The 243,793-nt window shown below is 45.2% G+C and overlaps 3 protein-coding genes across 6 annotated transcripts; 2 read left to right on the top strand and 1 right to left on the bottom strand.

Annotated features, from left to right (window-relative positions):
- The first annotated feature begins 2,955 nt into the window (after positions 1 to 2,955).
- On the top strand, positions 2,956 to 94,727 carry TBC1D9B (TBC1 domain family member 9B). Of its 2 annotated transcripts, XM_030211080.1 has the most exons (22): positions 2,956 to 3,208; positions 10,178 to 10,288; positions 11,125 to 11,243; positions 12,071 to 12,299; positions 31,728 to 31,986; positions 34,174 to 34,381; positions 36,989 to 37,219; positions 37,996 to 38,139; positions 41,718 to 41,868; positions 41,984 to 42,198; positions 43,097 to 43,214; positions 51,201 to 51,486; positions 52,687 to 52,816; positions 52,992 to 53,090; positions 65,045 to 65,113; positions 71,741 to 71,981; positions 73,275 to 73,340; positions 85,578 to 85,649; positions 86,680 to 86,730; positions 87,725 to 87,784; positions 88,510 to 88,616; positions 91,807 to 94,727. In XM_030211080.1, the coding sequence occupies exons 1-22, from the start codon at positions 3,091 to 3,093 to the stop codon at positions 92,491 to 92,493; spliced, it is 3,771 nt and encodes a 1,256-aa protein (XP_030066940.1). In that variant the 5' UTR covers positions 2,956 to 3,090; the 3' UTR covers positions 92,494 to 94,727. The 2 variants fall into 2 exon arrangements, with proteins under 2 accessions (XP_030066940.1, XP_030066942.1); XM_030211082.1 differs by lacking the exon at positions 86,680 to 86,730.
- A 2,476-nt stretch (positions 94,728 to 97,203) lies between these two features.
- MRNIP (MRN complex interacting protein) lies at positions 97,204 to 171,589 on the top strand. Of its 2 annotated transcripts, none has more exons than XM_030212215.1 (7): positions 97,204 to 97,462; positions 107,213 to 107,272; positions 137,451 to 137,548; positions 157,697 to 157,757; positions 158,700 to 158,848; positions 164,047 to 164,149; positions 169,844 to 171,589. In XM_030212215.1, the coding sequence occupies exons 1-7, from the start codon at positions 97,403 to 97,405 to the stop codon at positions 170,513 to 170,515; spliced, it is 1,203 nt and encodes a 400-aa protein (XP_030068075.1). In that variant the 5' UTR covers positions 97,204 to 97,402; the 3' UTR covers positions 170,516 to 171,589. The 2 variants fall into 2 exon arrangements, with proteins under 2 accessions (XP_030068075.1, XP_030068076.1); XM_030212216.1 differs by lacking the exon at positions 169,844 to 171,589 and adding an exon at positions 165,469 to 165,509.
- A 13,616-nt stretch (positions 171,590 to 185,205) lies between these two features.
- SQSTM1 (sequestosome 1) lies at positions 185,206 to 202,435 on the bottom strand. Of its 2 annotated transcripts, XM_030213527.1 has the most exons (8): positions 202,137 to 202,434; positions 199,421 to 199,516; positions 198,267 to 198,496; positions 197,665 to 197,821; positions 197,321 to 197,410; positions 192,781 to 192,995; positions 187,343 to 187,544; positions 185,206 to 186,800 (listed from the first exon to the last, which is right to left on the bottom strand). In XM_030213527.1, the coding sequence occupies exons 1-8, from the start codon at positions 202,312 to 202,314 to the stop codon at positions 186,652 to 186,654; spliced, it is 1,317 nt and encodes a 438-aa protein (XP_030069387.1). In that variant the 5' UTR covers positions 202,315 to 202,434; the 3' UTR covers positions 185,206 to 186,651. The 2 variants fall into 2 exon arrangements, with proteins under 2 accessions (XP_030069387.1, XP_030069388.1); XM_030213528.1 differs by lacking the exon at positions 197,321 to 197,410 and having other exon boundaries at positions 202,137 to 202,435.
- Positions 202,436 to 243,793: the final 41,358 nt, after the last annotated feature.

Below are 243,793 nucleotides of genomic sequence, written 5' to 3'. Positions count from 1 at the left end.
AAATGAGTCCTTCCATCAACGGTTGTTATCCAAAATATGAAACCAGGAGGTGTTCCACATATTAACTTACATCTTGACAAGGGCTGTTTGTTTCACAATTCCTGCTGCATCAGGAGGAAAGAAACTAAGATCTCTAATGTGTAGCCCACACGTGGGTACATTTTGACCTTGCAGGTGGCACAACTGCTCATGATCTCAAGAGATCATGGGCAGAGCATGTGGCATATCATTCACCCATGATTACGGTTACTATATGGCTCCAGAAAAAGGACGACACATTGATCCAGACCGGTTTTTGCTTCCATTGAAAGCAATGGAAGCAAAACCCATACTGGCTCAATCTGTCCTCCTTTTTCTGGAGCCATATGGTAACCCTATGGCATCCATTAGTGTTAACAGCCTGCCACTTCACTCCATAATGCTCTGCCTTCCTCCCTGAACATCATAGTCTGCAGTGTTCAGAGGAGAGAAGCAAAGTGGTGAGGAGTAGAGTGGAAGGCACTCACCACTAATGGACACCATCATGGGTGAGCCACATGCTGGGAGGTGGAGGGAAAAGAATAGGCCTAGTGCCCCTCCTTTCATGTTAACCTTGGGCCCCCTAATAATTGAGTTCTGGCTATGCCACTGAGGAAAAGTGTGATAAAAGAATAGAAGCAGCACCAAGAAAGATGAGAGGGGATAAAATGTTAATAGCTAAATGAGCCTGTGAGAAAATGCTCTTCAGAGTAATTCACTTACTAATAAATCACTTCTTACAGTTAATTTCAATGTGAAACATGCCAAAAATGTGCTCAGATTGCTACAAAGCTTCCAGAGTATATGTAGTCCACAGATCCTCCATTTTTTATTATTAGCCCTTTCTAATTTACTGACTTTTACATAACCCCCCTTCCCACCCAATAAAGCAAGAAAGAAATATATGGATGGGGAAAAAAAACAACCTTTCAAGTGGTGATGTGAATTCCAATAACGGTATTGATCTTGGAAGATTGAATTCCTTGCAGACTTATACTCTCCAGTAGAGTAGCCTAAAAAATTATCCAAAGAAGAGAATGTTGCCTTTGATGTTTTGAGATTCATCTGCAGACTTGAAAAAAGGAACATATGTGGTCTCAAAATGTCCTTTATGGCAACATACTTCTCATGCTGGTCCAATAAAAGGATCCAGTGGTGAGATAAAAAAGAGAACAGAAAAGCAAGACACTTAAAATGAAAAGAAAAATAAAGACTCAATGGAAGGATTAACAACAACAAAAAAGAAAGACGGATGGAACAGGTAAGGCATGAAGAAGAATAGACAAAAGTTGGAAATATGTAATTTTTATTTTTTTTGATTTTCCATACATTTTTTCAGCATTGTTTAAATCCAGGTGCAATTAGCTAATCAGGACCAGATTTAAGATATTGGCGCCACTAAGCAAGACCTGAGTGGTGAGGAGGAGAGGTTTCTCCCCCAGAGATCATAAAGCATGATCCTAAAGAAGGAAGAACTGACTCCTGTTCAGCTCAGGTGTTTGGGTCCATGAAAAATAAAATGGTGCTCTAGGCAATTGCCTATGCCTAAATATAAGATGTGTATATTACCTGGAGGGTCCTGGGGCCCCCTCCTCCCACCTTCATCCCCAGTGGCTTCATCCCTGGGTATTCTGCCTCTTTCTCTAGCCTTCATCCTTCCCCCTCCTAGCCTGAGCTGAGCTGCCTCCCCTTCTTACCTGTTGCTCCAATCCCCCACCACCACCCAGAATCTCCTTCATGCCCTTTTCCACCCCCACTCCTCTGACTTTCCCATTTCAATATATGGAGGGGCGGAGTAGCCTAGTGGCTAGGTACAGCGGGTTGCAGACCTGGGGAACTGGGTTCAAGTTCCACTACTGCCCAACAGTTGGGGCAGTGGGTTGAAATCCTGGGGAACTGTGTTTGATTCCCCTGGGCAAGTCACTTAACCCTCTATTGCCCCAGGTGCAAATAACAGATTGTGAGCCCACTTGGAACAGAAAGTACCTGTACAGATATTTGTGTGAGAACCATTCTATGCCTATGTGTAGGTTCAATCAATATATCAAATGTGTTAGATAATTATATATATATATATATATATATATTTATTTGCTGCACTTGTATCCCACATTTTCCCACCTATTTGCAGGCTCAATGTGGCTTACAAAATGTTACTACAACATATACACATTATAGAATAAGAATTTCAAAGTATAGATACAGATGGGTACATAAGAATATCTTAGCAATCATATTAATGGAATAACAATTTTACAATTGTTACAAATAAGAGTGCATAAGTAAATCATATTGGATTGGAAGTGGATTGATAGATAAACATAACATAATGATATCAGGACAAGGTATAATAATATTATATATATATATTATTTTGTTACATTTGTACCCTGTGCTTTCCCACTCAAGGCAGGCTCAATGTGGCGGGCAATGGAGGGTTAAGTGACTTGCCCAGAGTCACAAGGAGCTGCCTGTGTCGGGAATTGAACTCAGTTCCTCAGGACCAAGGTCCACAACCCTAACCACTAGGCCACTCCTCCACTTGTATATATATACAAGCCCCATCTCCGTGAGCTTCCACCCAACCAATCCTCCAGTTCCTCATTCTCACACATCTCCCCAGTTCTCTTTCACCCAACTGAATTCCCGTCTGATTTCCACATCTTCTCCACTTCTTTCAAGCTTGTATGCCCTCTTTTGCCCTCACAGCTGAACCCCTTTCCTATCCTTCAACCCTCTTGCACTGACTGAGCCTCAGGAGGAGGAGGAGGAGAGAATCAGGACCCTGGACTGCATCTTCCTCTTCTGCTGTTTGGGGCTGGTTTCTTCTTTGAAGCACTCAATTCTAGCGTGGCTTGGCGTGGCCGGCAGAGGGCGCCGCTCACCTGCGCTCTCGCCCCCGGGGCGTTGCTTTCCCTCTCAGCTCTGCAGCTGAGCTCAGTGGTCTGGACGGGAGACTGGCGGTGGAGAGAGAGCAAAGGCGATTCGGGTCAATGTAACGCTTCCCCGGCAGGTCTCGGGAGGTCCCTTGCTGCTCCTCTGCAAGATACGAGTAGCTCGCGGGCTCTGGAGATGTGGCTGAGCCCAGAGGAGGTGCTGCTGGCCAACGCGCTATGGGTGACGGAGCGAGCCAACCCCTTCTTCCTGCTGCAGCGGCGGAGGGGCCACGGCAAGGGGGGTGGCCTGAGCGGTGAGAAGGGCCCGGGAGCCAGGGGAGGGAGCCCAGAGCTACAGAGGGGGGAGGAGATGCTGGAGGAGAGATCACCGGAGTACAGATGGGCCGGGGGGAGGGGGGGGGCGAGGTTAGAATTTGAGAACAGTTGACGGCATGACGTCAAAAAGTTGTAACCAATTTGGCTGTCTTTCCACGCACACTCAAAACGAAGCAAACGAACAAACCTATGAGCTGCTGCTTCTACGTTATCGTTCTTTATTGTTGGTAGCATTTTTATTTAATCTCACTTATATTTTCATACATGCCATCTTGTGCAGCATACAGGTGTAACATAGTAGATGACGGCAGAGAAAGATCTGCACGGTCCATCCAGTCTGCCCAGCAAGATAAATTCATGTGCTACTTTATGTGTATACCTGACCTTGATTTGTATCTGTCATTTTCAGGGCACAGACCGTAGAAGTCTGCCCAGCACTAACCCTGCCTCCCACCACCGCTCTGCCACCCAATCTCTGCAAAGCTTCTGAGAATCCCTTCCTTCTGAACAGGATTCCTTTATGTTTATCCCACACATTTTTTAATTCCTTTACCATTTTCATCTCCACTACCTCCCGCAGGAGGCCATTCCAAGTATCCACCTCTCCGTGAAAAAATACTTCCTGACATTTTTCTTGAGTCTGCCCCCCTTCAATCTCATTTCATGTCCTCTAGTTCTACCGCCTTCCCGTCTTCGTAAAAGGTTCGTTTGCCGATTAATACCTTTCAAATATTTGAACGTCTGTTTCTCCTTTCCTCCAGGGTATACATGTTCATGTCAGCAAGTCTCTCCTCATACATCTTGTAACGCAAATCCCATACCATTCTTGTAGCTTCTTTTTGCACCGCTTCAATTCTCTTTACATCCTTAGCAAGATACAGCCTCCAAAACTGAACACAATACTCCAGGTGGGGCCTCACCAACGACTTATACAGGGGCATCAACACCTCCTTTCTTCTGCTGGTCACACCTCTCTCTATACAGCCTAGCAACCTTCTAGCTACGGTCACCGCCTTGTCACACTGTTTCGTCGCCTTCAGATCCTCAGATACTATCACCCCAAGATCCCTCTCCCCATCTGTACATATCAGACTCTCACCGCCTAACACATATGTCTCCCGTGGATTTCTACTCCCTAAGTGCATCACTTTGCATTTCTTCGCATTGAATTTTAATTGCCAAACCTTAGACCATTCTTCTAGTTTCCGCAAATCATTTTTCATGTTTTCCACTCCCTCCTGGGTGTCCACTCTGTTACAAATCTTAGTATCATCCGCAAAAAGGCAAACTTTACCTCAATGTCACTCACAAATATATTGAACAGAATCGGTCCCAGCACCGATCCCTGAGGCACTCCACTACTCACCTTTCCCTCATCCAAGCAAATTCCATTAACCACCACCCTCTGTCGTCTGTCCGTCAACCAGTTCCTAATCCAGTTCACCATGTCGGGTCCTATCTTCAGCCTGTCAAGTTTATTCAGGAGCTTCCTGTGGGGAACCGTGTCAGAAGCTTAAGTAGATTACGTCTATAGCACGTCCCTGATTCAATTCTCCAGTCACCCAGTCAATGAATTCAATGAGATTCGTTTGGCACAATTTACCTTTGGTAAAACCATGTTGTCTCGGATCTTGTAACTTATTGGCTTCCAGGAAATTCACTATCTTTTCCTTCAGCATTGCTTCCATTACTTTTCCAATAACCGAAGTGAGGCTTACCGGCCTGTAGTTTCCAGCTTCTTCTCTATCACCACTTTTGTGAAGAGGAACCACATCCGCTGTTCTCCAATCCCATGGAACCTCTCCTGTCTCCAAGGATTTATTAAACAAATCTTTAAGAGGACCCGCCAGAGCCTCAGCTCCCTCAATATCCTGGGGTGGATCCCGTCCGATCCCATGGCTTTGTCCACCTTTAGATTTTCAAGTTGTTTATACACACTCTCTTCCGTGAACAGTGCTATATCCACTCCATTCTCATTTGTACTTTTGCCAGTCAATTGCTGTTCTTATCCAGGATTTTCTTCTGTGAAAACAGAACAACAGTATTTAGCAAATTTGCTTTTTCTTCATCATTATCTACATAGCGGTTCACAGCATCTTTCAGTCTCACAATTCCCTTTTTAGTCATTCTCCTTTCACTAATATACCTGAAGAAATTTTTGTCACCCCTCCTAGCCATTTGTTCTTCCACTTGCGCGGTCGCCAGACGTGTTTATCTCTTGGCTTCTTTCAGTTTCATCCGGTATTCCTTTCCGTGTTCCCCTTCTGTAGTTCAGGAATGCCAACAGAGGAAGTATAATAACGGAATAACATTTCATAGTTAGAGTAGCAGTTTGTTATAAATTGTAATCAGTGTGTCATTTGAAGGGGCTGGTTATAGGGACACCCTAACACGTATTCGTGTTTTTTCCTGGTAAAGGGCCACTAAAACAGACTCAATGTTATGAGAATCAACATTCAGAGTTTCTATTTATTTCTTTATTTACTTATAATATTTATATATTCCACATTAAACATGAATTAGGTTGAAATGTTGGAGCATTTAAATCATTTTTTTTCCTGTGCCTATATCAAAAGAGAAAGATGGTTTGTGGGAACGTGCTCCTTTTGTTTTGTGAAATGCCATGGTATAATATAAAAATACACTTTATTTTGTTTATTACTACTATTTAAAAGAGAGATATTGAATAATGAGGGCAGAGCTACTTTTATGCAGAAGTCAAGAGTCAGTCTAAATGTGCCAGCATTTTCCAGTTCTGTGGTATATATTTATTTTTTTCTTCAAGTCTGGTTGTAAAAGGCATGTTTTTGGTTGTTGGGGGGGGGGGGGGGCTAATCTTTTTCTCCCGGCTGTATGTTTGTATAGAGATGAGTCCCAAGAATAATGATGGCTAAGGGAAAGCAGCAATAGAACAGTTGGAGTCGATTGACATTTATGTTCATACAAAGTTAATTATTTTCAGTGGAAGTTAAATCTGGTGGCTGCCCGCTATGTGAATATTCTATCACTTTTTCATTAGTGCTGCCAAGTATTACATATTTAGGGCATATGCCTTAAACATAGATTGTTTAAATTCATTTATCTAGACCTTGCATGCACATGGTATTGCTTGCTTGTTAAACCCAAAGGCAAAACCTAAGGGTGGTTAAACAATTTCATATAAATTGTGTTTGTTTATGACTTGTTTTGTACTGCTTGGGTCCTATTGATCTGTACATGTGTACATTCAGGTGGGCTTATAGGAAGGGAGGGGAAGGGTTCTTGGGTATGTTCTCTGTAAAAGCTTTTATTGTGCCATGTTGGATGGTTCACTGATTTTTCTTGTTCTGTATGAAGCTTATCAACCAACATGTGCTTTGAATAAAGATGATTAAAACATATAAAATAAGTTTTGGATGTTTCTGAATTCTGTTATTCTGTCTCACTGTATTTCCAGTTTTGGCACAGTATAAGTCATCACAAGGACAAAATATAAGAAAACCAGTGGACTGCTTATAGCCCATTTAGTTATATTTAAACAAATGAGAGATCTGCATGAAAGAAAATATTTATTTTTATTATTTTGACTTTTGAAAACCACTTGTCCCTGAAACAGAATAATCCATTTGTACAAAAGAGATGAGGTGAAGATGTGATTTTGTGTGTCCCAATGAAAGGAGAGTTTAACTTTGCATCCAATCTTTGTAACACCAGGCTTTCCAAGGCAGATTACAACAATAGTCAAGATGAACCCATCAGTAAACAGGATATCCTCACTGAAATTTGGCCATGTATTACTATTTTGTATAGAACAATGCAGAAAAATGAGTACAAAATACATCCTTTATTAGTGCTGTTTCCACCAGCTACAATAATTTTTTTAAGCTGTTTTAGGGATATTCAATTATATTTCATGGGAAGCTTTTGGATAAATTAAAAACCTGTCAAATAAGTTTAAAAAATTGTCTTCCACCTTTTAAGGTACTGCCTATCCAACTGGAACAGCTTTAGACTTTTTACACATGGACCACATATAGGCAGTCCGTTATTCCTAACAATTTTTGGCTATTGTTTTCAATTGTGTTTGCTATTGTTTTGGGGGAACCAGTGTGCCGGCAATCTCTGCCTGCTGCTAGCAAGCTCCTCCTACTGGTCTCAACCCATATAATGAGCTAGATAGCTTCGTACCATCTCCTGTTCTCAATCTAACCTCCTTGGGGGAAAAGGATTACGGGGGGAGGGAGCCCATGGAGTGTGGTTGGGGAGAGATTACTGAGGTTCAATCTCCCTTCTCCCATTTGGAGAAGAGATTATTGGCGTACAGATAGGGGAAGGCATTTCTGGGATTGAGAAAAGGGAGATCCATGGAGTGTGGGGAAGGGACTATCAGAATAAAGAAAGGTGAGATTTCATGGAGTGTGGAGGAAGGGATTACCACAGTACAGATGGGAGAAAATGAGTGAGGAAGGGATTACTGGGGTAGAGAAGGGGGAGATCCATGGAGTGTGGGGGAAGAATCACTGGGGTATAGATTGGGAAAGGAAGATCCTGGGAGAGTTAAGGAAGGATTACTGTGGTGGTAGAGAAGGGGGAGGTCCCATGGAATGTGGGGGATTACTGGGGTACAGATGGAGGAAGGGAGAGCCTGCGTGGGAATGTGGGAAACTTGAAAGAGAGATTACAGGGATTTAGAGGGAAGATTATTGAGAATACAGATAATGTCCAGGAGAAATCATTGGGGTTACAAAGGGCTGATATCCTGGAATATAAGAAGATCATTATAAGAGAGGAGGATGTCCTAGAGATACAGATTGTTTGGGAGATCTTTAGGGTATAAAGGAGGGAGATCCAAAGACTACAGAGGAGAAATCATTGAGGAAGCAGATGATGGTATCCATTTGAGATTATTGTGGAAGCGCCCCAAGTTTAGGCAGAGACAACTTCCTCAGGCACCCAGTTTTGATAGACACCAGAAGTTGAGCCTGCTGGCACCCCTACAATTCTTTTCACTGTCCGTCTGCAGGAAAAGAGGCAGTAGCAGTTGTTAACATCTTGCAGATGGCTCAGTGTGAGACCTTGGAAGCCAACATACAGTCACAGGCCCTGTGGCACTCACTCCTTGGTAGCAAGAATCATACATGGTGGAGGTTTTCTGGCAACATGCTGACGCCAGAGTCCCATGCTGAGCCATCTGCAAGTTTTATAGTCACCAATGATGAGAGATCTCGTGTCACCAGGCCCAGAAGTGAGGGGAGAAAAGATCGCCACGTTTTCTGATAATTTTGGGCAGAAGGATTTCCTTTTCTCCTCCCCTTTGTATAAGTCATTTATTTTTAGGAGGATCCTAGCTAGCCCCACCCTTACTGGCAAGTTTTGATAACTTTGCCCATGGATGCCCAGTTTTTAAGTCTGGCCCTGTTGTGGAGATGGAGGAAGACTGATTTAGAGCAGGGATATCAACCTCAGCCCTCGCCAGGTTGGGTTTTCAGGATTTCCTCAATGAATATGCATGAGATTATTTGCATACAATGGAGGCAGTGCATGAAAATAGGTCTCATGCATATTCATTGGGTAAATCCTGAAAATGAGCACCTTAATGTTGTAAAGTAGTGTTTCCCAATCCATTTGCCTTTTGATGTGTTCATATATGCCATACTAGCACCTGGACTCAGCTCTTCGCATTTCATAGCAGAAGAGATACCAGCAATGGCTCTTAAACATGCAAAAGCTCTTTGCTGAACACACATGATCCCACTGCCTCTCCTTCCTAGCTACAGTATAAGCCCTGGAATGAATGAATTAAACATACGTGATGTGGATAGCAGGGCCTCACTGTGTGCATCCCATAGATTGCAGACAGCAACAACTTTATTCCTTCCTTCACCCCCAAACACTCTCTTTTGAGTCATTCAGCCTCTTGTGAGACCTTCAGTGCTTCCTTAGCTCTTCTTTCAGGCATGAGTCCTCTTAGTATCCACATGGCCTGCTTTGTGGAGGTTGACAGTGCCACACAAGGTTTTATTAATATAGGTCAGCCCTGGCCTTGAAAGAGGAAACACTGTTCAGGGATTTGAGGATATGGCGGAAGTATCACTGATGTTATATGAGAGGTTTTTTTTTAGATATTGTGAGAGGATGTTATTAGGAACTTGTGGGATATGAGTTTCCTGGACTTGTCAGAAAGCTGAAATGCAATACATCATCATTTTACACTGCCAGCCATCTTTCTCCACATACATGCACTCTGCTTAGCAGACCTTGCGGTGACAATCCCATGGCTGAGGAACAAGTCTGCTGATCTCCCAAAACTTGATGAAAATGTACCTGTGTGATTGGCTTTTAAGTGCTGCTGGTGAGCGGTGCATGTGTCTCATTCACTCCCAACAGCAGTGAGTGATGCTGTTTTCACAACAGGAACCCAGGTCTGAGACTTTCACTGTGTCATTAGAAGCTGCAGGTTTTTCAGTATATATTCATGATAATAAAGGCAAGGAAAGATGCTTTTGCCATGGTCAGAGAAGAATTTGGAGTGTTTGGGCAGCAAAACAAAGGCAGTTGTGCACCGGCTGCTTTTGTCACTGTTATTTACCACTGACCATTTTAGAGCATCACTCTCTCTATTAGAGAAGATGCAGGAAACCCTTCTGTTTGAGCTCAGAAATCAACGTGGAAAATCACATTTTCTGCACAATTATAAAACTGCAGGTGAAGAGACATAGTAGCCAGAAAGTGATCCCTCTAAGAATATTTACCATGTCCCTGCTTTCCCTGCAGAAAAAGGTTTCACTGCCATATTATAAGGCTAGAAACAGATGTTCATTGGTAGACCAAGGATGTTCATGACTAAAACCAAATACTAGAGACTTAAACGCACTTAGTTTTGTAATTGTGTACATCAACAGAACGTATGAACCAAAGAGGCCTAGAGTGTGAGGTGTCAAAACTCTTTTCTCGTCCTTCTGTTCCAGGTCTTCTGGTGGGAACCCTGGACGTGGTCTTGGACTCCAGTGCCCGCGTTGCTCCTTACCGAATTCTGCATCAAACACAAGACTCTCAGGTGTATTGGACGGTGGCCTCCGGTGAGTTTAGCATAGCAGTGTGGATGGCTGACTCCAAATTGTCTTGGCCAGTGTGTTTTCATCCTTCTTTGTAGTAACACTTTGCTCCCAACAGAACCCATTCATCGAATGGAATTCCATGAAGGGGAATAATTTCTAGCTGCCAGGCAGAATTTTAGAACATGGTTCATCCACTAAGGAGCCTGGATCATACATGGAAATGACTTGTCTTTGTCATAATAAACACAACACCTGCAAAGAATCACTAGAAATTATCTGTCATTCCAGTGACTCCAGATCCAGATTTCAAAGTAGTGGTTAAAGAACAAGTTTTGTGATCTGACTTCCAGTTATGGTTCTTTGAGTCCTCTATAGAAACTAAATAAACTTTGGTCTTGTGCTTAGTTTTATGTTCCATACTCAGTCCCTGCATGGTAAAACTAGCTTATGAAACTCAGGATGTTTTTGTACCATTTCAAGTTATTGTCGTGTTGTGTGATGCCGGAGGCTGAGAGAGGAATAGAGACAGTGTGATGAAAATCTTGGTTTTGAAAGTATTGATGGCTTTTCAGTATGGACCGACGTCTGTTTAGACAGTTCTGATCTTGGATCAGACTTTATGCTACTGGCTTTATTAAGCTTGCTCTGAGATCAGGTAACAGACTTGCTGCTTTGGATATTTTAGACATCAGTTGTATTGTATTGTATTGTAATTTTATTTGAGCAACGTTTTTATTGAAGCCATATATCACCTGGAGCCCTGGGGAGAGAGAAAAGAGCTTAATAAATTCAAGCAAACAAATGGAGTAGACTCAGCTCTCTCCCTGCTGTTTCTGATGCTTTTTTCCCTCCCCTAGGTTCTTCACGGAAAGAGATCACCAGTCATTGGGAGTGGCTAGAGAACAACCTGCTACAAACACTCTCCATCTTTGACAATGAGGAAGACATTACTACTTTTGTCAAGGGCAAGATACATGTAAGGGCACATCTGTGTGGGTATAAGAATGCAGTAGTGAGAGGTCATATAAGGTCTAGTCCTCAATTGCTGAAATTACCAAAGCATTCAGGTTTCAAATAGCCAGGAAAGTACCCACTGGACAGAAATCTACTCTCATTAAAGGTTGGGATGTATTGTATACTTGAGCTTAAATTTCTTTCTAAATCTAGACCAGTAATGTGCTAAGAATTAAGCCAGGTTAGTACTGCTGTCGTGTTCTTGCTTTATTTAAGTTTATGTATGTTGTCACTAATGAAAGTTACGCATTACGCACTACCACTTTGTTTCTCATGCCGGAAATGAACTTTCTATAGTTGATTGTCTAACTTACTCTATAATTTGCTCTATCATTTAGGAGCTTCAATGCAATACCACTTTGTATTCTACTCTACCATTTATGTACCTTAATGCAATACCACTTTGTATTTCTCAATCCGGAAATGGCGATTGCCATTACGGCATAATGTAAGCCACATTGAGCCTGCAAATTGGTGGGAAAATGTGGGATACAAATGCAACAAATAAATAAATAAATTATAGGTGTTGCATCAGTTAGCAGAATATTTCTAGTCTGTCTGAGAAGGATTTGGGACTAGTTCTTTGAAAAGTAATTTGACTGTGCATCGTGTAAGTTGAAACAGTTTTAGGTACTTTGGAAGCTGGGCCTTCTAATTCTAACCTGGGCTGTCGATTGAATCCCATCTCCCATGCTACTCTGAGGCAGAATGACCACCACAGTTCATTCTGGGATGAATTCAGTGTTCCATATTCTACTGCAGCTGCCAAAATCCTTTTCTTCTTCACAGGGTATCATAGCAGAGGAGAACAAAAGCCTGCAGCCCAAGGATGAGGAGGATCCGGGCAAGTTCAAGGAGGCTGAGCTGAAGATGCGCAAACAGTTTGGGATGCCAGAAGAGGAAAAGCTAGTGAATTATTATTCTTGCAGCTACTGGAAGGGGCGGGTACCCCGTCAGGGTTGGCTTTACCTAACTGTCAATCATCTCTGCTTCTACTCTTTCCTGCTGGGAAAGGAAGGTAAGAGAGCAGCCATATTTCTTAAATCTTTTTAAATGTTTTTTTTTTTTTGGGGGGGGGTTCATAACACATTAAATCTTCTTGTAATTTTCCTCGTTTGCTTTTCTGTTCGGAAGCTGCAGTATATATGGGTCAACATTCAGCACACGGTGATCGGTGTATTTTTAAATGCCAGCTGCTGTGGGCTTTTTATAATATGGATATTCAGTGTCGGGCCATACCCAGGTACCTGTGCTTAATATCCAGGTATAAGGCAGGTGGGTACTGGCGATATTCAGATAAAGTTAGGACAGCCTTTGTACAGTCTTTGTGCTGTCCTAACTCCAAATAATTACTCGGTTGGTGGACTGAATATTGACCAGGTTAACCAGGTCATCACCCAGACTCTGCCCCATGCACTACCTGGATAGTGCCAAGTTCTGACTGGATTTTCAGTGGCAGTTACCCAGGAATAATCTGGTGAGTAAGATTTATCCAGGTAGGAGCTTCTCTTATCCAGATAAATCCCTCTGAATATTGGGTCCAAACTTATTTATTTATACCCCGCATTATCCCGAACAAACTTAAGTTCAATGTGACTTAAATAAAACAACAGGCAAGGTTTACAATTCCATAAACAAAATATCAAGTAAGATACAAATAAGAACTAAATAATAAACTATTGATGGCCATCAATGGATAGATCCATCTCAAATAGGAAAGTTTTCAATCTTTTGCGAAATACCAAGTAATCAGGCTCACTCTTGATTGCCACTGGCAGTGAGTTCCACCATTTAGCAGTTTGGTATCAAAAGTCTGCTGAACCGACTTATAGCACAACAGTTTTGGCCTGACAGTTTTTCTGCTTCTGTCAAATCTGTCCCAGTTATCACAGTTGTCCTTCAGCAGATGCCAAAGGCCACAGCTCCTCCAAGAACCTGATCTACCTGCACCTTTAATCTGGCCACTAGATGTTGACATCTTGCTGTAACCAAGTTCCCTTACTGTAGGGCTCTGAATATTGTCTACAAAGCAAACCCTTCCGGCTGTCCTGGGAAGCAGATAGTTGGCTGAGGAATCAACTTCAGGTCTCCCATGTGACAGCATTCAATACTGCCACTGATTTCCCCAGCCTGCCTATGTTGTAGTATTCTGAAAGGCTAGTAAGTCATGCTTTTATCATCCACCATGTTTCCTGAGGAAACATGTTTGTAAGAAAGTATCTCAGCACTCTTTTGTGTTCTTAAGTGTTTGGTGGTAAGGGTTAATGCAGTTGAATGTGAAGAGTGAGTCTCTCAGGCAGCCATTATTTGAGCGTATCCATTGAACATACCAAGCTTCCATATCTGTGCACCGAGGGGGGCAATTTTACAACAGTCTCAAAAGGAGAAAGGGGGAATGTGACAATATACTTAGTTTCTGTGGTTTTTGCAACTACATTCAAAGCGGCTTACATAGTATATACAGGTACTTATCTGTACCTGGGGCAATAGAGGATTAAGTGACTTGCCCAGAGTTACAAGGAGCTGCAGTGGGAATTGAACCAAATCCCCCAGGATCAAAGTCCACTGCACTAACCACTAGGCCACGCCTCCACTCAAAAATGTATCCACTATTAATAAGAAGAACCCAGACCAGATTATAAGCAAGAAAGGAACCAAAAATAAAAAACCAAAGAGCACCCAGACAAACCCGTAAAGTTTAAGTTAATCTTAGGATAAGATTGCAGTTTTATGTTGCCTCTAGGCCATTGAGATCAGCACAGGGGAATTTGTTAGAAATTGCTTCTTCTACACAATCTAGGAAGGTTTGCTGACTTGCTAAGGCTTTTATGTGGCTGCTCCAGAATACTGAAATTGCCATTAGAATTGAGACATTATAATAATCTGCTACAGTTTAGGAAAGTTCTTTAAACTTATTTGTTCCCCTGATCGTTAATTTTTTATTTATTATTACTGATATATATGAGTGCATTTTATTTTCTTTCATTTTTTATATTTTATCTTATCTTCAATCCTTTATTGATTTTACATTTTTATGAATCATTTTGAATAATGTTTCATCGGTAAAATGGTATATAAACATTTTTATGTTTCAACGGTTTTTTATTGATGAATCAAAAATTACAAATCCACCTCAGCACAACGATTTCAGTACAATATTGCAACACTCACGGTAGTAACACAACAAATATACACCACTGCTTACAGTCATCAAACTTTTAACATTTTTACCCCCCCCCCCCCCAACTATGCTTTATATTCATGTTTCAACAGTTCTTATTGATGATATTATACAGATAACAATTATCATCGATGTTTTAGTATAACACCCCCCACCCCCTCTACCAGCATTCTAAAACAGGCTACTTTGAACTCATATGTTCCCCCAACCCATATCAAACTTCCACTTCCCTCCCCCCCCCCACCTACCCCCCTCCCCTTGTTGAGAGATATCCAGACTTCCAACTTCTTACCACAAAGGATGGTCTGACTTCAATATATATTTAAAGCGAGTTCACCACTAAACTCCGCCCCTTAGGAGACAGGCTGTGAATATATGGCCCCCAAACATCCAAGAACCACCTCAGCCGCCCAGGGGAGCTGCCCACACCTCTCCTCTCAAACAACATAAACTCATGTAGCTTGTTGCGCCAGTGCCAGAAGTCCGGAGGGGTCTCCGCCACCCACTGGCTCATTATTAGCCTCTTACCAATCAAAAAGGCCTTCCGAACCAATTGACGGGCCGAGCCCCCCTGTAAAAGAAAAGCTTCATATTTGTCTAACAAAATTCCCATCGGAGAGCACATGATTCTCGAGTCCAAAAGATCCGCCAGATATTGAGCAATGGAGTCCCAAAAATGTCTCACTTTATAGCAGCTCCACAAACAATGAAAAAGAGATCCCGGAGCCCTCCCACATTTCCCACATAAGGGCGTAGAAACTCCCCCCATCTTGAATATCTGAGCCTTCGTTAAATAGGCCCTATGAAGAATGCAATATTGGCACTCTCTAAGCCCTGCACTCCCCGCCAAACTCCGTATCCTGGCCGTCAAAACATCGAAATCTAAAGTAATATGTGGTCTCTCCAAATCTCCTGCCCACCTCTGTCGAATATACTCCCGATCCTTGGGCGTCAAAAACTTCCCTACCACTTTGTGCAACCCAGAAATAGAAAGACGTTCACTCTGTACCGAATGGAAAAACTGCCTCAAAAGACGACAGTGCCCAGAGCCCAGGGCCTCTGTCTCCAATGAATCCACATAGTGTTTTAACTGGGCATGGGCAAAAGCACCTCCCATATCATATCCTAGCCCCAGTGCTCCCAGATTCAACATGTAACCTTGCCGGTTCAACACATGCTCCAACCGAGTTATCCCATGTCGCGCCCAGATCCGAAAAACCACATTCTCCAAACCCGGCCGAAACAGCAAGTTACCTTGAATAGGAAGAAGATCTGAGGTGCACCGACTCAGGCCAAACATCCGCATCATATCTCTCCAAAGCGTCCGTAGAGGGAGCACTAGTATACTGGAACGCAAATCAGGAGGAAGTGACTTGCTGGGAGCCTGCAAAAGAAAGTGAAAATGACACGGCGCATAGTATTGGCTTTCCAACCTCCTCCAAGTGTAATCATCTCGCGCCAAAAACCAATCGCCAAGATAACGCAGGAGACAAGCCCAATTATACCTCCTCAAATCCGGGAGCCCCAGGTCTCCTTCTCTCCATGTCCCTTGCAGCATGTGCAACGGTAATTTTGCCTTCCTACCTCCCCAACAGAAACGCCTAAGCACCTTTGTCAACAGATTCAAATCCCTTGTTTTCAAATAAAGGGGCAGCATATGTAATAGGTATAACCACCTGGGGAACTCCACCATTCTGAATAACTGAATCCGCCCACTAAGAGATAGTGGCAAAGACTGCCAAGCACGCAGTCTCTCCGTTGTGGCTCTCAACAATCTAGAAACATTCAGGCTATACAATTCTGAGACTTTCATCGAGATATGTAGGCCGAGATATTTAAAAGATCCCGGCGCCCATCGAAGAGGGAATTCCTCGCCCCACGTCTGCCTTAGGTCCTCCATCGAGGACAATGCCAATGATTTACTGTAATTGAGACGGAACCCCGCAAAATCTCCAAACTCCGTAAATAGTTCCAAGAGAGCCGGTAGAGAAGAGCGCGGCTCTGTAAGATGTACAAGCAAGTCGTCTGCGAAAGCAGAGAGCAAGAACTCGGAATCTCCTATCTGTACACCCTTAATCTCCGGGTGCTGTATCATTTCACGGAGAAGAGGATCCAAGGATAGAATGAACAAAAGAGGAGACAAGGGACACCCCTGCCTCGTCCCTCTATAAATCCGGAAGGATCTCGAACGTTCTCCATTTACCCACACATAGGCCTTCGGCTCTGAGTATAAAACCTTAATAGCCTCTAGAAAAAAACCCTCAAAACCGTAAGAGCTGTTGCTTCCTGAATATGATTGGTATTCAGTTCATAAACTACTTTTTATATTAAATATGAAATTCGTCTAGCCTTTTCTTCAGAGCGTAAAACAGCAAACAAATACGACCAACTGACCCGGTCAAACGCCTTTTCCGCGTCAAAACTAACTAAAAGCGACGGTAGGCGTTTCCGGGCTACAACTTCCAGAGAGGTCAATAGAGATCGAACATTTTTCACTGCCGTCCTCCCCCTCACAAAACCCACCTGGGACTCCTCAACCAGGGGTGGTAAGACTAAGGCTAATCGATTGTCTAAGATTTTAGCATATAATTTTGCGTCCACGTTGATTAGAGAAATGGGTCTGTAAGATTCAGGGTCCACCACGCTCTTCCCCTCTTTAGGTATCACAACAATTTGAGCCTCCTGAAATGTACCAGGGAGCGCCTGCGTGGACACCATTGAGTTGAACAAAGTCAATAAAGGCCCCTGAAGGGAGGAAGTGACGTCACCGGAGAGCATGGCTGCCTAACTTCTGTGCTCCCGAGTACCCGAGGTGCAAAGAGCGCTACCCGGCACTTACAATAAGCAAGGAGGGCAAAGAAAACGGCGCCACTTAAGAACGAGGAGCGGAGGAGGCCAGAGACGTCCATGCAAAGGCGGTCTACGCCGCTAAACCTGTCAAAATTCGCGTATAAGAAAGGCGCGACGAAATCCAACATGGCGGCCAGAGCGAACGAAGAAATGGCGGAGCGAATGGATGCGGAATTGCAACCATCGGGAGACATGTTCGCATCGCAGACCCAGGGAGAGCCTGAGGGGGCCGGACTGCCGGAGCTATGCGCTTGGATCCAGGAAATCCGATCGGATCTAAAAGCCATGAGGTCAGAGCTGGCGACGCTGGGGGCTGACCTGAGAGGGGAGATAGCTGAGCTCGGACACCGGGTGGAGGAGGCGGAAGGCCGAATAGATGACCATTCGGAGTCCCTGGGCTCCCTTGAGAGGCAGATCGCAGATGAGCGAATAGGGCAGCAGCTTCTCTCTGAAAAACTGGAGGATCTGGAAAATAGGAGCAGGCGCCATAACATCCGCATTCGGGGCTTGCCGGAGGTTTCAAAGTATCAAAATAGTGAGCAAGTGGTCCAGCAAATTGCCAGCGATGTTCTAGCGAACACGGAGGATCCGATTCCACCAGAAAAAATAAACTTGGACAGAGCACATCGGGCCCTGGGGGCTAATAGAAAGAACTTACCAAAAGATATTATAGCATGCTTCCAGGACTTCAAAGTGAAAGAGCGAGTCATGGCAGCGGCAAGACAAATAAAGGATTATAAATGGGACACCAATAGAGTGGAAATATACCAGGACTTGGCGGCTGCCACCCTGAAGAGAAGGGCTGAGTTGAAGCCGGTAACGGCAAAGTTGCGAGAACTGGATATTCGTTATCGCTGGAGATATCCGTTTGGACTAGCATTCTACAAGGATGGGAAACAGCACATGGTCAAAACCTTGGCAGAGGCGCAGAGAATACTGCAGGGAGACTATCAGATGGATACACCCTCGGCAGCGGAGCGCCCATCGATGGCAGCGGATCCCAGGACCCACCCCAGATGGCAAAGAGTGGGTCAGAGTCGACTACAGCGCCAGAAGTCAGCGGGACGCCTCACCTGACTTTGCATGGCAACAATGGGAGATAAGATCCCACTTGTTTAACAGGATGCGCCCTTGTGGCGAGTTTACCAGGTGCCGTGGACTTGGAGAGCGGCAAGCTGGCCTGGTCGAAAGTTATTGTTGGTTATAAGGTGCAGTAGGGTAATATAGAACATTGGTTTAAACAGGGAGCAAGATAAAAGTTAAGTTAAAGATATTAATAGCTAAAAATGTGAAGGGGTACTAGTGAGTTACAACACCTCCGTGTTGCACCATCCAGAATATGGTAAAGGTGCTAAGGTTTTGGGGGAGGGAAGGGGAGACTAGGGGGGGAGGGAGAAGGAAAGGAGCGGAGGAGGGGAGGGGGGGGGAGGGAAGAAGGGTGGGAGAGATGGGTGGCTAATATTGAGATATGCTATAATGATGCTCATAACTGAAGAAGTTGTCTATATATACAATGCTTAAATGTGTGACTATAAATGTGCGGGGCTTGAATACTCCGCAAAAACGGAAGCAGGTATTTAGGGAAATGCAACGCCAGCAAGCCGATGTAATGTTTCTCCAGGAGACCCACCTTAGAAAAGTCCATGAATACTTAATGAATAATAAGCAGTACCCATATATAAGATGTGCATCAGCCACAGAGGTTCAGAAAAAGAGGGGAGTTTTGATAGCTCTATCCCGGTCCCTACCCTGGCAGGTGCATACAACGGTCAGGGATACAGCGGGCAGATATATATTGATGGTGGTCTCCCTTGATAAGGAATATTACACACTGGTATGTGCATATGCACCCAATGAGAATCAGAGGATATTTATGCAGGAACTGGAGAGGATTTTACAAAAGCATGCTAAAGGTCATTTGGTGATAGGGGGCGACATGAACTTGACACTGGACCCGAAGCTAGATAACTCAGGGGGGGTGGCAAAATACGCGCAGGGAGATAGAGTAGCCTTCCAGTCCTGGCTGGCAAGGTGGGGGCTGACTGACTTATGGAGAGATACGCATGGGACTGAAAAAGATTTTACCCATTATGCCCCCCTCCACAAAACCTACTCGAGAATTGACTATTGGCTGGGCGACGCGATGGTGAGGAGGCAGGTTGAAAGGGTGACTATCGAGCCCTGTAGTTGGTCGGATCACTCTCTGGTGGTGCTAACGCTGAGGATGGGAAGAAGGCTTATAGGCCGTCCCCATTGGAGGCTAAACGAAGCCTTACTCCTAGAGCCACAGAATATAGCTGAATTGGAAAAGTACATAAAGGAATATATAGAGCTTAATGATAATGAAGAAGCCCATCCGACCAGTATTTGGGAGGGAATGAAAGCGGTATTAAGGGGTCAGATAATAGCATGGCAGGCACACATCGTCAGGGATCATAGGGGGAAGGAGGACGCAGTTAGAAATAACATGGAGGCCAGTGAAAGAAAGCATAAAGAGGATCCGTCCGACACGCAAAAATTGCAGGAAGTGCAGCAACTCCGAGCACAGCTTAATGATCTCCAGATGACGGAGATAGCAGGGCAGCTTCAGCGGGTTCGGCAGGAGCATTTTGAATTTGGAAATAGGGCTGGCCGGCTATTAGCAAATAAATTGAAAAAGCAAACCCAAAGAAATTATATTGCAGGGGTACATAATGCATCAGGTCAGTTAGTAAACAGCACAGAAGAGATACAGGAAGTGTTTCGGGATTATTATGGCCAACTATATAAGTCGGACCTGAGGGGCACAAGGGAAGAGATTGCACAATATCTACAGGGGATACAAATGCCAGGCCTATCGGAGAAGGAGGTAGAGGAGTTGTCCTCCCCCATAACGCTTGAGGAGATAGAAAGGGCAATCGCGAGTTTGCCAAATAATAAGGCGCCTGGGCCTGACGGATTCCCAGCGAGCTTCTATAAGCTGTTCTCCAAGTGGTTAGCACCATTACTGTTAAAAGCAGTCACAGCATTTGACAACATGGGGGAAATGCCTTACTCGTGGAGGGTGGCAGAGGTAGTCTTGATACAAAAGCCGGACAAGGATCCCCTATGTTGTGGATCATATAGACCCATTTCCCTATTAAATGTGGACTATAAAATTTTCACTAAAATTCTGGCTGCAAGGCTGCAGAGGGTACTCCCGAGAGTGGTTCATGAGGATCAGGCGGGCTTCATAGAGGGCCGGCAGACGTTCGACAATATTAGATGCCTGCTCCATGTGATTCAGCAAGCTAATGAAGAGCCAGACTCGGTTCTACTCCTCTCGGTGGATGCTGAAAAAGCGTTCGACTGGGTGGAGTGGCCTTTTCTGTTTGGGGTCCTAAAGCAGATGGGACTGGAGGGAAGAATCTTAAAATGGTTCAGCTTGCTCTATACTAATCCCCTGGCAATCATAAAGATAAATGGGGCTTATTCGGAGCCGATAGGGCTGGGTAGGGGGACGAGGCAGGGGTGTGCGGTATCGCCCCTGTTGTTCGCAATATCCATTGAACCATTAGCACAGAGGATTAGAGAACACAAGAGTATACGGGGGGTGGTTAGAGGTAAGAGGGAGCACAAGATTATGCTGTTTGCGGATGATGTATTGCTGACCTTGTCACAGCCTAAACAATCGCTACAGCAGGTTACAGAAGTGATCTTGCAGTATGGGGAGCTCTCGGGCTTTAAAATTAATACCACTAAGTCCGAAATACTTAATCTTACAGTTCCGCAGAGGGAGGCCCAGGAATTGCAGAAATTATACCCATTTAAATGGGCAGCGAGGGCAATAAGGTATCTTGGGGCTATGATTACCCCAAGAATAGAGCTTTTATATCAAGAAAACTTCCCTAAGAAGGTCAGGGAGCTTTTTGAAGAACTGGATAGGTGGGAGGGCCTCACGATTTCGTGGTTGGGTAGAATACATGCGGTAAAAATGATGCTCCTGCCGAAGCTGCTTTATTTATTTATGGCGCTTCCAGTTCCCATACCGCGTATCTTTTTCCAGCAGTTGACTAAAAAGGTTTTTGCATATATTTGGAGGAAGCGGCCACCCAGGGTGCGAAGAAGTGTAATGTACCAAAGGCCGAACAAAGGCGGCATGGGGGTCCCAAATTTTTTTCTCTACTACCAGGCAGCGCAACTGCGGGTATGCGCAGAATGGTACCCGACCAATACCAAAAAGTGGCTTCATTGGGAGCGAGCATGGATGGGGACTAGATACACAGGGGACGCACTCTGGAAACCGAGAAAGGAACTCTTAAAGATAATTGAGAGGGTTCCGTTGGGCTTGAGCCACATCTTACATACCTGGCTTCAATTAAGAAAGCGGGCTTTCCCAGAAAGAGAATATTTCCAACAGATGGCAATACAAGATGCTCCAGGGTTCCCCTTGGGGAGGGAGGAGAGGGTATTTCAGATCTGGGCCAAGAGGGGTCTTTACCAACTGGGGCAAATTTGGGTCAACGGAGAGATGAGGTCATTTGAGGAGTTGCAAGATGAGTACGGATTGGAGGAGAGGGACTTAGTTTATTATAACTGCATCAGAAATTATATACTTAAAAGAGCTAGGGATGAATTGGAGTTGGCAGAGACGGAGGTGGAAAAGGCAATGAGACAAGGAGGGGGTAGGGGTGGCATAACGAGGATATATAGAGCTCTGCTTCTGCTCTCGTCCCCACTGGGATTCTATACTAGAAAATGGGAGGAGGAACTACAGGGTAACTATACGGAAGAGTGGTGGACACATAGCTATAGACACCTATTGAAGCCCTCCATTGCCCAGCCTCTGGCAGAGAATGGGTATAAGATCTTATACTGGTGGTACTATACCCCAGTTAGACTACAGAAATTCTGCCCACAAATGTCGACAAATTGCTGGAGGGACTGTGGAGGGAAAGGCACATTTTGGCATATATGGTGGGAATGCCCAAAGGTTCAAAAATTCTGGACGGAGATCATGGACAGGGTGAAGGAAATGACTGAGATTAGCTATCCGAAAACGGCAGAGAGTTGTCTTCTGCATGTAAGACCTAGCAAGAGCCCCATACATAGTCACAAGCTGGTCATCCATGTCTTAGGAGCAGCAAAATTAGCGCTCGCTCGGGCCTGGAAGCAGCAGGAGACTCCAGCCATGCAGGTGGTGATGGGCAGGTTACATCACCTGTATCAAATGTCAAAGTTGACGGCATTGCGAAAAGGTCAGCTTCAAAAGTTTCAAAAAGTATGGGATGCATATGAACAATGGAAAGGAGTGGAATGAGGCAGGATGATGCACACCCGAGGGGGGGGGGGGGGGGGGGGGGGGGGGGGAAGAATTGAAGGGGAAAAGAAATGAGCATATGAGCTGTACGATCTGCACTGTTTGTATGTAGTTGATGTAATAAGTTTATCAGAAGCTTGTATCAGTAGAGGTTGTTTATTTTTGAAAAACCAATAAACAAATATAAAAAAAAAAAAATAAAGGCCCCTGAACTTGATCAAAAAACTGCTTATAAAATTCTACTCTATAACCATCAGGTCCAGGAGCTTTGTGAGAAGCACTCTGTTGTAAGGCCAACATCAGTTCCCCCTCAGTAAATGGTGCATTCAAACACTCCCTCTGCCGATCAGAGAGGCTAGGTAAAACCAAGTTGTCTAAATACAGAGTACTATCTAACACTACATCCTGATCCGAGGCATATAACGCCTCATAAAACTTACCAAAAGTGTCCGCAATATCCCCAGCCTCTCTCATCATCCTCCCATCCCTGGCCTTTAACTGTGAAACCCGATTAACCCCCTCCTTCCTACGAACCATCCTAGCCAACATGCTTCCCGCCCTATTACCATATTGAAACAGATGATATTTATAATAGAGCTGAGTCTTGGTCGCCCGTTGATGCAATAGCTCATTCAGTTCTTTCTGCGCCTCCAACAGCGCCACTCTACGTGCAACCGTAGGCGAGTGCCCGTATGCTCTCCACAGCCTCTGGACCAAGCCTCCTAAACGAACAATTTTCCTATCCCTCATTCTCCTCTTATGTGTTGAGTAGGAAATAATATCTCCTCGTAACACAACCTTTGCTGTTTCCCAGAACAGGGCCGGCTGATCTGCATGAGCTCCATTGTGATAAACATAATCCTCCCATCTATCTAACAGGTGTTTATGAAATCTCGGGTCTCTTACCAGCTCCAAGGGGTATCTCCACATCCAATTACCCCGGCCCTTCAACTGACCCGTCAGCGTCAACCATATCAAAGCGTGGTCAGAGACTGCGTATGGACCAATCTCTGCCTTTTGTACCTGAGAGAATAAGGAATGTGAGACAAACAAATAATCCAGGCGGGACTGAGAACCATGTGCCCTTGAAAGATGGGTGTAGTCCCTCTCAGACGAATGTAACATCCGCCATACATCTACTAGTGTCAGGGCTTTACATAGGGAGGACAGCGCTTTACGACTCCCCCCCCCCCCCCCCCCCCCCCCCCCGGACTCTGGCAACCTGGGGTGGAACGATCCATGAGAGAGTCACATACCAAGTTGAAGTCTCCACCCACAATCAACTCCCCTTCTGCATGTGGAGACAGCCTCTTAATCAGATCCTGAAAAAATTTACCATTAAACACATTAGGGGCATAGACATTGCAAAAGACCAAAGGGCGGCCATTAATCTCCACCTTAGTCAAAACCCACCTACCCTCCGGGTCGGCCCAGATGGAGCTGATCCGAAGCGGGATGCTTTTCCGAAAGAGAATCAGCACCCCTGCCTTCCGACCCACCGCCGGGGCTTCCACTAAAGACCCCACCCACCCTCTTTTAAATTTAGCATGTTCTCCAGAGGAGAGATGTGTCTCCTGGAGCAAGGCCACATCGGCCCTCTGTCTCTGTAACTCCTGCAAAACTTTAGTTCGTTTAATAGGGGAGGAAACAACCCCCCCCCCACATTCCACGAAACTATTTTAAGTGAACTCATAAGTCCAGTAATCATGCATTTGAATAACAATGTTAGTTTCACCAAAAAACAAGAGAGAAGGCCCCCCAGCCCTTAGGCCCTCCCCCCTTAACCATCCATTCCAAGTACTATTCCTCCCTATTCCTCCCAGATATCTCCACAACCCCTCCCACCCCCCCCCCAACCCCTCGTCTATCCCCTGTATGACCCTTCATGGCTCCTAAAAAAGAAGCCCAATCACGCGAGCTCCCCCCTTACCTATGTATACCCCATTGTCAGTCACACTTCCCATGTCCTCATTATCATCCAACCCATATATGGCTCATGTACTCATGCCTTAATCCCTCGGCTTCTCCCTCACCACAGAATTATCCTCTGACTACCTATAGAAACCCCAACTGTTTAATAGAACAAAACAATCATTTATCAAGTCCCCATCTTGAAGGCCCCGAAAAACAATACAAATAGCATCACATTATATCGCATAGTGCAACAAGGTCTCTTCAAGTACGTTATTAGGAACGCCAAGCTCCAGACAAACATCAGGCAGCCAAATCATGCAGTCCCGTTAGATTTCAAAAGTTTTTGTCTACCAGACCGGGTCGCTCATGCTGGTCCCTCAGCCCTCACAGCCTGCTGCGCAAACTTCGACGCCTCCTCCACCGTGTTGAAGAACTGTTGGGACCCTCTATACCAAACCTTCAGCCGGGCAGGATAAAGTAGAGCGAATTGAATCTTTTTCGTGAACAACAGTTGGCACACATCTCGATATGCCCTCCGCTGCTGAGACACCGCCGTGGAATAATCTTGAAAACAACGCACCACAGAGTTCTCATATTTCAGCTGCTCCACTTTCCTGAGCGCACGAAATATCTCCTGTTGTGTGCAAAATTAAGCACTTTAAATATCACCACTCTTGGCCTCTGATCCTCTTTTCTCAGGGGACCCAGCCTGTGGGCGCGTTCCACTCGCAGCGGACCCGTTACCAATGTCAATTGAAGTGCGGTAGGAAGCCAGGATTCCAGGACAGATCTCAGGTCAGCTTCTTTGATAGTTTCCGGAAGACCTATCATCCTGATATTGCTCCTCCGCGCTCTATTTTCGAGATCTTCCAGTTTAGCCTCTAGGCGTTCTACTTTTTGTTTCAGGGTTTTATCTGAGTGTTCCTGCCGCTGCACAAAGTCTTCTACATCTGATAGCCGCTGCTTGTACTGAGCAAACTCCATCTGAGTGCCGCCCAACTTATCATCTATCCCCTGCAGTTGTTCTGTAATCTGTTGCAACTTTAAATCTACGGAAGCCTCCAGCATCAAGGATACCTCTGCTGCTACCTCTGCAGCCCACGCGGAGCTCACCGTCGGAGGACTCCCGCTCCTTGCGTCCGCCATCTTGGACTCGAGGATCCGGCTTCTCGTCCCCTCCTTCTTCCCCGATTTCGCTGCCATCCGCCTTTTTTGTTCGCGTTCCGTCAGCGCCAATGTTAGCTTGGTGTCTCCCCTGTATTCTGGGTGAATCACCGATTTCACCGCCGTGTTTTACCGCTGTAATAGCTCAGGCAAGGAGGGAGCTGTGCACGACGACAGCCACCTTCTAGCCGTGCATCACGTGATCCTATAAACATTTTTAAATAAATAGAGTATGTATAGAGGTGCAAAACATCAATTTTCAACTCAAGAAAATGGGAAGTGTTATAGAAAATATACTTGCATGATTGAAATTTAATTATGCATTTGCAGGGAAACTTTAAGAAAAAAGTACCCCAGTTGTTGAGTAGATACTGCTAATCATTAATCCCTGTCCTTTGGGGGGGGGGGGGGTTATAATTTGAAAATAGAATCATCAAACACATGCTTCTTAAAGTAACATGAATAGTAAATCAAAATTATAAAGAAATAGATTTTTTCTTTTTAAAGTGATATTGTTCACTAACATTGTCCTTAGGCCTCCAAATACTGGGGAGGGATACAAACATCAAGGAGAAAATACAAGTAAAGAGAAATACTCTTAATACAAGCAAAAGCTTTATGTGAGATATACAAAACCTCATTATCCCTTAACACTGTAACCCCAATGCTGATCTTTAGATGTAGAAAAGACCTCAGCTGTTCCGGCATAAAGAAAACATTTCACTCTGGCAAAACAGTCTAAACATTTACAGTGATAAGCAAGGAGAAAAGAAGCTCCAAGGTCCTTAGTATCTTGTCTCAATGCTAAAAAAAACTTTCCTCCGCTCCTGCATGCTCTTATGTCCATCAGGATATCCCAAATGTGTTGCCCACAAAACAAAGCTCCTGCATTTTGAAAATAACCCTTAAAATAGCATTAAAGTCTTGTTGACAGACAAAAGATACCAGTAAAGTAGCTCTCAGATATGTCTGACAATTAATCTTCCAATATAGCCGCAATATTATTAATCTCAATCCTCTCCACTTGTGAATAGTCGGCTGGTATCTCTCCAGATAGCGTTATAGAGGCAGGTAAAAAATATGCTTTATTTAAAGGAGGAATAGCTTCAGATGAAAGTTTCAAAATTTCCACAGCATATTTATGAAATACGTCAACTGGCTTCATCCCAGGTGGTTTTGGAAAGTTCAAAAATTGTAAATTCAAACTGTTCAAGTTTTTTTATTTATCAGAATATTGTCTTTGACTAGAGAGGCAGATATAGATTTCAAAGACACAATTTCCTCCTGGATATCAGAAAGCTGACTTGAACTCTCTTGCTTGAAATCAGAGACGGATTTAGTTAACAAGGCCATTCTCCTCACAAGTGATGAAACTTGTAATGAAGATTTAGCAACCATGCTTTCAAGCTTGCAAAGAACTTCTCAGATCTCGCTTAGGGTCAGTGCTCCCGGAGCTTTTCCAGCTGCCGAACTGGTCTCTTCCGCAGCAGAACTCATCCCCGCATTGCACTCCGCACTAGGCCCTACATCTGCTTCCACCTTGGACACAATAAGAGCCTGCCCTCAGACTGAGAGCTCTGCAGGACAGGATGGTGCAACAGGTTCTGGGAGAGGACAAAACTGTTTCCGTTCCCAGGACTATGACTGCCCCTTTAAACACACGGTCAGCATGAGACCCTATCCCGACATTCTGAGGGTTCCATGAGATGTAGTGCTCGATGCTCTGTTGAGCCAGTGAAGGAGTTTGGGTCGTAGGGGAATGACCCAAACAACACCCTTACACTTCATGTGCGGCATTGGTAGCAAAGGAAACAAAGTAATAGAACTGCACTTTCACCACAGCTCACGCTGCCATCTTGACTCCACCCCCCCCCCCCCCCCAATTCCTGTCCTATTTATCACATTTGTCATGGCCGCAGTCCTCTAAAAGACCTTCTGAAAGCCAGCATTCATGTGGCCTAGTGCCAAGCATTTAGTGCTACTTCTTAGCAATCGTGGGACAATTCTTCTCCTCCTCTCCTCTCCTTTCGGTATCCAGCACTATGAGGTTTTATTTGCAACTACCTAGGTATTAATTTTCCCTTATTTGTTGCGTTCCAAATCCACCCCATCTCCAGGCTGACAGCAGGGAGCCATGCCTGAGGATTTCTTCTGGAGCTCTGAAATTTATAGGCCCCAAGTTGGCCACTAGGTGGTGTCATTGCACAATGACTGGGATTCTATCTCACAAGCACTATGGATACTGCTTCCGTTGCACTGTCATCCTGGGATATGGAAGACCTGACGCAGGAATCGAACTCTGAACCATATGGCCAGCCCAATGCATTCTTTTTTTAAATGGGGTTGCTGACAAGTACCCAAATACAGCTATTTAATCCTAATAACAAGAACAGCTCCTGAACCAGTGAACATTCCTAGAATAGAACAGGAAAGCCTCTGTTCATCCTTAGGTCACCCTGTTTTCAGATAAGATGGGAAGAAATGTAATCAAACTTGAGTATACAAGTATTTCTTATGAATTTTGGAATCGGTCTGGGAGAGCAAGTACAAAGTGATGCATGTGAGAAAGAGGAACCCAAATTATAGCTACGTAATGCAAGGTTCCACATTAGGAGTCATTGACCAGGAAAGGGATCTAGGTGTCATCGTTGATGATACGTTGAAACCCTCTGCTCAGTGTACGGCGGCGGCTAAGAAATCAAATAGAAAGGTATTATTAGGAAAGGAATGGAAAACAAAATGAGGATCTTATAATGCCTTTGTATCACTCCATGGTGCGACCACACCTCGAATATTTTTTTTTTTTTTTGAAATTTGTAAATTTTATTGAAAGCAAAATATCACAACTGCGTTATATCTTGTCATAACATTACATTTCACATAACAATGCTCATCTACATTTTAAACAATTTTCCCCCCCGTCCCTCTACCTCCCTCCTCCCTCTCCCCTTCACCCCCCCTCCCTCCTTTAATCCTCAGGATGTCATACCTTTTTCTTCATTCCCTTTATCCCCCAGTATTTCCTGCACCCTTACCCATTCTTTTGCCTCAGAGTTATATCTCCCTATCCTTTTATCTGTTAGTTTGTCCAGTTCTATGATTTCTCTCAACTTAACCTTCCAATCATTAATTGTGGGCCCCAGATTGCTTTTCCAATGACGTGCTATAACCGTTTTCGCTGCAGTTAGCCCCATCCGTTTGACTCTTTGTTGCCATTTTTGCCCTCTATGATTTCCCCATCCAAGTAAACACCATTTAGATTCATGTGGGAAGGGAATTTCCAAAACTATTGATAGTTCTTTCACTATCTCTCTCCAATATTCTTGTATCATGATACACTCCCACCATATATGATAAAATGTACCCTTCCCTTTCCCACACCTCCAACATTCCGCAGAGGCCCCAGGGTACATTTTATTGACTTTGTCTGGTGTATAGTACCCACACCTCGAATATTGTGTGAAATTCTGGTCACCGCATCTGAAAAAAGATATAGTGGAATTAGAAAAGGTACAGAGAAGGGCGATGAAAATGATAAAGGGGCTGGGACGACTTCCCTATGAGGAAAGGCTAAAGCGGCTAGAGCTTTTCAGCTTGGAGAAAAGACGGCTGAGGGAAGATATGATAGAGGTCTATAAAATAAGGAATAATATATTGTAGAGGAATATATTCGAGTTATTCCCCAAGTTTTCCACGTCATCACTGTGACCCCTGACGCAGGTGCTAGTCACCGAAACACGGCCCGTGTCGGGTCTTTTTGTCAAGGCTCATTCATTAAAGAACTGTGTTCCATTTTTAAAGGCCCGTGGTGCTGTTTTCCTAAAAGAACAGTCCATAAACCATTATTAAAATAGATTTAGGGAAAATCCACTGATTTATAGGATAAGCAGCATAAAATGTATTGTACTGTTTTGGGATCTTGCCAGGTACTTGTGACCTGGATTGGCCACTGTTGGAAACAGGATGCTGGACTTGATGGACCTTTGGTCTGTCCCAGTATGGCAATACTTATGTACTTATGAATCTGTATATAAACCAGAACTTTAGTTCTGTGAGCCTTGGTAATGGAAATGCCATTTTCCATTACATAGCTTCCCACTATTCCAGAACCTGTGGGATAGTTGTGTCCGTCAACCAGCAGGTGGAGATAGAGAACTGAAAAGTGAGCTGAGACATACCTCTTTTGGCATCCAGTCCAGCTGCTCAGTATTTTCTATCTCCAACAGGTAGATGAGCACACTGGTTCTGAGTGACTTGCTTCTGGTCCAGTTGGTCAACTGGTTCCCAGTTGAGCTTTGCAGATGGTGTGAGTCTGTAGAGTCATATCTGGAGGTCTTCAGATCCCTGTCTCTGGTGCCCCACGAATTTACTACTCCCTTCCCTTCACCTCTCCCCTGTTTCCTGTGGAGCTCTCCATTTCCAGCACAACAACCTTTTAAAAAAGAAAAAAAAAAGGAAGTCAACAGGTTTACAGAGTATCAGTTCTGATTCTTTCTCATCTGAGGTAAGACTTCTGGAGAGTGTGAGCTTGGGGGAGCAGCCGGCAGTGGTAAGTCCGACTAAAGTATGGCTCGGAACCGCTTGGAAGGCTGCAAGTTCTGCTTGGTCCAGAGGAGGGATCCTGACTCACCACTTGGGACTGCGTTGTGTTGCGCTTCTGCCAGTCAGGGTGAATGGCGACTCCCAGGGAAGCAGACGGTTTTCCCGCTGTGAGACCCACCTTTCAGCGTTGGGGCATTGTGATGTGTTTGCAACCTGGGAATCCCACTGGATATGGGGAAAACAGCAGCAGCATAACTTCGGATTTGGTGCGGCGTCTGAATATGTCGGGAACTTTGGGCTCGCTGGCAGGGCCGATGCACAGTTTGATCCAGGAGAGCGCTGGAATGGGTGCCATTTTGTCGGGGCCAACTGACAGTGAGGAACAGCCTTTGTCTGATCACGCATGGAATAGTGGGAAGCTATGTCATGGAAGGAGAAATTAGGTTTTGCCTGATAATTTTCTTTCTCTTAGTCCTTCCCATTATTCCAGAGGCCTGCGTGAGGTTTCTTAGATGTTTAGTCACCTTTGTGGTGCTTCCTGCATATCTTTTGTTCTCTACAAGTTCTCCAGAAATGAGAGGTCCACACATGTTTGCGCATTAGATTAGTGAATTGTTTAAGGTTGTTGTGCTCTGAGTTTCTCCTTACTGCTTGTTTACGTATATATGAGGAGCTGGACTGGATGCAAAGGGAGATATGTCTCAGCTCAGTTTTCAGTTCTCTGCCTCCACCTGCTGGTTAATGAACACATCTATCCCAGAGGTTCTGGAATAATGGGAAGGACTGATGGAAAGAAAATTATCAGGTAAGACCTAATTTCTCCAATCTTGGCTGTTCTCACATGCTTATATTACCATCTTCTGTCTCCCAGCTAAGTGTGTCCCAATAACTCTGCGAGACAACTAAAAAAAATCCATCTTTGTGTGATTTATAGAAGCATGGGAAAATGAAGGCAAATAAAGACCATATGGCATATCCAGTCTGCCCATCCATGCTATCTACAATCCCTTTCACTCCAGTGCTACAACTTTCTGTAATAGTCCACTGAAATGCAAGTGAGAACACTTTTTTAAATTTCTAGTCCAACATTTGGACTAGAAATAAAAGGTAGTACTGTCATATGACTGTAGTATAACAGCATAAAGCTAAAAGCTTGTAGTGCAGAATGTATCTGAATGAGCCGATGGTGTTATTCAGCAAGGCACCCTGTTTTGGAACCCCTTCATCATTGACTTCAGTTTGTTTATCAGTGTCTCTACACTGCAGAGGGTGTCAGTATTCACTATTTCTTAGTGAACGGAGACACTGACAACTTCTGCAGTGCACGGGAATGCTGATAAATTTAGTTTTCTACCACTACAATTCAAAGCCCTGCTAAGGTCAAGGGAGTCCTTGCGCTTCCACAGGACATTGGGGCATTCCCTCCCTTTGCCTGTTTTTTGAACCTACAAATATCCCAAGTCCTCTCTCCACTGATTTCTGTGTAATAGCTGTTTTCTTTGTTGTGTACCCTTCAGTGACTCTGATTGTGCAGTGGCTGGATGTGACACAGCTGGAGAAGAATGCTACATTGCTGTTCCCAGAATGTATCAAGGTGAGCACCCGGGACAGTGAGCTCTACTTCTCCATGTTCCTGAGCATCAATGAAACCTTTAAATTGATGGAACAATTGGCTAACATTGCTATGAGGCAACTACTGGATAACGAGGGCTTCCTGGAAGACAGGTCGCTCCCCAAGCCCAGCCGACCCCTCAAGAACATCTCTGCACTCAAAAGGTAATTTTCTTTTCCTTATCACTACTACTACTTACTACTACTTAACATTTCTAGAGCGCTACTAGGGTTACGCAGCGCTGTACAGTTTAACAAAGAAAGACAGTCCCTGCTCGAAGGAGCTTGAGGCGAGGCAGAAAGGGCGGAGCCTGGAGTTGGCGGTGGTGGAGAAGGGTACTGAGAGGAGGGATTTGTCTTGATAGCGGAGGTTACGGGTAGGAACATAAGGGGAGATGAGGATAGCCCGGAGGTCCATGGGACTGACTGCTACTTTCTGTGATCTTATGTTCCCCCTCTCCATCATTATGCATGGCATCATCCTCAAAGTGCTGCTGCTCTGAAATCAAGTGGGTGACTCCTTTTTCACCACTCTGCATCAAACTTCTTTTTATTTTTGTCTCCATAACTTAGTGAAGATCTAGCTATCGCCTTCCCAGTCCATAATTGTGTCTCACCTTAATTATTTTGACCCCACCCACCCACACCCACACATTCATATCCTTTCTGAATACAGGAGCAAGATTCATTTTGCTACTTAACAAATCTGTTTCTGACTCTGCTGATTCATCACTCTGTATTAAATGCAAATTGCATTTCTTTTTCAAAGTCCTACTTTTTCTGCCTCTCCCTACATGTCTGCCCTCATTTCTCTTTATACCTTGAAGTCAGCTCCACTTTGTTGTCTTTATTCCCTCTCATCTTCAAGCTTTTATAGTTTTAGTCCAATTTAACTTCATCTTGTAATACTCTAGGTCTTATCTCTCTCTGCCTTTGAGTGTTGTTTGAAGATAATTCTTCTGTAGGGAAGCATGCCATTGGTGTCTACCATCCAGTCATCATTGTAACTTCATTTGTGCTGAATACCACTTTCATATCTCTTCTGTGTCTCCCTTTCTTTTTGCTAAGATATAAACTGAAGCAAAGATTTGCCCTAGTTATGGTACCTGTGATTTGGATTTTAGATTTAATTACTCATATTTCCAAATTCTAAATCAGAGTGATTTACAGGCAGGTACAGTTTCTTATGCAGTATTATGTGCACCAGTATATTGCTCATAAAATGCTCTGTTTAGATTTATTATACAAAAGTGACCTTAGAATAAAACCCTTCTCTTCAGCTCAAGAGAAACGTTCTCATTTTTAAGTGAAGAGGTTCTACAGCAAGTTCATGTACAGTACAGCCTAGTGGTTAGAGCACTGGGCTTGACATCCAGGGATACCCGGTTCAAATCCCACTACTGCTGCTTGTGATCTTGGGCACTTAATCCTTCATGACCTCAGGTACAAAGATTAGATTGTGTCGCCTCCAGGGACAGGGAAATACCTGAATGTAACTCACCTTGAGCTTCTACTGAAAAAGGTGTGAGACAACCCAAATAAATAAATTTTTTTGTAACGATAAATTTTTATTGTAAAAAGAGGTACAGAAAGGCAGTGACACCTCATCAATACAATAAAAGGCAATCGACCAATCCAAAACAGAGGACCAACCACCATGCGTGGGATAAACATAAAGGAATCCTGCTCAGAAGGAAGGGATCCCCAGAAGCTTAGCCGGTGGTGGGAGGCAGGGCTGGTGGTTGGGAGGTGGGGATAGTGCTGGGCAGACTTAAATGGTCTGTGCCAGAGCCAGTGGTGGGAGGCGGGGATAGTGCTGGGCAGACTTACACGGTCTGTGCCAGAGCTGGTGGTGGGAGGCGCGGGTGGTTGGGGGGCGGGGATAGTGCTGGGCAGGCTTAAACGGTCTGTGCTCTGAAAAAGACAGGTTCAAATCAAGGTAAGGTATACACAAAAAATGGCACATGTGTTGGGCAGACTGGATGGACTGTGCAGGTCTTTTTCTGCCGTCATCTACTATGTTACTATGTAACCACCATATGTTAATTAACCAACATTTGTACCCCGAAACATATACCCCTCTTGTACCTACCCCCGCAACTAATCCAAACCAACATATTTGTACCCCTTATAGCAGGGAAATAAATGCTATTTTGACTGTCCTTGTACATAGTAATTTAGGAATTTGTTGCCAGTGAGTTTTGGTGACTTCCTTTGTGTTGCCGAGTTACTCATCGGAGTGTAATTGAGACATAAAGTGGTGTCTCTTGCTTACCTCTAGTCTCCAATTTTCCTTCTCATTTTGGTCTTTTATTTCTCATTTCTTTTGTGCCTTCTTTTGAAAATGATCAGAGACTTGGATGCTCGAGCCAAGAATGAGCGCTACCGAGCGACCTTCCGATTGCCAAAAGATGAACGTCTGGATGGACACACTGACTGCACACTGTGGATGCCATTTGCCAAGATGCACATCCCAGGGCAGATGTTTGTTTCTAATAACTACATCTGCTTTGCCAGCAAAGAGGAGGATGTCTGTCATCTGATTATCCCTCTTCGGGAGGTGAGGACCTCTTCAGCTCCAGAGTTGGGAATCAGGGAGCGGAAGACTGATAGTCTAGTTCAGTGATTCCCAAACCTGATCCTTAGAAGCACCCCAGCCAGTCAGGTTTTCAGAATATCTACAATGAATATTCATGAGAGATATTTGCATGCACTGATATTTGCATGAATGTTTGCTTCTAAGGATCAGGTTTGGGATCAGGTAGAGAACGACCAGAGAGTCCAAGAGGTTGACCAGACAGTTCCTTCCCTTTTACTGTTAACACTACAAAATTCTACCTTAATCTTTTACATTAGTGGTGTTTACTAAATAAATTGTTGATTAATCTTTTACGTTAGTGGTTGTTAGTAAATAAAATGTTGATAACCTCTGTTTTTTGACCTGGAATCCAAGGCTACTGCAGCTCTGTTTCTATCTCCAGTTCTATAGCCTGTAGCCTACTCTTTGTGCCTCTCCTCCACCCCCCCCCCCCCCCCCCCCCCCCACTCCCATGTCTCTTAATAGAACTTTTAGCATGAAAAATCCCTCCCCTACTAGAATCCCTGCAAGGAAAATCAGTACATAGCATAAGGTCCTGTTCATTTCAGGATTGACAACACTCACAAGGCAAGTTAGATTTTGGTTGCTGGAAATTTAATTCATAGGATCCTGTTAACCACAACTTCATTGAGATGCTAAAAATCCACAAAGGGAATTGATTTCAGTCTGACAACCTCCCACTTGTCTTTATATTTATTTATTTATTTATTAGGATTTATTTACCACCTTTCTGAAATAATTCACTATCCACTTTTTTTGGGATAAGCAGTATAAAATGTTTTGTACATTTTTGGGATCTTGCCGGGTATTTGTGACCTGGATTGGCCACTGTTGGAAACAGGATGCTGGGTTCGATGGACCTTTGGTCTTTCCCAGTATGGCAATACTTATGTGCTTATGTAAGAATAAATCAAACATAAGCAACAGGCAATTAAGCAGTAAAAATATTCAAATAACAATACAAAGTATGGCATAGTATACTACTTACAATGTCAACACAATATGTAATAGAACATTTTAATTGACAGTGTAGGGTTTATTCCTGCTGGGATAAACAGCTAGATTATTAACGACGTATTTCTTCTGCCTTGTTCCAGTGGGAAAATCTTTAGTACCTGTTGTGGATTAAGATTGTGGATAGTAAAAGGTTCTTTAGATAATGGTGAAGCCTTGCTCAGACACATAATATATTATGCAGCCTAGGACTTCAGTCTGATACATGCCCTAAGATGGTCTGATGCCTGACCCTCTTTGAGGGGTCCTTTTACTAAGATGCGCTGAAAAATGGCCTTCGGTAGTGTAGGCGCGGGTTTAGGGCACGCGCAGATCTATTTTTCAGTGCGCCTTTAAAAAAGGCCTTTTTAAAAATATTTGACGAAAATGGACGTGCGACAAAAAAATTGGCTCATGTCAATTTTTGGTCTGAGACCTTACCGCCAACCATTGACTTAGCGGTAAGGTCTCACGCGGTAACCAGGTGGTAATGACCTACACCTGTCAGAAAATAAAAATTATTTTTTGGACGCATACCAAAAATGAAATTACCACAAGAGCCACACGGTAGCCAGGCAGTAACTCCAAATTGGCGCACGTTGGGCGCACGCAGGCACCTATGTGGCTTAGTAAAAGGGCCCCTGAGAGAGACTGGAAGAGTGAGTAGCAGCGGTGACCTCTCTGAGCCTTCATAGAGGTCAGGAACATGATTATTAGTTACTGTAATGCTGAAAGCCCCCTGCCTTATTCAGCTACTGCAGGGTTTTCCAATCCTTTCCTGGTGACCCCCACAGTCAGCCGTTACTGGCAGTTTCTTCCTATTCTTGTGTTTCCTGTACAGTTGGAACCTGGCTGAAATACAACTCTATTAGCCTTCGTTCACAACAATTTTAGGATTGTTTTTTGCTATATAATATTCCCTCCCAACTCATCTAGCTAGTTATTTCAGCACCAGTCCTCAACTGGGGGCCATTCTTTACAAAGCTATGCAACTGTGGGCTAGCCACTCAGTGTCGCTATTGTATAAGAAATAGTACACATTCCCTCAGGAGTTGTGGACACTGGCTTTATTGAAGTCTGAAAAACAAGAAGAAAAGCAATACTCACGTACAAAAAAACACAGGCAAACCTCAGGAGTGGAAGTGATAAAGCACCAAGATGGTCCAAAGTGGTGAAAAACGATTTCCTTATTGATGGCTGTATATTCAGTCTTGATCAAAATTAATTACAAAGACACAGTCCCAGACAGGCTCACTCAACACGGGCCGTGTTTCAGCTTTCCATTGTATTTTTATTGTATATTTTTATTTTATAAGTCAACTCCTGATGAAGGCTGGAAAGCTTAAAAAATGGCCTGGGTTTAGTGAACCTATCTGGACTGTATCTTTGTAATTAATTTTGGCAGCCATTGATAAAGAAATCGTTTTTCACCACTTTGGATCATCTTGGTGCTTTATCACTTCCACTCCTGAGGTTTGCTTGTTAAATAAATACTTTTACTGGTTGTGTATATACATAATGAAAATGGGATGGGGACTTGATCTGATCTCTTTGAAAGCCTCTCTTTTCGTTCAGGTAACAATTGTAGAGAAAGCAGACAGTTCCAGCGTTCTGCCGAGCCCTCTCTCCATTAGCACCAAGAGCAAAATGACATTCCTCTTTGCCAACTTGAGGGATCGCAACTTTCTGGTTCAGAGAATATCTGACTTCCTGCAGAGGACTTCGGCCAAAAAATCAAACGAAGACTGTGCAATTGAAAAGCAGAAGGCAGAGCGGAAAATGAGTGTTGGTGACCCTGGATATGAGGTATGAGAGCAGCAGCAGAGATGACCCTGATGTGTTTTGGGGAGGGAATAAGGAGAAATTAACACTTTCCAATTTAGAAAGATGTTTTTTTTTCTTGTCTCAGACATTGGCAAATCCACAAATGCTTCTGGGAAGATATACTGTACAAAGGAGGTGTTCTTAGTTTTTGTTTGTTTAATTACAGATTTAGTTATATTTAGGGCAATCGCTGCTAATGACCTGCTTCCTTCTGCAGCTGTTTCCTGCTATGAGAATGACATGTTCTCCAGATATTCAAGAATGCAAAGTGCAGCAACACATCTCAGCTTTCACCCAAATTTTGTCCGAGTTACACTACTCTCTACCCCAACTGTATAAGTGGATGGCTTTAGAAAATAGGCTCTGTAACACTGTGTCCAGTCCCCATTCACCTGTAGGTGAAACATTTAAATCCTTACTAAGGTGTCATATATATAATGAGGTGCTGATTTCAGTCCCATTCAGGGACTGTAGCAAAAGTAATAGAACAGCTATGTGGCAGATTCCTGTATTATCTTTGAACTCTGCTGTGCACCTTGTTGCTGAGTAGTGATACTCACAAGGACCAAAGAGAGAGAGAGAGTGCAGTAGAACACTTTATTCTTCCAAGATGAAGAAAATAACTTTTTATTGCCGGTTATTTACCACTGTTGGTCTGAGAGGTTGAAATGTCTGTATTTGTCAAACAGCAAGATCGTCAACTTTAATTTCTGTTTTGTTGTAACATTGCCTTCATTACAATTTTTATTATTATTTAGGGAATTCTTAATGTGCCTTCCAGCAGCCCAAGCCGGACCATCAACCAGCTGGAGAATTTCTGCAGTGGAGATGCACCAACTGCTTCACAGGGGCTGCTCAAACTCTTCCCGCAAAATTCACCTGAGGACCTAGGTCCCAAAGGGGTATGATAACTTGTGCCATGTTGCATGGAAAACAGGATCACTGTTTCTTCATCTTATCTTTCTGGTTCTTACCTGTTCATTGTGGAAAGTCTATAACTTGTTGACTGATCCGCTTGACCAGTGCTTTTTGTACCTGAGTCTTAAAAATTTCAACTCCTTCAGAACACAACAGTTAGACTGCTGACAGGGGGGGTGGGGTTAACCCTATGATAATGAGGCATATGCCTCAATGTCATTCAAGTTTTGAAGGAGCTGCATTTCCTCCCTGGCCTTTTTAGATTCTTTTGTTGCTCTGTAAGTCTTTGAATCATGTGAGGCCTAAATATTTGACTTCTTTATTGTCAGTACATCCCAGCATGAACACTCATGTTGCTTTTTGTGCTGGAGTTTGCTCAGTGAGGCATGGCTGGTTTCAGATTTTTTTTTTCTTTTTTTTTTTTTTGAAATCCTAGCCCTATGGAGTTTGATCCTTTTGAGATCAGGTTTTTCTTTTAGGAAAAAGTTTAAAACCTGAATGTGTAGCCAGGCTTTTTGTTAAACCACTCCTGAAGAGGAATGAAATTGCAAATGATTAATTGAGAGATGCATCACTTTTGGGCCCATTTTTATGGGTCTGTAGCAAGGTTTATGGTTTTTATTATTATAGCTGATTGATGAAAAGTTTTAATTGTGATTAATTAGTTGATTTTTTAAACATTTTTAATTGCTGCCCTTGAAGTCCACCCCTCCCCAGATCATGTACCCTTCTCCCAAAGTCCCTCCCCCTCCAGATGCCCCTTCTGCAAGAGCATCTTTCCCCCCAGAGAGCCCCTTCCCTTCCTGAACACTTCCATCAGCAAGAGCATCCACCCCTCCCGAAGCTCCATCCTCAAGCATTCACCCTCCAGAACTCCCCCTCCTAAAGGCCCCCATCCCCTGAGCCTACCCTATGCCATAGTAGTCTAGGGATAAGGTGGATAGGATCAATCTTCAGTCGCTCTTGCCCATGCCGCTCCAGCTTCAAAGTGGCAACTGCGATCTCTAAGCCAGCAGGAGTAACTGGAGATTGCTCCCCTAGACCATGAGAGCTTGTAAGGTAGGCTCAGGAGGAGCCTGTGGATGGGTATGGGCTGGGAGGGGGGCTACTCCTGTGAGGGGGAGAGGGACTACTGTGTTAATTTATGTAAAAGTTAAGCAATTTTAACTAAGGTTATAATTTTTTTTTTTTTATACACATTATCACATGCCAAAAATTGTCAAGAATGGCAGCCTTTCTGAGTTTAGCCCCATGTTGCTGCAGGGTGTACTGTTTCATCCAACAGCTAAAGCACAAAGTTTTGGCTTCCATCAAAACAGTCCTACTAACTAGGGGACAATGCTGAACTCCCAGAGTCAGATTTAAAACCTATCACATAAAGACTCCAGTATAGTTTAAATATCAAAAAAGACTTTTATTCTTTATACTTTAGTGCCACTCTAACACAACTGACACTATTAACTACCTAAAAACTCTCATTCATTTCATCCATTCACCGTCCTCCACCTGTACCTGATAGTATGAACTGCACAAAATTACATTGGAAACAGACAATATCTAACAGTTGTTGAGTTGATTTACGTGTTACACAAATTTACGCTGTTTAATGCACAAGGAACACAACTCGATCCATCCAACGCAGTGATTCACACCACGTTTTCCACTTGGCCACTGCGTCCATACAATCAACTGGTATTGGTTGTTTTAGTCCCAAATGTGCAAAAACAAGTTAAAATGCTGACGCTCTGTTGACTGCTTCCAAACAGTCCAATATTTCAGCAAGCGTCCTTGTAAATTAATGTACAGGTGCTGAGTAATCGGTGACCAATTAATTAATTCACCAATGGCGTCGCCTATTAACCGCCATTTGCACATTTGGGACTAAAACAACCAACACCAATTGATTGTATGGACGCAGTGGCCAAGTGGAAAACGTGGTGTGAATCACTGCGTTGGATGGATCGAGTTGTGTTCCTTGTGCATTAAACAGCGTAAAATTTGTGTAACATGTAAATCAACTCAACAACTGTTAGATATTGTCTGTTTCCAGTGTAATTTTGTACAGTTCATACTATCAGGTACAGGTGGAGGACGGTGAATGGATGAAATGAATGAGAGTTTTTAGGTAGTTAATAGTGTCAGTTATGTTAGAGTGGCACTAAAGTATAAAGAATAAAAGTCTTTTTTGATATTTAAACTATACTGGAGTCTTTATGTGATAGGTTCCATCAAAACAGGCCAAAACTTTTGGGGTTTTTTCGAAACCCAAATCATGCCAGAAATGGATTTTGAGCCAGTTTTGGCGCCAAAACCAAAGCTGAAATTTGGTCGCCATGTACTTGTCATGGTTAGATGTTAGGGAAAGGTTGTTTAACCTCTCAATCTAACCATTCCATCCACTCATGATTTTATAAACTTCTATCATTTCCCCTTGAAGTCACCCCATTTCTAAGCTGATGAGTGCTAACATTGGACCTATACAGACACACAAGGATATTCTCGGTTTTATTTGGCGTTCTTTTTTAAGTAATCTGTCTGTTTGCATTTTTGGCAACTGCGGCACACTGTTCTGAAAATGTCAACATATTTGCTGCAATAACTTGAAGTCGTGAAATTAAAAAAAAAATAATAACTTGAAGTCGTTTTGGCCAGTGACTCCCACTCAGCATTTTGCACCTATAATTGGATTATTTATCTTATATGCATCACTTTGCATTTGTCCACATTAAATTTCTCAAAATCCTTTTTTCATTCTTCACAATCTTCTGCTGTTTTTGGTGACTTTGCATAATTTGTGTCATCTCCCAATCTGATCAGCTCACTCGGTGGTTTTATCCAAGTACTAATCAAGCTTACATTTTCTTAGCTTCCCAGATCAGATGAGCACAAGTGCTTTCAAAACAGTGTGGTTGACCTTGCACGGGTTCTAGTACAGATCCTTAGGGCACTCCACTATTAATCCTTTTGCATTTGGAAAACTTAACCATTTAGACCAGTTTCCAATCTACACTAGGGTGTTCTTGTGACATAGATTTGTTTTTATTTCCTCGAGGAGTCCCTCATGAGTTGGAAGGTAAATATCTATTGAGCTTTATTGTAGGAATACTAGAGGGCCAAGGTCTGCATGTACCCTTATATGGTATGATGTCAGCAAACAAGTTGTTCTGTGTTACCAGTGGCATAGGAAGGGGGGGGCGCGGTGGGGCGGTCCACCCCGGGTGCATGCGCTGGGGGGGTGTCGGCGCCGCTGGTTACCTGCTCTCTCTGCCCCGGAACAGGTTACTTCCTGTTCCGGGGCAGAGAGAGCAGGGAACCAACGGAGCCGACGCAGCTCCCAGAGACAACGTGCACTCGGTGGGGCGGAGCGCCAGCGGTAGTGATGCACTCCGGGGGGAGGTGCGCAGCGGCGACCCGCCCCGGGTGTCAGCCGGCCTCGCTACGCAGCTGTGTGTTACCATCTGGTAGTAAGAGGGTATAACCCATCCATTTGGATAGGTCTAGCTGGATTCATGGAAAGTAAAGTAGGTAAAAACTAATTTCTCCTTTATCTTTTTGCACTCAGGCAAAAGAGAAGATGAAGGAGGAATCATGGAATATTCACTTCTTTGAGTATGGGCGCGGTATGTGCATGTATCGCACAGCTAAAACCCGAGAACTGGTGCTGAAGGGAATACCTGAGAACCTCCGTGGAGAGCTGTGGCTGCTGTTCTCAGGTGAGAAGTTAACTCCGAGTGTAAGGTTCAGGGTCAGGGCCCTGTAGGCCTGCCCTTGAGCAAAGAGTTGTATTGTGGTAGACTAGTGAGTTAGGATTTTGTACTGTCATTATAGGAGCCTGGAATGAGATGGTTACTCATCCTGGGTATTACACAGACCTGGTGGAGAAGTCCATGGGAAGGTATAATCTGGCTACAGAGGAGATCGAGAGAGACCTGCATCGCTCCATGCCTGAACATCCTGCTTTCCATAACGAGTTGGGGATGGGTGCCCTCAGGAGGGTACTCACTGCCTATGCCTTCCGAAACCCTAACATTGGGTATTGTCAGGTAAGGGCAATGGATGCCTGGATTTGCATCCATTGAGTTCAGAGCATTGATTACTGTGCTTTCTGTGAAGCTATCCTTGGAAACCAGGCATACAGCATCTGTTACCAAGTTATATTAATAGATTTCTCTACCCAATGTAATCAGTGTACAAGAACAATTACAGCAAATAACCTAATAATGAGGAGTGGACTCTGTACCCTGCTGATAGATTTTCTAAGTGGAATCGCACAATGGGGGCAGTAACATTTCTGAGAAGAGACGACGTTTCTTGGCACATCCGCTCCTTCTCTTATGTCATTACAATTTGTAGAGTGAATATTTGTGCTGGTAAAGCTTAAGCAATGGATTTGGTTTACCACCTCCTCTCAGCCTTTGTTTCAGGCCAGTCATGTGCCTCTTCTCAGCAAAACAAGCTGTTGGATCAGTTTTGTACTTTTTATTTGTGTGATATCGACTGTTTAGAACCGAGGACAGCAAAACACATTTTATTTATAAGGCCACACCAGGGCGGTAGTTTCAAAGATGAGAACTGAGTACATTGTAGAAGTGTGCAACCCAGAAATGTCATTGTACAGGAATTTTTGTCATTCCAGCATTTTTTTTTCTGTTGCAGAATCAGTCTTGTTTAAGAGTATGCACTCTTTCAGTGTTAATGCATGCACAGTATTGGGAAAGGGTGGGCCCTCTTTGCAGACTATTAATGACACAACGGCCCCCCCCCCCAAAAAAAAAAAAAAAAATCATGGGTTTTTTTTCTGTCTTTTGACATGAATACACATCCCTAGTGTTTTCCACTAAAACATTTTGTTCCAAATTCCCCCTGCTTTTTTAACAATGTAACCAGTGGAGATGCAGCAGCAGAGTGAATACACATTCTTTCTGTTTCTGTGCCTTCCAGGCTATGAACATTGTAACGTCGGTGCTCCTGCTGTACTGCAATGAGGAGGAAGCATTCTGGTTGCTGGTGGCGCTGTGTGAGAGGATGCTGCCAGACTACTACAACTCCCGTGTGGTGGGTGAGTCCTTCAGTACCTTAAAAGGAAAACTGCACATTTTGAAAATAATATATACTGTGACCACATCAAAATAAAGAGGCAATACAGAAGCAATGGATTATTGACCATATTGAATGCATTCTAATACAAATAAGTTTTTAAGGCCTTTTTAAACTGGTCTAACTCTGTGACAGAACTGCCACAAGGCAGGTCCAACAAAGATCCAAAAAGTTAAGGATCTGTATTCCTCCAATCAGATCATTCTGAAGGACAGCACATATAAAACAAGAGGAAAGAAGTCGAATTTTAGAAAAATATGAAAATTATAAGTTATCTGCTCTGACTTTGTTCTCAGCAGCTTCCCATTGGTTTTTTTTTTTTTTTTTGTTACATTTGTACCCCGCACTTTCCCACTCATGGCAGGCTCAATGCAGCTTACATGGGGCAATGGAAGGTTAAGTGACTTGCCCAGAGTCACAAGGAGTTGCCTGTGCCTGAAGTGGGAATCGAACTCAGTTCCTCAGGACCAAAGTCCACCACCCTAACCACTAGGCCACTCCTGTTATGTTGACCACTGCTGCAGCTTGCAAAGAGGCCACCGAGACTCAATTTTACTAACACTCTCTTTCTCCTTTGCCAGTCTCCAATCCTGGTCTTCTATTTTGGTTACTGTTTCCTTGGGACTCTTTCTCCTTTGCCAGTCTCCAATCCTGGTCTTCTATTTTGGTTACTGTTTCCTTGGGAGAAAATGTGGATATCTATCAAAATATTCTCCATACTAATTGAAGTCCCTTTGGTATCTCCCCATTGCTAGAAGGAATAGAATTGGCTGGGGTAAAGGGACTCTCACATGTGAGAAATTCAAAAGCACTGAACACATGCACTTTCTCAGGTCATGTAATCATCCACCTAGAGAGACCCACTCGTTTTGCAGGCAGAAGAGGATGGTTTCTAGATTCACGGTACAGGGAAGCCACAGACAACTGTAGAGACTCAACATACATAGTACCAGTTACCCCTCCAAGCTGGGGTTGAAGATAACAATCCATAGGGTCGTTTGGGAAATCAGGCTTAACTACCTCAGTTGGTTTTGATTTGTCCTTTCATTTACCCATTATTTTAACCTTCAGGTTCCCCCTGCTCATACAGGTATGTGTCTGTGGCCGTGTCCTTTTATAGGGCCAGGTATATCCCTTATGATGTTACCTAGGAGCAGGACACACAGCAGCCTTCCACAGAGTTAGTGGATGGCTCAGTCCTCTGTTCCTCAGAAGACTTCCAAAAACAAGTGACTCTCATCTCCAACTGCAGCACTGCAAGAGTACTGATAACACCAAGGTGTGAGATATACAGCGTTGCAGCATCCTTCCACAATGATTCAATCCTCTATTCCCCAGCAGTCTTCCAAAACAGGGGTTGAAATGACTACAGAAGTACATAAGTATTGCCATACTGGGATAAACCAAAGGTCCATCAAGCCCAGCATCCTGTTTCCAACAGTGGCCAGTCCAGGTCAGAAATACCTGGCAAGATCCCAAAAAAGTACAAAACATTTTATACTGCTTATCCCAGAAAGTGGATTTTCCTCAGGTCCAATTTAATAATGGTCTATGGACTTTTCCTTTATGAAGCCGTCCAAACCTTTTTTTAAAACTCTGCTAAGCTAACCGCCTTTATCACATTCTCTGGCAACAAATTCCAGAGTTTAATTACACGTTGAGTGAAGAAAAATTTTCTCCGATTCGTTTTAAATTTACTACTTTGTAGCTTCATCACATGCCCCCTAGTCCTAGTATTTTTGGAAAGCGTAAACAGATGCTTCACGTCTACCCGTTCAACTCCACTCATTATTTTATAGACCTCTATCATATCTCCCCTCAGTGGCCTTTTCCATATCATCATGCTGATCAATCCATAGACTGGTGGGTTGTGTCCATCTACCAGCAGATGGAGATAGAGAGCAATCCTTTTGCCTCCCTATATGTGGTCATGTGCTGCCGGAAACTCCTCAGTATGTTCTCTATCTCAGCAGGTGGTGGTCACACACAGCAGCAGCTCTGGCTAGGTCTCCAAGCCTAATCTTTAGGTTTTGTTGAGTACCTGGGGTTGAGGGCTCTTCTTGAGCAAGTGCAAACCTGGTGGCGCCAGGTCCCTCCTTTTCTCCCCCCTCCCGCTGGCTCCGTTAAAAAAAAAAAAATTTTAGACGTCCTTAAGGGCGTTTATTTCGACGTTTATTTAAACGTTTATTGCAGCTACTCACTGGGACACCAGGTCGTTACAGCTCGGAGCGAGAAGCAGGTAATTTTTACCTTTTTATAGCGGGCAGGGGGTTCCCCGATTGATCTCCACGTGGCCTATGGCGTCGGAGGGCGAGGGCGCAAAGAATCGCTCCCCGGACCGCGTGTGCGCTTCTAGCGGGGATGCGGGGGTTTTAAAGTCTGATTCGCCCTTGTTGGGTGTCAGTTTGGAGGCCGTCAGTGTCCCGGGTCTTCCTCCGGCACGGCGGTTTTTCCCGCCATAAACGCCCATCCCCCGCTGCTCGCCTCCGCCATCTTGGCCGGCCACTCTGCTCGGACGGCTTCTTCTTGGGCCGCCCTTGAGCTGGGAGACGTTCATGCCATGGCCGCCCTTGATTTGGGCGACGGCAAAAAAGCGGCTAAAGTTAAGCGCCGTTCTTCCCGCGCGGCTCCTTCGCGGAGTGTCGCGCCGGACGCCATGTTGGATGCGCAGCATGTTGCTCCCCCGCTCTTGCGAGCGCCGGTTGAGGGTGCGTCTAGGGCTGTGGCCCAGGCTGCTGAAATACACAGTCTGGGGGGTTTCTCCCCCGAGTTTATTTTGCTGCTGCATCAGGCCTTCCTTATGCAAAACGCTGCCCCTTCTCCCTTGTCCGATAACGGGGTTGAGGCCCCCGGAAGTAAACGCCCTCGGGTGGATTCATAGGCCTTAGAGGACGCTGTTTCCTCTGATGTAGATGAGGGCAGCGTATCTGAGTTCTCCCAACGGTCCTTTGGGGATTCCTTGGAGGAGACGGATTCCCGCTAGGATGGAGCGGATGACCCCTCTGCAGCGCGGATCTTTCGCTCAGAGGATTTGCCCAACCTGTTACTGCAGGCCATGAGCATTTTGAAGATTTCCTCGCCAGAGGACGTCTCTCCCTCAGCCCCTGTTGGCTCTTCCATTATGCTGGGGACGAAGTGCCCGCCTAGAACCTTCCACGTGCATGATGCCATGCACACCTTAATTTCGGCTCAATGGGATGTCCCGGAAGCGAGCCTCAAAGTGGCTAGGGCTATGTCCCGCCTCTATCCTTTGCCTGAAAGTGAACGTGAGGCCTTTATTTGGCCTACCGTGGATTCTTTAATCACTGTGGTGACTAAGAAAACGGCGTTGCCGGTGGAAGGTGGCACGGCCCTAAAGGACGCCCAAGACAGAAGATTGGAAGCGCCTTTAAGGTCGTCCTTCGAGGCGGCTGCCTTAAGTTTGCAGGCCTCAGTTTGCGGCTCCTATGTGGCCAGAGCGTGCCTGACGATGGTGCAGCGGGCTTCCCCCTCGGATCCTTCCTTGAGGGCTGACTGGCCGGCCCTGGAATCGGGCTTGGCTTATTTGGCAGACTTACTGTATGATGTCTTGAGAGCCTCGGCTAAAGGTATGGCTCAGACAGTCTCTGCGCGGCGCTGGCTTTGGCTGAAACATTGGTCTGCGGACCACGCCTCTAAGTCCCGCCTGGCTAAGTTGCCTTTTAAAGGCAAGCTGCTCTTTGGGGTTGAGCTGGACAAAATCGTGACCGATCTCGGCACGTCTAAGGGCAAGAGGTTACCAGAGGTCAGGGCTCATATGAGACCACTACAACACTCTCTGCTGCAGCGCTGGACTCCGATGTCGGAAGATTATGCTGTGCGCCTTCCCTTGGACCCAGCAGTGCGCAAGGCGCTGAGCTGGTGGCTGCAGACAGTCAAGTTGTCTGCAGGAATGCCTCTGGTGACCCCGGAGTGGATTGTCGTCACGACGGACGCCTCTTTGTCGGGCTGGGGAGCCCACTGCTTGGGAAGGACAGCGCAGGGGCTCTGGTCTCCTGCAGAGGCAAAGTGGTCTATCAACCTCCTGGAACTCAGAGCCATTCGGTTGGCGCTTTTGGAGTTCATCCCGGTACTGGCGTTGAAGCCAGTACGGGTCCTGTCGGACAATGCCACGGCTGTGGCCTATGTCAACCGCCAGGGAGGTACCAAGAGCGCCCCTCTAGCCAAGGAGGCCATGAATCTATGCCAGTGGGCGGAAGCGACCTGGAACAGCTGTCAGCGGCCCACATTGCCGGAGTCATGAATGTCAAGGCGGACTTTCTCAGTCGCCATACCTTGGATCCCGGAGAGTGGCAGCTATCTGCTCAGGCGTTCTTGGACATCACGAAGCGCTGGGGCCAGCCGAGCCTAGATCTGATGGCGTCATCGGCCAATTGCCAAGTGCCGCGCTTTTTCAGCAGAGGACGGGACCCTCGATCCCTGGGAGTAGATGCTCTTCTCCAACAGTGGCCGACACAGGAGCTTCTCTATGTGTTCCCGCCCTGGCCCATGTTGGGCAGGGTGCTAGACCGGGTGGCAAAGCATCCGGGCCGGATAATCCTGGTGGGTCCGGACTGGCCCAGACGTCCCTGGTATGCGGACTTGATCAGGCTCTCAGTGGACGATCCTCTGCGGCTACCAGTGGAGAAGGGCCTGTTGCATCAAGGTCCCGTGGTGATGGAGGATCCCTCCCCCTTTGGTCTTACGGCCTGGCTATTGAGCGGCAGCGTCTGAGAAAGAAGGGCTTCTCAGACAAGGTCATCGTCACTATGCTGAGAGCGAGGAAGCGCTCTACTTCTATTGCTTACGCCAGGGTTTGGCGTACCTTTGCAGCGTGGTGTGAATCAGGCTCACTTTCTCCCTTCACTGCTCCAATTTCTTCAGTGTTGGCGTTCCTGCAAGAAGGTCTGGAGAAAGGCCTGTCGCTCAGTTCCCTTAAAGTCCAGGTAGCGGCTCTGACTTGCTTCAGGGGCCGCCTGAAGGGTGCTTCCCTGGCTTCGCAGCCAGATGTGGTGCGCTTTCTCAAGGGAGTTAATCACCTGCGCCCTCCTCTGCACTCAGTGGTGCCTGCGTGGAATCTCAACCTGGTGCTAAGAGCCTTGCAGAAGCCGCCTTTTGAACCCTTGTCAAGGGCATCTCTGAAAGACCTGACGTTGAAAGCAGTCTTTTTGGTGGCTAACACTTCAGCCAGAAGAGTTTCCGAGCTTCAGGCACTCTCATGTCGAGAGCCCTTTCTGCAGTTCACGGAGGCAGGAGTGTCTATTCGCACAGTGCCTTCCTTCCTGCCCAAGATTGTTTCTCGCTTCCATGTGAATCAGCAGCTCTGTCTCCCTTCCTTTCGTAGGGAGGACTACCCAGAGGAATACTCTGCTCTCAAATATCTGGATGTGAGACGAGTCATCATCAGATACTTGGAAGTGACCAATGATTTCCGGAAATCGGATCATCTGTTTGTCCTGTTTGCAGGTCCTCGTAAGGGTCTGCAGGCTGCTAAGCCTACAGTGGCAAGATGGGTCAAGGAAGCCATTGCAGCGGCTTATGTGGCCGCGGGGAAGGTGCCGCCTATCCAGCTGAAGGCTCACTCCACTAGAGCTCAGGCGGCCTCGATGGCAGAGGCCGGGTCCGTCTCTTTGGAAGAGATTTGCAAGGCGGCAACTTGGGCATCGGCCCATACCTTCTCCAGGCATTACCGCTTGACTGTGGCTGCTCGGGCGGAGGCCCGGTTTGGAGCTTCAGTGTTGCGGTCAGGGATTTCAATGTCCCGCCCTGGGTGAGTACTGCTTCGGTACATCCCACCAGTCTATGGATTGATCAGCATAATGATATGGAAGGTAAAATTATGTATCATACCTGATAATTTTCTTTCCATTAATCATAGCTGATCAATCCATAGCCCCTCCCAGATATCTGTACTGTTTATATTCTGGTTGCATTTCAGATTCAAGTTTAGTCTTCAGTTCCTGTTCAGGAGGACTTCGTGTTCAAGTTTTTTCAATTGGATTCTTCAAGAGTTGAGACGAGTTTGTGTTACAGTGAGCTGCTGCATTCCTCTCCCCTCCGTTTTACGGGGCTGGATTGAGACATAAATTCTGCCGGCGCTCCCTCCCGCTTCGTGCGGCTGTAGGGCAGCTTTGTACCCCTCCCGCTTCGGCGGTGTTAGGGTCAGTCAGCTCCTCCTGCGGTTGCGGTTGCAGGATAAGCCAGATCCCCCTGCATCGGCGGGGTGGTGTCCCTCCCCCGCTCCGCGGGGATGAGCTGGACAGATTCCCCTCCCCCACTTGTGTGGGGATGAGCTGGGTTAATTCCCCTCCCCCGTTTCGGCGGTGGTGAGCTGGGCAGAGTGTCCCTTTGTGGGTGTAATTCTCTAAGTGCTGAGTCCTGCGGATGGAGCTTGGATATCGACATACTGAGGAGTTTCCGGCAGCACATGACCACATATAGGGAGGCAAAAGGATTGCTCTCTATCTCCACCTGCTGGTAGATGGACACAACCCACCAGTCTATGGATTGATCAGCTATGATTAATGGAAAGAAAATTATCAGGTATGATACATAATTTTACCTTCTCCAAGCTGAAGAGCCCTAGCCGCTTTAGCCTTTCCTCATAGGGAAGTCATCCCATGCCCTTTATCGTTTTCATTACCCTTCTCTGCACCTTTTCTAATTGCACTGTATCTTTTTTTGAGATGCGACGACCAGAATTGAACACAATATTCGAGGTGCGGTTGCACTATGGAGCGATACAAAGGCATTATAACGTCCTCATTTTTGTTCTCCATTCCTTTCCTAATAATACCTAACATTCTATTTGCTTTCTCAGCTGCAGCAACACACTGAGCAGAAGGTTTTAACATATCATCAATGACAACACCTAGATCCCTTTTTTGGTCAGTGACTCTTAACGTGAAACCTTGCATTACGTAGCTATAATTTGGGTTCCTCTTTCTCACATGCATCACTTTGTACTTGCTCTCCCAGACCGATTCCAAAATTCATAAGAAATACTTGTATACTCAAGTTTGATTAAATTTCTTCCCATCTTATTTGCCTGTCTCTTGGGCCCTGTGTGTGGAACGGGTAGCACTTCAGAAAATGCTACCCTAGAGGTTCTGGATTTGAGCTTTCTACCTAAGAGCCTAAATTTGGCTTCCAGAACCTCTCGCCCACATTTTCCTATGTCATTAGTACCCACATGTACCAAGACAGCCAGCTCCTCCCCAGCACTATCTAAAATCCTATCTAGGTGACGCGTGAGGTCCGCCACCAGGCAGGCAAGTCACCAAACGATCCTCACGTCCACCAGCCACCTAGCTATCTATATGCCTAATAATCACCAACTACAACAGCTGTCCTAACCCTTCCCTCCTGGGCAGCACTTGGAGACATATCCTCGGTGTGAGAGGATAGTACATCCCCTGGTGGGCAGGTCCTGGCTACAGGAGTACTTCCTATTTCACCAGGGTGATTCTCTCCTAGGAGACCTCCCTCCTCCATGGTAGCACAGTGGCTACCAGTCTGGAGGTGGGACTTCTCTACAGCATCCCTGTAGGTCTCCTCTAGGTACCTCTCTGTCTCCCTCAGCTCCACCAAGTCTGCTACTCTTGCCTCTTGTAGATATACACACATTTCCTACTGGCATAGTAGAAGTGGTTTGTAAGTGCAAGTATTTGATTTATTACTCACTTGTTCATACAATTGCTTCAAGTGAGGCGTAACAAAATATGGCATAATACAATCATTAAAATATAATAAACATCAACACAAATAAAATATTAAAATGTACAAGTACAATAACCAGTCATTAGGCAGCTGCTAATAGGACTGTGTCGATAAAGTAAACATCTAAAACAAAAAATTTGACTCTGCATTGACCCATCCTAGAAAATATACTGCAAATAAAATAGATACTTAGTACTTCCAGACCATGCTCAAAAGTTCTTTTTTTGGATAGGTGCATTGGTGGACCAAGGGGTCTTTGAGGAGCTGACACGGGACTACCTGCCCCAGCTTTCTGAGAAGATGCAGGACCTGGGTGTGATCTCCACCATCTCTCTTTCATGGTTCCTCACCCTTTTTCTCAGTGTCATGCCCTTTGAAAGTGCTGTGATCATTGTTGATTGCTTTTTCTATGAGGGTATAAAGCTCATCCTGCAGGTGTCACTGGCCGTCCTGGATGCCAACATGGAGCAGTTGTTGAGGTGCTCTGATGAGGGGGAAGCCATGACAGTTCTGGGCAGGTACAGTAGCTCTTCTTACGTCTCATCTCTGTTTTCGTGGTCATTCTGGTGGGTCCCATAGGTTCGTCTCATCACGTATGCACTGCTGTTTTTGTTTTATGGTTGAAGGGGTGCTATTTTCCTGTCCAATTTCAGCTGAGTAAAGTGAGATACAAGAAAGTAAAACACTAAAGCTGAGCAGAAAATCAGTAACAAGGCTAAGATTATCTGAGCCATTGGATCTTGACTTTTTGGCTGTATAGACCACTTATCAGTCTACGTAGTTCATCCCCACCACTTTGTTTCCTATCCTCAAGCCTCTCTCCTCCCCCCCCCCCCCCCCCCCCATTTCCAGCTAAGGCCATTTCCATCAGATCCCCTCCCTTTAAACAGCCAGTCCTTTTCTCCTCCTGGCTAGTCTTTATCTCTCTCTCCCCCCCCCTCCCCCTCCTTTCAAGAGTTCCCATCAGTGTCTCTTCACCAGTTTCTGTTGCAGCCTCTTAATTTATCCTGACCCCACCTAACTTTTCCTTGTCTGTCTCTTTTCTTTCTCTCTCTCTCTCTGATACTCTTCTAAACTATTCACCACTCTGTTTCTCCCGCCTAGCTTTACCACAGTCTTTTTTTTCAATGATTAACCCAGTCCCCACCCCCCATAGCTCCCTGACCATATTGTTATGCATTGCTGATTTGGCCACTGGTAATGTTCCCAGCCTGCTGTTAATGTCATCACAGCTCCTGTACCCATTGCTATTGCTACTGTTCTAGGCTAGCTGCTAATTCCACCATTGCTGCTGCTGTCCAATCTTTCTGCCACTTCTTCTGCTTTTGGCCTGTGAGGGGCAGCTACTGATTATGTCACTGTTGCTGCTGATCACCAGACATGTGGATTTACAGTCATCATGATCACCTTCTGTGATAGCCTCATAGACCACAGGGGTCTGCAGACAACAGGTTGGAAACAACTGAGTAAGAAAGAACTGTTGTCTTGCTCATATCTTGAGAGAGAGAACTTTTGAAAAGGTGTTGATTTTATATATTTTTTAAATCTGTCAACATTCATCTCCATCCCTTATTACCCTCCCCCCCCCCCCCCCCCCCCCCCCCCAAAGCTCAAACCTGTGCAGCTACCAATCCATGGAGCAAGAGACCAGAATCATTTCTAGTCTAGTACTAGTCTCTGAGGTCTTCATCCCCATGCTTACTACTTGTCCCTCACAGGTACCTGGACAATGTGGCGAACAGACAGAGTGTGTCTCCACCAATCCCACACTTGCATGCTCTTCTCACCAGCGGGGATGAGCCACCACCTGAAATTGACATCTTCGACCTCATCAAAGCATCCTATGAGGTTAGAGATGAGCTTAGTATAAAGGAGCTTTTACTGGCTTTATTGTATATGGGATCCTATCTGTCTCCTCTTTATCCTTGATTTTCTTCTGACTGCATTGTAGAAATAGTTTTATTGGAAAAGAGAAAAGCACTTGATTGTCAGTAGGCTCATGAAGAAATTTCTTCTGTTTTAGAAGTTTAGCAACTTGAACGCCAATCACATTGAGCAGATGCGCTTCAAGCAGAGACTGAAGGTGATTCAGTCCCTGGAGGACACTGCCAAAAGGAGCGTGGTAGGTAGAACAATTAATGTCCTGTATTCTGCTCTGTTCACAAGTCAAGGGAGCTGTGGGTAGTTGGTCTTTGTAGACTTGCAGTGGAATACAGTTATACTATTATGTAGGGCTGCACATGCTTTGCAAAAACAGAGCAAGAGGCACTTGTCCTGTGGTCACGCTTTTTTTTGGCTGTCAACTGAGGGGCATTTCTTGGATAGGATGAGGAAAGGAAGGAGGAGCCATGTTGCTGGAAGGGTGGGGATTTGAGAGATCCCATAAGTTCCCTATGGCATAGATCAAGTTTTGTTTTTTGTTTTTTAAAGGTTGGTGAAAAGCTGTAGTTACTTAATCATTCTGAAATTAGCCTCTCCTGTCTTTCCTTTGCATTGATTACTACTTGCTATGGGAGTGAATAGAAACCAGATGCTGAGGTGCACATTATAACACCCAATAAAACCACAACAACAAAACAAGCAGACCACATAGACAACTACAAACTGTTAAAAACACCAATGTTAAACACAACACATATGTCCCAATACAAATAGGTTACATAAATGCGAGATCAGCAGTAAATAAGACAACACTACTAAGAGACTGGATAGAAATGGAACAACTCAGACTACTGCTCATAAGTGAAACATGGCTGCACCTTGAAGACGACCCTGCACTACTAGACCTATTCCCACCAGGATACAAAATAATACATATCAACAGAACCAAAAGAAGGGGAGGAGGCGTTGCAACAATTTCCAAATCCTCCTCCACAGCAGAACCTGTCGCTAAACACATATCTTCAACAATCAAAATCCTGGCATGCAAAATCGCCAACAAAACACTAACTGACCAACTGTCATCACATTATTCTACCGCATTCCAGGAAGCTGGACAAACACCCAAGATGATTTCATGGCCTTCGTATCAAACATTTGCACCAATCACCCAAATGTTCACTAATAGGTGACATAAACCTCACTTAGAAAAACAAAATGACACAAACACCAGAACACTAATGAACTTCATAAACCAATGGAACTTCACAATGGCTCAAGAAGTCTCATGGCACACAAAAGGACACCAATTAGACATACTAACCCACAGATTTTCAATGAGTATCAACCATATATTCACAAACACACATGGGAAGAAGTACCATGGTCAGACCACGGCAAGCTCACTTTCACACTACAATGGAAAGAAACGGCAAGAAGAGAGAGCCAAGAACCCAACACACATTCACAACCAGAGGGAAAGTACACAATCTTGCATTCTGGACAACAACAATGAATGAACTCAACGACATACCACCCGAGGATAAACACTTCATGAGAAGCTGGGACAAAACAAGTGAAAAGACACTAAACAAAATAGCACCACTGAAAACAAAAATCACAAAACGACCATGTCCCTGGTTTAATGATAAACAACTACACATGAAGAAACTCTGTAGGAAAGGCATCATTGGAGGCTAAGCTGGTATGGGACTGGCACTTAAGGGCTCCTTTTACAAAGCTGCGCTACAGATGAACGGAACGCTGAATATGAAGAAGCCCATAGGAGTAGAATGGGCTTCTTTGCATTCAGCGTGCTGCTCATTGGTAGTGCAGCTTTGTAAAAGGAGCCCTTAGTGTGCATTTTATAAAACACTAGTAAAAAAGGCCTGTTTCTGGCTGAAATGAAACGGGCGCTAGCAAGGTTTTGCGCGGAGTGTGTATGTTTGAGAGAGTGTCTGTGAGAGTTAGAATGTGCAAGTGTGTGTGTGTGACAGAGTGAGTGTGAGTGTGTCTGTGAGAGAGCGTGTGTGTATGTGAGAATGAGTGTGTGCGAGTGCGTATGTGAGACAGTGAGTGTCCTTCCCTGTCCCCCCTGTCAGGTGTCAGGACTGGGGGGACTGTGGACAGTCATGAAGGCAGCCCCTACCCCCTGTATTGTACTGTTCCCCTGGATTCTTGTAACCCAAATGCATGACCCTGCATTTCTTAGCATTATATCTTAGTTGCCAATTATCAGACCATTCTTCAAGTTTCGCTAGATCTTTCCTCATGCCATCAACATCCTCCGGGGTGTCCACCCTATTACAGAGTTTAGTATCATCCACAAAGAGACAAACCTTACCAGACAGCCCTTCTGCAATATTGCTCACAAAGATGTAAGTCAAACTACACCTTGTTCATCAGTCATGTTCCTCCAGAACAGTGCAGCGCTCCACCTGGGATAACCACCTCTATCAATGCCTCCTCCATCTCCACAGCAGTGGCGTACCAAGGGGGCGGTGGGTACGGTCCGCCCCGGGTGCACACCGCTGGGGGGGGGGTGCCGCACGCCTCTCGGCTTCCGCTCATTCCGTGCTCCCTCTACCCCGGAACAGGTTACTTCCTGTTCCGGGGCAGAGGGAGCATGGAACAGCGAAGCCAACAGGCGCGCGGCACCCCCCCCCCCCCCCCCAGCAGGTAAAAATGCACCCGGGAGGGGGGGTGTCCTTTCGCTGGGGGGGGGGGGCGCATCAGCGATCCACCCTGGGTGTCAGCCACCCTAGGAATGCCACTGCTCCACAGGCAGTTTAATCTGTCCAAAGTAGGGAAATGGACAGTGGGAGGAGAAGAGGAGATGACAGCCTTTGAACCCACCGGCACAGAATTCCTGAATGGTCCCGGCTGCCTTTACTAATCCAGTATTTCCAGACTGGATTTGGACTCCTGGGCAAATCAGAGCCCAGAACAGCACATTTTTAAAGTATACTGCATGCTAAACTAAAGAAGGAACAGCATTTCTCTGTAACAACTTTAAACATGCTCCGAGGGGCTCAGACCAAAGCAGTAGCGGTGCTGCCCACCCTCTGGTGTCTACCTCCCAACATAGACACAGCTCCCAGGGTTGCGGAGTCTCTGTGCCCTGGGCAACGCGTCCGATCACCAGACCGTGAGTAAAGTGCCTATTATATTTCAAGATATTGAGACTTTACAACTGACAAGGCTTGAAAGGCGTGACAGTAAAAACCAAAGTAAAAACTGAACAATTGCTAATGAACTGAAGACACCTCAGCAGGACGGGCGTGCCTGAGAAGGAGCCTTTTGCACTGCATTTGATCAACCGAAGAAGGCAGGCTTGTGAGGAGAGCAGATTGGGGCAACACGGTCTTAATAGTAACCATAGGAAATATATACCATAATGAATACCCTCAAACTACTCCTTAACACTGATCCACTTAACACTAACCACCCCACTTGCAGAAAACAACATCATACCCATACTACACAATCATCATAGATTGATCAAATACACCTCACCAAACTGATGATAACCTAAACAAAGGAAGAACACTTACATGCGAACAACCACAACAGAAGGGAAAGAAGGGCCCAAACAAACTCACCTCACAAAGGAATGACAACTAACAAAAGTCCACTTAACACCAAACACAGAAGACCCATTCCAAACAATCAAAGTGGGCTACGTCAATGCCAGATCCGCTGGCAATACTAATAGACTGGATCATGTCAGAAAAACTCGACCTACTCTTCCTCACTGAAACTTGGATCCATGACCAAAAGGACCCTATAATCCTAGACCTGTGCCCTCCAGGATACAAAATCACACACTGGACCAGAAAAGAAAAGAGAGGCGGAGGCATAGCACTAATCTATCGGTCCCACTTTACCACCAAAACCACTGCCAAGTCCATAACACCTCAACTTGAAATTGCCTCAATCAGAATCCAGAACAAAACCCTACGCGATCATTTGAATTGTGTCTTGTTTTACAGACCTCCAGGTAATTGGAACGAAGGCCAGACCAACTTCATGGACTTCATTTCAGACACTTGTGTAACCAACTCCAATACACTAGTACTAGGAGACATCAACCTTCACTTAGAAGACCCAAACTCTATCAACGTACGAGAATGTAAGGAATTTCTCCGTTTATGCGATCTCAGATGGCCACAATGCAAGCAACCCACGTCAAAGGGCACACACTTGATCTCATCTCACACAAACTCTCAACAGACCAGAACCTAACAATAACAAATATGGAATGGACAGAGACACCCTGGACTGACCACTACAAACTAAACTTATCCCTACATTGGTGGAAGATGGGTATACAACGAATACTAGAACACACATCCTACAGCACAAGAGGTCAAGTAGACACGAAAAGATTCTGGCAACTAATATACAATAATGAATGGGCAACACAAACAGACTCCATATACTACCTCATAGAATGGGACAAAAGATGCAAAAGCATACTAGATGAAATTGCGCCCTTATGAACAAGAACCCCACGCAAGCATAACTCGACACCATGGTTCAACGATGAACTGAAACAGTTAAAAACACAAACCAGGAAACTCGAACAAGCATGGAATAAAATAAAAGATGAACATACGCTCAACACATGGAAACAAATACAAAGAAGATACAAATACGCAATAAGACAGGCCAAAAGATCATACTATAAAACCAAAATAGGGACAGATTGCAAAGACATGAAGAAATTATACCAACTTGTGAACAAACTCCTAGACACCAACTTGGTTGCTACCCACGAATACAGACATCCCATCTGCAGATAAACTTGCGAAGTACTTCAGTGAAAAAATTGTAAACCTACACAACACGCAACCTCAGAACAACACCGACATTGAAAACTTTCTTAATGAATTGGACCCAACCATTGGAAAATACCCGGCAGATTGGACCTGGTTAAACTTCGCCCTCCTTACCGCCCTCACTGTAAACTAGATACCTGTCCCAGCTGCCTATTTATTTATTTTATTGTATCCCGCACTTTCCCACTAAAAGCAGGCTCAATGCGGCTTACAAAGTAATAGGTAACACAGAATTTGTTATGTAAAGTAGGAAATTAAGTATAACATAATAGAAGGATGGATGGGTAGTAATAGGATGGGTATTAGGTAGTAGGTAGGTAGAGACAGGTGATAGGGGAGGGTAAGGTTGGAGATAGATTCTGGGTCAATGTCGTTTTCTCTTCAGTATATGTAAGGTAGGTGGGTTCATGAGATTAATCTGGGTCTTTTGGGTAGGCTTGTTTGAATAGATGGGTTTTTAGTGCTTTTCTGAATGGTAGGTGGTCATGGATTGCTCGGATAGGTCTAGGATGATCGTTCCATAGACGACAGCCCAGGAAGGAGAAATTGGATCCATAATAAGTTTTGTACTTGAGACCTTTACAGCTGGGGTAGTACAGGTTGAGGTACTTTCGTGAGGATACAGACATGTTTCTTGCTGGAAGGTCGACCAGATTTATCATATAGTTCGGAGATTCTCCGTGTATTATCTTGTGGATTAAAGTCTGGGTTTTGAAATTGATACTTCTTGATTGGGAGCCAGTGCAGTCTTGCACGGAGAGGAGTTGCACTCTCAAAACGTGATCTGCCAAAGATGAGTCTTGCTGCTGTATTTGGGCGGTCTGAAGTTTTTTTAGGATATAGGCTTTGCAGCCTAAGAAAATACTGTTGCAGTAATCATCATGGGTAAGTACCATGGATTGCACTAAATTCTGGAATGTTTTCTGGGGTAGATATGATTTTACGCGTTTCAATATCCACATCATTGTGAACATTTTCTTTGTGGTGGATGTGGCATGATTGTCGAGGGAGAGGTGGCTGTCTAATGAAATCCGCCCCTGACCGCTTCATAGCAGACCTCACATCCCACCAAAATTACATGCTTCAGCAAGGCCTCTTCCCTAAGGAAAATGGCAATATCCTACTCACCCCAATACCAAAAGACACCAAGAAAAAAACAAATGAAATCACTAACTACCGTCCAGTAGCATCTATCCCGTTGGTGGTCAAACTGATGGAAAGCTTGGTAACCAAACAACTTACAGATTACATAAACAAATTCTCAATATTACACGAATCAGTCAGGCTTTCGCCACCTCCACAGCACGGAAACAGTATTACTCACTCTTCAATATATTTGTGAGTGACATTGCCGAAGGGTTAGAAGGTAAAGTTTGCCTATTTGCGGATGATACTAAGATTTGCAACAGAGTGGACACCCGGGAGGGAGTGGAAAGCATGAAAAAGGATCTGAGGAAGCTAGAAGAATGGTCTAAGGTTTGGCAATTAAAATTCAATGCGAAGAAATGCAAAGTGATGCACTTAGGGAGTAGAAACCCAAGAGAGACTTATGTGTTAGGCGGGGAGAGTCTGATAGGTACTGAGGGGGAGAGGGATCTTGGGGTGATAGTATCTGAGGATCTGAAGGCGACGAAACAGTGTGACAAGGCGGTGGCCGTAGCAAGAAGGTTGCTAGGCTGTATAGAGAGAGATGTGACCAGCAGAAGAAAGGAAGTGTTGATGCCCCTGTATAAGTCATTGGTGAGGCCCCACCTGGAGTATTGTGTTCAGTTTGGAGGCCGTATCTTGCGAAGGATGTTAAAAAAATGGAAGCGGTGCAAAGAAAAGCTATGAGAATGGTACGGGATTTGCGTTCCAAGACGTATGAAGAGAGACTTGCTGACCTGAACATGTATACCCTGTAGAAAGGAGGAACAGGGGTGATATGATACAGACGTTCAAATATTTGAAAGGTATTAATCCGCAAATGAATCTTTTCCGGAGATGGGAAGGCGGTAGAACGAGAGGACATGAAATGAGGTTGAAGGGGGGCAGACTCAGGAAAGATGTCAGGAAGTATTTTTTCACAGAGAGGGTGGTGGATGCTTGGAATGCCCTTCCGCGGGAGGTGGTGGAGATGAAAACGGTAATGGAATTCAAACATGCGTGGGATATGCATAAAGGAATCCTGTGCAGAAGGAATGGATCCTCAGAAGCTTAGCCGAAATTGGGTGGGCGGAGCGGTGGGTGAAAGAGGGGTTGGTGGTTGGGAGGCGAGGATAGCGGAGGGCAGACTTATACGGTCTGTCCAGAGCCAGTGAAGGGAGGCGGGACTGGTGGTTGGGAGGTGGGAAGTACTAGCTGGGCAGACTTGTACGGTCTGTGCCCTGAATAAGGCAGGTACAAATCAAGGTAAGGTATACACATATGAGTTTGTCTTGTTGACAGACTGGATGGACCGTGCAGGTCTTTTTCTGCCGTCATCTACTATGTTACTATGTAAATCACTAAAAACCAACCTGTTTAAAAAGGCATACCCTACCGATCCAACTTAAATGCCTAATCTCTGCAACACAACCAAACTAAGCACGTAATGGACATAACACAACTCTTCCGTTCTCCGATTCCCTAATGTGGCTGTGCCACATGAACTTGATCTTACCACAACATCACCCTGTATTTGCTCACACCGGAGCTGCAAAGGCCTCTCCAGCAGTGGCGTAGCCAGACAGCCAATTTGGGTGGGCCTGAACACAAAGTGGATGGGCACAAAATTTTCTCTCTATCCCCCTCCCCAGCACTTCCCAACTCAAATATAAATACTTAGCTGATAAGGATCCCCAACCTCTGTCAGCTGAAGACCTCCACTAAAAATTGCCAGAGACTCCCCTCCATCAAGCCCAGCAGGCAGCAGCACTCCTCGAACCACTGATGCCAGCACCCCATACATGCTTAGTTGTCAGTGGCTCGAGGATGCCCCCATCTACCAAGTTCAGTAGAAGGGAGCTCTGGCTAGCTTCAGAGGAGATCCCCAGCTAGTAGGGCTTGAGGATCCCCACTATCTACAGCAAGGGTCAGGGTTGCTGTTTGCCATGCTGATGACCAGGCAGAAAATAAAGCCCTCCCCCAATTCCCTCTCCACCTCCTCTCCAATCTCCTTACCTGCCATTACAGTCACACTGACAGACCCTTACAAATTACAGAACAAGGGTCACAAATTAGAAATAAAAATATGTAGACAAAATTGAACTTGGAAACCTTAGCATGTACAGCAACACTGAAGAAAAAACAAAACAAAAGCGCATTTCCTTTTCTACTTAACACAATAAAAAGACATCCACCATGTACATTTCCCAAAGCTAACATATTCCATTTAAAACATTCAAAATAAAATGACTTTTCTACCTTGTTGTCTGGACATTTTATTTTTCCTTCATAGCTGGTTCCAATTTCTCTTTCCCGCTTTCCTGTCTGTCTTCTGCTTCAAGCAGCTGTCCATTTGTCTTTTCTCTCCTCTCGTTTCATTTCCTCACTACACCTGCCTCTGAAATATTGATCTTTCCATTTTAGCTCTTTCTTTTCTTTTTTTTTTCTTTTATGCCTCTGTACTCTCAAATTTAATTCTCTAAATCTTTTCCTTGTTTTTACTTTTCAGATATCTATCCATTTCCATCTCCATCTAGCTCTCCCATTCCCATCTCTCCTTCCCAGCCTTCCAATCCCTTCCATTTTCAATCTACGCGCCATTACCATATTTCTACCCCCTGTAATCACTATCCTCTCATTCATTTCCTTGCCATCTTCAGTCCCTGGGCCTTCTCACATGCTTTCCATCATTCCCAGTGTCTCCCTCCCTCCACCCTGCCAGCCCAGCATCTGTTCCCTCTTTATACCCCTCCATACCCTCGTAGCCTATCTCCCTATTCCTTCTACCCTCCCACCACCAGCATCTTCCTATCGCATCTCTCTCCCCTCCCCCATTATCCAGCATTTTCCCTTTCCTACCATCCATTGTCCATCTTCTCTCCTTGGATCCAACTTCCCTCTTTCTCCCCTCCCCTGCTTATGCCTCTCCTTTCCTCTCCTCTCCTTCACCTACATGTCCAACTTTTCTTCTCCCTCTCTCTCATTGTCCACTATCTCCCTCTCTCCCTGCCTTGAGCCCCCTGGTCTAACATCTCTCTCTACCCCCCACCGACCACCACACAGCATCTCTCCATCCTTCCTTCCCCTCTCTCCTCGACCCCTCCAAGCCACCTGCCAGCATGCTGCAGGTTTTTTTCCTCTCCCCAGCCACAGCTGGCATTCTGCAGATTTTTCTCTTCTCCCCCCCAGCCACCCGCTGCAGGTTTGATTCCTCCCTCCCTACTGCCCCCAGCATGCTGCAGATTTTTCTCATCCCTCCCCCAGCCACCCGCCAACATGCGGCACATTCCCCCACCCCTAGCCACCCGATGCAGGTTTTGATTCCTCCCTCCCTACTGCCCCAGCATGCTGCAGATTTTTCTCATCCCTCCCCCCAGCCACCCGCCAACATGCTGCACATTTCCCCCACCCCAGCCACCCGATGCAGGTTTTGTTCTCTCCCACCGCACGCTGCAGGACCTTCTTTCCTTCCATTTCCTTCCATCTCCGTTGGGCTGCTGGGCAGCGCCGCCGTCTAACGCTATAGCAAAGCCGCAAGGCACCGGGTCCATAAGCATGCTGCCAGCGACTGCTTCCTTTCCTTCTTCCGCCGGCTTCACCTCCCTGATAATCTTTTTCGAAGAGGCGGGGCCGGCAGCAAGCACAGCAGCATACAGACAGGCCGGCACCGGGCAGCTCTGCTACAGACAAAGAGGATAAGGGAACGAGCATGGAGGGAGGGAGCAAAACCTCTAAGCTGAAGTGAGCAGCGCAGCAAGCAGGGAGAAGTTGCGGTTTTGAGGCTGGGAGACAATTCTTTTATTATTGGCGTCTGTGAGGTGTACCGTTGCTGGGTGGGCCTGAGCCCAAAGTGGGTGGGCCCAGGCCACCCTGGCTACGCCCCTGCTCTCTGGTACTATGTAAGCCACATTGAGCCTACAAATAGGTGGGAAAATGTGGGATACAAATGTAACAAATAATAATTAAACATAAAACATGCACCACCTGCTGGCCAAACTAGAGAAATACACTTTATGAAATATTCTTTTTTATATATATATATATAGATATATATATATATATTTTTATTGAAGGAAAAGTTACATCACATGCCAACACAGTGAGCCATCCTGACTCGTACCTTTCCAACATCTACAAGATCACAGCTCTACTGTCGATTCACACAAGGAATGAGTAACAAAATTGATGATAAAATATACAACTCGTTGCCCACAAGCAAGTAATAACACAATCTACCATTCCTTCTAATTTTTTCTTTTCCCCCTTCTTATAATTCACATGCTGGAAAACCCACTATTTCACTACAATATTAAAATTGGAAAATGGGACTCCATTCAATTACTAGAAAGAGAGATATTGAGAGGAGAGAAAGATGCAGCTAGAAAGATAAAAACTAGGCTACTGAGCTAACAGGGACCCGTATAGCCGCCCAAAAATTCACCAAATGCACATTCAAATAAAAACATTTTGAGAAGTTTAATTTGCAAAATGAGGATTCATCGTAGAAATATAGAATTACATGCTCACACCACTGCTCATTTATATCATTGGTGTTTTTAAAAATTATTTATTCTTTACTGAACTTCATATAAATACAAACCTCACAATATAACCCTTAAATAAAATAAGGAAAATAACAAGTCAGCAAATATAATAAAAAATAAACCAATATAGGAAGTTTTATGGCTAAAAAAAAAAAGAGAGATCCATAAGAAAGGGTAGGTTAGTTGCTACAGCATCAGGCTGACAAATCCTACTGCTGCTTCTTGTTATCTTGGGCAAGTCACAACCCTCCATGGGCTCAGGTACAAAATTAGACTGTAAGCTCTCTGGGAACAGGGCTAGTGTACCCGAATCTAACTTGCCTTGAGCTACTAGTGAAAAAGGCTTGAGCCAAATCCAAATAAATTAATACTTTTAAAAAATCATAGCATAAATCCTAAAAATATCTATAAGAAAAAAAATGGTGTGCACACAAATCTGAAATGCTCCACCAACTCAGTTATGTATAAACCATTTTATTGATTATCATAATGAACAAAGTTACTTATACAATAAATGATGTTGAACTGAGACAATACAAAACCCATCCCTTCTAACCTACCCAATCCCCAGCTCCAATTTGGCTCTTCATGTCCATAGTGCTGTTACATTCCCTTTTTCCAACCCTGTGAGGAGGTCAGAAATGAGTCTCTGTAATTATATGTCCAAAGTGTTCAAAAAGGGAGAGCGAGCACACATACTCATACTGTTTAAATAGGGTAGCCAAATGGCTAGGAAACACTTCTTTGCCCTTGATCCTTTCTGTGCAACTGACATATGTTCTGTAGTGAGAAGTTTATGCATTTGATTGTGCCACTGAAATAATAATGTTGGAGGATCTGGACGAATCCATTAGAGTAGGATGCATCATTTTGCAATTAATGATTCCTTGTGAAAAAACAAACTAGAAATTGGAGTACCCTCTTCAATCACTGAGGTATCATCCAACAAATCCACCAACTTAGTTAATAATTTAAAAAAAACTCTGAAAACTAATAATAGAAATCTAATTACATCTACCAGCCATCCTAAGATTCATCCACTGACAAAATATTACCTGAAGGGGGATTCTCTAACGAAGCAGAGCAAGAGTGCTTAGAAATAATCTACAAACTGTGAAGGAAACAAAAAGATGTATTCAATTCATAATACATTACTTCCCATTTAGCCGGATACCTCAAAAGAAAGACACTCCTATTTTAAACAAATCCTTACTTCAACGCTGATAAGCTTTCCTTTTAATTCGAGTTACTTTAGAAATATCTGGATATAATCATACTTACACTGTATAAATGTTTTGGAGAGATTTCTGAAGAAAAGTTCACAATGCATCCTTTTTCAGGTTCCAAAGCAACCAAAAGTGCTCCAATTGATGTAGTGCTGTCTGTTGATTTTTCCAGTTCCTGCATTTGAGAGAGCGTCTGGTCAGAAAATTAGCCTTAGCAATAGGCAGGAGGTTCTTCCTGGGAATAACTAGTCACATCACCAAGTAATTCTTGAACAGTAACTTCCGTGAAATCAAATGCTGATATAGAAAATTCACAACTCTGAGGTTCTTAGATTGAAAAAGTCTGAATAAATTCTATGCAAACTATCTTTATCCTTGACCACAGTTGCTTTAAATTCTTGAACGTCTTCAAAAATTAAATTCTGCAGAGTAAGATGCATTCATTTTTTTCCCTGTATGAAGGTCCGTGCTATATCAACTGACTTGGGCTTTTCGATGGATGAACTGGAAGAGCTGTATGTGGTGTTTAAGGTAAGGAGCATCATGAATAAGTTGAGCTAAAAATGAAGCATGTGATATTAGGTCATGCCCAGAGATATCCAGAATTCTTATGCACATACAAAATGTTTTAAAAAAAAGTACTGGCCCCCACTATGTTTTACTATGCAAGCCTTTTGATCAGTGGATCTTGGGATTCATGGGGAAGGGGGCTGGTACCACAGCACCATTCTGCTAAGTGGTAGAAAATAGTTCAGGTTTGCAGCAGCACTTCGTGGCTCATGAAGCATTTGTCAAATCCAGTGGAGTACAAATGTCTGCATAGAAACAGGGCATTGGGATGGACTCCTGTTCTTATTATCCAAGGAAATGTTATAAACCCTCTAGCATAGCAGCTTTTGAGATGTTTGGACATTTATGATAAACTTGAAGATTCAGAAGTATTTCCCACAACTACTACTAGTACTATTTAGCATTTTTATAGTGCTACAAAGCATACACAGCGCTGCACAAACATAGAAGAAAGACAGTCCCTGCTCAAAGAGCTTACAATATACTGTTAGATGAACTAACTGGGAACAACATTTTAAAGTACTATTCAAGTTTAAGGAGTAGTAGAATTCATCACGTTCATAGGAAGGGATTTTTTTTACTTGAAGTGAATTTTTGGAATAATTTGCCAGAGGAAGTGGGTATGGCTATAACAGTAAATCAGTTAAAAGGTAATTTGGGCAGTTTATAGATGAAAAGGTATTGGCATATACAAGGATCTAATTATACACCAGGAAGCAAATCTAAACTGATCACCATACTTGTTGTTGGAAAGCAATATTTTCTGATGTCTACAGAGGTATTTGGCCAACTTGGTCACTGAGAAAATTTCTGTAGAAATGCATCTTCTCTTTCCTACATTTTCTTCTCTGTCTTGTCAGTTCATGATCACCAGCTGGTGCGGCTTCAAACGCACTTTCTTGTTGGTTGGGCTGTGATATGAGAGAGAGAAAACAAAGATCCCACAGACCATCTTCTTGGTTCCCAGTTACTCATCCCAATCTAGTTTCTTCCCTATTCATGTAAGGCACTTAGGTGTGCCTGACACAGTTCATAATGCAAGCTGGGATGTGCAATAGAGCCTTAAATCAGTACTGCCAACCGTGTTTTTAGAACATCCACAACAAATATTCATGAGATAAATTTGTATTTATTTGACATCCAGTATATGTAGGTTGAGCTCATGCATATGGATCCCCTGGAAATATTAAATGTCTGGGAAGCCCTGCCTTAAACACTTCCTTCTGCTTCATCCGGGGGTGGATTACATTCTGGTGTAGCCGTAAGTCTTACCTGCAAAGTCCTACAGCGAGTTCTATAGAAGAAAGAGTACAGCTGCATTTCTGAAGTAGGCTGTGAAAGCTGTAAGGTTATTTAATAGCTGTTCTGAATGCTGTCTTAGATTCTTTAACTTGTAATTTGTCAATTTGTATTTTGTATTTCTTAGGGCTGCATTTGATTTAAATGTGTAATCATGTTATTAAAGGTATGTTGTTTTATTTAATTTTTTCCCTCACTGCAGCTCCTTGTGACTCTGAGCAATGGAGGGTTAAGTGACTTGCCCAGAGTCACAAGGAGCTGCAGTGGGGGAAGATGCAGCCCTAATATAAAGGAGAGGCTTGTTTAGGAGAGCTGAACCAGGTACAGTTCTCTGTGCTGAATTAATTCCTAAATACAGTTTACATATCTAATGAGTTAATGTGGGTAATCATGCATTTATTTGTTTAAAAGTATGGTTTCATTATCTCACACACCGCTTACTACAGGTAGAGTAGGTGCACTGTGAAATAGTGTGTGTATACTTTGCCTACAGGAAAAAGCCAGTGAGGTTAGGTCAGGGAAAGGGAACATTATTAAGTTTATTAAAATATGATAGCCGCATTTCATCGAAAATCAAAGTGGTTTACAATTTAAAATTGGAAAGTATATTTCAGAAAAGGAATTACAATTTAAACAGGAAAGAGTAAAAAGAGAACTTATGTTGTTGATAGCATTTTTAATAGTGCATATGCTTCTGGTTCATGCATGACAACTGTTTCATGCAGGCTGAAAGTACCTGCAGTTGTGCATATTAGCCCTCATTTTCAAAGCGACTGTGAGCACCATGGAGAGTTTTAAAAAATTGCTCTCAATGTTTTTTTTCAGAATCTGTTTGTTAAATGCGTAGATAGCATAATATTTAGTACTAAGACTTCTCAGGATTTGGATCCACTCTTTTTTACTGGGAATTCCAATGATATACCTTGTGCAGTACTCGGGACCAGGTTTAAATTGAGGGCACCTATAGACAAACTGAGAGAGGCAGCAATATCCCTCTCAGAAGCGCTTCTTCTCTTCCCTTAAACATTTGTCCTTGTCCAATTCCTCTCACCACCGACTCCTCAGCATCCCTTGCATATTCAGTGCTTGTCCTGTGAGTGACCCAGTACAGCATCAGCAATTCTGATAACAAACTTTCTCCGAGGACAAGCAGGTCATTAATTCTCACAGTGGGTAATGCGCCATGTTGCCCAGTCCAGACTTTATGACAAGCTATAAGAGCTTTTGTGGAGCACAAGACACGCGTACCTTCCCAGCCGCCGCTTGTGCGTGCTACCGCAGTCCTTTTTTTACCACGATGAGAAGACTGCATTTGTGACTTCTCTTCACGCCCAGTCTGAAGAGCTTTATATTTTGGTGCCTCTCAGATTTTTTTTTTTTTTATTGGTTTTCCGCTGTGCATTTTTGGGCATTTGTTTTTCCCTTCTCTTCTTGTACTTTTTTAGTTTTAAGTTTCCATTATATTCCATCTACTAGGCTGTGTTTATGCCTGGTCTCCGGTCGGGTCTTTCCTGTCTTTTTTTTTTTCCTGGTGCCTTGCCTTCCATGTCCTCTAAAGCTCCCAGTGGCTTACGTGCTGTACCCAGTGCAATCAGACAATCTCTGGCACCCATTCTTGGTGTCTTAAGTGTCTAAGGTCCGACTATAGCCTTGCTAATTGTGTCCTTTGTCTTCGTAAGAAAAAAAGGGCTCAAAGAGAGAAGATTTTTGGAGCCAAGTCCGGATCCTTGACGGCATCAGCATCGAGGTCGTCAACATCTAAGACATCACCAACATTTGGAGCATCGGTCCCTATGGCTGCTTCGAGACCATAGACACTGGGAGCAGTAGTCGAGTGGGTCTCCACCTGTCTCACCACGACTGCTGGACAGGGCCCTTAGGACAGCATCAGACCCGACCCTGAGGCAACGTGAGGATTCAATGTTGTCCTCATAGACACCGAGCTTCGGGCAAAGGCCAAGAAGCATCGGCATTGATCTCGTCACATAGTCCTGGGAGCTCCAGGGCATCGACGGACTCGCCACCCAAGAAGCGTCGGCGCCAGGAGGATTACTCCCCCTCTCTCCAGTAGGTGCCAGTGTGCCTGTCTCCAGGCAGCCAGGACCCAACTCCTGTCTCGGCCCTATCTGTTCTGCAGCCTGTCTCGGAGCCGACATCACAGTCTTTCCTGGTGTTGGCCCTCGATGAGCATATCTGAGCCTTACTCCCTGAGCTGCTGGATGGTAGAGAAGGAAGGGCAAGGATTCTATTCCAGGTACTTCCTCGTGCAAAAGAAGACAAGGGGGATACATCCCATCCTAGACCTAAAGGCCCTGAACAAATTCCTAGTCAAAGAAAAGTTCACAATGTTTTCCCTGGGCACCCTTCTTCCCATGATTCAAGAAAACAATTGGCTATGCTCTCTGGACTTAAAAGATGCATATACTCACATCCCAATACTTCCAGCCCACCGGAAGTATCTTCAATGTCGGCTGGGAACGCATCACTACCAGTACTACGTGTTGCCTTTTGGCCTCGTGTCAGCTCCCAGGGTCTTTACCAAATGTCTAGCGGTAGTTGTAGCGTCGCTACACAGACTGAGAGTACATATGTTCCCTTACCTCAGTGATTGGCTGGTGAAGAGCATGTTGGAGGACAGTGTTCGGGAGTCCATACGGAGAACTATTTGGGTGCTAGAACTACTATAGTTCGTCATAAGCTACAAATAGTAAATGTCCCCACAGATCAACTTCACTGTTCACTACTACTGATACATATCAAAAACACACACAGTGAAAAGTGACTTATCAATAAGGGGGAAAATGTCCTCATCAATCTGTGGCAAAAGAGTAACTGTTCATATGCACACAGCACAAAAAGTAATCATCGACAACCCCCCCCCCCCCCCCCAAAAAAATATTTTTATATTTTTCTTATGAATTTAAATAAAAATAAACTTCTCTATCTTAATGGTGATTCCTGTATTCCATATATAACAGCGCACTGCAAGTGAAAAATTCAACAACTTATCTTTGACGCGCTGTCCAGTTATGTGCAGATTGTAAAATAGATGAATGTGCGGATCCCAACGGTCGCGTTCGCACTGCTTCTTCAGGGAATCCCATTTCTGGACAGCCTCTAGTTGTTCACTTGATGAGAGGTTTGCTTTTGTCAAAGCCTCCTGTCAAACCTCCGCCTGTGTCATGGGACCTCAATGTCGTTCTCACCCAACTGCTGAGAGCTCCTTTTGAGCCACTGAATTCCTGCCGTCAAGCACTTCAGACCTGGAAGCTCATTTTCTTGGTGGCTGTTACTTCAGCTCATAGTCAGTGAGCTTCAGGCTCTAGTAGTGGATGCACCTTATACTAAGTTTCATCACAACAGAGTTGTCCTCCACATGCATCCTAAGTTCCTACCAAAGATTGTCAGAGTTCCATCTGAACCAGTCAATTATCTTACCAACATTCTTCCTTCAACCTCATGCCCGTCCTGATGAGAGCACCTTGGACTGAAAGCAAGCATTGGCCTACTACATGGAGCAGACAAGGCCCCACAGACAGTCCACTCAACTGTTTGTTTCTTTTGATCCCGACAGGATGGGAGTTGCCATCGGGAAACGCACAATTTCTAATTGGCTGGCAGATTACATTTTTTTCACCTGTGTCCAGGCTGGGCTGACACTGGAGGGTCATGTCAAGGCTCATAATGTCAGAGCTATGGCTGCTTCGGTAGCCCACTTGCAGTCGGCCTCCACTGAAGAAATTTGCAAGGCTGCGACGAGGTCTTCAGTCCACATATTCACTTCTCATTAACTGTCTTGAGCAGGATGCCCGATGTGATTGTTCTGGCAGACAGTGCTGCAGAATCTGTTTGTGGTCTAGAATCCAACTCCACCCCCTTAGGCCTGTTTTATTCTGTTGCAGGCTGCATTCTCAATCAGTTGGTATATAGTTTCAGGTTGATCTATGTCCTCGCTGTTGCAGGGTCCTATTGACCAATGTTTGATGTTTTCTGTGAGCCTGGATGCTAGGGATATCCCACTTGTGAGAATTAATGCCTTGCTTGTCCTCGGGGGAAAGTGAAGTTGCTTACCTGTAGCAGGTATTCTCCAAGAAAAGCAGGGCTTATATTCTCACAAACCCTCCATCCTCCCCTAGTTATCTCCTACTTTTATTTTTTTTCTTGCTGTAGTGTTTAAATGTAGTAGCCACGCACGAGCGGTGGAAAGGCACCCGCACATGCTCGGTGGAGCGTATCTCACGCTCCACAAAAGCTCTTATGGCTTGTCATAAAGCCCAGACCGGGCATCACAGCACCGTGTTACCCACTTGCAAGAATATAAGCCCTGCTGTCCTCGGAGAATACCTGCTACAGGTAAGTAACTTTGCTTCAGCGTAGGGCCTGCAAGCCCTCACATGTTTAACACCCTTTAACCAAACAAAGCAAACACTGGGCCTTTAGGATTGAGAAAAATGTAATTCTTTATTTATAATGATTGCTTCTGACTCGAGTCTTCTGCCGGCTAGTAACCACGCCTCCAGCGGCCTCAGCATTCCTAACAAAGAGCTTGGTTTTTGTGCTTTATTTGGTTATATTGTTCTCACGATTGTGACACCTATGTAATATAACCTGATTGTTCATTCCACATCTTTGTCAACTTATTATCTTGCTGACCTATAGGAGTCCCTTGACCCCTGATGCAGGAGTTTGTACGCCGAAACACGGACCGTGTCGGGTCTCCATTATAAATAAAGAACTACATTTTTCTCAATCCTGAAGGCCCAGTGTTTGCTTTGTTTGGTTGTTCTTGTATACTGTATTCCCTCTCTTTTGTGTCTGTAACACCCTTTAACAACATGCCCCAGTCTTTTGCATGGGCTTCCTGTCACCATGGAAAACCAATACAAGGGGCAGAGTGTCATAGGGCCTATCAGTATAGGCGGCAGGACCCAGAGAGAGGTATACAAGTGGGGGAAACACTTCAGCACCTATCGAAATTTGGCACTGGAAACAGTTGTGTTGCCTATGCCGAAATTAAGGCTAGTATTTGCTTGACACTCTTAGGTAATGCTTCCTGGGAGGGGGGAAAGGGTGCTGCAAGGTGGTGGATAGGAGAGCAAAGAAGTTCAATGAAATGTCATTAAAATATGTGCAGATAAAAGTATAAAAGATGAGGGCAGGAGAAGGATCACGTTTGACCAGAGGTGAGACAGTTTTATTATGTTCTTGTGCTCTGCGTTTCTGTTTAATGTATCAATTAAATTATTGTATATCAGTACACCATTAAATATTAAATGTATGCCTCTCAAGGCACAACACCTGATGAGCTGTTATTGGGGCAACAATCGCACAACTGCCATCCGACATGACCCAAGCTTGCCTTACCTGGAACAGTACCGTATTGACTTGGAACAGTTCAAGGAACTCTTTGCACATTTGACACCGTGGGCCTGTGGTCAGCATACTCCTGTGTTAGCTGAGCGATTATTCCGCCTTCTGGACAAGAACAAGGACTCTCTCGTCAACTTTAAGGAGTTTGTAACAGGAATTGGTATGTGCCCTTTGATGGAAGGACTGTATTTTGATTGTGAATGGAATGATCATAGAGGGGGGAGTTTTGGAAGAGTTCCTCTGTATTACAGCCTGACCGAATGTCAATTTTGGCACCAAAAGTGGCCTGAAATTTGGATTCAGGTTTCAGCCAAAATGCCAGGGTATTTTTGGCTGAAACCAAAACTCTTCCTGCCTCCACTTTCTGCTGCCACCGCCGCTGCACACAGCCCCCCTTTTCCTCCTCACTCACCATGCTGCCGCCAGCAGCAGCCTCCCTTCTCCCTCCTGGATCCACTAGTCAGCCAGCTCACCCTCTCCCCTCCCCAAGTCTACCTTAAGCAACCTGGTGATCTAGTAGCCTAATAAGGGCAAGAGCCATTCAGAGTCGCTCTTTCCCCGGCCATATCTGCTGCCAAAATGTCCACTCTGAGCTTCTGTGGTAGTCTCGGTTGCCATCTTGGGATTGGAGCTGGTATAGGCAGGAGCTATATCAGCTCCAATCCCCAGATCGTGGCAGAGATTGCTGGGGTGAGAGTGACTATGAATTGCTTTTGCCTCGGTTAGGTCACTACACCACCACGGTGCCTAAGTAGGCCTGGGATTGGGGGGGGGGGAAGCTGGCTAACGGGTGGGTCCAGGAAGGGGGGAAAGAGATGTAGGCTGGCTGTATGCAGTGGCGTTAGGGCCTGGCCGGTTTAGTTTTCAGCTTCGCTTTCTGACGAAAAGAGTGGCCAATTTAGGTTGTGGTTTTGGATTCAGCAGAAGCTGAAGATCCTGGGTTTGGTCAAGCTCTACTCTGTATAGCCTTCCTTCCTGTTCTACCATTTGTTCATGAGGCTACTGTGGTCTCCCTGTTTCCAGATATGAGCTGCTGCTACATCACATCTTCTTGCAGCTAAAAGACTGGCAGTTTTCTCCAAATCTTTAGCACAGTGATATTCTGTATTTACATGTGATACCCTCAACAAAATAGAGGCAGAAAGTGTCATGGTACCCATCTTTGTTCTGGTGAGACTAGCACAGTCTTCTAACTCAATTATATGTCTGCAACAGGAAACCATTCTCTCAGTGTAGAAAAGAAGACAGGTTGAGGGATTACAAGGAGGTTGTGTTGGGCGTAGTAGTTACCCCTTTTTTGGTACACATATTCTTGGATAAGAGAGCAAAGGCAAGACGAAGAGGGATTGACTATTGTAGAGAAATAATTATATCTTTGGAAACAAGTTGGGAAACTCTAAAATGTGATAATAATTATTCCAAACCTGTAAGCATATAATTCCTTCTTTAATAGGAGGTATGTACCATGGAGACCTGACAGAGAAGCTGAAATTTCTCTACAGACTGCATCTACCTCCAGGTAAGAGCAAATTCCATCTGTTCCTCCCTAAATGCATAAATACACCAATAGTTCCTAAATGCACATCAAGCACAGCATGATTGTACATTCTCTGTTTCACACAAAAAATGGAGAAAAAAATCCACTCAAACAAAAGTGCCACCACAAAACATATATAGTGGAGAAAAAGACTTCAGTTGCCTTTGGCTAAGTAATCACAATGTCCCAACAACTTCTAAGGACTAATACAACCAAATTCCAAGCATAGAATAATCATTGATCTAAAAAGCTCCACTTATTTATGCAAAATGTTTTTTTATCAAAACCACATAGAAGCAGGACTTAAAGAGCACTTATCTTTATTGATTTTTATGACATTTATATCCCACATTATCTCAGCAATTCTGAGTTAAATGTGACTAACAATACAGTGGAATCACATCATACAGAATACAAAGTGAGCATACTATTAGACTATATAATACATAGAATATTGCAATAGAAAGAGAAAGTAAAAAAAAATACAGTACAATGAAAACAAAGAAACAATACAGAACAATGCGTTTGGTGAATGTGCATCTTGGATGTGACTTTGTGGATTACAATATGCAGTAATTAGTTGGACATGGACTGTGAAATGAGAGTAGGAGGAAAGTGATTCAGCCAAGTCAATTGTGGAGAGCATTGTTTTTGAACTTGGAGAGTGTTATGAATCAACTATAAGGGCTAGGACAGGTGTGAATCCAGCCTTAAGATCAGACTTTTCACGTGGTGAAGACTTCTACGCTTGAGGATTATTGAGATAAGCATTGAGATCTACATGTTCTAACACAAGAGAATTGTTATGAAAGTACAAAGACTTTTTCTCATTTTTTCACTATCTGTGCAGTTTGATAATATTGGTTACGATATTTATATTATGTTGTACACTCAGATGATATGGGTACGATGTTTTTTTGTTGTTGTTACATTTGTACCCCGCGCTTTCCCACTCATGGCAAGCTCAATGCGGCTTACATGGGGCAATGGAGGGTTAAGTGACTTGCCCAGAGTCACAAGGAGCTACCTGTGCCTGAGGTGGGAATCAAACTCAGTTCCTCAGTTCCCCAGGACCAAAGTCCACCACCCTAACCACTAGGCCACTCCTCCATTCCATTGTGGTATGAAGAAAGTTTGAGTGGAGTGTGAGTGTTATATGTTTGGTTCTAATACATGTAACATTGTATTAAGAATTTTTGTTATATGATTTATAGTAAAAGTATTAGAAGGGATTTGATGTTATGATAAATTAGAAACAACTATTTTTAAATATATTTTTCCCTCTTTTGGAATTTTGTGTAATACAATATTTGGTAGGTAAATGCACAGAGTTAAAAAAATAACTCTTGCTTTTATTGGGAACCAGTGCAGCTCAGATAGCAACAGAGATGCCCTCTCAAAACACAAACCTTTACAGATAAGCCATGCTGCGGTGTTTTGTGAATTTTGGAGTTTTCTTAACAGCAGTTCCTTGCAACTAGCATGGATTGCATTGCAATAGTCTAATAGACAAAACGAGCGTCTGCACTAAGAGTCTGAAGGTCACAGTGGGAAAGATGGATCTAATTCGCCTCAGTTTCCATAAGGTTTTAAAGGATTTGGACACAATATTATTTACTTGTGGCTCAAAAGTTAGGTGATGATCAACAACCACTCCCAGTACTCATAGTGTAGACTCCAATGGATAAGCAATGTGGTCAATCGTAAAACTGTCTAAAGATGTTTGATCAAAATGATTAGTGAGGACCAGGAATTTTGTTTTGTGCCTGTTCCATTTTAATTTGAAATCAGATGCCGTCAGGTCTAAACCTGATTTAACCACTAACAGAATTTCTTGAAAGTCTCATGTAAAAGGGATGTAAATTGTGATGACATCTCCATGTGTAAAGGCATGGAACCCTTGTGCCTCCAATAGCCTACCTAAAGGTGCCATCAAGACAATAAATAAAATGGGAGACAGAAGAGAACTCTGAGGTACACCAGTCAGGAGTCCAGGGGGATGAGAGAACTAAACAATTTTACCCGATAGGACCTAGCCATTATGAAACCCTGGAACCACCTTAAGGACATCACCACAGGTTTCGCAGTGACCTAGCAAATGAAGTAGTATGACATGATCAACTACATCATGTCAAACTAACACTAGAACCCTTCTCCTTTAAGCTAATTTTTTTCCCTCAGATTTGCCACAAGAGTAGAATGGTCTGAATCCTGATTGTGAGCTGTGGAAAGAGATTCTACAAGTTGATGCCTAACTAAACCTTTTGTTACCTTTGTCAATAAAGGGCTAGAAGCAACTGGTCTGTAATTAAGTTTTTCAGGATGGGAGTTAGCATAATAGAATCCTCCCCTCAGGGGAAAGACCATATGATAATATATAAGAAATGTGCGTTGTAAGGAGATTGATAAAAAGGCTAAGAGCAGCTTGCAGTAGATAATTTGGGCAATCATCTAAGGAGCATTGTGAGGAAGAATATTTTAATAAAAAGTATTTTAATAAAAAGGACTTAACACTGTCAAATATGGGTAACTGAAAGGATGACCAAATCATATCAACTTTTGTACCTCCACACAAGGTGGAAGGTTCTCTGAAGTGCTCTTCATGATTACTCTTGAAAGTAGATACACCACATCTGATCTTCAAGATTTTGTGCTCGAAGTAAGTGGCAAGTTGATCTTCTGAAGGAACTACTTCATTAACAGCTGATAGACCTTTGGTATTGAAAAGACTATCAATCAGATTCAAATGCTTTCTAGTGTTCAAGGAGTCACCACCCACAAATTAGCTGTAGTAGTTAGTTTTAGCTTCCTTTATAGCATTTTTTTAGTCTCTGAGTGTTCTTTTCCACAGTAGTCTACTCTCATCTGAGCGAGCTTTAGACCATTTCCTCTCAGGTCTCCCCATTTTACTTCCCAATGGGGACCCATTTAACCAACAGCTTCATCAGGGGATCACAGTGCTCATCTGTTCAGTCCCATGCTCTTCTCGCACACCCTTTGTATATGTTTTTATACGCATACACTTTCTCTACTGGTTACCCCCATGCTTTCGTCTATGCTAGCTCCTTCCCTTGTCGTACAATCAGCAAGCATGCAATGCTGACTTTTCACAGAAATACAATACAGAACACCATTACCACATAACATGTTTTTGAACTGAATGTCTTAATTTAGCTACAAAAGAAAGTATGAGCTTACGATTAACACAAGTGGCAACAAGCTTGTTTTACTGTCCCTTGAGGTATTTCTGCTAAAGAAAGTTCTGTGTGGCATAATCCCTTTAGCAGTGATGAGTGCAAGCTGTCTACTATAAGCACTTTTATTTTGCAAGGTTGGATGCCTTTTCATCTGAAGGAGAAAGAAAAGCAGCAGAATATCTTTGCTTTGTCTGGCCCATCCAAGTTTTCGTATGGAGACCAGTGGTGTTCCTAGGGGGGCTGACACCCGGGGCGGATCGCCGATGCGCCCTGCCCCCCCCCCGGAGGCAGCGCGCCCCCCCCCCCCCCCGGGTGCATGCCGCTGGGGGGGGGGGGGGGGGTGCCGCGCGCACCTGTCCGTCGTTCGTTCCATGCTCCCTTTGCCCTGGAACAGGAACCTGTTCCGGGCCAGAGGGAGCATGGGACGGACAGGCGCGCGCGGCACCCCCCCAGCGGCGTGCACCCGGGGCGGACCCCCCCCCCCCCCCCCGCCCCCTAGGAACACCACTGATGGAGACCCTTCAGCCTTAGATCTGACAGAGGCTTATTTGCATATTCCCATTCATCCCGGCTCACCACAAATTCTTGCGCTTTGCGATTCTAGGAAGACATTACCAGTTTCGCGCTTTACCTTTCGGTCTCGCGACAGCACCGCACACATTTACCAAAGTTATGGTCGTGGTGGCTGCGGCTCTCAGGAAAGAAGGGATCCTCGTTCATCCATACCTCGACGACTGGTTGATCAGAGTAAAGTCGTATCAGAAGAGTTGTCACGTCACAAACTGAGTGGTGGCCTTTTTGCAGTCCCTAGGTTGGGTAGTGAATTTAGCCAATAGTCGTTTGGTTGCATCTCAGTCTCTGGAGTATTTGGGAGTCACCTTCAACACGGCGCGGGGGCGAGTTTTTCTCCCGCAGTGCAGAATTTTAAAGCTCCGGTCTCAGATACTAAATTTGCTTAATCAGAAGGTGCTTTGTGCTCGAGATTATCTTCAGGTTCTCGGCTCTATGGCGGCCACGATAGAAGTAGTTCCCTGGGCCAGGGCTCACATGAGGTCTCTTCAGTGGTCTCTTCTGTCCCGGTGGTCCTCTCAGAGGGATTCTCTTCTGATGAGGTTGTCGCTGCGCAACCGAGAGCGCAGCTCTCTATTCTGGTGGCTACGAATGAAGAATCTTACCGCGGGAATGCCATTCGAGTCTCCTCGGTGGGTAGCCTTAATGACGGATGCCAGTCTTCGGGGCTGGGGAGCTCATTGCCTAGACAGGTGGGCCCAGGGTCTCTGGTCTCCTCTAGAGGCGGCTCAATCCATCAACTTCTTGGAGACCAGGGCGATTCGGTTAGCTCTGCATCATTTTGCGCATCTCCTAGTGGGCAAGGCGGTGCGAGTTCTCTCGGACAATACCTCAGCAGTGGCTTATATCAACTGCCAGGGAGGAACGAGGTGCCGTCTCTTGTGTCGAGAGGCGGAGAGTCTCATGGCATGGGCGGAGATTCACCTCACGGCCATTTCAGCCTCGCATGTAGCAGGAGTAGAAAATGTGCAAGCAGATTTTCTCAGTCATCACAGTCTCGATCCAGGAGAATGGGCTCTCAGCGATCAGGCGTTTCAGTTGATAGTGCAGCGCTGGGGCGCTCCAATTCTAGATCTTTTTGCTTCCAGTCTCAACTCCAAAGTTCCTCGCTTCTTCAGTCGCTGAAGAGATGCAAGAGCGGCAGGGGTAGACACTCTCTTACAGCAGTGGCCCTCCGAACTTCTTTACCCGTTTCCTCCGTGGCCTCTGTTAGGTCATCTCCTGCAAAGGATAGAGGAACACGGGGGGGGGCCGATAATTCTGGTAGCTCCAGATTGGCCTCGACGTCCTTGGTACGCGGATCTTCAGCGACTAATGGTGGCATCTCCTCTTCGACTTCCGGTACACAAGACCTTGCTGTCGCAAGGACCCGTTTCTCATCCAGACCCGGATCGATTTTGTCTTACGGCTTGGCTCTTGAACGAGCACGTTTAGCTAAGAGGGGTTTTTCAGCTCCAGTGATTTCTACCATGCTGCGCTCTCGTCGGCGTTCCACCTATCTAAGCTATATTCGCTACTGGAGAGTTTTTGAGGATTGGTGTGCGGATGCTGGGATAGCTCCTTTTCGAGCTTCCGTTGCTCAGATGTTAGATTTTCTGCAGAAAGGGTTTGATAAAGGATTGTCTCTGTCTTCACTTAAGGTTCAGGCGGCAGCTCTTTCATGTTTCAGAGGTAAGATTCGGGGCAAGTCTTTGGCTAGTCTTCCCGATGTAGCTCGTTTCAGGAACGCAGGAGCACCGTAAATTACGTACTTTGGATGTCAGGAGAGTACTTAAACGATATCTTGCAGTTACTGAGGACTTTCGCCGCACGGATCGTCTGTTTCTTCTTTTTGCTGGTCACCGCAAGGGTTTGTCAGTTTCTAAGCCCACGTTGTCTAGGTGGATCAAGGAAATGATAGCTTCAGCTTACCTCTTGGCGGGCAAAGCGGTTCCGGAGGCCGTGAAAGCTCATTCTACACGAGGGCAGGCAGCGTCGTGGGCCGAGTGTTTCTTGGTGCCTCCAGCAGAGATTTGTAAGGCGGCGACTTGGGCATCTCTCCATTCTTTTTCCAAGCATTACAGACTTGATGTGCAGTGTCGGCAGGAGGCGGTCTTTGCATCGCGAGTACTCACAGCGTGTTTGTTGGGGTCCCTCCCGTAGGACTACTGCTTTGTTACGTCCCATCAGTCCAACCCTGGGCCGGTCCGGAGGGATGGTAAGGAAGGAGAAATTAGACCTTACCTGCTAATTTGCTTTCCTTTAATCCCTCCGGACCGACCCCAGGCCCCTCTAGTGGTCTATCTTTCTGTCTATGTTCAAAGTTCCTGTGTGCAGATGTTCTCTTGTCTTCAGAGCTGTTTTGCAAGTTGTTACATAAAGAAATGCATTATCAGTTAATTATATGCAGTAATCTGTACATACTTTGCCTATGTTTACTTATAGGCCATACCGCTGCTCTGGTGAGAGTTGTCGGTGAGCCGTTGTTTAAGCACGTGTTCAACAGTGCTTCTGGCTGCTGAAATTCCTCGGGGCACAGGGGGTAGAGTTTTCTCTTCTTTCTGCTTTGTTAATCAAATACTGAGGCTAGGGTCACATGACCAGGGCTCTTATTGGCTCTCTAGAGTCAGAGTTTTTTTCTCAGTCTCCATCTGCTGCACAACCCATCAGTCCAATCTTGGGCTGGTCCGGAGGGATTAAAGGAAAGCAAATTAGCAGGTAAGGTCTCATTTCTCCTTACACACTCGTTATCAAAATGAAAAGGTTTGCTGGAAAGGAGAAATGAGATCTTACCTGCTAATTTGCTTTCCTTTAGTCCCTCCGGACCGTTCCAGGCACAGACTGATGGGTTATGCACTCCTTCCAGCAGGTAGAGACTGAGAACTTTGGCTGTAGAGAGCCAATAAGAGCTCTGGCCATCTAGCCCTAGATTCAGTATATAAGTAACAACGCAGGAGATGAAAGAAAGGAAAGAAACCCCTTCTGTGCCACCGAGTATCTGAGCAGCCATTCCATAAAAATAATGATGTAAAAGGAAAGACATCAACACCACCATGCCGGTCAGCCAAAGAAAATCAATAAAGTGCATGTCTGTCCCATAAGAAATACTGGTTTGTTTGTTTTTTTTTTTTTTTGGGGGGGGGGGGGGGATTTAAATACCACAAATGACAAAGCAAACATAATCAAGAACACCACACAACAAGAACTCATTCTTCCATATTATTTACAATGAAATGGGCGTGATCTGGAGGGGCTAAAGGAAAGCAAATTAGCAGGTAAGATCAGGGCCGGTCTTAGCAAGTGCGGGGCCCTATCCTAGCCCCGCCCCCGCCCATTGATAAGATTATTCAATTTTTAGAAAAATTTTTATTTATGAAATTTCAAATAAAGACAAATGAAGCTAAACTTGTACAGAAAAACTGATTGAAATAATAAGCACAATGCTATCATGAAACCCCCCCCCCCTCCCAAGAAATTATTCAGTTCAAGTCCACAATTAGTAGTTCAAATTCTCATAACCCCTGGGGGTCAGAGGTGCGGACACACAATCTCTCCACTGCAAAACACTATACACAAACTTGTGCAAAAACAGTCAGAACCTTACCAAACCATAACAGCACTAATTCCAAGGACAGGACGAGCTACAACCTTATGCATGGAAAGGCAGAACTGTAATTACACCAGGCTCTATAACACCAATACACTACCTTGTGAAAAAAAAAAGGGCTGCAAATACTACACGCTAGCAGGATACTGTACCTTGATCACACATGAAAAACACATGACACAACAAATATGAAGGCAAAATACTGAATGGAAAGTTACCTCAAGAAGTCAGACTCAGCATGCAGCAATACTAGAAAAATTGAAACTTACATGCAAAATATCACAGATGCACATTTCTAAAAGCTGACATATTCCAATTAATAAATTCTGAATAAAATACTTTTTTTCTACCTTTGTTGTCTGATCATTTAGTTTTTCTATTCGCTTTGGTCCCAGTGTCTTCTGTTTTATGCAGTGTCTTCTTTCCGTTTGATATTTTTTCTCTCACCGTGTCCACCATCCTCCTGTGTCCTTATGTGTTCTGTCTACCATCTGTAGCCCCCTGTCCCTATCCTTTCTCCAGTTTCAGCATCTGCCTTCAAAGTGTTCCGATCCAGCCCTTAAATTCAACAATTTGCCCTCCATCCACATCCAGCATTTCTCCTCTCTCTCCTCCACTCCATTTCCAGCAATTTCTCCTCTCCCTGGGCCCTGCCATCCCATCCAAGTCCATCCTTGGCCCTCTCTACCCTTCCCTCCTCCATCCACATCCAGCAATTATCCCCTCTCCTCCATTTCCAGCAATTTCTCCTCTCCCTGAGCACTGCCATCCCATCCAAGTCCATCCTTGGCCCTCTCTGCCCTTCCCTCCTCCATCCACATCCAGCAATTCTCCTCTCTCCCCTCCCCTCCATTTCCAGCAATTTCTCCTCTCCCTGGGCCCTGCCCTCCCATCTGTTCCTCTCTCCCCTGCCCCCCCCCTCCATTCACCCATGTATCCAGCAATTCCCCTCTCCCTGGGCCCTGCCATCCCATCCAAGTCCATCCTTGGCCCTCTCTGCCCTTCCCTCCTCCATCCACATCCAGTAATTGTCCCCTCTCCCTTCCCCTCCATTTCCAGCAATTTCTCCTCTCCCTGGGCCCTGCCCTCCCATCTGTTCCTCTCTCCCCTGCCCCCCTCCATTCACCCATGTATCCAGCAATTCCCCTCTCTCCCTGAGCCCTGCCATCCCATCCATGTCTCTCTTCCCCCTGCCCCCCCTCTTCTCTCCCCCACGATGCACGATCGATCATCGATCCCTTTCCTTTTTTGCTTTTAAATTTACCTCCGGTCCGGCAGCGTCAGTGAAAGCGCTCCCAGCCAGTAAAAGCGCTTCTCTTCGCTGTGTCCCGCCTTCATGATGTCAGAAGAAGGCGGGACACAGCGAAGAGAAGCGCTTTTACTGGCTGGGAGCGCTTTCACTGACGCTGCCGGACTGGAGGTAAATTTAAAAGCAAAAAAGGAAAGGGATCGATGATCGATCGTGGGGGAGAGAAGAGGGCGGGCAGTTCGGACGAGCGGTGGCGATCCCCGGGCAGAACTAGGTCAAGGCTGACTGAGGCGCGCCACGCGGGGCCCCCCTAAGCGCGGGGCCCTACGCGGCCGCCTCGGTCGCCTCGGCCTAAGACCGGCCCTGGGTAAGATCTAATTTCTCCTTCCTTAGCGTCCCTCCGAACCGGTCCAGGAACTGACTGATGGGAAGTAACAAAGCAGTGCATTCAAGGGAGGGACCCCAGCAATCCTGCTGTGAGAGAACCTGTGCCCCAAAAACTGTATCCTGATGACACTGTATGTCCAATCTGTTAATGCTTTGAGAACGAATGCAAAGAAGACCACATCGCCGCCTTACAAATGTCCAAAGGTGGTACCAAGAAGCGTTTTGCCCAAGAGGCTGCCTGCCCCCTAGTAGAGTGGGCCTTGACCCCATCCAGAACCTGCTTGCTGGATACAAGGTAAGCAGACCCTATCATTTCCTTCAGCCACCGAAATAATGTTGGTTTAGAAGCTGCTAGCCCTTTATGGGATTCTCCGATAAGGAGAAAAAGACGGCCCGAACCCCAGAATTCTTCTGAAACCTTCAGATAATGTTTAAGAACTCTCATAACATCAAGCCTGCGTTGGTCTTCCGAACTCGAGGAATAACCTAAGACCAGCAACACCACAGACTGAGAAACATGAAAACAGGAGACGACCTTAGGAAGGAAGGAAGGAACAGGACGCAACACCACACGCTCCTTAGAAAACTCCAAAAACGGTGACCTACAGGAAAGAGCCTGTTACGCCGACACACATCTAGCTGAGACAATGGCCACCAAAAACACAGTCTTGAGTGTCAAGTCCTTAAGAGAACAAGAAAATAAAGGCTCAAAGGGAGACCTGGTAAGGACTGACGGAACCATATTAAGATCCCAAGCCGGAAATATGGACCTAGAAGGAGGCTGCAGGAGGCTTATTACCCCCTTTAAAAAACAAGATATGTTTGGAAGGCTAGCTAAGGACCTGCCCAGAATGCGACTCTGAAAACACAACAGAGCCACAACCTGAACCTTAAGGGAAGCAAGAGCCAAGCCCTTATCAAAGCCATGCTGCAAAAAGTCTAACAACTCCGGCACTGAGGCCCTCAAAGGAGAAATATTGCGATCAGCGCACCATGCCTCAAAAATTCGCCAAATTCTAATATAATTCAGAGACTGAAGGGCTCACTTTCTTTCCACCTGCTGGAGACTGAGAATACTGAATCTAGGGCTAGATGGCCAGGGCTCTTATTGGCTCTTTAGAGTCAGAGTTCTCAGTCTCCACCTGCTGGAAGGAATGCATAACCCATCAGTCAGGTCCTGGACCGCTGCAGAGGGATGCTAAGGAAGATGTGCTTTCAGGTATTTTCTAAATGTGAGGAATGAAAGTATCAAGCCCAAGCTGTGTACCAAGAATTCCACAGGATAGGACCTGCAGACACAAACAGGGAGTCACAATGGGGGTAGTTGTATAAATGGCACCGGAAAAGTCTGGCACTAAGCACTATTCTATAAACGATGTAAGCCCTTTATAGAATAACGCTTAGCACCAGTTCCTGCATCCAACTCTGGGCACCAGACTTACGCTGCTGAAACCTGGTATAAATCCTGGCACCCAAGTTGGTCGCAGAGACCCATTATTCTATAACTCTGCACATAACTCTTTGGAATGCCCCTGCCCTTCCCATGGCCATGCCCCCTTTTGGGTTGCACGCAATGGAACTTAGGCACCCAGCATTATAGAATAGTGTGCAACCAGATGTACACGCAAATCCTAATTGGTGCCTGTTAACATTAATAATTAACATCTAATTATTGATGGTTAACAGTTCATTAGCCAATTAAGTTGCACGTACATCTCTACAGTGTGCCCAAATTTGGGCACCATATATGGAATCGGGGAATATGCGTCCAACCAGGTGTGTCAAAAAGAAGGCACAACAAGGAGTCACTCATCTGCAGAAGGCAAGTTGGTTTATACATTTTTAAAGAAGTAGAAATACATAGAAATCGTTGTGCAGTGCTTTTAAATATCAAATTCAAGATCTTAAGATTAATCCTTCGTTTAATGGGAAGCTGGTGTAGTTGCATCAATACAGGTGAGAGATGCTCATAACAAGAAACCTTACCAACTAGTTGAGCAGTTGCATTTTGAGCAACTTAAAATACCTGAAGCAATCCCAACAAAAGAGCAATACAATAATCAAACGCATACACAATAATCCTAAAATTAGTAGGGCTTAAGAAATCACACAAATGATTGTTATTATTATTTTTTTTAACTTTCAGTACTTCTCTTTGGTTTTTATCTTTTGTTTTATGTGCTTCATCTGGAGTAGTGTCGTGTAATAAAGTGTATAATCCCTCTTGACGTGAAATAGTTCCATTTCTTTATGGACCAGTGGACATCACCCAGCACCACATATGGAGAGTCACCCTATTGGCTGGAATAGACTAGAGGGCTTTGCAGATGTCATAGTTTAGTAGGAATTGCACCAGCCAGTCCTGTCCTCAGTCTTTTTTCCTTCTGCAGAATAAGGATCAGTAACAGCCTCTTACTTCACACAGGTTCTCTCAGGGTTTTGTTTTTTTTTCCCTGTTCAAAAATCCTTTTGTTTTTTTGGTTAAAATCCTTGATTCTTTTATCGAAGAAAAAATGACTGGTGGGGGTTAATTTTCAAAAGGACTTCTAGGTTTACCAGCTACCAGTAAATATCTAAGTCTGCTGTATGGGCCAATATTCAGTCCCTATATGGATTGTGCCAGAGTAAACAATACTTTGGTGATGGTTCACAGTCTGTACAATAGTGAGGGTCTTCCTCAGTATGCTGGGCCATAGCACCTCAATCCCATATACTCCTGAGAGCAGACTACACATGAGGCAGTCTCACTGGTCCCTGTGGAATCAGTGGAGTCAATACTTAAAATGATTTAACCTGCCTGGTTAAATCACACTGACTGGCCCTAGGGCAGATATTCAGTGGCACAGCCAGATAGTGTCATTGAATATCTGCTCTGACCACCACAGCACTGTCCAGGGTTGGGGCAGTCCAGGGACAGAGTCAGAAGTTATCTGATCACCGCAGATATTTAATGCCAGTGCCTGCATAGCTAACCGGGCATGTTGGATCAGATATAATGCTAGGATAGCTATCCAGGTACTAAATAGAAATTTTTAAAAAAAGAAAAGAAGGTGATACCCTTTTTTTGTTGGACTAATTTTGACAAGCTCTAAAAAGCAGAATCTTCGTCCTCTGGTCAAATATGAGTATGATTGAACTTGACGCTGCCCAGACAAGAGTGCATCATGATTCTGCTTTTTCCTCTGCCTGTTTTCTTGATGGGCCTCTCTTTTCCTTTGTTGTATTTGCAGCTCTGAGTCCTGAGGAAGCTGAGTCAGCTCTGGAAGCCACCAGTTTCTTCCCTGAGGACATGACCCCAGAAGGTAGAGATTGGCGGCTGCACCTTATCTCTGCTGTTATGCACTGTTGTAGTTAGATCCTGTTTTTCTGCCTTTGCTTTTCATTGCTGTTTTTACCCTCTGTTGACATACAGAATTATTTGAAGAGTCTTATCAGTTTTTCTCTTAGTATTGTTGGTTTCTGGCACTGTCACTTGCCAGCAATATCTTATTGCAAACAGAAGTGGTATATGAGAATTTTTTTTAAGTGTGCACCTCCAAACATGTAGAAGCCTCCCCCCCCCCAACAGCACTATACAGATTTTATTGATGTTTAGTTATCAAATAAATAATTTGTATTGCCTACAAAGCTTTAGATGCACATTATATACATCCTCTGTTTCACAAGATCATCCCTAGAGAAGGGAAGTAGGATGTTCTAGGTGGCATTATTGACCGAACAGCAAGTCAGATTTTCAGGATGTCCACAATGAATATACACAAAATAATTTAACATACATTTTGGTTTTCAGTATATGCAGATTTATCCCAAGGATGATATTTTTAAAAGTCTGGTTAGGTCTGCTTTGTGTAATGTATTTTGAGAATGTGGGCAGGTTCTACTAAAGATAAACCATCATCTCATTCTAAACCTCTGAGCACTGAACAAATTTATTGTCAAGGAAAAACATTCAAAATGTTTTGATTTGCTTCTCCCATTATTTTATCCACCCTGGAGAAGGGGAGATTGTCTCAGGATTGAAGAAAATTATTATCAGAAAATCATCACTTCCAATACAAGATCTCAGATCTCACTTTTTTTTTTGTCCTGAGAAGTAAAATGTTTAGATATGAGAATTCTTATTACAGAAAACCCAAAGCTGATCTGTCCAGCTATAATTAGCTCTTACTGTTTGTTTGTTTGTTTATTCATTCTTTCTTTCTTTATTCACTTCATTCTGACTGTATCTTCCCTGTCTTATCTGTTTTCTTCTCTGAATTCCTTGCTTCCTTCACTCTGCTATCAATTGTGGAGCTGTTCTTTCTGGTTCTCCCTCCTCCTCTCTCACCACAGTAACTCCTTCTGCCTCTGAGTTGGATCTGTTCCTGCACTGTGAGTCCCCAGGTTAGTCCTACATATTCTACGTGTGATTTAAAGTCATGATAATCTGCAAATGTTTCAGCAGATCTCACCAATTTACCATGATACTAATCTCATTAGTTTACCGCTATCATCCCATTTTTCTGCAGACTCATGCATGGCCCAGATTTATATCCTCCCTCAGCATCAACCCAGAAGGATTAAAATAATGCAAAATTCCTTTGGGAATATTCCAAGCTTTTTAGGGCACATTGGAGTTCACTCTTGAGACTGGTGTTTGTGTGTGTGCTATTGGTGGAGAGGTTCGTAATTAACGCGGAGCCAGCAGTATTTCTATAGTTCTCACAGTAATGACTATAGTATAGCATAGTAAATGATGGCAGATATAGACTAGCATGTCCCACATCCAGTCTATCTAGAAAGGCAGCCATGGGTGTACCTGTGACTCCATAGAGGTACCCCACCCCACCCTTGGTTGTAACTGATACCCAGTGCAGTCTAAAATAAAACCCTATCTCCCCCCCCCCCCCCCCCCAATTTACCTCTTTCTTGCTTAAAAGAAATGTCTTTAAAGTTGTAAAGGTTATTTAGGTTTTGCTATGTGGAAATGCTCAATACTTTTATTCCATCTTAATCCTGTTGTATAATGAACCTCTATGTTTATCTCACCTCTTTTTGAATTGCATCACTGTTATAAAAGTTCTGGAAAGATGCATGAGGGAACGCCTTCATCCTGTAGCCACAGTCACTTAACGGGTTAGGTCAGATGCACTAACTAGAAAATCATACTATTTCCCCCACCTGTAGTTCCTACTTGAAGGGAATGAGCCATGCTTGTTTCTTCTGTTTTTGCGTTGAGTGCAGGCTGAACCATATGGAAAAGAGGAATTCACAAAGGCTGATTTCTTTATTTTATTATTTGTCTTGATTATTAGAGGCCTTACTTTTTATTGGGTGTTTTGTAATCTAAAATGAATTATTTGGCTGAGTTTCTCTTTTTTTACATCTTTCTATGTAGAAGCATCTGGGCAGAAAGAGCTACCAGGAGCTGAACATGGAAATTCCCAGGAAAAGAAAGGTACCTTCTATTTCTTAGCATTGAGGTGGGGGTTTTTGACACACTAATTTTAGAAGAAGCATTTTGATATTGTCAGCTTAAAAACAATGATGCTTGGAAGTACACAGTATTGTAGTGCAGTACATACTGAAAACAAGACAATAACTTCTGACTGTCAAGATATTTCTCTTATGGTATCCCTCCTGTTTCTGGGTGGTGTTCTTCCCAACTGCCATCTGACATTCTGTAATCTTGGGAGCTCAATCTCAAATTGCAGAGAAGATAGTTATATTCCTTTTTTTTTAAAATATTTTATTTTTAACAAATGTGTTACCGACTCACCAAAGTTCAAAGTGAGTTACAGCAAATATGTACAATTTACACATCCATCAAGAAGCAACAAACAGACAAGAAGTCATTACAGATTAATAAGGATAGTGAGTTGTGTATGTTTTTGTTTAAATTGTAAAGTATCTCCAGATTAAAAGTGCATAAGCATTTAGTAATGTATCAATGGAATCTTTGGATTTTCCCAGGAGAGAGGCCCTGGGCACTCAAGGATAGCTGTAAAACCACCTGCAGTCACATCAGAAGCTGTAACATGTAAAATTGAGTCAAATAAATGATTGCAGCCAACACAGATCTACTCAAGAGGCCTTTCATTAATTAGTTAGGCCACTGTAATAACATAGAGTTAGGTTAAAGTCACTCAAGTTCAAGTGACCTGTTGCTTCTTACCATTGCAGAAGAGAAAGGGAACAGTCCTCCAGACTACAAGTACTACCTGCAAATGTGGGCAAAGCAGAAAGAGACAAAGAAAGAGACTATCAAAGACCTACCAAAAATGAACCAGGTAGAGTGAACTCGAATAGTTTTGGCATACAGATGTGCTTATCCTGTGGAAACTCAGATCATTCAGAACCTCTGCTTTTTGTAGGTAGAATACATTCTGGAGGAAAATCATAATGGCTGGTTCATGGCCTTTTGAGCCCCTTGCAGTGAATCAGGCTTGTGATTTCTTCTCTCATTAACAAATACCAAAAATGTGTTAATTTTATGTATGACTAGATGCAGGTTGTTTGTTTTGATGGTAGCCAACCCAAAAAGCTCAAATTGCAGTATAGTAGCTTGATGGGTGGAGACCTATACTGGGCTTCCACATGCATAGTAATGTGGCTTAACCTTCAGCGGGGTATAACGAGTCTACATAATGACAAATCTACAGAACCTCTTCTGAAGTTCAGGAAATTGACATGCAGTTTGAGGCAGCACTTTGATAGCTTCTCAGTACTGATGCTTTTTTTAAGTCCATGATCTGTGTTTTACTTCCACATTGGCCATGAAACTGTTTTCCTTCACATGGTTTTTATTCTGTTGTGTGGGTGGACCAACTGTCTGACTTTGAGCAGGTAATCCATATATCTCCTCAAATGTGCTTGATTTCTGAATAACCTGAAGAAAATACAAACAAACTTGAGTTTGAACCCTGATACGGTATTTCTCACACACAAACTGAACTGGCTGTTCATCCACTATTATCTTGGGGTGGTTTTAAAGAAAGCATTCTCTTTTTTTTGTAAATTCTTTTATTTATATATATATATATATATATTTTTTTTTTTTCAAAGAAGCAGAATATACAGTACAGTGCATTCTTTCTTAAAACACCATAGGCTGTTAAGATGGAAAGTACCAAGATAATCCTGCACCCCTACTTTTATGTATGAAATCAACAAATGTAACAAACTATAAAATACAGAATATTGTAAAAGACTTAACATCCCTGTACATTTTTCATATTTTGCTGTGTAAAGAATATAATTCCAAATGCATTTAAAGTAGGAGTCTACTTCATTGATTTACTCAACACACACTACATTTTCGATGTAGAAAGAAACCCAATTATCATCCTGCTAGACAAGCCCATACAAGTGAGTTAGGTCACCAGTCCAGCAGATGGAGGCAGAGAAACTGAAAAGCCAGTGACATCACTAGTATAAGGAGTGGTGCAGCCCTGGAACCTTTTAGTATTTGTCTGCCTCCAGCAGATGGTGCAGCAGGTTTTGGCAAGGCAGGCCTGAATCCCAAGAGTACAGTCCATGGTCTGTGGCCCTGTGGTTGAGTCCTACTACTACTATTTAGCAGTCCAGAGACACTTGTTGATTCCTAAAATGGATTTGGTACTATGCCTACATTATATATGTTTTTATTTTATTATATATTTTTATCTACTGATTTTTAGGTATGTTTTGCCTCTATCAGGCTCATTTTCAAAGCACTTAGCCTCCCAAAGTTCCATAGAAACCTATGGAACTTAGCCTCCCAAAGTGCTTTGAAAATATGCCTATATGTCACCTAGATCTGTGGATAGAGTGGGTAATGATTTTTTTTTAATAAATAAAAAAATAAAATAAAACGAATAATAAATAGTGGTTGGTCCACAAATCTTCCTCTAGTACAGTGCTTCTTAGGGCACACCAAGCCAGTTGTGTTTTCAGGATATCTATAATCAAAGTTCCATTGTGGTCTCATCCAGCTACAAAAACACAACAGTGTTTTGTTGCAAATATTATGCAATATACCTTTTCTTCAGCAATGGCTTCTTTTTGCCAGCCCTAGAGGCCATGTTTCTTGAATAATCTTGAAATCATTGAACAGTCAACATTTTCCCCAGTCTCAGCCGTAAACCTCTGTCATTTTTAAAGTGATCTTAAGCCTTACAGTGACCTTCAGCAAGTTGTTTTTTACCCACAGCTATTCACTTGGAAAGAACAGCCTGAACAAGGAGTGTCTTGGTGATTTTAAAAGTATTTAAAAGCTGTTGAAAATTATAAATTATCACTGGAGATTTTTTATGTCCTTGATTTGCGTCTTAAACCCATGATTGACTGAATGATAAAATGGTCAGGGTTTGCTGAGGCTTTTTCCTCCATGTGATTTTGCACTACTGTAGTTAATATGTATTTGGTTTGAGTTTAGTGAGGATTTTTTTGATGTTTCAATGAAGTGTCTTGGTGATGCCAAGTCATTTCCACTTTACAGTGAAGAACCTGGTAGTGCTCCACTTTATCCTGAAATTGTTTTGGTATTTTATACTTCATATAACAGAATGAGCTTGATTATTTATCCAGGAGTAGTCACAATAGCCCAGCTACTGTGATTTGGACACACATGGGTTTTATTTAACTTACTATGGACCTTGTTAAGGCAGGTTTTAGAAACAGAGCTAATTTGGGTTGCTATGACAAAGGGTTTGTTAAAGTTACGCAATTGAGACTTCTTGGTTTATTTTAATAATTTTATAATTCTTTCATGTTGAAAGTGTAGAGCATGTTGGGTACATTAGTGAAACTTTAATGCATTTGAGTTGTATCTTTTAGGCAGAAGAATATGTACAAGGGTGTGAAGGCTTCTACAAAGCACTTCAAGCAGCTGTCCTGTCAGACAGTGGTTTTACAGATTATAATCAATAAATACTGTCTGTAGTATCTGTTGTAAAAATCATTTTGCCTGTGTTGGATGAGACTTAAGTAATTTAGGGGTCCTTTTACAAAAGCGTGGTAGTGTGTTTGGTGTGTGTTAATGATTAGTGCACGCTAAACGCTAGACACGCCTATGGGAATATGGGCGTCTCTGGCGTTTAACGCATGACTATTTTTAGCATAGGCTAAAAATACTATCACACTTTTGTAAAAGGACCCCTTAAGGAACCATGCAAATATCTTTACATTCTGGATACAGAGAAAAAGTTGACAATCTCACTATTTTTGAAATGGTAAACATCTGGTTGCAGGGTTAGTCTTTGAGTAGATTAACAATTATAGTCAGGAATATGTATTTGCTGGTTTTACAATTGCTACACATATGTACTAAATTTTTACTGTAGCAACTTCTCATATGTTGACAGCAAATGAGTTCTGTTTTGTACCCTTGTTGACATCAAACCTTTGCTAAGGCAAATTTAGCAACGGTCAATTTGTGTGTAGTGTTTTTGTTTTGAATGAGAGTCAAAGATCTAACTTGTAATATGTTTTCTTTTGAAGGAACAATTCATTGAGCTGTGCAAAACCTTTTATAACATGTTCAGTGAAGATCCAGTTGAACAAGAACTGTACCATGCCATTGCCACTGTGGCTAGTCTTCTGCTACGCATTGGTGAAGTTGGCAAAAAGTTTTCCAGTATGTCCATAAAGAAAGCTGAAGACAGTAAACCAGGGCCTGCCAAAGACCCTGTAAGTGATGATGAAGAAGAGTTGTCACATAATTCAGAGCACAGCCAGGATGCAGAACAGCAGCTCTTCCGACGTGGCTCAGGAGCTACTCACCCTAGAAATATCCAAGAGGGCAACCAAAATTTGGAAGAGGAAAGAGGAGTACAAGAAACTGGATCCCCCCCACAACTTTTATCTGATGATGAAACAAAGGATGACTTGTCGATGTCCTCTTATTCCATGGTCAGCACTGGCTCCTTGCAGTGTGAGGATATTGCAGATGACACAGTTCTGGTTGGATGTGAAGGCAACAGTTCTTCTCCTAGGTATGGCAGCAGTATTGACACTGACTGGTCAATTTCATTTGAGCAGATCTTGGCCTCCATGCTCACTGAGGCAGCTCTAGTGAACTATTTTGAAAAGAAGATAGACATTAATGAAAAGATCAAGCAGCAGAAGAAGGTGGAGAGACAAATAAGCTCATCCAGTGATTATGAATTATCTTCTGTCTCCGGATGACAGTGAAATATGGAAGAAGCTTAGTTGAATTTTGGAGAGAAGGGGAAATATGGCCCCTCTAGCCAGTCAGTGGAAGATTTTGTACCAAGACACTTTCCAAGAGTTTGTAACTCATTACTTTGACAAGGTCCAACTACATGTGTATCTTTCCACAGTGGCTAGCTGAAGCAGATGCCTTAGCAGAGATTTTTATTATTGGAATCATGCTGTATTTCTGAAGAGCATGAAAGCCAGGAGAACATAATTGTCCCATTGGCTTAGAATTAGCATTTTAAATTATGCATGTTTGTCTTTACGTATTTTTTTATTGAATGATTTTAATGAATATGTAATTACACCGCGTAGTTGGAAACTAATTCAAACTAAGCCAAATTGCAGTCAACCTGAACATTTCCTGCTAGTTTAGATGTAGTATTAACTTTGCTATGAGGGAGCAGTTAATTATTCAGCAATGAATTGTCATAACAGCACTGGAGAATAGTGATGCTGGCATAGTTTTACAGGCCCCTGAATACACTGCTCTATTGAGGTAGAGTAAAACAAGCCATCACTGTTATGGGTTTCTGAATAACTTTCCAAAGGAAGGAGGTTCCCCTATGCCCTTGAGTTTCTTGCTAGCTTTCTTGAAGCACATATATCAGTATGCCTCAGTGTTGTAGGTTCTCCAATCATGTATGTTAATGTGGCATGAGATGCAGAGCCTTACAGGTTCATAGAGGTTCTATGGTATCTGGATAAATATAATATTTTGTCCCATTCCTCTTAATGCTGTATGGTAGCCATGTATTTAGAGCTGAAATAATATGAGGTTCACATTTTACAATGAAATTTTAGGAAACGCTATTTTTAGTTCCATTTTACACTTATCTTGCATTAAACCCTTGAAAGAAAATATAGTTATTCATTCAGACCTGTCCAAGGAGTAAAGTTTGAACTATGTTGCCCAGTGGTGCTATCTAATTGGCTCACAAACAGGCACACACAACGAATTTAAATTTAATGCTGCTTTTAATAGATGAACTTGTTACAAGAACTTTAATCCAAACTTCTATCCTTTCCACTTCCTTCCTTACAAAACATGCTGCTAACAAAGTGATTTAAAAGTATTAATATAACATGGATATCACTTTTCTTTTGACATTGTATGACCTACTCCCAGTCACATCCATTAAGCACTGAATTCCCACATAGAAGTATTACTTGACATAGTCTTAACCGGAATATTGAGTATTTCATTTTTCTGTAGCTCAGGGCAGCAGTCCAGTGCTTTTTATAATATTTTGACTGCATTAGCCATATCTCTAATGTACTGGATTGTCTTGTTAAAAAGTACCATATACACTCACGGGTGAACCCAGAAGGTAAAGATGCTGGACCCCGAGGGTTGGGAGGGGGTGGAATAGGAAAGGGCAGGGAATATGCTGAAATCAGCATGGATGGTTTAGGGAAGGGGAGTCGCATATAGGTAGCCCCACCCAACTTAAATGCTGTTGGGTAACTCGTTTTCTGGAAGGCAGTTTGCCATATCTGATTGTGGTGAGGTAACAATGAAGAAGGTATATATACTCTGCACTGTCTGCTTAATGTAATTTCAAGATGAGCTATTACTTTCATATAGTGTGGTTCACGCCAACTTGGCATGTCATATTGGACATCACTAAAGAAAGTGACTGAAAGCTAGAATAATTAGCTCAGCCTATAGGTTCAGTAGGAATGCCTTGATATGGCCCTCATTTGCTGGCCAGTATCCAGTGTGGTCTGGATGTGGCTAGGTTCCCCCATGCAAGGACCATAGTTTCTTTCCATATTTGTTCCTTATCTCATTACAGGACTGTTAACGTGTCCTGTGAAGAGATGTACAACATTAGAGAGAGAGTTTTTACAATGAAGTTGAAAGAGCATGAGAAAGCAGCCTCATAATACATGCAAGTTTTATCTCACTGCCAACCAGTGCCATGCAGGAAAGGCATGCTTTTTCACATGAAGGAAAGTAGAGGTGTAGAAAGGCTAGATTGTTTCCAAAGTGATGTCTACTGGTTTAGTTTACCTGTGTTTCCTTACTGTTGATAATCAGATATTTAGGAATTTTCTCCTGTCTCTGTGAGGATTACCTGAGCAGAACTACAGTCCTTACTAATTGTAAAATAATTTATTGTCACTTTTTAGAAATTATAATTATTTTAATTGCTCATGTCTAATTGTACCATATATTCAATAAATGGATCAGAATTCTACGTAAGTGTACAATTTTACTTTTTCTGTGTTCTAGCTGTGAGCTTCCAGCATGTTAATGTAAACTTCTGCTTCTCAGTGTTGCATAACTCTAGCTTGGAATTGGGAGTGATGATTTATGAACCTGTCAGTTCCCACATCTTTTTGTTCAGGTTGCATATTACTATTCACCTTCTGTGAATGAAATTGAGTAATAAGTACTAATTTTGATTTAGAGGAAAACAGGCTTTAAAGACATCTGCCCATGTATCTAAATTCAAGAAAGAACAGGGCAAACACATAGGATCTCTAAGGTAAAGGAAGAGATAGATGGGATGGATAGGCAGGCTGGATAGGCCCTATGGTATTTCTCTGCCATCAATTTTCTATACTTCTGTGGGCATAAAGGTTTACAAGATAGTACAGTATCTTAAACATAGGGTAATTTTATAACAGGACACCTAAGATAAGTGGTAAGGCATCCATATATAATTGTAGCATAAGTGTCTCTATTTGTCACATATGTACATAGAAGTATGTATAATCTGTGTGCATACTTGTACAGTCCACCTGTACAGGTGCATTAGCAAAATATACACCATGTCATGGTGTGTACTTTTCAGCTAGTTGATGTTCTGTAAAGGGTTATTTATACTCGTATGTTGCCATATCCACACATAAATGATTAAAATACCTCAAAGTAGATGCATACGTTACCACTAAAAGTGCATGCCCCGTTATCGAATTACCCCATCATGTCTGCTACCATTTAAAAGGCATATTGCAATAGATATTTTCACACTTCTTACAAACAGTTTATATGAAACTGGAAGACTAAGGGCTTCAGAATGTGGTTTGCAGCCCCAAATGGGGTTGCAAAACCCATACTCAGTGTCACAATCTGGCCAGACTGTACATTGAAACCTCATCAACCTGTGCCTCTGCGGGTCACATGCTTTTTATGGCCTGGATAATGGAGTCATGACCATAGAAAATTTGATAAGCGCTGCTGTAAATGATGATGAGAGAGCTTTTGTTGCATGATTCAAAATACAACCAGGATCCAGGAGAACACCAGCTCTTCCAACATGGTTCATGAGATATCTGTCCTAGAACCATCCAAGAAGGCAATCAAAATTTGGAAGAGGGATGAGGTATATGAAAACCAGGATCTTTCACAAGACTTTTGTGATAGTGCATCAGAGTTGCATATGAAATATGGTGGATACTCATGTTCCCACTAAAATGATGGACACATATAGTATGTTATGCCTGCCTATCTACTTTATTTTCCTCCTGCTTTAATAGTGTGTTGGCTTTGCCAGTATATGCGATCTTTCCTATCCCAAATGTATTTATTTTCCATCTTCCACTTGCTATTATTCTTAATGTACTTTTTAAACAGCTGTGACCTGCGAGTTTAGCTATAGGTGTAGCAAATTTTTCCACATGGTGTGTGGAGGAGTAAGAAACACATGTTGGATGAGTTTCAGGCTCATTTTCAAAGCACTTAGCCTCCCAAAGTTCCATAGAAACCTATGGAACTTAGCCTCCCAAAGTGCTTTGAAAATATGCCTCTTTGTGTTCTGCATCATGGCTGTATTCTGAATCATGCGCCAAAGCTTTCACATCATTACTTACAGCGGCGTTTATCAAAGAGAAAAAAAATGGACCTCTTATCAATATGGCAACTGCTATTTTGTTTTAACCTGACATCAGAGGGAAAGGCGATGATTCGTTAATATTTGCAAACTTTTATGCATATTTGGCTACTAGGTGAGTCTCCTGCAGAAGCATCAAATCTGCCTTCTGTTCAGCACAAGTATTTCTGCCTTTTGAATGGGCTATTTAACCCTTTGATATTCAGAGAGTATGTTGTACTGTAATCTCTGATTAGCCTGTCACCGTCTTTCAACGGGCTTTGCAGTGCCAACGGGAAAGCATAAAGCACTAGAGTCTGCTCTGCAGAAACATTATTTAGCAGTAGCAGTAGCAAAGCGCAGTGTCCAAGTCGCCACCACATTCCAGTAGCCTCAATTGTGTCCGAAAGCAAGTATTATATGTGCAATTTTGCATAAAATGGGAGACTAGAAGGGAGGGGGGTTATAGGTCTTCCTGCCTGAAAATGTAATTACAGCCAGGACAAGAGGCTCTCATAACAGCTTAAGAAATGTAATTGTCAGAGAACTAGTCCAGTATTCGGCAGCCCAATATCCTATCCCTGACGGTTACTGATCTGAATTACTCAAAAGTACATGGCAGATTCTAATTGGGAATATCTTTTTTTATTGCTTACTTACATGAGGAAGCAATAGAAACACCCGAGTCTACCTGCCATTGTTATTCCCATGCGAAGACAAGTGCCACTGCCAGTGCCAACCAAGGTTATCTGAAGAGCGCCTTCGCGCAAAAGGTGGCACACGGGCACGTGACGTGACACTGATTGCTACAAGAAAAGCACCGGAAGCGGAAGAAGAGCAGCAGCGGGAAAGTTAAAAAAAAAGCAGTTGGGGACTGCTTTTGCTGTGATCTAGGGATGGGTGATTTGCTCTGTTTCATGACAGACGTGGCGCTGGAGAAACATAATTTATAATTGCAGAGTTATTAGTGTGGTTGTGAGTGGGAGAAGTGTCTTTTAGCACACCGAGTTCTTTAACCATAAATACGGATATTGCTGGAGTGGGACGGCGAGGAGGAAATGGTACAGGAGTTCCAAGTCCTTGCGTGTTTCTCTTGCAAATGTTTCCAGGTTCACCAGGTGCGTTTTCAATGTACCCTTGGTATGCGAACGGGCCGGGTTAATGAGCTCCTTAGAGTTTGGAAGCGGAAGCGCTCTCTCGCGCATCCTAATCCCGGCTGGGCTGGAGGGAGACAACATAAGCAACCAACCAAAAGAAAAAGAAAGCCAGATTCAGTAGTGAGCTGAATTGCTAGTGTGCGTCACTATTTGTTCTTATATAAACGTGTGGTGTTCTACTCAGGGAGGTTTAATAAACAGGAGTGGAAGTAAGCAAGGAAGCCAATTAGGATGGTCTGGGTTTCCCCTTCCCAGCGCAGCCGTCATTCCCGTTCACTCAAAATAAATCAAGCAAACCTAGGAACTTCTGCACCCACATTGTCGTTTTTTTTTTTTTTTTTTATTGTTGGTCCATCTGTAACAAGTCTAAAGCTGTTTCAATTGGATAGGCAGAGCCTTAAAAGGTGGAGGACAAAAGTTTTTTTGTTTACTTATTGGATAGCTTTTTAATTTATTTGAAAGCTTCCCATATCAAACATAAACGGCAAGTGACCAACTCACCTGCAAATGCGCAGTAGAGACTTCCCTCTCTGTCCTGCCCTCGCGTCAAGACGTGATGACGTCAGAGGGCGGAACAGAGAGGGAAACGGAGTCGGAGTCACTGTCGGACGCTGCCGCCTGGAAACAAACATCGCGCGCAACAACCTCCACCCTCCCCCCCATCCCATCCCTGCCGCCGCTCCCGCCCTCCTCTGCATCGGGCCCCCTGCACTGACCTAACAGCGCCTCTCACCTCTATGTGGAAGCGCTGCAGGCAGCAGCAGAGCGATTTGCTGCTGCCTGCAGCGCTTTCACTCGGAGGTGAGAGGCGCTGTCAGTGCACGGGGGAGGGAGCGGCGACGGCAAGGAGGGTAGCTGGAAATCTCGTCCGTTTTTATGGGCTTAACGGCTAGTGTAGATATAAATATCATGAAATAACTGAATATCACTAAAGCATCTTAAAAATTGTTATAGCTGTTTGAAACAGCAATTTTAAACTCTGTATTTTGTGCTCATTTTTCTACACTAAAAACTTAATAAATACACTGTATACAATACAGGTGGCCAAATTTCAGTGAGGATATCCTGTTTCCTGATGGGTTCATCTTAACTGTTGTAATCTGCCTTGGGAAGCATGGTGTTATAAATATGATAGAATATATTGAAATTAAATGGAAGTAGAATTAAACTCCTTTCATTGGGGCACATGTAATCACGTCTTCATCTGTTTTGTAGAACTTTACCTTTTAGATACATAAATGGATTATTCTGTTGTTTGAGCATGTTTCAGGGACAAATGGTTTATAAGTCAGAATAATAAAAATATTTTCTGTCAAACAGATCTCTCATTTGTGGAAACATAACTAAATGGGCTATAAGCCCCTAATGCAGCCCATTGGTTTGCTTATATTTTGTTCTTGTGATGGCTCTGTGCCAAAACTGGAAATACAGTGAGACAGAATATAGATTTCAGTAACATCCAAAACTTATTTTTTATGTTTTAATCATCTTTATTAAAAGCAAAACATGTTGGTTGATGATCTTCATACAGAAGAAAAAACAGTAAACCATCCAACATGGCACAATAAAAACTTTTACTTTTACCCCAAGAACCCTTCCCCTCCCGTACTCCCCTCCCTCCCTATAAGCCGACCTGACTGTTTCCACCCAGCAAAATAACACAACAGATGTATAGATCAGTAGGACGCAAAGCATTTCATAACAAGTAAAATCATAAACAACACAGTTTATACCAAATTGTTTAGCCACACCTTTTGCCTTCGGGTTTAATTAGCAATACCATGTGCATGTAAGGTCTAGATAAATATAAGCAATCTATGTTTAAGGCGTATGCTTTAAATATGTAATACTTGGTAGCAATAATTAAACAGTGATGGAATATTCACATAGCAGTCAGCCAACAGATTTATTTTCCACTGAAAATAATCAACTTTGTATAAACTTGATGACTAATACTGTGCTGCTTGCTATTTTGTATTTTGGTAGTGTATTGATTGCCTGCATAATAAAATCACGCTTGCAAATATTTTTCTGACACAGCTTTAATTAACAAAAGCTACTATAAGAGGCAGACACGGTAGTATAATTAACATTATAATTTTATTTGAATTTGGGTAATGACTGAGAAAAATGCTATGAGAAATTATATTACAAAGCATGAAGTTGACTTGGTTAACTTCTGCTGTATATCAACCAGTAGTAAATAATAGTAATAAACAATATTAAGTGCATTTTTAAAATATACCACTGCATTCTTCATAAGGAGCAAGTTCCCACAAACCATCTAGGCACAGGTTAAAAAAAAAAAGCTTTCAAATGCTCCCAGGTTTCAACCTAATACATGTTAAATGTGGGATATGAATGCCATAAATAAATAGATATACACTCTGAATGTTAAGCACCTGATTCTCATAACAAAATGTCTGTTTTAGTGGCCCATTACCAGGAGAAAAAAATCTGTGCACGAATATAACACATGCTAGGGTATCCCTGTAACCAGCCCCTTCAACTGACCACTGATTAAGATCCATAACAAATTACTACACTACTTATGTAAAGTTATCCCGTTTCTATGCTGTGTACATCTATATGCTGCACAAGCTGGCATGTTTGAAAATATAAGTGAGATTAAATAAAAATGCTATGACAACGTAGATGCAGCAGCTCATAGGTTTGCTTGCTTTGTTTTGAGTATACGGGGATGATGGCTATGCGGGGAAGGGAAAACTCAGACTGTCCTAATTAGTTTCAGTGTTTTTGACATTACTTCATCTGCTGTCTATTAAACCTCCTTGGTCCAACTACTTGAAGACGGATGTAGCCAAGCACTGATACTTTGTCAAATAGTGTTTTCTTGACAATCTGTTGTAAAGTGGTAGGGTAGCTGTGTTAGTCCACGTTAATGGTGCTAGTAAAAATACATGTAGCTAATTCAGTTACTGTTGTCCACTGACTTTTTATATTTCGTTCACAAGATACTGGTTTTTAATGTTTGAAAGATTTTTCATAAATCTGTGTTCTGATCCTTGCGTGCAGATGGTGCACCCAATGGGAATCATATACTAGTGACGCTGACTAGGAAGAAAAAATTGGCACTTTTATAAAGGTGGCCCTGTACATTTTTTGTTTTTTTTTAAACTATGACAAGATAGTAATAACCTATGTCACTCAATGAAAAGTGGGCATACACACACTGCCAAGGGGACAGACTGATGGGTATCAATTTCTTTGTGCGCCTAGATTAATAATTGTTGAGTGTGGATAAATTGAAAAAGTACCACTGCTTCAATGTTGTCTTATATCTAGAGCTAAGAAGAGCTTGCAGGTGAAGGCTTCTTTTTTATGGGAAAGGATGTTTTGTTTTGTTTTTTCAATGTCATCTTCTTCCTCCAGCTCAAGATCCTGTGATGGCTGTGATAGGGCTTTTTTAGCCAAGCTGACAGCATACTTGGTACTTCCTCCTCCCTCACTTGTGCTGCTGTAGGGAACCATCTAGTCCACTTACTGGAAATTTGAGGTAGTTAATATTGGGTATCTAGATTTTCAAAAAGTTCCACAAAATATCTCATGAGTAATTCTTGAGGAAATATTAAAAAGTTATGAGAGAGAGAAGGAAGTGTCCTATTGTGGATTACGAACTGATTAAACGATAGAAAGCATAGTAGAATTAAATGGTCAATTTTCTCAATGTAGAATGGTAAATAGTGGGGTTCCCAAGGATCTCTTCTGGGACTGCTGCTTTTTAACATATTTATAAACTAGTAAAAGAGGCCCGTTTCCGAAACCAATGAAACGGGCGCTAGCATGTGGTTTTTTTTTTTGTGTGTGTGTATGTGTCACAGAGTTATTTTGTGTGTGTGTGAGTGTGTGAGGGTTCGGTGTGTGTGCAAGTTGTTGATGTGTGGCTTTTTTTGTTTTGTTTTGTTTTTTGCTTGGGGGTTGGGGCATGTGCTGTGCTGGCAAAGTGGGTTAGATTGGTGTGTGGCTTTGAGGGTGTGTTTCTGTTGTATTGTGTGTGTGGTTTTGTCTGTCAAGGAGGTTTGTGGAGGGGGGTCTTTCTGTTAGTGAAATATAAATGTGGTTGTAGGGGGGGGTCAGCCTTTGTTGAGTGTTTTTTTTTCCATGTTTTTTTTTTTTTGTGTTGTGCTGAGGCAGCAGTGTTGTTTTAGATAGGCGGAAGGTTGAGGAGCACGTTCTTTGTCGGTATTTTTTGGCCGTTTCAGGGCTGCTGTAGGGGAATGCTGGAAGAGAAATGTGCTGTTGGAAGCAGCGCCATCTTTTTCCATTGGGCTGGGGTTCTGGGCATCCTGGAGGTGGGTGACGGCTTGCCTGAGGACGGGGATGGTTATTTTAAGTTGGCGGAAGGGAGAAGAGCACGGTCTCGGGCCGTCGGGGGGTGATCCGGTATGTTTGGTCCATTTCAGGCCAGCTGCAGGGGAATGCTGGAACATTTATGCGCTGTAGGAATCAGCGCCGTCTTTTTCCGGGTGCTCGGGGAATCCCCGAGGTGGGAGACAGCTTGCCTGAGGTTGGGGATGGTAGGGCACGTCCTTGGCCGCTTCGGCAAAAGGGGAAGAGGAAGGGGGTGGGGAGTTACCTGCAGCCGCCTGAGAAACCATGTATTCTTTGTTTGTTTTGTATTATTAGTTTGCATTTCTGTTGAAGAAAGAGTGGATGCCTTTCGAATGATGGAGGTGGTGCGTCGGTGTGCGGTTGTTTCGTTAGTTTGGCAGCCAGTCTCCAGTGATTCCTAGGCAGGGAAGGAGTAGGGAAACACGCGCATGTTTCCCTACTCCTCCCCCTTCCTTGGTCGCTGTTTGCTGCTGGCTGGGTCGCGGGTAATCCTTCCAGCTGGGCCGCAGCTTGTCCTGTTCGCCCACGTCCCAGATGGTGATGGGCACGTTGTTTTCCGGCTCCTCTGACTCCATGTCAAGCAATCCCAAATATAGTCTGTGCTATAGGCCCTCTGGCACTCTTCAGTACTGGCATTAGGCATTTAAAAATTCCCCCCCCCCCCCCCCCCCTCCTCTTCCCCGGTCTATTTTTGCACATACCCACAGCAGGAATATTCTTCTCTCGTTCCAGCGGTGGTTCTGTGCTCTCCGTGCTGCACAGATAATGAGCCATTCTGCTGGGGAATGCTCCTCCCTTATTGTCACGTAGTTTCCTCTGATTGGTCCGTCTTACGTTGCAAGTGTTGCCTGGGAACGGTGTTGTGATGGTCCTTTGTGTTTCAGAATGTTGAGGGTGTTTTTTTCTGATTGGTCCATCATGCGAGGGCGGGGCAGAGAGACATGGTCAGTGTTCTGGCTTCACCACCATGAATCCATGAACTCTTCAGTGAGTGACTGAGTGACTTCAGAACGTTGAGGGTGAGTTTTATTATAGTAGATGACATGGAATTGGGAATAACATGTGAGGTGGTCAGATTTGCTGATGACCCAAAGTTGTTCAAAGTTCTTAAATCACAAGAGGATTGTGAGAAATTGCAAGAGAACCTTACGAGCTTGGGGGACTGGGCATCAAAATGGCAAATAAAATGTAATATCAGCAAGTGCAAAGTGATGCATCATCTAGTTATAGATTATGTTGCTCTTCCCCATGTGCAAGGTTCATTATTAGGAATCACTACCTAGGAACAGGATTAGGTGTCATTGATGATATGCAAAAGCTACACTGGATACCAGTATCTTACAGGGCTAAATTTAAAACTCTCATTTTCAAGGTCCTCAGACAAAATGGGCTACAGTATTTAAAGAATGTTAGCTCTTTGTACCCCTTTTGAGACCTCTAAGGTTCTCTCAAGGATCATCACTATCTGTACCTTCATCAAAAGAAATTGTACGATGTGATACCCGCCAGCAAGCCTTCTCAGGAGTAGCCCCCATGCTCTGGAATTTACTCCCAGTGGAGCTACTTATACTTGAGACTACCTCTATCCCAACTGACTCTCTACCATGCATCTTGTTCCCATCATATATCTGCTCTTGGTCCCTCAGCTATATGGTAAGCCGTATTGTAGAAAATCTTTAGCATCATATCTGTTAGCTGAATGTTCAATGCATGCTTATTAGGTGCATTTTAGTATTATGCTAACATTGTATTATATCTCTGGTATTTGAATTCCAGTGCTGTTAAGTGTGTATATTTTTGATACTGTTTCACAGTAGTTCTATTATTAGATTTCAATTTACTGTTTTCAAGTTTACCTCATTTATTGTATTTGTGTTTATACTTAGTTATTTTATTATTGTTAGGCTGTTAACAAAATTATAAGTTTTATGTTAAACTGTAGCTGCTCTACACTGCCTTGGGTGAATCTCTTCATAAAGGATTGGAGAACGGCGGAGGTGGTCCCTCTTCACAAGAGTGGTGATAGGGAAGAAGCTGGAAACTACAGGCCGGTAAGCCTCACTTCGGTTATTGGAAAAGTAATGGAAGCAATGCTGAAGGAAAGGATAGTGAATTTCCTGGAAGCCAATAAGTTGCAAGGTCCGAGACAACATGGTTTTACCAAAGGGAAATCGTGCCAAACGAATCTCATTGAGTTCTTTGATTGGGTGACAGGAGAATTGAATCAGGGACGAGCTATGGACGTAATCTACTTAGATTTCAGCAAAGCTTTTGACACGGTTCCCCACAGGAGGCTCTTAAATAAACTGGATGGGCTGAAGATAGGACCCGAAGTGGTGAACTGGATTAGGAACTGGTTGACGGACAGAAGCCAGAGGGTGGTGGTGAATGGAATTCGCTCGGAGGAGGGAAAGGTGAGTAGTGGTGTGCCTCAGGGATCGGTGCTGGGACCGATTCTGTTCAATATATTTGTGAGTGACATTGCCGAAGGGATAGAAGGTAAAGTTTGCCTATTTGCGGATGATACTAAGATCTGTAACAGAGTGGACACCCGGGAGGGAGTGGAAAACATGAAAAAGGATCTGAGGAAGCTAGAAGAATGGTCTAAGGTTTGGCAATTAAAATTCAATATGAAGAAATACAAAGTGATGCACTTAGGGAATAGAAATCCTCGGGAGATGTATGTGTTAGGCGGGGAGAATCTGATAGGTACGGACGGGGAGAGGGATCTTGGGGTGATAGTATCTGAGGATCCGAAGGCGACGAAACAGTGTGACAAGGCGGTGGCCGTAGCTAGAAGGTTGTTAAGCTGTATAGAGAGAGGTGTGACCAGCCGAAGAAAGGAGGTGTTGATGCCCCTGTATAAGTTGTTGGTGAAGCCCCACCTAGAGTATTGTGTTCAGTTTTGGAGGCCGTACCTTGCGAAGGATGTAAAAAGAATTGAAGCGGTGCAAAGAAAAGCTACGAGAATGGTAAGGGATTTACGTTACAAGACGTATGAGGAGAGACTTGATGACCTGAACATGTATACTCTGGAAGAAAGGAGAAACAGGGGTGATATGATACAGACGTTCAAATATTTGAAAAGTATTAATCCGCAAACGAACCTTTTCCGGAGGTGCGAAGGCGGTAGAACGAGAGGACATGAAATGAGATTGAAGGGGGGCAGACTCAAGAAAAATGTCAGGAAGTATTTTTTCACGGAGAGAGTAGTGGATGCTTGGAATGCCCTCCCGCGGGAGGTGGTGGAAATGAAAACGGTAACAGAATTCAAACACTCGTGGGATAAACATCAAAGGAATCCTGTTCAGAAGGAATTGATCCTAAGGAGCTTAGCCGAGATTGGGTGGCAGAGCCGGTGGCGGAAGGCGGGGATAGAGTTGGGCAGACTTATACGGTCTGTGCCCTGAAGAGGACAGGTACAAATCAAAGTAGGGTATACATAAAAAGTAGCACATATGAGTTTATCTTGTTGGGCAGACTGGATGGACCATGCAGGTCTTTTTCTGCCGTCATTTACTATGTTACTATGTAATCTCTTCATAAAGGCGGTTAATAAATCCCAATAAAATAAATATGTTGAAATCTTCTGCTTAATGTGCATCAGTGGCCAAGAAAGCAAACTGAATGTTAGGAATTGTTAGGAATGGAAGAAAAAAACAGAAAATATGATAATGCCTTTATATTGTTCCCTTGTCTGACTGCACCATGAATGTTGTGTGAAATTATGGTCATCGCATCTCAAATAAGATACAGTGGAATTAGAAAAGATACAGAGAAGGGTGACTAAATAGGGGACTGAATTCCTGCCCTTGAGGAAAGTCTCTTCAGCTTGGAGGACTGAGGGGAGATGTACATACTTCTGTGTATGAGTGGAGTGGAATTTCCAAAAGTACAAGGAGTAGGGGAGCACTCCATGAAGTTACTAAGGAGTATGTTTTAAAAAATCAGAGAGAATATTCCTTCCCTCAGTTAAGCTCTGGAATTCATTGCTGGACAACTTGATCAAAAAGTGATTAGTACAGTACGTTTTAAAAAAGGTTTTCCTAAAAGAAAAGTCCATAAATCTGTTTACTGTTGTGGGATCACCAGGTAATTGTGACCTGGATTGGACACTTTTGGAAACAGAGTGCGGAGCATGATGGGCCTTTGATCTGTTTCACTACTGTGATGCTTACGTACTTTGTGTAGTACTGGAGGAGTCTTTATTGAATCTGGTTCAATGTCTTTTATGTTATTAACGTTAATAGCAGATTTATTTATTTAAAAGCATATATACCGGCCTCGGCCATTCAAGGAATGGAAATAAAGGCTGACAAAAATATAAGATACCTTTTTATTGAACTAATTGATCTGGGTTTTCTAGCACATTATAAACCATAAAATTCTACTGCTTTGTTACCCTCTTATCTACCATGCATCTCTCCCTGTCTCCTATCCACCCAGTTCCCCCTGTTTTTCACCTTACCCACACCACCCTCCTCCTATGAGACTGTCATTGGACTGCTTTGGTGTTTCACATATATATACTGTTGTTTATTTCTGATCTGAAGAAGGGTTAGCTTTGAAAGCTAATCAGAACTTAGTACAGGAAGAGTGCTGGGCAGACTTCTACTGTCTGTGCCATGAGAAAGGCAAGGACAAATCAAACTTGGGTATACATATAAAGTACCACATACCATGCAAATGAGTTTATCTTGTTGGGCAGACTGGATGGACTGTACAGGTCATTATCTGCCGTCATTTACTATGTTACTTTGTAATTAAAAAATATATTAGTCCAATAAAAAGGTATATTATTTTCTTTTCTGTTTTATTTATATTTATTACCTTTAAAAGTGGACTAACACAGCTACCACATCACTCGATTGAAGTAACAAAATACATTTTCTTGTCCAGCTATTGGAAGCTACTGTCCCTCCGGGTTTGAAAAAACGCTATGATCTAAAATTAACATCCCCAGAATGTATAAATGAATCAAAATGTATTCCACTAATAGTGGAATGAGTTTAGGGGAAAGGTTGATATTAGACAGTAACATTTTTATCTTAAGTTCTTGCTTGACAGTGCTGAAGCATCCGATCATTTTAACTGCAAATATCTTATTTGGTGCATATTAAATTGCAGACACATACAGAAGATAGTCCTTGACTATTGAAGCCTACAGTCTAGACGACACAGGCAATCCCCATTGGTTTTAACTTGAAAGCTCTCCCCCGGCATGTTTTATTCTGAAGTTCAGTTTTGGTATTCTGATTATAATGGCATTGATACAGTAGAAATATTTTATAATCAGTATAATGAAAATATATTTTGTGGAAGAATATGGATATGGAATTTTTGTATTTAATCTTGTAGATAAAAAAGAGCAAAGTATGGGTCTGCAAATTATGTGGAGAAAAGCAATCATTTTTGAAGGTGAGGACTAAGACTATATTATTTTTTTTAAATGTAAAATCTGATTAGATGAATACAGTATTACATCCAAATTTAGTTTTTAAGGGGTGAGAGGAAAGGGGTTGATCACTTGTTTTTGTTTTATTTTTTATTTTTTTGGGGGGGTGGGGGGGGTTAAAAATGAAACTCTTTGAATACAATAATTCCATAGCGTCCCAGAGATCAATCCAGAGACTTGTGGGTTATGTCCCTCTACCAGCAAGTGGAGATAGATCTTCAAAGGTTTTGTATGTGTGGTTATGTGCAGCAGCCAGAACCTCGGTATTCTCTCTTTCTCCGAGGACAAGCAGGCTGCTTGTTCTCACGACCGGGTGACGTCCGCGGCAGCCCCCACCAACCGGAAAAAAGCTTCGCGGGACGGTCGGCACGCAGGGCACGCCCACCGCGCATGCGCGGCCGTCTTCCCGCCCGTGCGCGACCGCTCCCGCCAGTTCCTTTTTTTCCGCGTCTGGAGAAAGTCGTGCCCCGCCGCTCTCTCTGATTCAGCCGCCGGATTTTCGATCGCGTTTACGCCGATCGTGCTTTTCTTTGTTTATTTTGGTTTAGTTACCGTCCGGTTTCTTTTTAAAAAAAAAAAAAAAAAGAAACCCTGCGCGTGTGGAGCACGCGCTCCCTTTTTTCCCTCGCTTCCAGCGGGGACGCTGCATTGCGGCCTAGTGGCCGCACGGTCGTTTTCCTTTTTCGTGGTGTGATTTCAGCCACCATTGACGACTTTGACTTCGCCGACGCGATTTTTCCGTCGATGTCCTCGAAGGTCCCGAGTGGATTTAAAAAGTGTGGTCGCTGCGGCCGGCCGATCTCGCAGACCGACACCCACGCTTGGTGCCTCCAGTGCCTCGGGCCGGAGCACAATATCAAGTCGTGTTCTCTGTGTCTCGGTCTCCGGAAACGGACTCAGGTTGCGAGGCAAGTTCTGCGGGACCGTCTTTTTGGAACTTGCGCCGGCCCCTCGACGTCGACCTCGAAGGCATCAGTATCGACGCCCGGCCCTTCGGTACCGGTATCGATGCCCGAGACATCGGCACCGATGGCAGCGACCCCAGGAGAACAGGTCCCGTCGGCCAGCCGGTCCTCCGGTGAGAGTGGGGGTGAGAGGCCGCGTGGGCAGTCGGCCCCGGTCACTCCCTCAACTCGTGGGCCACGGGACCGAACCCTGTCTGACCCGGTACCTCGAGACCGAGGGGGATCGACCTCCTCCTCCTCCATGCCTTCCGGCGCCGGTGACGGGCATCGTAAGAAAGATAAGAAGCGTCGTCACCGGTCGCCCTCGGTGCATCCGGATATCGGAGAGGAGGCGACGCCGAAGCGTCATCGTCGAGAGGAGAGGTCTCCGTCGGTTGTGGAGGTACCGACGCGTCGGGGTTCCGGCACCTCGGTGCCGTCTCCTGGCCCCCAGCAGCTTCTGGCGCCGACACCCCTACCGGCCCCACCGCCTTTCCCGGCAGCGGGCCTGGACGAGTGCCTCAGAGCCATCCTTCCGGGGATCCTGGAAGGGCTGATGCGCCAGGCTGTGCCGGCGCCGGGGGTGCTTGCGCCCTCGGCGCCGATGACTGTGGCGCCGGCGAGCTCTAGCCCGGCGCCGGGGCCGTCGACACCGCCGCCGCTTGCGGTGCCGGTCTTGACCGCCACGCAGGTGGAGTCCCCGTCGACGTCGATGGAGGGAGCTCCGTCCCCGCCGGCGCGGGAGTCCACCGCTCGACGACACCGAGACCTTGGTGCCTCGACGTCGAGCCGGGCCCGGTTCAGGACTCAGCTACATGAGCTTATGTCCGACACCGAGGATGAGGACTCGTGGGGGGAAGAGGAGGACCCTAGATATTTCTCCTCAGAGGAGTCTACGGGCCTTCCCTCGGACCCCACGCCTTCACCGGAGAGGAAACTCTCACCTCCTGAGAGTCTCTCCTTTGCCTCCTTTGTGCGGGATATGTCTATTAGCATTCCCTTTCCCGTGGTCTCTGTGGAAGAGCCGAGGGCCGAGATGCTCGAGGTCCTCGACTATCCATCACCACCTAGAGAGTCCTCCACGGTGCCGCTGCACAATGTCCTTAAGGAGACGCTGCTTCGGAACTGGGTGCGACCATTAACTAACCCCACCATTCCCAAGAAAGCAGAGTCCCAGTACAGGATCCACTCTGACCCAGAGCTAATGCGGCCACAATTGCCCCATGACTCAGCGGTCGTGGATTCTGCTCTCAAGAGGGCACGGAGTTCGAGGGATACCGCCTCGGCGCCCCCGGGGCGGGAGTCTCGCACTCTGGACTCGTTTGGGAGGAAGGCCTACCAATCCTCCATGCTCGTGACCCGCATCCAATCATACCTGCTCTATATGAGCATTCACATGCGGACCTATGTGCAGCAACTGGCGGACCTGGTCGAGAAGCTCCCGCCGGAGCAGTCCAGGCCTTATCAGGAGGTGGTCAGGCAGCTGAAGGCGTGCAGAAAGTTCCTGTCCAGGGGTATCTATGACACCTGTGACGTGGCATCTCGTGTTGCGGCCCAAGGTATAGTGATGCGCAGGCTCTCATGGCTGCGTGCCTCTGACCTGGACAACCGCACCCAGCAGAGACTGGCCGACGTCCCTTGCCGGGGGGATAACATTTTTGGTGAGAAGGTCGAGCAGATGGTGGACCAACTGCATCAGCGGGAAACCGCTCTCGACAAGCTCTCCCACTGGGCACCTTCAGCATCCACCTCCACAGGTGGACGTTTTTCCCGGGCCCGGCAGGCTGCACCCTATTCTTTTGCGAAGCGTAGGTACAACCAGCCGGCCCGAAGGCCTCGTCAGGCACAGGGACAGCCCCAGCGCGCTCGTTCTCGTCAACAGCGTGCGCCTAAGCAGTCCCCTGCGCCTCCACAGCAAAAGCCGGGGACGGGCTTTTGACTGGATCCACGGGAACATAGCCGCCCTACAAGTGTCCGTACCGGACGATCTGCCGGTCGGAGGGAGGTTAAAATTTTTTCACCAAAGGTGGCCTCTCATAACCTCCGACCAGTGGGTTCTCCAAATAGTGCGGTGCGGATACGCCCTGAATTTGGCCTCCCTGCCTCCAAATTGTCCTCCGGGAGCTCAGTCTTTCAGCTCCCATCACAAGCAGGTACTTGCAGAGGAACTCTCCGCCCTTCTCATCGCCAATGCGGTCGAGCCCGTACCACCCGGGCAGGAAGGGCAGGGATTCTATTCCAGGTACTTCCTTGTGGAAAAGAAAACAGGGGGGATGCGTCCCATCCTAGACCTGAGAGGCCTGAACAAATTCCTGGTCAAAGAAAAGTTCAGGATGCTTTCCTTGGGCACCCTTCTGCCAATGATTCAGAAAAACGATTGGCTATGTTCCCTGGATTTAAAGGACGCATATACTCACATACCGATACTGCCAGCTCACAGACAGTATCTCAGATTCCGCCTGGGCGCACGGCACTTTCAGTATTGTGTGCTGCCCTTTGGGCTCGCCTCTGCCCCACGAGTGTTTACCAAGTGACTCGTGGTGGTAGCGGCCTACCTACGCAAGCTGGGAGTGCACGTGTTCCCATATCTCGACGATTGGCTGGTCAAGAACACCTCGGAGGCAGGAGCCCTCCGGTCCATGCAGTGCACTATTCAGCTTCTGGAGCTGCTGGGGTTTGTGATAAATTACCCAAAGTCCCATCTCCAGCCAACCCAGTCTCTGGAATTCATAGGAGCTCTGCTGAATACCCAGACGGCTCGGGCCTACCTTCCCGAAGCGAGGGCCACCAATCTCCTGGCCCTGGCTTCGCAGACCAGAGCGTCTCAGCAGATCACAGCTCGGCAGATGTTGAGACTTCTGGGTCATATGGCCTCCACAGTTCATGTGACTCCCATGGCTCGTCTTCACATGAGATCTGCTCAATGGACCCTAGCTTCCCAGTGGTTCCAAGCCACCGGGAATCTAGAAGATGTCATCCGCCTCTCCACCAGTTGCCGCACTTCACTGCTCTGGTGGACCATCCGGACCAATTTGACACTGGGACGTCCATTTCAAATTCCACAGCCCACGAAAGTGTTGACGACGGATGCATCTCGCCTGGGGTGGGGAGCTCATGTCGATGGGCTTCACACCCAGGGTCTGTGGTCCCTCCAGGAAAAGGATCTGCAGATCAACCTCCTGGAGCTCCGAGCGATCTGGAACGCACTGAAGGCTTTCAGAGATCGGCTGTCCTGCCAAATTATCCAAATTCGGACAGACAATCAGGTTGCAATGTATTACGTCAACAAGCAGGGGGGCACCGGGTCTCGCCCCCTGTGTCAGGAGGCCGTCGGGATGTGGCGTTGGGCGTGTCGGTTCGGCATGCTCCTCCAAGCCACGTACCTGGCAGGCGTAAACAACAGTCTGGCCGACAGACTGAGCAGAGTCATGCAACCGCACGAGTGGTCGCTCCATTCCAGAGTGGTACGCAAGATCTTCCGAGAGTGGGGCACCCCCTCGGTGGATCTTTTCGCCTCTCAGACCAACCACAAGCTGCCTCTGTTCTGTTCCAGACTTCAGACACACGGCAGGCTAGCGTCAGATGCCTTTCTCCTTCATTGGGGGACCGGCCTCCTGTATGCTTATCCTCCCATACCTTTGGTGGGGAAGACCTTACTGAAGCTCAAGCAAGACCGCGGCGCCATGATTCTGATAGCGCCCTTTTGGCCCCGTCAGATCTGGTTCCCTCTTCTTCTGGAGTTGTCCTCAGAAGAACCGTGGAGATTGGAGTGTTTTCCGACTCTCATTTCGCAGAACGACGGAGCGTTGCTGCACCCCAACCTTCAATCCCTGGCTCTCACGGCCTGGATGTTGAGGGCGTAGACTTCGCTGCGTTGGGTCTGTCTGAGGGTGTCTCCCGGGTCTTGCTTGCCTCTAGGAAGGATTCCACTAAAAAGAGTTACTTTTTCAAGTGGAGGAGGTTTGTCGTTTGGTGTGAGAGCAAGGCCCTAGAACCTCGTTCTTGCCCTGCACAGAACCTGCTTGAATACCTTCTACACTTATCAGAGTCTGGCCTCAAGACCAACTCAGTAAGGAATCACCTTAGTGCGATTAGTGCTTACCATTATCGTGTGGAAGGTAAAGCCATCTCTGGAGAGCCTTTAGTCGTTCGATTCATGAGAGGCTTGCTTTTGTCAAAGCCCCCTATCAAGCCTCCTACAGTGTCATGGGATCTCAACGTCGTCCTCACCCAGCTGATGAAACCTCCTTTTGAGCCACTGAATACCTGCCATCTGAAGTACTTGACCTGGAAGGTCATTTTCTTGGTGGCAGTTACTTCAGCTCGTAGGGTCAGTGAGCTTCAAGCCCTAGTAGCTCATGCTCCATATACCAAATTTCATCACAACAGAGTAGTGCTCCGCACCCACCCAAAGTTCCTGCCGAAGGTGGTGTCGGAGTTCCATCTTAACCAGTCAATTGTCTTGCCAACATTCTTTCCCAGGCCGCATACCCGCCCTGCTGAACGTCAGTTGCACACATTGGACTGCAAGAGAGCATTGGCCTTCTACTTGGAGCGGACACAGCCCAACAGACAGTCCGCCCAATTGTTTATTTCTTTCGACCCTAATAGGCTACTACTACTACTACTACTATTTAGCATTTCTATAGCGCTACAAGGCGTACGCAGCGCTGCACAAACATAGAAGAAAGACAGTCCCTGCTCAAAGAGCTTACAATCTAATAAACGCACCATCTCCAATTGGCTAGCAGATTGCATTTCCTTCACTTACTCCCAGGCTGGGCTGACTCTTGAGGGTCATGTCACGGCTCATAGTGTCAGAGCCATGGCAGCGTCGGTGGCCCACTTGAAGTCAGCCACTATTGAAGAGATCTGCAAGGCTGCGACGTGGTCCTCTGTCCACACATTCACATCTCATTACTGCCTCCAGCAGGATACCCGACGCGACAGTCGGTTCGGGCAGTCGGTGCTGCAGAATCTGTTTGGGGTGTAAATCCAACTCCACCCTCCAGGACCCGAATTTATTCTGGTCAGGCTGCACTCTCAGTTAGTTGTTCTTCGTAGGTCAATTTCTGTTATACCCTCGCCGTTGCGAGGTTCAATTGACCTGGGTTCTTGTTTTGAGTGAGCCTGAGAGCTAGGGATACCCCAGTCGTGAGAACAAGCAGCCTGCTTGTCCTCGGAGAAAGTGAATGATACATACCTGTAGCAGGTGTTCTCCGAGGACACCAGGCTGATTGTTCTCACCTACCCTCCCTCCTCCCCTTTGGAGTTGTGTGTTTCATCTTTTGCTAGTCATTCAACTGGCGGGAGCGGTCGCGCACGGGCGGGAAGACGGCCGCGCATGCGCGGTGGGCGTGCCCTGCGTGCCGACCGTCCCGCGAAGCTTTTTTCCGGTTGGTGGGGGCTGCCGCGGACGTCACCCGGTCGTGAGAACAATCAGCCTGCTGTCCTCGGAGAACACCTGCTACAGGTATGTATCATTCACTGTCTAGCAGGTGGAGGGTCCTAACTGTGCAGCTCTGGATTGACCGGCTCCTTTCCTGTCCTCTGTGAGTACTAAGTAGCCTAGTCTTTGGAGTTGAGGCATCCTGTTGGATACCGGTGGCACCAGGTCCCTCCCTTTCCTCCCCTTTCTGGCCCCCAGGTGCATGGGATTGTGAGGCTTGAGTTCTAGCAAGTGGAGATAGAGAGATCTTCAAAGGTTTTGTATATGTGGATATGTGCAGCAGCCAGAACCTCGGTATTCTCTCTATCTAGCAGATGGAGGGTCCTAACTGTGCAGCTCTGGATTGACTGGTTCCTTTCCTGTCCTTTGGGAGTAGTAAGTAGCCAAGTCTTTGGAGTTGAGGCATCCTGTTGGATACCGGTGGCACCAGGTCTCTCCCTTTCCTCCCCCTTCTGGCCCACAGGTGCATGGGATTGTGAGGCTTGAGTTCTGGCCGTTTGCTTCCTCTTCTGTCTCTTTAAAAAAAAAAAAAACACAGAGGTAAGCAATAGCTTTTGGTGTTTGTTAAGAAAAAGAAAAATCAAACAGTAACCGGCAGCAAGCGACGGAGCACTGAGCTCAGGCAGTGAGGTGCATGAGAGATGCTATCAGCCTCCCAACGGAAGGAGTAGTTTCTGGCTCATGTCCAATACGTCTGTGAAGTGCTGCTCCCGGTGTGGGAACTGGTGAGTAGCGTTGGGAATTTGTGATTTTTGTGCGTGTTTGTCCATATTGGCCCTACTGTTGGAGTCAGTTAAGCAGCCCACTATGGAAGGCAGTGCAGCGTCAGAGTTTCTTTTGGCGGGAAGGCCAGGTATTTCAGTGATGCATGCTTCTGCTGGTGTGTTTTGTTTTTTTTTTTCTGTGGAGCAGCTTCTGCAGCTGGGGTAGGCCTAACTAGGCCTGTACAGCCAGATTTTGCCATTGATTCAGATCCGTTGGGGGATGCTGCAGGGAATTTAGACTCTGATCAAGTCCCCTTTTCGCCTGAATTTGTGCTGCTGATGCACAAAGCGTTTTTGTTAAAACAAGTGGGGGACCCCAAAGTCTCTGCAGCCCTCCCCTCCTCACAGGGGTCTCGGACACTCCCAGCGTCACAGTTGCCTAAGCGGCAGCGCTTGAAATGTCTGCAGGACACGGGTGAGGCCTCCATGGTGTTGGACGCAGGGGATGGCAGTTTCTCAGGGGATTCCCTTACAGCAAGCACAGTGCCTCTCAAAGATGGGGAATTGCCACCGGATAAAGGGGATGACCCCACAGTGGTGAGGTTGTTTCATAAGGAAGAACTCTTGGCACTAGTTATCCAGGCTCTGGAAGTTTTAAATATCTCCTCCCCGGATTTGATGTTTGGACTGTCGGTCACGTCATCTATTATGATCGGCACAAAGAAACCCCTGAAGGACCTTTCATATTCACGAGGCCATGAAGGTCTTCATTTTGGCATAATGGGACTCGCCGGATTCCAGCCTCCAGGTAGCACGCACTATGGTACGTCTTTACCAGCTACCGTCGTAGGAGCTGGCAGCCTTATGTTTGCCCACGGTGGACACTCTAATCATGGCAGTCACGATAAAGAAACTCCATATAAGAGTAAGGGCTCTTTTGTATATTTCATATAGGTAAAGTGTCCACCTTAATGAAATTTAATAATTGAAACCGCAGATATCCAAGTGACCTTTAAGAACTGGTCTCACTTTTAATAGATTTCACATCACAGGTTTTCCTACCATCCTCCGAAAACACCCACAGCGTAAAAAACTCCTATATGGAGAAAAATTGCTGTGGCTAAAAATGGAGGCATAGACAGCATCTACCTATAGAAATTACAATCCAACCTGGGACCTTTCTGTTTAATACTCGATAAGTGCGTCCCGATAGATAAGGAAAAAACAACAACTTAGCTTCAAACTTGGAACCATAGGATACACCCTCTTAGTCCGACATGGTTCACTAATCCTTAATTGTAGTCTTCATCTATGGCCACTTCTTTTCAATAACCCCGACAGAGAAATTCCCTGTTTCAATCCTGCTTCAGGGGAAGAAATTTTTTCTCATATCACCAGTGTCGACCATAAATTGGACAGAATGGCATTGTGATTTATATAGCATCATTTATCCCGTCATTACGCACTGATGGATTCCTTCCTCTTTTTCACGCACTGACGTAATCTTATGATCTTCACACGCTACGATGTCTATTAGTAAAAAGGCCATATTACTTGTGGAAGGGGGCATGGCTCTTAAGGACCCTCAGGACCGGAAATTAGAATCGTCCCTTAAGATGTCCTTTGAAGTGGTGGTGGTGTTGTGCCTTCAGGCGTCAGTGTGCGGGTCTTATGCTGCCTGTGCTTGCATCTTGTGGGTCCAGAAGGCGTCTTCGGCTGATGAGCTAGTAGTTTCATTGCTGGCCCTGTAATCGGGTCTGGCCTTTTTGGCAGACCTGCTTTATGAATGAGCTTCGACCAAAGATTTCTTTGGCGTAACAGTTTGCTGCTGGATCTGGTTATGTCATTGGGCAGCTGATATAGCCTCCAAGTTGCGCCTGGCATGATTACCTTTCAAGACAAATTGCTGTTTGGGGAGTATCTAGAAAAAAATCGTGAAAGCCCTTGGGGACCCCAAAGGCCAGCATCTTACATAAGTATTGCCATACTGGCACAGACTAAAGGTCCATCAAGCCCAGCATCCTGTTTCCAACAGTGGCCAATCCAGGTTACAAATACCTGGCAAGATCCCAAAAAAGTACAAAACATTTTATGCTGTTTATCCCAGAGATAAGCAGTGGATTTTCCCCAAGTCCTTTTAATAATGGTCTATGGACGTTTCCTTTAGGAAGTCGTCCAAACCTTTTTTAAACCCCGCTAAGCTAACCGCCTTTATCACATTCTCTGGCAACGAATTCCAGAGTTTAATTACACGTTGAGTGAAGAAAAATTTTCTGATTCATTTTAAATTTACTACTTTGTAGCTTCATTGCATGCCCCCTAGTCCTAGTATTTTTGGAAAGGATAAACAGACACTTCATGTCTACCCGTTCCACGCCACACATTATTTTATAGACCTCTATCATATCTCCCCTCAGCTGCTTTAGCCTTTCCTCGTAGGAAAGTCGTCCCAACCCCTTTATCATTTTCATTGCCCTTCTCTGCACCTTTTCTAATTCCACTATATATTTTTTGAGATGTGGTGACCAGAATTGAACATAATATTCAAGGTGCAGTCGCACCATGGATCAATACAAAGGTATTATAACGTCCTCATTTTTGTTTTCTATTCCTTTCCTAATAATACCTACCATTTTATTTGCTTTCTTAGCCGCAGCAGCACACTGAGCAGAAGGTTTCAACGTATCCTCAACGACAACACCTAGATCCCTTTCTTGGTCAATTACTCCTAACGTGGAATCTTGCATTACGTAGCCATAATATGGGTTCCTCTTTCCCACATGCATCACTTTGCACTTGCTCACATTAAATGTTATCTGCCATTTAGACGCCCAGTCTCCCAGTCTCGTAAGGTCCTCTTGTAATTTTTCACAATCCTCTTGCGATTTAACAACTTTGAATAACTTTGTGTCATCAGCAAGTTTAATTACCTCACCAGTTACTCACATCTCTAGGTCATTTATAAATATGTTAAAAAGCAGCGGTCCTAGCACAGACCCCAGGGGACCCTTTACTAACTACCCTTCTCCATTGAGAATACTGACCATTTAACCCTACTCTCTGTTTTCTATCTTTTAACCAGTTTTTAATCCACAATAGGACACTACCATGACTCTCCAATTTCTTCTGGAGTCTTTCATGAGGTACTTTGTCAAACGCCTATTGAAAATCCAGATACACAATATCAACCAGCTCACCTTTATCCACATGTTTGTTCACCCCTTCAAAGAAATGTAATGGATTGGTGAGGCAAGATTTCCCTTCACTAAATCCACGTTGGCTTTGTCTCATTAATCCATGCTTTTGAATATGCTCTGTAATTTTGTTCTTTATAGTAGTTTCTACCATTTTGCCCGTCACCGATGTCAGACTCACCGGTCTATAATTTCCCGGATTTCCTCTGGAACCTTTTTTAAAAATCCACGTTACATTGGCCACCCTCCAATCTTACAGTACCGAGGATAGGTCTCGAACACCTTGTCGGATTGGAGCTTCTCACTCACAATTCCAGGAGTCTAAGCATTATCACCCAGGGCATTCAGGATCCTTTCAGAGGCCCCGTTTTCAACGGAAATTGCAGCCCTTTCGCATGGACAGTCGCTCTTCTGCCTCAGCCCCTCGGACACAACCTGCCACTAGAGGTTCCCAATGGTGGGGCCCTGGTCCACCCCCACCAGTTACTGGAGGGCGGTTGTCCCTTATTTGGGGAGAATGGGCCAGGGTAACTTCAGGTGAATAGGTCTTGGAGGTCATCCAGGATGGTTACAAGCTTGAGTTCACCCGGCTTCTAACACACTTCTTGGAATCGCCTTGCAAGGCCGCTGCCAAAGTGGAGGCAGTTTGAGAGACTAGACAAGTTGCTCCGTTTGGGGGTGGTTTGACCTGCAGAGCACGGCCTCGGCCGCTACTCCATTTACTTCATGGTTCCCAGGAAGAGTGGGTCTCTTCAGCTTGTGCTCGACCTCAAACAAGGCCTTGCGGGTTCATAATTTTCGAATGGAGACCATATGGCAGTTCAGCCGGGAGAGTTCCTGACCTCGCTAGATTCAAAGAGGCCTATTTGCACATTCACATTTGACCCCCTCATTAGCGGTTTCTCTACTTCACAGTGCTAGGGCAGCACTTCCAATTTCAGGCCATGCCCTTTGGCCTAGCAACAGCGCCAATGACCTTCTCCAAGGTCACGGTAGTTGTAGCCGCATCTCTCTGGAAGGAAGGCATACAAGTCCATCCATACTTGGATGACTGGCTGATTCGGGGACCATCTTACTGGGATAGCATACAGGCAACAGAGCGTGTGATCAGCTTAATACAGTCTTTTGGTTGGGTCATCAATTTTTCCAAGTGTTACCAGACTCCCTCACAATTGCTGGAGTACCTGGGTGTGATTTTCAACACACGGGAGAGGGGATGCTGTCCCTTCTGCCGAATTGCAGGCTACGCCTCCAGAGTCGATTAGAGGGCATTCGTCGCCTTTCGGCACCCAGGGTGAGGGACTATGTGCTAGTATTGCGTTCCATGGCAGCCACACTGGACATCATTTCATGGGCCTGGAGCCACATGTATCTGCTCCAGTTGGCCCCCCCTCTCGGAGGATTGCCTGATCTGGATTCCATGGTCATCGTCAACTCGGGCAGCCATACGATGGTGGCTGGAACCTGTGAACTTTTAAAGGGGTCTGCCCCTGGGAACACTGGCCTGGGTAGTCTTGACAACGGATGCCAGTCTGTTGGGCTGGGGATTGCATTGCCTGGGGCGGATCACATAGAGCACTTGGTCCGAGGTGGAGGCCTCCTGGTCCAACAACCGTCTGGAACTCTGCTTGATTCGGTTGGCATTCTGCAACTTTGCTCCTCTGATCCAAGCTCATCCGGTACGAGTTGTATGCAACAATGCAACAGCGGTTGCATACCGTGTTTCCCCGAAAATAAGACACTGTCTTATATTAAATTTTGCTCCCCAAGACCTGCTAGGTCTTATTTTCAGGGGAGGCCTTATTTTTCGGGGAAACATCGGGGTCACCCCCCCACCCGAGATCGCCAGCTCCCCCTGCCCTCAGTCGCTCCCGGAACTAACCTCTTAAATGCTTCCTTTCACCATTCATCTTCGCACTCGCTGCAAGCAGCAGGGCAGGCCACTCCTTCCTTCCGTGTTCCGCCCTCGCCTGACGTAACGTAACGTCAGGCGAGGGCGGGACACGGAAGGAAAGAGTGGCCAGCCCTGCTGCTTGCAGCGAGTGCGAAGGTGAAAGGAAGCGATTAAGAGGTTAGTTCCAGGAGCGACTGAGGGCGGGGGGAGCCGCTGATCGAGGGGGGGAGCCGGCGATCTCGGGTGGGGGGGTGACCCCGATGTTTCCCCGAAAAATAAGGCCTCCCCCGCTAGGTCTTATTTTCGGGGGAGGCCTTATATTTTCAAATTGCAGCAAGACCTCTATTAGGTCTTACTTTCGGAGGATGTCCTATTTTCGGGGAATCACGGTATGTCAACAAGCAGGGAGGCACCAAGAGTGCTCATCTAGCAAAGGAGGCGGCCTCCTATGCATTTGGGCAGAGAAACATCACCCCCTGCTCTCAGCAACCCATATTGTGGGCTCCTTGAATGTCCAGGCAGACTCTCGGTCAGAACCAGCTGGATCCGGGGGAGTGGGATTTATTGACACAGGCCTTCATGCAGATCACACAGCGCTGGGGGCTTATCGGTCCTCATCCTGATGGCCAGCAGGACCAATGTGAAACTGCCCCCACTTCTTCAGCAGAGGCAGAGAGTTCGGATTCGAAGAAATCTATGCTCTGCTGCAACCATGGCCCACAGCTGTCTTCTGCGTATTCCCACTGTAGCCTATAATGGGACGGGTAGTGGGGCACGTTGCCCGGCACACAGGGCAGGTGATTTTGGTAGCCTCGGATTGGCCCAGGTGGCCATGGTATGAGACCTTAATCCACCTACTGATCGATCAGCCTCTGCAACTCAGCTGATGCAGGAGCCCATGGCCATGGAGGATCCATCTCCCTTTGGTCTTATGGCCTGGCTCTTGAGAGGGCTCGCTTGAGACGGAAAGGGTTTCTGGACAGAGTGATTACTGTGTTATAGGTGTGGAAGTGATCCACTTCCACAGCCTATGCGCTGGTGTGGCACACCTTTGAGTCCTAGTGCTCAGCGGCGGGGATTTCGGCTTCTTTGGCCTCAGTGACCTCTATCTTAGCCTTTTTGAAGAATGGTCTCGACTAGTCCTTGTGTCTGGCCTCGCTGAAGGTCCTGGTGGCCGCGTTGGCCTGCTTCCGGGGCTGTCTGCAGGGTACTTCTCTGGGTTCCCACCCAGACATAGTGTGCTTCCTCCATGGGGTAAACCATCTATGACTATTACGTTTGCCCATTCTTCCGTCTTGGAATTTCAATCTGATGCTGCACAGTATGCAGAGGCCTCCCTTTGAGCTGTTGGGCTTCTTGTCGGTAAAAGACATACTTAAAACAGTCTTTTTGGTGGCCATCGCTTTAGCTAGATGAGTGTCAGAACTGCAGGGATCCCTTCCTTCAGTTTACGGAGGCTGAGGTTTGCATTAGGATGGTACCTTCTTTTCTTCCGAAGGTAGTTTTGCAATTTTACTTGAATCAATGCTTTTTCTCCCAGCGTTTTGCTGGGAGGATTATCCGTCCAAGTTTCGGGCATCGCAGTGCCTGGACATTAGACGCATCCTTCTCAGATACTTGGAGGTCACCAATGATTTCCGTCAGTCTGATCATCTTTTCATTCTTCACGTGGGTCGCAAGAAAGGAGGCAATTGCATCAGCGTACTTGTCCATGGAGAAGTCGCCTCAGTCACAGCTGAAAGCGCATTCTACCAGGGTGCAGGCTACTTCTTTTATAGAGTACCGGTTCATTTCATTGGATGAGATTTGTAGGGCGGCCTCTTGATTGTAGGTGTACATAAGTTCTCGAAACATTACAGGATTGATGTGTCAGGATGTGGCTTTCAGAGCTCCAGTTCTAGTTGCTGGGTGGCATTGTCCCACCCCACTTGAGGACTGCTTTGGTACATCCCACAAGTCTGATTGATCTGTGGGACTCTATGAAAGGTAAAATTAGTTCTTGCCTGATAATTTTCTTTCCAGTAGTCCCAACAGATCAATCCAAAGGCCTGCCCTGTTTTCTGCTATTGTTCTTGTAGGTGTTCCGTTCTGTTGTAATGCACTGAGTTTCAGCATTTAATTTTCTTTAAAAAAAAAAAAAAAGCACAAACGAATCAAGCAATAGAAGACTCTTCTCTATGCTGATAGCAAGTGGCGCCTTAGGTGCTTTCTCCCACGGGAGCGGTTGAGGGGCCTGCATGGCCTTTATAGAGACAGGAGAGGAATATTCTATAGTATTTCGGCCTCTAGTACTTTGGTATTGACAGTACTGAGGTTCTGGCTGCTGCACGTGACCACATATACCAAACCTCTGAAGTTCTCTCTATCGCCACCTGCTGGTAGAGGGACATAACCCACAAGTCTCTGGATTGATCTGTTGGGACTAATGGAAAGAAATGATCAGGTAAGGACTAATTTTATCATATCTTCTGTATATGCTTTAAAGCAGCATGTGGTTTTACTTCTGAGCATAAATGTGTTTGCATTAAAATCTTAATCATATTATGAAAAAGAGTGTTTCTTGCTGGAATCCAGGAGATAGACTGAGGATGTTAGGAAACTGTTTTTCTGCAGTTTGAATACATGTTTAAGCACACTGAATACTAGAGTTGATGCTAATTGTGCTTTGGTATATTAAAAAAAACACCTCAGTGGTTGCAGGCATCATGTATATAGCAGAGGCTTGCCAAAGTTCAGTCCTCAAAGGCTACAAACCGGACAGGTGTTTTTGGAATATCCCTAATGAATATGTATAAGAGAGACTGGTGTGCCCAGTAGGTCCGTTGTCTGCAGATTACTATCATGCATATTAATTAGGGATATCCTTGAAAACTAGTCTGCTTGCAGACCTCAAAGACTTGGACAAGTATGCTGTAGTATTTTGATTTTTCTTTTCTTGTTCTGTTTGGATGGAGGGAATTTCCTTATCTTTCAGAACTGGCGGATGCTTGTAGCTACTGATGTGTTAAGCCGCCTCCATTTATAGTACATACTGTTTTCCTGAGGACAAGCAGGCTGCTTGTTCTCACGATTGGGTCGCTGTCCGCAACAGCCCAGGAGACCGGCAAATCCCTAGCAAAAACAAAAACTTCTCGAACGCACCGGCGCGCAGGTACAACGAACCGTGCATGCGCGAACGGCTTCCCGCCCGCGGTGCGAGCATGCCCTCTGTTTCTTTTTGTCCACGATCATTGAGTGCCACGTATTTTTCACTGCACTCAGTTTTTCGGCTCAGAAGACTTTATTTAGGGTTTATCGCTTTCCCTTTTTTTTTCCTTTTTTCCTTTTCTTAGTAGCTTTTTTTCAAATAAAAAAAAAAAAGTTAGTTTTTTTCCCTTATTTCTTAGTTTTTGTCACTTTACAGTTTCCTTACTTTTTTCGTCACGGCCACCTTTTAAGCTGCTTGGTCGGGTCTTTTCCTTTTTTGTGCCTTTTTATTTGGCATGATCGAGTCTTTTAATTTCACAGCCACCGTTTTTCCGTCCATGTCATCGAGGACGCCCAGTGGCTTCAAGCGTTGTACTCATTGCAACCGGACCATCTCGGGTACCGACCCCCACGCGTGGTGTCTCCAGTGCCTTGGGCCCGAACATTTGCCAGCTGCTTGTAAGCTGTGCTCTTTAATGAAAAAATGGAACCAAGTGTCTTGGGAGGCTCAACGTGAAAGACATTTTACTGACCTGTCCGGTCCTTCGACGTCGGCATCGACATCAGTACCGAGGTGGTCGACATCGAGGGAAGCATCGACCGAGAGCGCCGGTAATGGCTGCTGAACAACCACATTGCTCTGGGAGCAGCAAGGCATCGAGTGGGTCTCTACCTGTCTCGAGGCCTACTGCTATGCAGGCCCCTCTGGGACAGACCTTTGTTGGACCCAGCCCCGAGGAGGCGTGAGGATTCCATGTCCTCCTCTTCAGTACCGAGGAATCTCGATGACGGGCGTCGAGCAAAGGCTAAGAAGCACCGTCATCGTTCTCTTTCCATGCACGGTAATTAGAGCTCGGGGAGCCGAGGGATTTGGCACCCGAGAAGCATCGGCGCCGAGAGGACTGCTCACCCTCTATACAGGAGGTGCCGATGCGTCGGTCTTCTGGCAGCTTGGTACCGGCTCTCGAGCCCCCTCAGATTCTGCCACCAGCTCCTACACCGGCCCCGCAGCCTTTCCCGATGGAGGCTCTCGAGCGCATCAAGGCATGTCTTCCAGAGCTTCTGGAGGGATTGCTGCGCCAGTCTGCGTTGGTGCCAGGGGTGCTTGCACCTTCTGCATCGACTGTGGAAACGTCATCTGGGCCTTCACCTGTGATGAGGTCTCCGTCCTCAGTGTCGTTTGCGGCATCGGCGTCAACCACCACCTGGGTCGATTCTCCCTCGACGTCAGCGGAGGAAGCTTCGCTGCAGTCCAGGCAGGAGTCAACTTCTCAACATCCCCCTCGAGGCCATCGTTCCTCGACGTCGAGACAGGCTCGGGTTCGGGCTGCTCTTAGAGAGCTTTTGTCCGATACCGATGATGAGCGCTCGTGGGAGGAAGAGGAAAATCCCAGCTACTTTTCTGAAGAAGAGTCCTATGGGGTCCCCTCTGAACCTACTCTGCCTATTGAAAGAAGGATGTCTCCCCCTGAGAGTCTTCCTTTTTCCTCCTTTGTGCGGGAAATGTCTAAGGATATTCCCTTCCCTATGGAGGTTGTGGATGAGCCCAGGGCCAAGATGCTCGAGGTCTTGGACTATCCTTCTCCACCCAAAGAGGTTGCAACGGCCCCCTTGCATACACACTCAGGGAAGTTCTTATGTGAAACTGGTCATTCCCTCTGTCTGATCCAGTGGTCCCCAAAAAAGCTGAGTCCCAGTACAGAGTCCATGGAGAACCAGTAATGGTGAAGGCCCAACTACCTCACGATTCCATGGTGGTGGACTCTACTCTCAGAAGAGCCAAGAGTACTAGAGACTATGCCTCGGTGCCCCCAGGCAGAGCGTCTAGGACCTTGGATTCTTTTGGGAGAAAGATGTATCAGGCTGCTATGCTCGCAGCCAAGATCCAAACATACCAGCTGTACACGAGCATCCACTTACGGAACTCGGTGAGGCAGCTGTCCAGTTTGGTTGAAGCACTTCCTGCAGGGCTCACTGAACCTTTTCACCAGGTGGTCAGGCAGCAGAAGGCGTGTCGCAAATTCCTGGCCAGGGGTACTTACGACACTTTTGATGTGGCATCCCAAGTAGCTGCTCAAGGTATAGTGATGCACAGACTCTCATGGCTGCGTGGCTCTGACCTGGATCATAAGACCCAGCAGCGAATGGTGAATGTTCCTTGTCGGGGGGGGGGGGGGGATAATCCTTTTGGTGAAAAAGTAGAGGACATGGTTGATCAGATCAGATCAAGAAGCACCATGATGCTATGGATTCTCTCTCCCGCCGGGCATCTTCTGCTACCGCCTCCTCATCTAGGAGGATTTTTGGAAGGAAGAGGAGTGCTCCCTATTCCCACAATAGGCGTAGGTACACTCTTACTTCTCGGCAGCCTGTCCAGGCGCAGTCCCAGTACGCTCATTCCCGTCAACGGCGTGCGACTAAGGCCCCTGCGGCTCCCCAGCAAAAGCAAGGGATGGGCTTTTGACTGGCTCCAGAGCAGCATAGCCTCACAAAAAGTGTCCGTGCTGGACGACTTGCTGGTCGGAGGGAGGTTGATATTTTTTCACCAAAGGTGGCCTCTTATAACCTCTGACAGGTAGGTTCTTCAAATAGTTCAGTTAGGATACACTCTCAATCTGGAATCCATGCCTCCAAATTGTCCACCGGGAGCTCAGTCCTTCAGCTCCCACCACAAGCAGTTACTTGCAGAGTAACTCTCCGCCCTTCTAAAGGCCAATGCGGTTGAACCCATTCCACCAGGGGAAGAAGGGCTGGGATTCTATTCCAGGTACTTCCTTGTGCAAAAGAAAACAGGGGGGGATGCGTCCCATCCTAGACCTAAAGGCCCTGAACAAATTCCTAGTCCGAGAAAAGTTCAGGATGGTTTCCCTGAGCACCCTTCTTCCCATGATTCAAGAAAACAATTGGCTATGCTCTCTGGACTTGAAGGATACCTACACACACATATCGATACTCCCAGCTCTTCGATTTCGGTTGGGAATCTGCACTTTCAGTACTATCTACTGCCCTTTGGCCTCACGTCTGTGCCCAGGGTCTTCACAAAGTGCCTGGCGGTGGTCGCAGCATCGCTACGCAGACTGGGAGTGCATGTCTTCCCTTATCTCAACAATTGGCTGGTGAAGAGCACCTCGGAGGCAGGCGCTCTACAGTTCATGCGGATGACTATTCGAGTGCTAGAGCTACTGGGGTTTGTAATCAATTATCCCAAGTCCCACCTTGTCCCGGTTCAGAAATTGGAGTTCATTGGAGCTCTGTTGGACACATGGACATCGCGAGCTTGTCTTCCCCGGGCAAGGGCAGACAATCTCCTGGCCCTAGTATCCTTGGCTCGAGCGTCTCAACAGATCACAGCTCGGCAGTTGTTGAGACTCTTAGGGCACATGGCTTCCACAGTTCATGTGACTCCCATGGCACGCCTACATATGAGATCAGCTCAATGGACCCTAACTTCCCAGTGGTGCCAGGCCACAGGGGATCTAGAGGATGTGATCCATCTCTCCACCGACGTTTACAGTTCCCTTCAGTGGTGGACCATTCGATCCAATTTGACCTTGGGACGTCCATTCCAAATTCCTCAGTCGCAAAAAGTGCTGACGACGGATGCATCCCTCCTGGGGTGGGGAGCTCATGTAGATGGACTTCAGATTTCAGAGATCAGCTGTCCAATCAACTCATTCTAATTCAGACAGACAATCAGGTTGCTATGTATTACACCAACAAGCAGGGGGGCACCAGATCTCACCGTCAGGATGTGGTTTTGGGCGCACCATCACGACATGTTTCTCCAGGCCGTATCTGGCAGGCGTAAACAACAGTCTGGCCGACAGGTTGAGCAGGATCATGCAACCTCATGAGTGGTCGCTAAACATGGTTGTTGTCCACAAGATCTTTTGAGAGTAGGGCACCCCCTTGGTGGATCTTTTTGCCACGCAGATCAATCACAAAGTCCCTCAATTCTGTTCCAGACTTCAGGCCCATGACAGACTGACGTCAGATGCCTTTCTCCTTCATTGGGGGACAGGCCTTCTGTAAGCTTATCCTCCCATACCTCTAGTAGGGAAGACTTTGCTGAAACTCAAGTAAGACCATAGAACCATGATTCTGATTGCGCCTTTTTGGCCCCGTCAGATCTGGTTCCCTCTTCTTCTGGAGTTGTCCTCCGAAGAACCGTGGAGATTGGAGTGCTTTCCGACCCTCATCACCCAGAACGAGGGGTCGCTTCTACATCCCAACCTCCAGTCTCTGGCTCTCACGGCCTGGATGTTAAGAGCTTATAAATTGCCTCCTTGGGTCTTTCAAAAGGTGTCTCCCAAGTCTTGCTTGCTTCCAGCAAAGATTCCACGAAAAGGTGTTATTCTTTCAAATGGAGGAGGTTTGCCGTCTGGTGTGACAGCAAGGCCCTAGATCCTTTTTCTTGTCCTACACGGACCCTGCTTGAATACCTTCTACACTTATTTATTTATTTATTTTTATTTACGTCAATTTATATACCATATCTTATTGCTACTCAGAGTCTGGTCTCAAGACCAACTCTGTAAGAGTTCACCTTAGTGCAATTAGTGCTTATCATCAACGTGTAGAGGGTAAGCCTATCTCTGGACAGCCTTTAGTTGTTTGTTTTATGAGATGTTTGCTTTTGTCAAAGCCCCCCTGTCAAACCTCCACCAGTGTCATGGGATCTCAACGTCATTCTCACCCAGCTGATGAAAGCTTCTTTTGAGCCACTGAATTCCTGCCATCTGAAGTACTTGACCTGGAAGGTCATTTTCTTGGTGGCTGTTACTTCAGCTCATAAGTGAGCTCCAAGCCCTGGTAGTGCATGCACCTTATATCAAGTTTCATCATAACAGAGTAGTCCTCCGCACACACCCTAAGTTCTTGGCGAAGGTGGTGTCGGAGTTCCATCTGAACCAGTCAATTGTCTTGGCAACATTTTTTCCCGTCCACACAGGTGAGGACAAGTTGCACACCTTGGACTGTAAGAGAGCATTGGCCTTTTACGTGGAGCAGACAAAGCCCTATAGACAGTCCACCCAGTTGTTTGTTTCTTTTGACCCTAACAGGAGGGGAGTCACCATTGGAAAACGCACAATCTCTAATTGGCTAGCAGATTGCATTTCCTTCACTTATGCCCAAGCTGGGCTGACTCTGGAGGGCCATGTCATGGCTCATATTAGAGCCATGGCTGCGTCAGTGGCTCACTTAGTTAGCCTCCATTGAAGAAATTTGCAAGGCTGCAACATGGTCCTCAGTCCACACATTCACATCTCACTACTGCCTTCAGCAGGATACCCGACGCGACAGTCAGTTTGGGCAGTCGGTGCTGTAGAATCTGTTTGGGGTTTAGAATCCAACTCCACCCTCCTAGGCCCATTTATGTTCTGTTCCAGGCTGCACTCTCACTTAGTTGTGTTTCTTTTTAAGTCAATCTATGTTATGTCCTCGCCGTTGCAAGGCCCAATTGACCAGTGTTCATTGTTTTAGTGAGCCTGGGGGCTAGGGATACTCCAATCGTGAGAACAAGCAGGCTGATTGTTCTCACAAACCCTCCCTCCTCCCCTTTGGACTTGTTCTATTCTCTGTTTTGCTTTTTATTAAACTGAGAGGGCACGCTCGCGCCGTGGGTGGGAAGCCATTAGCGCATGCGCGGTTCGCTCTGCCCGCGCGCCGGTGCGTTCAAGAAGTTTTTGTTTTTGCTAGGGATTTGCCGGTCTCCTGGGCCATCGCAGACGATGACCCAATCGTGAGAACAATCAGCCTGCTGTCTTCGGAGAACACCTGCTACAGGTATGTATCTACACTTTACCTGAGAGCAAAAGTATCATATGTGCAAGTTTTTAGCATGAATTGAGACACTTGTAAGATCTTCTTGTTTTGCTACTTTACTATGTTACTGTTAAACAACTAAAAATTTGATATTGATTAAGCAAATTAAACTTCATTTCTCATTTTCTCTGTTTTCACATCAAGTGCACATATAGCACTTCTGCTTTTAGGCAATGCTATGCATCTTTTTCAATTCTAATAGTATTCACTTCAGTCCACATAAGCCTATAAATACGCTATTGCAGTGTTACTTTATTGTCATTTGTGTTTTAATCTGGTGTCTCTTGTTCGTTAGTTTCTTTCCTTCCAATGGTTAACCTTGCTCATACTGATTGATGGCCCCACCCACTAATATCCAATGATGCCAGAGGTGATGAGCACTACTGGATTTTAAATTCAAGCACTCAGCCGTCACCAGCAAACACTTTTGTGCTCCTTGGTGTGCCTCTGAAATATGATTCTTATTTGCTTAAGTCTTATCTGTTTGTTTTTCCTTTCATGGTCTATATGTCTGCCTTGTCTAATATTTACAGTTAAGTGAAAATCGTACCCTCTACCCCAGTGTCCCCTATTATTGCATGCTTCATGTTGAATGGTTTCTGTTACTTACATAAAATGTAATATTAGACAAAGGGAACCTTAATAAACACACAACAGTTTTGATACTCGCATATCTTTAACTACTTTGCAAAACATATCATTTTGAGTAAGAAGAATTGAGTTGAACCTCTTACCTGAAGAAGAAAAACGAAACTTGGCCATGTCGGCAGAGGTTCAGACTGTTTTTGAAATTTGAAGCCAAGTAGCTTTATTTTTTCCTGCAATCTTAGTCAAACAAAAAATTCTTGAAAAATTTATTTTGGATCAGTGACAATTCACACTCAGCTGCTTAGGATAAGTTGATTCTGCAGTACTTGTGTTATATCTGAAGATCTATATTATCAAAATGATATGTTTTGTTAAAGATATGTGAGTTGTGTATGATGCTGGGAAGAATTTTGGTCATCTACTATGTTACATCATGCCTTCTGTACTAGTTTTACTCCTGCCAGAATTCTGCACCAAAAAAAAAAATCAGAATTCTGTGCATAAAATTTGCATATTCTGCAAAATTTACCAGTTTGTCATAATTTAAACAATATTAAAGCCCCCCTCCCTTACACAGTACCATTCATATCTTCCCAGCCCCTTTCTCAACAGCTACAGCATCCGTCTTTTTTTCAGCCCCCGCACCCACACACCATCAATAGTTTCCCCCCCCCCCCCCCCCCCCCCCCCCCCGCTGCACCCACACACCATCCTTTTTCTAGCCTCCTCCCTCTCTCTCTCTCTCTCCCCCCCCCCCCCCCCCATCCAATCGCACTCACTAGGGAGCTGCGATGAAAAGGAGCTGCATCAGGAGTACCTCTTCAGGGCAGGAAAGAACCTGACTTTCTTGCCTACTGCCGCTGCTCTGGACCGGTACCGCCGCTTCTTCCAAATGGCCGCTGGGACTTCCTGCAGCAGCCTCACAAGATTACTGCTTGAAGTCTCAGCAGCCATTGTGAAGAAGTGGAGCACTGGCCAGACAGCAGGGGCATCATGCAGAAAAGAGTGGGGGTTCTTTCCTGCCCCCAAAGAGACCACTAGACCACCAAGGAATGTTAAGGCAGGCCTGGAAAGCCAGCCAGCCAAATTCTGCACAAAAAGCTGAATCCTGTGCAGCTGGGGAATGCTGTGCAAATTCTCCAGCAGGAGTATAGTTTTCCTGTTTACCTGGATGCTTGACTTATCCTTTACTGTCCACAACACACCTTGACAAGCCCAATTTCTTGGTCATCCCTTCCCAATTCAAATTAAGTTAGATTTTTCATGTCTGGGTGCTTTTTGTTGCTTGGATCTTTCCCTTTGGAAAGCCCTCCTCCAGATCTGCTCTTGGAAAGAAGTGTAACTTTTGGGTGCCTGTGACTTCTGGGTGCCACTATATTGGTACCAGACGTTTGGGCTCTCAAACAAGTGGCATCTAAAAGTCCTCTCTAGGTCTGTGCCGGGACCTGTCTGGGTTGGTAGACAGTATTGTAGGCAATGGTGATCTGCTTCCTGACTTGCTGACAATGGCGGTGGCAGTCTGCTTTTTGATCTGCCAACATTCTCCGAGGACAAGCAGGCTGCTTGTTCTCACGACTGGGTGACGTCCGCGGCAGCCCCCACCAACCGGAAAAGGCTTCGCGGGACGGTCGGCACGCAGGGCACGCCCACCGCGCATGCGCGGCCGTCTTCCCGCCCGTGCGCGACCGCTCCCGCCAGTTCCTTTTTTTCCGCGTCTGGAGAGAGTCGTGCTTTGCCGCTCTCTCTGCTTTCAGCCGCCGGAAAGTCGATCGCGTTTACGCGGATCGTTGTTTTTTCTATTTAATTTTTTGTTACCCGGTTTCCCTTTTCTTTTTCAAAAAAAAAAAAAAACCTGAGCGTGTGGAGCACGCGCTCCCTTTTTCCCTCGTTTCCAGCGGGGACGCCGCGTTGCGGCCTAGTGTCCGCACGGTCGTTTCTTTTTCGAGGTGTGATTTTCGCCACCATTGACGACTTTGACTTCGCCGACGCGATTTTTCCGTCGATGTCCTCGAAGGTCCCAAGTGGATTTAAGAAGTGTGGTCGCTGCGGCCGGCCGATCTCGCAGACCGACACCCACGCTTGGTGCCTCCAGTGCCTCGGGCCGGAGCACAATATCAAGTCGTGTTCCCTGTGTCTCGGTCTCCGGAAACGGACTCAAGTTGCGAGGCAAGTTCTGCGGGACCGTCTTTTTGGAACTTGCGCCGGCCCCTCGACGTCGACCTCGACGGCATCGGTATCGACGCCCGGTCCTTCGGTACCGGTATCGATGCCCGAGACATTGGCACCGATGGCATCGACCCCAGGAGAACAGGTCCCGTCGGCCCGCCGGTCCGCCGGCGAGGGTGGAGGTGAGCGGCCGCGTGGGCAGTCGGCCCCGGTCACTCCCTCAGCCCGTGGTCCACGGGACCGAACCCTGTCTGACCCGGCTCCTCGAGACCGAGGGGGATCGTCCTCCTCCTCCTCCATACCTCCCGGCGCCGGTGACGCGCATCGAAAGAAGGACAAGAAGCGTCGTCACCGGTCGCCCTCGGTGCATCCGGACATCGGAGAGGAGGCGACGCCGAAGCGTCATCGCCAAGAGGAGAGGTCCCCGTCGGTTGTGGAGGTACCGACGCGTCAGGGTTCCGGCACCTCGGTGCCGTCTCCTGGCCCCCATCAGCTTCTGACACCGACACCCCTGCCGGCCCCACCGCCTTTCCCGGCAGCGGGCTTGGACGAGTGCCTCAGAGCCATCCTTCCGGGGATCCTGGAAGGGCTGATGCGCCAGGCTGTGCTGGCGCCGGGGGTGCTTGCGCCCTCGGCGCCGATGACTGTGGCGCCGGCGAGCTCTAGCCCGGCGCCGGGGCTGTCGACATCGCCGCCGCTTGCGGCGCCGGTCTCGACTGCCACGCAGGTGGAGTCCCCGTCGACGTCGATGGAGGGAGCTCCGTCCCCGCCGACGCGGGAGTCCACCGCTCGACGACACCGAGACCTCGGTGCCTCGACGTCGAGCCGGGCCCGGTTCAGGACTCAGCTACATAAGCTTATGTCCGATACCGAGGATGAGGCCTCGTGGGGGGAAGAGGAGGACCCTAGATATTTCTCCTCAGAGGAGTCTACGGGCCTTCCCTCGGACCCCACGCCTTCACCGGAGAGGAAGCTCTCACCTCCTGAGAGTCTCTCCTTTGCCTCCTTTGTGCGGGATATGTCTATTAGCATTCCCTTTCCCGTGGTCTCTGTGGAAGAGCCGAGGGCCGAGATGCTCGAGGTCCTCGACTATCCATCACCACCTAGAGAGTCCTCCACGGTGCCACTGCACAATGTCCTCAAGGAGACACTGCTTCGGAACTGGGTGCGACCGTTAACTAACCCCACCATTCCCAAGAAAGCAGAGTCCCAGTACAGGATCCACTCGGACCCAGAGTTAATGCGGCCCCAATTGCCCCATGACTCGGCGGTCGTGGATTCTGCTCTCAAGAGGGCACGGAGTTCGAGGGATACCGCCTCGGCGCCCCCGGGGCGGGAGTCTCGCACTCTGGACTCGTTTGGGAGGAAGGCCTACCAATCCTCCATGCTCGTGACCCGCATCCAGTCATACCTGCTCTATATGAGCATCCACATGCGGACTAATGTGCAACAACTGGCAGACCTGGTCGATAAGCTCCCGCCGGAGCAGTCCAGGCCTTATCAGGAGGTGGTCAGGCAGCTGAAGGCGTGCAGAAAGTTCCTGTCCAGGGGTATCTATGACACCTGTGACGTGGCATCTCGTGTTGCGGCCCAAGGTATAGTGATGCGCAGGCTCTCATGGCTGCGTGCCTCTGACCTGGACAACCGCACCCAGCAGAGACTGGCCGACGTCCCTTGCCGGGGGGATAACATTTTTGGTGAGAAGGTCGAGCAGATGGTGGACCAACTGCATCAGCGGGAAACCGCTCTCGACAAGCTCTCCCACCGGGCGCCTTCAGCATCCACCTCAGCAGGTGGACTTTTTCCCGGGCCTGGCAGGCTGCACCTTATTCTTTTGCAAAGCGTAGGTACAACCAGCCGGCCCAAAGGCCTCGTCAGGCACAGGGACAGCCCCAGCGTGCTCGTTCCCGTCAACAGCGTGCGCCTAAGCAGCCCCCTGCGCCTCCACAGCAAAAGCCAGGGACGGGCTTTTGACTGGATCCACGGGAACATAGCCGCCCTCAAAGTGTCCGTACCGGACGATCTGCCGGTCGGGGGGAGGTTAAAATTTTTTCACCAAAGGTGGCCTCTCATAACCTCCGACCAGTGGGTTCTCCAAATAGTGCGGTGCGGATACGCCCTGAATTTGGCCTCCCTGCCTCCAAATTGTCCTCCGGGAGCTCAATCCTTCAGCTCCCATCACAAGCAGGTACTTGCAGAGGAACTCTCCGCCCTTCTCAGCGCCAATGCGGTCGAGCCCGTACCACCCGGGCAGGAAGGGCAGGGATTCTATTCCAGGTACTTCCTTGTGGAAAAGAAAACAGGGGGATGCGTCCCATCCTAGACCTGAGAGGCCTGAACAAATTCCTGGTCAAAGAAAAGTTCAGGATGCTTTCCTTGGGCACCCTTCTGCCAATGATTCAGAAAAACGATTGGCTATGTTCCCTGGATTTAAAGGATGCATATACTCACATCCCGATACTGCCAGCTCACAGACAGTATCTCAGATTCCGCCTGGGCGCACGGCACTTTCAGTACTGTGTGCTGCCCTTTGGGCTCGCCTCCGCCCCACGAGTGTTTACAAAGTGCCTCGTGGTGGTGGCGGCGTACCTACGCAGGCTGGGAGTGCACGTGTTCCCATATCTCGACGATTGGCTGGTCAAGAACACCTCGGAGGCAGGAGCCCTCCGGTCCATGCAGTGCACTATTCAACTCCTGGAGCTGCTGGGGTTTGTGATAAATTACCCAAAGTCCCATCTCCAGCCAACCCAGTCTCTGGAATTCATAGGAGCTCTGCTGAATACCCAGACGGCTCAGGCCTTCCTTCCCGAAGCGAGGGCCAACAACCTCTTGTCCCTCGCTTCGCAGACCAGAGCGTCTCAGCAGGTCACAGCTCGGCAGATGTTGAGACTTCTGGGTCATATGGCCTCCACAGTTCATGTGACTCCCATGGCTCGTCTTCACATGAGATCTGCTCAATGGACCCTAGCTTCCCAGTGGTTCCAAGCCACCGGGAATCTAGAAGATGTCATCCGCCTCTCCACCAGTTGCCGCACTTCACTGCTCTGGTGGACCATCCGGACCAATTTGACCCTGGGACGTCCATTCCAAATTCCGCAGCCCACGAAGGTGCTGACGACGGATGCATCTCGCCTGGGTTGGGGAGCTCATGTCGATGGGCTTCACACCCAGGGTCTGTGGTCCCTCCAGGAAAAGGATCTGCAGATCAACCTCCTGGAGCTCCGAGCGATCTGGAACGCGCTGAAGGCTTTCAGAGATCGGCTGTCCTGCCAAATTATCCAAATTCGGACAGACAATCAGGTTGCAATGTATTACGTCAACAAGCAGGGGGGCACCGGATCTCGCCCCCTGTGTCAGGAAGCCGTCGGGCTGTGGCGCTGGGTGTGCCAGTTTGGCATGCTCCTCCAAGCCACATACCTGGCAGGCGTAAACAACAGTCTGGCCGACAGACTGAGCAGAGTCATGCAACCGCACAAGTGGTCGCTCCATTCCAGAGTGGTACGCAAGATCTTCCGAGAGTGGGGCACCCCCTCGGTGGACCTTTTCGCCTCTCAGACCAACCACAAGCTGCCTCTGTTCTGTTCCAGACTTCAGACACACGGCAGGCTAGCGTCGGACGCCTTTCTCCTCCATTGGGGGACCGGCCTCCTGTATGCTTATCCTCCCATACCTTTGGTGGGGAAGACCTTACTGAAGCTCAAGCACGACCGCGGCACCATGATTCTGATAGCGCCCTTTTGGCCCCGTCAGATCTGGTTCCCTCTTCTTCTGGAGTTGTCCTCAGAAGAACCGTGGAGATTGGAGTGTTTTCCGACTCTCATTTCGCAGAACGACGGAGCGTTACTGCACCCCAATCTTCAGTCTCTGGCTCTCACGGCCTGGATGTTGAGGGCGTAGACTTCGCTGCGTTGGGTCTGTCGGAGGGTGTCTCCCGGGTCCTGCTTGCCTCCAGGAAGGATTCCACTAAAAAGAGTTACTTTTTCAAGTGGAGGAGGTTTGTCGTTTGGTGTGAGAGCAAGGCCCTAGAACCTCGTTTTTGCCCTGCACAGAACCTGCTTGAATACCTTCTACACTTATCAGAGTCTGGCCTCAAGACCAACTCAGTAAGGAATCACCTTAGTGCGATTAGTGCTTACCATTATCGTGTGGAAGGTAAAGCCATCTCTGGAGAGCCTTTAGTCGTTCGATTCATGAGAGGCTTGCTTTTGTCAAAGCCCCCTATCAAGCCTCCTACAGTGTCATGGGATCTCAACGTCGTCCTCACCCAGCTGATGAAACCTCCTTTTGAGCCATTGAATACCTGCCATCTGAAGTACTTGACCTGGAAGGTCACTTTCTTGGTGGCAGTTACTTCAGCTCGTAGGGTCAGTGAGCTTCAAGCCCTAGTAGCTCATGCTCCATATACCAAATTTCATCACAACAGAGTAGTGCTCCGCACCCACCCAAAGTTCCTGCCGAAGGTGGTGTCGGAGTTCCATCTTAACCAGTCAATTGTCTTGCCAACATTCTTCCCCAGGCCGCATACCCGCCCTGCTGAACGTCAGTTGCACACATTGGACTGCAAGAGAGCATTGGCCTTCTACTTGGAGCGGACACAGCCCCACAGACAGTCCGCCCAATTGTTTGTTTCTTTCGACCCTAACAGGCTAGGGGTCGCTGTCGGGAAACGCACCATCTCCATTTCCTTCACTTACGCCCAGGCTGGGCTGACTCTTGAGGGTCATGTCACGGCTCATAGTGTTAGAGCCATGGCAGCGTCAGTGGCCCACTTGAAGTCAGCCACTATTGAAGAGATTTGCAAGGCTGCGACGTGGTCATCTGTCCACACATTCACATCACATTACTGCCTCCAGCAGGATACCCGACGCGACAGTCGGTTCGGGCAGTCGGTGCTGCAGAATCTGTTTGGGGTGTAAATCCAACTCCACCCTCCAGGACCCGAATTTATTCTGGTCAGGCTGCACTCTCAGTTAGTTGTCTTGGTAGGTCAATTTCTGTTGTACCCTCGCCGTTGCGAGGTTCAATTGACCTGGGTTCTTGTTTTGAGTGAGCCTGAAAGCTAGGGATACCCCAGTCGTGAGAACAAGCAGCCTGCTTGTCCTCGGAGAAAGTGAATGATACATACCTGTAGCAGGTGTTCTCCGAGGACAGCAGGCTGATTGTTCTCACCTACCCTCCCTCCTCCCCTTTGGAGTTGTGTTTCATATTTTATTGCTTGTCATTCAACTGGCGGGAGCGGTCGCGCACGGGCGGGAAGACGGCCGCGCATGCGCGGTGGGCGTGCCCTGCGTGCCGACCGTCCCGTGAAGCCTTTTCCGGTTGGTGGGGGCTGCCGCGGACGTCACCCAGTCGTGAGAACAATCAGCCTGCTGTCCTCGGAGAACACCTGCTACAGGTATGTATCATTCACTGTAGTGAAAAAGTCCAGCACAGTGCTGTGAGTGGCAGTGGTCTGGGCTGTCAGCGGTGCGCTAACTGCCACTGCCCTGCAGCGCTGCCAACCCAGACCACCATTGCTGGCAAGTCAAGAAGAAGAACTTTGGGTTCCATAAAGTCTTGCACCAACATTTATAGGTGCCCAAACAGGGGTGCCTATATGGTGGCACTTAAAAGTCCTGCTTTGACTTGGAAAGCTCTTTTTAGTACACTTTAAAGCTAGTCTTTAAGACTTGATGTATCAAACAGCGCTAGATTGTTACTAGTAATCATTTCTGTAGTGCTACTAGATGTACACAGCACTGTACACATTATCTGCAGGTACTTTCTCTGTCCCTAGAGGGCTCACAATCTAATTTTGGGTACCTGGGGCAATGGAGGGTTAAGTGACTTGCCCAAGGTCACAAGGAGCTGCAGTGGGAATTCAACCCATGTTGCCAGGATCAAAGCCCACTGCAGTAACCATTAGGCTACTCCTCCACTAATTTCTCCTGGATGATAGTGGGACCTGCTCTTAGTTTTTCATTTCTGTTGTTTCTCCTATTTCATGGTGTATGCAGTTGATTTTATGTTGTCGTATCTGCTCCTCTACTTCTGTTGTGGTTGGTTCAAAGTCTGTGTATTGTTAATTGTTTCTCTGCTTGTGCAATGCTTTAATGTTCTGTGTGGTTTAAACAGTGTTTTATCAAATAATCCAGTAAATAAGTAAATGCCCATAGCAGACTGATCTTGCTTCTTCTTTTGTTTTTGTAAGTCTTATGGACAAGGCTCTGGAGCAGACTGCAGACGCCATGTGCAAAAATTAAACATGATGCGAGGCGAGATGATGCAAGAGGCTGAAAAGGCAGCATGGTATTGAGTTTTGCTATATATTATATAAAATATATTTGTGTGTGTAAAAGATATGTCATCTTATAAACAATTAGCATACAATGTACCCTCCTTCCTCTCCACTCCCCTCTTCACACACATATTCAACATCTCATTTTGTCCAGCACCCCTCCTCCCCCGTGTCTACCTGTAAACTTGTCTTTACTTCGAGGGGGTCACTGGTAGTGACAGTGATTCATACAGGTCGCCTGCAGCTAGCCTTACAAATCTTCTTTTCATAGCCCTTGCTGGTCACAGCCATCCCTAGAATCATCCTTTGCTTCAAAAACATAACTGCCTGACTAGGTTCATGGAAAATATATATTTAAAACCCCCTTTTTCATCCAGCTCGACCAGTCCAGGCACTTGAGTTTATGCCACCCTGTAAGCAGATGGAGACAGAACATGGCCTTTCCAATGACAACATCACTAGTATTAAGGAGTGGTGCAGCCCTTGAACTTAATAGGATTCTGTCTGCAGCTGATGGTGGTACATCTTGGACTGATGCAGCAGAAGTTCTGGATAGCCCACAGACTGAGCTTAAGTGAATCTAGTGGAGCAGGCCCTATTTGGTCAGGAACTTTCAGGGATCGATTTGCAGACATTTTAATGATAGTGTCTGTGTCCTGCTGCCTCCCAAGCAGTCTGTAGACCTCTGCTACAGTGACACCTGCCAGGTTGGAAAGTGTGAGATAAATCAGGGCCCTGGTGCCAAAGCAAGAGTGGTACTCCCATATCCCTTCCCCCGCACACCACTACCTTTTCAATCACCCTGGACAAACTGGCAGCAGGAGAAGCTCTCAAGAACATAAGAATAGCCACACTGAGTCAGACCAACGGTCCATCCAGCCCAGCACCTGCCCCCAGCACCTCAAGTCGTGATTGCTCTATTTTGGCTGCTTTCCTCGCAGGAATGGGGAATTAGAGTTAATTTTTTTTTTTTAATGGAGGGAAGGGCAGAGAATTGAAAGCCAGAACAGGTATTAGTGGGAGGAACAACATTGGAGTCGCAGCTGAGGCTGCTTCTTCTGGTGAGTAACATACTGGGAACTTTAGTGATGTGCACATGGGAGCTTGCACATTAGAACTGTGGCCACCTCTTTTTGCACTAAATCTGATTAAGCTGAGCCAGTGGAAAATAGATATAACTGGGGTTCTTATGAATGCAGAAGTGCAGTGGGGTAAACAGGTATGCTGTCTGCCCCTCCCCCCCCCCCAAGTGCAGTGGGTAAACCAGGTATGCTGTCTGCCCTTCCCCCCCCCCCCCCCCCCCCCCCCCCCCCAAGTAGAAATTTGTGATCATCTTAGATCTTGGCTGCATTTCTACCGCTCTAAGAGCAGAATCTGAGCCATTGACTATGGGGAATTGGGAGCCCTAAGGGTACACCCTGCTTTGGTGGGTTCTATACTCATGCAGTACCTTCAGAAAACTTTTAAGACTGTATAGCAACTGGGCCACTTGGTTTGAAAGGAGGTATGAAGGATGGCTGGGAGTTGTCTCTGTCCACCCCCTTGGGCCCCAAGAGACCAAGGCTCTCTGGAGAGGCCATTGGAGATGGTCTGTGAGTCCATCCTTTCCTTGTTTCTGGAGAAGGACTGGAGTCCCATTGGCAGCCTCTCTCAGGAAGAAGTGAGGAGCCCTCCATCTACTTGTTCCAGCAGAGAGAGTTAGTATTCCATAAATCACAGCTTCCTGTGTATTACGGCAGCTTTGAGTGAGGAGGAGTCACAAAGACATGCAGTCCTGGAGAAGGGTTCGGAAGCCCTCTAAAGTATTTCCCTTCATAAGACCCTATGGAAGATGTTCTTGCAGAGTGGGAAGGCTCTGGAGGCAGTGTTGAAGGGGTACTCTTTTTGCCCATGGAGGCAGAAAGCAATGGCAGTGCCAATTTTTATGTGGTAGCACTGGTGAGAACATAAGAATAGCCATTTCCTTGTAATCAAGCAGATGAATCCATTACGTATGGGTTGTGTCCATCAACTAGCAGGGGGAGATAGAGAGCACTGAAAAACCATAGTGCCTCATAGCCAGCTAGCTCCATATGCCTCTTCAGTATTCTCTATCTCCCCAGCAGGATGGATGCAGCTTGTTCAGCTCCTTCAGAAATCTGCCTGGGGTGGCTCCTGTGCTTTGTCCAGTTGTAGCAGGGGTGTGTGGCTGATGGTGCCACTTTAAAGCCACATAGGTTCGCCCTTTCCCTGCCTTACCCCCGGCCCCCGATGTGGATGTAGACACATAGGTTTGCCCTGTCCCTGGCTTTTCCCACACTCTCAATTGTGGATGCAGGCACATTGGTTCGTCCTTTCCCTGCCTTTCCCACTCTACTGATCCTCCGGAGTTCGAAATTTGCCTCTATTGCTATTGCCTCTAACTTTCCTCACAGCGTAAAAAAAAAAAGACGCATCGCGCTTTGGCGCTGCGATTCCAGAAAAGAGGCTTTCTTCTGATTGTGCAGCGTGACCGGAGCACTGTGGACTCGATCTGGAGAGGTAAGAGCGGTTTCTAGCTCCTCCGGGGAGGGCCGCGATCGGGACGGTTTTTGGCGCAAATCCGCCATTTTGAAATTTTCCGCCGTTTTTCGACGATGGCTGCGGAGGTTGTTAAGCGCTGTTCCAGTTGTGGCAAGCGCAGATCAGCAGCAGGGCTCTGGTAAATTGTGCTCTTCAGACGTCAGAGCCGGCCCGAGCATGGCGAGCGATGTTTCTTCCTGCTCAGTGGAGCTGGCAGCGGGCACCATTTTGAATGCGCAGCATGGCGCGACCCCCGTTGAAGCGGATGGATTTGAATCTGGAGGGGAGCCTCGTGTGGAGTCTAACAGGGGAGCTTCTAGCCCCAGACTGGAAACCAGGAGGCCAGGGTGAGCCCTCCCCTGAGTTTGTGTTACTGCTGCATAAAGCATCATGTTAAAAAGAGCTCTCCCGCAGGGTCTCATTCAGCCCTGCTATCTGTTCCCCCTCCAGTGGAGGCCCGGCCTCGGATTGCCATCAGGCGGTTCTCCCCTGATAGCGGGCCGCAAGACAAGCGCAGAAGGGTTAATGACCCCTTCAGAGAGTGGCGCACCCCCCTTCTCTCCCCATGGTCTGGATGTGAGATTCTGAGGGGTCTGGCATGCCCTTGTTGTCTGAAGAGCCAGAGGAAAGTGCAGGACTGCCACCGGATCCAGATGATCCTTCCGGCGGTGAGGATTTTCCACCGCGACGAGCTGCCAGCGCTTATTTCTGATGCCCTGCAGGCCTTTCTATTGAAGATCCTGGGAGTGGCGAAGACCTCCTCTGGTAATCCGAGGATGGCAAGTACTAAGAAGCCTGCTCAAGCCTTTCCTTTGCATGACTCCATCCAAGAGCTTATTTCAGCTCAATGGGCTGACCCCGAGGGGCCTTTGAAAGTGTGCCAGGGCAAATGGGGCAATTATACCTCTAAGTGAGGAGCATTTGGCATGTTTAGCAGTGCCTAAAGTGGATGCACTAGCCACGGCTGTGACAAAGAGAACTGCCTTCCCTGTTGAAGGAGGAGTTGCCCTGAAGGACATGCAGAACCGACGCCTGGAATCAGCTATGAAACGGTCCTTTAAATTTCAGGCCTATCCTTATGGGCGTCTGCATGCAGCTGTTATGCTGCCCGAGCCTGCCTCGCTTGGTTACAACAGGCAGTGGAACAGCCCGGAGATGGAGCGGAGCCCTTGCAGAGGTGGCACTGCGGATAGAGTCGGCCTTGTCGTTCTTGGCTGGACGGCCCTTTATGATCTGGTCAGAGCTTCGGTTAATCAGATGGCCGTGGCGGCTCGCCGTCTTCTATGGCTACGGCACTGGGCGGCTGACATGGCCTCTGAGCAAAGGTTGGTGAAGTTGCCCTTCCAAGGCCTTCTCCTATTTGATAAGGGAGAAAATTGTTAAAGGCCTGGGGGACCTAAACCCCAGCGCTTACCCGAGGATAGGCCGCGGCCTTCTTCCAAGCGTCAGGCAGTTCCCTCTTACAGACCTCGCTTCCATGAAGTTAGAAGGTACCGCCCGGGGCGTTCTGCTGGGTTCACTTCTCGTGCCCGCTTTCAGCAGAGGAACTCCTTTCGTGCGGACAAGCATTCCGCAGCGACCAGCTCAAGGCCTGGAGTTCAAGGGCGACCCTCTCAATGATGGTGCGCCAGCCCTCTTCTCAATTCCTGCAATAGGAGGACGCCTTTCCCTCTTTCTTGTGGAGTGGGTCAAGATTTCCTCAGATCAGTGGGTTTTGGACCTGATCAGAGATGGCTATAGAATAGAATTCAATGCCCCGATGAGAGACGTGTTTGAGGAGTCCCGATGCAGTTCTGCCGTCAAACGGGCGGTGGTAGAGGAGACCATGCAAGGCTTGATTCACCTAGGGGCGGTGTCCCCAGTGCCTCCTGCTGAACACGGCTCAGGCCGTTACCCCATTTACTTTGTGGTGACGCGAAAAGGCGGGTCTTTTCGGCCCATCCTCGACTTAAAAGAAGTCAAAAAGTCTCTAAGAGTGTGGCATTTTCACATGGAATCCCTGCGCCCCGTCATTGCGGCGGTACAGCCAGGAGAGTTTCTCACATCTCTGGACCTGAAAGAAGCTTACTTGCACATTCCTATTTGGCCCCCGCACCAAAGGTTTCCAGTTTCGGACCTTGCCGTTTGGCCTCGCCATAGCTCCCCGAACCTTTCCAAGGTAATGGTGGTAGTAGCTGCCTTTCTCAGGCAAGAGGGTATTCGGGTTCACCCGTACCTAGACGACTGGCTCATCAGAGCGGACTCGACAGAGGAGAGTCATCAGGTAACAGCCAGAGTGGTCTCAGTACTTCAATCTCTGGGCTAGGTCATCAATATAGCCAAAAGTCACCTGACCCCCTCTCAATCTCTAGAATATTTGGGGGTCCGGTTCGACACAGCCTCGGGCTTTGTTTATCTACCCGAGCAAAGGCGGTGCAAGCTTCAGAATCAGGTCCATCTGCTCCTGAGGATGCCTCGTCCCCGCGAGCTTGGGACAATGTCCAGCTGTTAGGGTCGTTGACGACCACCTTGGAAGTGGTGCCCTGGGCGAGAGCGCACCTGAGACCTCTGCAGTGCTCCCTGCTTCAACGATGGTCTCCAATTTCTCAGGATTATCAGTGCAGACTCACGTGGCTTCCTGCGGCCCAGCTCAGTATGGAGTGGTGGCTCTCAGACAGCATGCTGTGGCAAGGAATGCCGCTAGCGCTCCCCGATTGATGCCTGGTTGTAACAGATGCCAACCTGAAGGGCTGGGGTGCACATTGCTGGGGAAGGCATGCCCAGGGTCTTTGGACACCCGTGGAGTCGGAGTGGTCCATCAATTGCTTGGAGTTGAAAGCGATATTCCAGGCGCTCCTGGCCTTTCACTTGACCCTGGAAGGATTGGCTGTCAGAGTTCTGTTGGACAACACGACAGCAGTGGCCTACATATATCGACAAGGCGGCACTCAGTGCAGAGCATTTGCCACTGGGCCGAGCTACATCTGCAGTTTCTGTCAGCAGCTCACATTGCAGGTCAGAGCAACGTGCAAGCCGATTATCTAAGCAGGCATCAAATCGACCCAGCGGAGTGGGAACTGGCAGACAAAGTGTTTCTTCAGATCTGTGCCAAGTGGGGGATGCCCGTAGTGGATCTTATGGCCTCAAGCGCAAATGCCAAAGTCCCGTGCTTTATAGCAGACAGAGAGATCCTCGCTCGGCGGGGTTGGATGCCTTGGCTCAACCCCAGCCTCAGGGCCTCCTGGATGTGTTCCCTCCGTGGCCCTTGATAGGGCGAGTACTCCTGCGGATTTGGCTACATCAAGGAGAGGTGGTTCTCATTGCCCCGGATTGGCCCAGGAAGGCTCCCCTTCCTTTGCCTCTGGTACCGAATCTGTTGTCACAGGGACCGGTGACCATGGAGGACGCCTGCCGCTTTGGTCATACGGCATGGCTATTGAGAGGGTGCAATTGAGAGACAAGGGCTATTCCAACAAGGTCATCTCCACTCTCCTACAGGCCCACAAGCGTTCCACTTCCGTGGCTTAAGCCAGGATTTGGCGCCAATTTGAGGCTGCTTGTGCTTCTAAAGCGATCACACCCAGGCGGGCTTCTGTCTCGCCGATACTTGACTTTTTGCAGGATGGTTTACAAAAAGGCCTGGCCTATAATTCTCTGCGTGTTCAAGTGGCAGCCTTAGCTTGTTTTCGAGGGAAGGTCGCTGGCCTCTCTCTGGCTGCTTATCCGGATGTGGCACGGTTTCTTAGAGGGGTGCTTCAGCTCCGTCCTCCCGTGCGGGCTCCGTGTCCGGCCTGGAACCTGGGGTTAGTTTTAAAGGCCCTTCAGTGTTCGCCCTTTGAACCGCTAAGGCGAGCTTCAGAGAAGGATGTGACCCTAAAGACGGTCTTTTTGGTGGCCATTACTTCGGCGACACGGGTGTCTGAGCTCCAGGCGCTGTCCTGTCGAGACCCTTTTCTGCAGTTCTCAGAGTCCGGAGTTATGGTACGTACAGTGCCTTCCTTCCTGCCTAAGGTGGTTTCAGCGTTTCACCTAAACAAGCCTATTTTCCTGCCTTCTTTTCCAGAGAAGAGTTTCCGGAAGCCTTTGGGCAATTGCATCTCCTAGATGTGCGAAAGGCTCTGTTGCAGTATCTGCACATGTCAAATGCTTTTAGGACCTCTGATCATCTTTTTGTCTTATTGTCAGGTCCGCGCAGAGGGTCTCCAGTGTCTAAAGCCACTATAGCCCATTGGCTCAAGGAAGCTATTTTTTTCAGCATATCTGCTGTCTGGCCGGCCTCTGCCTGAAGCCTTAAGGCACATTCCACAAGAGCGATTTCCTCTTCTTGGGCTGAAACTGGAGCACTCTCTCTTCAAGAGATATGCAGTGCAGCGACATGGGCTTCTAAGCTCTCTTTTGCCCGACATTACAGGCTGGATGTGGCTGCCAGGAGTGACGCGCATTTTGGAGCACAAGTGCTGGCGCATGGTGTGGCTTGTTCCCACCCTATATAGGGATTGCTTTGATACATTCCATACGTAATGGATTCATCTGCTTGATGACAAGGAAGGGAAAATTAGGTTCTTACCTTGGTAATTTTCTTTCCTTTAGTCATAGCAGATGAATCCATGAGCCCTCCCTCGGTGATTCATTGTGTGATTGATGTTGTTTTATGTTCAGTTTTTCCTGTAGATATGTTCCCTCACCTCATTGGGAGAAGTTGGAAAACAGTCTTCATGATTTCTGTTATGTTACAGGAGGTTGAGTTCGTCCCTCCTTTGAATTACTGCTCCTGTTCTGGGGCTTTCATCCGCTTTGAGGAAAGTTCATGTTATGTTACTTTGCGGTGTTACACTGCTTTGGAAACTTCAAATACTGAAGAGGCAGATGGAGCTAACTGGCCATGAGGCACTATGGTTTTTCAGTGCTCTCTATCTCCCCCTGCTGGTTGATGGACACAACCCATACGTAATGGATTCATCTGCTATGACTAAAGGAAAGAAAATTACCAAGGTAAGAACCTAATTTTCCCATTGAGTAAGACCAATGATCCATCTAGCCCAGTATTCTGTTTCCAACCGTGGCCAATCCATGTTACAAGTACCAAGCAGAAATCCAATTAGTAGCAACATTCCATGCTACTAATTCCAGGGTAAACAGTGGCTTCCCCTTTGTCCATCTCAATAACAGACTATGGATTCCTCCAGAAACTTGTCCAAACCTTTTCTAAACCCAGATATGCTAACCACCATTACCATGTCCTCTGGCAACAAATTCTAGAATTTAACTATTCTTTGAGTGAAAAAATATTTCCTCCTATTTGTTTTAAAAGTTGAGAGTTTTGGGCCAGGACAGGAGGATCCTGCTTATGAAAGATAGCATAGTAAGGGCCTCCACACTCTGGGGCAGTTGATGGAAGAAGGTCAAATATTACCTTTTGAAGATCTTCAAGAAGTGTATGGTATAGATGTGAAGGATCACTATCAATATAGACAAATTGGGGCATTCATACAGCATAAAGCCTCGAAGGAATTAGAAACAGAGGAAACCCCACTAGAAGAGAGCATTACTGGGTGAGAGTTTAGGAGACGAATATACTATTGCAAACAGCCCCACAGGTTTAAGTATCTTTCCCAGTGGGAAAGAGAACTGGATATACAGCTGGAAGATAGACTGAGAACAGATTTTAAAATCTCTACCCAAAGCTTCTGTAAATAGTAGTCTTATTGAGAATGGTTATAAATGGTATTATATCCTGACAAGTTTGAAGGGAATATATATGGGAGAGGTAATACAGTTTTACTGAAAAGAGAGTCCTGTCCATTGACCATAACAAGTCTTTCGAAAGGATAAAAATGTATTTCTCTACAATGCAGTGAGCTTGGTCATCAAATATATACGTAGCCCAATTTCCACAGTAGGGGCCTCGGGTTGTTTCAAGGCTACTGCTAGCACTAATCTACTGGCCATAAGCAACTAGCTTATGATTGTGAGCCTGGACACCTGAAGACCACATGTTAAGCAAGCATCATTCTAAAGTTTTAGATATAGTAAATCCTGTAATCTCAATAAAGAGGACAAGCACCAAGTCCCAATAAGTTTAGTCCTTAAGACAATTTCACCAAATATGTTGAAAAGTCTCCCTCCCCCTACAGTCACACCAAGATTGGTCATTGCTGCATATGCTCCTACCAGAACTGGGTTTCGGAGGGAAAACATGCCTTCTGTCCATGGATCCCCAGGTTTACTGTTGGACAATAATATTTAAGGGGATGGTATAGAAAGGGAGGAGTGGAGGTTGGATGAGGTAGTTTTGTGATGTTCTATAATGCAGTTGTTAAGTTTTGGTTGGATGATGATCTTTTTTTCAATAAACTGGAAAAAAAATTATTTTATTTTTTTAAGGAGGGGCAAGGTTAGGGGGAGACTCCCATTCCCAGGAGGACTTAGATCTGTTACTTTGGCTTCCTAGGGTAGAGCCCATGATTGCTGTAGTGATTTCATAATGCTATATTCCTTATGGAATGGGATTTGGCCCTTAAGAATGTACAAGAAAAGATGGTCAAAGTGTTGGAGGAAGTTTTTTGCTGTGCATTGGACATCATAGTGGTGTGCAGACACATGTCCCTCAAGGCTACTTTCTGCATTTTTCAGTCCCATCTTCCTCAGATATTTTTCATGCACTAATGGTGGTTCAGTCCATCACTGTGCCCCATGATACATTTCCTGTCCCTCTGCTGAAACAATATCGTACACTTTTCCTTCCATTTCTTGTTAGGATGATTCAAGATAGTTTAGCTCTTGGATATGTGCCTGCTACTTGGAAATCCACGGTCATCAGACCACATCAAAAAGATGCCCATATTAGCAAAACCGAGGTCTCCAATTACCAGCCAATAGCACATCTGTAAGGTGATAGAGTTCCTGGTAGTGGACCATTTCAATTCTTTTATTGATCAAAATACCTTTCTTCACCCTAACCAGACTGGATTTCGTCCTCACCATAGCACCGAGACAGCATTAATAGGACTAGTCACATATATCTGAGAGGCATTGAACGAGGGGAAAATATTTCTTCTATTGTCCCTTGATTTGTCAGCAATATTAAACACTCCCATTGACTATTGTCTGGCACTGGGCACCTAAATACTGTCCTGCTGTGACTGTGCATGAATGATCCCTACCTCTCTAAACTATCCTTCTCTGGTGTGGCTACTGCTGATCTTCCTTTACTGTCCTGTCTAATATTGGAGTTCTTTTCTGTCAAATTACCTATTTTTATATTGTAAACCACTATGTTGTACCTTATGAAAAGTGGTATATCAAAGAAAATTAAACCATAAAATTAAAACCAATATTATTGGATGAGTTCCTTGGAGTGCAGGAATGGAGGCCATTATATCTTTTTTGGCTTTTTCTCTGCCTGGCCCTAATTCTGCTCTTGTCATGCAAGGGGAGCTCTTAAGGAATCCAGAGCCTCTGGTGAGGGGGAGCCTTGACAGGCTCTGTAGAGTCTTTGGGGCCAGGACCCCTTTCACATGAATTTGTATTGCTATTACATAAGGCCTAGTTAGTAAAAAGGTTCAAGTAGCACAGCTTGCTCCAAAGGATCAGGCTGCACCAAGAGGTTTGGAGGAGCCTAGGCATCCCAGAAGGCCAAGAATAGAGGCTGTAGATTGGTACTCCCAATCAGTAGTGTCAGTTTGGTTCTGTCAGAGCATGGTAGCACGTCTATTGTTTATAGAGCAGCCTCTTGTTGAACCTCTTGAGGGGGAACTCCCACTGTTAAAGCATGTGTTTTGAAGTTTCAGTGCTTGAACTTCAGACAGCTGTCTGTATTCCCTGTTTCCAGGGCTTGTCTCTGTTGTGTGTAACTGTCTCTCAAAGGCCAGCAGTAGAGGAACTAGACTTCCCTAAGGAATCCACCCATATCGAGACAGGTATGGCTTATATATCAGATGCCTTCTGTGATGTTATCAGTACTTTAGCTGTCTTGGTTCTGGTCAGGCGTCTCTTGTGGCTTTAGCGTCTGTCAATGGACACAGCCTCCAAAACCTGACTTAGCAGACCCCCTTTTGAGAGAAGCTGTTCAGGGAAGATTTGAAGAAACTGATGAAAGATCTTGGGGAGATTAAAACCCAGAGGTTGCATGAGGACAAATCCCTCTCACAGTGCTGTGGCAGTTTGAGGTTTCATGATATGAAGCACTACCATCCAGGGCAGAAGGGCTCCTTTCCACTTTCTTGGTATCAGGTCTTGGGAGTGCTTCCTTTTGAGCAGATAAGAAAGGGCAGGGAGCAAGGGGGTCCCTGCTGCCTTGAGGCCCACTTGATGGGCGGAGGGCTCAACCCTCAATGGGTCAAATTGGGACGATGCCTTTCAGCATTCTTTGGAGTGGACCCAAGTGATTCAACCAGTGGATATTGGATGTGGTTAGTTTTATAAGCTGGAGTTTTTCCCCGCACTTGTAGATTCTTTTATATCTCTCTGTCACACACTAGCCAAGAAAGCAGCTGTGTGGATTACACTGCAAAAGTTATTGGATTTGGGGGCAGTAGTCTTTGTTTCAAAAGAGGAGTGCATCAATGGAAGGTGTTCTGTTTACTTAATGGTGCTAAAGAAAAGAGTTTTTGTTCCATTATGGATCTCAAACGGGTGAATTGCAACACACTGCAAATTGGAAACTTAGCATTCTGCAGTCGCAGCAGTTCATCAAGGGGAGTTCCTAACCTTCTTGGGTCTCAAGGAAGTATACCTTCTCGCATTCCAATCTGGATGCTTTGTTAGAGGTTTTTGCAGTTTGATTCAGGGGAATCATTATCCATTTTGAGCCATATTTTTCAGGCTGTTAGGCTGAAGTTTTGATTGAATGTCATGGGATAACGGGAATAAGTTAGAAAACTTCATAAAATAACTGAAAAGGAAAAGGTTTATCTCTAAAATGGCTGTCAGTAAGTGAGATCCAAGAGTGGGGATGGACTAGACTGATGCAGGGCTATGTTTCAATGGAAAATACCTGTGTGCCTCAGGGGTCACTTATTGAAAGAGAGAAATTTAATGAGTCGATGCTGAATGGAAACTGTAAAATACCAGAACTACTACACTGTACATTGTCTATGAAGATGCCTTCAGAACCGGTAGCAAAGACATAGGACTCGGGTGATGCAAAAATTGCTTAAGGCTGTTTTGAACTTTAGTTGTTTTGCTATTAGTATAACATTGGCTTCGAATGGATATTAGTCATGTCAGAGTTGGGGGGAAAATGTGACCAATGTAACCTCAGCAAAGTAAGCTCAGGATAACTGTGGATCAGAATGACCATGTTAAGCTAATTAGATGTAAACTAACCAATTGCCTGCAAAGGAAACGGGGGACATGGTATTTTAAGTTGGAGAACAAATCAGAATATGCTGACGTGGAATTGTGCTGGGAATTTCCAGATACATCGTAGAACATTTGAACATGACTAGGCAGAATCCATTTGAACATGACTAGGCAGAATCCATTCTATCTTAAGGAGCTGAAATCGTATTTTAAGAACCCAATTTCTCTGCATATGGCAGCAAGGATAGGAGAGCTGAGAATCAGAACTTTTGTGTTCAGCTTCCAAAGTCAACAGTAGGCATAAACCTTGTCAGTACTGGAGCTTCTTGTCCCTCTAATTACCGACCCATCTCCCTCCTTCCTTTTCTCTCCAAATTACTTGAGCGTGCTGTTCACCGCCGCTGCCTTGATTTTCTCTCCTCACATGCTATTCTTGACCCATTACAATCTGGTTTTCGCCCTCTCCACTCAACCGAAACTGCGCTCACTAAAGTCTCCAATGACCTATTACTGGCTAAATCCAGAGGTCAATATTCCATCCTCATTCTTCTTGATCTTTCCGCTGCTTTTGACACTGTCGATCACAGCATACTTCTCGATACCCTGTCCTCACTTGGATTCCAGGGCTCTGTCCTTTCCTGGTTCTCTTCCTACCTCTCCCTCCACACCTTTAGTGTTCACTCTGGTGGATCCTCTTCTACTTCTATCCCTCTGCCTGTCGGCGTACCTCAGGGTTCTGTTCTTGGTCCCCTCCTCTTTTCTATCTACACTTCTTCCCTTGGTTCATTAATCTCATCCCATGGCTTTTCCTACCATCTCTATGCTGATGACTCCCAAATCTACCTTTCTACCCCTGATATCTCACCTTGCATCCAAACCAAAGTTTCAGCGTGCTTGTCTGACATTGCTGCCTGGATGTCTCAACGCCACCTGAATTAAATATGACCAAAACCGAGCTTCTCATTTTCCCCACCCAAACCCACCTCCCCGCTCCCCCGTTTTCTATTTCTGTTGATGGCTCTCTCATTTCTCCTGTCTCCTCAGCTCGAAACCTTGGGGTCATCTTTGACTCTTCTCTCTCCTTCTCTGCTCATATCCAGGCAGACCGCCAAGACCTGTCGTTCTTCTTTACAACATCCGTAAAATCCGCCCCTTTCTTTCCGAGCACTCTACCAAAACCCTCATCCACACCCTTGTCACCTCTCGTTTAGACTACTGCAATCTGCTTCTTGCTGGCCTCCCACTTAGTCACCTCTCCCCTCTCCAGTCGGTTCAAACTCTGCTGCCCATCTCATCTTCACGCCAGGGTCGCTTTACTCATACTACCCCTCTCCCAAGTCGCTTCACTGGCTCCCTTATCCGTTTTCGCATCCTGTTCAACCTTCTTCTACTAACCTATAAATGTATTCACTCTGCTGCTCCCCAGTATCTCTCCACACTCGTCCTTCCCTACACCCCTCCCCGTGCACTCCGCTCCATGGATAAATCCTTCTTATCTGTTCCCTTCTCCACTACTGCCAACTCCAGACTTCGCGCCTTCTGTCTCGCTGCACCCTACGCCTGGAATAAACTTCCTGAGCCCCTACGTCTTGCCCCATCCTTGGCCACCTTTAAATCTAGACTGAAAGCCCACCTCTTTAACATTGCTTTTGACTCGTAACCACTTGTAACCACTCGCCTCCACCTACCCTCCTCTCTTCCTTCCCGTTCACATTAATTGATTTGATTACTTTATTTATTTTTTGTCTATTAGATTGTAAGCTCTTTGAGCAGGGACTGTCTTTCTTCTATGTTTGTGCAGCGCTGCGTATGCCTTGTAGCGCTATAGAAATGCTAAATAGTAGTAGTAGTAGTAGCTCCTGGACTGGCAGCCAATTTCAATGAAAAGTTAAACCTTTGGGTAAGCAAAATTTATTGATTATTTTCTTCCTTTTGACATCAGTAAGCTCTACTGAAGATATATATGCATTTTAACTGTAATATAATTGTGTTCAGATTATTCATAGACGTGAGCTAGTATTCAATTAACTATAGTTCTCATTCTTAAATTCTTCTAATTGTTTTTTTACTTGTATAAGTTGAATTTTACTATTAATTGTGCTATAACTTCTAATTTGTGCTAAAATAATTCATGAGTAAAGTTGTAGTTGTGTGTTCTCACACTTAAGAGTAATAAACATAGCACTGAAGAGATTATCCAGTAAATGTCAGATGGCATAACAATTCCACTAACAGGGCCTGCCACAGCTCCTCGGACATTTTCCAAGTTCATGGTTGTAGTAGTGTCAGCGCTCTGCATAGAGAGTATCAGATCCCATCCATATTTGGATGACTAATTTTGAGCCAGCTCAGAGAAAGAAAACAGTGTAATGGACTGAATGGTACAGCTTATATAGTCTTAATTGGATCATCAACTTCAAAAAAGCAACCTCTGAAGCCCTTGCAAATGTATCGGGTATGGTTCAACACTAAGGAAGGGAGAAGTGTTCTTCTCACCAACCCCAACCCCCTTCACACGCAGAGATATCTGAAGATTCAATCCTAGGTCTGATCACTGTTGGAGAAGTCTGTTCCTTGAGCATGGGATTGCATGCAGGTTCTGGATTTTGTGGCAGCAACCATAGAGATTGTAGCATGGGCTGTAGCACATTTGCGGCCACTACAGAGGCACAGACAGTCTTACAAGTGAATACAGAAAGTGTAGATCAATGTGAAATGGTAGCTGAATCCTCTCAACTTATTGGACACTCCTAAGTAGGTGATCTTAATAACAGATGCCATCTTGTTAGGCTGGGTTAATTGGCTTGAGGGAAGTGATTGATGTTAGAAGCATCTTAGTTGATCAACCGCTTAGAAAGACGAGCTGGAATAAATAATTGATCTCTGATTTTACGTTGCTTCTTTTATTGTTTGTTATATTAAAGCTCAATGCCCATTATTCGTATTCGGCCGAATAGTAAGATATGCTGTTTGGTACAGCTTTAATTACTGGTGTTCAGAATGTTAAGGCAGATTTTCTCAGCAGACACTTGCTTGACCTGGGAGAATAGGAGTTGTATTAGAGGCCTTTGTTCTGGTGAAGAATTTGTTAGCCCCCTTCTAGGCTTGATTCCTCAATTCTTCAGCCATTGGAAGATTTTGATGCTCTGGCCACAGACAAGGGTTCCTCTGTATTTTTCCTCTGTGGCCAAGGATGGGCCAAGTCCTTAAAAGAATTACTTCTCATTCCGGTCTAGTAGTTTTTGTTCCAGATTGGCCTTGGAGGTCATGGTTTGCAGACCTGGTTTAGCTTAAGGTGGGATAGCTTTCAGGCTTCTGCAAGGGAGGATCCTTCTAGTTCAGGCTTCAGTAGTCATGGAAGATCTGTGTCCTTTTATTTTATGGCTTGGCTATTGAAAAGTCACATCTGAGAAGACAAGGCCAGATGCACTAAGGACCCCGTAAAGAATCTGTATTTCCACCTCAGTAAAATTTACCAATTTGGAAATACAGAGAGATTCCCAAAGCGAATCGCATGCAAATGAGCTGCTCGCAAAAGCAGCAAGCAGCTTGATGGGGGGGAAGCCTGTCGATCAGCTGAGTGATTGGCTGTTCTGCACATGCTAAGCGTGGCAGCTCTGCAAATGTTCAGAGTAGCGCTTGTTTGTCTTTCATACACCCAAGGAAGCTGCATGTATGAAAGCCAGTGTAGCTAATTTTTTTTCTCTCAAAGCTGCTGTTTGAATATGCTCAGGGGTGTGCTTCCAGGGCTAGAGCAGTGACTGATGGGCAGACAGTTGTGTTGGGGCTCCGGGGTGTGCTTCCAGGTTTGGAGCAGTGGCTGACGGGCAGACTGTCGTGTTGGGACTCCGGCATCATCCCTGCCTCTCTCAAAACAACCTCCTAAATGCACTACTTTTGTCAGGAAGCATCAAGAGATGGAAGGAGTGAAGTACAAATTTTAAAGGGTAAAACTCACTTGTGAAAATGAAGAATTGTCAGGACCGACAGCTCCAGACCTCCCATTAAATTTTCCATGTTAAAGATTAGGGGCTGCTTCTGTGCGTTTCTTTGCATGTACATTTGTATAGTCATTAGCTCATTATAATACCTTTGCATACAATTTTTGGTAGCTGCTACCATGACAGGAAAAGAGCCCGCAGAACCCTTTTGTGCATGTCTGAACTCCGTCCTCGCTAAACCGGCTAGAAGCAGTGTAAAACCCACGTAGCTGGCTCATTAGGTTTTGTGCATCTGGGCCTGACACGGTTATTTCAACCTTGTTACAGATACAAAAGAGGTCAACTACCATGACATATGCCACCTACAGGAGAAATATGGCTATGTCAGTTTTTTAGTGTTGAATGGCTATTTGTTACATTATTAAAGATTCTTTTATTTGAGAGATTTTTGATTGTATACAGATGAAAAGAACAATACAATATCCAATAATTATCTAGATAAAAATAACAAAATAATTTATTCATTAAACACACACTCGGAGAGGGGGGGAGAGCAATAAGGAGACACCAAAAATTATCTTCATGACTCCACATAGATTAAACAAGAAAATATTCCCCCCCTCCCCCCCGAAAACAAAACAGTCACTAGCAGCAATTAATTCAATCTAAGTATAGACTCTAGCTGCAGTAGTTCTACAAGCACATAGATATATAACTCAAATAGAAAAATAAAACACTAGCATGGCAAACATCCAGAAACACACAAATCATCTGACCACAAAATATGCTTTCAAAACTTTCACTTTTTCAATATAACCAACAAAGTAGCCCTGTTAGCAATGTTGTCAGAGGAGGATTTCACGAAAGCTAGTGCATCCAAAGTTTCACCCCCAGTCAACAAATCCTGACTGTCTACAGCAGCATGAATGATTTTTTTTAACAGGCATATTACACCCTGAAGACAAAATTCAAATCAACCAAAACAATATTAAGAATTTAAAAAAATATATTTCTTTAACAGCTCTGTGGGAAAAAGGAACCAGGTCTTAGGAACATTAGGGAATCTTAAAATTTCTAGATATTGACAGATTTTCCGTACACGCCAACTGACAGTGCAGAATTAAACTATTCTTAATGGTCATTGCCCCAGCAGCTTGTTGAATTTTTAGAATATAATCAAATTTCCATATGGCTGCTTCCATTTGCAGCATCCTATCCTCATGTTCTTTTAATTTAGTTATTGTTCCATTAGAGAGAAAATACTGCTTCCATAAATCCACATAAGGGAATCGTGTGAAACACAAACCTCCCAGATGTAATCTTATCCAGGTGTAGTTCACTCCTTGAATAGAGTGGCACATCTTAGACCCCTCATTGCATCTGAATTTTCCTGAATGGAATCGCAATTTGGTACTGCAAGTCTTGAGTTCGTCTCTCTTCAGCCATTAAAAAAGGTGACAATTAAGGCCCTTCCTCTCAAGGCGGGTTTTCTAGTAGCCATTTCTTTAGCTCACAGGATTTCAGAGCTACGGGCACTTTCTTATAGAGAACATGTTTTACAGTTCACAGAAGCTGTTGTCTCCCACTGGACAGTACCTTCATCTGCCAAAGGTGGTCTCTCCCATTTCATGTCACTCCCTCTAGGAAAAAGGATTCTGGGGAGAAACCCGTACAGGAGTTGCAGCTTCTAGGGTAGAGCTTCATTCTATGTCACTGGAAGGTATTTGTAGGACTGCAATTTGATCCTAATATCTGCTTGTATACTACTACTTTGCTTTTATCATCATGCTGACCAAGAACATGCAATACTAAATGTTTATTACTAACATTCTTCCACTACTCATGATGTATTGTAAGCCACTTTGAGCCTGCAAAGAGGTGGGATAAGGTGGGATACAAATGCAACAAATAAATAAAATCCTCCCTTCTTATGTTTTCTTTTGGTTGAATGTGACTGCCAGAGAAGTTGCTGCATTTGGGGCCAAGGTGCTTTAAAGCAGGTGTTTTCATTTCCCACCCACTAAGGGGTGCTTTTGTGACATCCCATGGGTTCTGAACTGGTCTGGTGAGGGCGACGAGGGAAAATGTAGCCTTACCTGCTAACTTTTCTTTCCTTGAGTCCCATCTATATTCTGTTTACTGTTTTTTTTTCTGATGAGAAGAGAAGTTTTGGGCATTATACTGACCTTTTAGATTTAGATTTTTACCTAGAACCCTGGATTACTTTATTTTTTAAGGGTAGAAATAAGGGAATTTGTTCACAATGCTATTTTTTTTTTTTTTTTTTTTTTGAAAAGCTAGTGAACTTGGGCTGCACTAAGCCCTTTATAGGGCAGAGTCACAGACAACCAGACTCTCCATCTGCTGGATGACAGGCACAACCCATTGATTCTAGACTGGTCTCATGGGACATAAGGAAAGACAATTTGCAGGTAAGACTAGGTTAGTGATGGTTTTATTGGATTGGTTAGTTCCCTGATGGCGAACCTATGACACGCATGTCAGTACTGACACGCGGCCGCATGTGGCCGCATACAGAGAAGCAGCGGCGTTCCTTGCTGACACCCGGGGCGGATCGCCGATGCGCCCCCCCCCCCCCCCCCCGGTGCATGTTTACCCACTGGGGGGGTGCCATGTGCGCTCCTATTGGCTCCCTCCGAGTCCTCCGCTTGTTCCCTCCCTGCTGCTCCCTCTGCCCCGGCTCCTGCACGGCCGTTAGGGGATCTTTGACCTCACTTCTGGCCGGCGGAGCAAAGAGCAGTGGAATGCCGTGGGGGACGCATCTCTGGGGGCCCTGTGATCGCCATTACCAGCAACCACATAACCACAGCAACCATCATCCAATCTACTGTTCTGGGGTGTCGTGGATTTCTAATTGACCATCATTACTGAGATAGGTGAGGGGGAGGCTGGGAGAGGCGAGGGCATGTGCTATGGGTGCCGTTTCCCGCCATTAGAAATAGCGGCAGCCATCTTAATTTACATAAGGTGGTCAGTTAGGCTAGTTAACCCCTAATTGCCTGCAGGGCTAACAGGCTATCTATAATTCTATCTTCTGTCACTGCCCCCCTGATGGAGAACCCAAAAAATAAAAAACCAAGGTTAAGTAAAGGAAGTGGTAGTAGCAGTAGCCGACCCTTTCAAGAGACATGGACCGAGATGTATGGCATTATTGAAAAAAATGGCAGATCATTTTGCGTTCTATGTACTGAAACGGTAGTAAGCAGAACGTGGAATATAAATAGACATTTTGAAACTAATCATTCCCAGCTCTTGAAAAAAAGTGAGGATGAAAGGAAGGAATACATTTCCAGGCAGCTACACTTTTATAAGAGCCAATCTAATTCCATCCTTACATTTGTAAAAAGTTCTACAAATTTAACATCTGCAAGTTTGAGCATTGCTCACTCCATAGCTCAGCATGGAAAAGCACTCAGTGAGGGAGGATTTATTAAAGAAACTCTCCTAAGATGTGCACCAGTTCTATTTCACGATATGCAGAATAAAGATGCAATTATTAAGAGAATATCTGAGTTACCAGGAAATTTGGAGTGCCTGGATCCGATTACCAGACACTTTTAGCACCCTGAAAAATATAGCAATGGCTTTACTCACAATTTTTCCCTCTACGTACTTTTGTGAAACCTTATTCTCAGCGTTAAATAATATCAAAACCAACAAAAGAAACAGATTGAAAGATGAAGTTAGTAGCGCTTGCTTGGGCTTGAAGTGTACAAAATACCAACCTTCAATTGAAGATTTAGCCAATGAAATTCAGCAACAAAAAAGTCACTAATAGGCAGATTAGTTAAAGAATTCCCCCTCCCCCTCACTTATCTTAGTTCACGGCACCCCACACAAGTTAAATAATATCAAGACCAACAAAAGAAACCGACTGACAGATGAACAAAGAAGTCACTAAGCAGGTAAGTTAAATAATTAGGTTTTGGTTTATTAAATACAGTTATATATTACAATTATACATTTTTGTTATTTAAACTATAAATATCGCGAAATTATGGTTTTTTTCTCGAAGTGACACACCACCCGAGTTATGCTCGGTTTTTTGGCAAATTTTGACACACTAAGCTCAAAAGGTTGCCCATCACTGCATTAAATGCATTATGGGTATTTGATAGCAGTATTTGCCACTGGTAATAAAATTTTAAGTCTCTGTGTGTCAGAGAAGATAACTTTATGGTTGAGTAGAAGTTTTTGGTTTTGTTTTAAATCACCATCTTTCATTTTAATCTTAACTAGATTCCATTCAGGGAAATTCAGATGCAATGAGGGGTCTAAGATGTGCCACTCCATTTGCCAAAAGTTAAGTATAGAGATGGTAGCAGATCCAAATGTGTTATAGCACGGAGACTTAAAACACTTTTTGTTTTGTAGGTCTCTGGATGATTTAAACGAGACTACACCCAGTGAGTTACAAGAGAGTGCAAACCTACAGGTAAAATGTTCTAAATTTAGTGTTGACCAATTTGTAACGTGATGCAGAATTTGTATTTTTCTTAATGGAAGACCAAGGATTTAAAAAAAGTTTCTGAAACTAGAAACTTTGATAGGGAAAGTAAATAAAATAAAATAGGCTAGTATTACTTAGGTAGCAGGAACATTCTGAATCAACCAGAAGCTGTGCTGCAAAAACTGTACAATGTTTCAAAGATCTGTCATTGTGGGTGAACTCAAATGGCCTGTCATTGTACACCTCTTCTGGGTGTAGACAATGATTTCTGTTTGTCGTTTGCTGATGAATGCAAACTGAAATGTCATTCTTTTACAATACGCTCCATAAATGTTATCAACACAGCAGTCCAGAGTCCATATTTATTTGTAAAATAGCTTAAGAAATGTTAAAGGTAAAATTAAGACCCGTGTCAATAATAATAGTAATTTATTTTTTAGGATGGGCTGACCAAAGATTAATCTGAACTTTTCAGGAACCTCGATGATAGGAATTTCCAATCTTAGTTAGAAGAGGTCTAGAAGGATCATTTCCTCCCAGTTTAATTTGTAGATTTGATCTTTTTGCACCTAGTATGTAGTGCCCCTCCTCCCCAAGAGGGAAGGGAGAGGTAAAAGAACATTATGGTCAATGTTACGGGTGACACTTGTGGCTGAATCAGAATCTATGCTACAGACTACCAGAGGGAGCCTTGTCTCCCAATCTCTAAACCATTACTTGCATGGCCAGACTAATAAGAGTAGAAGGGCCTAATAAAATAGGGGAGAAATCTCAAGTAGTTGCAAATTAAGGCTGGTAGTAACAGAATCCAAACGCTGGCTCCAACTGAGCTGGAAGAAAAAAGAATTTCTGGGCCAAAGAAAGGGGTCTCTGAAATGTCCAAGTGCACAAGATCTTGTCTGTATTTGCTCACTTGTTTTGTTGCAGGGGGAACCGTGTCCTGTCAGCAGATGGAGTAAATTTGTGGAGAAAAACAATGAAGAGTTAAATAAAGAAGAACACGAAGAAGAGGAAATACTTTATACAGACAGGCAGCAGTTCTACTTGGATGTGAAGAATAGAGCCAAAGAAAAAAGGTGAAAGTGACTCTTAGTGCTATTTGTGGTCTTCAGCTTTGACTGAGAAATGAATGTTACTAATTCAGGGGCTGTGTATTATCAAGCAAAATAGGTTTGTTTGGATTTTTTTTCTGCTGCAAGCACTTTTATTACTAGCTCAAAAGAAAGGAGAGAGAAAATGGTTTATTACTTTAGTATCTTAAATATTTACAGAGGGGTAAATATTCAACCACTGGCGTTCATTGACTTTTTGGCCACCGCCAGCGTTATGCCCAGATATTCCATACCAGGCCATATCCAGGCACTGGCATTAATAATGCAGCTAGCTGTCTCTTATCTGGTTATGTGCAATATTCAGCACTTAACCGCCTAAGTGAAACTGGATAAAAATAGGACTGTGTTTTTATGCAGTCTGATTCATCCAGTTAACTTAGACAGTTAAGTGCTAAATATCATCACTTAACTGCATAAGTGCCAACTCTGCCCCTGGATCACCCACAAAATAGCTGGTTTTCAGTTCAGCTTTTAGTTCTGATATTCAGCAGCACTAACCAGTTAAGTTAATTTCAATGGAGAGCCCCACACAAGTGATTTTTAACCAGCCAGAAGCCTCTCCTGTCTTCTTAAATCGGTTTGAATATCAACCTCAGAATTTTTTAATTGACCTTTCAAAGTTTTAGCAGAAACGTCTGGGGAACGCTAGATACAGAAATAATCGATCAGTATCCTGGGTTGATATAAGCCAGTGATGGCGAACCTATGGCACACGTGCCAGAGAGGGCACTCAGAGCCCTTTCCTTTGGCACGCGCGCCGTCGGTGGTCCGCTCCGCCCACTCTCCCTCCCTCCCTCTTCCAACGAACGAAGCACCAGGCCGCCCGCCCTCCCTCCCTCCCTCTTCCAACGAACGAAGCACCAGGCCGCCCGCCCTCCCTCTCTCTTCCAACCAACGAGGCACCAGGCCGGCCGCCCTCCCTCCCTCTTCCAACCAACGAAAAGCCACCAGGCCGCCCACCTGCCCTCCCTCCCAGCACCTCTTAGCACCAGCGCTCGCCCTCCTCCTCTGAAATTGAAAAGGCGTCGGCAGCTGCAGCAAAATGCGTGGTCTTAGCTAGGCGCGCCTTCGGTCTTCACTTGTGTCTGTCAAGCTCTGGTCCCGCCTATGAGGGCGGGACCAGAGCTTGAGAGACACAAGCGAAGACCAAAGGCGCACCGAGCGAAGACCACGCGTTTCGCTGCAGCTGCCGATGCCTTTTCAATTCCAGAGGAGGAGGGCGAGCGCTGGTGCTGGGAGGGCGGGCGGATGGCTTTTCGTTGGTTAGAAGAGGGAGGGAGGGCGGGCGAGCGGCCTGGTGGCTTTTCGTTAGTTGGAAGAGGGAGGGAGGGCAGGCGGCCTAGTGCCTCGTTGGTTGGAAGAGGGAGGGAGGCAGGCAGGCAGGCCTGGTGCTGGGTGGGTGGGTGGGAGGGAGGGAGGCTTGGTGCCACTGGGTGCTGGGTGGGAGGGAGGCCTGATGGTGGGTGGGAGGGAGGGACGCAGTCAGGCCTGGTGCTGGGAGGGAGAGAGGCCTGATGCTGGGTGGGAGGGAGGCCTGATGGTGGGTGGGAGGGAGGGACGCAGTCAGGCCTGGTGCTGGGAGGGAGAGAGGCCTGATGCTGGGTGCTACTGGGTGCTGGGAGGGAGAGAGGTCTGGTGCTGGGTGGGAGGGAGGCCTGATGTTGGGTGCTGGGAGGGAGGCCTGGTGCTGGGAGGGAGGGAGGCCTGGTGCTGGGTGGGAGGCAGGCCTGGTGCTGGGTGCTACTGGGTGCTGAGTTGGAGGGCGGCCTGGTGCTGGGAGGGAGGGCAGGGGGGAGAGGAGGGTGGCTGGAGGGGAGAGGAGGGTTGCTAGACATGGATGGAGGACAAGAAATGAAGAAGAAAGGAGGAAAGTAAAGAAATGGAAAGGAAGCCCTGGAAATGGAGTTAAGAGAGCAGCAGAATCAGAGACAACAAAGGTAGAAAAAATCATTTTATTTTCATTTTAGTGTTTGGAATATGTCCAATTTGAGAAATTACATCTGCTGTCTTATTTTGCACTGGGTATACTGGAGCTGTAACAGCTTACAGAAATGATTTATAATGAAAAAAAGTCATGTTATTTTTTTCTCCTATACTAGTATAATATTTTCAATGATGTCTGTTTATATGCGCCATGGCTGGTGTAAGGGGTGTGGCTATCATAGGGGTGGAGTCATATGTGGTGACCCCCGCCCATAATGAGTACCGGCACTTCGCGATAAATAATTCGATTTTGGATTGCTGTTTGGGCACTCGGTCTCTGAAAGGTTCGCCATCACTGATGTAAGCTGTTAAAGACTTTCCCCTTTCTCTGTTCAATGTGATCAAATTTAAGTTCAGGCGTTACAATAGAATTGATTGCACTTCATGATTTGAAATGTATAAGCCATGAGTTTTCCCTATCCTGCTTTTCTGTTGTTTGTGTCTGGACTAAAGGAAGTTGGAAGAGGATATAGAACAGGGGGAAAAATCCGCAGGTAGCTGTGAATGAAGGTTCAATGTGCTAGATTTGGACTAACACAAATAGAGAGGGTAATACAGCATACACAGAAAGTATACAAACAAAAAAAGCAACACTGCGCCTTCAAGACTGGGACAATTAGAGTTCTTTATTGATGACCCGACACGGGCCGTGTTTTGGCGCTAAACAACGCCTGCTTCAGGGGTCTGAGGCAGTGGAGGATGAAGTGGCTTTTCCAAGGTCACAAGGAACAGCAATGGACAAAGAAGGATTTGCAGCGTTTTACCCAGCTGCTGGGGGAGTCTCTGATTTAGTAGAAGAAGGAGCCTGCACTCCAGCACCAGCAACCGAGGCGTCTCCCCCAACAGGGACAAAAACTGTTAGCCCCCGCTATTGTTTGTGGGTATAGAGCGGCAGCACAGATAGTATTATCATTACTGTATGTACCAGAATCCCCTGTGCTTGAATGGAGGTGTAGTAGACTAGCAAACTGAGCACCTGATAAACCAGGCTGCAAATCCTTCTTTGCCCACTGCTGTTCCTTGTGACCTTGGAAAAGCCACTTCATCCTCCACTGCCTCAGACCCCTGAAGCAGGCATTGTTTAGCACCGAAACACGGCCCGTGTCAGGTCATCAATAAAGAACTCTAATTGTCCTAGTCTTGAAGGCCCAGTGTTGCTTTTTTTGTTTGTAGATTTGGACTAACCTCAAAGGAGCAAAAGAAAACTGCCTGCCTGATCACAAATAAATCTAATTAAATTACAAAATTTGATTGTCTTGTTTTTGTATTCTTGTTAAAGCAAAGTCTCTTAACTTTTTCATGGTTCAATATGATAGTAGCAAAGTCCATCAAAAAAAAGTTGGAAAAGGGTGACCTTGCGTCTCTTACCATGCCCTCTCCCTCTTCCTTTTCCCTGGGACTATGATGCCATGATCCTCCAGACAGCACCACTATTAAATACCCTTCCGTTGTTGACCCCCCCCCCCCCCCTTAAATCTCTCCAGGCCAGCCTCCGCCCCCTGCCAACAGCACATACTTAATTGCTCCTGATGTAGAATCAGCCCTTGATGCTGGCTTTCTCTCCTTGACATACAGATTTACAGACCAGCTTTGTTGAAGTATGTAACCAATAATACCCTTAATAGGGGACACTATTATTACCACCAGAGCTTTTACTGTTCAAATTGTATAAATCACTCTCCAGAGTTTCATGTATAATTATATCAAATATTCATCTTTATTATGCTATAATTTAAATACAATACATGCCTAAACACCATTCATTCACCATCATTCATGCTCACTACTACATCACACCACACATCACTTTATTCTATTTCTCACAACTACTGCTTCATGAGACTGTTGTTACTAAATTTCAATAATCACAATTATCATATCAACAGTTAACATAAAGTGGTTTCATCCATATTTGTCTTAATCACAATGTTCTCAAGGTTCATCAAATCTTCAGCTCCTTAGACTCAAACAGTCTTTCAGGGAAGTGCGAGCAATTTGATATCCTTGATATGTTATTCACATACTGTGATGCTACAAACCCTTTGATGATCACTTTGCTGCCATGTGTGTGCATATATCACCAATGGCCTCAAATTACTATATATTCAATGATGAAAACAATCCATTTTGAACTGATGTTCTTGCAATCCACGTTCTCATGAAAGACACAGGAATAAATGTCCGTTCTCAAACACAATGATCTTTTATGTCATCTCGACATCCTCTTCCACATGTTGCTTCAAACAACCTGAGTAACTCTACTTGTTCCCCAATACGGAACTGTATTTCAATCTCTTCGTCAGGAGGAACAAAATATCCGGGGGGAAACTGTGTCCAAATCCTGCCCCCTTCACTCCGGTAACTAACCCCCAAGTATGTAACCCCCAAGCCAGCAGCCCAACCACTTTTAATATTTTATTTTTATTTTGTTACATTTGTATCCCACCTATTAGTAGGCTCAAAGTGGCTTACATAGTTCCAGAGAGATGGTTACAGACTCCGGTGTGAACAAATACAATGTAAGAGTACAGTTGATTAGATTCGGTGTGGTTCATCCCAAGCAAATTGCTAAGGTGGGATCATGTGTCAGGGGTTGAGTACTGTCCATTTCATTATTCGGTGTTTATATCGGTTCTGTGGGGTAATACCTTTCTGAAAAGGTGAGTCTTTAGTTTTTTTTTCGGAATTTTAGATGATTATTTGTGGTTTTCAGGCCTTTTGGTAGTGTATTCCAGAGCTGTGTACATATGTAGGAAAAACTGGATGCATATGTTGATTTATACTTCAGGCCCTTACAACTTGGGAAGTGAAGGGCTAGGTACGTTCTGGCTGATTCAATTGTGTTTCTAAATTGGTAAGTCGATTAGTTCAGTCATGTAGCTCAGAGCTAGGCCATGTATTATTTTCTGAACCAAGGTACAAATCTTAAAGGCAATACATATGGGTGGGTATACGTATATGTGAATATGTGTGGGAGGGATGGGGCCGGTGTAACAGCAGCACGTGGATAGCGCTGCCTGCTGCAGGAAGCCGGAGAATGACCCGCTCCGGCCGCCGGAGGACCCTCTCCAGCCGGCGGGGCCCGGGGATCCCCATCAGCTCAGGTATTTATTTGATAGAGAAATTCATACTTTAACCTCCTCTTTTAATCAGTATAAATCTATAAATTTTCCTCCTAGGAAGCGCAAGAAGACTTTCCACAATTATGATGGCAAGAATAACTTTGATGAAATTGATTGCTGTGCACTCACCAATGAGGCAAAGAAAGTAAATTGGTGCAAGGTTTGTGATCATCCATGTATCTTTCTCTTTACTGCCTTATGAAAGAAAATCTTTATATAATTTTTTTAATCTGTTTCATATATTGCAAAGTTGTTGTTTTTTTGTGTGGGGGGGAGGTGTTTTTCCTGGTAGTCAAGTTGTCTCTGTCATTTGACTCTCAATCTTTTGGAGTCTTTAAAATTTGAAGCATTCTCTAAAATATTCCATTTCTCTTTTAGCATAAGTGTTTTGTGCATTCCTAATCAAATAGAATACTTAGAAATAAGGATCATCATAATTTGTAGACAACTTTGTATTTACAGCAAGTTCTGCACATACACAAAAACCTGTGCACAGTATTTAGAAACTTGCTGACATCCAGTGAAATTCACTGGATAATATCTACCCTCGTTTCTAGCTTGATCCAGTCATCTTCACTGCTATCCATCATCCTCTTGCCTCTATGAAGCTGAGCAGCTGCACTTGCTAGGACTGACTGGTTTGTGCTGTCTAGGCCTTCAGTCCAGGAACCCCACTTCTGGGCCAATGTTAGCCTTTCTTGCTACACAGCCACTGGAGCCCTGTGACACTGCAGCCCGGTATATAAGTGCATGCCACGAAATGAAGATTATATAGATTCTCTGCAGATAAGCAGGAGAGATGAAGGCACACTGTATAGTGACTTCCTCTGGATGAGCCCAGTATTTGGAGCTCTCCTCTAACTCAGGGAGGCCCTTTGGTTTTCCTTCTTTTGGATCCCTTAAGCAGACATGGGTATTCCTACACTGGCCACACTCCACTCCTCCCATTTCTAAATTTTTTTCCCATTACCAAACAACATGTGGCTGTCAGTAGCTGTTTATTTTTGCATTTGTGAAAATATGGAAAATTAAACCTTCTCACGTCATACTTATATGCCAGTGGTATCTCAATGAGGACCAGACCGAAGATTGCTCTTACCCAAAATTGTTGACAGAAAATTTTGAAAGCACTGTACGTGGGACCATCCCATCTTCACACAAGAAAGATGATTTCCAGTCTTATTCCTTAGCACAACTAAGGAGGTAATAGCACTTTCCTTAGCGTCCCTCCGGACCAGCCCAGAATGTGACTGATGGGTTGTGCACGCCTTCCAGCAGGTGGAGACTGAGAAAAAAAAAACTGTGACTCTAGCCAGCCAATAAGAGCCCTTGCCAGCTAGAGAAAGATCCAGTAATCTCAGTCTCCAGCAGGTGGAAGGTGGTGAGCCCTTCAGTCTCAGACTTTTCTATACTTTTCTTTTCTCTCTTTTGTTGAGTGTTGATATAATTTTCATCTGTGTCCCTGTGCATTTTTTGAAGAGATATAACAAAAACCTGCTGTTTGAAGCCTGAAAACCGTGGGGGTCCCTCAGAGCCTCGGGGATGTCACACTCGGTAAGCCGAGTCCCTCCCCCCCCCCCCCCCCCATTCCTCCCTGAAGTAAAAGCATTCCATCCTAATTTCTGATGCGTTGGAAAGCAGACTGTTGTCAGGAGCAGTCTGACTGATGTGAGTTTCCTCCAGCTCTTCGTTGTAAGAACTGTAGAGGTAGGGAGAGGCAGCTACTTAAAAAAAAAAAAAAAAAAAAAAAAAAAGCTTTTCTCCTCTTGCTGGCTAATTTGACTTTGCTAGCTTGTTTTTGCTTTTCTAAGCATTAGGTCCTCCAAGACTTCCAGCTTAGTAACTGGAAAACTCCTATTTCCACGCAATTAGAGTATGACATGGCAATTGAGAGAGTGGTAATCATGGTACTTCCCTTGGGGACCGAGATGATCTGCACTGTATTACTGCAGGGACAATCTATATGGTATTACAATGATAACAGCTATATAATCAGTATTTTTATTCATATTGACTCTGGAGCCTCTTGCAGCACGGATTCGCCAGGACCCTGCCCTGTCAGGGGTGTCCCTGGGGGGTAGGGAGTACCGTATTAATTTGTTTGCGGATGATATGGATTGTTTGGGCCTGCATGAGTGGGAAAATGTGGGATATAAATGTACAATAAATAAATAAATATGCTCCTGGTGCTGGACAACGCATCCTCCAGATTACCGCAAGTTATGGCCATCATACTGGAGTTTGGTGCATTCTCTGGCCTTAGTATAAATTTTGGGAAGTCGGAGGCGTTGCCCATCAGTAGTCCCTGTGTGAGCGCTTCTCTGCCCAACTTCCCTCTGTCCTAGGCCGGGGGGGGGGGGGGGGGGTCTTAAGTATCTTGGGGTATATCTGGGGGCGGATTCATCCTGGATCTACAAGAAAAATGTTTTGGAAAAGCTAGTCGGGATAAAACAATTGTGCCACCGTTGGAAAGACCTCCTTGTAAACTTTCTGGGTCGTGTTGCATTAGTTAAAATGGTCCTCCTGCCTAAAATATTATATCCTTTACAAATGCTTCCCCTTCTTGATGCATCCTCATCTGGACAGCTAGCTGATCAGAGCCAGGTTGCAGCAGGAGTGTTAGATGGTAATCAACAGAGTAGTCTGGGTCTTGAGTCACTGTGCTAGATTTATTTTATTTTTATTTGTTACATTTGTATCCAACATTTTCCCCACCTGTTTGTAGGCTCAATGTGGCTTATATTGTTCCGTAGAGGTTGTTACATACTCCGGAGTAACCGAATGCAAAGTCTTTAGATTAATTAGAGCTATTGTGATTCACCCCATGCAGTTTGTATGGGGTGGGATTATTGTCCATTTCTCCGTTTATTAAGATGCGTTTCGATGTTTGGGCGTTTATGTTGGTTCTGTGGTGTATGACTTTTTCTGAAAGGGTGTCTTCAGGTTTTTACAAATGTTTAGGTAATTGTTTGTGGTTTTCAGGTCTTGGCAATGCGTTCCATAGTTGTGTGCGTATTTAGGAGAAGCAGGAGGCATATGTTCATTTGTATTTCAGTCCCTTACATCTTGGGAAGTGAAGATTTAGGTATGTTCTTGCTGATTTAAATGCATTTCTAATTGGTAAGTCGATCAGTTCAATCATGTAGTCCGAGGCTAGGCCGTGGATTATTCTGTAAGTCAGTGTACAAATCTTGAAGGCTATTTGTTCTTTGGTAGCCAGTGTAATTTTTCTAGGAGGGGTTTCGCACTTTCGAATCATTTTTTTCCGTAGATTAGCCTAGCTGCCATGTTTCCTTAAGATTTGATCTTTGCATCCTGTGTATTTTTCATTGCAGTAATCAACGAGGGTTAGTACCATGTATAGAATGTTTGTACGTTTGGGAAGCTTGCCAGGTGCCCTTGGCCTGGATTGGCCGCTGTCGTGGATAGGATGCTGGGCTCGATGGACCCTTGGTCTTTTCCCAGTGTGGCATTACTTATGTACTTATTGTTTAGATCATATTATGAAATATGTCCTTGGGAATAATTGTTTTATGCGTTTGAGTTTCCACATTGTGGAACATTTTTGGTAGTGGCTTTGGTTTGGTTCTCTAGTGTTAAGTGACGGTCAATGGTAATGCTAAGGATTTTCAGGTTGTCAGATTTTGGGAGAGAAGAGCCCAGGGTACTGATGGTCGTGGGGTATTCTGTGCTGTGTTGGGATGAAAGAATGAGACGGTGTGTTTTTTATTTGTTGAGTTTTAGTTTGAATGCAGAAGCCTAGGAATCCATGATGCTCATGCTTTTCGTTATTTCGGTGGTGATTTCTGATTATTTGAAAGGTATATATATTGTGACATCATCCGCGTAAAGAAAAGGCTTGATGTTTTTATTGGATAGGGATTTGGCTAATGGGGTCATCATTAGGTTGAATAGGATGGGTGAGAGAGGTGATCCCTATGGTACTCCGCATTCTGCTTTCCAAGGTGATGAAATATTTGAGTTTAATTTTACTTGATTTGATCTTGTGGTTAGGAATCCTTTGATCCATTTAAGTATTCCCTCCAATTCCTATTTTATCAAGTATTCTTAGTAGTATGTGGTGGTCTACCATATCGAAAGCACTTGACATGTCGAATTGGAGTAGCAGGATGTTATTACCTATAGCAATTTCCTGTTTGAATTTAGCCAAGAGAGTGACTAGTACAGTTTCTGTACTATGGTGTGATCTGAAGCCCGATTGAGATTCGTGCAGTAATGAGAATTTATTGATATATTCTGTTAGTTGTTTGGCCACTGTGCCTTCCATCAATTTGGTTGTCAGTGATATGGATGCTATTGGTCTCTAGTTGTGGTTTAGTTGGATTTTATCTTGGTATCTTTCGGTATAGGTGCGAGTAAGATGTTACCTTTTTTCCTTAGGGAATAGACCTTGCTGGAACATGTAGTTTAGGTGGGCTGTGAGATCTGTGATGTAGAGGTCAGGGGGCGTTTTCAACAAATAGTTGGGGACAGGTGTCCAGTAGACAGTGAGCGGTACCAAAAGTCACCTAGTTCCTTCCAGGTCTCTGGAGTACCTGGGCACCCAGTTCAATATCTAAATGGGGAAGGTGTTCCTGACAACAGACAATGGTCAGGATACATTCTCAGGTGCAGGGTTTGCTGCTTCCCAGCTCTGGTGGATTATTCATGTACAGTTTTATAAAAGAAGAGTGTCTGCTACTTCCATATAGTTGAGTTTGTCCATAGTTATAGGTTGAAAGAACTTTTTTGAAGTTTTACACAGAAATAAAACAATTCTGTATGTTGTTTATTTTGGAAGCCCCATGGTGGGGTTGACATTTTTGTTTGGGCTTTGCTATAGGCATGCTAGTTGAAATCCCTGCATCACCAGCAGATATGTAGGAATAAACTTTTTTTTCCCCTTTATCGCTACCTGCTCGCTGGTGGGGGTGGGGGGTCATTTTCCATGTATCTGGACTGGTCTAATAAGGCTTGAGGAAAGAAACATTTAATTAGTAAGTTTAAATTTTCACCAATTTTAAGGAATTTGATATACTGCCTTTCTGTGATTACAGTAGAGCAATTTACATATATCTACAGGTACTTATTTTGTAGCTGGGACAGTGGAGGGTTAAGTGACTTGCCCAGTGCCACAAGCAACTGCAGTGGGAATTGAACCCAGTTTCCCAGGCCACTGCACTAACCCTTAGGCTACTCTCCGTCTGCACAGAATTCCCTCCAGATGTAATTTGTTGATTAGTCCCATAATTCTGTGCTAACTTCCAAGACCTATGCTTCCTTCAGAGTGGAGAAGTAGCCTAATGATTAGAGCAGCAGTCTGAGCACAAGGGAAGCCCAGTTAAAATCTCATTGCGGTGGCTTCTGATCTTGTGTAAGTCACTTAACCTTCCAGGGACAGAAAAATACATACTCTACCTGAATGTAATTTACCATGAGCTACCACTGAGGGCCTTAGATAAATCTTACACATACAATACATTAACTTGCAGTTTTTTGTTTTGGATAGTTTGTCAACTTTCAGCAGTATGAGAGAGACTAACCCAACCAACTTTTAAGACTTATATCGGCAGCAAATCTAGTTGGAGCAACAGAATTTTTTTTTTAAACCATTATTGCATAATTGACTTCTGGTGCTCCCTTGCCTGTTCACACAACAAGTATAACCATTGTCTCAAATAATCCAGACCAAATATTCTAGTGACAACTGTGTGCACTGCTATGAAACCTCTACATACAGTAGCAAGTTAATATATCCTAGGCTGAAATGTGTTATTAATTAGCCACTTTGATTCCTTATGCAGAGGGTGCTATATCAAGATAAATTCCTATGCCTTTTTTATTGCTGTTACAGAGCTGGAAGGATCCAACTGCTGTCTCTGGACTTTGCCACAGACATACAATTTATGAGGATTTTAGGGATCCTTCAAGTAATAAAAGTCTGTTGCCTACAAGGAGTCATTATTCTGGGATGTCTCTTTCTGAACAGGCCAATTCCACAGCTTCCAAATGGCAAAGATTTGGCTACAATTTCAAATATAGTGAAAATGACAGTACATATGCTAAATCTAAGGCCCAACAAAATTGGGCAGAGTCAGAATCATGTAATCCTACTATGGCCCTACCTGGAGTTCAACAACAAGAGCAATGTTCTTTAGTTCCATTCAGAGATGAAGGGGATAGGGGGCACCATAAGTGTTCTCTGTATTCCCCACTCAAGTCCTACATTGATACAGTACCACCCATCACCAAGACTACATCTGTTTACAATAGCATAACGGGATCCATATTGCAGAGCACACCTTTCGAAGAGCTTAAAGCCAAGTGTATATGGAAAGATTCCAGCAAGTTGGCCCATGAGAAGCCAAGAGAGTCTTCAACCAAGTCCCAACCAGCTTGTCTCTTCAGCACCCCTATACCTTGCTCATCATTTGCCTCCTTTTCTACTTGTGCTGAAAATCAGGCCTCTGCATCTGTTGTACTTCATCTTTTTCAGACAGATGATGATTTTGATGGTGACCTCTGAAGAAAGGAAATGTCTGTGCTGCCTTAAGGGCTATATATTTCTTTTTATTGCTCAACAAATGTTATATGCATATATTATATTAGTTTAATAGAACAGCATTAATCCATATTTCTCCCTTTTTCTTAAAAACTACCCCTTTACCCCGCCAACCTCTCCCTGAGCTGCTGCAGTTTCTTACCTTATTCAATAGGATGCTAGTATTGATTGATACATATTCTGCAGTGGTAGTTATACAGGTTTTAGTAGACCTACTTCTACATGCTCTCAAACACGTTTTCAAACGGCTTTAATTTTATTTGGCAGTGAAGTGCAGGTTTATTGAATATATTCCAAATGCATTGGTATAACTTAGTCAGTCATAGATGGTGCATTGGACTATTTCCAAGCAGCTGCAACTTCATATCTCACTGGTATATAGTGGATATAGATTTCTTTTGGGTGTTCTGTTTTTTTCTTGTATTTGGAATGGGGTGGTGTACTAGAAATATCTTTAGTGTTCTTGAGTAGTGGAATTTTTTACTTGATAAATTCTATCTAATGAACAAGGGGAAAGGACTGCTAGCTATGTAGCTTGATACCCTTTATACTGACACCTTCAATTTCCACCATGTGACATTCCCTCCCCAATGTAGCCTAGACATTGTGACAACATTACGTGATTATGGCCATAGACTACAGTTGTTTCTGATACCTAGTATATTTGTAGCTAGAATCAGGCTGGTAACGATTTCTGTTGTGATGAGACCCCATCTCTAGTCCCCCTATAGAACAAAATAAAGGTCTCCCACATACAGTACACAGCCAAACGTTTTGCTTTTAGTATATCAATTGTTGGGAGTTATGCTCATTTAGAACAAAAGAATAAACTGCTGCAGTACTGTGTTTTGAGTGAGTAAATTGTCTAACTGGCAGAATGGAGGTATTATAAATTTCTTTTGCTGTATCCTTTGATCTTTCTAGCATGTGGGAAATTATAATGTGCTCCTGAGCCCGAATACCTATGCACTGAGACGTTGCATAGATTGACCTAAGCAAGTTTGTTTGCAAAATTTATATGCTGCTGTATCTTAATTGTTTAAGCAATGGACAAAATACATCCATAATAATAATAAATACAAAAAATATAAAAACTTAATTTGTAAACTTTTCACCTAAAGCTAAACCAGTTCATTGAAGTACTACTACTTATCATTTCTATAACACTACCAGACATGTGCAGCACTGTACACATTATATACAGGTACTTTCTCTGTCCCTGGTGGGCTGACAAGCTGAGGTGTTTTGTACCTAGGGCATTGGAGGGTTAAATGACTTGCTCAGGGTCGCAAGGAGCTGCAGTGGAACTGAACCCAGTTTTCCAGGAGTTCAGCTCACTGCACTAACCATTAGTTGGCTACTCCACAATATTTACTGATATAAGTTGGTTCAGATGCTGCAAAGGGACCTGATCTGGTTCTGTAGTTTCTGAGGCTACAATACTAACCACTAGGCTACCAAAAACCTAATTAAAAATCCCCAAATCCACTGGTAATACAAACAACAAACCGGGGAAATGGTCAAGCAGTACACAGTGTGTAGAAAAAAATATAAAGAATAAAGACCCTCAGAAAATACTCACCCATGCAGCTTGCCAGAATATGACTGCTAAAGAGGGTGGATAAGCTTTCTTCACTGAGTCTCCATACTGCCATCTCCAGCCCTTGATGTTAGCCAGCACTCCTCATGGCAGTATACAAGAATCTTTAAGCATCAATTTAAACAACAGTTTTCAATATACTGTGCATGTCACCACATACATTCATACAGTAATATAATCTGAAATAATAAAATGCAACAAGTCTTGTTTCATTTCCCCATACAATAACAGCACACATATATCAGACCATGTATATGTTATATGCACTATAAATATCAAAATATCAAAGTAGAATATAATATAGGAACTTATCTTGCTGCCAGGAGATAATTTCATACCCAGTAGCACCATGAACCAAGAGCCTCAATCATAAGGAATCAGCAAATGCTTCCTGCTGAGAACCACTTAGGCTACATCATATTGTTATTCTTAGCAGTGTAGGGGATGCAAATTAAACTAGAACTTGCCAGTAAGCTAATTCTAGCTGAAGCTTAGTTACTATTTTGTATTTCTAAAGTGCAAGCAACCTAGCTTTAAAGCTGTGTGCTGTGATACAGATGTAATGGTGAGCATTTCTTCTGAGGCCAGTATCTTCCCCTCTTATACCCATTCAAAACTACAGCCAATTTAATTAGATAGGAAAGGGATTTCAGATGGAACCGTTGTTGTAGGACTCATAATAAGCCTTTCTTGATTGCAGCTAATCAACCTCTTCCTTCCTTCCTCCATCTGATAAGTAACTAGCTCTTCCTAAAATCTTTAAATTGCTTTGACCTATTATTGAGAATAAGTATATCAAATGTTAAACATAAGCGTAAAAATATGAGACTTTCCAGGATTGGACTTTCACAACTAGTGAAAGAATGGCTTATGTAATACTGCCCAACTTGTCTACATGTGTCTGAAGGGAGGTGTGATTTGAAATGGGATAGTTTGCAACCATTGTTGGGTTAGAAAAAAATAAGTGGGAAAAACAAGAATGCCATAGCTCATGAAATTCTTTCCAACCCTTCTACGCCTGTGTCTTTGACCTGCAGGGCATTGATGGTTTGAACAGAGTGGTACACAAAGATTCTTTTGGCTTGGAAAACTAAGTAATGCCAGTAACAGCTAATGGTTTGATTATGTTAAATTTTAAAGGATTATTTTACTGTTTAACCACAGGGTATCACTAGCCACAATATGGTAGTACACAGCATTCAGAAGCTTATTATTCAGCCATGTTTTATAGTAGAATTCACAATGAAATGAAATATATATATGAATGCGTAAGGCAGTTTAGGGATGTGGTAGCAGTGTGTGTGTGTTGGGGGGGGGGGGGAGATGAGGAAAGTATATAAACTTCATTGAATTATTTTCAGTCTGTGTGTGTAACTGGAAGAGGCAATTTGAAAAGTGAGGTTTACTTGTAATGGGGGTCTCCATAGACAGTTGAATAAGTCAGCCACACATTGTGGATAGAATCAATTTCCTAGAGCTCAGACTTGAGCATGTGCCAACATCCCCCATCACTGAGCCAGCCCACTTCTTCCCTGAGTCCCCCAGCCTTGACAGGTTCACCCGAGAGGGGATGGAGGGTAGGCTTGTTTAGATGATTATCCTGCTTTCTAAAGAAAACCCTGTCAGAGATAAGTAACCTTGTTTTCTCTTTGGACATACAGGATAAAGTCAGTCACACTTGAGTGACTCAGCCAGAGGGTGTAAATGGGGTATACAGAGTGTCTTGTGAAAGGCCACCCTTTATAGCCCATGTGGCACTGGTGGGAGGATGCAATTGCACACACAAAGTAGGTGACTGAGAGATGGAGAATGAATAGACGGTGTGTATCATAAGAAACAGCATATTCCAATCCCTAGATCTATGTCTTAAGAACTTTATTGGGCTGAAGGCGGCTGATGTCAACAAGAAATAAAATCAGAAAGAAACTAGGCAACCATTAGCAACATAACAGTAACAATGAAGATATGTAAAACAAAATATGGGAGAAAAAAATTGGTATCTCCTCTGGAAGGGGATGGCCTAGGCACTGTAGGGCAGAGATGTGACTAGCAATGATATACCCAATTTGAGCAAGGTAGATTTCAGGCAATGTGTTAAAGGAGTGTCAGCAGTAGTCTGTCATACAGCCTAGGGAATAGCATCTGGGGGCCTGAACAGGGGAGTATTGATTGGAGGACTGCATAACTGAATGAGTTTATGGCTTAAAGAGCACAGTAAAGGTGTGGATGGAGGAACAGTTGGCCGCATTGCAAATATTCTCCAGAGTAACTGACTGGAGATTGGCAAAGGTGGACAGCTGTAAGCTGATCAGCTTTGGCTCTGTCTGTTTACTCCAGGTCCACTTGTTTATAACAGAAGGAGATGCAGTTCCATATTCAAATTGGTAAAGTATGTTTTCTGAGTGGTGCTCCTGGTTTGTTAGAGTCATAGGAGACAAATTGTTAGGCCTTGCGGAAGGGTTTTATCCTGTGGGTGTAGGTGTGCAGGGGATGCAGTTCAAAGTGTGGCTGCTGCTTCAGTATGGTATGTGGCTTGTGATAGGGCATGATGAATTGATGTGGAAGGTGGAAACAACTTTGGGTAGGAATCTGGGGTGAATTCTGAGAATGACTTAATCATGGTGGAGTTGCACCTGCTCAAATAGTGGCAGCAGGAGTCATTGGAGAAGGGTGTCTGAGCACTGGGGGTAGGTCATGAATGTTCTCAAATAGAATCTGATGGAGGTGATCTTCAGGTCCAACTCAGGCTGAATAGGTACTAGAGGAAGGAGAAAATAGGGCAGGAGAAGGGGGTCCAGGTGCATGAAGGCATACCAGGCTTGGAACCTTTCCCACTGTTGTCTAGATATCAGTAAGACATTCAGAAGCTCTGGGGACAGATGAAAAAAGGGCAAAGGTCACCCTTTGTCAGCATCCACTTGGTGGAGGCTAGGGCTTGCAGATTGGGTGGAGTACGTTTCCACTGTTTTGGTTAATTACGTCCAAAATGCCTGGCCATCAGACTGGCAGGTGGGTGGACAAGTGCTGTAGGAAAGAGAACCATATTTGTCCCAGCCAGTATGGCACAGTGAAGATCACAGTGGCTCAATAACCTATTCACCTTTTGCACCATTTTGGCTATGAGAAATTTAAGTGGATATTCATAAATGAATTACTGTTCCCAGTGTATTGCAAAGGCTTCTGGAGTGAGTGTGCAAGGATGGTCACTTGGAGCAGGAGACATTTGCATTGGTCTCGCTAGCAGAGAGGTCTATGGATGTGTTCACCATTGAAATAAATCTAAGATGTTGGAGGTCAGATCTCTCATGGGAGACTAGTTGCTGGCTTAGGAGGTCCCCCAAGAATGCTGTGATGGTCAGATTTTTTAAAATTGAATTTTAACCTTTTCGCTCAAAAATGATGCTGGCAATTCATCATTATACTACAAAACTATTAGGAAAAACATAAATGCTGATCATTTTTGGCAATTAGCTGTACCTCAATTAGATTGTGACTTCTCTACTCCACTATAATTACATTTGACTTAACTGCTGCTTCCGATACAGTGGATTACAAAATTTTACTGTATAAATTGAGTTTGATTGGTGTTTCTGGTAGAGTTTTCAATGGTTTTTAGTAAATGTTTGTGTAATAGACAGTATACTGTCAAGATGAAAAATTAGTTTTCTGTTCCTTGGGTACCGCCTTGTGGAGTCCCACAGGGTCCCCTTTATCACCTGTCCTATTTAATATCTATATGAGCTATATGGATTCTGGCTTTTCTTCTTTGAGATTGAATTATTACAAACTAGTTAAAAAAAAAAACGTTTCTCATTGAAATGAAATGGGCACTAGCAAAGTAATCACCTTCTGCCATTAATGTTTTTAAGGGAAGTTCCAGCATCCCCCTTCCCTCTCCCTCCCAGTTCTTAGGGTCCCCCCCTCTCTCCATCCCAGTTCCAGGGTCCTCCCTCCATCCCAGTTCCAGGGTCGTCGTCTCTCCCTCCCAGTTCCAGGGTCGTCCCTCCCTCCCTCCCTCCCAGTTCCATGTCCCCTCTTTCCGAATTTTAAAAGTCATCCTGACTTACCTCATCGGGTTACGGCGGCCGGCAGCAGCGGTAAAAAGCGTGCAGGCTCAGCACTTCAGTTTTCCCTTCTCTGTCTCTCCGCTCTGGTCCCGCCCTCATTTCCTGTTTCCACAAGGGAGGGACCAGAGCGAAGAGACAGAGAAGGGAAAACAAGTTCCGAGCCTGCGTGTTTTTTACCACGCGAGATATGTCAGGATGACTTTTAAAATTCGAAGGGAGGGGGCCTGGAACTGGAAGGGAGGGAGGACGCTGGAACTGGGAGGGAGGGGGGACAGACAATGACCCTAGAACGCGAAGGCAGGGAACGAACTTCTGGTGGGTGAATATTATATGCAGCCTTCCCTTCCCTCTGAAGGCGGGGGCACTGAGTGCAAGGCCTGTGTCGGATCCCTTCTTCTGACGTCGCGTTTCTTCCCTGGCAACTATACAGAGTTTCCTCGAGGCGGGGCAGTGATTGGGAGTGTGATTACGAACACTACACGGCTTCAATGCCACGCTGCCATGGAGTCAGTTTCAGAACGTTGGAGGTGCGAATTATTATATTAGATGTGCAGATGATATGCTGCTGCTTGTTCCAGTTTGTGAACACTTGTCTGATACCATCTGAAAGGTGGTTGTATGAACATGATCAAACATAATTCTATAGATAAAACCAAGTTACTTTGGCTAGTAACTAGGGGTAGTATTTCTAAGTATTTTTATGTTACAATTGATTGAACTTCCAAAATTTTAGGTGATATTTTGGATTCTTCCGTTTCGTTAGAACCTCAGGTGAACCATCACAAATTGTTTTCTTTAGATTATGTCAACTATGTTGTATTTGAAAGTATTTTGATAAATATAATAGTACAAGTATGCATTTTAAGCCATTTAGATTATTGTAATACTTTGTTTTAAATTACAACTGCTGCAAAATATGGTAGCCAAACTTATCTTGGGTCTGAAAAGCTCTGATAGTTCAAAAGCAGCCTTAGCTGCTTTAGATTGGCTTCCGATTCGTGCCAGAGTCTTGTTCAAACTGGCATGTTTAATTTTTAAAATGTTTGTTGGCTCTGCACCAGAATATTTTTTTCAAGCTAATCTCTTTCCTTGTTCTCATGGACTATCAAAAGTCAGGGATTCTTATTTCCTTTTATTGCCTTCCTTCAGTGGTATCAGATTTAAATAGATTTTGGTATTGTCTTTTTGTTTTCAGTTACCTCAATTTTGGCTCTCTCTACCCCAGGTTTTACGTGGGTCGCCTAGTTATTTTTCTTTTAGGAAACCGTTAGACATTTTTGTCCTAATTCTTTTTTTTTTTTAATTTTAACCACTTTGAACCTCTGTTCTGAGGGAGTTAGCAGTAGCCAAGAAACATATTGCATCACACACCCAAAGAAGTAAGAGGTATCTGATGGCAAACCTATAGATCTTGATGGTTTCCTTGCAGAGTTTGAAGGAGCTTGTAGTGCCTTGCTTGTTGATGAAATTTGTATTCAGTTCTAGTGCTGAAACCAGATTGAACAGCTGTTTGTTCAGCAGGTTTTGGTTCACTAAAAACTTCTGGGTTTTTTTCTGTGGTTTGGCAGAACATGATCACCAGGTTCAGGTGGTTACCGAACCTGGCCCTCCTGCAGCCCCCCTCCTCCTCTGTGTGCTCCTCCTCTCACCTAGCCTGAAGTGTCTCTGTAACAGGAAGTTGTAAGGCAGAACTTCCTGTTGCAGAGAGAGAAGTCTATCTCCTGTGCATGGGTGGGACATTGAGGTGTGCTCTTCTAGTATGGGTGCAGTTGTCCAAAGGAGGAAAGGAAGCAAGTGTTGCTTCCCACAGAAACTGCAAAGTGGAAAAGACTCCTCGTGGACTCTCGCCAATGGCCTGGCCAAGGAGGCATTGTCAATAAGAATTACCTGGCATTGAAAGTGGAGCCAAGGCTGCCCACCCATCCCCGAAACTCCTCTGTCATCACTTGTGAGTTGGTGGTTTTTTGTTAGTCCTCAAAGGCCTTGAGAAAGAAGCGTGTCTTGCCTAGATATATTTGTCTGTCTCGAACAGCTGTCTGTTGTTTATCTCTCGCATTCTTAAACATCATCATATAATAAAACTCACCCTCAACGTTCTAAAGACAACGTTCTGAAGTCACTCAATCACTCCCTGAAGGGTTCGTGGATTCATGGTGGTGAAGCCACTCCACTGACCCGTGCCCCGCCCACGCGTCAAATGTCAGAACGTTGTCTTCAGAACAGTAAACTAAAGGAAGGGATCGCAACCAAGCAGGTGGAGGAGTAGTTTCCCTACTCCTCCCCCTGCCTAGGAAACAAAGCCCACCAACCTCCAGACCCACCCGCGGAAAAAATCTGGAGGGAAACCACCTCCAAAGCTCCGGAGTCCAAATGACTCCGGACACCAGTGTTCCAAGTCCAACCCCCCCCCCCCCCCCCCAAGCCACCCACCAAAGCTGCAGTTCAAAAGAAGCCTGCCCACAGAATGCAGGAGGTGCAACACCCACCCGCAACACCCCCCCCCCCCCAAGCCACCCACCGTCGCGTTGCTTTGCCGGCGGTGGACCCGAAACCCCGCCAGCAGAAGTCCTGTGTTGTCTGCTGAGTCTCACTCCAGCGATCTTCAGCGTTGCTAGCCTGTGTGTGTGTGTGGTGGGGGGTTGCCAGATGAGTGAGTGAGTGTGTGTGTGGGTGGGTGGGGGCAGGGATTTCAGGAAGCGCTGCCAGATGAGAGAGTGTTGTGTTTTATAGTTCAGTTTTGTGGGGGGGGTCCTGCTTTAAAGAAGAAGGAGGAAGCGCCTCCTCAGCGCGATGCCTCCCCCCGCCACCATCCCACCCACCGCAATGCACCCGCCCGCTGCCATCCCACCATCGCGTAGTTTTACTGGCGGGTGACCCAAAATCCCGCCAGCAGAAGTCCTGTGTTGTCTGCTGAGTCCTCACTCCAGCGATCTTCAGCGTTGCTAGCCTGTGCAGGCAGGGCTTCTGTGCGTCTGACATCCTGCACGTCTAGGACGTCAGACGCACAGAACCCCGCCCTGCACAGGCTAGCAAGCAACGCCGAAGATCGCTGGAGTGAGACTCAGCAGACAACACAGGACTTCTGCTGGCGGGATTTTGGGTCACCCGCCAGTAAACTACACGACGGTGGGTGGGATGGCAGCGGGCGGGTGCATTGCGGTGGGTGGATGGTGGCGGGGGGGAGGCATCGCGCTGAGGAGGCGCTTCCTTCCTTCTTCTTTAAAGCAGGACCCCCCCACACACAAAACTGAACTATAAAACACACACACCCTCTCATCTGGCAGCGCTTCCTGAAATCCCTGCCCCCACACACACACACACAGACTCACTCACTCATCTGCAACCCCCCACCAACACACACACACACACTCAGTCTCTCATATGGCAGAGCTTCCTGAACCCTCCCCCCCCCCCCCCCCCCCCCCCCCCACACACACACACACACACTCTCTCTCATCTGGCAGCCCTTCCTGAACCAGGAGTCCCAGAGACTGGATCACAGTAAAGCTAAAACCAAATTTTATTAATTAGTATATTTGACTGGTTTTGTGCCCACTTTTTTGTTTACTTTTTTGTTTGTTTTACAAAGTATCCGTGGGTCTTTGAGTTCTCCACGCTTTGTGGATTCTCTAAAGCCTTTCCTGAACCCCACCCCCACCCCCACACACTCTCATGTGGAAACGCTTGATAAAACGCCCCCCCCCCCCCCCCCCCCACACACACACACACACACACTCACTCATCTGGCAGCACCACACACCCCTCTTCCAAGCTGAAACCCCCACACACACACACACCCCTCCAACACACACACACACACTCTCTCTCTCTCTCTCACTCTCATCTGGCAGCGCTTCCCTGAACCCCCCTCCCCCCCCACACACACTCATCTGTTTCTCATCTGCCAGCGCTTCCTGAAACCCCGTACACACACACACAGACACTCACTCTCTCTAATCTGGCAGCGCTTCCTGAAACCCCTGCCCCCCCCCCCCCCACACACACACACACTCACTAATCTGGCAGCCGTTCCTGAACCCCCCCACACACACACACACACTCACTCTCATTTGGCCCCGCTTCCTGAACCCTCCCCCCCCACGCACACACACTCACTCTTCTGCCAGTGCTTCCTGAACCCACGCCCCAAACACACACACTCATCTGGCAATGCTTAATAACCACCCCCCCCACACACACACACACTCACTCATCTGGTAGCACTTCCAGAACCCCCACACCCCTCTTCTTCCAAGCTGAACCCCCCCCCCCCCCCCCCCAACATACCCACACAACACACACACCCTCTCATCTGGCAGCACTTCCTGAAACCCCATACATACACACACACACTCACTCTCTCTCTCAACTGGCAGCACTTCCTGACCCCCCCCCCCCCTCACACACACACACACACACTCTCTCTCTCTCATCTGGCAGCGCTTCCTGAAACCCCATACACACACACACTCACTCTCTCTCTCTCATCTGGCAGCGCTTCCTGAACCCCCTGCCCTCCCCCCCAACACTCACACACACTGGCATCGCTTCCTGAACCCCCCCCCCCCCACACACACACTCTCTCACTCACATCTGGTAGCGCTTCCTGAACCCCCCGCAGCCCTCTTCTTCCAAGCTGAACCCCCCCAACACATCCCCCCCACCCCCAACACACACACACACACTCTCTCTCTCCCCCTCCTCCAGCACACCAATTGCTTGGGTGCAGTGGCGGGAATCTCAGACAACAGAGAGAGAGAGAGGGGGGGCCTGACACCAGAGAGAGAGGAAGGGAGGTATCTCTGTCACACACACACACTCTCTCTCACATACAATGTCTTTCTGACTCTCACTCACACACTCACACTGTCACATTCACTCTGTGTCACACAGTCACTCATACACTCACTCTCAGAGAATCTGTCTCACACACTCGCACACACACTCTCAGTCTCACATACGCACTTGCACCACTCTCATTCTCACACACACACTCTGACAGACTCACACCCAGACTCTCTCTCGCACACACACACTCACACTTTCACTCTCTCACACACAGTCAACTCTCATATACACACTCCAAGGAAAACCTTGCTAGTGCCCGTTTCATTTGTGTCAGAAACGGGCCTTTTTTACTAGTCATCATATATTTTGTATTTAAAGTGATAATGTGGCTTGTTCTGCCTTGACAAAAACTGATCTGGATGATTTATATAATAATTAAATTCTGTCGTGTGTAAGTTTGGTAAAGGCTTTTTCAACCTTATCATTTTTAAAAGCAGACTCCATAAAATCATCGATGGTAACTAGATTTACTTTATGGGGTGGAAACAACTGGTGGTCACTGTTAAACGACACACCCAGCAAATCCATAAAATGTAGAAATGGGTGCTGGTTTGATAATTCTTCATACAGAGGTTGCCAACAGATAATAACACTATAGGGGTTTCACGTGGAATGTAAGATCGATTTATTCCAACAGTTTTTTAACAAAGAAACTTTCACCACTGTTGGATAGCCCCACAGTAATGCACGAGAAGGGATAGTGCAAGCATGTGTCAATTTTGTCAGTAGTCATAATGCAAATGTAAACTGCTGACTGCCTCTGGATTGAAGTCAATTCTGCTTAGGATATTTTGTACAGGACTTCATAGGGTGGGTGTGGCATTTCAACACTAGCGCTGTAGGATAGCCATATAAGGGAGTAGGGAGGAGGCATATGCTTAGATGCATTTCTCTCTGTCTAGTAGCCTAATATTCCTGGGGAGGAAAAAATTAGCTCTGTATAATTGTAACCACAGAATGTTGGTATACTAAATCCTATCCCCTTTCCCCAAGCAACCAGCTTGGCTGCTGGAATACTGCTAAAGCTATTTTTTCTTTCTTTCTTTCTTTCTTTTACTGGCGTTGAAAGGCAGAGCCTTTTACCACTAGCTTTTTTTAAAATAGCCAAACTTGCAAACAGCGGAGTAAAACAGCTGTTTGGGTTGGGGTTTTTTTGACAGAGCAAAACACATCCTATATAAAGCATTGTCCTGGACTGTGTGTGTCATATGACCTTGCCTAGCTTTTATTTTTCTTAAATGTATGCTGCTTAATAAAGCATTGTTCTGCCACTATTTTCATTTTAAATGGAAAAAAAATGGTGTTTATCTGTAACTTTCCCTGTTGATAAAATATATTTTTTATTTATGTGATCTTCCCTAGCTTTGTCACATGGAGAGAGGCAGGGGTACACCTATGGTAAGGATGGGCAAGGTACAGTGTGATAACTAGCACCATTTTTTTAAAACAGCCAAATTTGTAAACAGTGTAAAATTTGTGGGGCTAGAGTTTTTTCTTTGCTTATCAGACTGAGCCTACATACAGAAAAGGGAGAAACTGCAGACCGATTGATCTCACACAAAGAACAGCATGCTTGCTGATAGGAGGGTTGGAATCCACTTTAGAAAGAAGCCAGTTAAAGTCTGATGGGTCAGACCCCCCTCCCCCCATGGTTCTTGTAAAAGTTAATCTTAAAACAGTTGGAGTCTGGTGGTGTGAAAAAAAAATCCTTTTGAAAGGAAAATTCTGAAGGCTAAAACGTCTGTTTCTTTCCTGAGAAAAAAAGTTAAACTTTACCCTTTCCTCCATCATTTCCCATCATGTAACCCCCCCCCCCCCCTCAAAGATGGTGACTAGTAGTGAAAATAGGAAATGATTTAGTGTGCCCAGTGGTAGCTGCCATCTTCTGAAAAGGGGCATAGCTATGATGGCACTTCCTGTGATATTACAAGGTGTGGTTATGCAAAAGAAATAGTGGTTTGGGGCAGGGCTATATCTGATTATATCATCAGAATGGGTGTGGTTTCAGAGTGTCCTCACTTCTGATTGGCATATTGTTTCTAATATGTGCTCCTTATGTATTTGGTGAAAATATTAGCTGTATTTTATATTTGTTACGAAGTGTGGTATATGAGCATGTAGTTTCTGTGCAGGGATTCATAGTAGTCTGGATTTTTTTCCAGTAAGTAATATGTTGTGAGACTTCCATAGTATTTGCAGTTTTGCTTTTTCATGGATGCTTTGGCTGACTGCAGAGGCCATGGCTACTGGGGGCGTCGGTCCCTCAGTTGTCAAGCCATACCTTAAAATATGGTCTTGCATGTGAGTACCAGTATTTTTTTTTCTAGGGGGGGAAAAAAAAACAGTGGATTTTTACCAGATGGCACTGGTGATACATGCAAAAGAATGCATTTTGGAAGTTTAAATAGAGGTTGTTGCTATTCAAATGCAACATCTACAGCTGTTTCCACTACTGATAACCAGTAGCAAACTCCCACTGTTCAGGCACTAGTGCTATCACACCTAATTAAAGAAATGTTTGGTTAGTAATGTCACAGTTGACATTACTAGAAAGAAATGAAATATACATCTGAATCACTGAAAGGAAGCTTGGGGGGGGGGGAGGGGGGGAAGGAGAAGGGAAGGTTGTGGTTCTGGTCCGTAGCTACCTGCAGTCATCTTTTCACCTCAACATGCAAAATACAACAAAGATTTTATAACACCCAGCTTAAGAAAGCCAAGACAACTTTCTTTACATGTCTTCATTCTCTCCTCTTCTGTTTCTAAAACAACTACTGCAGTCAGAGTCAGACCATGACTGAGTGCATGTCCTCATCTAAACAACTAGCCCCATATTTTTCCTCTAATATCGACACCCTTTGGAAGTCCCTTTCTCAATCCATGAACAGCAACTCATCCCGGTCTGACACTATCTTGGAACACTTTCAACCTTCCTACTTTGAACTCTAGCCCAGAATCTCTCTTCTATGAACATGGCTACTTATGCCATTGATCCAGTCCTTCTGCAATGATCAAAATTTCCATACTTGAACCTGACCTTCAGATTATTAACCAGAATATGTCTTTAGGTTTGGAAATCTATTTCCTATTTTGGAAAACACACTTTTATGGCTTATGACTACCAGCTAACTACTGTCCGATTTCCAACCTACTTTTTCTTTTTAATTCTAAATTCACTGAAACAGTTGTTTCTCCTCCTTCCTGGAAAATCGTTCTCTTTGTCCCTACTGCTACAGGATAGTTATCCTCCCCCCCTCCCCAAACACACAGTTCTTTTTAATATTTTTCTTAGTTCTCTTGCAACTCTTAATTAAATCCTTAATATTTAGCACCTACTATTAAAATATATTGATGATCATTCTACCAATCTGCAACTATCCCTCCAGGAATTGAAAAAAAAAAAAACTGCTGCTTTCTGGCCATGTCCTCTCACCTGATTTAGTATCCACCCTCTTTGAATTATTGTCATGCTGCCTTCCTTCTGCTATCCTGGGGGTCATGCTTGACTCTCACCCTAAGCATACTGGCACCTGTTTCCTTTGTAAGCTCACATTTGATCATGTTAATGCCTCTCCTTTGGCAGCTACACAGTCGCCAGCTAAAACATAGAATGAGAACCTTAACCTGAATTCTACCAGTCCAAGGGGTGACTCTAGTACCCCCTCCTCCTCAAATCTTGTGTTCAATCACTGACTAGTGCTTAGTACTCATTAATGCTTTTAGCCCCTGTTGTTTTTTTGGTACAACCTGCCCTTACACATAGGTGCTGAATCATCACTTAAGCCTTTTAAGGTGCCTTTTCACAGTTGCCATAGGGTGACTGGTGAGTTGCCTTTAACCAATACCTTCTCTGGCCACTGCAGGGTGGATTTATGTATCCTCTTTTTTTTTGTTTTGTTATTGTAAACTGCTTGACTTGGTATGGAAGTGAGGTGGTATATCAGAACTGACTAAAGCATGAGCCACTTCAGCCCCAAACTCTACTACACCTAAAAGTTTAAAAATGTAACAGCTATTGGGTTAGGATAGAAAAATAAAATCCCTACTCTTTTGCCCAGTTATGCAGGTAGCCGCTAGCTTTCCTAAGCTAACGTACAGGCTTAGAGATTTTCTGCTTTAAAGAAAAAAACCACACACTATTAGTATTTCAGCTTTAATTGCAGAAAGATTAAAAAAATAGAAAAAAAACTTTCTAATGCACACATGTAAATAGTATAGTGGTACTGTAGTGAAAACAAGGATCATACCTGCATTGTCTTATCAAAATTATACTAATTGGATCTATGTAATAGATATTGTACTTGTTTGAATCCTACTGTGGCTTCTATTCCCACAGCTAGGCTAAAGCTGAACCATGATTTAAGTACTTTGTTTTGCCCTATGCTCTGTGTAAACCAACTCCTTGCCTCCTCCTCCCCCCCCCCCCCCCCCCCCCAAAAAAAAGGGGAACTAGAGTAGTTTTGTTTACAAGAGTAGAAGTGAGACTTGTTTTAGCGAGACCCAACTACAGGATAGGCATGAAGTTATACTGTACTTGTCTTAATATTTTAACAGCTTGTTAGAGGATGTTAAGGGGGGTATGGCCTCTATATAATTTTTTTTTTAATACCCATCATGGAGCTAAAGCTTAGAGAAGGTCTTAGGTGGTAAGCTGTTTCTTAATCATACACAAGCACTGCTGCTTTATTACTTTTGTCCTAACATACTGTAGTAAGTTAGCAATGTGGAGGCATCTATAGTACAGTAACTCAAGAAGGGGAAAATGAAGTAGATTTGGAATTTCTCACCTCATTTTAAGAAAAGGCAAATACAGCTGTGAGGATTTTGTCCTATAAAATTAGGAATTAAGACAATTTGGGCTGTTAAAATTATGTAGTTTGTGCTATTGGGGGGGGGGGGGGGGGGAGGAAAGAGAAGAGATTGGGGCGTAGCAGCCACTGCTCTGGCTCCTCTAGAAAACAATCCCTTTCACAAGTTTTACTTCCCTTCCACCTTTGTTTCATAGCTAGCACACAGCGAACCAGAATCAAACAAGGCACAAGGAGATGAGAAATTTTAAAAATGCAAATCTTAGACTACAACTATTTTCCTTCATTGCCACTTTGTAGAACTTGAGCATGCTGTTAGAACAGTGTTCCAGCTGCTATACAGATGGTGCTCTGTTACATTAAAACATTAAGCCCCTACTTTAGAGGTGGTGCAATGCAGCCAAGTTAGAAATATTTCATGAGGGGAATGAAGGTAGTCTTTGGAATTTAGACACAAAGGCAGAAGTACCAAGATCAAGTAGACAATGCAGTTTGTAGAGATGATTTTAACTTGATAAGAGTGTGTTACTTGTTGTTCCAGCCTAGCCCACGCTATACTTCAGCTCAATTCTTCCCTTACAATTTGTCACTTGTTAGAAGACAGTTATGCCCTCTATGTAAATTAAACAGTGAAAAGATAGCACTAACCTTTGTCTTACAAGTAGTAACATTTCTAAGTAGCTCTAATTATAGGATTAAGTGATACTGCTTCACTACAAAGAGAAGCCCTAATCAGATAAGCTGTCAATTTAAAAGGTTAAGGCAGTAGATCCATGCTTAATGGCGTTTAGAGTACTGGATGGCATCTAGTGCTTCCCCAATGTTGCAGTTTTTTGCTTGGAGCAGCCGTGTGAGCCATCCCCCTTCATCTGAGAAGCCCATGGAAAGCATTTGTGAGAGGGATTCGATCAAGCGAGGGTCAGCTTCTATTAAGTAAGAGAAAAACACAGAACATAGTACTCTTAAAACAATGATCTAATGAGCAGGTATTAGACAGTATTAGTCTACAATATTGGATATGGACATGTTTGTACCATTCCACCCTTACTGCTGTGTATGATAGCTCTGATAGTAGATGCCAAACCTAGGCAAATGGCATAAACCCTGTTAAGAGCAAGCGTCTCACTACTGGCACAGAACAGTTTTAATGTTTCATTTGGGAGCAGGCCCTGAGGCTGTTGGACTAAGACTAATGGTTCCAAAAGCTAGTTTTTCAGGACATCCACATGTATCTCTCATGCATATTCATTACTGATGTCCTACAAACGTGAGTGGCTAGGGTGCTTCCAGGACCAGCTTTGGGAACCACTAGTTTAGAAATTAGTTTTGTAAAATTAAAGCCTCTCCATTTATCTACCCCAACCGCCAAACCTTGCTCTTCAATGGCAGAAAGTGAAGATATCTGCCAAGACATGCCTCCCCACCCCATTCACAGCTGGCCCATGATAGAAATTCAAAGATTGCCTGCCTGGTGGGAGATGTGGGTATACTGCAGCTTCTCGCAGACCCACAGGTTGGCTGGAGAGCTGAGCTGGGTCTAGAGAGTTAGGTTTGTCTGCTAGAAGCTGCATAGACTGCAATTCACCAGTCGAGGGATCAACTTCTTTAGGGGATAAATGAGTCCAGTCATCATCACCTCCTGAACAGCAGCTGCCTCTGTCACTTTGGTCCTTAAAAAAGTGAAAAAAAAAATACATATATAAAAATGTAAGCACATGGCTTAATAATAATCAACCAAGAACTGCTGCAAAAGGCAACATTCTGCCTTATTTACAGCACTACCCTGCTCACTCCTAAACCACCTCAGCCAGTCAGGTTTTCAGGATACCCAAAATGAATATTCATGAAAGATTTTCATGCACTGCCTCCACTGCTCACAAATTGATCTCATGAATACGCATTGTGGATATACTGAAAACCTGACTAGCTGTTGTGCCTCCATGAGCATGTTTGTGAACCACTGACCTATTACAAACAAATTGCTTTTCTCTTACCAGGAATTGATGTCCACTCCACAACAAAGTGGTTTAGTTTTTACTGTATTCATGCACCATGATAATTTTAAGATTGTCAAAAAAAAAAAACTTGGTTGCCCTAACATTTGGTGTGGTTTATATGATGTTAGGAACAGAGGAGAGAAAATAAAATCCCAAACAGGCAACACTCAGTCTGCAGGCTTCAATTTTTAGAAAACAGAGATTGTGGCAGGTGTGACATTATAGTTTTACATATTTTAAAGCTCTTGATCTCAAGAGTAGATCAAGTACATGCTTTGAATGCTGCATTTCAAGTTAGTAACCTCTCTCCCTATTCCCATCAAGAATAGCCTCCACAATGATCTCAGGTTTGCAGTCCTAAGCTGTTGCCAGTGGCAGGCTGTTTCAAACTGGTCACTGTCCCAAGATTACAGTAGTGATAATGGCTAACCTGCTGGAGGGTATTTTTGATCACGCCCTACCTAGGCAGTTGACTAATCACAGCAGTGTTGGACATCCATCACCAGTCATTCAGTTACTTAAGTTGAGACAATAGATGGTGTAGCAAAAGTCCTAGCATTTTATAAAGTGCCATTTACCCAATTTTGTCCTTTTCTAGGGATCTTACTGATTGCTACGTGGAAGGGTGATAGAGTGTGAGAGGATAAGGGCAAATGACCATTAGAACCCCCCCTTCCCCACCACCAGCTCTGCTCCAGTCATAGCCACTTACCTATACTCCTTTGACTCACCTTTACACCCCCCCCCACCCCTTAGTCCCTCTACTCAATTCCTTCACATGCACCCACCCTATACAGGGTCTCCCACCAACAACCCCCTTAAAATGCCATCACTGACCCTCAGTCATGGCTTGCAGGACAGCAGCTGCCTTGTTCCCTAGCTGGGGCATTGTACTTGTTGATGTTTAGGCCCCAAACAGAATAGGTCCTGATGTAGTGAGCTTTGTACTTGTGTATGTTCAGGCCACACACAGGGACTTGGAAAGCAGCAGTAGGATGAGAACAAAGGGGGCTTCTTTTACTACAGCCATCTTGAGTACACACTACCTCTCCTGGTCTACTGTGAAGATTCTATAAGCACTAACCAATTCTGTGGCAAGGGAGGAATGTGTGGTCCTGGCTGCAGGATCATGGTGTTACTATAGCCACAGATTCTAAAATCCAGTCCTTGGGACACCTACTGATTCTGGTTCTCACCACAAATATGAATTACATAAAACTGCATATAACAGAGGTGGTGCATACACACAGCACATGCATATTCATTACAGAAATGTTGAAAACCTGAGTCGCTATTTGCATTCTGAGGACTAGGTTAAGAACCCCTACTGTAGACCAAGGCTCTGGCTCTACCTGCTGGAGATTTGGAACATGTTCTATACTACTGCAAATGTGATGCAGATAAAAATGAGGGGCCCGATATCTCCAAGGTGGAACCTGGCAGGAGATGATAATTCAGCAGCACTTAAATCAGTTAAGGTAGAGGCAGAGCATAGGTACAGCACCTACTTAACCAATAATCCAGTTTGTGGACTAAAAATTGCTGATAAATAACCAGAAAGTTAGGACAAGCTTTGTGCTGTTCTTAATACAGGGAGGGGAAAAGGGTGAAAAAAAAAAAAAAGCTCTACCTCAATCCAGACTGTTGGAGCAGTACTAGAGAGGTGTAGTGACAAAAATCATACCCCATCCCCACTGGAATCTTACTCACCCTACCCCTCTCCGCAAGATTATTTTTTGCTATTTTTTTTTTTTTATTGTTCAAGTATATACATCACAGCAGATAAAACATTTCTAATACACCAAGAATACTATCCAAGAACCTGCCATAACACTTCTCCCACACCAATTTAATGGTACATTAAAAAAATTCTAGTCAACTGTCTATCTTGGTTCTAGCCACAGCACTACAGGCAAGGAAGAAAGAGAAGTTGGAACACTCTAGTGCATGTGTGCAAGACTTGTCTCCAATTCACTGGCACTGTGTACCAACCAGGTTGTCATGTGTCAGTAGGTCAGGTTAATCTGGTGCTTGTGTCAGGGCCAAGGTCTGCACATCAGTCCACCAGTAGAGAATTAACAGTGAGTGAGAGCAGATAAAAACCTGAATGCTCCATTCTGCCCACTCATCATCAAGTCATAATTAAATCACAAATAGTCTCTCTTTGGCATTTCTGCGACATGACCATAAGGATAGGGCTGAGCGGACTTCTACGGCCTAACTGCTGGAGTTGTAGAAGCCCACTCCAGCGTATCAGTTTTCTCAGTTACAGGAAACAGACCCTAAGTGTGTCCAGCACTAACCTCATGTTCCAGTCACTAAAGTTGCTAAGCCCTTTCTAGCCCATCCTATGCTAGATTGCCATATATGAGAGACAGACCATACATGGCTGCACGGTAACAGCCCTAGTTCAACAGCACAGGAGTCACCATCTAAGTGTCACTCAACAAATCCATCAAGGTTAACTTCCATTTTCTAATTAGAGAGCCTCCATGTTCATGCCATGCCTTTTTAAATCCCGCCACCATTTGTCTCTCTACCTCCTTAATGGAGACTTGTCCCAGCTGTGCTGTTAAAGAAACTTGGTAAGTGACAGGGTGGCACAAGTGCAGTGTACACTTCCACAAGAACGCCGCAAACCCCGTTCCTGTGCAAGTAGCACTAGATGTCTAGACACCAGCATTTACTATACATCCAGTGCCTCATTACCAGTTATCAAAGCAGGCTCATTGAGGGAGTAGTAGGTAGGCCAGCTTCTCCCCCTCCCCTTGCCCTAATCATACCAGTTAGCCCTCAAACGCACTAATGTTTGCAGTCACAGACTGTAGGTTCCAATTGACTGTCTAGGTACAGCTGCATAAGAACCTAGAACTAAGTACTGAATATTTGTCAGTTACTGCAGTTTTGGGGGTAGAGTATGAGCCTCTCAGAAGCACGTTACTCTAGTAAGGAAACAGGCCCTATATAGGAACCCTAGGTAACATTCACCTACACAATACTCACTGCCTGCCTGCCCAGTTTCCAGCATAAGTACACAATAGACAAAGCTGCTTATGCATAAAAATTTGCATACAAGAGGTAGTGTATGCAAGTTACTTACGTACTCCGGTTAACTAGTTGAAAACCTGGCCGGGTGTGTAACAAGAAGTAGAGAGAATTACTTGAGCACGCATGCTACTTTCCCAACTCAGTCCTGCAGTAGGCCCTTGTGAGTCAGGCAGTGGCGTACCAAAGGGGGGGGGGGGGGGAGTGAGTGCCACGCATCTGTCTGGTTACTTCCTGTTCCAGGGCAGAGGGAGCAGGGAACGAGCGAAGCCCCCAGCAGGTAAAGATGCACCGGGGGGGGGGGGGGGGGGGGGGTCGGGCCGGGCCGCACATCCGTCAGCAACGCTCATTCCCTGCTCCCTCTGCCCCGGAACAGGAAGTAACCCATTCCGGGACAGAAGGAGCAGGGACCGAGCGTGGCCGACAGACACGCAGCACCCCCCAGCAGGTAAAAATGCACCGGGGGGGGGGGGGGGGGCACATCAGTGATCCGCCCCAGCTGTCAGCCACCCTAGGAACGCCACTGGAGTCAGGTTTACGTCCACAATGAATATACATTAAAGATTTGCCTACAACAGGCAGTATATTCAAAATCAAGCTCATGCATATTCATTGTAGACCAACTGCCAAGGGCCTACTCCAGAATGGACTTGAGAAACTATCTCCCCTTACCACTAGTGCAACGGTGGCAGCACTAGAGGTAGTAGACAGGGTAGGTCCTCACAACCGCTCCAGCGAGCCCTCTTAGGGTGTCACATCAAGCCTGGATTTAATAAAAACCTACATTGGTAGCTTACTGAAGACAACTCAGCTTTCTTGTTGCAAGAGTAGAAAAGCATCTTTACAGCCAGACTTCGTGTAGGGGCAAGGTGAAGTCAGTAGTTCTTGACTCAGGCCACACCAAGCCTAGTCTGGTCATCAGCTTTCTTCTGGCGTAGGTAGAAAAATATCTTATGCCTGACTTGTAGGGCCAAGGTGGTCTACTATGTCAGTGGTTCTTGACTGTCCTCAGGGCACACCAACCCAGTCTGGTTTTCAGAATATCCATAAAAGTGCGAGACACACAATATGCATGAGATGTTTGCACTCTCTGTGGCTATCTTGAAAACCTGACAGTCTACCTCAACCACTGTGTTAAGAAGAACTGTGGTAAGTGGAGACACATGGGTCTGCAATAAGGGGGAGGGGGTAACATTGGCCCTATGAACAGCCACATGACCTGAAACTTGTGAAAAGGCAACAATATTTCTTCAGTCAATTTGAATCGGTACAATACTTCTGAACCTAGACTTCCTGGTACAGTTTTAAGCTTGTTAGGATTCATGGAAAGGAAACTACCGTCCCAGTCTAGACACGCTTTCCTCTCCTCCTCCAATCTTTTAGGACTATTCCCTTGATAGAACAATGCCTTTCTGGTAGGCAGCTGGCACCAACAGAAAAAACTGTTACGGACTGAGCCTGGAAAGTCTAGTTTGTTGCATGTGACCGCACTAGATTGGCAGGCGCTCCTGTTCCACCTGCTTACATGGGAAAGCAGTCAGCAATGATGTGTCTCCTACAGCAGCCAGGGACAAACCCTAGCATCGGGGCTGGTAATATTCAGCAACAAATGGACAGGTAAGTTTAGTTTCATTATTTAGTGCCATTGATCAATATAGGCTGTAGGTCTGATTGTAACTGATACCAAAGGCAAAGCCCATGTACTTGTTTTCATTAGGCACCAGCCCAGAACTTAAATATAGTTTCCAAAATCAGGTACTAAAGTTTAGCTAAATAGCCATCAACCAAAGGTTTGTACACCTTTGTTTTAGCAGAATCTGAATCTACACTGCTAGGCATATAGTTTATATTATTTCAGTATTACCTTGTCTAACTGCATGGGAGAGTTTAATTCAATGTCTCTCATTCTCTGTGCAATTGACTCTGTTTCCATGGAAGCTCCTCCAGTGGCCCCATTGCCTTTACTCTGGTCAGTGGATGTGCTGTTAGGCTGCGAGTCTTTTGCCTCAGTGTTGGGCTGGGAAGGAGTTACTTTGCTTCTTTTACCTCCATGTTCAACATCAATATCCACTTCTATACCTGCAGACGTAACAAGATTCAATACTGGTTAAGTTCTTACAGGACTGAGCTGTCACTCTGTAGGCAAGTATAGGAAAATAAAGTAGCTTTAATAAGCTTCCACACTGACTTCTTGAATCTGGGTCAATTTTGGAGACTGCAGTGTGAACACTAACATGAGCCTTTAGGTTTCTAGTATACTCCATATGGGGAATAAGACAGTAGGATGGCACCAAGTCTAGGGGGATTGCTAGTCAGCTTTGACAACAGGGTTGTTGTTTTTTTTAAGTCATCTTAGTTCATAAAGTGTGAATGACCTGGATCTCATTGGAGCTGCCCCCCTTCTGCAACACCCAGATATGAAAGAAGTGCCTATTTGCATTTAGTGCCACTTGAATGAATTTTCCCTCCCTCAATTCAAACCACTTTCTGCTATCCACTAGTTATGAAAATCACACTTTAGTACTCTACAGTACCAAGCCTTTTATTTTGCTGCTCTCAGAGCTCAGCATACAGCTTATGGTTTACAGTTGTGTAGTATACATATGGCCTATCCAGTCTGCCCATCCATACCAATATTTTATCTGTACTATCCTCCCCTCCCCCCTTAGAGATCCTGTTTGCCCCATGCATTCATAATTGTTACTCCTTGTCCATTGAGAGGCCATTCTATATATACACACACACCACACTTTCTGTAAAATAGTATTCCTGTACATTATAAGCATTTCCTTCCACCTCCATCCGATGCCCTCTTGTTCTAGGGCTTTTCTTCAATTACCTTTGCTTGGCATTAAGCAGTTAAAAACAGCATTTATTAATGCAGGCTCTGAACCAATTCCAGTATAATGGGGACAAGTTATTTATATACATGATTTAATGTATTTTTGTGTTGTACTGTGCTCTGCTCTTGATAAGACTGGAATATAAGTGCTAATAAATTAAAAAATGAAGTGAAAAGCAGCTTAGCCGAGACATTTACATACTGCTGTAGCATGAATGCAATCTCCCCTTTCCTGCCTTTCTTACAGAAGTATACAGATTGGAATCCAAGGCTGTCCCCACCTACTTGGATGGTAGTCTAAATTGGGTCTCAGACTTACCCAGAGCACTATCACTTTTTCTGCTGGCCATTCCTCTCCCTAAGCACCCAGACATCTGACTTCTACCATCATCTTCTCTGCTTATATGACCACATTAAAATAAGATACAATAACCTTTATATACAGAAGTACTTCACCCTTATACTGTACTGCTCACTTGGGTTTTTGCAGCCCAAATATGTGATCCTGTATGTCTGTTGCCCAGTTCTAGACCACTTTCAAGTTTGACCCACAATTTTGTAGGCTCCTTTTCTAGGCAAGCTGTGATTGAAAAAAGTTTCATACTATAGAGCCTGTTTGCCGAGGTGTGCCAATGGCTACTGCACATTAAGCCAGTCTATGGTAAAACTCCCATGTGTTTGGTGTAGAAATAGGTGAAAATAAGGCAGCAATTGTTTTGGTCACAATAGTCACTCCCCCCCACCCCCAGATCATAACACACATTTTAGGGATAGTACCACCCCTGGGCTGCTTCCCCCCCCCCCCCCCCCCAAGCATTTACCCAAGGTCTCCCTGGTGCATAAAGGAGTATTCTGCCTCTGCTCCTGCCCAGCTTCAAAATGGAAACTGACCCCTAGCTAGGGTTACCATATGGCTCCAGAAAAAGGAGGACAGATTGAGCCAGCCAGGTTTTACTTCCATTGCTTTCAATGGAAAGCAATGGAAGTAAAACCTGGCTGGCTCAATCTGTCCTCCTTTTTCTGGAGCCATATGGTAACCCTACCCCTAGCTGTAGTCTCATGGTTCAGCCAAATAAAGGCTTATTTAGCCATGGGACAGGAGACCGGGGGGGGGGTGGAATTACTTCTGCCTCAAACACAAATTGCGAGTGACCGTACTCACCCGCAAATGCGCAGTAGAGACCGAACATTCAAGGAGCAACACTCCAAACCCCGCCTCCACCAGCAGCTCCTGTTCCTGCACCAAACGCAATGCAGCCAATAGGGAGGGGGCGTGGAAATTGGAGGAGGACGTAATGCAGCCAATAGGGAGGTAAGGAGGGGGTGTGGAAATTGGAGGACATAATGCAGCCAAAAGGGAGGGGAGGGGCTTGGAAATTGAAGGAGGACGTAATGCAGCCAATAGGGAGGGCAGGAGGATGAAGAAGAGAACCACCATGTAAAAGGGCACAGCAGGAACGACGAAGTGGCCGAGGCAACAAAAAACCCGCAGCAGAAACCAAGCAGGGATCAAAAAATGTTCTGGGGCCAAAAGAAAAAGGTAAACAGGTGCATTCACTCGCAGCGCACACACACAAGTCCTGCTTTGCAGCATGAAGCAAAGACATAGCTGTCCCGCCCCTTTGGCTCACTGAACAGCAAGAGTAAGCAGAAGGGGCGGAACAACAACGTGTATGCGGCAGGGGTGTATCTGTTTGGGGCCACAGGGGCCTGGGCCCCCCTACCGCCGTTAACCCTCCCCCGCCTACCGCCGTCACCTACCCCCGAGGTCCGCTTCCTCCTGCCGGTTTTTTAAAATATTACTTCAGCTGGTGGGGGACCCCAACCCCTGCCAGCCCAGCCGAGGTCTTCTTTAACTTCATCCTCGTGCTGTGAAAGCTGCATCCTTCCAGTTGGACGAAGAAGTTAAAGACGACCTCGGCTGGGCTGGCGGGGGTTGGGGTCCCCCGCCAGCTGAAGTAATATTTTAAAAAACCGGGAGGAAGCGGACCTCGGGGGTAGGTGACGGCGGTAGGCGGGGAAAGGGTTGACTGCGGTAGGCGGGGGGGCGATAATGTGCCCCCTCACTCTAGCCCCTGCCCCCCTCTACCACCGAACCTCAGATACGCCCCTGGTATGCGGGGAGGGAGACCGGCGCAGGACTGAAAAACGAGCCTGCCTTTCAAACTGCTCCAACAACTGCCTACAAGGAGACACTAAACCTCCACTGCCACACAGCTCCAACAACTGACTATAAGGTGACAACCTCCAATGAGACGGAGTACTAACAGCTCACAAGCACTCTCTCACTCAGAGACACACACGCACTAGCTGCTCACTCTCACTCACTGTCTGTTTTCCACAGAAACACTTCATTTCTCACTTACTCTCACACACAATATTCTAAGAAGGGGAGGGGGACAACAACAAAAAACCCTGATTTGCAGCTTATAACAAATGGATATACAGAGCCACTGACCACCACCACTGTGAGAGCTCACTCATGCTGTCTCTAACAGAGAGAAACACTTTCTCTCTCACTCACTCTCTGACCCAAACATATAAAAGGCAAGTGACCAACTCACCTACAAATGCGCAGTAGAGTCACTCAGAACGCTAAGAGTGTAGAAGTCCAAGCCCCGCCTCCACCAGCAGTACAGTCCAATAGGGAGGAGGGCTTGGACATGGGCGTGGAAATCGGAGGAGGAGGGAGCGGAACTGAGGGAAACACGCTGGGGGGAGGGCAGGGGAGAGAGCAGGGTTGGTGGACCCGGGGGGGCATAGGAAAACAAAAAACTAGCCCGTTACGGGCTTAACAGCTAGTTTACTAGACCACCAGGGTGACCTTTGGTTATGCCATGGGCAAGAGGCATGTATTTCAGGCCCCAGCACAAGTTGTGCACCCTATGCTCTCTGCAGGGCAGTTGCTAACCATGCACTGCCTCTGCACTTTAAAGTACAAAACAAGAGCACCACAAAAAAAAAAAAAAAAAAAAAAAAAAGTTAAATGTGCAATTCTACATTCACAAGAACTCGGCAGATCCATGAAATACACAACTTAGAAATGAGCTATGGTTTCCCTATTTGGCTAATTTTTCCTGCAACAACAGATGCCACAAACAATAGTTTCTTCTTTTCCAGTCTGATGGTCATTAGGTTCACGGAGCATCCTCTGGTTTGAAGGGTTTAATTGCTCCCTGTTCTGCTCTATACAATCTTATCAGCTCCATATCCCCTCAGTTGTCCTTTCTCCAAGCCAAAGGGCTATATAGCCTTTATGAAAGGCCCTAACCTATTGAGAACCACTTTTATCACCCTTCTGATCTTCTCTAGTTTCACCAAAATAAAAATGGGGGGGAATCTTTCCAACTTTTGGCCCTAGTTCAAGCTATTCACATAGCTATTGGGGAATTCTAGAACTAGGTATTTCCAAATAGGCACCCAAAGTACATGCCAGAAAATAAGGCTCAATGCACAAAGTACATATCCAACCTGAAGCTAGGTGTATGTACATACATATGTAAGTGTGCTTTATCCACAGGAGCTGGTGTCCCTGTAAGGTTGGGCCGTGCAAGATACTTACCCAGAGGGCTCAGCATTGCTGCCACACTCTCTCCAACATTCTTCAAGAAGGAAACATTGGCTTCTTGGGCCTGATTATTTGAGGTTGAGGCTATTAGAGAGAGGGGAGGAAAAAAAAAAAAAAGCTGACATGCTGAAATACTACTGGAAACTGCACAACAGTGCTTTGTTTTCAGCAAAAAAAAAGTCAGTTGCTGCATTTCTGTAGCGTTAAGGCATTTCAACCAGACTCTGAAGATACACCAGCCACAGCCTTCCTAAGTCAGCTACCTATATGTTCTGTTTGAAGATGGACAGTAATCAGACAAAACTGCTAGTTTACCCTTGCTCCAGTTCACTGCGTACCTTGCTCAGTTGGTGGGTTGGGGGGTTGAGCACCAGGTTGTGCCTGGCTGGTGTTCCGGCATGTATAACCAGCCATAGGGAACCCCCAAGCTTGCATCCATGCAGCTGGTGGGAAACCATGCTTCATTTTACGAAGCCAACGGCCACGAGCAAACCACTAAGGAGAAAAGAGATCATAAAGTTTAGTCTGATGGAACCTGCAGCTATTTATAAAAATATTAGCAGGTATCAAAGGAACAGCACATCTGTGGGTGTGTCATTTGGTGCAACATTTCTCATCCTATTACTTTAATGTTCGTAGGTACCAGCACCAGCAGCACATTTGAAGTTAAGAGGTTGACAAATGTTGCTTTAACCACAGATGTTACTACAGAGCATAGGGGGAGGGAGGGGGAAGTTCCACAGCACCTAGGAGAACTAACATCTGGCTAATTACAAAAAAACACAATGTGCCCAGATTAAAATATACCACATACTGAACAAGTTAATTTCTTATTGTAAATTTAGAGGACTTCGGGCTATATCCCAGCTTGACCTCTACTTATCGATTCCTGGTTCTCCAGAGAGCAATCATGTCTCCTTTATTCACATGTGCTACTCACCTCCATGGGATGGACTAGCGGGCTCTGGAAGCTGATCATGTTGTGCTCCTTGTGAATGCCCTTTGCCTCACAGGTGCTGCAGAGGTCATAATCAGGACAGACGGCACACTTGAACCGATTTCCCACCACTGGTCCTTCACAGCCATCACAAATCACATTAGGATGCACCACATTTTGGGGGCGCTCCTGGCTACAGTGGGAACGGTGTTCACGTTTGCAGTCTCTCTTTTCTGAAGGTTTAAAGAGAAAAAAGTTGATTCATTTAGGCATGTCGCTCAAGCAAAAGTGCCTACTGGTGAGTGTCTGTCTACTCAAGCAGAGAAACAGGTACACATCTCATTACAGTCCATCACCAAACAGATATGTACGAGTTTACATGCAAGAAAGGGGAATACATGTGCATTTTCAGCTTATGAAACTATTACAGTGTTCATTCAACTATGAGCTTATGTTCTGCTATATTTCATTCATAAATAATGAATCCAATTTAAAAGGCTTAATGATATTCATGCAGGAAAACTGACCTCATTTTGATACTACCAGTTATGATAAGTATAAAACAATACAACTTACACAAAATACCACTGCCAATATCTATTGAACCAATAGAAAATGCCCTGCCTGCTAAAACTTCAGCTCTCTGCAAGGGTATTTTCCTGCTCTCACCTTTGCTGGTCAGAGGCCTGGTCAAGCCTGAACATCTTTTCCTGGTCTAAAATGGATTCTACAGCCTATAGCCTGAATACTTCAGAAACCAGCTTTCTACAACAGATAAACTAAAATAGCGAGCCCGACACAGGCCATGTTTCGCCCAACTGGGCTGCATCAGGGGCTACTAGATGTGCAAACAAGTGACTTCGACAATCTATGTACTGAACTCATATGTAAAAGTGGAGTTGGAAGACAGCCTGACCAAAGGCAACTCAAAAAGGATGTATCATGCCGAAGCCATGATCACACCGTATAGCACAAAATGACTCATGCATATTCACTGTGGATATCTTCATGACCTGGCTGGGTGTGTCCCAAGGACTGGATTGAGAACCTCTGGTTTAGATTATATTCATTTTTGTCTATGCCATTCTAAGCTACTTAAATTTTTGATCTGCATCACAGTTAAGTCACCTACGACAGATAAGTACAAAGAACATTACCTTTAACATATATGCGGAAAGTTGCCTCCGGCAAGCAGGCTAGAGCCATCTTCAACTCTTCATTACTTGAAAAAGCAATCATGTCCCCATCTTCATCTGTAGGGGGAGGGAGAAAAGGTCAAGTTTTGAAGAGTGCTTTTTGTCTAGATCTAGACTTGTATTTAGAGTTAGATTTCTTGGCATAAACTATTTAAAAAAAAGGGGGGGGGACACAAAACAGACACCAATTTAAAGTTCTGACCTCCTAAAGGAGTTCAATGTTAGTCATTTACTTTTCCAGTTAACTCAATATTTTGACCAGTAACGCTTACCCTCTTATCTAACACCGTTAATGCTGTAAGGAATACTGATTGCATTAGAACAAGGATGAAAAACCACAGTCCAAGGGCCAGAACCCAGTCAGCTTTCCAAGATATCCACAATGAATTTGCATGAGATTTGCAGGCACTACCTCTACTGCATGCAAATCTCATGCATATTCATTGTGGATATCTTGAAAGCCTGACTGGACCGGGTTGGGAACCACTGCCCTAATGAATATAGCAGAGAGATTTCTATGCCCATCTCATGCATTTTCAGTAGGGACATCTGGGGGGGGGGGGGGGGGGGGTCAGACCTCTGGTTGCTCTACAGAGCAGAGTATAGATCAAGGCTGTGTAAGATTTCACACTTGTTGAAAGGCTTCCGATACTAATCATAAAAATAAACTTTGCAGATTAAGTTCTACTCATCCTGTTTATTAGCTTGTATGTATACAGTTAAAACCCTGTGTAAAATATCCATATTGTTGCAAAATAGGTCCCCAGTTATAGCTGCCTTACCAGGTGACGACTCCTTCCCCTTTACCTTGCAAGTGTACAAGGCTACTGGCAACCTCCAGGACTGAAGGGAGGAAACCTGCTGTATTACCCAAAACGGAAGCTTGGCTTGCCTATTAATTCTGTGTTTATTAGAGACATTGGGTTGGTTTTGTACACAGAGGTCTTGGGAAAAAATGGTCATTTTAGTATCTATGCAGCTCAGTTTCCTCAAGATACTGAAATATTTGATGGGTAGGCATTACTGGTTAGGAAGCCAGTGCTCTGGAATGCACTGTTCGCTAACATAATCTCCCCCCCCCCCCTATAAATTCAACTTCTTCTGGTTCACTTTAACGCCTTTCAGAGAGGATGGTCTGGCCTTTGTCAGCGCAGTGACCCACAAAAAGATTGCTTTATGAATTGTGTGATTCTTTAGTTCTGTGCCCTTCAAAACCATTAAAAAAAAAAAAACACTGACAGTAACACAGACCCCCTTTAACCGCAGCTTAGCAAATTAGAATTTCAGGATAAGTACGGACTTCTCCACTAGTGTTCAGCACCAGTAGCCAGATATACAGACAAGACAAGGTAAAACATCTGGTCAACTATCCAGGGACTGGCGCTGTGTATTTTTGCTACCTGGGTAAATTACAGCTCTGCTCCTGGAGCACTGTAGCACTACCTAGATGGAATCTCATGTTTGATACTGTGGCATTATCCAGGTAACACCACAATATCACTACCTGATCAGCAGGTACTATCACCCAATTGCTAACTAAGATTTTCTAACCACTCCCACAGGCGGAAATACTGCCACTTTAAAAAAAAACCCCAAAGCAAACATAGCACGAAAAGTCAACATCGCAGTCACTATACAAACAAATGGCAAATTCCATCTAGAGCAAGGGTTGGAGCTGAACAAGCACCATGGTTCCTTTGTTTTGGCAGGTGCAGGCTGGAATTGCCGTCTTGCATAAAGCCTTGCCCAACCCAACAAAAATCCAAAGACCTAAGCAAGCCTACCAGACCAAGTCAAACCTATAACCACCTAATCACCGCCCCCCCCCCCCCCCCCCCAGCCCAAAATAAATAGCTTATGATAAGCAAGGATGGAACAGGATCAGCCCCAACCCGTTTCCCCTCCCCAACAACTTTTTCTGAACAGTCATAAGAGTTTCTCTCATTTATGTTTGGGTTTCTTATTTACAAGCTACACTTTGTATTTAGTTCACACGTTTCAGTTGAGCTCAAGCCAAGTTACATTCATGACAGTTTCCCTGTCCACAGGGCTTATGCTCTAATGTTACAAGGACAATTCTCTAACTAGGTACCTCTCCACTTGAGACTCCCAACACATGGCAAGATCCTATTCTATTATAAAGGCATTGAAGTACCCAGACCATTACAGAAGGTTTATATGAAACTCTACAGAATTCTATAAGTTGACTGTATTAGTGGGCAGCCTACTCCTTGCCTAGGCACACCCCACTCCTAATATTTATACACCATCCATACACACCCCACCCTTACAGATTAGCAGTTCAGCACTATCACACCGAGTTACTAGTATTCCGTGAATTTACACGCACAAAAACCGCACAATTGCAGGTGCCCGGTTATACAATTGAGACTTTGAACAACTCATAATGCTCATAATCAGCTGCATTTGAACCCTGCCTTCCCAACCTCTCAGCCCACTGCTCTAACCACTAGGCTACTCCTCCAGCCCTGTCCCAAGTGCTTTTGCTACATATATTAAACAAAAAGAGTTGTTAGTTTACATTTCCTGTAATTACCAGTATATGCCCCCAGCTAACAGTCTTCTTTGGCCACATGTGTACTTTTTTTTTTTTTTTTCGTAACTGCACTAAGACCCATCACACCCCAAGTACCGAAAGGGAAAGAGGCTGACGTACCCCGATAGAACATCTGAAAGTTGGCCTCCGCCAGGCACTGGAAGACCTCACCGACCTTCCTCGTCAGGTTCTCATAAGCAAGGGAGGCCCCATCTCCAGAAGGGTCGAGGGTGAACCTGCGGATCTCCTTGTGCACGTCCTCCTTACCCAGGAGATAAGCTTTCACCGTGACGGTCATCGCTAAAGCTGTGGCGCAGCTAGAAATCGGATACAAAATAACAACTCTTCAGCCTCGGGAATTTCCAAGCGCTCTATTCACACGCGACCGAACCTCCTGCTTTTATGCGCCGTTCGGGGCGGACCCTGCGGGGAAGGGGGGAAAGGGAAAGGAGAGGGGGCTTCAGGACTCTGGGGAAAGTCCCACCTCTTGGTTGAGAAACGGGGGAGGGGCCGCCCAGTTCTGAACTGCCCTACCACGGGTTTGTTTGGGCTCGTGACGTCACGGTATACGTATTTCGAAGTGAGAGCGAAAGGGGGTTGCCGACGGACGGCTGGCGGTTCCTGTAGCCAAGCGGAGTAATACTGTACATTGAACTGCTTTATTCTGGAACAGAGCGACGACATTTTATAGCTGTTAATCAGCAGATTTAGATGCCGTGTCTGTACGACAAAACTGGGTTAGGGCCTCCCAAAGAACCAGCTATACTCCACATGAATTTAGGAGGTGATTTTTCGGAAGCGCTGAAAATCAGGGTTTGTTTTTTTGCAAATCAGAGGAAGGTGCAGTTGCTCAGCTAGTATTACAAGGACAGGTGTGCTAAGGTGCTCTACAGTAACATACGTAGGGGACCACCTTCGGGATGTATGGCCTCCCCCGCCCCCCACACACATACCCTTTGAGAAGGGGGGGGGGGCTCTGTCAAGGAGCACGTTTATTTTATATTCCGCCAGGCCCATACCCGGATCTAAGCAGTTTTCAAATCCATACAAATATATATTTATAAAATAAAATGAAAAAGAACTCTACAAAAAAAAACCCATAGAAAAGGCCTGTCTCATCACACAAGAACAATCATTTCGCTATTCTAACACAATAACTCTAAAACAAAAGCTAAACCATAGTGGCTCATAATTCCCAGGGCGTCTAGTAGACCTTACCATTGCTATCGATTCGCATGTCAAAATAATATGTTTTTTAAAGAATTTTGAATTTCTTAAAATTATCACCTCTGTTCTAATATTATTTAGGCAATCCATTCCATAAGGAGGTCAGCACCACCTTTGGGTTGGGTCAGCAGGAGGCTGTGTGGTGCTGCTGATTTGCCTGTGCATGGATCAGGTTGAATTGATGGGCTCCTGGGCCATACACACTTCAGGTGAAACAGGCTAGTAAATCAGAAGACAAAAGGCCAAATTTGGTTCCAAACAAGGCAACTTTATTGCTAGCAAGTGAACAGTACCGAGTAGTCTCAGGACACTGTGTGTCGCAAATCACCTGACACTTACATTTATACTTCCCTACTGGGCCTGCGCACTAGGCCCCTTACACGTCACATTTGGCATGCGCAGTAAACAGTTGTAGTTCTTACAGTGCATAATTGTAGTTCTCAGTACGTACACACGTCATAATACTGAAAAGATACTGGCAAGAGAAACGAAACTTAGCAGCTTATTCTACATACACACAATGCTCCTTTCTAGCACAGGAGATAAGGCTCGTCGGCTCAGAGATGCAGGGCGGGGGTGTTAGCACCCTCCAAGGCCACCTATTCATGTGGCACCTACGTGCAAGCTGATCTCGTATACGCCTTGCTACTACAGTTACAGTTACAAGCTATATGTCTAATAGCCCTGCATTCTGTCTTACATTAGTAAACAATAAAACTGGGTAAGGCACAAAGGTCCAGTGCAGTAATAAAGTATGGCTAAAAGCCACAAGCAGAGGTAGAATACATAAGTATAAGTCCATCAGTAGGCACAAAACATGAGGTTGTTCTGGTAGGCAGTAGTATTCGGGTAGTATCCGGTGTTCCACTCCTACAATTCCCCCCTTTTGATACTAGACATTCATTCTGATGGAGAGTATCATTCCCCGAACCCTAAAAAGGAAAGGAGAGACAAGAAGTATTAGCAAGGAGGTCACAAGGAGCCCTAAGCCTTTGTGCAGCCGCTGGTTACTTCGCCGGGGTTGAGACGGAGGGCCCCTAGTGGAATCCCCCCCCCCTTTGTAGCCGGTCTTATGCTGGCACAAGGGTATTGGCTCATAAATTGATTCGGGAGGACAGAAGTCCGCGTCAGCCACAAGGTTCTTCTTCGTCAGCTTCGTCAGCCTGGGGAATGGGGGAGTACACCTGGAGAGCCATGAGTTGGGCAGCAGCCCGGCGGTCAGCGATACTTTCCATGGTGGAGCGGAGACACCTGAAAACTAAGGGAAGAGACAAAGGAATTATTAGGCAGGACAGCAAAAACAGGCCACCCATGACGAGGAGGCCTTGTAGGCTCCCGGAGGTTGGCAACCAGCTGGTAAGGGAGGAAGTCCAATCCCAAGCGCTGTTCCAGGTTTGGACGGGGACGTGGGCTAATTTGACCATGCGGTCAGTTATCTCGCTGATGACTTGGCTTTGGTCATCAATCTGTAAGCAGCAATTACTGAGGTTAAACTTGCCGCACACCCCGCCTTCCTGGGCTAGGAGGTAGTCAAGAGCCAAGCGATTTTGGTAAACTGCGGTAATGAGCTTAGTGTTCTGTCGGGCTAAAATGTTGAGGGCAAATGCCGAATCGTTGGTAAGGATCTCGAGCACTGCCTGCAAGCGGATAATGCGATTCAGCATGTAGATAGGAGTACGGTACCCGTAGGTGCCATCTTCAGCCTACGTGGCCGGTCCATAATAATGAATGATACGTTCTGGCGGCCACTCGTTGTCTTTCCAGTCTCCAATTTGGACTTTAGGTTTGGTGCTTAGAAGAGACCGTTTACGTCTGGCAATGTTATCAGGCCCCTTTTCCACGTAAAGGGGGATGCCCAACGTCTCGCCGACTCGCAGGGGCAGAAGGAAGAAACTAGGTCGGACGGTGCCCAAGAGACAAGTACCGTACCAGCGGACTGGGAGCTGTTCGTAGGCCCTGCGCCCGCAAATGTAGTAGTAGCCCTCCGGGGCTACCCACTTAAGGGAGGCATTCCCTCCGTGTGTCCATGTTGCGTTCAAGGTGGGTTCAGTCCAGATGGGCTCCGGGGCAGGCAGGCGGTCCGTCTGCCACCAGGTATGTCGACTGCCGTTAAACTGAAGGACCCCCGTGCAAGCGGAATCTCCCACGGGTACAGAATAACGCTTCGATGGCGCCCGACTAGCGCAGAGGGTACCTATGATATTGGTTCTCAGAGCCCACTCGTACGGCTTCGGGCGCTGGGGAAAGGTAAGGTTAGTAGTGTTGAGCGCATCCCACGTTTGCTGTCGGACCTCCTTCGCTTCCCAAGGCCATTGCTCACCCATATCCGTGCCTCCACAAACGAAACAGTTGGTAATTCCCAAGGAAAAGGCGATGTTTTCGGCCAGGTTGAGGAACATATTCCGCGCTTCTGTGGAGATGGGGAACTTAGTCGCTGCCTCTTCAGCGCGGGCGATTTCATCGAATACCTCTTGGTACCCAACGACAGTAGTCTGGTAGTGCGTGGGAGGCTTTGTTTCAAGGCTTTGATATATGGTAATATACGTCAGCGGATCCATCCCTCCGCCGTCAATGCCAAGGCCCCACGTTCCTCTCCAGGGCATATCGTGGCCTCGGATGGGCCAGTCTAGGGACACATAGTTACCAGAACCTCGACGAAATTCACCCAGGCCGGTGCATCCGGCATATCCTCCTCCCGTATAAGCGCATACTCGTTCCCAGCCCGAGGCTCGAGTGTCGCCGGCACAGGGGAGCCAAACCCAAGGGGAGCAGCATCTCATGTCTGGACTGAAGGGGCAGACATACTTGTGGTTGTTCACATATGCCTGACGCCAACTTTGGCTCCCACACTTACGGGACCAAGGGTGTTTGTCCATGGCGGCGCAAACGTCGAAGGTGAGTGTAGCCACAGTTTGGATACCGCCAGCAAGGATGCGAGTGGAATTGACGTAATACAGAATGCCATCACCTTCAACTCCCGGGGGCCCGGCCACATACGCAGGGAGTCCTACACTGAGGGTGACATTGTAGTATCTCGGCTTGGTGGGACTATGGCAGACAGTGAGGTTGCCTTGGAGGCATCTGTGGAACTGTTGGAGGCCATCCGGGGTGATGATGGCACATGCCGGAAGGAGCTTGCAATTGCCTTCCGGGGGTTGCGTCTGGTGGATGAGGGTGGTAACCAGGTGATATCCTCCCTCTATACGATGGCGCACCAGGCGCAAACATTCAGTGCAATTCTGGCTCAGGGTGGTAGGACAGCTCGGGACTGAGCAAAGGAGAAGGAGTAGGCTCAGCATTATATATATGGTGGGAGGTATCCGAGCCTTTGCAGCAAGAAGATAATGAGGCCCACGATGAAGGCTGCGATGAACACAGAGCCAAAGACGCAGTGGGTCCAAAAGCTGAGCTCCTGTTGCTGGGCAGGCATGAATCTGTCGGTTCACGTCTTTCTTAGGGTCAGCCGTAGTGGAGCGTCAGGATGTTGATGCGCAGTCCAACGCTTCGGGGCGCTGCTAGTAGGAGCAGCAGGCTTCAATCGGGTCCAATGTATCCACACTGGGTTTCCTGCAATTTTAACAGCGGTTGGGGTCGTTAGGAGAACAAGGGAGGGCCCTTTCCATTTGGGTTTCAGACAGTCAGAGTCATCCCACTCTTTCACCCATACCTCCTCTCCTACCCTGAACCGGTGTATAGGACTGGTAAAAACCAGGGGAGCTACCCTCTCAGTGTATTGCTGGATGTTCTGCACTACCTCTTGTAAGGCTTTCATTTGTCTCACTAAGGAATTCTCGCCCTGTATCTGCAAGGAGTCGGGGAAAGAGGGTAGTGGTGGTGGCCTAGCGTACATCATCTCGTAAGGGGTAAGGCCGGTAGCCTTGGGGGTACACCTGAGATGTAGCAAGGCCAGTGGAAGCAGGTCGGGCCATTTGGCTTTGGCTTCTTGGCATAGCTTGGCTAGCTGGTTCTTCAGGGATCGGTTAGCTCTTTCCACTATTCCACTGCTCTGGGGTCTCCAGGCACAATGCAACTTCCAATCGAGGCCCAGTCTTGTACTGAGCTGTTGAGTTACTTCACTGGCAAAGGCAGGCCCGTTGTCGGAGTTTATCTGCTTGGGGAGACCGTATCTGGGTAGGATATGATGAATCAATAGGGAGGTGACTTCTTTAGCCATTTCCGTTCTAGTGGGCTGGGCTTCAATCCATCCGGTGTACGTACACACTGCGACTAGGATGGCTTTGTAGCCCCGGGCCGGGGGCATATGCGTGAAGTCAATCTGGCAAACGTGAAAAGGGCTAGTGCCTCGGAGCACATGTCCTGGCGCAGGACCGGGTCCTGTTCGGGGGTTATTCCGGGCACAAGTTACACATTGACTGGAAGCATTTTTGGTCCACAAAGACAGTTTGTTGATGTAGTAGGTCTTCTCAAGTAGGCGCCCCAGAGCGTCCCTGCCCAGGTGGGTGCGGTCATGAGCCTCTTTGGTCACTGCCCAGGCCAGGGCTTCGGGTATCCATATGCGCCCGTCCTGTAGTATCCACCAGCCATTGCGTGATTCCAGACCCTCTTGTCGGGCCCACTCCGTTTCTTGGGGGGTGTAGATAGGGGTCTCTGCGGGGAGCTGGACGACGAGTACGGGGTCAGAAGGATGAGGTGAGTAAGGGAGCTGACTTGCCCTTTTTGCGGCATCATCCGCCCGTTGGTTACCGCGGGCAATAGGGTCCGTCCGGCCGGTGTGGGCCCTGCAATGCATCACAGCTACTTTCTTTGGCTTCCAGACTGACTCGAGTAGTTGGCAAATCTCGGTGGCATTTGCGAGTCCTTTTCCCTCAGCTGTCAGAAATCCCCTCTCCTTGTACAGGGCTCCATGCACCTGGAGGGTGAGGAAGGCGTATTTGGAGTCGGTGTAAATATTAACAACTTTTCCTTCAGCCCACAGGAGGGCTTTGGTGAGGGCAATCAGTTCCGCCTTCTGGGCTGACGTCCCGGGCGGCAGGGCCATAGCCTCGATCACGTGGTCCTCAGATACAACAGCATAGCCAGCTCTTCGACTTCCCTCTATTACTTGGCTGCTTCCATCGGTGAACAGGGTAATGCCCCCTTGCCAGGGTTGGTCCTTGAGGTCAGGTCTGCTGGAATGCACTGTGGCCATTACCTCCTCACAGTCGTGGAATGGTGGTTCAGGGGCTGGAAGGAGAGTGGCGGGATTGAGGTTAGTTGTGTCCAGGATCCGCACCTCCGGATTTTCGCACAGGAGGGCTTGGTATTTAACCAATCGGGAGTTGGTCATCCATCGGGGTCCGTGACTCTCGAGTAGGCCGCGGATGGCGTGGGGTGTGGTCACAAAAAGCGTTTGGCCAAACATGAGTTTATTGGCCTCGTGTATCAGCAGACAGGCTGCCGCAATGCTTCGGAGACAGCCCGGCCATCCTCGTGCCACGTTGTCCATTCCCTTGGAGAGATATGCTACAGGGCGTTGCCAGGTGCCGACCAGTTGGGTGAGGACTCCAAGTGCCAATCCCTTCTTTTCGTCGATGAACAAGTGGAACGGCTTAGTCACGTCTGGCAGTCCGAGCGCTGGTGGGGCCACAAGGGCCTCCTTGAGGTCCTGAAGGGCTTTCAGTTCGTGCTTCTCCCACTGGAGATTTTGGCCCTCGAGTTCAGGTCCTTTCAGTTTGGCGTACAAGTCTTGGGTCAGGACAGCGAAGTTGATGACCCAGATCCGGCAGTATCCAGCGGCTCCGAGGAGTGCCCGCAATTCCTTCTTATTCGCAGGAGTGGGTTGGTTGCGAATGGCTTGGGTTCGGGGGGTACCGAGCCTTCGGGTTCCTTCTCGGAGGCGAAACCCCAGATACTCGACTTCGATCTCGCATATCTGGGCCTTTTTGCGACTGGCCCGGTACCCCTGGGCTTCCAGGGTTTTCAAGAGGTAAAGGGTAGCTTCTGCACAGTCCGTGTACGTTTCACGGGCCACCAACAGGTCGTCCACGTATTGAACGACCGGCCCGTACTCGTCCTGATACATCTTCAAGTCCTGGGCGAGTTGGTCGCCAAAGAGGGTGGGCGAATTCTTGAACCCCTGGGGGAGCCGGGTCCATGTAAATTGCTGCTTATTTCCCGTCTGTAAGTCTTCCCACGTGAAGGCAAACAACTTCTGGCTATCGGTAGCAAGGGGGATGGAGAAGAAGGCGTCCTTCAGATCAATGACACTATACCACTTGCTGTGGGCTGGCACTTGGGCTAGAATGGAGTAAGGGTTCGGTACGAGAGCAACTATATCGGCCACCTGGTTGTTGACTTTTCTCAGGTCCTGGACGGGTCTGTATTCTGATGTGCCTGGCTTCTTAACGGGCAGTAATGGGGTGTTCCACGCGGATCTGATCGGTTTAAGGACCCCCTGTTGAAGAAGTTTGTGTAAGTGAATTTGCATACTATGCCGGGCCGCATAAGGGATATGGTATTGTCCTTGGTTGACGACTTGAGCATTTGGTTTGAGTTCAATCCATATGGGGATAGCATTAACGGCCAGTCCGCCGGAGTTCACTTCTGCCCATACATTAGGCACTTCATCCATTAGGGCCCGCCTCTGCTGGGCAAAAGGGGTGTTCTGGTCATACCGACAGTCGCCGGGCCCTACAGTTGGGAGGGCGTGTAGTCTCCATTCTTCTCTCACTGGGCAGACAAGTGTTACTGGCCGATCTTCAAAGCTAGCTTCCACTTCCCCCGTGGTCTTGAACTTCAAGGTGGCCTGGAGCTTACAGAGTAGGTCTCGACCAATCAAGGGGACTGGGCATCCGGGGATGTGTATGAACTGATGAGACACCATCGTCCCTCCGATCTGGACTTGGCGTTCCTTGAGGAGGGGCGCTGCAAGGGATTTCCCGGAGGCCCCCACAATTGGTATGGTTTCTTTTGTGGCCGGGGCTATGGCAGTGGTGATTACAGATCGCTGGGCCCCCGTGTCTAGTAAGGCTCTCATTAACTGCGTCCCCACCCGAATTTCCACCAGAGGGTCAGTGGGGACTCTGCCCTCCCGGTCTCTTCATGCGGTACTGTCCCGGGTAGCGTCAACAGCCATCTGCCATTCCCTTTGGTCATCCCGTCCTCGACCTCCTCGGCCTCGGCCCCGGCCTCGTCTGGGGCCGCCTGTGCGGTCGTTAGTCTCCTCCTCTCTCGGGCGGTCCCATGGTTCCTCCTCTCTCGAGCGATCCCGTATCTCCTCTGGGCAGTCAGCCCACCAGTGCCCTTCTTGCCGACAATTTGCACACTGGTTACGTCCTATGGGGGACCGTGTTCCTCTTGTCCTTTTGCCCCTCCCCTTTGGTCTAGACCTCAGGCGCTCTTCCAGTACCGTGGCCAACACATCCGCCTTCTCCCGCATCCGTCTGGTCGATTCCTTCCGGGCCTCCGTCTTCTCTTCTTGGTCGCGATATCCGAATACGCGATCAGCTATAGCTTTCAGTTGGCTGATGCTCATCCCTTCAAACCCCTCCGTTCTCTGCAGCTTTCTTCGTATATCCGGTGCTGACTGACTAACAAAACTCATAACCACGGTTGGGAGGTTCTTGGGATCTTCAGGGTTTATTGGACTGTGCCTTCTGAATGCCTCCATAAGTCGTTCAAGGAAGTCCCCCGGGCTCTCGTCCTTCAGTTGGACTACACTGTGGATTTTCCCCATATTTGTAACCTTCTGCTTCCCCTTCTTCAAGGCTGCCAGGTACGCCTGCTGATACCGGCGGATAAAGGTCTGGCCTTCAACGGTCCGGTAATCCCACGCAGGGGCAGCGAGGGGCGCCTCCGTTTCTATTAGATTCTGTAAGTTAGCATGAGTTGGGTTCGCATCCCGGACAGCTTGCTCCATATTCTGTTGTAAGAGACGGCGTTCTTCCGTGGTCAGAATATGGGCGCTTAGTTGTCTAAGGTCTCCCCACGTGGGATTATAGCTGTATATAATGCCTTCCACTAATTCTACCAACTGCTCGGGCTTCTGGTCGTAAGATGGCCCATGCAATTTCCAATTGTACAAGTCGGCACTGGAGAAGGGAACGTGGCTATAAACTGTTGATTCAATGGGCTGACCCCCTTCTTCTGTCGGGTTTGGAGTAAAAGTGGTAGATAGTCGGACTGGGTATATATTGATGGGCCCCCCTTTACGGCCGGGAGGGAGGGCCGTTTGCGGACTTGATTGGGGAAACCGGGTAATGTTCTTCACAACCCGTTTACTCTTCCGGGTAGTCGCGTGGCCAGTTGGTTCGGGTGAGGCTGGTCGGGAAATCTCTTCGGCCTCCGACTCTGACCCGGAGGCCTCGGCGTTATCCGGGCCCTCTGCTAGGCCCGCGAAGTCGGGGTATATAGGGGCATATGGCGGTGGCGCAATATCGTCCTCGTATGCTTCCGCCGTAGCAAGTATCGGGGCCTTTAGAGGCTTCTTTTCAGGCAAACCCTGAACTTTCCCTCGGGTTTCCTTCGGGGTTTTCATTCTAGAAAGTGTGTTGGTAGTACTGGGCGCGGTTCCTGCCTTAACAATGGTAGCAGGGGGCGTGGTCTCAGTGGCTTCTACGCTAGGGGCGGTCGGCCGTATGGGGGCGGTCCCTGCGGCCTTCTGAACGGCAGCGGTTGCCGGGCTTTGGAGAGCGAAGGCATAGGTCGGCAGGGCTTTAAGTTTAGTTTTCCGGCCCTTCCTCTGCTTCACCACCATGAGGGCGGCTTTCTCTACCTTCCGTTGGGCCCAAGCAGGCGGATCCCGGACTACATCCAACCACGCTTGGATGTATGGAATGTCCTCGGGGCAGCCTGGGTTCCCTTCAACTATGACAATATTCATGACCGCCGCCACCTTTTCATACACAAATGACCCTCCCGGGGGCCATTCAGCAATCCCTAGCCCTGGCCACATAAATTGACATCGCTGTATCATCCCGGCCCTGCTACACTTATCTTGATCGAACACTTCGCTAAAGTGTTTCGTCATTAAATCTAACGGTGTGGACCCACCCCCGCCCATCCTAACCTGAGTGCCAAAGGACAGGTGACGGACAAAGGGGGAAAGGGGTGGTGGAGGAGTAAGGGGTCTCGTTCCACCAGACACAGAAGGTTCAACACTCGGCCTGACCAGATCGCGGTCGCCCGGCCTGGAACTGCAAGCCCATTCACACACTTTCATACGCCACAAGAAACCCTCCCGTTCGCCGCTCGGTTTCGTCGTCGGAGCCTAGTGAGTTTCGGGACCTAGTCTTATACCAATAGTCCGTATTAGTCACTGGCTAAAAGAGGGTGATCACGCCTCTTCTTCGGTCCTTACTGGGCCGGTCACTACGTAGAGTATACTCGCCTGTCCGCCGGGGTCGCAGGCCGCGCCGTCGTACGCTTCTCTCTGAAATAGAAAAAGGTGCCTTGCCGGAACCACACAGCCCCCTCTACAGTCAGGCGGAGTTGATCGGCCCTCCTCCGGGAGATGGACGCTGAAATCAGCGGTGGCCACTCACCACCTTCTCGGAAGGGGATCGATGACCCGATCCGTCCGCAGTGGGGGAGGGGAAGAATATAATCCGATTTCCCTTTTGATAACACTCCTGGCTGGCTCGCCACTGAAACAGGCTAGTAAATCAGAAGACAAAAGGCCAAATTTGGTTCCAAACAAGGCAACTTTATTGCTAGCAAGTGAACAGTACCGAGTAGTCTCAGGACACTGTGTGTCGCAAATCACCTGACACTTACATTTATACTTCCCTACTGGGCCTGCGCACTAGGCCCCTTACACGTCACATTTGGCATGCGCAGTAAACAGTTGTAGTTCTTACAGTGCATAATTGTAGTTCTCAGTACGTACACACGTCATAATACTGAAAAGATACTGGCAAGAGAAACGAAACTTAGCAGCTTATTCTACATACACACAATGCTCCTTTCTAGCACAGGAGATAAGGCTCGTCAGCTCAGAGATGCAGGGCGGGGGTGTTAGCACCCTCCAAGGCCACCTATTCATGTGGCACCTACGTGCAAGCTGATCTCGTATACGCCTTGCTACTACAGTTACAGTTACAAGCTATATGACTAATAGCCCTGCATTCTGTCTTACATTAGTAAACAATAAAACTGGGTAAGGCACAAAGGTCCAGTGCAGTAATAAAGTATGGCTAAAAGCCACAAGCAGAGGTAGAATACATAAGTATAAGTCCATCAGTAGGCACAAAACATGAGGTTGTTCTGGTAGGCAGTAGTATTCGGGTAGTATCCGGTGTTCCACTCCTACACAGGGATCCTAATGGAGCCCCTTATCACGTCACCAGATACACGCATTAGACACTTGGGGTCTGCTACACTAGAAGAGTTCTCCAATTTTTTATTTATAAAAATTGTGTAGACCACTCTCATGATTCTAGACAATTTCAAAAATAACATACAGTGAAATCATTCAAAACATTTAACATGTTAACCACAATTACAAAAAAAAAAAAAATAATAATATATACGAGCAGCAGTCAGACAAAATTATTCATCTCACCATGGCACCAGTTCTCAATTTAACTTCAAACTTCAGGAAACTGTTATCTTCCTTTCATATTACAAAGAACTTCCTCTTGTGCTGTGATCTGAGCTGGATCTATATTATGGCAGCAAAATGTCCAAGATCCCACCCTTAACATGCCCCCTTGTGATTTGAACGCACTTCTGACGGACTTCATAGAAAAACATTTAAAAATTGGTTTCGATAATACCCATTTGAACAATTTTGTGAGAAAAACGTCCAAATGCAGATTTATACCACTTCTTTACATTTTCCTCTTTTGAAAATGAGCCCCACAGTAACCTATGGAACTTTGTAAGTCTAAGTGCTTTGAAAATAAGCCCCCTGCTCTCTTACGAATCCTCCTAAATCAGAGCATCCTTTTACTGTGTCTCAACCCTATGTATGCATTGCATGAAACATGAAGCTTGGATACAGCATAAATAACTCACGAGTATACTCAGAAGAAGCAAATAAAAGTGTGAACATTATATGGGTAATTATTTTAAATAAAGTACAACATTTAAGGAACAAACTGTACTGAGTCAATGAAAGGAGCCCAGAATTAGAAATAAAACAAGAAAAAAAAAGTAATATAGCAAAAAAAATGAATAGGTGGGGTTTTATTTTGAAAAATGTAAGTAGTACTGATTCTTTGGGGAGCAGGTATAAACTGGTGGTAATCGCTCGTAGGCAACATTCCCTCTACAGATTGTCTTACCTGTCCAATTAGCTCTGCTGGTTTCAACTTCAAGAAACCCTCCTGATGTAACTTTGTCTTTTCCCTTTACCTGTTTTATTTTTAGTGATGGAGTATAATTCCTGAGGCCTTCTCAAGAAATGTATTAAGGGACCTGTTTACTAAAGGGTGCTAAGCCTTTTGCACAGAATAATACGTTATTGCAAAAAGCACTTTGCAGTATTTTGCCTGTTTTCACATAGGAAGCCTTGCATTACTGATGTGTATGGCTGGCGGACAATCCAAGGAAGAGACAGCCCTAACCCGAGTCCCAGTTCGTCTGAAACCTGCGGCATCAGGGGCATGGTTATATTTTAGGGAAGAGCAGTCTTTTCTACATGACACTTGAGCAATTTCATCATCGGAGCCCTTAGCATTAGGTTTTTTGACTGGCAAAGGGTTCACAAGATAAGTAACATTTTCTTACATTTTGAAGCCATTTATGCTGGCTTAGCTGGTTATTCGCAGTGCATTTGTATTATTAGCACTATTGGGGCACACAGATGCACAAAATATAGCACATTATTGCACATAAAAAAATACCACTGTGAGTGAGTGGCCCAGTAAATGAAATGCAATGTTTCATCCGTTAGTGGTCTGGTCTTCAGTGACTACCAAATGGGTGTTTACATTTCTAAGGGTGCTTCTCTCTCTTCTATATATAGCTGGTACATTTTCCTGGTTGTGTAGGTTCTATTTGATTTGTTCTACCAGTGAGGTAGGGGATTTTTTTTTTTTCAGTTACTGATTTGTAGAACATATTTTCCAGAGGGGCATGGTGTCATGGGCAGACAGTAGGTGTTTCTGCATTATCCAGCTAGTGCAGTAGGATTAGAGTGCACTAACTGAATAACAGAGTTAATGGGGGAGCACCTACCACTACTTAAACAGGAGTCAATAAGTACTCCCATATTAGTGCTATGCAGGTACCACACACTAATGACATTAGCACACGACCTGCACATTTTTTTAAAAGCTCTAAAAAGTGCCGCGTTAAATCTGGACTTAGCGCATGGGGAAAGTCCTGCATTAAAAATGCATTAAACCCAGATTTTATCACACTTTAGTAAAACGGTCCCTAAGTTAGTCCAATAAAAAGGTATTCCCCCTGATTCTATAAAAGTTGCCACAAACTGCACGCGGAAATCTAGGCACATCCCCGATTAGTGTGCACAATTGAATAACAAGCCAATTAATGCCAATAATTGGCTTTTTAACCAGCAATAGCACTAATTAGATTTAAATGGGACTTACCTGTGCCTAAAATTTACACGCGGCCCAAAAAAGGGAGGTTGGAAATGGGAGAGTCATGGGCATTTCGGGGCAGATCGGGTGTGTGGTTTTCAGTTACAGGTGTAATGGTAGAATAATGGTGCTCCATGTGTACATTTAGGCTTAGGCATTTGCACCACATTTTCACTGGTGCAAATGGCAACCTCTTCACTTAAGCGTTCATTCTATAAACCGTGAGAAACTTTAGGTACAGCATATAAAATACTGCTTAAGTGGGGGGGTTGGCCCTTATTTGTTAGGTGGCATATATAAAATGTAGCCCATTATCACTTTCTTTCCATACATCTTGGGCGGTTATATGTACTACATATTCTGACTTGCACAACCTAAGATTGAGTCCAAAACAGCAAGACATAAGGAAACTTACGCTTATCCACATATACTACTACTACTACTATTTAACATTTCTAAAGCGCTACTAGGGTTATGCAGCGCTGTACAGTTAACAATGAAGGACAGTCCCTGCTCAAAGTCTGGAGTTGGCGATGGTGGAGAAGGGAACAGAGAGTTTATCTGGAAACGATCAAATTTTCCAGGTTCACATTTCTGTGCCTCAAACCTCCCGAATGTCATAAGGCGGAAGGAGTTACGCCATCTCAGTTGCAAATCATCCCCTTGCTACTTTGTCCCAACAGAATGCAATTAGAGTGACTGAATCTAGATGAGACATCTTTCCCCCTGTCTTGGGGCTTTCATCCAATCTCCGACTCCCCCATTGTTTATTTTGACAATACACGGCTCCCACAATTTCTCAAACAAACTTGTTTCCTCCTCTCACCATTCCTCACTCATGATTTGGTCAACCTTCTTTTGCCACTCCTCCAGTGAAAGCAGCCGCTCCTGCCTCCATCACCTAGCTATACTTAATCTAGCCATCACCATAGTCTTTTTATTGTTCCTTTATTTCTGTGCATTCAATTGGACTAAAACATCAAACACACTGCTCCATCCAGACAGTCAATAGCATGGACTTGTTAACTGGTGATGGACTTCTCATTTTTTTTTTTCAGTAGAATATTAGAACATAAGAATAGCCATGCTGAGTCAGACCAAGGACCATCAAACCCAATGTCCTCTCTTCGACAGTGCCCAGTCTAGGTTGCAAGTGCCTAGCAGATCCCAAAAAGTAGATCTGTTTCTCATAGTTCATTTCCAGGGATGAGCAATGGCTCTTCCACTCTACCTACTACTACTACTATTAAACATTTCTATAGCGCTACTAGACTTACGCAGCACTGTACAAATTAACATGAAAAGACAGTCCCTGCTCAACAGAGCTTACAATCTAAATTGGACAGACGAACAGACAGCTAGAGGTGGGGAAATTGCAGTGGTAGTGGTGATAAGTGAGGGTGTTGAGTAACAGAGTCATGGTTAGGAGTCGAAAGCAGTAGCAAAGAGGTGGGCTTTAAGCCTAGACTTGAAGACAGCCAGAGACTGAGCCTGACGTACTGGCTCAGGGAGTCTATTCCAGGCATAGGGAGCAGCGAGATAGAAGACACGGAGCCGGGAGTTAGCAGTGGGGGAGAAGGGGGACGACAGGAGACATTTACCCAGCGAACGGAGTTCACGGGGAGGAGTGTAGGGAGAGATGAGAGCGGAAAGGTACTGAGGAGCTGCAGAGTAGGTCAAAAGGAGAAGTTTGAACTGTATACAGAAGCGGATAGGGAGCCAGTGAAGCGACTTGAGGAGAGGGCTAACGTGAGTATAGCGACTCTGGCGGAATATAAGACGCGCAGCAGAGTTTTGGACAGATTGAAGAGGAGATAGATGGCTGAGTGGGAGACCAGCGAGAAGCAAATTGCAGTAGTCTAGGCGAGAGGTGATAAGGGTGTGGGTAAGGGTTTTGGTAGCGTCCTCGGAGAGGAAAGGGCGAATTTTGTTAATATAGAGAAAGAAACGACAGGTTTTGGCAATCTGCTGAATATGAGCAGAGAAGGAGAGAGCGGAGTCAAAGATGACTCCAAGGTTGCGTGCAGACGGGACAGGGAGGATGAGAGTGTTATCTACCGAAATAGAGAATGGGGGGAGAGGAGAGGCAGGTTTAGGGGGAAAGAGGAGAAGCTCGGTTTTGGTCATGTCTACCTGGCTAATATAGTTTTATGGACTGTCCTTCCAAGAATTTTTCCAAACCTCTTTTGATCCTCACTGTGCGATTTCCTTGACCACATCCTCTAGCAATATACATTGCTTAATTATGCACAGCATGAGCAAAAAAATAGCCAAATGATTTATTTCCAATCTACTGCTAATTAGTGGAGTGTCCTCTTCTTTGACAGATCAAACAACTGTTCCCAATTTAAACATTCCATAGCACTCATGATTTTATAAGTCAGTTTACCTGTTTCTTTTACATTCAAGATTTTTTTCTCAGCTTTGGCAAAACCCGTATCACATGATGTCGTTTGCTTAGACAAAAAAATGTTTCTTGCAGCCCCAAATTTAGTTGAGGCCAGACTGGTGTCATAAATCCTACAACCTGCAAACTTATCATGAATGCCTCATTATTTCAGTAGCCTTCCTCTGCTTGTCATTTTTAATATGACCCCTCATTTTGGAGGTTTTGTCCCTCATTTTATTAGGCTAATGCCCCAAAATTTAGCCCTTTGCAGACCGAACAAAATTTTGTAAGCAAATCTGGGTAGTTACATAGTAACATAGTAACATAGTAGATGACGGCAGAAAAAGACCTGCACGGTCCATCTAGTCTGCCCACGATAAACTCATGTGTATACCTTACCTTGATTTGTACCTGTCTTTTTCAGGGCACAGACCATATAAGTCTGTGCAGCAGTATTTCCCGCCTCCCAACCACCAGTCCCGCCTCCCATCACCGGCTCCGGCACAGACCCCGTATAAGTCTGCCCTCCCCCATCCTAGCCTCTCAACCACCAACCCCTCTTCCCAGGGCTGTGTTACAAAAAGCTGCTATACACAACTATATCCTTATGACTCCACTTACTAGGTGCAAAAGTAGTTTAGGTAAATAGAAATACTATTCTACCAAAATGGAAAAACAAAAAGCGTATCAAACTCAAACTTTTCATTGAGACTCATTAAACCTTTTTTTATTTATTTATAAGTTTCAATCATTATTATATCAAGGATTTACACTTGTTCAGGAAAGTGATAATCAAGAATATTAAGGAAATATTAAATAATACATATAAACTGACACTCAAGTCCACATTATTAGATTCTAGGATTAATGAAAAAGAGAAATAAAGCAACATTTTTAAAGCATTCTTTGCACCTAAGACAGAACTGGTGTTAAATGATTCTAATTACTCCCCTCAAGATCTTTTTGAGGCAACAAAACATGTTAAATGAGAGGGTTCCATGAATACATATTTAACTGCATTACATCTTACTATACATTTACAAGGAAATCTCAACCTTATTTTTACTGTCCAAATCATTCAGGGGTCCTTTTACCCTGCTGCAGAAAAAAAAAGAGGACTGCGTTAGTGGTGGAGGCCGTTTCTCCCGTGCACCAGGGACCTTTATACCACAGCGGGTAAAAAGACCCCAGGCACACATGGCCACGCGGTAAGAGAACTCTTACCACATGGCCATGCAACGGAGAGCCCTTACCGCCACCCACTGAGGTGGTGATAAAGGCTCCTGCGCTAACCTGGCAGTAACTGGCCAGCATACATCGATGCCCAATTACCACTGGGTTACTGCCACGCAAGCCATTTCCAGGGGGGTTTTATTTCCCCAGGAAATGGCACGCGCTCAAGGTGGGACTAACACTGGCAGCCACGTTGTTCCAGTGGTAGCCCCGGAAGAGCGAGTGGTAAGCCCACGTTGGCCTTACCCCAGTTCTATAAAAGGGCCCCCTCAATGTTCATTTCAACAAAAAGTCAATTTAGCACTTGTTTTAACAAGCTCAGAGCTTCAAAATCCACATTGTCCGTACTTCTTAACGTCTCATTAATGTCCATATGCAACGAGTGCACAGAGAAGTTCATTTCGTTTTGGTCTATGGCACCCTGAAGTAGCTAAGCCAAACGCTGGCCATCTTCGGACATGGACATTAATAAGAAGTGAAGAAGTCATGGATTTTGAAGCCCTGAGCTTGTTAAGATGAGTGATTAATTGTTTTTTACTGAACTTAACATTGAATGATTGGGGCAGTAAAAATAAGGTTTCATGAGTCTCAATGGAGTTTTTTTTTTTTAAGCCAATGCTATGACTTTAAGGGGGCCCTTTTACTAAGCCGCAGCAAAAAGTGGCCTGCAGCAGTGTGAGTGCATCAGGCCAGTTTTTGCCCCATCCTAGAAAAAGGGCCTTTTTTTAAGGCTCCAGAAAATGGATGTGCGGCAAAATAAAAACCAGAGCACGTCCATTTTCGGCCTGAGACCTTACTGCCACCCATTGACTTAGCGGTAAGGTCTCATGTGCTACCCAGGTTCTAGGCATGCTCACTGCCATGTAAGCGCCACGCAGTAGAAAATGGTAGCCGGGCGGTAATGCTGATCTGGTATACGCTGGATGCAAGTAGGGCTTTACACACCTTTGTAAAAGGGCCCCTAAGATCATTGTTTAATCTGAGCTTGATGTGACTTTTTCTTCCATTTTGGTAGAATAGTATTTCTATTTATCTAAACTGGGTTTTTTTGCAGCTAATAAATGGAGTATTAAGAATTTAGTTCTGTAGACTCACACAGCTGGAGTGCCACATGATTTGCTATCATTGCTTGGTTGACTTCCAGGTTCAGTGAAGGTATTTTTTCCTGTTAGCCTCAATGTTTGTTTAACTTCCACCTACTGAAGCCTTTTCCATTGCATCAGCCAGAGTCCCTTTAATAAAAAAGTTGATTCTTACCCGCATACCTCTTTTCTTTTGTTGTAGTTCTTATCACTACCATCATTGAGTAGATAGAGCAGAAACACCCAGATTTCAGGTGTTTTCCTTTATTATTGTTCTTTTATCAAATTGTGGAACCCTTCAGTACACAAACCCCTTGGGGGCAATATCTCCAAATTGTTTACTTTTGTGCATATACAAAAGAAGAGGAAGGCAAAGATCTCAGTACTGATGCACGCCAATAAACCTTTGCAGTAGATAAGATGCCACAAAAATATGTTATAATATATTACAACTTAGTGGTCCTTTTACTAAGGCGTAATAATAGATGTAGCATGCACTAATGATTAGCATGTGCTAAATGATAAGACACCCATTATATTCCTATGGGCGTCCTATCATTTAGCATACACTAAGAGGCAGATGCACTAAAGCTAAATGAGCCTTTAATGACCCTCCAACGAGGAAAATTTGATCCGTTGCATGCATCAAAGGGCTTTTACCGAGGAAGCCAGCAGCTAACGAAAACGGAATGGAGATGAACAATTAGTGTGAAAACCCCATTGAAACGACATGCACTAACCTTTTCCGATTGCCTTTACGCAGGAAAAAGGCAGGAAATCTAGGACAGCTCTGTGCCAGGAAAAATCATTAAGTGAAAAAATAAACAAACTTTGAGCCAATCCCAGCGCATTAGCAGAGCTAAAAGCGCTGTGATTGGTCCAAAGGACGTCAGAAAACACATCAAATAAAAAAAGGATCGGGAGGGGGCAAGGGCGCTCATCAGGAGCGTCCTGTATGGACGGCCTTGCCCCCCCCCCCCGCTGCTCCCCACTTTCCGCCGCTCCCCCCCCCCCCCGAAAAAGCAAAATGCTAGCTGCCCCGGTCCCCCTCCCTTCCTGTTCCTGTGTTCTGCAGAGTAACTACGTCAGAAGGAGGCGGGGCCTGGGCCAGGAAAGAAGAGACGTCATGGAGACTCTACAACCAACACAATAGATCTTCCTGCCCGTGCAGCGCTTCAGAAAGAGGTGAGAGGCGCTGCTCGGGTCGTTAATAGGGAGGGGGGTCTCGGTGGAGGGGGGGAGCGGCGTAGTCGACCTCAGGGGGGGCAGCAGGGGCAGGGCACGGGGCGAAAGAATGACGGGAGGCGGAGTTAGCTCTGCAGAACACAGGAACAGGAAGGGAGGGAGACCGGGGCAGCTAGCATTTTGCTTTTTCGGGGGGGGGGGGGGGAGCGGCGGAAAGTGGGGAGCAGCGGGGGGGGGGCAAGGCCGTCCATACAGGACGCTCCTGATGAGCGCCCTTGCCCCCTCCCGATCCTTTGTTTTTGGATTTTGCTGACCGGGTAGCCACGTGTATGTGTTGTGGCTTTTTTTTTTGTTTGTTTTTATGTTTGCAGCATGCGCAGAGCAGCCAGCAAAACGCTTGGCTGCTCTGCGCATGATTTAGGGGCCGATTACCGATGTGTATTGTGATTCTTTGATACATTGTACGTTTGAATACCGATCTGAGCATGTGTGACTTTTTTTTTTGGTGCATTCTTCGTTTTTTAAAAATCGTTAGGGACTTTAACGATTTTGATTTTTTTACGTTTGGTTGCTGCATCTGCCTCCAAATCCGTTAGCGCACCTTAGTAAAAGGACTCCTTAGTTTTGTGCATACCATAGCAGCAATGAACCTCACTCCTAAGCCAAGGTATGTGGAGTACAACCTCAGTCTCTCAAATTTGCTGCAAAGGCTCATCATAGTACTTGCACGCATAGGAGCCAACTTTTCAAAATTATTGGGGGTGCTAAGCCCAATGTAAATAATCCCTCCCTGGACACATACAAGGGATTTTTCCAATATTGGGGGTGCTCAAGCACCCACAGCACCCACAGAGTCGGCTCCAATGCTTGCACGGTGCCAAAGACAGCTTCCATCTGGAGTTCATAAGATGTTACTTATCAAGGTGTGCGTGAAAATTCCTTTTTATTACTTTCTTTATGTTTGCTTCAGTGTGATTGTGTGTTGGTTCTTCACATGTGTTTTCTGAAGTTTATTCCTTGTGTTTTGTTATTATTTTAGACTACGTATTCTGTGAAACTGTATTATTTTTTATATATTTATTCCACCTGGAGCATTTTTTTTTTTTATTTCTAAAAGGCAAATAAGTAATTAATCAATGGGAGATACAAAGATCTTTTGGCCCTTGAAGAGGAACGTTCCCAATTGCAACTTGTGCTGAGGACTACTTGTCAACCAAGCATGCCAGACTACTTAAACATGTCTATAGGACATCAAATTACTGCATAAAACTAGATTACCAAATAGTTTTCCGTGCAAAGTGGAAAAAAAAAACATTTAATTGTAACTGTTTGTTATCAGATTCTATATTCGCAATAGGTCAGTTGAGAAACAGAAATCTCAGGAGATACTTAGCCTATAGCATATTTTGTTTCATCCGCTTGGGAGATATTTGACTCTGTTTTCTAGTGATTTCTTTTTTTGCATGAGTTTTGGCCTACTTCTGAATTGCACAGAATAAAGACCAGATTTATCTAAACATGAAACTTTTCAATACATTCAGAGTGTTGAATAATAGCCAACAGCTAAAGTGCTATTAATGATCTGGTGGCACAAGATTTCTCAACAGCAATCTTAACATTTAACTTGAAGAAAGCAAACTCTCCTGGTGAAAATAGGATTACAGTATTGTTATTTACATTTTCTGTCTCCTTTTCTCCAGCTCAGGATTGGATCTGGTGCCAAATTCTTTGTCTGTACTACCTGGAATTTATTTCCTCTATTTATGTTTCATGCCCTCACCCCAACATGCTTATTTTAGTAATTGCACTGACTATGGGCAGAGGGGGGCTGTGTGGCCTGGCTCCCTTGGAAGCCTTACAGCACCTGATTCTCACCACTCAGGTACCACTCCCATGCAATAAGCACAGTCAGGTCTGCCAAGAGGGTGGCAAGATTCCCTGGGCCAGGCCTCAAAGGACAACCTGGTGCCAGCGATCGAAAAAGACTGCTCTACCGGATATAGATCCTTATACCTGCCACGTCCCACTTATGCAAAAACAGGAAGTTACTTCACAGGAGGCAAGACGTGGCAGGAAGATGGTGAAACATTTTATTTGAACAGTGGATTGCCCTACTTAATCTGTGTTTATGTACTGGGCTAAAGCTGAAAGGTGTTGTCTCAGGCCAGTGAATTACAAATCAGAACCTTAGAATTGACAGTATCTACCTAATACATGAAACCTAAAATTGTTAGAACATACCCTACCTATATAAAAGACTGAAAATGTTTCACATGCTGGAACTGGAGCTACCACTCCTGTGACAAGTGACAGAACGTTAATCTTCTCATGCAAATAAATCCTGGATTTCTAATACTCCCAGAGGTTATATATTTGCTTCATGGCATAACTGTGTGAAAGGGCTGAATTTCTGACATGTCTTATGCCACACTGCCAACTTGGAACAATCAGAATTGTGGTAAATTATGTCCCCAAGGCCCATACCTGGTAAATTCTTTTTCTTTTTTTTTTAAGAAAATCACCACTGGCTGTTGTGTATAAGCAATGGATTTTTTACCCTGGCTGCTTTCCATGGCACAAGCTGGTGAGGCACTGCAGTGAAGCATATGAAACAAGTGTTTACACAGTACAGCAGCTGCTTATAGGCAATTGTCATTCTTAAAGCACTACTGGATATACATAGTGCTGCACAGCAGTGATTTGTATTCAGATATAAATATTCCTTCCTCAAAGAGCTTACATTCTAAGCAATGGGATTTCAAGTGTTCTGCCCAAGATCACAAGGGATGTCAGTGGATTCAAGCCCTAGCTTCCCTGGCTCTCAGCCTATTGCTCTTGTCACGAAACTCCTAGGCTAACCCTGCGGCCACTTAGAGAGTCTGCCCTTAGCACTGCTCAGGCTCACGTACACTTGCCGCTTGTGCTCTATATTAGCACCCTCCACCCCACCGACTGGGTCCCACTTGCCTCTGGGTGAGTCTCCCACTCACAAGTTATTCCCCGGTGATTTCTAGGTTACTGAGGCCACACTCTTAGGGGTCCCACAGTTCCTGGAAAGCACCCACAGACCCAACACACAAACCACCAGGATTCTTAGTCAGTCCAGGACAACAGAGCCAATAAACTAACAAGGTTTATTATCACAGAATTAGAACAGTGAACCATATAAAACAGATGGAAAAGTAACAGGTAACTGAATAAGGATCAATATTAAAACTGTCTAAAAACTTTGTCACTATCTGGGTAGTGCCTGGAAAGCTTCAGGAAATTAACTGCACACAAGCCTTGAACAGGGTCCCAGGACAGTCACAGTTTACCTCTGTGTTCCCATACTAAGACTAAAGATTACCTCAGTGCTTAGGCAGAAAGAAACTGTCACTTCTGTAACAGCTTTACAAAAAAAAAAGACAGTCCCTGTCTGCTTGCCAAACAAGGGAAATGCACTGGGGAACAAATATGTCATGTATTCACATAAGAAGTCACAGACACAAGTCCCCTGTTTCGTCACATCTCTAACCTTGGGACATATCTAACCAGTCAGGTTTTCAAACTATCACACACAACAAAATATGCATGAGATAGATTTGCATACAAGGAATGCATGGAAATGTATGTCATGCATATTCATTATGGATATCCTGAAAAGCTGATTGGCTAGGTGTGTCCAAAGGACTAGATTGAGAACCCCTGCTCTAACCACTAGGCCACATAGAAGTCATTTGAGGAACCATTTACATAGTGTTGGTAGGTACAGAGGCAGAGTTTGGGCAGAACATGGGGGAGTTCACAAGTACATGCATAGATTCTAAAATACGTTGATCTCCATGCCTACTTGCACAATCCAGGCTCAAGAGCATGTGTAAGTGTTCACACCTGCAAAGTAGGTATTTCTGCCATTTACACTAGGCAGATTTTAGAAAGGACATGCAAATCGGAGACATCTAGGTCAGAATGTATCCATTTCTGTTAGTATTTTCAAACAAGATCTGCTGACATAGAAACAAGGAATGGACAAGTATATGCCAGTTATGTGCCTTGAGAACATCCATTCTACATGTGTCAATGTCTAAAATGTCTTCAGGGTTAAAAGGCAACCTAAATGTATTTGTACCGGCACATACATATGCGGAATTAGAAAAGGTTCAAAGAACAGCGACCAAAATTATAAAAGGGATGGAACTGCTCCCATATGAGGAAAGGCTAAAGAGGTTAGGATGAGGGGAGTAATGATACAGGTGGTCTACAAAATCCTGAGTGGTGTAGATCGAGTAGAAGTGAATCAATTTTTCACTTTTTCAAAAAGTACAAAGACCAGGAGACACTCAATGAAGTTACATGGAAATACCTTTAAAAGAAATAGGAGGAAATATTTTTTCACTCAAAGAATAGTTAAGCTCTGGAGCTTGTTGCTGGAGGATGTGGTAACAGCAGTTAGCGTATCTGGTTTTAAAAAAGGTTTGGACAAGTTCCTGGAGGAAAAATCCATAGTCTGTTATTGAGATAGACAAGGAGAAACCACTGCTTACTCTGGGATTGGTAACATGGAATGTTACTACTATGTGGGATTCTGGAATCTTGTTATTTGGGATTCTGGAATGTTGCTGTTATCTGAGATTCTACATGGAATGTTGCTACTCTTTGGGTTTCTGCCAGGTACCTGTGACCTGGATTGGCCACTGCTGGAAGCAGGATACTGGGCTAGATGGACCATTGGTCTACCCAGTATGGCTATTCTAATGTTCTTATGTTCTTATCTAGCCATTTTTGAAACCTACCTGCCTGATATTCAAAATGATTTAGCTGGCTGCTGACCAGTTAAATCGCTTGGTCAGGGATAACCATTAATATTCAGCAGCATTTAACCAGCTAACTGCCGCTGAATATAATGGTTAGAGCCGAACACAAACCCAGCTATCTCGGGGTTGTTTGGGGCGGAGTCAGCACTTGTCCGCCTAAGCGGCCAGGATTAGCACATAAATGGGATTGCATAAATGTCTGTCCTATTTGTATGTAGAAACACATAGCCGCTTAACTGATGAATATCGAATTAAGCAGCTATGTGTTAGCCGGCTTAAAAATAGCCGGATATTCAAAGATGAAGCCCACACAGGTTCTGGCTATGAATAGCCAAGAATAGCGCTGTCAGCAGTAAGTAGAACGCTCACTGCCGACGGCTGAATATTGATCCTCTACTTGTCTATGAGGCATATTTTCAAAGCACTTTGGGAGGCTAAGTTCCATAGGTTTCTATGGAACTTTGGGAGGCTAAGTGCTTTGAAAATAAGCCTCTATGTCTCCCCAAGCTGTCACAGCCTCCAATAGCATTTGGCAGTATTACTTTTGGAGCATTGCACAAAGGCAAGTAATTTTCTATAATCCAGATGTTCCCGGGAGCAGGTGTAAATCCCAACATCAATCTGTTTAGACATAAATGAGCATTCCCCTTCCGAAATGGGGAACACAGGTGCATCTTTTCCACCCTTGTCCCTCTCAAAACATGCCCAGACCACGCCACCTTGCAATACACAGGTATTTGTGATTTAGATAAGTATATCCCAGATCTCTAAAATCAGGATTTAGAAGTAAATGTACACATCTAAATGCCGGGTTACGCACATTCAAAACACAAATATAGCACCTCTAGGCACCTCCTTATAAAACTGCCTTCAGTGAGTTTCACCGTCCATTAATGATGCTTTTTGGCAGCTGGAAGCTGATTTGGTGTGTGTTAGGGGCTTTGTTCCACAGGATAATTTTACAGTGTTGATTCACCTGCTGATTACATTCAGAGTTGTCTACTGACAATCTTATAGCACTGGTCTAATGTTTGGCAGTAACACTTCAACGCAAATATGTGCAACATGATGCATTTGTGGTGCAGAAGAAGGGAGAGGCTGATTTGCACAAAACAGGAGAAAGTCCTTGGAATAATAGTGTCTGAGGATCTTGAGGTAGGTGGTGGCAAAGCCAGAAAGATGCTAGGCTATATAAAGAGATGATATTGCCCCTGTTCAGGGCAATGATGAAGTGATACTGTTCCTCTTCAGGTCATTGGTGAAGCCTCATTTGGAATTCCCGAGGCCAGAGACAGTTAACAGAAAAGCAAACAAAATGTTGTAGGGTTTGCACCGGAAGACATGTATCTGTGTTTATGTGGATTCTGTGGGTGTTTTTAATCATAAGCAGCAGAAAATACTCAGGTACTAGATGTACAGGGTATAAGTGTTATCAATCAATGTCCCAGAGAAGTGGCAGGACAAGGGAGAAATGATACAGAAGTTTAATTACTTATAAGGTATTATGAACAAACAAACATTTACCAAAGGAGGAGGCAGCTGTAGAACTAGAGGATGTGAGATGAAGCTGCAGGAAGGGAGACTTAGGAACTATGTCAGGAAACGTTTTTTCATGGTAAAGTTGGTGGATACCTGGAAAGCCCTCCAGTTAGAGACAAAAATAGTGATGGCATTCAAAGAGATGTGGGAAATATACAGAGAAGAGGACCCTTAAACGGTAAGAAGATACAAACAAAGCACTGTGCACCTCAGCTCCAAATAGTAGTGAAATGACTTTTTGCACTTATAAGAAAGCATGGGGGAGAGGGTAAAATAACTTATATGGAGTGGCAATGACAACCCTAAAAAATAAAGGTGGGGGAGGGTAACCTGCAGTGACATCCCTAAAAACAACAGTATGAGAGGTGGGGGTTATTTTCATGGAGCAGCAGTAACATCCCTAAAAATAAAGGCACAGAGGGGTGAGGTAACTTCTACGGCGCATCAGTGACAACCCTAAAAACAAAGAAAGGAGAGGGGTACCTGCATGGGGCAGCAGTGACATCCCTAAAAACAAAGGCACAGAAGGTGGGGGTAACTTATCAAGTAAAATCAAAATCAAACATATCATCACCATGGAAAGCAAACTGCGGAGTACCACAAGGCTCACCGCTATTGCCGATCCTCTTCAACCTAATGATGACCCCACTAGCCAAGACCTTATCCAACCAAGGCCTTAACCCTTTCATCTATGCAGACGATGTCACTATATACATTCCTTACAGATCTACACTGACAGAAATTGCCAACGAAATCAAGATTGGCTTGAACACCATGGACTCTTGGGCAAATGCATTTCAACTAAAAATCAACAAAGAAAAAACGCATTGCCTCATCCTCTCATCCCAACACAACACGGACAACCCCACAACTATCAACACCCCAGATCACACCCTCCCTGTCTCAGACAGCCTGAAAATTCTCAGTGTTATAATACATCGCAACTTAACATTAGAGAGTCAAGTAAAATCCACAACAAAGAAAATGTTCTACTCAATGTGGAAACTCAAATGCGTGAAACAATTCTTCCTGAGGGAAACATTTCGCAACCTGATACAATCAATGGTACTAAGCCATGTGGACTACTGCAATGGAATATATGCAAGATGCAAAGAGCAAACCTTAAAGAAACTTCAGACCCCTCAAAACACGGCAGCGAGACTCATCTTCGGAAAAACGTGATTTGAAAGCGCAAAACCTCTCCGTGAAAAACTACACTGGCTCCCAATCAAAGATCGCATTGCTTTCAAAATCTGCACTGTGGTTCACAAAATTATCTACGGTGAAGCACCGGGATACATGACAGACTTGATCAACCTACCAACCAGAAACACATCCGAATCAACATCACCTTGTATTTGTTTACTCCAGAGTCTGCAAAAACCTCTCCGGCACTATGTAAGCCACATTGAGCCTGCAAGTAGGTGGGAAAATGTGGGATACAATTGTAACAAATAAATAAATGGAGCAGCAGATACTTTATTGAGCAGACTAGATGATTCACACTATCTGCCATCATTCACTATCGTTACTGTGTTATACTGAGGGCTGCTGAAGTGTTAGATAAAGCTCTTGTAGTTAAAATTAAACATGGTGGCCTGGTGTTGATCAGAAAAAAAGGCACCAGACCATGTTTAGGGATTCTATTTTTAGGTGTTTCTAAATAGCAAAGTTAAGGGTTTATTTTATAGCCAAATAAAATAAAAACAGTTATTATTGATGTTTCTGTGCAACAGGTACTATTGCTTGGTAGAAGCCATCAGTTCAGAGTGGAGGACAGAAGGAAAGTCAGGGGAGGGGTGAGAGAGATCTACGGAAAATGGTGTTTTTCTGATACTTATCCAATAAAGATCTATCTTCATTTTTTTTGCATTGGGGTGTTTTATTAGTATTTATTGGTTAAAATCTAAAATCATGTTACACCAGTGCTACATACATTGCATTGGTTAATGGTAACCCCACATTTGTTTTAAAATTCTGTCGGATTTCTTAGGCGTGATATTGTGATGGGCTTTAATAGTTTATTTATTTATTTTATTTGGATTTTGCTCACACCTTTTTTAATAGTAGCTTAAGGTGAGTTATATTCAGCTACACTAGGTATTTCCCTGTCCCTGGAGGGCTCACAATCTAATTTTGTACCTGAGGCAATAGAGGGTTAAGTCACTTCCCCAAGATCACAAGGAACAGCAGTGGGATTTGAACCAGACACCCCTAGATATGAAGCCTGGTGCTCTAACCACTAGGCTACTAGTTCCTGACAACCTAGCAACATTGTTGAGAGGCCCAATCTTGACAGGAGCAGAATTATTTAAGATTCTGAAGGATGGTGAAAGCTTGGCTGTTGTGGATAGGGGAGGGGGTTGATGGAAGTCACAGGGAAAACAGGATTGGTTTGAGGAATTGGGTTTTCTTTGGGGGGGGGGGTACTATATTGATGTAACTCACCTTGGGCTGAATAATGAGATGTGTCTATGAATTTACATGCTGTTGACCCTGCATCATGTCCCGTTTTCCTCCACCAACCCCTTTGGTATTGCTTCAAGGGTATTGGGCAGATGGCAGAAAGAGTCACTTACAGACCAGGTTAGATACTGGATATCTGGCAGAAGAACCACAGAGATGAAGGCTTTGGGAAAGAGAAAGGGAATGGGACTTGATATACCACTTTTCAGTGGTTTTTGCAACTACATTCAAAGCAGTTTACGTAGTACATACAGGTACTTATTTGTACCTGGGGCAATGGAGGGTTAAGTGACTTGCCCAGTCAGAAGGAGCTGCAGTGGGATCAAAGTCCGCTGCACTAACTACTAGGCTACTCCTCCACCAACATTCTATGTAGAATCTGAAATAGTAGCAACATTCCACATAGAACCTCAAATAGGGAGAGGGAAATGGGACTAGACATACCGCCTTTCAGTGTTTTTTGCAACTGCATTCAAAGCAGTTTACATAGTATAAACAGGTACTTATTTGTACCTGGGGCAATGGAAGGTTAAGTGGCTTGCCCAGAGTCACAAGCAGCTGCAGTGGGAATCGAACCCAGTTCCCCAGAATCAAAGTCCACTGCACTAACCACTAGGCTACTCCTCCACTCCACCAAGGGAAGGGATCACCACAGAGATTTTCCCCCTATCATGCCCTTAACTCTTTCAATGCCGTCTGCCACGCCCATTATCCAACATTAATTTCAGTGGTTTTTTTATTCATTATAAATATATGTGGTATTTTGTTTCATACAAAAATGTTATTTTACATCATTTATTGAATCGTAATGCCTTGTCAGTTAAGCAATGGAAGGGCAGCGGCATCATTGCTGGGTTGTGTTTAGGGCATCAATTGGCCTTAATCTGGCCTGGGAGGCATTTAAAGAAGGAAGCCTGCTGAGAGGTAATGACTGATAACCATTATCTAATGCTGGTCACAGTCTCCATCAGTGTATTCTAAGCAGGTCAGAGGTGATCCCAAGCTAGCAGGAGGGCTGTTTGAAAGCTGTATGTGTAAGTAAGATAAACACAGATCAATGCCTATTAGCTTTTCCTCCTATTTTAATTTCCTTTCCACTGCAAGGCTTACTGCTTCCCCTTCAGTGGTAGGCAGCACTTCTCAGGATTCCCCGGACACCTTGCGGGAAGTTATAACAAGAAGTCAGCCTTGAGAGAACTAGCGTGTCCACTGAAATGAAAAAGAAAGGTTAGAGTGCTTGAAATGAACTGTCCTACTCTGAAACATCTCTGTCCTTGAATTCCTGGAAGATAAAAATAACACTCAGTTTCAGGGTTATTTAGTTCTACATTCTTTAAATATTAACTTTTTGCTTACTTCTGGGACTTCCCAGCCCAGCCCCCTGCTATTTCTGATGAGGAATTGGGGGAAGGGGAGTTTCAAAGACTCTTCTGGCAGGTACCTTCACTCAAGATTTTTTTAAATGTTTTAAATTAAAATTCTATATTTAGGGCCACCTCTTTCAAAGGTTTGGCTGTCCCTTGGATTTTGTTTATTGACTGGCCTCTAGCATTTTAGCATCACTGTGGGGAAATTGGAGCCTCATGCATCCATATCAGTTACAAAGAGATTAACAGATCTTAACCATTTAAGTAGGACAATTGTGTGACTGGTTACATTTTTTCCAAACAGCTAATTACTGAAGCATTCATGAAATAATTTTAGCTAGAGTTACTAATGAGTGCTACCATGAAGCTGTAGCTCCTTGCTTCCTTAATATATGATACAGGGCTTAATATGATTGCACTGTATTTAAACCCTTCCCTGAAACCATTTGATAGGAGTTGGGCAAATGGGTCACAAAGGTGGAAACGGAGAGACAATAGAGTGTCCAGGCCCTCCTAGGTTTGCAAATCATTTGCTAAGATGCAGCACCATCCCTCCCTCCTCCCCCCCCCCCCCCCCCCCCCCCCCCCCACTGGATTCCATAAAGTTCTGCATCCAAAAGTCCAACTTGCATGCAAATTTGAGCACACAAGTTATAGAATAATGCCAGTTGTGTGCCTGACTTAATTATTAAATTAGGAAACAATTAGCCTTAATACCAATTATAGACCTTAAGTTGCATTAATTTGTGCTAATTGGCACAAATTTTTAATTGTGCATGTAACTGTACTTAGGCACTATTCTATTAACTTATCTTCTAAAGGCTAGAGCACGCTACTACAAAAGGGGCGTGCACATGGGCAGGCCAGGGGCGTGTCTTGCAGTTATGCACATAAGTTATAGAATTAGACATAGGCGCGCCAACTTTAGGCTGGAACATTTGCAGCAGCCTTTGACATGGTGTAAGTGCTTGCACCTAAAGTTAGGTGCACACATATCAATTACAGTAATTTCACACAATTATGCCCATATTTTTGTGCTTAATTTTTAGTGTACTTTCTTGAATTTATCCCACAGTGTTTCAGTGGTCACAAGAATGAGAGCATGGTTCAATTGCTGTGTCACATTGTAATAAAAAGGATTTTAGAGATTGCTTTTCAACTCTATCTGCCTTGACAACAAGTGCACTTGGGGTCTGTATTGTTGATTAGAAGTAATTATGTTTAAAAATTATTGTTTAACCTTGATTGTGTGAAAATAAGTTGGAATGCAGAAGATAAGACACAGCTCTTATTAATTTGGTATGTGAAGAAGAGGATGGCGCTTGTTTTCAAAGTTCAGACTGGCCACCTGGACTTGAAAACATGTGACCACATTCCCACAGTATGGCTTGTTTACCTATTCTCAAGCATTCTGTAATTTTCCTTGGCTCTGAAAATAAGCTTTAGCTTAATAAAAAGGGGGGCTTGTTGCAGCAGAGCTTTGAGGCTCATCTGTGGGTGGACACATCGTGCAGAAAAGACTTGTTCCTGGTCATAAGGAGATTTCGGGCTTTCTCTGCATCGGGCCTCCCAGCTGATAAGGGCCTGAAATTCCTGACCAATGATGTTGTATGTATAATATGTATATATCTGTCTTATAGCTTTCTTTTAGTTAGATGATTTAATCATTGTATATACAAATGTAATAAATATCTTAATCATTGTAGATTTAGAACCTGTAATAAAGTTCTCATTTACCTAATATGAATCCAAAATAATCCATAGTAATTGAGTAGTCTATGTCAGTGAGACAGGCTGTAAATCCATAGCAGTACACACATATAAAGATCTCCCTGCTTTTTACTGCATTTTCTCTTTCTGCCTCCTTTCTTTGTTGATGAGGTTGTGGTCTCTTCGGTACATATGTCCATGAGTGGCGAGTGTGGGCCCAGCCGTCTACCTTTTCTTTGTCTGGGCTCTTACAGTTCCTGGTCTGTTCAGTGGAATCAAGGTGTGGCCAGTATTAAACAGGATCTCAGATTTTAAACTGCTTCCTGCACCAGCAGCAACAGAGAAAGCTGAAGACCGCTGAACACCTGATACAAAGAGACAGTCCCTGCTCAAAAGAGCTTACAATCTAAATAATACAGACAGACAAGACAGTTACAAGTGAGGGAAGTAATGGGTGAGAAGGAAGGAAGGGACAAGGGGAGGGCAATTGAGTAGTGGCTAGGAGCTAAAAAGCAGCAGTGAAAAGGTGGGTTTTCAGCATAGATTTGAAAACAGGTAGAGATGGAGCTAGACGTATAAGTCCAGGAAGTCTATTCCAGGCATAAGGTGCCGCAAGAGAAAAGGAGCGAAGCCTGGAGTTAGCAGTGGAGGAGAAGGGGGATGACAAGAGAGATTTGTCCAGTGAGCGGAGTTCACGGGGAGGAATGTAGGGAGAGATGAGACTTCTACTTCCAAGCATTGTTCAACCCAGAATAACGAAGTCACTGTGCTATGAAGCATCCCTTCTGACTGTGAGTACATTGATATGTTTATGCAATAAAGAAAATATCAGCAAAAGAAAGAGGCTTCAGGGTGTGCTGGTGTGCCAAGGTTTATGCTTCAGGATATTAAGATTTTGTTAGTTTCAAGTCTTAAAAGAACTGAATAAGTGTATGTGATAAAATAATCTATAGTGCACCAGTGTCTGATTTTATCATGCATTGTATCCCTTTGTCACTCAATTCTGGACTCCCATCACTGAGTTCTGGAGTATCGTCCTTCTCACTATCATTTCTACATATTGCATATGTAGGGGGAGTGTCTCTGACAGATGCAGGGAACAAGGGTTGTATAATCAGTGCAAATGTATGGAGGCTCAGTATATGTCTTCTACCACAAAATAAACAAAAAAATATACCATGGCTATGCAGTAATAAATAAGCATGCAAATTACTGCTGCATAATCCACAGTTCATTGCAAAACATCAATGCATGAGCCAGGGGCATAGCCAGACACCCAGACAGCCTGAGCTCAAGGTGGATGGGCAGAAGAACCCTGCCCTGCCCTGCCCCTGTTTCCGCCCCACAAACGATTCAGTCTCTCCCTCTCCCGCATGCCATAGGGTCTCTCAGCCTCTCTCCCCCACGTTATCTTTTAAACAGCAGATTTTCACTGGCAGCAAGCAGCAACTGATATGCACTGCTTGCGCCGGCTCCATAGCCGTTCCTCTGATGCAACTTCCTGTTTCTGCATAGGTAGGATTATGTCAGAGGGAAGGCTGTGGGGCCGACGAAGATAATACTACTACTTATCATTTCTATAGTGCTATTAGACATACACAGCACTGTACACTAAACATATAAAAGACAAACCCTGCCTGACAGAGTTTACAGTCTAAATCAAGACAAACAGGACAAATAAGGGATAAGGACAAAGAGTAGCAAGATTCTGTGTAAAATCCCAAAAGGGTAGCAAGATTCTGTGTAGAATCCCAAAAAGAGTAGCAACATTCTGTGAGGAATCCCAAAGGCTACTACTACTACTAGTTATCATTTCTATAGTGCTACTAGACATACACAGCGCTGTACACTAAACATATATGAGACAAACTCTGCCCGACAGAGTTTACAATCCAAATCAAGACAAACAGGACAAATAAGGAATTAGGGAATTACTTAGGGTGGGAAGATCTGCTATTTAAAAGCTATACGGGAGTGAGAGTTGTTGGGGATCTCCACCAGCCATAACAAGTTTCAGTTTATTAATATTTTCTAATCTGCCACCCAGGAATTCCAATTAGGCGGCTTACAAAGTTGTATACAAAAGAAAAGTAAGTGCTAATAGACAATGAACAGAAAGTGTGGGGAAAGGGGGAGAACCCCATACATTTAAGAGAAGTAGGGGGAAGGGTATGTACACTAGGGATGCTCTTAACCTAATTCGGGGAAGTTCTGAGGCTGCCCACATTAGGGGTGTAATTAACAAAAAGCCTTAAAAGAGGATAGCGATATCTGAAGTCGTAAAGTTATAAGTAGTAGATTCCAGAGACTGTTATTTTAATATTTTTTTTTCAGTTGGAATTGTCTATTGCCTATATCCAGATTATTCTTGCTGTATACCGCCTTGGGTGGGTGGGTGTTTTTGGTGCGTGCCGGGCCATTTTATAATGGGGCAGTAAATGGCCGCGTGCTAAAATTAAAAGTAGCGCACGGCCGTTTACTGCCTGAGTCCTTATTGCCACCCATTGGCCTAGCAGTAAGGGCTTACACACCATTCATGTGGTAATCAGGCAGTGCACGCCAATATGGCTACACTGCTGATTACCGCCGGGAACGCCCCCTCCCCCCCCCCAGTAGGAAATTATTTTCTACTACAGGAAACAGTGCACGCCAACTTCTAAACTACCACGCTACCCCTGTTGTAGTGCCGATTTGGAGTACGCTACCCATGCATTAGCCCTACCGCTGCTTAGTAAAAGGGCCCCTCAGATTGCAACTCTCCAGGGACAGGGAAATACACTAGTGTAGCTTAACTGAGCTACATCCAAATATATTTTTATTTTATTTATTTATTTATTTATTTGGATTTTGCTCACACCTTTTTCAGTAGTAGCTCAAGGTGAGTGACATTGGATATTTCTCTGTCCCTGGAGGGCTCACAATCTAAGTTTACACCTGAGGCAATGGAGGGTTAAGTGACGTGCTCAAGATCACAAGGAGCAGCAGTGGGATTTGAACTGGCCACCTCTGAATGTCAAGACCAGTGCTCTAACCACTAGACCATTCCTCCACTCCACATACATGGGCTGAGGAACTATGTGAAGGGTTCTTTTAGAAGGATGGAGTGCATCTGTCCAATATAGGAAATGATCTGTTCAATAACGATCTGCAGAACGTACTAGAAGATGTGTTTTTGGCACAAGTGGATGCAGCTAATGGGTAGGGGGCCCGGGGCAAATAATACTACCCCGGGCTGGTGGTGGGTGTACCCAAGCCTGATGGAGATGCTAGACAGCTGGGACAGCTGCGCTTCCGGTCCAGCCCCCTTGCTGCGCTGTGGGGAGTTCTGGTTACTGTCTGTCAGTCTTGCTAATGGCGGCGGACTGTGTTGGCATTTTAAAACTGGAAAGCTTTGGTTGGCTTGGGTATACTCAGTGCAAGTTTTTGTTGTATTTAAATAAAGCTGCGGCCAAGTTGTTGCCACGTTCATAAAATACCTTAAGTCCTGTTTTTATTTATGTAATTATGAAGTCCTTGGCAGGCACAAGAGGTCTCGGCTGCCTATGTTAAAACAAGGCAATATATAAATACAATTGACCGTAGAAGTGCAGGCAGCACACTGGGCACTAACTAATGAACAAGCTCAGGACTCTAAAGCATGATAGTTGCTTCCCTGAACCACTTTGGTTTGTCTCAAGAGGTTTATAAACAAAAAAGTTTAGGAATTTCAAAGCCCCGCTGTGGTTAGACTGAGAGTCATTGCACAACAATTGAAATGCACTTGTTGGAGCTGGAGGGGAAGATCAGGGCCAGATATAGCAGAAGTAATTGTAGCAGAAGAATGGATAAGTATGATGTTTCCTAGGATGCAAACCTGAGTGAGGAGACAAGCTGAAATTATACTCTTTACCTCAAATGTGTAGATGCCGAGTCACCAGGGGCCTTTAGAAAAGAAGCAGAGAAATAGAAAATGCTCACAGACATGGTGGAAAGGGACAGAGGGGCAGATGGAACAAGGAGCAGGGGCGTAGCCAGACAACAGGTTTTGGGTGGGCCTAGGCAAGAAGTAGGTGGGCACCAAGTGTTCTCCCCCTCCCCCCCCCCAAAAAAAAAAAAAAAAAACACCACCCAAAAAAATATCTCAGCTGGTGAGAAAACATAGGCATGCACTGAAAAATGAGCAGGTGCAGGTGCCAGTATCGTGGAGAGTAGCGCTTTCGTTACCATCAGGGGGAAGTCTTCAGCTGGTCGAGCTTGGGATCCCCACCAGCTACCGCTAAACATGTGCTACTGTTGGGTGGGCCTGAGCCCCTAAGTGGGTGGGCCCCGGACCACCCAGGCCCACCTGTGGCTACGCCACTGACAAGGAGCAGAACAGATGAGAAGGAAGATAAGCAGTTTGTCTGTAGAAGATGAGAGAGATGTTTGTTATTCAGTTGGCAAGAAGTGACATTTTCAGGGTGACTGAGCCTGGATGGATTGTAGCTGGGGGGATGTGTGTGCAGGACTGACTAACAGATAAAGGGGGAAGGAGAGAGAAGCATTCCATAACCAACTTAAAATTTGGGTTTTGGTAGATTCATGTACTGGAGTAATTCTGGTATCTCCTTCCCTATTACATTTGAAGTAAGGTAAAATTATTTGGCAGCCTGACCTCTAGCATAGCAGTGTGTTCTAAAATACCATTAAGTCAGGTGGTACCATGTTGAGAAATAGCACTGTCCCCACAGAATCCCTAGGGTCCATAAGGTAGGTTTCTGGAGTTGGGAGTGAGGAGATGGGGGTAGGGGTCTCTAGGGTTTTCTGGAAAGGAGAAGGGACTTCAGATACTTAAATTTTTTAACACCTTTGGCCACGGGGTGGGAGGTGGAGGACCAGCACCCTTACAGCTAATTGACCATGAATTTTGGAAGCAGCACAACCCCTTTAAGTAAACCCCTGGGAGCATAAAATCTTTCTTCCCGAAGGAAATATTTCGCAACTTAATACAATCAATGGTACTAAGCCATGCAGACTACTGCAACGGAATCTATGCGGGATGCAAAGAACAACTCACAAAGAAACTCCAGACCGCTCAAAATACAGCAGCCAGACTGATATTTGGCAAATCGTGATTCGAAAGTGCCAAACCCCTCCGAGAAAAACTGCACTGGCTTCCTATCAAAGAATGTATTACCTTCAAAATCTGTACCCTGGTCCATAAAATTATCTGCGGCCAAATCCCAGGCTACATGACAGACCTTATAGACCTACCACTCAGAAACATAACCAGATCATCCCGAACATACCTAAACCTCCACTACCCAAACTGCAAAGGACTTAAATACAAAGCAAACTATGCATCCAGCTTCTCCTATATAAGCACACAACTATGGAATGCACTGCCAAAAGCTGTGAAAACAACCTACGACCACCTAAACTTCAGGAAATCACTAAAAACCAACCTGTTCAAAAAGGCATACCCTACCGACCCAACATAAATACCTACACCCTGCAAACACAGTAAGTATAACTCCTAACTCTTGTTCACTTGTTCAGAACCCTTATTGTATCATCCTGATTTTAATATTCCCTTATCTCTTGTTTGTCCTGTTTGTCTGCCCTAATTAGATTGTAAGCTCTGTCGAGCAGGGACTGGCTCTTCATGTTCAAGTGTACAGCGCTGCGTACGTCTAGTAGTGCTACAGAAATGATAAGAAGTAAGTATAGTAGTAAAACCAAAGCTTGTAATGGACACTATTTAACCTCTCCCCTCCTCAATTCCCATTGTACCTGAAACACATGTACCATTATTCAACCACTATATCACCTTGTATTTGTTTCTCTACCGGTCTTGGCGAATGCCTACGGTACTATGTAAGCCACATTGAGCCTGCAAATAGGTGGGAAAATGCGGGATACAAATGTAACAAATACATAAATAAATAAATAATAGTGAGCTGATGCTTTCAGGGTGAAAGTTAACTCAAGTCAGGACCACTTTTACCTATGGCTAAAAATGGCCCCGACCCAAGCCCTGCAGAGCAAAGTGCTACTTGGCCCAAGTCTGCAACATTTGTTCAATGTGGCCCGGAATTTTGAATACACCCTGTAAGGTGCATCATGGCACATGCTCACATGCTTCTTCAAACAGTGCACAGAAACATGCGTGTTGCGTTTTTCAGTTTCAGGTCAAACAGCAGGCACAGATCTGTCTCGTGAGGGAGAGCCTGAAGCAGTGGCGTAGCCACGGGTGGGCCCAGATGGGCAAAGGCCCACTCACTTTGGACTCAGGCCCACCCAGCAGTGGTACAACAGTGATATGGTTGGCGGAGATCCCCAAGCCCTGTCAGCTGAAGATTCCCAACATCTCTTCCTCTAGGAGATCATGGAAGGGGGTCCCTTTACTCCACTCCCTTCACCCTTCCCCTTTTTACCTTAAGTAGAGAGGTGTGGTAGCCGTGTTAGTCCACTCTTAAAGGTTATCAATAGAAATCAAACAAAATAAAACATGGAAAAGAAAATAAGATGATACCTTTTTTTATTGCTTTGATGTCCCCATGCATACCTCCACCCTCCCACTCTGTCAGACTGTCAAAGTAATGCTTTGATGTTTCTCTTATATAAACTATCTGCTACCACATTTGCTTATTTCCGATCTGACGAAGAAGGGCAACCTTCGAAAGCTAATCAAGAAATGTATTAAGTTATGTCCAATAAAAAAGGTATCATCTTATTTTCTTTTCAATGTTTTATTTTGTTTGATTTCTATTGATAACTTTTTTTACCTTTAAATCCTTTAGTTTTTCACCAGCAGCAAGCAGCAACACATTCCCTGTGCTGTGCTCACTGCGGCAAGCAACAGAAATGAGTTGCTGTTCACTGCTGGCGAAAACCCAAAGAATTTAAAGGTATTGGAGGGCAGGGGAGCAGAGTTACGTGACCTCCCAGATTGCCTGGGGGTAGGGAGAAATGTTGGGGGCGGCAAGGGGCAGGGTTGTCATGCCTACCCATTTTGGGCTCAGGCCCATCCAAAATTGGGTGTCTGGCTATGCCCCTGAGTCCCAGCTAGCGCACAATCTCTTACTTCTTGCATAAGAATGGGAGAAGCTGAGCCACATGGGTAGGTATAATGTGTGTGGTGTGTGTGAAGCCATCAGTGTGCAGGAGACAAGAAAGAAAAGAATGCTGTCCTGCCAGGAGCTCTTCCTCCCCATCCCCCCCCCCCCCAAAAAAAACCAAACAAAGTATCTGCTGCCTGCAGCCCAGAGACAAATACTGTTTATTTCCTGTTGTGAGCCTGCTACTAAATGAGTCATCTCAGCTGACAGACCAGTACACCACAAGATTTTATCACATTTCTGTGCTGGGGGGGGGGGGGGGCAGGGGTGTTACATGGGACATTGCTGAACAGAGGTGAGAGGGAGAGTGTTGACTGGGGAGAAAGAAAGGCCTGGTGATGACTCATGTGTGTGTGTGGGTGGGTGGGGGGAGATGAACAGGTACAAGGAGACAGAAATGCCCTGGGAGTTGAGGGACCGGAGGAAGGTGAGTAAGGATGAAGAAGTGATGGGGATGAGGGGGAAAGTATGAAAGAGTGGGGGGGGGGGGGGGATTCAGGGACTGGCGGTGTAGGAAATGAATTGAGTGGGGCCTGGAAGTTTCAGGAGGAAAGCAGAAGGGGAGAGACCAGATATAGGTAAAGAGGACAGAGCGTGAGCTGCAGGGAGAAAGAAAGGCCTGGGGAGAGGAGAGTAGGAGATGGGAATTGGGTGGGGGGGGTGAGGAGGTACTGGGTGGGCTGAGGATAGAGTGGGAGAGCAGGAACTCAGGGAACTGGGGAGGGGCAGAGGAGAAGAAAAGATGGTGTAGGAGAGGATGGAAACTCAGGAATTAATTTGGAAATGGGTGGGCGGCAGAGATGCCAAGCCTCATGCATTATGAGTGTGTCACATTCTTTGAGCACCTGCTGTCATTAGAACAGTGATTCCCAAACAAGTCTTGGGGGAATCCTAGTCAGTTAGGTTTTCAGGATAATCACAATGAATATTCATGAGATTGATTTGCATACACTGCCTCCTTGGTATGCAAATCTACCTCATGCATATTTACTGTGGATATCCTGAAAACCTGATCAGGTTTGAGAATCACTGCATTAGAGTCTCCTCAATACCAGTGCAATTATCCTGATCACTGCTTTCACCAGAGAAAGAAATCTGAGAACATCTCTGTGTACTGTTGTGGCTCCTCTGGAATTTAAGATTTTGTGCTTTGTTTTTAAGTTATTATATAACCAATGTCCACCTTACATGCTGCCTTCAGAAAGGTAAGACTTGGTCTTTTATCTAAATGGATGATTCATAAAAACCAATTTGAATTCCCATCTACTACTCTATTGTCTCAATCTGAAGGAACACTTTAGTGCCATATTCCTGACTGTGGAATTCTCTACCTTTAGATCTCAAATTCAAACTCAAACATGAAATTACAGATCTGCTGTTAGTGATCTATAACTTGTCGTTAAAATCGTCCATAGCAGCTAAAGATTGAAGGGTGGCCAATTTAATGCCTGTTTTTAACAAGGGATCCAGGGTAATCCAGGAAATTACAGACTGCTAAACCTGACATCAGTGCCAAGCAAATAGTAGAAATTATTATAAAGAATAAAATCACTGAACACATAGACAAACATGGTTTAATGGGACAGAGGCAACATGGATTCAACCAAGGGAATTCTTACTTCACCAACTTGCTTCATGTCTTTGAATGTGTGAATAAACATGTGGATAAAGGTGAGCTGGTTGATGTAGTGTATCTCAATTTTCAGAAAGCATTTGACAAAGTCCCTCATGAGAGACTCCTGAGAAAATTAAAAACCCATGGGATAGGAGGCAATGTTTTGTTGTGGATTAGGAATTGGTTGACGGATAGAAAACAGGGGGGTAGGGTTAAATGGCCAATTCTTTCAGTGGAGGGGGTGAAGTGGAGTGCCGCAGGGATCTGTACTTGAACCAGCGATATTTAACATATTTATTAGTGATCTGTAAATAGGAATGATGAATGACGTGATTAAATTTGCAGATGATACCACATTATTCAAAGTTGTTAAAACACATGTGGATTGTGAAAAATTCCTGGAAAACCTTAGGAAGTTGGGAGACTGGACACCCGAATGACAGATGAGATTTAATGTGGACAAGAAGAATAATCCAAATCATAGTTATTTGATGCTTGGTCCACCCTAGGAGTCAGCATCCAATAAAAAGATCTAGGTGTTCTGGAGGGGCATAATCGAATGGGGCACCCAAGTTTTCCTGAGGGTGTCCTCGCAGGACGTCCTCGAGAAGGGGTGGGGAAACCTGTATTATCAAAACAAGATGGGTGTCCATCTTTCATTTCGATAATACGGTCGGGGATGCCCAAATCTTAACATTTAGGTCGACCTTAGAGATGGTCATCCCCGATTTTCGGCAATAATGGAAACCGAGGACGCCCATCTCAGAAACGACCAAATCCAAGCCCTTTGGTCGTGGAAGGAGCCAGCATTCGTAGTGCACTGGTCCCCCTCACATGCCAGGACACCAACTGGGCACCCTAGGGGCCACTGCAGTGGACTTCAGAAAAAGCTTCTAGGTGCATAGCTCCCTTACCTTGTGTGCTGAGCTCCCCAAAACCCACTACCCACAACTGTACAACACTACCATAGCCCTAAGGGATGAAGGGGGCACCTAGAAGTGGGTACAGTGGGTTTCTGGTGGGTTTTGAAGGGCTCACATTTACCATCACAAGTGTAACAGGTAGGGGGGGATGGGCCTGGGTCCGCCTGCCTGAAGTGCACTGCACTCACTAAAACTGCTCCAGGGACCTGCATACTGCTGTCAGGGAGCAGGATGTGACATTTGAGGCTGGCATAGAGGCTGGCAAAAAATATTTTAAAAGTTTTTTAGGGTGGGAGGGGGTTAGTGACCACTGGGGGAGTAAGGGGAGGTCATCCCCGATTCCCTCCGGTGGTCATCTGGTCAGTTCGGGCACCTTTTTGAGGCTTGGTCGCAAGAAAAAATGGACCAATTAAAGTCGGCCAAGTGCTCGTCAGAGACGCCATTCTTTTTTCCATTATCAGCCAAGAACGCCCATGTATTAAGCACGCCCCAGTCCCGCCTTCGCTATGCTTCCAACACCCCCCCCCCCCCCCGTGAAGTTTGGTTGTCCCCGTGATGGAAAGCAGTTGAGGATGCCCAAAATCAGCTTTCAATTATGCCGATTTGGGCAACCTTGGGAGAAGGACGCCCATCTCCCGATTTGTGTCGAAAGATGAGTGCCCTTCTCTTTCGAAAATA

The sequence above is a fragment of the Microcaecilia unicolor genome, chromosome 8 (genome assembly GCF_901765095.1).
Source record: "Microcaecilia unicolor chromosome 8, aMicUni1.1, whole genome shotgun sequence".
In the NCBI taxonomy this organism is placed as follows: domain Eukaryota; kingdom Metazoa; phylum Chordata; class Amphibia; order Gymnophiona; family Siphonopidae; genus Microcaecilia; species Microcaecilia unicolor.
Note: the sequence above shows the minus strand (reverse complement) of the source record. Positions and strands in the feature narration are given on the sequence as shown.

Excerpts from the sequence above, each read along its gene's own strand:
- TBC1D9B (XM_030211080.1), top strand. The coding sequence starts at position 3,091 with ATGTGGCTGAGCCCAGAGGAGGTGCTGCTGGCCAACGCGCTATGGGTG. Across the intron at positions 34,382-36,988 it reads TGATTATCCCTCTTCGGGAG|GTAACAATTGTAGAGAAAGC; the intron begins GTGAGGACCTCT and ends CTTTTCGTTCAG. Across the intron at positions 37,220-37,995 it reads TTGGTGACCCTGGATATGAG|GGAATTCTTAATGTGCCTTC; the intron begins GTATGAGAGCAG and ends ATTATTATTTAG.
- MRNIP (XM_030212215.1), top strand. The coding sequence starts at position 97,403 with ATGGTACAGGAGTTCCAAGTCCTTGCGTGTTTCTCTTGCAAATGTTTC. Across the intron at positions 157,758-158,699 it reads AAGAGAGTGCAAACCTACAG|GGGGAACCGTGTCCTGTCAG; the intron begins GTAAAATGTTCT and ends GTTTTGTTGCAG. Across the intron at positions 164,150-169,843 it reads AGAAAGTAAATTGGTGCAAG|AGCTGGAAGGATCCAACTGC; the intron begins GTTTGTGATCAT and ends TTGCTGTTACAG.
- SQSTM1 (XM_030213527.1), bottom strand. The coding sequence starts at position 202,314 with ATGACCGTCACGGTGAAAGCTTATCTCCTGGGTAAGGAGGACGTGCAC. Across the intron at positions 197,822-198,266 it reads CGCTAGTCCATCCCATGGAG|TGGTTTGCTCGTGGCCGTTG; the intron begins GTGAGTAGCACA and ends TTTTCTCCTTAG. Across the intron at positions 192,996-197,320 it reads AGCAATGCTGAGCCCTCTGG|GTATAGAAGTGGATATTGAT; the intron begins GTAAGTATCTTG and ends TTACGTCTGCAG.